The sequence below is a fragment of the Salmo trutta genome, chromosome 31 (genome assembly GCF_901001165.1).
Source record: "Salmo trutta chromosome 31, fSalTru1.1, whole genome shotgun sequence".
Taxonomy (NCBI): domain Eukaryota; kingdom Metazoa; phylum Chordata; class Actinopteri; order Salmoniformes; family Salmonidae; genus Salmo; species Salmo trutta.
Window position 1 is genome coordinate 352,147 of NC_042987.1, and position 288,358 is coordinate 640,504.

Consider the following 288,358-nt stretch of genomic DNA (forward strand, 5'->3'; position numbering starts at 1 on the left):
TAAACTGCATAAATGGCTAAACAGATAATTATATTAGACACCGTTTTACAAGCAGGTTTAATTGATTTTTGGGGTATTTTCCCACTTACAAAAACAACACAACAATATTTTCTTTGGCGTCTTTGATCCACTATATCCCAGACAAATACAAATGTGCTCTTTTGTATGAACGAATTTATAAAGAAGTATCCCATGGATGTTCAATTTTTTTTCCAGTCAATATAAAAATCCAATGCTGACCAGCTTATTTCCGTTTCCAGGTCAAGATCCAAGACAGGGTCCATCCATGGTTGGGTGGGTTTTACGAGGATAAGAAGGTAGGCACACATTCTGTAGCTCCAATGCAATATATTTAATAATAGTTAAACAATATTTAAACAGTAATCTATTTATTTTACATTTACATGTACGTCATTTAGCAGACGCTCTTATCCAGAGCGACTTACAAATTGGTGCATTCACCTTATGATATCCAGTGGAACAACCACTTTACAATAGTACATCTATATCCTTTTTGGGGGGGGGGGTTAGAATTATTACTTTATCCTATCCCAGGTATTCCTTAAAGAGGTGGGGTTTCAGGTGTCTCCGGAAGGTGGTGATTGACTCCGCTGTCCTGGCGTCATGAGGGAGCTTGTTCCACCATTGGGGTGCCAGAGCAGCGAACAGTTTTGACTGGGCTGAGCGGGAACTGTGCTTCCGCAGAGGTAGGGAGGCGAGCAGGCCAGAGGTGGATGAACGCAGTGCCCTTCTTTGGTTGTAGGGCCTGATCAGAGCCTGAAGGTACGGAGGTGCCGTTCCCCTCACAGCTCCGTAGTCAAGCACCATGGTCTTGTAGCAGATGCGAGCTTCAACTGGAAGCCAGTGGAGTGTGCGGAGGAGCGGGGTGACGTGAGAGAACTTGGGAAGGTTGAACACCAGACGGGCTGCGGCGTTCTGGATGAGTTGTAGGGGTTTAATGGCACAGGCAGGGAGCCCCGCCAACAGGGAGTTGCAGTAATCCAGACGGGAGATGACAAGTGCCTGGATTAGGACCTGCGCCGCTTCCTGTGTGAGGCAGGGTCGTACTCTGCGAATGTTGTAGATCATGAACCTACAGGATCGGGTCACCGCCTTGATGTTAGCGGAGAACAACAGGGTGTTGTCCAGGGTCACGCCGAGGCTCTTAGCACTCTGGGAGGAGGACACAATGGAGTTGTCAACCGTGATGGCGAGATCATGGAAAGGGCAGTCCTGCGCGGGAGGAAGAGCAGCTCCGTCTTGCCGAGGTTCAGCTTGAGGTGGTGATCCGTCATCCACACTGATATGTCTGCCAGACATGCAGAGATGCGATTCGCCACCTGGTTATCAGAAGGGGGAAAGGAGAAGATTAATTGTGTGTCATCTGCGTAGCAATGATAGGAGAGACCATGTGAGGATATGACAGAGCCTAGTGACTTGGTGTATAGCGAGAATAGGAGAGGGCCTAGAACTGAGCCCTGGGGGACACCACTGGTGAGAGCACGTGGTGCGGAGACGGATTCTCGCCACGCCACCTGGTAGGAGCGACCTGTCAGGTAGGACGCAATCCAAGAGTGAGCCGCGCCGGAGATGCCCAACTCAGACAGGGTGGAGAGGAGGATCTGATGGTTCACAGTATCAAAGGCAGCAGATAGGTCTAGAAGGATGAGAGCAGAGGAGAGAGAGTTAGCTTTAGCAGTGCGGAGAGCCTCCGTGACACAGAGAAGAGCAGTCTCAGTTGAATGACCAGCCTTGAAACCTGACTGATTTGGATCGAGAAGGTCATTCTGAGAGAGATAGCAGGAGAGCTGGCCAAGGATGGCACGTTCAAGAGTTTTGGAGAGAAAAGAAAGAAGGGATACTGGTCTGTAGTTGTTGACATTGGAGGGATCGAGTGTAGGTTTTTTGAGACGGGGTGCAACTCTCGCTTTCTTGAAGACGGAAGGGACGTAGCCAGCGGTCAAGGATGAGTTGATGAGTGAGGTGAGGTAAGGGAGAAGGTCTCCGGAAATGGTCTGGAGAAGAGAGGAGGGGATAGGGTCAAGCGGGCAGGTTGTTGGGCGGCCGCCCGTCACAAGACGCAAAATTTAATCTGGAGAGAGAGGGGAGAAAGAGGTCAAAGCATAGGGTAGGGCAATGTGAGCTTCACCATCAACTTGTTAATTTACTTGCGTATATTCAGTCAGCACATATATTTTAAGAATATAATGGAATATAATAGACCATTTTTGTGTCTCATAGAAGAAAAACCTTATTGTAACAATAGTTTTAGTAAGTAATAAGCCACGGCCCAGTTACAGTTTCTTCTGACAAAGTTTTTTTTTGAGTGTGTGTGCAGGACAGAGGAAGAGTTTAGAGCACTTGTTCTAATTTCAATCAAATCACATTTTATTAGTAACTGTCACGTCCTGGCCAGTATAAGGGTTAATTGTCATTTTAGTTTGGTCAGGACGTGGCAGAGGGTATTTGTTTTATGTGGTGTGTTAGTTAGGAGGGCGTTTGATTTATTATTTCCGGGTTTTGAGTTATGGTCTATGTTGATGTATTTCTATGTGTAGTCTGGTTGATGTATTTCTATGTTAGGTTGATTGGGTTTGGGACTCTCAATTGGAGGCAGGTGTTTCCTCGTTGCCTCTGATTGAGAGTCCTATATATGGGTAATTGTTTGGTGTAGGTTTTGTGGGAGATTGTTTCTTGTCTAGCATGTATGAGCCTGAGAAGACTGTTGGTATTTCGTGAGTTCGTTTTGTTGTTTTTTGTGTTCATTTTGATTTAATAAATGTTCAAAATGAACAAACACAGTCCTGCTGCATTTTGGTCCTCCTTCACCAGCGATAACCGTGACAGAATCTCCCACCAACATAAGACCAAGCAGCAGAGGAACGAGGAGGAAGGATGGACATGGACAGAAATAAGGTTGAGCGTTTCCAGGGCTATGGAGGAGTTTAGGAAACTCGAGAGGCAGCCCCAATAATTTTTTTTGGGGGGGGCACAATGGCAGTTTTACGGGGCAAGAATGGAGCCCCAGGCCAGCTCCCCGCACTAGCCCGAAGGTGCGTGTCTCCAGGCTGGCACGTCCAGTACCAGCCCCACGCACAAGGCTTCTAGTGCGTCAGTCCAGCCCCGCCAGTCATGAGTCTCCAGAGCCGCCCGCCAGTCATGAGTTGCCAGAGCCGCCCGTCAGTCATGAGTCGCCAGAGCCGCCCGCCAGTCATGAGTCGCCAAAGCCGCCCGCCAGTCATGAGTCGCCAGAGCCGCCCGCCAGTCATGAGTCGCCAGAGCCGCCCGCCAGTCAAGAGCCGCCAGAGCCGCCCGCCAGTCAGGAGCCGCCAGAGCCACCCGCTAGTCAGGATCCGCCAGAGTGGCCAGACTGCCAGGAGATGCCAGAGTGGCCAGACTGCCAGGAGCTGCCAGAGTGGCCAGACTGCCAGGAGATGCCAGAGTGGCCAGACTGCCAGGAGATGCCAGAGTGGCCAGACTGCCATGAGATGCCAGAGTGGCCAGACTGCCAGGAGATGCCAGCGTGGCCCGACTGTCCTCCGGAGATGCCAGAGTGGCCCGACTGTCCTCCGGAGATGCCAGAGTGGCCCGACTGTCCTCCGGAGATGCCAGAGTGGCCCGACTGTCCTCCGGGTCTGCCAGAGTGGCCCGACTGTCCTCCGGGTCTGCCAGAGTGGCCCGACTGTCCTCCGGGTCTGCCAGAGTGGCCCGACTGTCCTCCGGGTCTGCCAGAGTGGCCCGACTGTCCTCCGGCCCAGCCCGAGTGGCCCGCCTGTCCTTCGGCCCAGGCCGAGTGGCCCGCCTGTCCTCCGGCCCAGCCCGAGTGGCCCGTCTGCCCGGCGCAGCTATCAGCGCCACCAAAGTGGATGACACCGAAGGTGGAGAGAGGTTTACGTCCCGCACCTGAGCCACCTCCAGGACAGGTGGATTGGGGAGGGAGGGTGTAGCACAGTGCCGTCGTTGACGGCAGCCACCCTCCCTTCCCTCCCTTTAGTTTAGGGGGATTTTTGTTGTTGCTTGGGGTTTTTGTTTCTTGAGGTGCTTCCGGGGTTAGCACCTTTAGGGGGGGGGTACTGTCAAGTCCTGGCCAGTATAAGGGTTAATTGTCATTTTAGTTTGGTCAGGACGTGGCAGAGGGTATTTGTTTTATGTGGTGTGTTAGTTAGGAGGGCGTTTGATTTATTATTTCCGGGTTTTGAGTTATGGTCTATGTTGATGTATTTCTATGTGTAGTCTGGTTGATGTATTTCTATGTTAGGTTGATTGGGTTTGGGACTCTCAATTGGAGGCAGGTGTTTCCTCATTGCCTCTGATTGAGAGTCCTATATATGGGTAATTGTTTGGTGTAGGTTTTGTGGGAGATTGTTTCTTGTCTAGCATGTATGAGCCTGAGAAGATTGTCGGTATTTCGTGAGTTCGTTTTGTTGTTTTTTGTGTTCATTTTGATTTAATAAATGTTCAAAATGAACAAACACAGTCCTGCTGCATTTTGGTCCTCCTTCACCAGCGATAACCGTGACAGTAACATGCGCCCCGAAAACAACAGCTGTAGACCTTACAGTGAAATGCTTATGAGCCCCTTAACCAACAATGCAGTTTAAAAAAATACAGATGAAAATAAGAAATAAAATAAGAAATAAAAGTAACAAGAGCAGCAGTAAAATAACAATAGTGAGACTATATACAGGGGGGTACCGGTACAGAGTCAATGTGCGGGGCACCGGTTAGTTGAGGTAATATATACATGTAGGTAGAGTTATTAAAGTGACTATGCATAGATGATAACAACAGAGAGTAAAAGAGGGGAAGAGGGGGGGCAATGAAAATAGTCTGGGTAGCCATTTGATTAGATGTTCAGGAGTTTAAAAACTTCTTGGACCTAGACTTGGCGCTCCGGGTACCGCTTGCCGTGCAGTAGCTGTCACGGTTGTCGTAAGGAGAGGACCAAAATGCAGCAGGGAAGTGTATACTCATCTTCTTTATTACGGACAAAGAAGGAAAAACCAAAATAAACACGTATACAAAAACGAACTAGACAGTCTTGTCAGGCACACACAGCAAAACAAGAAACAATCTCCCACAAACACTAAACCAAACACATACCCATATATAGGACTCTCAATCAGAGGCAACTAGAAAACACCTGCCTCCAATTGAGAGTCCAACCCCAATTAACTAGACATAGCTATACAACTAACCAGAAAGAACATAGAAATACTAACACAGAACATAACCCCAAAACCCGGAACTAACTAACCAAACACCCTGCTAAATAAACCACCACCCCGAACCACATAAACAAAATACCCTCTGCCACGTCCTGACCAAACTACAATTACAAATAATCCCTAATACTGGTCAGGACGTGACATTACCCCCCCAAAGGTGCATACCCGGATGCACCTCCATGAAAAACATAAATCCCCCCCCCAAAAAAATCCCCCTAAACAAAAAGGGAGGGGAGGGAGGGTGGCTGCCGTCACCGAAGGCACTTGTGCTACACCCCCCCTCCCCAACCCAACTAAACTGGAGGTGGTTCTGGCTCCGGTCTTCTACCCTATAGACTGTAGGGAGATTCGCTTGGTTCCGGACCGTAGGCAGACTCCTTCGGTTCCGAGCTGTAGGCAGACTCACACAGTTCAAAGTTATATTTAACCTCACTCGGTTTCGGCTCACAGACAGACTCACTCGGTTCCGGATCGCTGACAGACTCACTCGGTTCCGGAGCGCTGACAGACTCACTCCGTTCCGAATCGTAGACAGACTCACTCGGTTCCGGATCGCAGACAGACTCACTCGGTTCCGGATCGCAGACAGACTCACTCGGTTCCGGACTGTATGCAGACTCACTCGGTTCCGGACTGTATGCAGACTCACTCAGTTCCGGACTGCACACTATTGCCGGATACTCTGGACTGGACACTGTTGCCGGATACTCTGGACTGGACACTGTTGCCGGATACTCTGGACTGGACACTGTTGCCGGATACTCTGGACTGGACACTGTTGCCGGATACTCTGGACGGGGCACTGTTGCCGGACCCTCTGGACGGGGCACTGTTGTCGGACCCTCTGGACGGGGCACTGTCTCTGGACTCTCGAGGCTGGGCTGACGCACTGGAAGCCTGATGCGTGGGGCTGGTAGTGGAGGTACCAGGCTGTAGACACGCACCTCAGGGCTAGTGCGGGGAGCGGGAACAGGACGAGTCGGACTGGGCTGACGCACTGGCATCCTGATGCGTGGTACTGGTACTGGATGTGCCAGTCTGGGGACAAGTACGTCAGAGCTAGTGCAGGGAGCGGGAACAGGCCAAGTCGGACTGGGCTGAAGCACTGAAAGCCTGATGCGTGGTGCTGGTACTGGAAATGCCCGTTTAGGTACACGCACCTCGGGGCTAGTGCGAGGAGCAGGAACAGGCTGTACTGGACTGGGCTGACTAGGGGTTCGAACTTCCGGGTCAGCACGAGAGGCAGGAACTGGAAAAACTGGGCCATGAAGGCGCACAGGCGGTCTTGAACGCACCTCCTGCACAACCCGTCCTGGCTGGATGGAACTAGCAGCCCTGTATGAGCGGGGTGCTAGTACAGGGCGAACTGGGCTGTGCAGGGGCCTGATGGTTGCCGTGCGTAGAGCGGGAGTAGGGTAGCCTGGTCCTAGGAGGCGTACCGGCGACCAGACGCGCTGTGCAGGCATCCTCCTACCAGGCTGGATGCCCACTCTAGCACGGCATCTGCGAGGGACTGGAATAACTCGCACTGGACTGTGCGTGCGTATGGGCGAGATCATGCACACTTCTACAAAACACGGCGCTCTCCACTCCATACGATCCTTCCTATAAGCACGGGTAGCTGGCTTAGGTCTCACCCTTGGCCCAGCCAAACTACTCGTGTGCCCCCCCCAAAACAAATTATTGGGGATGCCTCTCGTGCTTTATCGGCGCGTATATAGCTTCGTACCGACGCCTCTCCGCCTTGGCTGCCTCGATTTCTTCCGGAGGGAGACGGTAGTCCCCAGCCTGGTGCCAAGGTCCAGCCCCGTCCAGAATTTCCTCCCAGGTCCATTTCTCCTGATAGTCCATATATTTGTTCTTCTGCTCCTTACCCCGCTGCTTGGTCCTTGATTGGTGGGAGATTCTGTCACGGTTGTCGTAAGGAGAGGACCAAAATGCAGCAGGGAAGTGTATACTCATCTTCTTTATTACAGACAAAGAAGGAAAAAACAAAATAAACACGTATACAAAAACACAAACGAACTAGACAGTCTTGTCAGGCGCACACACAGCAAAACAAGGAACAATCTCCCACAAACACTAAACCAAACACATACCCATATATAGGACTCTCAATCAGAGGCAACTAGAAAACACCTGCCTCCAATTGAGAATCCAACCCCAATTAACTAGACATAGCTATACAACTAACCAGAAAGAACATAGAAATACTAACACAGAACATAACCCCAAAACCCGGAACTAACTAACCAAACACCCTACTAAATAAACCACCACCCCGAACCACATAAACAAAATACCCTCTGCCACGTCCTGACCAAACTACAATTACAAATAATCCCTAATACTGGTCAGGACGTGACATTACCCCCCCCCCCCCCCCCCCCCCCCCCCAAAGGTGCATACCCGGATGCACCTCCATGAAAAACATAAATCCCCCCCCCAAAAAAAATCCCCCTAAACAAAAAGGGAGGTAAGGGAGGGTGGCTGCCGTCACCGACGGCACTTGTGCTACACCCCCCCTCCCCAACCCACCTAAACTGGAGGTGGTTCTGGCTCCGGTCTTCTACCCTATAGACTGTAGGGAGATTCGCTTGGTTCCGGACCGTAGGCAGACTCCTTCGGTTCCGAGCTGTAGGCAGACTCACACAGTTCAAAGTTATATTTAACCTCACTCGGTTCCGGCTCACAGACAGACTCACTCGGTTCCGGATCGCTGACAGACTCACTCGGTTCCGGATCGCTGACAGACTCACTCCGTTCCGGATCGTAGACAGACTCACTCGGTTCCGGATCGCAGACAGACTCACTCGGTTCCGGATCGCAGACAGACTCACTCGGAGTTAGCACATATAAAGTTAGTAAAAACTATTTCTAAGGCGCATACTTCACGATTTCTCGAACTCGCTTCCTTGTTTAGCCTAAATCACTTGTGCTGCTTGCACTATGAAATCCAAAGGGGTGGTTCTGAAGGTTATGCTAGATGGTGATGGACAAAGATCAGCCAATTAGAGAGAGGGTTTCCAAGACGTGAGGGAAAGAGGTGGGACCCTTGGGTTTCATTTGGTAGTGATGATGGCTGCTGGCTGCCTGGTTAAACACCTTCATCCTCAGTAACAGAGGTAGAATAGGAATCTGAGCTCTTAGCTCCTGCATGGTAGTAACAGTAAATACACACACATACAAACTATAAACAGACCCCCTAGGCCTTAGGCCTGCAGTAAATTAAATTACCATGTTCATTTTTCAATAGGTTATAATAATCTATGTCTTCTGGGAATGTTATGAAGTCCAAACGTTATGGGTGGAGTTAGAAATTTGGCTGTCAGAAGTATTACAATGAAATGTAACTTTTAATCCGTCTGTCTGCATATTTCAAGACAAGGTTTATAAGGGTGAAGTTCTCTCTCAACTCCGGGACCACCCGCCAGCAATTATTATTTTTTGACTGATGCAGGACTCTAATGCCAAAGAAGAGAGACTCTTCGACATTCTCACCTCCATTCATTTATGAAAATATAGTCAATCTGTGCACAGTTCAGACTACCGATAGATTGGCGTTCTAACTCCCCCTTGTGATAGCGTGGTGCAATGACAAAATGACGCAATTTACTAAAATCTGCCACCAGACACAAATGGTCACGGCATAAGCTCTAAACTTTTAATTGAGGAACCACTGGACCTATAGTCAACTGTATTGGTAGATTGGTAAAAATAAAGGAAAGCAGACATTAATATCCATTTGAGCATGGTGAAATTATTATTTACACTTTTGTTATAGTGTGGACACTATATAAATAATTACATGGTTATTATTGGCATTAACCTTGACCTTTCCCCTTTGATGATGTCATCACCAAGAGTGAGTTCTGTGCAATGTGTTTCTACCACCGGCTGAGTGGGCTATATAGTTCTGTTATATTTGTACCGTTTGTACCTGGCAATACACCTTTAGGTTTGGGTTGAAAGTAAAGGAAAGTAATATCGAAATGCGTGTGGGCATTCCTTGTCAAGTTACTACACCTTTTTGGCGACGAGGATAAAACTTTATCAACTTGTACAGGGCGAGTTAGCTAGCTAGCTTAATGAGCGACGGAGAGCAGGTGCCACTGGACGGAAACGCCGACGGGGACAATCAGCAGCAAGTGCAAATCGCTAACGAGGATCAAGGACAAGTTGGCGTTATAATGGCAATGTTTGGGACTATCACTGAGTTTGTGGAATCGAACGAAGACTGGACGGAATATGTGGAAAGGTTGGGACACTTTTTCTTGGCAAATGGAATCATAGATGAGGCTAAACAGCGCTCTATTCTCTTGAGTGTGTGTGGGGCTTAAACCTACAAGCTAATGAGGAATTAGGCTACACCACGGAGACCGGGAGAAATTCCTTTTGGGGATCTAGTTGCTCTCATTCAGACTCACCACAATCCAAAGCCTTCAGTGATTGTCCAGAGGTTCAAGTTTAACTGCCATTTTCGGAAAACAGGTCAGTCTGTTGCTAACTTTGTTGCTGAATTACGTGAACTCTCTGAACATTGTGAGTTTGGGGCTATGTTAGAGGACATGCTCCGTGACAGATTAGTCTGTGGCATTAATGAGAACAGCATACAGCGCCGGTTGCTGGGGGAAGCCACACTGACTTTCAAGAGGGCATTGGAACTATCTCAAGGGATGGAGATGGCCGCTAGTAATGTGAAAAATATTCAAAAGGCCAACAGTGAAAGTTGTGCAGTGCATCAGGTGACAAAAGAGGTGGCAGGAAAAAGGGAAAAAGCAGTGGAATGTTTCAGATGTGGAGGGACACATTATGGTAACAACTGTAAGTTCATGGAGACTGTCTGTCACAATTGCAACAAAAAGGGACATTTAGCAAAAAAATGCAGGGGTCCTAGGAGCAAGCCAGAGGGTGGGCGGACTGGGCTGGGCAAGTTCACAGCACCAAAGCCTCAGTCAGCAGCGCACCACCTAGAGAGCACAGAGGAGGAGGACGAGCATTGTTCCTACAACATGTTTAATGTGAGGGAGCCGCGCGCAGAGCCTATCTATGCTACAGTGGAGGTAGATGGAAAGCAGATGAGGATGGAGGTTGACACGGGGGCCTCTGCCTCTGTCATAAGTGAGGAGACCTACAAACAAAAATGGGGCTCAAGATAGGTTTCTGCCCTCACACCGGCAGAGATCAGACTGCGTACGTACACCGGGGAGACCATACCATTGCTTGGGGCTCTAGAAGTGAACATTGCATACAACAGCCAGGAAGCGAGAGCACGGCTCCTGGTGGTGAAAGGGAATGGGCCTAGTTTACTAGGGCATGACTGGCTAAACAAAATACAACTGAGCTGGGGTGAGATAAAACACACCCGAGTGACTGAGGATGTCATTCAAAAATACCCAGAGATTTTCAAAGATGAACTGGGCACACTGCAGGGCACTGCAGTTAAGCTGTTCGTGGATCCTCAGGCCGAGCCTCGCTTTTTCAAGCCCAGGACAGTGCCTTACGCCATGAAAAAGCAAGTGGAAGATGAGTTGGAGCGGCTGCAGGAAGCAAACGTCATTACTCCCGTTCAGTTCTCCCGCTGGGCAGCTCCTATCGTTCCCGTTCTGAAAAGTGACGGCACGGTGCGTATATGTGGGGACTACAAACTCACCATCAACAGGGCCTCTAAGCTAGACGCTTACCCGCTGCCACGGGTGGAGGACTTGTTCGCGACACTGGCAGGAGGCAAGACGTTCTCAAAGCTTGACATGAGTCACGCCTACCAACAGCTCCTCCTGGACGAGGACTCAAAAGAGTATGTCACAGTCAACACGCACAAAGGCTTGTTCAGGTACAACCGCTTGGTTTTCGGAGTGGCGTCCAGCCCAGCCATTTTCCAGAGGACAATGGACAATCTGCTGCAGGGGATCCCTCATGTAGCAGTGTACCTGGATGACATCCTGGTTACAGGGGAGACGGAGGAGGAGCACCTCCACCATCTGGACCAGGTGTTAAAGAGATTCTCTGAGGCAGGGCTGCGCCTGAAGCGTAGCAAGTGCACATTCCAAGCACAGAGTGTGACATACCTAGGTCACAAGATCACAGCGCAGGGTCTGTGTCCTTTGGAGGACAAAGTCAGGGCAATCAAGGATGCTCCAAACCCCAAGAATGGGTCAGAGCTCAGGTCGTTCCTGGGCATGGTGAACTACTATGGTAAGATCCTCCCTGAGCTGTCAACAGTGTTGGCTCCACTTTATCAGTTGCTCCACAAAGACTGTAAATGGAAGTGGGGGCCAGCACAAGAGAAAGCTTTCAAGGAAGTGAAAGCACTACTACAATCAGCACAACTTCTGGTTCATTTTGACCAAGACAAAGAGATCATCCTGTCATGTGACGCCTCACCCTATGGCGTCGGGGCAGTACTCTCTCATCAGATGGAGGACAGGTCAGAGAGACCCATTGGATTTGCATCACGTACGCTGACGAGTGCTGAGAAGGGTTATTCACAGTTAGACAAGGAAGGTCTGGCCATAGTCTTTGCTGTGAAACGCTTCCATCAGTACCTCTACGGTCGTCATTTCACCATATGCACTGACCACAAACCACTGATGAGCCTTTTTAGTGAATCAAGATGCAGTCCGCCCATGGCTTCAGCAAGGTTACATCGTTGGGCCCTGACACTGTCGGCTTACCAGTATACGATAGTGTATAGAGCGGGGAAGGACAATGCAAATGCAGACGCGCTCAGCCGTCTCCCGCTACCAGAGATGCTTGCCACAACTGTGGTGCCTCCCGTGACAATTTTCCTAATGGAGAGATTGTCAAACTCACCTGTGAATGCCAAACAGATCAAACAGTGGACAGACCGGGATCCTATCCTGTCCCAAGTGAAAAGATTCCTGATGCAGGGTTGGCCTCCTGTCATAGAGGATGATGGACTAAGACCTTACGCAAAGCGCAAAACTGGCTGCATACTCAGGCTGGCTGCATACTCTGGGGGTCCAGAGTGGTTGTTCCACCCCCTGGCCGTGCACAAGTCATGGATGAGGTCCATGAGGCTCACCCGGGTGCCTCCCGGATGAAAAGTTTAGCCAGATCTTACATCTGGTGGCCTAACATGGATCAGGAGGTAGAAGACAAAGTTAAATCATGTTCTGAGTGCCAGATCAACCAGAAGATGGCGCCGCCCGCGCCACTACATCTGTGGGAGTGGCCTGACCACCCATGGTCCAGGCTGCATATAGATTTTGCAGGCCCTTTCATGGGTCACATGTTCCTTGTCATGGTGGACGCACACTCCAAGTGGCTGGAGGCGCACATCATGAGCAACATCACAGCGACCACAACCATCGAAAAGCTTCGGCAGGTGTTTTCAACCCATGGTCTGCCGGACTCTCTGGTGTCCGACAACGCAACAACGTTTACCTGTGATTTGTTCCAAGAATTCATGCGGAGAAACGGGATCCGCCATGTCCGCAGCGCCCCGTTTCACCCGGCCTCAAACGGCTTAGCGGAGCGGGCTGTGCAGACACTGAAAGAGGGGCTCAAAAGGATGACTGGGGGAACCATCACTACTAAGCTCTCTCGGTTCTTGATCCAGTACCGCATCACGCCACAAACAACAACAGGACAGGCTCCAGCGGTGATGTTAATGGGCAGAAGGCCAAAAGCTCGCCTGGATCTACTGCGTCCGAACATCAGAGCACGAGTGGAACGGAAGCAGGAGAAACAAAAAGAGAGACATGACCACCACGCAAGGGAGAGACAGTTAAAACCCAATGACACTGTCTACATCCGCAACTTCACAAGCAGCCAACGCTGGTTGCCAGGTATCATTCTGAGTCAGAGTGGTCCCGTCTCCTTTGTGGTCAAACTGACTGATGGTCGAGTCATGCGCAGACACCAGGACCATCTCCGCCTGCGCTATGACAAAGACAAGACCATGTTTTCAGACGGAACAGCTGTGGGTGGTAGTATACAAGTTGAAATCCCACAGGAAACAGCATCTGAGGAACAGGGGCATTCAGTGGTTCCAGCAGAGGGTGATGGACATTCTCTCACAAACACCCAACCCGCTCCTGTGCCCTCAGACTCAGCTCCACTGGGACATGCCTTACCTGTGTCTCGTAGCACACCAGGAGTACTGCGCAGATCACAGCGTAGTCACAAGCCTCCTGAAAGACTAACTCTGTAGTTGAGACTGAGAGACTTGTGGTGTTAGTGTTTGCAGCAGACCTAGTTGAAAAGAAATAAGGACTGTCATTTTATTGTTGTTGTTTTGGTTACATTTACGGTAACACCAGCAGAAGTTCTACAGTGTGGTGTAGTAAAGAGAAGAAAACACTAATGTGGTTTACTTGTTAACCTTATGTTTTCCTTACAGGGGGGGATTTAAATTGAGGGGGGAGAAGTGTTATAGTGCGGACACTATATAAATAATTACATGGTTATTATTGGCATTAACCTTCCTTGACCTTTCCCCTTTGATGATGTCATCACCAAGAGTGAGTTCTGTGCAATGTGTTTCTACCACCGGCTGAGTGGGCTATATAGTTCTGTTATATTTGTACCGTTTGTACCTGGCAATACACCTTTATGTTTGGGTTGAAAGTAAAGGAAAGTAATAACGAAATGCGTGTGGGCATTCCTTGTCAAGTTACTACAACTTTGGAAGGTGTATCAGTACTACTAGTCACTACAAAGATACAGGCATCCTCCTTAACTCAATTGCCCCGGAGAGGAAGGAAACCACTCAGGGATTTCACCATGAGTCAAAGGGTGACTTTAAAACAGTTACAGAGTTTAATGGTTGTGATAGGAGAAAAGTGAGAATGGATCAACAACATTGTAGTTACTCCACAATACTAACCTAATTGTCAGAGTAAAAAAAAGGACGCCTGTACAGAATAAAAAATATTCCAAAACATGCATCCTATTTGCAACAAGGCACTAAAGTAATACTGCAAAAAATGTGGCCAAGCAATACACTTTTTGTCCTGAATACAAAGTTATGTTTGGGCAAATCCAACACAACACATTACTGTGTACCACTCTATATATTTTCAAGCATAATGGTGGCTGCATCATGTTATGGGTATGCTTGTAATTGTTAAGGCTTGGAGTGTTTTTCAGGATAAAAAAACAAAAGGGACACAGGCAAAATCCTTGAGGAAAACCTGGTTCAGTCAACTTTCCATCAGACACTGGGAGAGGAATTCATCTTTTAGCAGGACAATAACCTAAAACACAAGGCCAAATATACACTGGAGTTGCTTAACAAGAAGACAGTGAATGTTCCTGAGTGGCCCAAGTTACAGTTTTGACTTAAATCTACGGCAAGACTTGAAAATTGTTGTCTAGCAATGATCAACAACCATTTTGACAGCTTGAAGAATGTTGAAAAGATTAATGGGGAAAAGTTGCACTATCCAGGTGTGCAAAGCTCTACGACTTACCAGAAAAGATGTACATTTGATATTTCAGTATTTCATTTTCAATAAATTTGTCAATTTTTTTTTTTTTTTTTCTTTCTTCTCAATTTAATCCATTTTGTATTCAGGCTGTAACACAACAAAATGTGGAATAAGTCAAGGGGTATGCATACTTTCTGAAGGCACTGTATGTTTGAACATAAGGTAACAAACCTGGCAGCATCTCTGTAAATGAGTGTGTGTGGGGGTTGACTGTTTTTAATGTCAATCACTTTAAAAACAGTTAATTAGGTGTAAATAGGTATGCTTGTCTGCACAAATTTCCAGGCATAACAGATTACGAAAGACAGAGGATTTCCTCAGTCACCAAGACCTGTTGCCTCATCAGGGCCAGGAGGATTTCTTAGTCAGGCCACATTGTCAGGAAAGACTCCTGGCCCTAATATGGAAGTAAGCAGAGTCTGTCCTGTCGCTGTCTGTCCTGTCGCTTTGCACGGATAGGGTATTAACTAGTGATACACTGGTAAATTCAGCGGTCCATTGCAATACCCTTAAGGTACAAGCTTAATTGCATCCAGAGTATAAATCAATCATCAATGCTTGTAGCTCAGTTCTGTCTTTACGAGTCACTCAACAAGCTGACAAGGTGCCACACAGAGTATTCTCTCTGTCAGGATTTTAAACCAAGAAAGAAAAAAAAGTTTGTAAACATAGCTACATTCATTTAGTTGAACATCCTTTACACAGAATCTCTTTGTTTTTGTTATCACATTTGTTGAAGTTGGTCATCACACAGAACGTATTTTCTCCTTCTTCTGATCACATGTGCTGCCAGGTTTTATCCATGGACCAAAAGTGCTCCTTAGCCTTCATCCTCAGCACTGTGATGTCGGAGCTATGTTCCACTTGCTCATGCATTGGTTACTTATTGTTGAAGGTGGGAAGACACTGACAGGGAGACGGGGCCATTAACTGCATGCCCTGCACCATCCCCTGGTGCACCTTGCCATGTACTGGAGGGCTGTTGAGGAAGCTTTGGCTGTGGGAGTGGCTAGGGTAAGCAGACTGGAGGTAAGGGCTCTGCCCTGGGCCCATGTAGCCAGGGATAGTGTTCATGGGGGTGGCACTAGTCATGGGAGAGGTCAGCCAGGGGTTAGACATGGGCCCCGCGTTGGAGGGCATGGGCGGCCGGTTGAAGGGCAGCATGGGGGAGTCATGGAGCTTCATGGAGCTAGAGTCCATCTTCTCCTGACGTTGCCACTTAGCCCGATGATTCTGGAACCAAATCTGGACACGGACAGAGAGGATACAGTATTATTACTCTACAGCAGGCACACAGTAGTGTACACTACAGTGTATTATAATGGTAGTAATAATAGTATTTGTAGTAGTAGTAGGAGGAACAGTAGAAGAGTCAGTAGCCTAGAATTAGTCAACAGAACTGTACAAAATGATCTTTATTGGAGTGGGCAGTGTATTTATCGATTCAACCTTTGTATTTAACCAGGGAAAAAACCTTGAGGTTAGAAACCTCTTTTGCTATGGGGACCTGGCTGTATGATGAGTGTGTAGTAGTAGTAGTAGTAGTAGTAGTAGTAGTAGTAGTAGTAGTGTCAGAGGTAGTAGTTTACTGTAGAGTTGTCATAATTAGAATGAACAGTTCATTAGTGTAGTAAAGTATTAGTAGTAGTGTCAGTTATAGATAGCTTCCAGCTCCTCATAATGAACGTGGACAGTATGATTAGTGTACATAAATAGTAGGAGTAGCAGCAGAAGTTTGGAGTATTATCAAAATTATAGTGGACTATATAATGCACTGCTGCTGTTGTAGTTGTAGTAATATTAGTAGTAGTAGTAGTAGTAGAAGCGGTCATGCCAGTTAGTAATGCTAGTCTAGTGATAGTAAACAGCTGGAGGATCCATACCTTGTACAGTATTATCAGTGCATACTGATAGTAATACTAGATAGGCGGAAACTCCATACACTATAATTAGTGTTGTAGTGGTACTGGTAGTAGCAGAAGTAGAGGCTCCATACCTGGACGCGGACATCAGGGAGGTTGACCTTAATGGCCAGCTCCTCCCGACTGTAGACATCAGGGTAGTGGGACTTCTCGAAGGCCATCTCCAGCTCGTGGAGATGGTAGATTGTGAAGGTGGTGCAGTTACGCCGGTGCTTCTTCTTGGGGTGGTCCTCCTCTGGGGGTTCCGGGGACTTCCCCCCATCGCTGTCTCTTCTGGAGATCGCCCAGGTCCCCATCACACTTATCACTGCAGAAAAGGCCTGTCTCTGAAGGAAGAAAGTAGAAGACAAGAGACATGTTTGTTTAGATATGTCTATTGCATGAGCCTTTCGGGTCATCCGACAGTGCCAGTTTTGCTTACCAAATATGGCATACTAAGTCTTGCTTTCACATGATTGGAAAGTTTGTTTCCTTTTGGTGGAAATGGTGCATGGTGGATATAGTGTTTGATGTGAACTAGTGTATTTTATGGTAGACAATTCACAATCACATGGCATTCAGCCACAGTTCCAATATCCATACCACTTAGAATACATGCACATTATATTGCATAATTCTAGGTAGCTACTGTAGCATGCTGCTTAAGATGGATATTGCAATAGAGGATAAAGGCAATGCAAGCTGCAGGCCTCTTCACTGAGGGTGACGTCATAATGTCTTTCACTGCGTTCCTTTGTCCCAGTAATCCCATGGGGACAGATGCCACCAGTTAAACCTGAGCGTCCCCGTGTGCCCTGGGCTGACCAGCTCTAATCTACACAAAAACATTACTTGCCCTCTTTACCCGCCCAAGTACCAGATCTTATTTTCGGAGAAAACGGGGTGAAGTTGAAGCCCCGCAACACATGGTGGATGGAGGGTAGATCCCATTATTGAATCCAAATCAATTGAGATTATCATTAGTTAATATGCTGTAATGTTACAGTAATGGATAATTGTTATGTCATGTTGTAACGGCTGTCGGGAGAGAGAGTAGACCAAGGCGCAGCGAAGTTAGTGTTCATCATGATTTTAATTAACTTAAGAACACTATACAAAACTGAACAAAAACACGACAGTAAAACAGTCCTGTTAGGAAATAATCTAACAGCCAAACAGTCCTGTCAGGTGCAAAACACTCAACAGAAACAATTACCCACAAATCCCAAAGGAAAAACATGCTCCTTATATGTGACTCCCAATCAGCAACAACGAACTTCAGCTGTGCTTGATTGGGAGCCACACACGGCCCAAAACAAAGAAATACAAAAAACCTAGAAAACGAACATAGAACGCCCACCCAATGTAACACCCTGGCCTAACCAAAATAAAGAACAAAAAACTCCTCTCTATGGCCAGGGCGTTACAGTAACCCCCCCCCCCCAAGGAGCGGACTCCAGCCGCAAAACCTGACACTGAAGGGGAGGGTCCGGGTGGGCCTTCTTACGGCGGCGACTCAGGTGCGGGACGTGGCCTCTGCTCCACCCTCGGCGTCGCCCTCTTAGGTGGCGCACCTGGCCGCGCCGAAGGTCTGGTGGGCGACCCTGACTGCGCCCGGCTGGCGGTGATGGTTGCGCCCGGTTGGCGGGCGACCCTGTTTGCGCCCGACTGGCGGGCGTCCCTGGCTGCTCCGGCGGCACTGACCCAGGATTCACCAGGCTGAGGAGACATGTAAGAGGCCTGGCCCTAGGCGCAGGCACAGGACTCACCGGGCTGGCGGGTGGCTCTGACTGCTCCGGACAGGCGGGCGGCTCTGACGGCGCCGGACAGGCGGGCGGCTCTGGCGGCTCCGGACTGGCGGGCGGCTCTGGCGGCTCCGGACTGGCGGGCAGCTCTGGTGGCTCTGGACTGGCGAGACCCACTGGAGGCCTAGTCCTAGGAGGTGGCACAGGACGGACCAGGATGGGGAGACCCACTGGAGGCCTTGTCCGAGGAGAAGGCACAGGCTTAACCAGGATGGGGAGACCCACTGGAGGCCTAGTCCTGGGAGGTGGCACAGGACGGACCAGGATGGGGAGACCCACTGGAGGCCTGGTCCGAGGAGGAGGCACAGGCTTAACCAGGATGGGGAGACCCACTGGAGGCCTAGACCTGGGAGGTGGCACAGGACGGACCAGGTTGGAGAGATCCACTGGTGGCCTGGTCCGAGGAGGAGGCACAGGATAAACCAGGCTGTGGGGGAGCACTGGAGTTCTAGCCTTTACGCTCTTTACCCATACTCCAGGCTGACTGCCCACTTTGGCCCGGCAAGGGCGGAGAGCAGGCATTGGGCGAACTGGACCCTCCCAGCGCCCTGGAGACACAGTGCGCAGAGCCGGTGCAGGATACCCTGGCCCGAAAAGGCGCACTGGAGACCAGACGCGCTGAGCTGGCACAACCCACCCTGGCTCGATGCCTGCACTCACATGGCACTTGCGGGGGGCTGGCCTATAGCGCACCGGGCTATGAACACGTACTGGGGACACCGTGTGCTTTACCGCATAACACGGTGTCTGACCAGTACTGCGCTGCCTCTTGTAAGCACGGGGAGTTGGCCCAAAATTCCTTCCTGGTTCCACCATACTTCCCGTGTGCCCCCCCCCCAAAAAAAATTCAGCTCTCGCCGCCTCGATCTCCCACTGCGGGCGGCGATAATCCCCAGCTGGAGCCCATGGTCCTTTACCGTCCAGGATTTCCTCCCAAGTCCACGATTCCAGATAGCTCCTCTCCTGGTTCTTCTCCTTGCGCTGCTCCTTATAGTCCTCCTTGACTTCCATCTGCCCTCTTCTCCGCTGCTTGGTCTTCTTGTGGTGGGTAATTCTGTATCGGCTGTCGGGAGAGAGAGTAGACCAAGGCGCAGCGGAGTTAGTGTTCATCATGATTTTAATTAACTTAAGAACACTATACAAAACTAAACAAAAACACGACAGTAAAACAGTCCTGTTAGATTATTTCCTAACAGCCAAACAGTCCTGTCAGGTGCAAAACACTCAACAGAAACAATTACCCACAAAACCCAAAGGAAAAACATGCTCCTTATGTGTGACTCCCAATCAGCAACAACGAACTTCAGCTGTGCCTGATTGGGAGCCACACACACGGCCCAAAACAAAGAAATACAAAAAACCTAGAAAACGAACATAGAACGCCCACCCAATGTAACACCCTGGCCTAACCAAAATAAAGAACAAAAAACCCCTCTCTATGGCCAGGGCATTACACATGTTATGATAAACAAGTATTTTTCCCAATGAAAAGGGAAAAATACTCAGTACAAGTAAAAAAAATCAAAAATCACTCGAACAAAGTAACAAAACAAAAAGCGAACAGTTCTGTCAGGTAACAGAATACCAAACAGAAAATAACCTCCCACAAAACTCAGGTGGAAAACAGGCTGCCTAAGTCTGATTCCCAATCAGACACAACGATAGACAGCTGCCTCTGATTAGGAACCACACGCGGCTCAAAAACAAAGAAATAGAAAACATAGATATTCCCACCCGAGTCACACCCTGACCTAACCAACCATAGAGAATAAATAAGATCTAAGGTCAGGGCGTGACAAAACTGTAGTCTCTGAATCTTTGCCGGAAATGAGAATCCGAGCACAGTGTGCTTTTACATTTACGTCATTTAGCAGACGCTCTTATCCAGAGCGACTTACAGTAGTGATTGCATACATTTCATGCATTTTTTTTTGTACTGGCCCCCTGTGGGAATCGAACCCACAACCCTGGCATTGCACACACAATGCTGGCGTTGCAAACACCATGCTCTACCAACTGAGCCACAGGGAAGCTTTCAACTGGCATTGCCTTTCCTCTTGGATCAAAGATTATAAGCAAACATTGTGACCACTCGTTTTTACTGGTCAAACTATTGTTTCTCAATCTGTGACCAACATACATTCTTCCCCATTGACACTTTCCTTGTACTATTGTAGTTTGTCTCTAGTGACACGTCAGATCCAGAAATGCAATTTAAAACTAGACTAGACCTGCTCCATGAGATTGTGCCAATATTTAGAATCACGTCAATGTCAAATCAACAAAAATGGACATAAGTAATTTCACATGCACCAATGCATGCACATTGGTGTTGTGGCTGCATATATACATTTAATAATGTAATAAATGCAATGTATCAATTAATTAATTGAACCAATCAATCAAAACAACCATCGTACTGACCATGGAAGGCAGAGTGCTGTGTGATGTCCCCCATGCTGGCAAGGTGTCCGTAGGGGTCTGACTGAACCTGCTTCCCCTGGTACTCCAGACCCTCTGTGTCCACTTTATGGGCCCACACGCCCTCCACGGGGGTGAGCAGGGGTTCCTGGTCCTTACTGAAGCCCAGGATCACATCAATGCTGTGGACCCGACCTCCTACGCTAAACCCCCCTCCCTTCACCATGTCATGGTAGTTGTCTGGTGACATGCAGCCGTCGTCCATCATTCCCAAGGTATCCATTGACAAATGCATCCGGAAGAGCTCTCAGGGAGCTCAATATGTTGTCCAGCTTTTGAAGGGATAACCTCAGATATAGTTGGACGTGACAGGCAGACAGCAGTACAGGTGGTTGCTGGTCGCTGGTCGCTTCTCCTCACATAGGGATCATATCACGAGAAAGCAAGTCAGAAGAGAAATGAAGGCTGCTTCCATTGGGGGTTGCTGATCTTGTCTTTCAAATGTCCTGTCTGTCTGCAAAACGGAGTTTGGGGAGTTAGACATTTTAGTCTCATAAAGACACAGTTTGCTGTACTGAAAGTTCTGTTGTGAAAGTACTTATATTCCACTTGCATATGCATATGCCACTTGTTGATATTACAACCAATAGACAGTAAAAAGGATTCAATAAATAAACAATTATCAATCTACACACAATACCCCATGATGACGAAGCGAAAGCAGGTGTTTAGATTTTTTTGCAAATGTATATTTTAAAAAATAACAAGAATTCAGACCCTTTGCTATGAGACTCAAAATTGAGCTCAGGTACATCTTGTTTCCATTGATCATCCTTGAGATCTTTCTACAACTTGATTGGTGTCACAGAAAATGTCATACTCTTCGGCGAATATGTCGTATGGGAGAGAGAAGGACCAAGGCGCAGCGGGATTGTGGACACTCATGTTTATTACTGCTAAAACATGTAAGGTATCCACTTGAAAAAAAAAAAACAATAAACAATACTCACAACGGCAACAGTGTGGCAGGCTCAAACAAACGCAGTGCACACAAACAATTCCCCACAACCCCAAAGAAAAACACACACACCTATATAGGACTTCCAATCAAAGGCAACTATACACACCTGCCTTCAATTGGAAGTCCCAATCACCAACACAACATTAAACAAACACAAACCACCTGCCACATCCTGACCAAGACTAAGCAATATGCCCTCTGCTGGTCAGGACGTGACAATTGGAGTCCACCTGTGGTAAATTCCATTGATTGAACATGATTTGGAAAGGCACACACCTGTTTATATAAGCTCCCACAGTTGACAGTGCATGTCAGAGCAAAAACCAAGCCATGAGGTCGAAGGAATTGTCCGTAGAGCTCTGAGACAGGATTGTGTCGAGGAACAGATCTGGGGAAGTGTACCAAAACATTTCTGCAGCATTGAAGTCCCCAAGAACATAGTGGCCTCCATCATTCTTACATGGAAGAAGTTTGAAACCACCAACGCTCTTCCTAGAGTTGGCCCCCCAGCCAAACTGAGCAATCGAGGGAGAAGGGACTTGGTCAGGGAGGTGACCAAGAACCCGATGGTCACTCTATCAGAGCTCCAGAGTCCCTCTGTGCAGATGGGATAACCTTACAGAAGGACAACCATATCTGCAACACTTCACCAATCAGCCTTCATGGTAGAGTGGCCAGCCACTCCTCAGTAAAAGGCACATGACAGCCAGCTTGGAGTTTGCCAACAAGCACCTAAATACTCTCAGACCATTAGAAACAAGATTCTCTGGTCTGATGAAACCAAGTTTGAACTCTTTGGTGTCACGCCTGGAGGAAAGCTGGCACCATCCTTACGGTGAAGCATGGTGGTGGCATCATCATGCTGTGGGGATGTTTTTCAGTGGCAGGGTCTGGGAGACTAGTCCGGATCGAGGGAAACATGAACAGAGCAAAGTACAGAGATATCCTTGATGGAAACCTGCTCCAGAGCGCTCAGGACCTCAGACTGGGGTGAAGATTCACCTTCCAACAGGACAATGACCCTAAGCACACAGCCATAACAAAGCAGGAGTGGCTTAGAGACAAGTCTTTGAATGTCCTTGAGTGATCCAACCAAAGTCCGGACTTGAACTCGATTGAATATCTCTGGAGAGACCTGAAAATAGCTATGCAGCAACGCTCCCTATCCAACCTGACAGAGCGTGAGAGGATCTGCAGAGAATGGGAGAAACTCCCCAAAAACATTGTCATTGTGGAGCACTGTGTGTAGATTGATGAGGGGGGAAAACAATTTAATCAATTTTAGAATAACGCTGTAATGTGGAAAAAGTCTAGGGGTCTGAATACTTTCTGAATACACTGTATACCGGGAGGACCAGATCATTGTGCAGGGGCATGAGGTATTTGAGGTAGATATGTAAATAATGTCAGGGTAAAGTGACTAGGCATCAGGATCAGACCTGGGCAGAAAATATTTGTATTTTGTATTTTATTTGAAAATAGCAACTTATCAAATACTCAAGGTAGTCAAATATAGTTTATATAGGTTCAACTAAAAGGCAACTATTTTCTTTGATATTCAAATACATGCCTCAGAAAAATGAATAATATTTGAAGGTATTATGAATTTTGCCTAGTCAAATAAAATAAAAAGTTATTTTGAATACATATCAGAAAACCAAATAGTATTTGAAGATATTCGAATATATGCAAGTTATTTGAAAAAAAAAAACATTTATTTGATGACTGCCAAATATTTGATGAAGAACACAAAACTACAATAGTTAGTTGAAAGGTAAACAAGAAACCTTACCCTCTGCAGCATTTTCAGGTATCATAAAATGTATTGCGGCATTCAACGTTTTCAGTGGCATGTTGAAAGAGTCATACAGTAGCTGAGCATTACAACTGTATTTATACTTATCTGTCCAAAATATCATTGGTTAATTGGTTAGACTTTAGGATGTACACCGGGGGCAATCGACATTCAGGAGAATAGACATTTACAAAATGTTCAGATAGAAATGTATTGTGTTGATCAAATATGACTTAGATAGATTGGAATAGTATATGAGATTATATATCATTATATTTCTATCTTCAACATACATGTCCAGATACAGCCCTACCATTAGTTGAAGGCAGCCAATCAAATAGTTTCATAAAAGTAGTCTGTTCCTGAGATCTGTATTGAAATATATGTTTTAAGTATTTGCTTTCTCAGGTCTGTGTTCAAATATTTTAAAAAAGTAGTTACTTTCTGAGATCAGTATAGTTTTTAAAAATGTGTCCAAAGTAACTATTTGTTCCCCCAAAGAAAGTTACTTTCCACAAAGCATACTTATAGTTATCCCAGGTCTGATCAGGATAGATAATAATAAGAGTAAAATATAGAACAGAGTATCAGCTGCATATATGTGTGTGTGTGTGTGTGTGTGTGTGTGTGTGTGTGTGTGTGTGTGTGTGTGTGTGTGTGTGTGTGTGTGTGTGTGTGTGTGTGTGTGTGGCTGGGTTTCTGTACAGCCCTTTGTGACATCAGCTGATGTAAGAAGGGCTTTAAAAATAAATGTGATTGATTGATTGATTGATTGTGTGTGTGTGTTTGCGCGTGTGCGTGTTGGTGTGTGTGTTGGTTTGTGTGTACATATGTGAATGTGTGTGGGTTTTGTATGAGAGTGTAGTGTCAGTGTAGTGTGTGTGCATGTATAGCCTATATATAGCCTTGTGAGTGAGCAAAGGGTCAGATACTGAGGGCATGCTGCTGGAGGAGAATGGAATTAAAACCAAAGGATTTAAGAGGCTTCTTAATTGGAATCCTTCCCCTTTAAGAAGAACTATTGCCAGTTGTTTTCTGGTCAAGTAACTGCTGCAAATGTGGCCTGCATTCAGACCACAGACCACATTACCGCCTTGGGTAATGAAGGCTTGACAAAACTTTCTTTCAGAAATCTATTGTTTAAAAGGTAATGGCTCCTAATGATCGCTTCATTACATTCAATAAGTGAGAGAACAGACACAGAGATATGAAGATGTAGGCTTTGTTTGGACACAAACTGGTCCTGCACAGGAAAGACATGAAACACATTCTGTTAAAGCCCCTGTCTGAGCACTTGTGGATTGTGAAACGAGAGCACAGATGTAACAATGACTATGGGCTCTATTTTCACAAACCTAAAGCAATGGCACCTGTGTAGCGGTGCTCCCTTACTTTTTTCAATTTGAGAATACACAGAACTGGTCAACAAATTCTGATCAATTCTAAATATATTATATTTAATTACCCCCAAAAAATCCATGAAAAATAATAGAATGACAAACAAAATAAATATGTATGGCAGCCTAGCGATGGTGGTGCCTGGCTGTGGCGAGAATGATGAAGAACTATAGGCTATGTGTGTGCACTGCTGTGGTCCATAGGAGGATTGGACATTTGAATGTGGCCAAGATGGAGATAATAATGCATTTAGGTTATAGTTTGAGATGCATGAATGCACCACACCAAAAGCTTGATTTTGAATGGCTGTTTTAAAACGAATTTCCTGCAATTCTACTTAATAATAATTTATCTTCAATACTTGGTCAATTGATTTGATAGCATGTTTAACCTAAGTAAATAAATTATATGAATTGATAATTCACCTCTTTTCTTTTTTTCTGTAATAGAGTATATTGTAACCATGTGTTCAAGCTAATCAAATCAAAGTTTATTTATGATACAGCATATACACAATACAATGAAATGCCCACTCACATCAAAAGCTCTCCTTGCAAACAGTGCAATGATATTAAGGGGATACTTCAGGATTGCACGCTAGTAGATACCCATAGACTTCCAGTCATTGCGCTAGTTAGCACTGGTTCGTGAAACTACCGCTAACTTTCTTCATACAGGACACAGAGACATAAAAATGATATCCACAAGTTCATCTGACTCTGGGGAAGTAGGTAATAAAATCCCAAAATTGCCAAAATCCCAAAGTATCCCTTTAAGCTATACTGTATATGCATTTGTATTTACATTAGAATATAGCCTAAATATAGCTATACCCCGTAGTCATAGGCCTGTTAGGCTATACTGAAAATTATTGTTGTTTATTCCTGAACTGGACGAATTGCAGAGCTATCCTTCAGCTTCAGCCATCGGCACCACAATTTGGTTCAACTTTTTTAACATCATTGCCCGATCCTGCCGCTGGACGGTTGAGCTAACGTAGGCTAATGCAATTAGCATGAGGTTGTAAGTAACAAGAACATTTCCCAGGACATAGACTTATCTGATTTTGGCAGAAAGCTTCAATTCTTGTTAATCTAACTGCACTGTCCAATTTACAGTAGCTATTAGAGTGAAAGAATACCATGCTATTGTTTGAGGAGAGTGCACAATTTTGCACATGAAAAGTTATTAATAAACAAATTATGCACATTTGGGCAGTCTTGATACAGAAATGCCATGGTTCATCGGATCAGTCTAAAACTTTGCACATACACTGCTACAAATCTAAATTGCACCTGGGCTGGAATAATACATTATGGCCTTTCACTTGCATTTCATAGATGATGGTACAAAAATAATAAAAAAGAATGGTTGGTTTTTTCTTTGTATTATCTTATACCAGATCTATAGTGTTATATTTTCCTACATTCCTTTCACATTTCCACAAACTTCAAAGTGTTTCCTTTCAAATGGTACCAAGAATATGCATATCCTTGCTTAAGGGCCTGAGCTACAGGCAGTTAGATTTGGGTATGTCATTGTAGGCGAAAATTGAAAAAAAGGGGCGGATCCTTAAGAGGCATGAATGTTAAAATAACATTCATCAAGGTCTGTTTTAGGATGGTTAGCTAAGGTTGAATAGTAAATAAATGTCACGACTTCCGCCGAAGTCAGTCCCTCTCCTTTTTCGGGCGGCGTTCGGCGGTCGACGTCACCGGTCTTCTAGCCATCGTCGCTCCACCTTTCATTTTCCATTTGTTTTGTCATTTTCCTGCACACCTGGTTTACATCTCCTCATAATTACTATGTGTATTTAGCCCTCTGTTCCCTCCATGTCTGTGTGGGGTATTGTTTATTGTCAGGTTGGCACGCTTTCGGCTGGTTTGCGCAGGGTTTTGCTTTACACCCGTGCTTTGTGGCAGCCGGTACTTTGTACTTGGTTATTGTACTTTGTGCTGCCTCACTTGTTCTTTGGGCATTCGTTTTTGTGACGCGGTTGCGTTCTGTTCAAATAATTGCCTCAGTAAAGTGCTTTGTCCACTCATCTCTGCTCTCCTGCGCCTGACTTCCATGCACCAGCTACACCCACCGCCTGACAATAAAAAATATATCATGCACCAAAACTTAACAGAGCGCGCCAATAGGCATGATATATACTTTGATTGAAAAATAAATAAATAAATAAATAAAGGCTAATAGTTAACTTCATCTGCTCTAATTCACTCACAAAACAGTAATTCAAGAAGATCTAAATCTATATTACCATGAAACTGATTAAGATCATTCAAATGATTGGCATGCAGGTGCAGTTTGAACGTTTCACCAGTAAACCATGAACAATTATAATTCATGGTTGACAGTGATGATGCCGTATTTTGAAATTAGGTATGCGTAACTTGGTGTTTTCTTGAGACAATATGTGTGGTCATAGGCAGATGTTGCAATTGGAGGATGCATTTTATGCATATTCTATGAAAGGTTATTCAATAGGTTACATGTGGGTACAAACTTTGATTGAGGAAATGATATACAGTACCAGTAGAAAGTTTGGACACACGTACTCATTCCAGTGTTTTTCTTTATTTTGCTTGTTTTCTACATAGTGAAGACATCAACATTATGAAATAACACATATGGAATCATGTAGTAACCAAAAAGTGTCAAACAAATCAAAATATATTTTATATTGTAGATTCTTCAAAGTAGCCACCCTTTGCCTTGATGACAGCTTTGCACACTCTTGGCATTCTCTCAACCAAATTCAAGAGGTAGACACCTAGAATGCATTTTCAACAGTCTTGACGGAATTCTCACATAAGCTGAGCACTTGTTGGCTGCTTTTCCTTCACTCTGCGGTCCAACTCATTCCAAACCATATCAATTGGGTTGAGGTTGGGTGATGCAGCACTCCATCACTCTCCTTCTTGGTCAAATAGCCCTTACACAGCCTGGATGTGTGTTTGGATCATTGTCCTGTTGAAATACAAATGATAGTCCCACTAAGCGCAACCAGATGGGATGGAGTATGCTGGTTAAGTGTGCATTCAATTCTAAATAAATCCCTGATAGTGTCAACAGCAATGCACCCCCATACCATCACACCTCCTCTATGCTTCACGGTGGGAACCACACATGAGGATATAATCTGTTCGCCTACTCTGCATCTCACAAAGACTTGGCGGTTGGAACCAAAAATCGGTCTAATGTCCATTGCTTGTCTTTCTTGGCCCAAGCAAGTCTGTTCTTCTTATTGGTGTCCTTTAGTAGTGGTTTCTTTGCAGCAATTCGACCATGAAGGCCTGATTCATGCAGTCTCCTCTGAACAGTTGATGTTGAGATGTGTCTGTTACTTGAACTCTGTGAGTCATTTATTTGGGCTGCAATCTGAGGTGCATTTAACTCCAATGAACTTATCCTCTGCAGCAGAGGTAACTCTGGTTCTTCCTTTCCTGTGGCGGTCCTCATGAGAGCCAGTTTCATCACAGCGCTTCTTGGTTTTTGCGACTGCACTTGAAGAAACCAAAGTTCTTGAAATTTTCCTCATTGGCTGACCTTCATGTCTCTTTGTTTATATGAGCTGTTTTTGAGATAATATGGACTTGATCTTTTACCAAATAGGGTTATCCTCTGTATACCAACCTTACCTTCTCACAACAAAACTGATTGGCTAAAACGCATTAAGAAGGAAAGAAATTCCATCTATTAACGTTGAACAAGGCACACCTTTTCATTGAAATGCATTCCAGGTGACTACCTCATGAAGCTAGTTGAGAGAATGCCAAGAGTGTGTAAAGCTGTCATCAAATGTGGCTACTTTTAAGAATCTCAAATATAAATATATAATACAATACATTAGACAACTGTACAAAAAACCCAAACTCAAATTGCTGAAATAAATAAATGAAATCAGAATAGTCAGATTAACTGATAAATCATTTTTCACGAGATCAAACATATAAGAAATATCTTGCAGCGTTTTTTAACCGCAGATCTAAAATGCTTCTTATTATAATTTCAGCTTGGCTTCATACAAATTTTGTGCATCAGTGGCACTTTCCACTCGGATGAAAAATCTTTGCTCTTGTTGTCATTCCTGTCACGACTTCCGCCGAAGTCGGTCCCTCTCCTTGTTCGGGCGGCATTCGGCGGTCGACGTCATCGCCGATCCACTTTTCATTTTCCATTTGTTTTGTCTTTGTCTTACACACCTGGTTTCAATTCCCCAATTACTTGTTCATTATTTAACCCTCTGTTCCCCATGTTTGTTTTTGAGTAATTGTTTATTGTAGTTCGGTCTGTATTTTTGGCCTTGTATTTATACAACGTGTATTGTTACATTATTGAGTAAAATTGCTTTCATTACTCATATCTGCTGTCCTGCGCCTGACTCATCTCACCAGCTACACACAGACGCATTACAGAATTACTCACCAGTAATGGAGTCAGCAGGAGCAGACGGCCCCCCTTTCTCGGTCAAAGAGCGCGTCCAGCAGCATGCGACCTTGTTACAACGTCTGGGCACCGCCATGGATTGCGTGCTGCAGACGATGGATAGATGGGAGAGAGAAGGAGGTTTTCCAACGCCTCCACCAGCCCCACTACAGCAGGCTCCACGGTCCACCCCTCCTTCACCCGGTCCCAGCGGGATTCAGCTCGTACTCCCGGGGTGTATGATGGGACGGCTGCCGGATGCCAGGGGTTCCTACTCCAGCTGGAGCTCTACCTGGCGACTGTCCACCCGGCTCCATCGGGACGTGAGAGCGTCCCGATGGAGCCGGAGGAGTCCATCGGGACGGAGGAGTCTCCTGCCTCTCAGGCAAAGCCCTGGAGTGGGCCAACGCCGCATGAAGTGAGGGAGACGCGGTGTTGGACCATTACGCAGAGTTCACCCGCCACTCGACCCTCAGGCGGGTGGTCGAACACTGCCCGAAAGCGGCGGGTGAACGTCTGTTCCACCTGAGGCAGGGGACGAGGAGCGTGCAGGATTTCGCTTTGGACTTCTGGATCCTGGCCGCCAGCGCGGAATGGAACGACAGGGCCCTGATTGATCACTACCAGTGCAGTCTGCGCGAGGACGTCCGTCGGGAGTTGGCCTGCCGAGACACCACCCTCACGTTGGACCAGCTGGTGGACCTGTACATCCAGCTGGACAACCTGCTGGCCACCCACGGAGGTCCGGATCGGGGCCCGTCAGTTCCATCTCTTAGGGTGACCGGAGGAGGGGTCATTCCCTGCACCATCTGTGGCCGCAGAGGGCACACTGCTGGTTGGTGCTGGGGGGGTTCCTCAGGGAGTCGAGGCAGCATGCAGGGCACTATCGTGTCACCCCAGGTGAGTCGGCACCAGGCTCACCCAGAGCCCCCTGTTGCTCACATGTACGCGTTTATTACATTTCCTGAGTTTTCCCCGCATTCCCAGCATAAGACACTCGTAGATTCAGGCGCAGATGGGAATTTTATTGACCGTTCATTTGCCCATAGTTTAGGGATCCCCCTTGTTCCTGTAGATATGCCCTTCCCTGTGCACGCCCTAGTCGACCATTAGGGTCAGGGCTAATTAGGGAGGCCACTGCTCCACTAGACATGGTTACGCAGGAGGGTCACAAGGAGAGAATCAGTCTCTTCCTTATTGATTCTCCTGCGTTTCCCATGGTGCTTTGCCTACCCTGGTTGGCCTGTCATGACCCCACTATTTCGTGGCAACAGAAGGCTCTCAAGGGGTGGTCACGAGAGTGCTCAGGGGGGTGTGTAGGGGTTTCCATCGGTGCGACTATGGTGGAAAGTCCAGACCAGGTCTCCACCGTGCACATCCCCTCAGAATATGCCGATTTGGCTCTCGCCTTCTGTAAGAAGAGGGCGACTAAATTACCACCCCATCGACGGGGGGATTGTGCGATATATCTCCTGGTAGACGCAGCACTTCCCAGGAGTCACGTGTATCCTCTGTCACAGGAGGAGATGGCGGCTATGGAAACATATGTCTCCGAATCCCTGGGGTAGGGATACATTTGGCCCTCCACTTCACCTGCCTCCTCGAGTTTCTTTTTTGTGAAGGGTCTGCATCCGTGTATTGACTATCGAGGTATCAATCAGATCACTGTGAGGTACAGCTACCCGCTGCCTCTCATCGCCAGTGCGATCGAGTCAATGCACGGGGCGCGCTTCTTCACAAAATTGTACCTCAGGAGCGCTTACAACCTGGTGTGTATCCAGGAGGGGGACGAGTGGAAGACGGCATTTAGTACCACCTCAGGGCACTATGAGTACCTCGTCATGCCGTACGGGTTGATGAATGCTCCATCAGTCTTCCAGGCCTTTGTTGACAAGATTTTCCAGGACCTGCACGGGCAGGGTGTAGTGGTGTATATCAACGACATTCTGATATACTCCGCTACACGCGCCGAGCATGTGTCCCTGGTGTGCATGTGTCCATGGATCACACTCCCATACTTCCGGCCTCTTGCCTGGTGGCACTGGTGGTGTGGGAGCTGGACGCGGACATCGAGCGGGCATTACGCACAGAGCCCACTCCCCCCCAGTGTCCAGCTGGGCGCCTGTACGTTCCGTCTGCTGTCCGCGACCGGTTGATCTATTGGGCCCACACGTCACCCTCCTCTGTTCATCCTGACATCGGTCGGACGGTGCGTTGCCTTAGTGGGAAGTACTGGTGGTCCACCTTGGCCAAGGACGTGAGGGTTTATGTTTCCTCTTGCTCGGTGTGTGCCCAGTGCAAGGCTCCCAGGCACCTGCCCAGAGGGAAGTTACAACCCCTACCCGTTCCACAGCGGCCGTGGTCACCAGATTACCGTATTAATCCCTCGTTCCATGTGTCTCTCCTCAGGCCGGTGGTGGCTGGTCCACTCCAGGAGTCTGAGGTGCAGGAGGTTCCTCCGCCCCCTCTGGACATCGAGGGGGCCCCGACGTATGCTGTTCGAGCCATCCTGGACTCGAGGCATCGGGCGAGGGGCCTTCAGTACCTCATGGAGTGGGAGGGGTACGGTTCGGAGGAGAGATGCTGGGTGCCGGTGGAGGACGTCTTGGACCCTTCGTTGCTCCGGATCGCACTGCGCCTCGTCCTTCGGGTTGTCCCCGAGGTCGGTGTCGGCGCGCTGCTGGAGCCGCGCGTCAAGAGAGGGTACTGTCACGACTTCCGCCGAAGTCGGTCCCTTTTCTTGTTCGGGCGGCATTCGGCGGTCGACGTCACCAGCCTTTTAACCATCGCCGATCCACTTTTCATTTTCCATTTGTTATGTCTTTGTCTTACACACCTGGTTTCAATTCCCCAATTACTTGTTCATTATTTAACCCTCTGTTCCCCCATGTTTGTTTGTGAGTAATTGTTTATTGTAGTGCGGTCCGTATCTTTGGCCTTGTATTTATACGACATGTATTGTTACATTATTGAGTAAAATTGCTTTCATTATTCATACCTGCTGTCCTGCGCCTGACTTATCTCACCAGCTACACACAGACACATTACAATTCCCACATTCTTGAATGTTCATTCTATCAGCAGACAGTGCGCTAACGGATGTGTAGCTACTTTTCTCTAGTACTTTTGTCTGTGGAGATTTTTCCTGTAAAATGCTAGATTATCTTTAAGCCAAACATTAGGAAATGTAGCTGGCTACATTCTTTCTACAATAAACATTATTAATTTGATGGCCTGCATCATGTTTGCAAAAAAATACCTTGCTTTTTCATTGTAAGCTAATTTGCTTATGTGTGACTGCTAGCCAAATAACGTTGCACTTTTCTGATGAAAATGAAGCTATTATCTGCGACTGTGTTGCACTAATGTATTTTGAGTGAAGGAAAACTATAGTTGATGGTCTGCATTTTGAAAATGCTAATTTCTGAAAGCTAATGTGACCGCTGTAATTAAAATACTATTTTGTTAAGAGCAAATATATATTATCGGTAATGAATGTGTAGGGGACTTCTGAAATTCTACAGACTTTGTGGCGCAGTGGATAGATCACCATACCCCAAATCCAGGACGTTGAGTTTAAATCCCATATTGAAAAGTCTGTGCTAAGTGATCATGTCAGATGTAATCATACCACATACTTTAAAACCCAGATACCGTCTCATTGCTTTACTTATAATGGTTTGCAACACCTGGAACAATCAGGGGACCTTCAGGGGACGATGACCCAACGTTCCAAAAACGTCTGGGAACTATACAAAACCACCAGGGGACCATTACACAACGTCCGAGGATTACCCCGGGACAAACCGCGAAGTACACAAAACCTCCAGGGGACCAAGAGACAACATCGCAAAGAAGTCCTAAAAACATTTTCAGGGACATCCCGGGACAAACAGGGAACTAGACAAAGGATCCCCCAGAGACCGTTCCCTTGGGACCATCATGCAACATCCGAAGAACTAGTCAAATGAATGTCCTGAGAAAGTTGTAAAAAGGTCCTGACATGGTCCTCTATGACGTCCTGAGAACTTACAGGGAACTAAACAAAGGTCCCCAGAGAACGTTCCCTTGGGATCCCTTGGGATCGGAGGTATAACGCTGCGCCGAAAACCCTTAAGGGACCTAATAGGAATGTTGCCTAACGTCCTTAGGATTTCCCCTGTTTGCTGGGTAATTAGGAACCATTGTCACGGTTGTCGTCTGGAATGGAGGACCAAAATGCAGCAGGAATGTGGATGCTCATCTTGATTTATTTATAAAATAAAGTGAACACCAAAATAATAAACACGGAAAACCGCACGAACAACCAAAACAGTCTTGTAAGGCTCACACATGCAAAACAAGAAACAATCTCCCACAAACACTAAACCAAACAATTACCCATATATAGGACTCTCAATCAGAGGCAACGAGAAAGCACCTGCCTCCAATTGAGAGTCCAACCCCCCATTAACCTAAACATAGAAATGCAACTAACTAGACTAAACATAGAAATACATTAACAAGGAACAGTGCCCAAAAACCCCGGAATACATAAATCAAATACCCTTCTACAAAAACACCACCCCGAACCACATAAAACAAATATCCTCTGCCACGTCCTGACCAAACTACAATAACAAATAACCCTTATACTGGTCAGGACGTGACAACCATCAGTAACTTACGTGGGACAATATTTTAAAAGGTCAATAGCTCCAAATTTCAATGACTAAAACCTCAAACCAACCAACTAAATTTTTGAAATTCGTAGACAAATATCGAAAGCATTTAATGAGACAACTCAAAGATGTGCAACATAAAAATATTGTCCCATTTACATTGTGTAATTTATTGACGGTCCCTTACTATCCTCAGCGATAGGCTATCCAAAGTCAAACCAACTTTTCCAAAGGTATCACACCAGTAGGCTGAAGCTATTTGGCTAAATTATTTGGTTAACTCTATGTAAGTATGTAAGCAACAACTTAAATACTAAGTATGTGATTATATAGATAACAATGTATGTATTGTAAATAATAATGTATATACTAATGTTCATCTCGAATATTACTACAATAATCCCTTCTCCCCATCCAAAACAAATAGGTACAACGTAATAATGCAATTTCACAATAGTGGCCCAGGTTTGGCCTCCCTGACTTTTTTTCCTTTACACAGATGGAATGGGCAGGACCTATCCTAGCTTCTAGGGCTGTTCCTAGCTCCTGCTATGGGTTTCCCTGCAGCCAGCTTAAATCAAATCACATTTTATTTGTCACATGCGCGGAATACAACAGGTGTAGACCTTACCATGAAATGATTACTTACAATCCCTAGTCCAGGTGGCCATTTGATTAATTGTTCAGCAGTCTTATGGCTTCGGGGTAGAAGCTGTGAGAATCCTCTTGGACCTCAACTTGGCGCTCCGGTACTGCTTGCCGTGCGGTAGCAGAGAGAACAGTCTATGACTAGGGTGACTGGAGACTGACAATTTTTAGGTCTTCCTCTGACACCACCTGATATAGAGGTCCTGGGTGGCAGGAAGCTTGGCCCCAGTAATGTACTGGGCCGTACGCACTACCCTATGTACTGCCTTGCGGTCGGAGGCCGAACAGTTGCCATACCAGGCAGTGATGCAACCCGTCAGGATGCTCTCGATGGTGCAGCTGTAGAACCTATGGTTCCTGTGATAATGGTGTTGATCTGAGCCATGACCAGCCTTTCAAAGCACTTCATGTCTACAGACGTGAGTGCTACGGTTCGGTAGTCATTTAGGCAGGTTACCTTAGTGTTCTTGGGCACAGGGACTATGGTGGTCTGCTTGAAACATGTTGGTATTGCAGACTCAGTCAGGGACTGGTTGAAAATGTCAGTGAAGACACTTACCAGTTGGTCAGTGCATGCTCAAAGCACACATCCTCGTAATCCGTCTGGCCCTGCGGCCCGTAGCACTCACGTCTGTAGCCATGAAATGCTTTGAAAGGTTGGTCATGGCTCACATCCACACTGCCCTTTCCCACCTGGACAAAAGGAACACCTATGTGAGAATGCCATTCAATGACTACAGCTCAGCATTCAACACCATAGTGCCCTCAAAGTTCATTACTAAGCTATGGACCCTGGGACTAAACACCTCCGCAACTGGATCCTAGACTTCCTGACGGGCCGCCCCCAGGTGGTAAGAGTAGGTAACAACAAATCCGCCATGATGATCCTCAACACGGGGGCGCCTCAGGGGTGTGTGCTCAGTCCCCTCCTGTACTCCATGTTCACTCATGACTGCTAGGCCAGGCACGACTCCAACACCATCACAAAGTTTGCTGTTGACACAACAGTGGTAGGACTGACCACCGACAACGATGAGACAACCTATAGGTAGGAGGTCAGAGATCTGACTGTGTGGTGCAAGGACAACAACCTCTCCCTCAACATGATCAAGACAAAGGAGATGATTGTGGACTACAGGAAAAGGAGGACCGAGCACACACCCATTCTCACTGATGGGGCTGCAGTGGAGCAGGTTGAGAGCTTCAAGTTCCTTGGCGTCCACATCACCAAAAAACGAACATGGTTCAAGCACACCAAGACAGTCGTTAAGAGGGCACGACAAAACCAATTCCCCCTCAGGAGACTGAAAAGATTTGACATGTGTCCTCAGATCCTCAATAGGTTTTACAGCTGCGCCATCGAGAGCATCCTGACGGGTTGCATCACTGCCTGGTATGGCAACTGCTCGGCCTCCGACCGCAAGGCACTACAGAGGGTAGTGCGTACGGCTCAGTACATCACCGGGGCCAAGCTTCCTGCCACCCAGGACCTCTAAACAGTGTCAGAAGGCCCTAAAAATGATCAAAGACTCCAGCCACCCCAGTCATAGACTGTTCTCTCTACTACCGCACGGCAAGCGGTACTGGAGTACCAAGTCTAGGACAAAAGGCTTCTCAACAGTTTTTACCCCCAAGCCACAAGACTCCTGAACAGGTAATCAAATGGCTACCTGGACTATTTGCATTGTGTGCCCCCCCCCCCCCCCCCATAGCCTCGCTACTGTATATAGCCTGTCTTTTTACTGTTGTTTTATTTCTTTACTTACCTATTGTTCACCTAATACATTTTTTGCACTATTGGTAAGAGCCTGTAAGTTAGCTTTTCACTATATAAGGTATACATACACCTGTTGTAGTTGGCGCACGTGACAAATAAACTTTGATTTGATTTGAAAATCCTAGAGGAAAAACTGGTTCAGTCTGCTTTCCAACAGACACCGGGAGATGAGTCCACCATTCATCAGGACAATAACCTAACACACAAGCCCAAATCTACACTGGAGTTGCTTACCAAGATGACATTGAATGTTCCTGAGTGGCCTAGTTACAGTTTTGACTTAAATCTGATTGAACATCTATGGCAAGACCTGAAAAAGCCTGTCTAGCAATGATCAATAATCAACTAGACAAAGCTTAGAATATATATTTTTAAAAAAGAATGTCCAAATATTGTACAAAGCTATTGGAGACATACCCAAAAAGACAGCTGTTATCGCCGCCAAATTCACCTCTACAAAATATTCACTTATTTATGAGATACAGTTGAAGTAGGACGTTAACATACACCTTAGCCAAATACATTTAACTACGTTTTTCACAATTCCTGACATTTAATCCAAGTTAAAAAATCCCTGTTTTAGGTCAGTTAGGATCACCACTTTATTTTAAGAATGTGAAATGTCAGAATAGTAGCAGAGACAATGATTAAATTCAGCTTTAATTTCTTTCATCACATTCCCAGTGGGTCAGAAGTTTACATACACTCAATTCGTATTTGGTAGCATTGCCTTTAAATTGTTTAACTTGGGTCAAACGTTTCGGGTAGCCTTCCACAAGCTTCCCACAATAAGTTGGGTGAATCTGGTCCCATTCCTCCAGACAAAGCTTGTGTAACTGAGTCAGGTTTGAAGTCCTCCTTGCTCGCACACACATTTTTTGAGGTCAGGTCTTTGTGATGGCCCCTCCAATACCTTGAATTTGTTGTCCTTAAAACCTGTTGAGGATCTTATCCCGATCTTATCCCGGTATTGGGATTCATTGTCATGTGACCATGGCGGGGAATTCAAAACTGCAAGAGTAATCATTTCAAAAAATCAAATAATCAACTATTTTCCTCCATTTGAAAGATATATCTCCTAAATCTAACCACGCTGTCCGATTTTCAGAGGCATTACGGAGAATGCATAAAGTTAGGTTATGTGAGGAGAGTACATTGACAATAGCTGCGTGTAATGTTTAGCCAATTCAAAGAAGGGCATCAACAGACAGAAAACTAGCTAGAATTATGCACTTACCTTTGACAATCTGCATCAGATGACACTCATAGGACATTATGTTATACAATACATGCATTTTTAGTTCCATCAAGTTCATATTTATATCCAAAAACAGCATTTACAGTCGCGGTGAAATTCAGAATTTTTTTCGGCTCGAATGCACCCAGTGAATCCAGCATTACAAATCACGGAATTACTATTCGAAAACATTGGTAAATTATAATATTGTCATTCAAAGAATAATATATTATCATCTCGTAATTGCTACCGAAGGGCCAGATCTCAAAATAACTTTACTGGGAAATCACATTTTGTATAAACTGGGTACTATGCTAACAACAATAAGCTATATGCTAAGCTAAGCTAAGCTATACCGTTAGCATTAGCATCATCTAATATCGATAATAACATTCTAAATATCCCCTTACCTTTGATTATCTCCATCAGAAGGCGCTGCCAGAGATCCCAGGTCCAGAACAAATGTGGTTTCTTTTGACAAAGTTCATAATTTATGTCCAAATAGTTAGCGTTCAGTAGGCTCCCACAAAATGAGGTGGGCAGTGTAAAGTCACGTCGAAAAACTAAAGAAAACCTAGTAAATAATCTATTTACGTTTGTTTAAACATGTCAAACGTTGTTTAGCACTAATCTTTTGTTCCATTTTTAACGTGAAACATCAGTAAACATCAGTAATATTTTCACACAACCTATCAAGTGTCTAGAATAAACGATAATGACAAAGGCACTCTTCTCAGATTCATGCGCAGGCGCAAAAAATGAAGTGATGACGTGTCAACTTGTAAGCTTTCTAATTCGGTGTGTATTTATCACAGATGCTTCAAACAACTTTCTAAAGATCGTTGACATCTAGTGGAAGCAGTAGGAGTTGCGAACTGAATCCTTTCTCACTGTGGTATCTTTAAAACAATGACACTAAATAGTACAGCCACAAAATTCTCATTTTTTTTAATCTATTTTTCTCAGGTTTCTGCCTGCAATATGAGTTTTGTTATACTTACAGACACCATTCAAACTGTTTTAGAAAATTCAGAGTGTTTTCTATCCGAATGTGTTAATAATATGCATATCCTAGCTTCTGAGTTGGTGTAGGAGGCAGTTAAAAATGGGCACATATTTTTTTCAAAATTCTCAATACTGCCCCCGTGGCCCGTAGAGGTTAAGCCATTTTGCCACAACTTTGGAAGTATGCTTGGTGTCTTTGTCCATTTGGAAGACACATTTGTGAGCAAGCTTTAACTTCCTGACTGATGTCATGAGATGTTGCTTCAATATATCCACATAATTTTCTTTCCTCATGATGCCATCTATTTTGTGAAGTGCACCAGTCCCTCCTGCAGCAAAGCACCCCTACAACATGATGCTGCCAGTTGGGATGGTGTACTTCGACTTGCAAGCCTCCCCCTTTTTCCTCCACACATAACGATGGTCATTATGGCCAAACAGTTCTATTTTTGTTTCATCAGACCAGAGGATATTTCTCCAAAAAGTACGATCTTTGTCTCTATGTGCAGCTGCAAACCGTAGCCTGGCTTTTTTGTGGTAGTTTTGAAGCAGTGGCTTCTTCCTTGCTGAGCGGCCTTTCAGATTATGTCGATATAGGACTCCTTTTACTGTGGATATAGATACTTTTGTACCTGTTTCCTCCAGCATCTTCACAAGGTCCTTTGCTGTTGTTCTGGGATTGATTTGCAATTTTCGCACCAAAGTATGTTCATCTCTAGGAGACAGAATGCGTCTCTTTCCTGAGCGGTACGACGGCTGCGTGGTCCCATGGGGTTTATATTTGCGTACTATTGTTTGTACAGATGAACGTGGTATCTTCAGGCATTTGGAAATCGCTCCCAAGGATGAACCAGACTTGTGGAGGTCTACAATTTTTTTTCTGATGTCTTGGCTAATTTCTTTTGATTTTCCCATGATGTCAAGCGAAGAGGCACTGAGTTTGAAGGTCGGCCTTGAAATACATCCACAGCTACACCTCCATTTGACCCAAATGATGTCAATTAGCCTATCAGAAGCTTCTAAAGCCATGACATCATTTTCTGGAATTTTCCAAGCTGTTTAAAGGCACAGTCAACTTAGTGTATGTAAACTTCTGACCTACTGGAATTGTGATACATTGAGTTATAAGTGAAATAATCTGTCTGTAAACAATTGTTGGAAAAATGACTTGTGTCATGCACAAAGTAGATGTCCTAACCGACTTGCCAAAACAATAGTTTGTTAACAAGAAATTTGTGTAGTGGTTGAAAAACGAGTTTAAATGACTCCAACCAAAGTGTATGTAAACTTCGGAATTCAACTGTATTTTATTTTGAATAAATGTGCAAAAATGTCTTAAAACCTGATTTCACTTTGTCATTACTGTCACGTCCTGACCATTGTGTGCTCTTATTTTCTATGGTAGAGTAGGTCAGGGCGTGACTGGGGGGTATATTCTAGTTACATTTTTCTATGTTGTTTGGGTCTAGTTTCTGTTTTTCTATGTTGGGTTTTTTGGATGATCCCCAATTAAAGGCAGCTGGTCATTGTTGTCTCTAATTGGGGATCATATTTAAGTAGTTGTTTTTCCCACCTTTGTTTTGTGGGAGATTATTTTTAGTTAGTGCATGTAGCACCTCTTCGTCACGGTTTGTTGTTTTGTTTATGGTTTATTGTATGTCTTGCATAGTTTCACATTATAATAAAATATGTGGAACGATATTCACGCTGCGCCTTGGTCCGTTCCTACACACAAACATGACCGAATCTCCCACCACCAGAGGACCAAGCAGCGTGGTCAAGAGGAACGGACCTGGGAGGAAATCTTGGATGGGAAAGGACCCTGGAGGCAGGAAGGGGAGTATCGCAGTCCGAAGGAGGAGATAGAGGCAGCAAGAGCAGAACGGCGATGCTACGAGGAATTAGCACGGCAACAACGGAAGCCCGAGAGGCAGCTCCCCCAAAATTATTTTGGGGGGGGCACACGGAGTGGTCGGAGTCGAGTGAGGAACTCGACGAAAGATTCCGGAGAGAGGTGTTGGCGTTGAGAGCGCTGCAGAGCAGGCGTGCTTACCGTGGGGAGCGTGTGACCAGTCAGGCACCGTGTTATGCGGTGATGCGCTCTGTATCTCCGGTGCGCATTCATAGCCTGGTGCGCACTGTGCCTGCGCCCCGCATTTGCCAGGCTAAAGTGAGCATTCAGCCAGGACGGGTTGTGCCGGCTCAGCGTTCCTGGTCTCCAGCATGCCTTCTCGGTCCAGGATATCCTGCGCCAGCTCTACGCACTGTGTCGCCAGTGCGCATTCATAGCCCGGTGCGCACTGTGCCTGCGCCCCTCATTTGCCAGGCTAAAGTGAGCATTCAGCCAGGACGGGTTGTGCCGGCTCAGCGCTCCTGGTCTCCAGTGTGCCTCCTCGGTCCAGTATATCCTGCACCGGTTCTACTCACCAGGTCTCCAGTGCGCCTCCACAGCCTAGTATGTCCTGTGCCTTCTCCTCGCACTCACCCTGAAGTGCGTGTCACCAGTCTGGTGCCACCTGTCCCGGCTCCACGCACTAGGCCTCCAGCCTGCCCAGTCTGGTGCGTCCTGTGCCTGCTCTCCGCACTCGCCCTCCTGAACCTCCTGAGACGGCCCACAGTCCGGAACCTCCTGAGACGGCCCACAGTCCGGAACTCCTGAGACGGCCCACAGTCCGGAACCTCCTGAGAAGGCCCACAGTCCGGAACCTCCTGAGACGGTCCACAGCCCGGAGCCTCCTGAGACGGTCCACAGCCCGGAGCCTCCTGAGACGGTCCACTGCCCGGAGCCTCCAGCGACGATCCGCGGTCCGGAGCCTCCAGCAACGGTCCGCGGTCCGGAGTCTCCAGCAACGGTCCGCGGTCTGGAGTCTCCAGAGACGATATGCGGTTCGGAGCCTCCAGCATTGGTCGGCAGTCCGGAGCCTCCACCGATGCTGGCGGGTTTGCAGGATGAGAGGGTTCTTCGTCCTACACCAGAGCCGCCTCCAATGTTTGCAGATCCGCAGGATGAGAGGGTTCTTCGTCCTGCACCAGAGCCGCCTCCAATGCTGGTGGATCCGCAGGATGAGAAGGTTCTTCGTCCTGCACCAGAGCCGCCACCAACACCAGACACCCCCCCTAACCCTTCCTCTTGGTTTCAGGTTTTGCGGCCGGAGTGGTTTACATTTACATTTACATTTAAGTCATTTAGCAGACGCTCTTATCCAGAGCGACTTACAAATTGGTGCATTCACCTTATGATATCCAGTGGAACAACCACTTTACAATAGTGCATCTAAATCTTTTAGGGGGGGGTTAGAAGGATTAGTTTATCCTATCCCAAGTATTCCTTAAAGAGGTGGGGTTTCAGGTGTCTCCGGAAGGTGGTGATTGACTCCGCTGTCCTGGCGTCGTGAGGGAGCTTGTTCCACCATTGGGGTGCCAGAGCAGCGAACAGTTTTGACTGGGCTGAGCGGGAACTGTGCTTCCTCAGAGGTAGGGAGGCGAGCAGGCCAGAGGTGGATGAACGCAGTGCCCTTGTTTGGGTGTAGGGCCTGATCAGAGCCTGAAGGTACGGAGGTGCCGTTCCCCTCACAGCTCCGTAGGCAAGCACCATGGACTTGTAGCGGATGCGAGCTTCAACTGGAAGCCAGTGGAGAGAGCGGAGGAGCGGGGTGACGTGAGAGAACTTGGGAAGGTTGAACACCAGACGGGCTGCGGCGTTCTGGATGAGTTGTAGGGGTTTAATGGCACAGGCAGGGAGCCCAGCCAACAGCGAGTTGCAGTAATCCAGACGGGAGATGACAAGTGCCTGGACTAGGACCTGCGCCGCTTCCTGTGTGAGGCAGGGTCGTACTCTGCGAATGTTGTAGAGCATGAACCTACAGGATCGGGTCACCGCCTTGATGTTAGTGGAAAACGACAGGGTGTTGTCCAGGGTCACGCCAAGGTTCTTAGCACTCTGGGAGGAGGACACAAGGGAGTTGTCAACCGTGATGATGAGATCATGGAATGGGCAGTCCTTCCCCGGGAGGAAGAGCAGCTCCGTCTTGCCGAGGTTCAGCTTGAGGTGGTGATCCGTCATCCACACTGATATGTCTGCCAGACATGCAGAGATGCGATTCGCCACCTGGTTATCAGAAGGGGGAAAGGAAAAGATTAATTGTGTGTCGTCTGCGTAGCAATGATAGGAGAGACCATGTGAGGATATGACAGAGCCAAGTGACTTGGTGTATAGTGAGAATAGGAGAGGGCCTAGAACAGAGCCCTGGGGGACACCAGTGGTGAGAGCACGTGGTGCGGAGACAGATTCTCGCCACGCCACCTGGTAGGAGCGACCTGTCAGGTAGGACGCAATCCAAGCGTGGGCCGCGCTTTAGATGCCCAGCTCTGAGAGGGTGGAGAGGAGGATCTGATGGTTCACAGTATCAAAGGCAGCAGATAGGTCTAGAAGGATGAGAGCAGAGGAGAGAGAGTTAGCTTTAGCAGTGCGGAGAGCCTCCGTGACACAGAGAAGAGCAGTCTCAGTTGAATGCCCAGTCTTGAAACCTGACTGATTAGGATCAATAAGGTCATTCTGAGAGATAGCAGGAGAGCTGGCCAAGGACGGCACGTTCAAGAGTTTTGGAGAGAAGAGAAAGAAGAGATACTGGTCTGTAGTTGTTGACATCGGAGGGATCGAGTGTAGGTTTTTTCAGAAGGGGTGCAACTCTCGCTCTCTTGAAGACGTAAGGGACGTAGCCAGCGGTCAAGGATGAGTTGATGAGCGAGGTGAGGTAGGGGAGAAGGTCTCCGGAAATGGTCTGGAGAAGAGAGGAGGGGATAGGGTCAAGTGGGCAGGTTGTTGGGCGGCCGGCCGTCACGAGACGCGATATTTCATCTGGAGAGAGAGGGGAGAAAGAGGTCAAAGCACAGGGTAGGGCAGTGTGAGCAGGACCAGCGGTGTCGTTTGACTTAGCAAATGAGGATCGGATGTCATCAACCTTCTTTTCAAAATGGTTGACGAAGTCATCCGCAGAGAGGGAGGAGGGGGGGAGGGGGATTCAGGAGGGAGGAGAAGGTAGCAAAGAGCTTCCTAGGGTTAGAGGCAGATGCTTGGAATTTAGAGTGGTAGAAAGTGGCTTTAGCAGCAGAGACAGAAGAGGAAAATGTAGAGAGGAGGGCGTGAAAGGATGCCAGGTCCGCAGGGAGGCGAGTTTTCCTCCATTTCCGCTCGGCTGCCCGGAGCCCTGTTCTGTGAGCTCGCAGTGGTTTATTGTATGTCTTGCATAGTTTCACATTATAATAAAATATGTGGAACGATATTCACGCTGCGCCTTGGTCCGTTCCTACACACAAACGTGACAATTATGGGGTATTGTGTGTAGATGGGTGAGAAAAGGAATCGATTTAATACATTTTGAATTCAGGCTGTAACACAACAAAATGTGGAATAAATCAAGGGGTATGAATACTTTCTGAAAAGAACTATACGACCCATCCAGGTGCAGGGCTCAGTTGCGTGATGCCTGACAACACAATGAAAATGCACCAGGCAGATTTAATGCTTCCATAAAGTGTTTAATGAAGTAACCTTTTAACATGGGTCTTTGTCAAGTCAGGTAATAATCATTTTATCACGTTAATAAATTAAGGTTGTCCGCTTTGCTTGTTTCCTCATTACCTTAATTGTGTACAAATTGGTTGAGGTGCAGCGTAGCTATCAAGCTGCACAGTTTAATCAGATGACAGTTTAAACTTCTGAGATCCTATTAGGAAGAAAGCGGCTACCGCTTAAAGGAGATGTGTCAGCTTACAGAGGGGGATGAGACAGGGAGCAATGGAGAGATGATGACAATGATGATGAAGAAAAGGTAGGGTTTGAAGGATGAAAGACAATATCATGTGAGCGACAGCCCCTAAACACCAACTTTCCCTTTGAAGTGGCCTATGTGTCATTGATATAAATCAGAAGCATTTATTCTAGTGTCAAAAGTGTTAATAGGATCATTTTGGTCATAAAGTCAGTCTCTGGAACAGAATATGAAAAAATATGGTATCCCGTATTCCGAACCATCAATTTATACATTTTAAGTTTGTTCACAGACTGTATCTAACACCAAGGAAACATTTTACGTTAAAATTGGCCCCAACTCCCAAATGTTCACTGTTCACTGTCCCCTAAATCAGGTAGGCACATTCCTCCTTATGATATGGGAATAGCCTGCAGTTAAATGCTTCTGGGGCAAAGTAAAAAAATATATTTTGAAGTGCATTAATGTAAATATTCAATGCTTTGCATCTATTATGATACTTAACTTGCTTGTTGAATATCTCAACCAATCAGAGAGGATAACTGCTGACAGGCAGCACTGCCCCCCCCCAAAAAAAATGTTGGCTCTTAGATGGCAATCACCTCACTCTCTCCCAATTTGCCAGTGGATACAGTTACTATTAAATGTTGTAACATTATAATTATCGACAGCAAGAATGAATGGTGCTAGTCTAGGAACAATAATCTCAGCTAAAAACCCACGACAAATAAACAATCCATAAAGCCCAATACATACAGTACCAGTCAAAACTATGGACACACCTACTCATTCAAGGGTTTTTCTTTATTTTTACTATTTTCTATATTGTAGAATAATAGTGAAGACATCAAAACTATGAAATAACACAAATGGAATCATGTAGTAACCAAAAAAGTGTTAAACAAATGTCACGTCCTGACCAGCAGAGGGCGTATTGCTTTGTCTAGGTCAGGATGTGGCAGGTGGTTTGTGCTTGTTTAATGTTGGTGATTGGGACTTCCAATTGAAGGCAGGTGTGTATAGTTGCCTTTGATTGGAAGTCCTATATAGGTGTGTGTGTGTTTGTCTTTGGGGTTGTGGGGAATTGTTTTTGCACTGCGTTTTAGATAGCCTGCAAAACTGTTGTAAATTGTGAGTACCATTCATTGTTTTGTTTTTCCCTGTGGATGCTTTTTTTCATTTACCAATTAAAAGAATGAGTGTCCACACTGCCGCTGCGCCTTGGTCCTTCTCTCTCCTGTATGACATTTTCAACAACGAGTACGACTTATTTTGTGACAGAATTCCCCACCAAACCAGGACCAAGCAGCGGAAGAAGGCTGGCGAGGACTGGGAGACACGACGGGTAAGGGAGACCGAGAGGCACCCCGAAGATTTTTTTAGGGGGGGGCACAAGGGCTGGTTGACGGCGCCAGAGCTGCCCGCCAGTCAACAGTCACCAGAGCTGCCCGCCTGTCAACAGTCACCAGAGCTGCCCACCAGTCAACAGTCACCAGAGCTGCCCGCCAGTCACCAGTCACCAGAGCTGCCCGCCAGTCAACAGTCGCCAGAGCTGCCCGCCAGTCAGTCACCAGAGCTGCTCGCCAGTCAACAGTCGCCAGAGCTGCCCGCCAGTCAACAGTCGCCAGAGCTGCCCGCCAGTCAACAGACGCCAGAGCTGCCCGCCAGTCAACAGTCGCCAGAGCTGCCCGCCAGTCAACAGTCGCCAGAGCTGCCCGCCAGTCAACAGTCGCCAGAGCTGCCCGCCAGTCAACAGTCGCCAGAGCTGCCCGCCAGTCGTACGTCGCCAGAGCCGCCCGCTAGTCAGGAGCCGCCAGAGCCGCCCGCTAGTCAGAAGCCGCCAGAGTGGCCCGACTGCCAGGAGATGCCAGAGTGGCCCGACTGCCAGGAGATGCCAGAGTGGCCCGACTGCCAGGAGCTGCCAGAGTGGCCAGACTGCCCGGAGCTGCCAGAGTGGCCAGACTGCCCGGAACTGCCAGAGTGGCCAGACTGCCCGGAACTGCCAGAGTGGCCAGACTGCCCGGAACTGCCAGAGTGGCCAGACTGCCCGGAACTGCCAGAGTGGCCAGACTGCCCAGAACTGCCAGAGTGGCCAGACTGCCCGGAACTGCCAGAGTCTGCACCTTGAGGGGGGTACTGTCACGTCCTGACCAGCAGAGGGCGTATTGCTTTGTCTAGGTCAGGATGTGGCAGGTGGTTTGTGCTTGTTTAATGTTGGTGATTGGGACTTCCAATTGAAGGCAGGTGTGTATAGTTGCCTTTGATTGGAAGTCCTATATAGGTGTGTGTGTGTTTGTCTTTGGGGTTGTGGGGAATTGTTTTTGCACTGCGTTTTAGATAGCCTGCAAAACTGTTGTAAATCGTGAGTACCGTTCATTGTTTTGTTTTTCCCTGTGAATGCTTTTTTTCATTTACCAATTAAAAGAATGAGTGTCCACACTGCCGCTGCGCCTTGGTCCTTCTCTCTCCTGTATGACATTTTCAACGACGAGTACGACTTATTTTGTGACAACAAATCAAAATATGTTTTGGATTTTAGATCCTTCAAAGCAGCCATCCTTTGCCTTGATGACAGCTTTACACACTCTTGGCATTCTCTCAACCAGCTTAATGAGGAATGCTTTTCCAACAGTCTTGAAGTAGTCCCCACATATGCTGAGCACTTGTTGGTTACTTTTCATTCACTCTGCAGTCCAATTCATCCCAAACCATCTCAATTAGGTTGAGGTCGGGGGATTGTAGAGGTGTGTCTTGGGTCATTGTCCTGTTGATAGTCCCACTAAACAAATGATAGTCCCACTAAGCGCAAACCAGATGGGATGGCGTATCGCTGCAGAATGGTTGCCATGCTGGCTAAGTGTGCCTTGAATTCTAAATAAATCACTGACAGTTTCACCAGCAAAGCACCCCCATACCATCACACCTCCTCTTCCATGCTTCACAATAGGAACTATACATGCAGAGATCATCCGTTCACCTTACTCTGCATCTCACAAAAACACAGCGGTTGGACCCAAAAATCAATAATAAGGACTAAAGCACAGATTTCCACCGGTCTAATGTCCATTGCTCGTGTTTCTTGGCCCAAGCAAGTCTCTTCTTCTTATTGTTGTCCTTTAGTAGTGGTTACTTTGCAGCAATTCAACCATGAAGGCCTGATTCACGCAGTCTCCTCTGAACAGTTGATGTTGAGATATGTCTGTTACTTGAACTCTGTGAAGAATTTATTTGTGTCACACCCTGATCTGTTTCACTTGTCTTTGTGCTTGTGTCCACCCCCTTCCAGGTGTCGCCCATCTTACCCATTATCCCCAGTGTATTTATACCTGTGTTCTCTGTTTGTCTGTTGCCAGTTCGTTTTGTTTGTAAAGCCTACCAGCGGTTTTCCCCCACCTCCTGTCTTTTTCTAGTATTCTCAGTTTTGACCATTCTGCCTGCCCTGAGCCTGCCTGCCGTTGTCACGTCCTGACCCTAGTAAGATGTCATTTTCTATAGTAGAGTAGGTCAGGGCGTGACAGGGGGTGTTTTGTGTTTTTCTATGTTTTCTATTTCTATGTTTGTGTTCTAGGTTTTCTATTTCTATGTTGTTGTTTTTTGGGTTGATCTCCAATTGGAGGCAGCTGGTCCTCGTTGCCTCTGATTGGAGATCATATTTAGGTAGGGGTTTTTCTTCCTGGGTTTTTGTGGGTAGTTGTTTTCCGTTTTGTCAAGTGTACCTGGCGGAACTGTTGTCGGTCGTTTTGTTGTTTTGTTGTAGTGTATTTATTAAAAAGTAAATATGAGCACTATACATGCTGCGCCTTGGTCTCCTTCAGACGACCCACATTACAGCCATTCTGTACCTTGTCACACCACCCAGGATTATTGACCTCTGCCTGTCGTTTTGCCTGCCCTCTGTTCTAGTAATAAACGTTTGTTACTTCTACACTGTCTGCATCTGTATCTTCTCCTGAAACATGATAATTTGCGCTGCAATCTGAGGTGCAGTTAACTCTAATGAACTTATCGTCTACAGATGAGGTAACTCTGGGTCTTCCTTTCCTGTGGCGGTCCTCATGAGAGCTAGTTTCATCTTAGCGCTTGATGGTTTTTGTGACTGCACTTTTCCGCATTGACTGACCTTCATGTCTTAAAGTAATGAGCTGTTCTTGCCATAATATGGACTTGGTCTTTTACCAAATAGGGCTATCTTCTGTGTACCACCCCTACCTTGTCACAACACTGATTGGCTCAAACACATTAAGAAAGAAAGAAATTCCTCAAATTAACTTTTAACAAGGCACAACTGTTAATTGAAATGCATTCCAAGTGACTACCTCATGAAGCTGGTTGAGAGAATGCCAAGAGTGTGCAAAACTGTCATCAAGGCAAAGGGTGGCTACTTTTGAGAATCTCAAATATAAAATATATTTGATTTGTTTAACACTTTTCTGGTTAATACAGGATTCCATGTGTTATAACAAAAACTCTGGCATGAGTAGATGTGTCCAAATTTTGGACTGGAACTGTTTATATATCTATATATAGCACATTTGGAAAATATACAAAACTGAAATATCACATTTACAGAAGTATTCAGCCCCTTTACTCAGTACTTTGTTGAAGCACCTTTGGCAGCAATTACAGCCTCAAGTTTTCTCGGGTATGAAGCTACAAGCTTGGCACAACTGTATTTGGGGAGTTTCTCACATTCTTCTCTGCAGACCCTCACAAGCTCTGTCAGGTTGGATGGGTAGCGTTGCTGCACAGCTATTTTCAGGTCTCTCCAGAGATGTTCTGGCTGGGCCACTCAAGGACATTCAGAGACTTGTCCCGAAGCCACTCATGCGTTGTCTTAGCTGTGTGCTTGGGGTCATTGTCCTACTGGAAGGTGAACCTTTGCCCCAGTCTGAGGTTCCTTTCATCAAGGATCTCTTTGTACTTTACTCTGTTCATCTTCTCTCTATCTCTCTAAAACATCCCAACAGCACGATGCTGCCACCCATATGCTTCACCATAGGGATGGTGCCAGGTTTCCTCCAGACGTGACACTTGGCATTCAGGCCAAAGAGTTCAATATTGGCTTCATCAGATGTTTCACATGGTCTGAGAGTCCTTTGGCAAACTCCAAGCGGGCTGTCATGTGCCTTTTAATGAGGAGTGGCTTCTGTCTGGCCACTCTACCATAAAGGCCTGATTGGTGGAGTGCTGCAGAGAAGGTTGTCCTTCTGGAAGGTTCTCCCATCTCCACAGAGGAGCTCTGGAGCTTTGTCAGAATGACAGGGTCACCTCCCTGACCAAGGCCCGTCTCCCACGATTGCTCAGTTTGGTCGGGCGGCCAGCTCTAGGAAGAGTGTTGGTGGTTCTAAACTTCTTCCATTTAAGAAGAATAGAGGCCACTGTGTTCTTGAAGACCTTCAATGCTGCAGAAATTTTTTGTTACCCTTCCACAGATATGTGCATCGGCACAATCCTGTCTCGGAGCTTTACAACAATTTTTGCTCTGACATGCACTGTCAACTGTGGGACCTTTATATAGACAGGTGTGTGCCTTTCCAAATCATGTCCAATCAATTGAATTTACCACAGGTGGACTCCAATCAAATTGTAGAAACATCTCAAGGATGATCAATGGAAACAGGATACACCCTAGCGGTGTCTCTTAACCAGCCTTGGGACCTTGATTGGCCTGAGGGTTATCTTAGAGCACATGAGGTTGGCATCCTCTCTCATGTCAAAACATACCTACAGGCAAAAGACAGGTGGAGAGATTAAGCCTTGAGTCTTTAATTATAACACTATGTCAGTCATCATAATCATCAGGAGATGAAATGCAAAACTGACCTTGGATCATTAACTCTGGTACTACTACATTTCTATCTGTATTTCAATGTAAAGTATCTCTTTAATAATACTTCCTGTTGACTCAACCAAGTGCCATCTCACCTCTGTGACATGCTGTGTCCTCTATGTGTCAGGAAGTTAAGAAGTGGGAGGGGTTCACTGACACAGCTGATATAACCTAGAGGATTTAGGGAGAAGAGGGATGAAGTTAGGGAGACTTATTGAGAAAATAAGGTAGTTAAAGAGACAATGTGTTCAACAGGAATCTGTGTGTGTGTCTTTGTCCTCACCTGGTGTCCAGAGTGTCCGCTGAGTGGCTGCAGAGTACTTTATACTGGAAAAACATGCACATATACTGTAGCATAGTTACATGATTATACTGAACAAAAATATAAACGCAACATGTAAAGTTTTGGTCCCATGTTTTATGAACTGAAATATAAGATCCCAGAATTTCTTCATATGCACAAAAATATTATTTCTCTCAAATTTTGTGCACAAATTTGTTTACATCCCTGTTAGTGAGCATTTCTCCTTGGCCAAGATAATCCATCCACATGACAGGTGTGGCATATCAAGAAGCTGATTAACCTGTTAGGGCTAGGGGGCAGTATTTACACGGCCGGATAAAAAACGTACCCGATTTAATCTGGTTACTACTCCTGCCCAGTAACTAGAATATGCATATAATTATTGGCTTTGGATAGAAAACACCCTAAAGTTTCTAAAACTGTTTGAATGGTGTCTGTGAGTATAACAGAACTCATATGGCAGGCAAAAACCTGAGAAGATTTCATGCAGGAAGTGGCCTGTCTGACAAGGGGTTGTTCTTCTTGCCTGTTTATTGAAGACTGAGGATCTTTGCTGTAACGTGACACTTCCTACGGCTCCCATAGGCTCTCAGAGCCCGGGAAAAAGCTGAACGATATCGAGGCAGCCTCTGGCTGAAACACATTATCGCCTTTGCCAAGTGGCCGATCAGAGGACAAAGGGCTTTGGCGCGTGCCCGAGTCGAACCCGTGATTTATTTTCTTTCGTCTGTTTACCTAATTGCAGATTCCCGGTCGGAATATTATCGCTTTTTTACGAGAAAAATGGCATAAAAATGTTTTTTAAACAGCGGTTGACATGCTTCGAAGTACGGTAATGAAATATTTAGAATTTTTTTGTCACGAAATGCGTCATGCGCGTGACCTTTATTTACCATTCGGATAGTGTCTTGAACGCACGAACAAAACGCCGCTGTTGGAACATAACTATGGATTATTTTGTACCAAACCAACATTTGTTATTGAAGTAGAAGTCCTGGGAGTGCATTTTGACGAAGAACACCAAAGGTAATCAAACTTTTCTAATAGTAAATCGGAGTTTGGTGAAGGCTAAACTTGCTGGGTGTCTAAATAGCTAGCCCTGTGATGCCGGGCTATCTACTTAGAATATTGCAAAATGTGCTTTCACCGAAAAGCTATTTTAAAATCGGACATATCGAGTGCATAGAGGAGTTCTGTATCTATAATTCTTAAAATAATTGTTATGCTTTTTATGAACGTTTATCGTGAGTAATTTAGTAAATTCACCGGAAGTTTTCGGTGGGAATGCTAGTCACATGCTAGTCACATAATAATGTAAAAAGCAGTTTTTTGATATAAATATGAACTTGATTGAACAAAACATGCATGTCTTGTATAACATAATGTCCTAGGAGTGTCAACTGATGAAGATCATCAAAGGTTAGTGCTGCATTTAGCAATATCGCAATATCGCAATATCGCGCCACGGGATTCCACTGGCTGTTGACTAGGGTGGGACGCAAGCGTCCCACCTAGCCCATAGAGGATAAAGAGCATGATCGTTACACAGGTGCACCTTGTGCTGGGGACAATAGAAGGCCACTCTAAAATGTGCAGTTTTGTAGCACAACACAATGCCACAGATGTCTCAAGTTTTGAAGGAGCATGCAACTGGCATGCTGACTGCAGAAATGTTGCCAGAAAATGTAATGTTAATTTCTCTACCATAAGTTGCCTCCAACGTTGTTTTAGATAATTTGGCAGTATGTCCAACACAGTGGGTGGGCCTGGCTCCCAAGTGAGTGGGCCTACAGTGCATTCGGAAAGTATTCAGAACCCTTGACATTTTACACATTTGTTATGTTACAGCTGTCACAGCTATCTCCGGGACACACCCGAGCACAGGTGTGTCTCATTTCGCTGACGACCCTCTCGGCTCCACCCACCGACATCCTATTGAGGAAAACAAGAGCAAAGAGAAAGAATTCGGCAAACACAGCCTTATTCTAAAATGTATTAAATTACTTTTTTCCTCTCATCAATCTTCACACAATACAACATAATGATAAAGTGAGACTGTTTTAAAAAATGTTTTGCAAATGTATTAAAAATTAAAAGATAAATATGACATTTACATAAGTATTCAGACCCTTTGCTGTGAGACTAAAAATTAAGCTCAGGTGCATCCTGTTTCCATTGATCATCCTTGAGATGTTTCTGCAACTTGATTGGAGTCCACCTGTGGAAAATTCAATTGATTGGACATGATTTGGAAAGGCACACATCTGTATATTTAAAGGTCACACAGCTGACAGTGCATGTAAGAGCAAAAACCAAGACCTGAGGTCAAAGGAATTGTCCATAGAGCTCCGAGACAGGATTGTGTTGAGGCACAGATCTGGGGAAGGGTACCAAAAACTTTCTGCAGCATTGAAGTTGCCCATCATTCTTAAATGGAAGAAGTTTGGAACCACCAAGACTCTTCCTAGAGCTGTCCACCCAGGCAAAAGGATCAATCAGTGGTAAAGGGCCTTGGTCAGGGAGGTGACCAAGAAGCCAATGGTCACTCTGACAGAGCTCCAGAGGTCCTCTGTGGAGATGGGAGAACCTTCCAGAAGGACAACCATCTCTGCAGCACTCAACCAATCAGGTATTTATGGTAGAGTGGCCAGATGGAAGCCACTCCTCAGTAAAAGGCACATGACAGCCCGCTTGGAGTTTGTCAAAAGGCACCTAAAGGACTCTCAGACCATGAGAAACAAGATTCTCTGGTCTGATGAAACTAAGATTGAACTCTTTGGCCTGAATACCAAGTGTCACATCTGGAGGAAACCTGGCACCATCCCTACGGTGAAGCATGGGGGTGGCAGCATCACGCTGTGGGGATGTTTGATGAAAACCTGCTCCGGAGCACTCAGGACCTCAGACTGGGGCGAAGGTTCCCCTTCCAACAGGACAACAACCCTAAGCACACAGCCAAGACAACGCAGGAGTGGCTTCAGGACAAGTCTCTGAATGTCCTTGAGTGGCCCAGCCAGAGCCCGGACTTGAACCCGATCTAACATCTTTGGAAAGACCTGAAAATAGCTCTGCAGTAATGCTCCCCATCCAATCTGACAGAGCTTGAGAGGATTAAGGTAACTGTAAAAATTCATTTTGAAAGAATTTCCAGTTGCAAGGGATCTGTAGGAATATGGAAGATAGTCGTTATTAGACTTTTACATCACCATGTAATTGTGTATTACTAAAGTATAATATCTCTCATAACAAACCATAATAACATTGGATAGATAGACATGTGCATGTGACAAGAGCAGGATCATATCAAGGATAGCATCACAAATGAATAGATAAATACCACAATACAACAGTTGCATCAGTAACCTCAAAGATTTAATCAATACACATTTAATGTAAATTGATCCCATAACGAATGTTTTCAATGTAGGCCATGAAACATTTTGCATTACAATGCTATTTGTTAATGTTCTGATCTTTTCATATAGGCTATTGGCTCACTCATATATTTATTGATCGATAACAATGTCAGGATTTAAGAATTGATTGATCATATTTACCTTAGACAAATGGCAAGACGTTCAGCTGGAGAAACAGCTTGTTGAAATGTCGTGCCTGCCCTTACAATGCGAGGTCCCACCCTGGACAGCGGGTCATCAAACTGAGCTTTATCAAGCCTGTAACAGACTTGGAACATCACATCGTCGAACCCCAGCTCCAGCACCAGATGATGGTACACTCCATACCAGCTGAGGGACATCAGCATGGGGTGAACACACATGGAGCGTCGTCACCGCAGGTTCCACCGTTGATAGATTGGCGCAATAGCCAGGGGCAGTAGCAGTGCATGGGTAAAATCACTGACGAAGCCAAACCAGTAAAAAAGCTATGTTACTACCTATGTTGTGATATTTGCGTTGTTTTCTCTATAACCCATTAGTTCATGCTCAACTGTGATATACAGTAAGGCCGAGACAACAAAAAGACAATAGTCACACAGTGGCGGAATAAATTAAACTACGTTTGTTTCATCCTAAAACCGGAGAGCAACATCTGTTCGGTGAAATCCACAACGCAAATATTGCATGTAACAAACAGTTACATGACCTTCAGCATGGTCAAGCAAGTTAATGTTAGACAGTTTACTAAACAACTACTGATTTTTAACCACAGAGTTACCACAACTCAGCACAAAGATAACAGGAGCACTGACTCTGCTAATACAGCACCATTACAACCTAAACCTTTAAACATCATCAAATCAACAAGGCTATACAGTATATGCTTAGTTTAATACACTGAAAACAAACTTAAAGATACCAAAAACAATTTTGTCAAATCAATGTTACTAAATATCATGTGGCTTTCCATGGTACTGATTTCTGTGTCTGTGTCTGTGTCTGTGTCTGTGTGTGTGTGTGTGTGTGTGTGTGTGTGTGTGTGTGTGTGTGTGTGTGTGTGTGTGTGTGTGTGTGTGTGTGTGTGTGTGTGTGTATGTGTGTGTGTGTGTGTGTATGTGTGTGTGTGTGTGTGTGTGTGTGTGTGCAAGTAAAAATAATAATACGCTGACTCACCCTACTTGTAGACTAGTTAAACGCCAATGCCATCCTCTCTTTCATGTTGGCAAAACGGTCTATGGCTCTGTCAAACAGTACGCTTTTAGTTTTTGTTGTCATAGACTACCTAGCTAAAATGCTTGCTAGCCTAACCTCTTTGCACGAGCAACAACGAACCAGCTAAGTTAGCTAGCTAGTTAACGTGAGCCTACTAGGCTATATTTAGGCTACATATAACTTCAATCGTCTCAGGCCAGTGGCACAATATATGAATCCATGGTTAGATTAGATTCACCGTCATAATCAATGGCCTGTACAGAGAATTAAGTCAAAACCACAAGTACAAATTCCCAACTCTATCCATGGCATAGGAAAGGATTGATTTAGCAAGCTAACTACTTCAGGACATTAACACAAGCAGACCAGACACATTTTTCTGTCAATAATGATGTGTTGCTTAGGATGTGATTTGATTAGTGTGAAGCCAAATTCAAACCAGCCGTACTTTTTTTTACCCCCTTTTTTGTGATTATAATCTTGTCTCATCGATGCAACTCCCCAACTGGTTCAATAGAGGCTAAGATTGAGTTATGCGTCCTCCAAAACATAATCCGCCAAACCGCGCTTCTTAACACTTCCGCTTAACCCGGAAGCCAGCTGCACCACTGTCAGAGGAAACACCATTCAGTTATTGGCCCGTTTTGCCATGCCCATTGTCCAAAGTCAGTGCAGCCTTTCCCGGGACGTCTTCCTGTGGGCTTGGATGTTGCCCCGGACTTCTCTGCCATTCCTGTGGAGTACCAGGACCTCTCGGGCCACTTCACTTCCTCTGCACCGACCCTATGACAGCGGGATCAACCATCTCCCAGGCACCACACCGCCCCGGGGGTGACTGTACTCTCTGTCGGGTCCGGAGACCAATGCTATGGAGACCTACATCAAGGACTCCCGAGCTGCAGGGTGTAGCCATCCTTCTGCCTCCTCCCGCCGGGGCAGGGTTCTTCTTTGTAGAGAAGAAGGACAAAACCCTGTGCCCGTGCATCGACTGCTGGGGCCTCAATGACATTACGGTGAAGAACCGCTACCTGCTACCACTCATCGCCTCGGCCTTCGAGCCGCTCCAGGGGCCCTCCATTTTCTTGAAGTTGGACTTGCGGAACGCCTATAATCTGGTGCGGATACGGGAAGGGGACAAGTAGAAGACTGCCTTCAACACGGTCTGCGGTCACTACAAATACCTGGTCATGCCCAGATAACCGAATGTTTGTTCCTCACGCTGTCCACTCCTCGGTCCTGGAGTGGGCCCACTCCTCCAGGCTTACCTGCCACCTGGGTCCCGGTCAAACCCCGGCCTTTGTGCGGCAACGCTTTTGGTGGCCTAACATGGTTCCGGATGTCTCAGCGTTCGTCACCGCCTGCACGATCTGTGCGCAGAACAAGACTTCTCGGCAAGCTCCGGCTGGTCTCCTTCAACGACTGCTTGTCCCTCACTGTCCCTGGTCTCACATTTCCCTGGATTTTGTCACTGATCTTCCCCCGTAAGATGGCAACACCGCCATCCTGACTGTGGTGGACCGGTTTTCCAAAGCCGGCCATTTCATTCCTCTCCCCAAGCTCCAAGGTCCTCAGTTCTCGTTCCGGTTCTGGAAAGCGTTCTGCACACTCATTGGGTTGTTGGCCAGCCTGTCCTCCGGGTTCCACCTTCAGTCCAACGGCCAGTCAGAGCGAGCAAATCCAGACCTGTAGACGACTCTTCGCTGCCTTGTCTCCGCCAACCCCACCACCTGGAGCCAGTAACTTGGGTTGAATACGCCCGCAACCCCCTCCCCTGCTCTGCCACCGGGCTCTCACCTTTCGAGCGTTCCCTGGATTATCAGCCCACGCTCTTCCCAGAGCAAGAGGAAAAGGTCGGCATACCCTCAGCCCAGACAATTGTCTGCCACTGTCGCCGTACCTGGAAGAGAGCCCAGTTGGCTCTTCTGCAGACCACCTCCAGGTATTGACGACAAGCAGAATGCCACCGGACCCCAGCTCCCAGGTACCGTCTAGGGCAGAGGGTAAGGCTGCCCACTCGAGATATGCCCATCTGGGTGGAGTCCTGCAAACTTTCCCCCCATTTTATCGGCCCTTTCCCCATCTCCAAAATCATTATCCCCTGCTGTTCGTCTTCTGTTGCCCCGTACCCTCCGTATACATCCCACTTTTCATGTGTCTAGGATTAAACCTATTTCTCACACCCCTTGACTTTTTCCACAGTCTGTGGTGTTACAGCCTGAATTTAAAATTGATTAAATTGAGATTTGTTGTCATTGACCTATGTTTTTCTGCTTTGTTTCAAATTACTACAAAATTAGAAGCTGCAATATCTTGAGTGAATAAGTATTCAACCCCTTTGTTTTGGCGGGCTTTAAATAAGTTCAGGAGTAAAAATGTGCTTAAGTCACATAAGGTGCATGGACTCACTCTCATGGATGTTGATTATGGCAGCCCCCCGCACCTCTCTGATTCAGAAGGGTTGGGTTAAATGCGGAAGACATTTCAGTTTAAGGCAATCAGTTGTACAACTGATTAGGTATCCCCCTTTCCCTTATGTGCAATAATAGTGTTTAAGATCATTTTTTAATGACTACTTCATCTCTGTACCCTAAACATACAATTGTCTGTAAGGTCCCTCAGCAGTGGTGTAAAGTACTTAAGTAAAAATAATTTATAGTACTACTTAAGTAGTTTTGGGGGGTATCTGTATTTTACTATTTATATTTTTGACAACTTTTACTTCACTACATTCCTCAAGAAAATAATGTACTTTCTACTCCATACATCTTCCCTGACACCCAAAAGTAATCATTACATTTGGAATGCTTAGCTTGACAGGAGAATGGTCTGTAACAAGCGTCGTTAAAGGTAGACCAAAACGCAGCGGGTATGTGAATGTTCATCTTCCTATTTATTAAAGAAATGAACACTGAACAAAAGAACGACGAAAACAGTCCTGTAAGGTACACAGACAATACATGGAAACAACCACCCACAAAACACAAGCTGAAAACCCCTACTTAAATATGGCCTCCAATTAGAGGCAATGAAGAACAGCTGCCTCCAATTGAAGGCCAAACCAAAACCCTGAACATAGAAATAGAACTAGAAATACAAACATAGAAATACATGACATAGAACAGTACCCAAAAATCCCAAAAACACAAAACAAACACACCCCTGCCACGTCCTGACCATACTACAATAACAAAATGACCCCTTTACTGGTCAGTACGTGACAGTACCCCCCCCAAAGGTGCAGACCCCGAATGCACCTGAGAAAAAAAACTCACAAAAACAATAACCCCAAACTAAAGGGAGGCAAGGGAGGGTGGCCACCGTCACCAACGGTTCTTGTGCAACAACCCCCCTTCCCAATCCTCCCCCCTATGGAGGTGGCTCAGGAGCGGGACGCAGACCCCGCTCCACCACTGGCTCACCCCACTTTGGTGGCGCCTCTAGAGCGAGGTCCCTCGCCGCCGACCCCGGACTGGGGACCCTCGCAGCGGGCGACTCTGGCAGCGCCGGACAGGCGGGCGACTCTGGCAGCGCCGGACAGGCGGGCGACTCCGGCAGCGCCGGACTGGACAGACGCACTGAAGACTTGATGCGTGGGGCTGGCTTTGGAGGCGCCAGACTGGTGACATCCACCTCAAGGCTAGTGCGAGGAGCAGGAACAGGACGTACAGGACTGGGCTGATGCACTGGAGGCCTGATGTGTGGGGCTGGCTTTGGAGGCGCCAGACTGGTGACACGCACCTCAAGGCTAGTGCGAGGAGTAGGAACAGGATAGACCGGGTCTTGAGGATGTACTGGAGGTCTGGAGCGCACCGCCTGCACAACCCGTCCTGGCTGGGTTGTAACTGTAACCCTGCACGGGCGGAGTGCTGGCACAGGGCGAACTGGGCTGTGTTGAGGCATGATGGCTGCCGTGCGTAGAGCAGGCGCAGGGTAACCTGGGCCTAGGAGACGCACTGGTGGCCAGATGTGTTGAGCAGGCATACTCCTTCCTGGCTGGATGCCCACTCTAGCACGGCACTTGCGGGGCGCTGGTATCGACCGCACCGGACTGTGCGTGCGGATGGGCGAGACCGTGCGCACTTCAGCATAGCACGGTGCTCTCCACGCCAAACGCTCCCCATAATAAGCACGGGGAGTTGGCTCAGGTCTATTGCCTGACTTAGCCAATCTCCCTGTGTGCCCCCCCCCAAACATTTTTTTGGGGGGCTGCCTCTCAGGCTTCCTTGCCAGCCGTGTTCCCACATAACACTCCCGGTCCTCTCCATCCTTCCTCCATGGTCCTTCTCCAGCTAGTATCTCCTCCCATGTCCAGGACTCGAGATAGCTCTCCTGTTGCTCCTTCCTCCGCTGTTTGGTCCTTTTTTGGTGGGTGGTTCTGTAACAAGCGTCGTTAAAGGTAGACCAAAACGCAGCGGGTATGTGAATGTTCATCTTCCTATTTATTAAAGAAATGAACACTGAACAAAAGAACGACGAAAACAGTCCTGTAAGGTACACAGACAATACATGGAAACACCCACCCACAAAACACAAGCTGAAAACCCCTATTTAAATATGGCCTCCAATTAGAGGCAACGAAGAACAGCTGCCTCCAATTGAAGGCCAGACCAATACCCTGAACATAGAAATAGAACTAGAAATACAAACATAGACATACATGACATAGAACAGTACCCAAAAATCCCAACAACACAAAACAAACACACCCCTGCCATGTCCTGACCATACTACAATAACAAAATGACCCCTTTACTGGTCAGGACGTGACATGGTCTAATTCACGCACTTAGAGAACATCCCATCTCATCCCTACTGCATCTGATCTGGTGGACTCACTAAACACAAATGCTTTGTTTGTAATCGATGTCTAAGTGTTGGAGTGTGCCCGTGGCTATCCGTAAAATACATTTTAAAAAAGAAAATGGTTTGGAGCCATCTAGTTCGCGTAATGTAAGGACTTTGAAATGATTTATACTTTTACTTTTGATACTTAAGTATATTTATAACCAAATACTTTCACTTTTACCTTAATAGAAAATGACTCAAGTATCTTTACTTTTACTCAAGTATGAAAATTGCGTACTTTTTCCACCACTGTCCCTCAGTTGAGCAGTGAATTTCAAACACAGATTCAACCACAAATACCAGGGAGGTTTTCCAATGCTTCGCAAAGAAGGGGACCTATTGGTAGATGGGTATAAAACAAGCCAGACATTGAATATCCCTTTCAGCATGGTGAAGTTATTAATGACACTTTGGATGGTGTATCAAATCCCCTCAGTCACTACAAAGATACAGGCGTCCTTCCTAACTAATTTGCCAGAGTGGAAGGAAACCACTCAGGGATTTCACCATGAGACCAATGGTGACTTTAAAACAGTTAATGGCTGTGAGTTTAATGGCTGTGATAAGAGAAAACTGATGATGGCTCAACAACATTGTACTTACTCCACAATTTTAACCTAATAGACAGAGTGAAAAGAAGGAAAAATGTACAGAATAAAAAAATCCAAAACATGCATCTTGTTTGTAACATGGCACTAAAGTAATACTGCAAAAAAATTGGCAAAGCAATTCACTTTTTGTCCTGAATACAAAGGGTTATGTTGGGGCAAATCCAACACAACACATTACTGAGTACTACTCTCCATATTTTCAAGCATGGTGGTGGCAGCATTATGTTATGGGTATGCTTGTAATCGTTAAAGACTGGGGAGTTTTTCAGGATGAAAGAGAAATGGAACGGGGGGTGAAGAAAAATTCCAGAGGAAAACCTGGTTCAGTCAGCTTTTCTCCAGACACTGGGAGGTTAATACACCTTTCAGCAGGAAAATAACCTAAAACACAAGGCCAAATCTACACGGGAGTTGCTTACCAAGAAGACAGTGAATGTTCCTGAGTGACCGAGTTACAGTTTTAACTTAAAATTTACTTGAAAATCTATGGCAAGACCTGGCAATGGTTGTCTAGAAATGATTAACAACATATTTGGCAAATGTTGCACAATCTCGGTAGTGGAATGCACATAGAGACTTACCCAGAAAGACTCACATCTGTAATTGGTGCCAAAGGTGCTTTTACAAAGTATTGACTCAGGGGTGTGAATACTTATGTAAAGATATTTCTGTATTTAATTTTCAATAAATTTGCTAAAATGTCTATGGATGAAAATACCCTCAAATTGAAGCTGACCGTCTACACTTTAACCTCATACTCATTGTATCGTTTCAAATATAAAGTGCTGGAGTACAGAGCCAAAACAACAACACAAGTGTCACTGTCCCAATACTTTTTGGAGCTCACTGTATGTCAGTCACTGACAATCATTAAATTAAGTCCATGTCAGCTAACATTTTTTAGATTGGTAAATTAGTCTAGCCAACTATCAAACTTGTAATAATCACGGTCGAATTACTGACCGGGGCCCCAATTGATTTTGTTAGTTACTCTCACTCAGATATCATTTAAAAATAGCATGTTTGTCTCTCCACCCCTTGGACAAATGAGTAGAATTGCAGACAACTTGATTTAAAACGCAACATTTTGGCTATGCCCAACAGCAAATTGTGTAGAATTGCAGGAAATGAACTCTAAAATGTAAATTTTTCTCTCCACTATCAAGAGGGGATGCTCAAATTTAGCAATCGTCAAATTGAGTAAGTTTTGCGTTTATTTACAAGTACAAAACAGTAGTAGCTAAGGGAAATCCTGTTTATGTTGCCTAGTGAGTCACAAATGACCAATTAAAGGCATTATTTACAGTACCCCACATACACATACAATCTCACACTCAATTTGTGCAAATATGTACAAAAAGTATTTCAGCAGTGTTCTGCTGATGCTGAAAGACAAATTCCAGATACAAATATTTGCTAGTATTATTATACAATAGATGCAAAATGGCATTCTGATATAACATCACTACACACAGTTCATACACGTAATGTTAGCTTGCAAGCCTAGCTAACAGCAAGCTTTAACTTGGGGTCTTTTGTTTAGACATGTAACATTAACGTTAGCTAGCTAGCTAAACAATTAACAATAATCCCAATCCATAGAGTACTAGCAATACAAACCGATTGTCACTAAACTAACTAAAGTTATCCAAATAGGTTCAATGTTAGCTAGCAAGACAGCCATCGAACTTCAGCTAGCTAGCTAACAGCAAGCTTTAACTTGCCATGAAAACAACTTTCTGACAAAATTAGAAATGTATAATATCTGAAACTGTAGCTAGGCTCTTACCCATATACATGGATGAAGGCTTCACGGCAGACTGCAACCCCTTTCATTAAATAAGACGTCCTGTGTCGTTTCCATTTAGTTTGCACAGCTTGCTTGGCCCGTTGCGTCAAGTCACTCTGGTTCACACTGACCCATAAGAATCATCAGATCTTTCTCCCTCTCTGTCATGGATGCCATGGTTGTCCTTAGTTTGAAGATGTAATCCGGAGACGTGTTTTATACAACAGCCTCTGTTCGACTCCCTATGCATTTGCAATCAAATGGCAGAATTCTACTAATCTCCTTATCATACTCTGCTTCTACCAGACATTCCACTGATTTAAAAACTCAGTCAACTTCTTCCGTGACAAAACTGTTGATCGCTGTTTCTTCCCTATCACTGTCATCAGAAAACTCTACAATGTCATCTTCAATGAAAATGTTTTTACCTAAATAAGGGATTTCCTCATAATCTGATTTATTTTCAGAGTCAGAGAGAATCCGCATGGCATGATCGTCTTCCAGAAAGTAGTCCATCACAACTTTTTCCAACTGACCTTTGTCGATAGTGCCTGATAAATTCAAGGCAACAATGTTATTGAGAGGAGGAGCAACATATTTGTAGTTCTCCATGGCTAACGTTATATATTTCGAAAAACCTGCAGTAGAAAGGATTATATATGCATAACGAGCAGCTCATTTTACAGACACAACATGCTACACCGCAGACCAATTTGAAACTCATCTATCGGCATGTCTAGCCCACTCATTATCTCAGCCAATCATGGCTAGCGGGAAGGTTCCTGACTTTTTCTTTGGCTAAACCAACTAGGCTCGTAATTTAAGAACTTAATTCGTATTTACAGATGGAATAAAAGTTTGTTATTGAAAAAAAACTGTTTTATGTTCAAACGGCTCTCCTGGGTCACATATATTGAGACCTCCTTCAAGACTGTTGGAAAAGAATTCCAGGTATAGCTGATTGAGAGAATGCCAAAAGTGTGCAAAGCTGTCATCAAGGCTACTTTGAATAATCTAAAATCTAAAATATATTTTGATTTGTTGAACACTTTTTTGGTTACTACATGATTCCATGTGTTATTTCATAGTTTTGATGTCTTCACTGTTATTCTACAATGTAGAAAATAGTAAAAAATAAAGAAAAATCCTTGAAGTAGTGTGTTGATTAATTACTGCTTTCTTCAGTGGAAATACAGAATATGTATTAAAATGCCAAATATACCAAAAGCTAAATCAAGCAGAGATTTACAACTACTTAATCCTGTTAGTCATTATTGAAGCTCGCAAACTACAAAGATAATGAATATGTGACAACTAGATACAAATATTTTATAAAAAAACTATTCGTACAAAAGTTGACTATACATTTACATTTTAGTAGACGCTCTTATCCAGAGCGACTTACAGTAGTGAATGCATACAATTCATTAAAAAAAAAATCCGTACTGGTCCTCCGTGGGAATCGAACCCACAACCCTAGCGTTGCAAACACCATGCTCTACCAACTGAGCCACACGAGACCTATAAAATGAATACATTTCAAACAAAGTGAGTGTGTGTAAGTGTTTGTGTGTGTGTGTGTGTGTGTGTGTGTGTGTGTGTGTGTGTGTGTGTGTGTGTGTGTGTGTGTGTGTGTGTGTGTGTGTGTGTGTGTGTGTGTGTGTGTGTGTGTGTGTGTGTGTGTGTGTGTTATAATTTCCCATCATAAAAATTTATCCCCATTCCCCAACTTTCAATAATACCCACAATTTTTTTTAATAAAAAATTTATTTTTATCCAATCTGGCAACCCTCATAAAATTCGACATAGCCTTGTATGAAATTCATTATGAAAGAAATGGTGTAATGTACATGAAAAAGTGGAGCCTTGTGTTAAATGCATTATGAAGAAAATGGTGTAATCTAGGCACAACAAAATATGAAATGTGTTATGAAGAAAATCGTCTAGGCCTAGTGTTACCTACACGAAAAAAATGGCCTTTCTGACTACAAGTGCACCAGTATCCCAAAGTATTAAGCAAAAACAAGCATAGAAAACTGCATTGGCATTAATAAATACAAAAACTAAGTTAAAAAAAGGCAGTGTAGAACACCATTGCCCATCATGCATTGCTATAATAACTTTCAAGAGACTGTTCTGAAGTTTGCCTCACAAAAATGTAGTTTCCCATGAATGAAGTCACACAGAAATGTGTGTCTTTTCACATGAATTAAGCCACACAAAAATGCACGAAATCTGCTGAAATACTTTTTGTACATATTTGCACAAATTGAGTGTGATATTGTGTTGGCCGAAGAGATGGTCAGTAACTTCAAATTCGCATACACATCTCAGAGAACTTGAAATGGTCTAACCACACGGACACAGTGGTGAAGAAGGCATGACAGCGATTCTTGAAAATCAGGATAATGCAATTCGTCCTGTCCCCATTTAAACCATGTCCTGTTCTCCCAGCTTCAATCACTCAAACATGGGCAGTACAGAAGCATCATGGCAAAAACTGGAAGACTGGCCAATTGCTTCTATTTTCAGACCATCAGGCAGCTGATTAGCCACCACTAGTCAGCTACCTGTCCACCCCTGCTACTCCCCCTATGGACACCACCCCCCCACCTCACCCCCTTCACCCCACCCCCTCAACGGTCACTTACCTTACCTGCTGCTCTCCATATGGATATCCCTCCCACTGGACTTTTACTCTGCCCCCACCCCAACAACATAATTTTTATTTCACTTGGTCACCACACCCCCTCACTGGTCATGCTGCTTCCCTTATGGTCATCCCTCCCTCCCACCCCCCCACCCCTCAACAGTCTTTATTCTGCCTCCACCCCAATGGCATTTAATTATTAATCGCTGCTGCAGTTGTTATGATGTATATAGTGCCATTTTTTTATTGATATTTTCATTATTTTATTTAACTTAAGTCCTGATTTTCACTGTACCCTGCAATCACACCTGCAACCCTGTACATGTGACGATTAAACACTCTGAATCTACGAGACAATGGGATAATGCAGAAATTATTTCTGAAAATGTATGTATTGTGGATGAAGATATATAAAGAACATATACTGTGAAAAAATAGCACACAAAGCCAGTTGCATGGACACCTACAGCTTACCTCGCCAAACTGTTCTCCTCAGCTGCACATTTTGCAAAATATTTATTTTGCCAGAAAGCATGCTATTGGGCCAGCAGCCTATAAAATGCCCTTACGCATGCGTTCACACACTGACTTCTCCTGGTCTCTCCAAGGTGCCAACTGACCAATAATCACATTTTGTAGGAGATATTCGATTCAATTGATCTGATGTAGCCTACCATATCAAAATATTTTCCGCATAAGAATGTGTCCACAGACCCCAGTATCAACTGTATCATTGTAGTGAAAATGTCTGCCTCAAGCAAAATTGCTCAGAATATGTGTGATTGATTTGATTCCATTTCAATATTAACTTCATGTGTCATTAGACGCTGTATTATGAATAGCAATATGGAAAGTCCAAGGTCGAATTGTGACAATGTTTCAATGCAACTGGACATTGTAGCCTAACAGAAACTCTGTGACAGCATGTCCTGACAAGTGTCTCAAACACAGATTTACACTGCCACCCCATGGCCTGCTCTCCCATACCAGGGCTTGTTCGTGTGTACAGACAGACAGAGGGATGAGAGAGGGTTTAGAAATGTCAGCACTTGGATATGTATATTAGCCCACAGTGTTGTTCACAATGAAATATATGTAGACAACTTGGTTAGGCCTATTTTATGATTGAACAACCAATATTCATTGAAGAAAGGTATAGTGTATAAAAGCAAGGAAGTTGTAATTTAATAGATAGGCCTAGTCTCTCCTCAAGCAATTTTCATTCTTTAGCATGTGGTAATGAGATTTAACAATTTATATTTCTTACTTTAGAAGAGAGGGACAGTAATTACAAACTTGTATGTTGTTGATTGCAATTCTTATTTCTTATAATGGGTAGCTAGCTATTTGATCATTTTTACGAAAAACATTTGCCAAATGTATTAAAATGCGGAAATCAGTGACACATAAAACACTTCCTTGTATTTGTATCCATTTTATTGAAATATTGCCCAAATTGATAATGAGAAACACAAAAAATGGACGTTACTATTCAGATGACCCCAAACGACACCGCTGCGTAAAGTTCTCTGAGTAAACTCAATGCTTGTGTAAGCTACAGTACAGTATACGCCTTGTGTAACTGAACTTCACAGTAAGGAAAGAGTTAAAGCGTTTCTCTCGAACCTCAGGCTTTCTGTGCATGCGTAAATAAACTAGCCCATTTTCATAAAATGTCTGAGAATTCCAATTTTCCTGTTCTCTCCAACTGTCAATAGCGCCGCACGCAGAGAAAACTGCTAGGCTATGCTGCGTAGGCCTACTCATTAAAACGGATAGTGCGCGCGCTCCTCCTCAGAACTTTGATCTACTCCACAGACCCACCTTAACCTATTCTCTGCAAAATAGGCCTACATGTCATAGAGCAGGCCTATTGTTTAATGTCGTAGTGGATTTTAGAGAGGGTTTAGTACGTTTAAATTAACAGTTATGGCGAAATGGTCGGTTTTACTATTTTACCTCCTCCAAGGACTGGCTCATCTTATTACTGGACAGCAGCAGCCACCGCGTGAGCGAGTGGGGCCTTGGCGGCAGAGGATTCAGTGGGAAAATAACGGTCAGGTGTACAGTCTAATGAGCACCGGGTCAGAGTATCAACCACTGGCGCGCCCGAGGAGCCAGTCCACGGTATACGTGAGCACTAGGAGGGATGGCACCGGCCAGACGCAGCTCGGAACGCGGGAAGGCAGAGTGGCTCACATAAGATCTGGACGAGTGGAATCGAATTTAGGCGCGGAACATTTACGGGACCAAACCAACAATGTTCTAGATCCTGGATCTGTAGCTCGGGGACATGCCAATGGGCAGTACGTGGTGCCCAACGCTCGGCGGCACTCAGGCGCCAGACAGCAACCTGAGGTTCCATACAGAACGGGAGTGGCGGGGTCCCCTGGCGCAAGGCGCTACTCTCCAGAGTACACATACCGAGTCAACGCATCAGTCCCCGCGCTGCTCCCCGAGTTCTCCGGTAGCGGGATACCGAGGAGAGGAACGCCAGTCACCCAGGATGCTACCGGGGATGCTCGCTCGGGGGTTCATGCCTCTCCACCCCGGGGAATCGAGGCAGTGCTTGTGCCGGGCGGAGAATACCAACAGATACGCGCTGAGCCGGGAGCATCCATCTCCAGGCAAACCGCACAAACGGAACATTCCAACTCAGGTTATGTAGTCCCCAACGACAGGGATGCTCCTCCAGTACCCAGACCCGATAACAGTGCTGAGACGTCGATTGAGGCAGCGAGTAACGGCGAGGACATGGTCTCGGACGACCCTAGGAACCCTTTTAAAAACCACCGGAATTCCGTTTTCTACATGTACCCCTCCAGAGGCAGAACGCCGGTAGTGCGCACGCGGCGTCCCCCGGCGCCAGCTCCTGGCACTGGATACGGAACCAGATATTTCCAGAATGGTGAGTATGCTAATGGTCGCATGTGTAGAATTTTAAATGTTCCTGGTGCAATCGTTATAAGCGATTATAAAGCCATATTTAATGCCTTATATCATTCCCAAGGGCTCCCAGACCTCGTCCCAGACCCGTATTCCATCCAGGCTGGTGCCTACATCCAGCGGATGCAGATGTACTCGCTGCGCTGTGCAGCTGAGGAGAACTGTTTGGCGAGGTAAGTTATAAGTGCCTATGCAACTGGCTTTGTGTGCCTTTTTTTTATATATTATATGTTCTGTTTATCTCTTAATCCACAATACATACACTTTCAGAAAAAAATCTACATTATCCCATTGTCTCTTAAATTCCTGCAGTTATGTGTGGTTAATGTAAATAATGCCTTCAATTGGTAATTTGTGACTCAATAAGCAACAAAGAGGATCTCACTTAGCTACTGTTGTTTTCTACAGCCAATACACGTAAAATGTACTACTTTTGACCATTGCAAATGTTTACATGATCTGATAGGATGACAGTTAATGTATCTTTCCATATGTGGTCTCTCCCAGGTCAGCGAGCACAGCCAGGGACATAGACTACAGAGTACTGCTCCGCTTCCCCCAGAAGGTCAAGAACCAAGGCACCACTGACTTCCTTCCGGTCAAACCAAGACACCAGTGGGAATGGCACAGCTGTCACCAGTAAGTAAATCCAAGTAAATTGCATATATGAAGTAGAAAGAACGAGCTCCATTGGTCTCAGGTCTCCCTCATTCCATAGGAATTAGTCACTCCTGACAGGCAATGCAAGTTCTTGTGCTGTTAGGGGAATAACCTATGTGTAAATGTAACAATCTGCTGCTGTATTTGTTGTGTTATCTGTGATCGTTTTGTTTGTCTTGTGTAGTTTCTTAATCATTGTGCCTAAACTGTAGGTGTAAACATGTATTCTTCAATATTCTTCAAAATCACTGGAAATATGACATTATATTTAACATTCATGGAAAAGAAATACAGGCAGTAGCTATGTTTCCATTAACTTTTACAATGATTTTTTGTCGACATTTCAAAAGTTGACAAACAGATGCGACAATTGCCTGCTACGGTGCGTTTCCATTGAACTGTCTTGTGTCAATAAAAACTGTTGGGCATAATGGTGTCACACCCCCAAAAAAGTGTGTTGAATAAAAACAAAGTGGTTGGAGTGTTTCCATTATCCACTTAGAGTATTTGCACATTAATTAATACATTCCCGAGATCCTGTATGCCCTCCCAACTATCTGTTTCATGTCTCAGATAACCCGCAAAAGCCAGCATGGAAAGAATATAAGATTTGACAAATATTTGCTATATTCTAATCATTCCCACGTGCCAACGTATCGCCAGGGCCCGTGCAATGGTGAAACTTACGCAACTGTAAATCTGAAATAATTGGATGGTGAAACGTGCATACAGCCAGCCAGAAAAGCAAGGTGAAGCAATTCAGGCATTCTTGAAGTCTTGACAATCCTTATCCTGCAAAGAAACATTTTTATAGTGGAAAAATTGATTTAGAAAGCAGTATGCATTTCAAATTAAATGTGGAGTGGAGCTTTATAGTAATGTGATGACATCACATGCCCCTCCGTACCTTCAAAATTATTCAGCAATCATAATTTCTTTATTTATTTAGTCGAATAAACCTGGGTCAATGGAAACCTGCCTAATGACTGCTAATGTTAGCAGTAGCACTTATACAAAACTTGTTAGCACATATACTAACCAGCCCATGGCTCAATATGATCTACCAGTCATCCATTATGCTAATGCCAGGATGGGCAAGTTTGATGGGGGTGGGGGCCACAAAATCCGAACTTATCATGTGGTGTCACAGTGGCTCACGGGTCTACGTACCCAAATCCATACCCACACATGCAATCAGAGCCAGTCCTCGCCTTTTGGGGGCCCTAAGTGAAGAAGTTTTCATGAAAACAGAGGAGTAAAAAGTGTCTCTGATAATCACATGCTGCTATTTATTGCTGACCAGCAGATGTCACTAATGTGCATTGTGAACAGATAATGAAGTTCAGAGTAATGACCAGTTTTTTCACAATTTGGTGAAAGTGCAGAAGCCTTCAGAAAGCCTCAGTTTCCCATCACTAGTGCTAACATTTTGTAGTCACATTTTCATTTATATACTTTCTTAGATTGTTTTGGAGAGTTTCATCTGCGTGTCTGGTGTGCTCTCACCTGTCTGAGTTTTTGAAGGCCGTCTTATACTTGACCATAGAGTTTGCTAGTGGTCACTACCTGCCGTGTATGCCCTCTCTCCACCTCCATGCATCAGACTGGGTGAATTCTGAATAGTACGGCAGCACAATGTTTGAAGTTCACATTTTGGTTCTGATATTGGGGCCTAAGTTCCTCACAGAGTACATGGCTGTGTGGATGAGTGGGTCAAATTCCAAAGAAATCTGTTGTCTTACTCCCCTAGCAGTCAGGGTTAATTTCCCACTTCCGCCTGTCCAACTTTCACTCCCTTTCTTTCTCCTCCTGTTTTTAATATGTCTAAACAAAGCACAGAAAAAATTAAGGTGGAATTTCACCCCCCCCCCCCCCCCCCCCCCCCATTCAGGCTTAAGATAAGTTGATCTAACATGGGCTTAAATCCATATTTCATTGAGTCCATGTTAAGTCTACTTATCTCAAATTTGAATCGGGCCCCATGTGCTCAGTGTAACAAGGGTGGTTAAGCACAACCATTTTGTCCTGAAGACTGGCTTATTGGACTCGGGAGTTGTTTTGACAAGCAGGAGACCCAGTGTCTTCTTTAAAATGTTAATCAAAATATTTCATGAAAATCATCAATCAATATGTATGCTATAAACCAATAGCATAAATGATTGAATGAGAGACACAGTCTGCCAAAATATTCTGTTTGTGTTTTGATCCTGCCTTTTACATGAACTGAAACACCAAATAGTGTTTTCACAACACTTTCTTAAAAATAAGAAGAACCACTTTAGGTGTTTCAGAGTACATCCATTCTGTTTTGAAATACATTCTGTGTATCATAACAGTTACATTGGGTTTACATTCAAACACCCTCTAAACACCAGATTTCAGCTTAGGTGCACTACTTTTCATGGTTTTACTGCACAACGATGGTATATATGTAAAAACTCCCTCCTTTCTCCTGCCCCAGACACTACCACAGTATGGATGCCTTCAGTAACTATGATCTGTTGGAGGTCACAACAGGAAGGAAGGTGGCAGAGGGACACAAGGCCAGTTTTTGTCTGGAGGACACGGGCTGTGATGCTGGATTCAGACGCCGCTACGCATGCACAGCACATACACAGGTGAGTACTGCTGTCACAATATCCATCGTGGATTTGAAAGGAGGACCAAGGCGCAGCGGAAGTGTGGACACTCATGTTTCTTTAATTAACAAAACAAGTAAAGTATCCACTGGAAAAAAAAATAAACAAAACAATGAACAGTACTCACGATACGACAGGGTAGCAGGCTAAACCAAAAAAAGCAGTGCTCACCACAATTCCCCACAAACCCCAGTGACAAACATACTCCTACATATATGACTCCCAATCACGAACAACGATCCCCAGCTGTTCCTGATCAGGAGTCACAAGACACACAGAACAATCAAACACACACACAAGACTGCCACGTCCTGACCCCCAAACTACTACAACAGCTCCATCTGCTGGTCAGGACGTGACAGTACCCCCCCTCAAGGTGCAGACCCCGGAATGCACCTAAAAAAAAAAAAACACCAACAAACAAAATCCCCAACAAAACCCATAAACACTAACCCTTAAACAATAAGGGAGGGAAGGGAGGGTGGCTGCCGTCACCGACGGCACTGTGCTACACCCTCCCTCCCCAACCCACCTATCCTGGAGGTGGCTCAGGTGCAGGTCGTTCCTGGCTGTCGGGGCAGTCTGGCAGCTCGGGGCGGTTTGGCAGCTCGGGGCAGTCTGGGCAGTCTGGCAGCTCGGGACAGTCTGGGCAGTCCGGCAGCTCGGGGCAGTCTGGGCAGTCCGGCAGCTCGGGGCAGTCTGGCCACTCCGGCAGTTCGGGGCAGTCTGGCCACTCCGGCAGTTCGGGGCAGTCTGGCCACTCCGGCAGTTCGGGGCAGTCTGGCCACTCCGGCAGTTCGGGGCAGTCTGGCCACTCCGGCAGTTCGGGGCAGTCTGGCCACTCCGGCAGTTCGGGGCAGTCTGGCCACTCCGGCAGTTCGGGGCAGTCTGGCCACTCCGGCAGTTCGGGGCAGTCTGGCCACTCCGGCAGTTCAGGGCAGTCTGGCCACTCCGGCAGTTCAGGGCAGTCTGGCCACTCCGGCAGTTCAGGGCAGTCTGGCCACTCCGGCAGTTCAGGGCAGTCTGGCCACTCCGGCAGTTCAGGGCAGTCTGGCCACTCCGGCAGTTCTGACGACTGTTGACTGGCGGGCAGCTCTGACGACTGTTGACTGGCGGGCAGCTCTGACGACTGTTGACTGGCGGGCAGCTCTGACGACTGTTGACTGGCGGGCAGCTCTGACGACTGTTGACTGGCGGGCAGCTCTGGTGATGGTTGACTGGCGGGCAGCTCTGGTGACTGTTGACTGGCGGGCAGCACTGACGACTGTTGACTGGCGGGCAGATCTGACGACTGTTGACTGGCGGGCAGCTCTGGCGACTGTTGACTGGCGGGCAGCTCCTGCCCCGTCAAACAGCCCTTGTGCCCCCCCCTAAAAAATTCTTGGGGGTGCCTCTCGGTCTCCCTTACCCGTCGTGTCTCCCAGTCCTCGCCAGCCTTCTTCCGCTGCTTGGTCCTGTGTTGGTGGGGAATTCTGTCACAATATCCATCGTGGATTTGAAAGGAGGACCAAGGCGCAGCGGAAGTGTGGACACTCATGTTTCTTTAATTAACAAAACAAGTAAAGTATCCACTGGAAAAAAACAATAAACAAAACAATGAACAGTACTCACGATACGACAGGGTAGCAGGCTAAACCAAAAAAAGCAGTGCTCACCACAATTCCCCACAAACCCCAGTGACAAACATACTCCTACATATATGACTCCCAATCAGGAACAACGATCCCCAGCTGTTCCTGATCAGGAGTCACAAGACACACAGAACAATCAAACACACACACAAGACTGCCACGTCCTGACCCCCAAACTACTACAACAGCTCCATCTGCTGGTCAGGACGTGACAGTACCCCCCCCTCAAGGTGCAGACCCCGGAACGCACCTAACAAAAAAAACCACCAACAAACAAAATCCCCAACAAAACCCATAAACACTAACCCTTAAACAATAAGGGAGGGAAGGGAGGGTGGCTGCCGTCACCGACGGCACTGTGCTACACCCTCCCTCCCCAACCCACCTATCCTGGAGGTGGCTCAGGTGCAGGTCGTTCCTGGCTGTCGGGGCAGTCTGGCAGCTCGGGGCAGTCTGGGCAGTCCGGCAGCTCGGGACAGTCTGGGCAGTCCGGCAGCTCGGGGCAGTCTGGCCACTCCGGCAGTTCGGGGCAGTCTGGCCACTCCGGCAGTTCGGGGCAGTCTGGCCACTCCGGCAGTTCAGGGCAGTCTGGCCACTCCGGCAGTTCAGGGCAGTCTGGCCACTCCGGCAGTTCGGGGCAGTCTGGCCACTCCGGCAGTTCGGGGCAGTCTGGCCACTCCGGCAGTTCGGGGCAGTCTGGCCACTCCGGCAGTTCGGGGCAGTCTGGCCACTCCGGCAGTTCAGGGCAGTCTGGCCACTCCGGCAGTTCTGACGACTGTTGACTGGCGGGCAGCTCTGACGACTGTTGACTGACGGGCAGCTCTGACGACTGTTGACTGGCGGGCAGCTCTGGTGATGGTTGACTGGCGGGCAGCTCTGGTGACTGTTGACTGGCGGGCAGCACTGACGACTGTTGACTGGCGGGCAGATCTGATGACTGTTGACTGGCGGGCAGCTCTGGCGACTGTTGACTGGCGGGCAGCTCCTGCCCCGTCAAACAGCCCTTGTGCCCCCCCCTAAAAAATTCTTGGGGGTGCCTCTCGGTCTCCCTTACCCGTCGTGTCTCCCAGTCCTCGCCAGCCTTCTTCCGCTGCTTGGTCCTGTGTTGGTGGGGAATTCTGTCACAATATCCATCGTGGATTTGAAAGGAGGACCAAGGCGCAGCGGAAGTGTGGACACTCATGTTTCTTTAATTAACAAAACAAGTAAAGTATCCACTGGAAAAAAACAATAAACAAAACAATGAACAGTACTCACGATACGACAGGGTAGCAGGCTAAACCAAAAAAAGCAGTGCTCACCACAATTCCCCACAAACCCCAGTGACAAACATACTCCTACATATATGACTCCCAATCAGGAACAACGATCCCCAGCTGTTCCTGATCAGGAGTCACAAGACACACAGAACAATCAAACACACACACAAGACTGCCACGTCCTGACCCCCAAACTACTACAACAGCTCCATCTGCTGGTCAGGACGTGACAACTGCACTACAAACACAACATCATACCATTTTGTGAATCAACAATTACAGCCCATACACAGGTACGTATGGCACAGGTTCTGCACAAAGTGCTTACGGCCCCTACTGATGTAACAAAAGGTGAATATGATCCACATTTTGCTATAACTGTGTTTTGTGTTGAACAGGGGCTGAGTCCAGGATGTCATGATACATATGCTGCGAATATTGACTGTCAGTGGATCGACATTACTGATGTTCCTACAGGAAACTACGTCCTGAGGGTAACTACATTGTATGATCATTGTCTCTGGATCGCATGTGACAAATAAACATTTGATTTGATTTGTCTTAAGCTTATAACAGGAACTCTCTGCTTGGTAATGATTAACTTTAAATAGTTTTGTTTTTTTGCCTAGTCCGATCTGTATGTGCTTTGGCCATCTCACCTAAGCAGTGTTGTTTACACAAATCTTTATTTTCTTAGGTCACAGTCAACCCCAGTTATCATGTGCAAGAGTCAGACTATTCCAACAATGTGGTGAGATGTGATGTCACATACACAGGTACTCAGGTTCAAACACGGAACTGTCGGCTAACCAGGTAAGATTCTCAGTGTTTGGCCAATATATCGTACATTCTCTGTGATTGGCCAATATATCATGTATTTTCTGTGATTGGCCAATATAATTATATATTCTCTGGGATTGGCCATGATGTCATAGATATCAAGGTCTCAGCCCTGCATAGTTTTTACCATCCCAAAGGGCATGTAAGTGCAGAAAATAGAGTCTGGATGGCAAATATAGATGTGTTTCATAATTGTAATAGCATTAAAATTAGTATAATAGCATACAGTGCATCCGGAAAGTATTCAGACCCCTTGACTTTCTCCACATTTTGTTACGTTACAGCCTTATTCTAAAATGGATTAAATAGTTGTTTTTAAAATTCCTCATCAATCTACACACAATACCCCATAATGACAAAGCAAAAACAGGTTTTTAAACATTCTTGAAAATGTATTAAATAGAAACAACTGAAATATCACATTCACCTAAGTATTCAGACCCTTTACTCTTTGTTTGTACTTTGTTGAAGCACCTTTGGCAGCAATGACAGCCTCAAGTCTTCTTGGGTATGATGCTACAAGCTTGACACACCTGTACTTGGGGAGTTTCTCCCATTCTTCTCTGCAGATCCTCTCAAGCTCTGTCAGGTTGGATTGGGAGTGTCGCTGCACAGCTATTTTCAGGTCTCTCCAGAAATTTCAATCGGGTTCAAGTCCAGCCTCTGGCTGGGCCACTCAAGGACATTCAGAGACTTGTCCTGAAGCGACTACTGTGTTGTCTTGGCTGTCTGCTTAGGGTCATTGTCCTGTTGGAAGGTGAACCTTCCTCCCAGTCTGAGGTCCTGAGTGCTCTGGAGCAGGTTTTCATCAAGTATCTCTCTGTACTTTGCTCCATTCATCTTTCCCTAGGTCCAGACTAGTCTCTCAGTCCCTGCCGCTGAGAAGCATCCCCACAACATGATGCTGCCACCACCATGCTTCACAGTATGGATGGTGCCAGGGTTCCTCCAGACGTGACGATTGGCATTCAGGTCAAAGAGTTCAATCTTGGTTTTATCAGACCAGAGAATCTTGTTTCTCATGGTCTGAGAGTCCTTTAGGTGCCTTTTGGAAAACTCAAAGTGGGCTGTCATGTGCCTTTTACTGAGGAGTGGCTTCCATCTGGCCACTCTACCATAAAGGCCTGATTGGTGGAGTGCTGCAGCAGAGATGGTTGTCCTTCTGAAAGGTTTTCCCATCTCCACAGAGGAACTCTGAAGCTCTGTCAGAGTGACCATCAGGTTCTTGGTCACCTCCCTGACCAGTTTCCCGAACTTCTATTTAAGAATGATGGAGACCATTGTGTTCTTGGGGACCTTCAATGTTGCAGAGATTGTTTGATACCCCTTCCCCAGATCTGTGCCTCGACACAATCCTGTCTCGGAGCTCTACGGAATATTCCTTCGACCTCACGGCTTGGTTTTTGCTCTGACATGCACTGTCAACTGTGGGACCTTATATAGCAGGTGTGTGGCTTTCCAAATCATGTCCAATCAGTTGAATTTACCACAGGTGGACTCGAATCAAGTTGTAGAAACATCTCAAGATTGATCAATGGAAACAGGATGCACCTGAGCTTAATTTCGAGTCTCATAGCAAAGGGTCTGAATACTAATTTAAATAAGGTATATGTTTTTTTTAAATACATTTAAATAAATAAATACATTTCTAAAAATCTGTTTTTTCTTTGTCATTATGGGGTATTGTGTGTAGATTGATGATGAACATTTTTTATTTAATAAATTTTAGAATAAGGCTGTAACCTAACATAATGTGGAAAAAGGGAAGGGGTCTGAATACTTTCCAAATGCACTGTAAATAGTATTTGAGACACTAAATATTTATTAATGTTCATCTCTCTCTTCCTATCTCCACAGGGGTTAAATCATTCCTTGGAATGTAAGATTCTGAGGTATTTTCCTCTTGTCTCTTGAAGTACTGTAAACTACAACAATCTCAACCAGTTGTTGCGGTTGTAGGTGTTGTAGATAGTCGTTTTTATAAAATTGTGCAGCATTCCCCTCGAAACTTAATGTGTTCCTTGGGTTATTTAGGGTGTTATATGTTTGGAAATCAGTTGTAAAAGAGGATTTTTTTTTACCCAAAACTTTTGTAACGTAGGCATTTTCTGAGCATTATTACATGACAATGTATTTATATCGATATGACATTATCTGTTGAAGAAGAGGAATATTTTTGTATTATTTAGCATGATCTTGAAAATGGAATGGAAAAAATACTGTGCTTGAATTAGACTATGCTTGAATAATATTGTATAGATTTTTGATCTGCGGTTGTATAGTTAGATGCAGTTGAGTAACCACTTGGTGGCCATAATTAATACGTTGCAAATGCCTGACCTGTATGTGCTAAGTATTAATGAAATAATATATTTCCATTCACTTTGTAAGTGTGTATGCATGTGTGAGCGAATGAAGACATTTTTTATTTTAAATTGTAATGAAAAGTTGTTTATATGCCGCTCAAACCTGTTAATATTCCAATTGTTGTTGTTTTTGTTAATGTTGATACAATAAACATGGTGAAGAGTGAGAATATAAAAAATACTTTCACACCTGGCTATTCTTTTTGTCGCATAAAACATTGGGCACCTTTGTGTCCGTTAGATTTTTGTGGAAGGAATTGATCATAAATATACCAACTATATGTTACAAAAAGTGTGTTGGAGGGATATGAGGTATGTTTTTATGCTGCTTTGTAAACACTGCAGTATGTATAGACTGAAATTGTCTCCTTTTTACCTGTTGAATTGAGACGGGAAACCTTGGTACTGAGAAGGGTTGGGGGTCAATTCCATTTCAATTCCAGCCAATTTAGGAAGTACGCTGAAATTCCAATTTTCTACAAAGCATTTCAATAAGTAAAATTTGCAATTGAAATTTGTCTTACTTTCTGAATTAACTGGAATTGAAATGGAATTTACCCCAACCTTGGTACTGAGTGGAGATGAGTGTATGCAGATTTTGGCTTGGCTGAAATACTAAGCCCTGAGGCTTAGAGAGAACCAAGCACACAGAGAACCAAACAGTGCAAGCTGCTCTACTGTGGCAGTGTGCTCTGTAGCGGTGTGTTTGCTGACAGGGCTCTGTGAAGACAGAGGCCAGAGGATGTTAAACGGCCCTGCCATGGCTACTAAAGCACCGCGCAATGCAGAGGGATGAATGAGGCCCTTTTCTCTCTCTCTGATTGTAAATACCAAGCACACCTTGACTTCTAGTAGCAGTCTCATGGCCTATATCAGGTTAAGAGGTAAAGGGTAGGGTAGGGTTAAGGAGTAGAGGTCACATCTCTTAATGTTATTAAGGTTTTTGTACATTATTCCTGACACATTTTGACAGAAAGGCTCTTTTTACAAGCCTTTCAGATGAAGTGTATTCTGAAATGAAAGACTTGGTTATTTCACCATGTACCAAACTTGTTATAACACATTTCGTAACTGAAAGAAATTTAACATTGAATAAATAACCCAATTTGGGAACAAAACATGCATATGCACATATACTAAGTCACCATAGCAGACATAGATTCTGTTGTGAAAGAACAGTGAACATATAAAATGAACAGCAAATGAGCTGTTTTACACTGTGTCTGTGCCAGAAAAGATTGTCTATGTTATTGAAATTGTCTGCCTGGAAAATCCCCCTCCTCTTTAGTCAACTACATTCCATCCCGTCTGTCTAGGAAATCCAGCACAATATTTACAGACAGTCGGTGACAATCTGAGTAAAAGCCAGTAGACTAGACTCAATAGAGCATCAAACATTGAACATTTAAACTGTTTGAACAAGAACATTAGATGCTCAGTGCTTGGTTTCTTACACATCTACTGGCATCCAGGTCTTCTAGAGAGGGCCTGTGCCTTTTTGGATGGGCCTGTCATTTCAAACATGCCATGTTGAAGAGAAGACAATGTCTGTTTGCTCAGCTGTGAGCCATGCAGCATGAAGAAGAATGCTAGCACCCAGCTCAGACATCTGAGTGGTTCTCCTGGCTAGGGTTTTCAAGGGGAACTAAAGTACATGGAGATGGTTGGCAGCCTCTGCTTAACATCCCTCAGACAATCACATCAACCCGGCTATTGTTGGCGCAACTTGGCAGGAAGAAAAAATCATTTTGTGTGTATCCTAAATGGTACCCAATTCCCTATACAGGCCTAGTGCACTATTTTTGTTGAGGGCCCATGAGGGTCTGGTCAAAAGTAATGCACTATATAGTGCATAGGAAGCAAGTTGTGACACAGACTCCATATTGGGAGACATGACACCATATGGGGCCAACATACATGTGGAATAGACAGAGAGTAGAACATTGACAAGCTCAAAGAAGCTAACACAGGCCCCTGAGCTTTCTGCTTGTTCTAATGTAGTGTAGTTAGTAACTGTTGCTGTTGCTTAACAAATTCCAATGAAGAACAGCCCATTACTTAGCTAACTGGCAGCTACATATTTCAGATTAATTTGCTAGCTACTCTATGAGCCATGCTGCTGATCCACAAAAAATGCTCTGGCAAACACAGACGTTCCCTCCACTGCGTCTGTGTGGAATCGGTGTTAAGGGTTAGCTGGATATTTGCAGGTCAGATTTGACAAAAAATGGGCAACGTGAGCAAGGGGCAGGGATAGGGTGCAGTTGTATAGACACAGAGTGCTCCTGGTCTGCGATGTCCTGCAATGTACTATGCATGCCTGGGGCTGGGTCCAGGGCTGGCCTCCCGAGGCAGGTTGGTTTAGGCACTGAGCAGAGAAATTCCACAACTACTCTGTCATCTCATTGAGATGAGGAATATAGCCGAGTTCAGCCATAATATACAGCAGGGCTATGGGCCGGTATCCTACAGCTCAGACAGAGAGAGGGTCCAGTTCAGCCATAATATACAGCAAGGCTATGGGCCGGTATCCTACAGTGATGTCGTACAACTGGCAGACAGGCAGGGACATGCAGACATCCCCACGAACATACAGAATAAAATAAACACTAGCTCGGAAGACTTACTAAATCGGGAGACTACATGACACACACACACTCGCACGCCTCATCCACCTCTGAGTAAAGTAATGTGTGAGGAGGACTGGTGATGAATTCTGTCTCTGTTTGAAGTTTGGTGGCTCAAAAAAAAAATTACTAATTGACACCCACCAGTCTTTGCATTTAAAGTGGGGAGAGTAACAATACTTAACACTTCTATTGTTTACCCTCCCTTAATTTAACAAAATCACTAAACCATAATTTGTATGATGCACACATTCTATGCTGTGACTTGCTTGGGAACCAACCATTATTACACAGTATCTTACAGGCCCAGTGAAGTCAAAAAATATATATTTTCCTGTGTTTTATATGTACAGTTGAAGTCAGAAGTTTACATACACTTAGGTTGGAGTCATTAAAACTCGTTTTTCAACCACTACACACATTTCTTGTTAACAGTTTAGCAAGTCAGTTTGGCAAGTCAGATAGGACATCTACTTTGTGCATAACACAAGTCATTTTTCCAACAATTGTTTACAGACAGATTATTTCACTTATAAATTACTGTATCACAATTCCAGTGGGTCAGAAGTTTACATACACTAAGTTGACTGTGCCTTTAAACAGCTTGGAAAATTCCAGAAAATTATGTCATGGCTTTAGAAGCTTCTGATAGTCTAATTGACATTATTTGAGTCAATTGGAGGTGTACCTGTGGATGTATTTCAAGGCCTACCTTCAAACTCAGTGCCTCTTTGCTTGACATCATGGGAAAATCAAAAGAAATCAGCCAAGACATTAGAAAACAAATTGTAGACCTCCCCAAGTCTGGTTCATCCTTGGGAGCAATTTCCAAACGCCTGAAGGTACCACGTTCATCTGTACAAACAATAGTACGCAAATATAAACACCATGGGACCACGCAGCCATCATACCGCTCAGGAAGGAAACGCGTTCTGTCCCCTAGAGATAAATGTACTTTGGTGCGAAAAGTGCAAATCAATCCCAGAACAACAGCAAAGGACCTTGTGAAGATGCTGGAGGAAACAGGTACAAAAGCATCTATATCCACAGCAAAACGAGTCCTATATCGACATAACCTGAAAGGCCGCTCAGCAAGGAAGAAGCCACTGCTCCAAAACCGCCATAAAAAAGCCAGACTACGGTTTGCAACTGCACATGGGGACAAAGATCGTACTTTTGGGAGAAATGTTCTCTGGTCTGATGAAACAAAAATAGAACTGTTTGGCCATAATGACCATCGTTATGTTTGGAGGAAAAAGGGGGAGGCTTGCAAGCCGAAGAACACCATCCCAACCTTGAAGCACGGGGGTGGCAGCATCATGTTGTGGGGGTGCTTTGCTGCAGGAGGGACTGGTGCACTTCACAAAATAGATGGCATCATGAGGAAGTAAAATTATGTGGATATATTGAAGCAACATCTCAAGACATCAGTCAGGAAGTTAAATCTTGGTCACAAATGGGTCTTCCAAATGGACAATGATCCCAAGCATACTTCCAAAGTTGTGGCAAAATGGCTTAAGGACAACAAAGTCAAGGTATTGGAGTGGCCATCACAAAGCCCTGACCTCAATCCTTTAGAAAATGTGTGGGCAGAACTGAAAAAGCGTGTGCAAGCAAGGAGGACTACAAACCTGACTCAGTTACACCAGCTCTGTCAGGAAGAATGGGCCAAAATTCACCCAACTTAATGTGGGAAGCTCGTGGAAGGCTACCCAAAATGTTTGACTCAAGTTAAACAATTTAAAGGAAATGCTACCAAATACTAATTGAGTGTATGTAAACTTCTGCTATTATTCTGACATTTCACATTCTTTAAATAAAGTGGTGATCTTAACTGACCTAAGACAGGGAATTTTTACTATGATTAAATATCAGGAATTGTGAAAAACTGAGTTTAAATGTATTTGGCTAAGGTGTATGTAAACTTCCAACTTCAACTGTACATTTGAACGGACTGGTCACTGTGCAAAAGTTGAGGATTATGCCATATTTATTTCTATTAGGCTAGATATTTTTCTAAAAGTAATCTCTATGCCTATGCACATGCATGTATGTTCAACTAGTTTGAATTTAGAAAAATGCTCAGTTATTAAAATAAATACTTATTTTGGTCCGTGAAGTAATCAACAATGTGTATGCCGCCATCTTGTCTATTTCAAGTCATCATCTGTCATAATGACATACGGCACTTTGGGATGGACACTCACCTGTCTCGATCAGTGAGAGAAGACTTGAAATAGATAACATGATTTATTGATTGAAACAAAAAAGTGTTTATTTTAATAATGGAGCATTTTCTAAATTCAAACAGACCTCCTGTAACTGGACACAGACATTTTGAGACTCCTGTTTCCACAAATTGAGGATGAAGACAGCATTGCCAAGCTAAGGTTGGTCGGAAATTGTCAGTGCTACACCAAACAGTACCTGTCTTGTTACTCCCAGTAATGGATACCAAAAATATTTTATTAAATCACGTTATCTGTTGTAACAATCTGTAGTTACAGTTCTCTGCACTTTACTACACCTGTGACACACTGAACTGTACTACACTGTTAATACTGTATTTTTTTTTGTTACTTTTACCATATAACATTGTTGTTCTATACCCAGTTCTCTTTAGTTAGTATTAAATATTGTACACTCCCCTGTATTTTAGACTTTGATAAACATTCTTTTGACATATCTGAATGTCAGACACATGTTTGTGGAAGCAGAGTGCTTCTGATGAATGATCTTGTACTCTCTGCTGGATAAGCTGAATAAGACTGTGGTGTAGGGCTCACAGACCTTAACCACCACCTGTCTGAGCTCTTGCAGAATATGGTTGTGGAGTTACCATTTTACACTTTTAGTTGAAGGGATGTAGGGAAACATGCTTTTTTTGGTAAAGGTGTCGAACTGTGGGACCTAAGTGTATAGAGACAGAGGAGTGCATTGTTTAGGGACAATTAGGGACATTGGGGGCTACTTTTTAGACAAAAGATCAGTCAACAAAGTGAATTGGCTGGGAAGGCAGTTCTTACACAGTATGTATTGTTGTGCAGTGGCATGTATTTATTGATCCCCATCTCTCTGTTTCATAAATTTCCTTCAATTAACAAGAGGCTGAATGAAACATCGTCCCTCTGTCTCAGTATGTATAGTGTATCTATCTGATCTATCTAATGGTCAGAATGTCACGACTTCCGCCGAAGTCAGTCCCTCTCCTTGTTCGGGCGGCGTTCGGCGGTCGACATCACCGGCCTTCTAGCCATCGCCGATCCACTTTTCAGTTTCCATTTGTTTTGTCCTTGTCTTACACACCTGGTTTCAATCCCCCAATTACTTGTTCATTATTTAACCCTCTGTTCCCCCATGTTTGTTTGTGAGTGATTGTTTATTGTATTGCGGTCCGTTATTGTGGCCTTGGATTTATTTGACGTGTATTGTGATTATTGTTGAGTAAAATTGCGTACTTTACTCATATCTGCTGTCCTGCGCCTGACTCATCTACACCAGCTACACACAGACGCATTACACAGAAAGAGTATGACATTGTTGCCACCCGTATCATTGAATGAAAGGGAAGCCAGTGAGCATTTGGCCTCCCTAAATAAAATAATAGCCAATCAGCGTTCATCTAAACTAAGAGAGCTCAGCTGTGAATCGTTCTAATAAACAACAATACATTTACTGTTTCTAATTACAACCAAAAACCCCTTCCTAATCTCAAAGTCCTACCTGTAAAACTCCCCCAGCCCATTAACTTTGACAGATAATTCTTATCAATAGTAGCAGGTGATTTTTGTCTTTGTATTGTAATTTGAGAATATGCAGAGATAAGAATGAGGTGGTTGTGTCATTCAGTGTCCCTTGCTCGTTTTTGTCCCACTTGTTGTGCTCCATAATCGCAAGGTGTGCCCCCTCCCTCATGCTTGTGTACCCAAAATGCCGCCACATTGGGGTATTTTTCAACAGGGACTCCAGCAGGGACTATTTTTCACCAGATAGTTTTAGAAAGAGAAAAGGTAAAAAGAGAAAAGGGGTACACTAAATTGATGACATGGTCTGGAAGGACATCAGGCTACCACCTGTAACCCCATAACACTAAAACAAACCCATACAAACACTACCCAATTCATACTATGCGTACTGTAAATTGAGCTATCTTAGCCTTCAGCTTGTGAATATTTTTGCCAACTTACCTTCACCTTGTGCAGAGCTTGGGGTTGGAAACATGCTGGTGGAATCAGATTATGTACCACCTAGCACAAAACACACAATAATATACAACCCAGCTAGCACAGTGGATCTGGGCCGATTGCGGCTGAGAGTCCGGGCACTCGGCTGAGAGTCAGACTCGGCCGACGTCATGTGGCCCGAGTCTGGGCCGCCTTAGGCAGTATTACTTATAGCTAGGATGCGGGGATTGAGCTCGGGCCGATTCCGTTGAGAGTTATCTGGCCCAAATGTATTACTTGGGGCTCGGGTTGATTGGGCCTACTCTCTGGCAGATGATTACACGGGCTGCTTTATATATCCTTTCATTATTTATTTATCCATATTTTGTCATTGTTTCTGTGATCAAAAAATACAATTAACATGTAAATTAAATTCTTTAAGAGTCCTGTTTAAGTAGTATTTTAGTATTTTGATTCTTTGAGCAAAGCAATTGATAAGCATTAAAAACTTTGTAGCTGGAGCCTCCCGAGTGGCGCAGCGGTCTAAGACACTGCATTGCAGTGCAAACTGCATTTCTACAGATGCTAGTTCGATATCTGTGCCGGCAACGGCGGAAGGACCCGTGAGGCGACGCACAATTGGCCCAGCATCGTCGGAGTTAGGAGAAGGTTTGGCCGGCTGGGATGTCCTTGTTCCATCGTGCTGTAGCGGGCCAGGCGCATGCACACTGATACGGGCACGTTTTTTGGGGGGTGGATGGGTATAATTTGTTTGCATAAAATGTATAATAGTAATATTTTAAATTACAAAATTGGGTAATTTTGTATATATTTATTGAAATTTGCACCGGGCCACTTCTGGGGGGATTCTGGTAAGATGCCGGCAAAGTCGGCTGAATTCCGGTAGACGGAAACGGCCTGATGCACTTGGGCCGATTATGGGCAGACATTCATTTTGATTCTGAGTCCAACACCCGATTCTGGGCAGATTCCTCATTGCAAGCTGGGAATTTAACCACTCCTCTAATTATATTGATCTTTGGCTAGCTTTGCAAATCTAACATGGACATTGCGATACTGTCAGCTTGCTGTTAGCTAGTTAGCAACACTAAATTGGCAGCAAGATTGCTTACCAGCTGTGAACCAACTAAGCAACTGTAGACTATTTATACACATTCATCATTACTACCAACACACCTAGAGTGAGTTAGCTATATCGACAATTCTATTTTTAGTAACAGAGAGTTTTCCAGACAATGGTGGAATAGATGGCTACCAGATTGAGTTACTCTTATTTACTCATGTTAGCTAGCTTATGTTTACTCTGCTAAAGGTACAGTAGCTATCAGCTGATTTTTTTATTTTACTAGGCAAGTCAGTTAGGAACAAATTCTTATTTTCAATGACGACCTAGGAACAGCCTTGGTCAGAACAATTGATTTTTACCTTGTCAGCTCAGGGATTTGATCTGGCAACCTTTCGGCTACTAGTCCAACAGTCTAACCTCTAGGCTACCTGCCGCCCCAACAGTCTAGCAGTCTAAATTGATTGCCAGTGTTTGTAAGTGAGGACTTGGTGGACTGTATATTCTTTAGGTTAGGTTTTACTTTATGTGTTCGCTCTTGTATGCTGGTATGGGCAAAGACGACAAACAGGTAGGATTCCAGTTGAGGTGGTTTAATAAAGTGGAAGATGCACAGGCATGGAACAGCACAGCACAGTGTATGTAGTATTGATGGGCTAGGGCACTTAGTGCTATGTATGGCAAGTTGCCTCAACCAAGGTGTGTGTCTGTGGTGTATCAACAAGGACGCACACTGGCCTTAGCTTTTTTGTAATTAGCACAGCCAGACTGAATGCCTATTCCCTCTCAGGAGACTGAAGAGATTGGGTATGAGTCCTCAGATCCTCAAAAAGTTCTACAGCTTCACCATCGAGCGCATCCTGACTGGTTGCATCACTGCCTGGTATGGCAACTGCTCGGCCTTCGACTACAGAGTGTAGTGCGTATGGCCCAGTACATCACAGGGGACAAGCTTCCTGCTATCCAGGACCTCTATACCAGGCGGTGTCAAAGGAAGGCCCTAAAAATGGTCAAAGACTCCAGCCACCCTAGTCATAAACTGTTCTCTCTGCTACTGCACGGCAAGTGGTACCCGAGCGCCAAGTCTAGGTCCAAAGGGCTTCTTAACAGCTTCTACCACCAAGCCATAAGACTCCTGAACAGCTAATAAAATGGCTACCCAGACTATTTGCCTTGTCCCCCCACCCCCCTCGCCCCACCAACTCTTTACGCTGCTGCAACTCTCTGTTTATTATCAATGCATAGTCACTTTAACCCTACCTACATGTACATATTGCCTCAATTACCTAGACTAACCTGTGCACCCGCACATTGACTCTGTACCAGTAACCCCTGTATATAGCCTCGCTACTGTTATTTTACTGCTGCTCTTTAATTATTTGTTATTTTTTACTTATCTATTTTTACTTAACACTTATTTTTCTTAAAACTGCATTGTTGGTTAAGGGCTTGTTAGTAAGCATTTCACCGTAAGGTCTACACCTGTTGTATTCAGAGCATGTGACAAATAAAATGTAATTTGAAGTCGAAACTACTTCACGATTCTAACAGTGAAATGAAAATGCGCTCGTTCTAGCTTGTGGTTTGGATAATGTTGATGTTTATGGCAAAAACTTAATGTTGTTAATATAGTAATGACTGTATGCCATGGCAAAGCCAGGGTGAAATTCCCTTTTAATTGTTACCCAGAGATCTTTTGATATTGAGATACAAACGACTGAATTTGACCTATAATAAACTAAATAATGGAGTTAGCACATACATATTTTTTATTATATAAAAATTAGAAAAGTAGTAGTGAAAAATTGTAAGATTATAGCAAAAATAATGTCCTCAAACTTTCAGGAAAGAGATACACAGCCTATTCCCGGATTATGTCTGAACGGTGCCTCTTTTAGCCTCCGCTGAAGCTAAAATCTCTTGATTTGATCGCTAGGTTTTGAACAAAGGTCGCTATGTTGATAATTACTTTGTTGAAGGAAATGTACTTTTTACGGTTGTAATATGTTGTTGTCTCACCTAGCTATTGTCACGTCCTGACCAGTAGAGGGTGTAGTTGGGTCAGGACGTGGCAGAAGAGAGTGTGTGTTTTGATTGTTTCGTTGATTTTGGCCGTGTGACTTCCAATCAGGCACAGCTGTAGAGGGTTGTGGCTGATTGGGAGTCACACATAAGTTGCCTACGTTTCCTTTGTGTTTCGTGGGTAATTGTTCTTGTCACAGTGGTTGCACCTGACAGGACTGTGTTGGCTGCCAGTTTTCTTGTTTTTGTAAATTGCATAGTGTTCTGTTTAATTAAATCATGTTGAACACTAACTCCGCCGCATTTTGGTCCATTCCTGAAGACAGCCCTTACAGAATTACCCACCAAACCAGGACCAAGCGGCGGAGGAGGAAGGAGCGGCAGGAGTACAGCGTGATGGACCAATGGACTTGGGAACAAATCCTGGACGGAGAGGGACCATGGACTCAGGCTGGGGATTATCGCCTCCCGCAGTGGGAGATTGAAGCGGCGAGAGCGGAGAGGCGCTATTACGAGGAGAGAGAGCGCAACGAGCACGAGAGGCAGCCCCAAGAATCTTTTTGGGGGGGGCACACGGGACAGTCGGCGGAGCCGAGGTCGGAACCAGAGCCAGTCGGGCTGACATGGGAGGTGAGCGAGGGGTACGAGGCAGAGACTGTGACAGAGTTAATGGGTCAATTAAAGGAGAGAGAGATGAGAGAGCTGCTAATGCGGTGCATAAAGTACGGCATTCGCCCTAATGAGCGTGTCGTGGGAATGATGTCACCTGAGGCAGCTCTCCATACTCGTCCTGAGGTGCGTGCTGGTTGTCTGGTAAAGACTGTGCCTGCGCCCAGAAACAGGCCTCCTGCATGTCTTCCCAGCCCTGCACTTCCTGTGCCTACGCCCAGAACCAGGCCTCCTGCATGTCTTCCCATCCTGGTCAAGCCCGTGTCTCCTCCACGGACCATTCTTCCAGTGGGTCTCCCTATCCTGGTCAAGCCCGTGCCTCCTCCACGGACCAGTCCTCCAGTGGGTCTCCCCATCCTGGTCAAACCCGTGCCTCCTCCACGGACCAGTCCTCTAGTGGGTCTCTCCACCCTGGTCTCTCCTGTGCCACCTCCTCAAACCAGGCCTCCAGCGGGTCTTCCCAGACTGGTGAGTCCAGAACCAGATCTGCCAGAGTGGCCCGCCGTGCCGAATCTGCCAGAGTGGCCCGCCGTGCCGGATCTGCCAGAGTGGCCCACCGTGCCGGATCTGCCAGAGTGGCCCGCCGTGCAGGATCTGCCAGAGTGGCCCGCCGTGCAGGATCTGCCAGAGTGGCCCGCCGTGCCGGATCTGCCAGAGTGGCCCGCCGTGCCGGATCTGCCCGAGTGGCCCGCCTGTCCTCCGGCCCAGCCCGAGTGGCCCACCTGTCCTCCGGCCCAGCCCGAGTGGCCCGCCTGTCCTCCGGCCCAGCCCGAGTGGCCCGCCTGTCCTCCGGCCCAGCCCGAGTGGCCCGCCTGTCCTCCGGCCCTGCCCGAATGGCCCGCCTGTCCTCCGGCCCAGCCCGAGTGGCCCGCCTGTCCTCCGGCCCAGCCCGAGTGGCCCGCCTGTCCTCCGGCCCAGCCCGAGTGGTCCGTCTGCCAGGGTCAGCCCGAGTGGCCCGTCTGCCCGGCGCAGCTATCAGCGCCACCAAAGTGGACGACGCCGAAGGTGGAGCGAGGTTTACGTCCCGCACCTGAGCCACCTCCAGGATAGGTGGGTTGGGGGAGGGAGGGTGTAGCACTGTGCCGTCGTTGACGGCAGCCACCCTCCCTTCCCTCCCTTTTTGTTTAGGGGATTTTTTTTGTAGTCGTTTTGGGGGGGGTTTCTGTGTTTTGTGTAGGTGCATTTCGGGGTATGCACTTTTGAGGGGGGGGGGGGTACTGTCACGTCCTGACCAGTAGAGGGTGTAGTTGGATCAGGACGTGGCAGCAGAGAGTGTGTGTTTTGATTGTTTCGTTGATTTTGGCCGTGTGACTTCCAATCAGGCACAGCTGTAGAGGGTTGTGTAGAGGGTTGTGGCTGATTGGGAGTCACACATAAGTTGCCACACATAAGTTGTCTACTTTGTGTTTCGTGGGTAATTGTTCTTGTCACGGTGGTTGCACCTGACAGGACTGTGTTGGCTGTCAGTTTTCTTGTTTTTGTAAATTGCATAGTGTTCCGTTTAATTAAATCATATTGAACACTAACTCCGCCGCATTTTGGTCCATTCCTGAAGACAGCCCTTACAGCTATCTTAAGATGAGTGCACTAATGTAAGTTGCTCTGGATAAGAGCGTCTGCTAAATGACTAACATTTAAATGTAATAGGATTTTAAATAAGGGGTCCACTTTCATTTACATTTTTTTTATTCGCTTGCTCCCTCCCTTTAAAAAAAAGAATCTCTTAAAAACATTTTTGAAATAGTATGGGCCTTAGTTTCCAGAACTAAATGGCCAGATGCAAGGTGAAACAAACAACAACATGTGGAAGAGTCTATACCATAGTCAAACCTTGTGGTTTAGCACCCAGCTGCTGTTCAGGACAGACAGACAGACATACATATCCTATAAGACAGGCAGTCGGACGGCCGGACTGACCCTATAAGGCAGGTGGACGGACGGACCGACGGACCGACTGGCCAGCCGGCAGACACACAGAACTACCCAGGAAGTCTGTACTTTTCCCCCTGACTGGAACCTCACCAGACACAGCCAACAGTAACAAGTAAGAATACCTTCCTGGTTATTCACACCTGCAGTATTAATAGCTTATAGGGTATGCTGGTATGCCTATCCATCCTACTCCTGTATTAGTTCTGGGTGGAAGCAGCCAACAGTCCAACAGTAGGTGTCAGTAGTTGTTATAAAAGAGAGTCTAGGTGTGCGTCCCAAATGTCACCCTATTCCTATTCCCTATGTAGTGCACTGCTTTTTGGGTTCTGGTCAAAAGTACTGCACTATAGGGAATAGGGCGCCATTTGGGAGTAGGACACAGTCTAGTAGTGTTGTTCTTGGTTCCAGCCACTGTCAGACATACCAGAGTCATTTCACTGTTTACAGAGGAGGCACAGCCAACAGTCAACAGTGTCCCGGCTAGTGCCATGTGTCTGAGGAGATGAATAGAGTTATACTGTATGCAGACAGCCTTGGCTGAGCGGTCAAAGTAGAGTGATTTGTTCAAAGCTTCCGGGGGCTTTATGTGTCTGTGGTATTATCTAGATCAAGCACATCAAGATCCTGTACCAGCATTGGAGAGAAGTCAGTCAACTTGGCTTTGAAGAGGAGATTTAAATGTTTTACACTGAACTGGGCCTCCATGGCCTGTCTTTACAAATCAAATCATGTATTTGTGTAAAACATTGCAAAAGATGAGGAGAACTAGAAAGTCACACAATTTTGAAGTATGAGAGCAACTTAATGCCCAAACATGCTTAGCTATTGAATAGGATGAGGTAGTTTCTCATTATTTGGAAGATTTCTACATCGTAATTCTGTTTTTGCATAAGTGCTAGAATGATAAGAAAACCATATAGAATGTGGTTGAACAGTGCACATTAGTTTCGAACTAATTTGAACATCCAAAAGGTTTTCCCGCTACCTCTGCTACGGTACCTTAGAACAGATGTGTGTGGGTCTTTGACCTTGTGGCTCTCCCTAATCCTCAATGGCTTAGCATCTACTCCCAACCTCACCCCTCTCGCCCCATCACCACACAATCACTCTTTCCAGGACAGTCTGAGCCTGCGTCCCTGGTCAAAAGTAGTGCACTACATATGGAATAAATAGGGTGCCATTTTGGACACAAAGTCTGAGATATGGCCAGAGACACGTAACGACTGTGCCGTGTGGCATTCCTGCGGGTGTGACTAACAGTTTGTAGTGGTACACACTCAGTACATTCGTCATCGGTCAACAGGGCTTGACGTCAACAGAGGAGAAAGAGAGCTGTTCTGTGGTGAGGGTGGAGGAGACTGGAGTGACAGGAGGAAACAGGGTTTGTAAGCCACAGAGAGAGCTGGACACTGAGCAGACCTGGATTCAAATACTATTCTAAATCATTTCAAATACTTTATCTGTGCTTGATTGAGCTTGCCTGGCTTACTGGGCCCAATAGAATAGTTTCAAAACTGTAAAACCCGTCCATCTGGAACTTTAGCCAGGCTAGAGCAAATGGCTAAAGAAGTATTTGAAAGATTGCAAGTAGCATTTGAACCCAGGTCTGATATTGATACAGAGAGACACAGACAGAGGGATGTACTGTAGCAACCTAAAAGTAGGGGCGGAGTATCTGGGACAGATTTAAATAAACAGAGAGACAGAGAGGTTAGCAGGCCTACGTGCAGACGGGTCCAACACACAGTAGTCTGTGCCATGACATAAAGACAGCAAGAGACATACAGGTTGCATTCCAAATGACTCCCATCATAGGGCTATGATCAAAAGTAGTGCACTATATAGGGAATAGTGTGTCATTTGGGATGTAGGCAAAGGCAGTTTAGACCCTAGTGCCATGAAATACAGAGAGTCAAGTGGAGAGGAAACATACTGAGACAGACTACTGTCTTCCATTGGTGCCATAACAGAACATAAAACATTTCAAATCAAAATCAATGTCCATTATTAGGTCATTGTTGTCTTTTAATCCATACACGAATGTAACAAATGTAAGACATTCAGTTGTCAATATAAAGTATTTCGATTTGGATGTTTCAGACAGTACAATTTTCTAATATCTCTGAACATTTTAAAACAAGCTTTTATAAACATGAATATAGATAGTATAATCATATAACTTCCAACATCCATTCTCATTTTTCTACAGATTCTTTGGTTGATAACCTTCGGTGTATAATTCAAGTAGGGTTGAGTTATGAATATAATACTTTATTGTCCAACTTGTATCAGAAATGTGTCTTTTTGCTGTTTTAAGTTATATATGTTAGGTTGAAGTGCTTGCTGCTTACTGTGTGTCTCAGGTCTGTGCATCTCATTCTGTAATGTGGAATCCCCTTCCCCTCCTGTCTGTCTAGAGCGTTCACCCTTGGAAATACCCCCATCTTCAGGCCAAGCTCTGTCTTTGTGTCCACCACTGACTGAAGTCATCTCTTCACCACGTCAGGGCTCCTGAGGAAGACAACAACACAGGATTTAAAATTGCGATCTACAATACAACTAATGGTCAATGGTAATTTAAATTAATGATATACAGTGCCTAAACCAGGTTTTGCTCTAGAATTTTGCCTGCGCTTAACTTTATTAAGTTTATTTTTTATCCTAGACAACCCCCTAGTCCTTGATGACAAGCATACCCATAACATGATGCAACCACCACAATGCTTGAAAATATGAAGAATGGTACCCAGTGATGTGTTGTGTTGGATTTTCCCAAAACATAATGCTTTGTATTCAGTACATAAAGTTAATTTTGTTGCCACATTCTTGCAGTTTTACTTTAGTGCCTTATTGCAAACAGAATGCATGTTTTGGAATATTCTGGACAGGCTTCCTTCTTTTCACTCTGCCATTTAGGTTAGTATTGTAGAGTAACAACAAGGTTTCTCCTATCACAGCCATTAAACTCTGTAAATGTTTTAAAGTCACCATTGGCCTCATGGGGAAATCCCTGAAACGTTTTCTTCCTCTCCAACAACTGAGTTAGGAAGGATGCCTGTAATCTTTGTGGTGACTGGGTGTATTGTTACACAATCCAAAGTGTAATTAACCACTTCACCATGCTCAAACGGATATTCAATGTCTGCTTCTTCTTTTTTACCCATCTACCAATAGGTGCCCTTCTTTGTGAGGGATTGGAAAACCTTCCTGGTCTTTGTGGTTGAATCTGTGTTTGAAATTCAGTGCTCGACTAAGGGACAATTGTATGTGTGGGGGTACAGAGATGAGGTAGTCATTCAAAAAATCAAGTTAAACACTATTAATGCAACTTATTATGTGACTTGTTAAGCAAACTTTTACTCCCTGAACGTATTTAGGCTTGCCATAAGAAAGGGAATGAATACTTAATGACTCAAGACATTTCAGCCTTTCATTATTTATGAATTAGTAAAAATTACTAAACATAATTCCACTTTGACATTATGGGGTATTGTGTGTAGGCCAGTGACACAAAATCTCAATTTAATCCAGTTTAAATTCAGGCTGTAACAATAAAATGTGGAAAAGGTCAAGGGGTGTGAATACTTTCTGAAGGCACTGTTTTGGTTAAAAACATAACAAATTACCAATTGTGGCTTTACATTCTGCATCAAGAGCATCTCCCCAGAAGAGTTGGGGTCAATTCCATTTAAATTCTTACAATTTCAGTTTACCTGCTGAATTGAATTGATGCTGTTCCCCAGTGAAGCCAATAAATGGATATACATTTAACCCCCTAGAGTCTATTGACACACCAGTGCATAAATCTATGTAACATAATAAAATAAATTCACATCAAAATCCATCAGTTTAAGCTAGAGATGTCATGTTTTTGCATGGGCTGCTTCTCAATCCACAGCATCCACCTATGTCGCCCTTCTGCATCTGTGGTAGAAAGTGGCAGAGCTTACAGCTCTGTTCATCAGACTAGGAGATCCTAAAAATTGGTCTTCTCATGAAAACGTCTGTAGCAATCGAACGGTTTAGCCTACACACTAATATGTCAGCTTAGAACTTCCCCTCCCAATGCCTTAGACTTTTAAGAATGTATTTCTCCTTCTATAAAGGCATTTCTGTATCGTACAGTCTTTAAGTAGTGATGGAAACCTAGATAGTGTCAAGGAGGATGAACTCATAAGTTAGGTATGTGTCCTTGTTGTTCAGCCTTGCTACTGTAGCTGGAAGAGTAGGAATATAAGCTAAAATGTCATGCCTCCAATGTATAAGTTCAATATGAGTCCAATTAAATCTATAAATCGCTGCCTGTTATTTCTTTCATCCAAGGCTAACCATACCAATACAATATGTGCTTTTGAAGACAGCAGAGAAGAGGAGCGGTAATAGATCAAAAATAATTCAAGGAATTATACATTAGTCTCACTGTTCTTCATCTGATAATACTCAAACCAGGCTGTGTTATTAGACTACACAAAATACGGAATCATACACATAAAATTGGCATGTGTTGATTTTCAGTGTAAAATGTATAGTGTTGATTCAGGAGTTAATTTAACTTTGTAAGAGTGAAAGTAACACTCAGTTGTGAAAAATAACCCCCAGTGTTGTTGTTAATAACTAGCGGTATTGTTTTACACTATGGAAAGTAAAACAGTCCTGTCAAAACCAGACTCATCATTATCATATTTACCAGCATGCTTTACTGCAAGTACATTTTTGGGGGATTGCTTTTCATATCTGTGTTTTTGCACATTGATTAATTAATCATATGCTACACAAAGATAAATAACATGAATTCTTCTAAACGAATCAAATTAGTAAATTAGATTTATTGGACCCGCTAGTGAAATGGTTGTTCCAGTTTAAGTGGTCTGACAGTCCTGAATGCAACTTACATGTGGATAAAAATTCAAACTGTTGAATATTATAACTCTGGTTGGATTCCAATAGGATCACTTTGCAAGCCAGCATAATGTGACTCAGGCTTGATGTGGCCTATAAACCAGAAGATTCTTAACACTGTTAAAACTAGGGTAAAACTAGGCCATCAAAGTAAGGCATTATGATTTACAGTTGAAGTCGGAAGTTTACATACACTTAGGTTGGAGTCATTAAAACTTGTTTTTCAACCACTCCACAAATGTATTATTAACAAACTATAGTTTTGGCAAGTCGGTTAGGACATCTACTTTGTGCATGATACAAGTCATTTTTCCAACAATTGTTTACAGACAGACTATTTCACTTGTAATTCACTGTATCACAATTCCAGTGGGTCAGACGTTTACATACACTAAGTTGACTGTGCCTTTAAACAGCTTGGAAAATTCCAGAAAATGATGTCATGGCTTTAGAAGCTTCTGATACACAGAGATAATTTGAGTCAATTGGAGGTGTACCTGTGGATGTATTTCAAGGCCGACCTTCAACTCAGTGCCTCTTTGCTTGACGTCATGGGAAAATCAAAAGAAATCAGCCAAGACCTCAGAAAACAAATTGTAGACCTCCACAAGTCTGGTTCATCCTTGGGAGCAATTTCCAAACGCCTGAAGGTTCCACGTTCATCTGTACAAACAATAGTACGCAAGTATAAACACCATGGGACCACACAGCCGTCATACCACTCAGGAAGGAAACGCGTTCTGTCTCCTAGAGAAGAACATACTTTGTAGCGAAAAGTGCAAATCAATCCCAGAACAACAGCAAAGGACCTTGTGAAGATGTTGGAGGAAACAGGTACAAAAGTATCTATATCCACAGAAAAAACGAGTCCTATATCGATATAACCTGAAAGGCCGCTCAGCAAGGATGAAGCCACTGCTCCAAAACCGCCATAAAAAAGCTAGACTACGGTTGGCAACTGCACATAGAGACAAAGATCGTACTTTTGGGAGAAATGTCCTCTGGTCTGTTGAAATAAAAATAGAACTGTTTGGCCATAATGACTATCGTTATGTTTGGAGGAAAAAGGGGGAGGCTTGCAATCTCAAGAACACCATCCCAACCTTGAAGCACGTGGGTGGCAGCATCATGTTGTAGGGGTGCTTTGCTGCAGGAGGGACTGGTTCACTTCACAAAATAGATGGCATCATGAGGAAGTAAAATTATGTGGATATATTGAAGCATCATCTCAAGACATCAGTCAGGAAGTTAAAGCTTGGTCGCAAATGGGTCTTCCAAATGGACAATGACCCCAAACATACTTCCAAAGTTGTGGCAAAATGGCTTAAGGACAACAAAGTCAAGGTATTGGAGTGGCCATCACAAAGCCTTGACCTCAATCCTATAGAAAATGTGTGGGCAAAACTGAAAAAGCGTGTGCGAGCAAGGAGGACTACAAACCTGACTCAGTTACACCAGCTCTGACAGGAGAAATGGGCCAAAATTCACCCAACTTAACATGGGAAGCTTGTGGAAGGGTACCCAAATCGTTTGACCCAAGTTAAACAATTTAAAGGCAATGCTACCAAATACTAATTGAGTGTATGTAAACTTCTGGCCCACTGGGAATGTGATGAAAGAAATTAAAAGCTGAAATAAATAATTATCTCTACTATTATTCTGACATTTCACATTCTTAAAATAAAGTGTGGATCCTAACTAACCTAAGACAGAGCATTTTTTACTAGGATTAAATGTCAGGAATTGTGAAAAACTGAGTTTAAATGTATTTGGCTAAGGTGTATGTAAACTTCCGACTTCAACTGTATGTAATGAATTGTCGTAAAGTTACATTTTAAAGATAACATTCATCTAGACACTTATTTGGTGAAAGCCACAGGCCTTTAAAAATAATGAATTAAACAACCATGTCTCTGTCACTAACAAATACAGTCATGGGTGGTAACTTTACAATTCACTCAAAAAGAAAAGGCACCATATGAAATATGCAATTTAGGATTTACACCATACAGTGTTAAAACAACATACAAAATGACTTGCTGTAACAGTGTTTTGTTTAACACTAATAGGAGTTAACTTTAGGTCAACACTAGTGTTGAATATAAATAACATTGTGTGTGTTACTTACCCCATAGTGTTACATTTCAGTAACACGGGCAAGTGTACTGCAGTGTTAATATTTTACATTGCAGAGTGTTACGTTAACACTCAACATTAACACTATAATCAGAATACTTTTTACACTGTAGACTAACACCATATGTAGCCTGAGATGGTGTTAAAATTCACTCTTTACTGTAAGTGTTAGTTTAACACTGCAAAATGTATTGTGTAGAAAATAACCATAGTTGTGTACTTATAAGCGATTTACAAGAAACAATTTCTACAAAAAAATCAATCTACTTCTCCCTTATTTCAAAGCCTATTTTCAAAGCTTTAACCAGAAGTCACAGGCCTTTTCTCCCTGGAAGCTGTTCTTTATATCCCCACAGTCTTTGACTCTCGCCATGTTGAACAATGTCTAGAACTGCTCATGTTTATGTGACCATCTCAAATATAACAAGCTAGCGTTTGGTTTGCCTCATTCTGCTCTGACATCTGTCCAAAGACTTTATGATTAAAACCAGATTGTGCTTGCCCAACTCACAGACACAAGGCACAGGCCAGAAAAAAAATAGATTGCAGTTACACATATTCTGCACAAGAGGGAAGTACAGTATCTTCACAAAAGGGAACACTCACTCTCTCTTTCTCTCTCATTCTTTTCTTTTTAGTCCAGTTGATAAGCTAGAAAATGTTTCAATTTGGTATAGAAGCATGAAAACTGACAAATAATTTTTCGTGCTGAAAAAAACTCATATAGTGCCATTTTAGCCAAGCCTCCGGTTGGCCTGTAGCACCATTTGTGAATATTCATTTACCTGTATTGACATTTTGGGTCTACATGGCCCCAACAATAGCTTTAAATGTTTGTATTGGTTTGGGGAACACATTCAATCAACCAACAGCATATGGCCTTTGTTTTTTCCTTCATGACCGTAACAATTATGAAAAACCATCAGAAAACTCAGTATAATGTTGATATTTTCACTTTTAATGTGGTGTATTAAATACAAAGTTTCATACTGCTTACAATCATATATTATATATAATATGTCACTTTTAAGAAATGTGACATGAAATCTGGTGTCCAGCAGGGAGAGAGGTAACCTATTTTAACAACATCCCTTTATGTTAAGACCACAAAACTTTTACAAAAAGCCAGGATATGTTCAAATAAATATATCCATCTATAGTGTCATTACAGATTTAACCTATTACACTGTAGGATAACAGTTTTACAAAATGGCAAACCAGCTTCATGGGTGTAAAAGTGTAAAAGGTGACTTTGTATTTAATACACAACTTTGAAAGTGAATGTAAACAATGTGCGCTGAGAGTCGGGAAGCATATTCAGGAAGTGAGTTTTTTTTATAAATAAAATGAAACAAACACGTAACACAAACAACGCACAGACATGACCCAAGAACAGAAACAATGACGCCTGGGGAAGGGACCAAAGGGAGTGACATATATAGGGCAGGTATATGGAGTCCAGATGAGTGTCATTATGTGCTGATTCGCGTAACGATGGTGACAGGTGTGCGCCATAACGAGCAGCCTGGTAACCTAGAGGCCGGAGAGGGAGCACACGTGACAGTGAAAATATAAAAATGTTACTACAATTTTTGAGGGTTTTTCATCAGTTGCGATCATAAGTAAAAATTAAATAAAAAGGCCATATGGTGTTGGTTTATGGAATGTGTGCCCCAAACCAATACAACACTTTCAAGCTATTTTGGGGCCATGTAGACCCAACACAGGGGAAGTGTTGACCCAAAACGTCAATAAAGTTAGGGTACTAGGGGGTAACAAGCCCCCTGAGGTAACTGCCCCCACCCCTGTAATTCACATTAAGATCACTTTCCCTGGCTGCCACTGCTCTTGCTCAACAACAAAAAATTATTCTGTGTCATCACAACTTTTGGAGATATTTCAACAAAATGATTTTGTGATAGGTTTATCACATTTTTTTGACATTTTGAAAAAGTTGTCGATATATTCCAATGAAGTAAGATCTAGAATTGTTTTTTAAATATACAAGTAGGAATGTTAAGATAAATAATCCACTTGTTTAGATTGAAAAACTTTTGATACTTTTCTTGTAAATTAGTAAAATGTTGGATGAGTGTGTCATGTCTGTGACTATCATTAAGTGTAGTCTTAACATTCTGTATACTCCCCTTGCCCGAAGGGTAAAACATGACCCGCCTTCGCTCAACCCCTAAAATAAAGCAGCTTAATTGATTTTTAAACCACAAATCTATTTTGCATGAAGAAACAACCTGTCATTCATCACAAACTTTGTGAATATCTGGGTTTTCCCTCTTCACAATGCAGAAAGACTGCATTTAGTCAGTGGACACCACTCGTTTTTATTACAACACACCTGTCATAATTGTTTTCTTTACTAAAGTAGAGGTTTACAATTATTATTATTATTGCTAAAGGTACTGCATAGGTGTAAACACAATTTTTTTAGCAAGAGATAGCACTAGCCTAAGAAAGTAGCAGAAATGTGCAGAAAGTAGTTTTGAATGCATTTTATTGAAGGGAAACAATAACAGTCTTGAACTTTTTTGGCAACATAGTGATATATTCTTATATACTGTACAATGAGGAATTCAACTACAAAATAAAAGTCTTATCCCGTTTTTTTAACCATTGCCCCTACCCACAAGGTGTATAAACAACAACAATAAATATAATAAAATAAGGTAATAGATGCAAAACAAAAACGTGAAGAACATAAATCAGTCAACTCTAATTAGCACATGTAGGACAGCATGCAAGTGTGTGTGCATGAACTTTGCAGATGTATTTCTTACATGTGTGGCACATAGTATTTGTTTTACAGCATATTCTTTGGGGGCAGAATTGACAACTCCTCCTCTAGCCTGCCCCAGCTGCAGCCTCAGGTGGATCAGGACAGGATTCAGTCCCCTGAACAGCTTTCACAAGCGCTGCAGAGGCTGCTGTGCGGGGGAGGTGCTCCCTTCTTTGAATGTGTGGGGTTGTAAGTGCCTTTCCCAGCTGCTCCAGGAACACCCTCCTCTTGTTCTGCTTATCAGGCATCCAGGTAGGGTTGATCTTGTTCCATATCACGAAGGCATTGTATGAGGACACATCAATGATGTTATGGAAGATAACCAGGGGCCAGCGGGCAGTCATCCTCCTGAAGCTGTAAATTCCAATCACCTTGTCCAGGTTGTCCACTCCTCCTTTGTTGTGGTTGTAGTCCAGGATGATGGCTGGCTTCCTGCCCTCACGATCATTGATCTCAGCCATTTTGTGCAGTGTGCTCAGGAGGACCACATTCTTGTTCCTCTTTGGGAGGTAAGAAACTTGAGTGGTGGTGGTGGTGAAGGCAAACTTTGATGAGAAGGCATCTCTCCCCCTTGTTGCAAGGAGTGCAAGGGGGAGCTCAGGCTTGTTCTTTCTAACTGTGCCAACCATGGTGATCTTCCTCTTCAGGAGCTGCTGGCTGAGTTCATAAGAGGTGAAGAAATTGTCACACGTGACATTGTGCCCCATCAGTCCATCTGTCACATCAAGCACAACCCGCATCCCCTGGTTCTTCTCCGGGCCTCCACTGAACGGCGTCCCTGTGTAGACTTGCATCTTCCAAGCGTAGCTGGATTGTGCATCACAGGCCACCCATATCTTGATGCCATACTTTGCTGGCTTGCTGGGCATATAAAAGGACAGCGACCTTTTGACAAAAGAGATTACTATCAGTAATTCGTATCAGTGTCACAGAAAACAGCCACATAAATCAATGATATTACATAATACAATACATAATAAAATGAACAGTGAAAATCACTTACACTACAGATATGAAAATAAAAATGTACCTGTGAATGGAACCAGTTGCTGTTCCTGTTACTTCAGGCCCAGGGTTGTAGAGGCATGGCAGACACTCCACCCACTTCTCCCAGACCTCTTATGGCTGCCAGTTTGTCTCTCACACGTCTTGCAGGTCTTGACTCACGGTTATTAAATCGTTGCATTCTTGAGAAAGTGTGAAAGACTATCGGCGGCATCGTGCCACAGAAAATTGCCATTCCCCTTTCTGCATCCCAGAGACTACATGTAGCCTCTCCTTGGGACCTATACACACACTCGCTAAGATTAGCAGCCCTATGTAGGCATGCAGGTCAATCTCATGCATCCTTTTCCAGTTGTCTCCATGTTTATGGAAACCCTCCAAATGTGTCATCTCCAGGATGATTTTTTCAATGGCTGGTGTGATGAACATGTAGAATGTTGAGGCAATGTCCTGGGCATGGGCAACTGCATGTCTTGTGGTCCCTGTGCTGCCATCCTGCCCTGGTTGTCATATGGTGACAAAGTCCATGTTATTTTGCTGTTCTTTGACAAAAATGTTTCTCTTTCAGCTTGGGGGATTTCTTCTTCATCTGAAGATGATGCATCGTGCTCTGGGTTGTATTCTTCCCCATCTTCTTCTTCAGATACCTCCTCCTCTTCCAAATCATTGTTCTCTTGTTCCTCCTGGACATCTGAAAAAATCAGATCTACGACCTGTTGGGCACTGAAACGTGCACTCATGGCTTCAGCAAAGCGAGAACTGGAGGACTGTCATCTGCAGCACCTTTATAGCCTCTGACAGCATTCCCCATTAGTAAACAATGCTTTCAAGCAATGTTTATTTAGGCTGAAATTGTTTTTATTTTGTCTGAAATTGTTTTTATTTTGTCTGTGAACTTGAGTTATGTGTGGGGTCATGGAGGGGAGATGCTGCACATGCACAGGAAAGTTTTAGTTTTGTTCAATCAGTAGCACACAATCTAAATTTCTCATTGTGTGTGTGTGTGTGTGTGTGTGTGTGTGTGTGTGTGTGTGTGTGTGTGTGTGTGTGTGTGTGTGTGGTTTTTGTGGTGTGTAAATGATTTTGATGATCAAATGATGATAAAAAATTACCCTAAGACAATCTTTGTACCCTGGTCGTGTACAGCTTTCATGGAAATATGAACAAAGGTGATGTTTCACTTTTTCTAATGTTGGTGTCACTCTAGGAAAAGTCATCAAATTTGAAGTAGAAAAAATATAATTTAGGTGGTTTTCTCTACTGTTAAACATAGTGGCAGGTCATTTTTTACCCTTACGACAACACAAGGGTTAAATGTGAAGACTGTTATTTTATCAAATCAATCCTCTATGTGTAATTATTATTACGTGATTAAACTAATCATGTAAACTTTAATAAACTAGGAAGTCGGGGCACCACAGATTTCTTTTTTTATAGAGTCTCTATTTCCCGAATTGATTCTTCAGATATTTTCATATCTTATCAAAACAGTCACTTATTAATGAATTATTATTATTACCTCATCAGTTCTCATTACTGAATGTCGCAAACCTTTGGATATCTGCACAAACCCTAGTTTCTATAATGAATCAGCAATATACATATTGGCTTAATTATTTATTTACTAGCTAACGAAATAATCACACAGAATTACATAACAAACAAAGAGTAGATATTTTGGTTACTACATGATACAAAGAAAAAGTCCCAGCGGACGAAGCCGATATGACGGCTTGATAGACGAAGGAAAAGGGTGGGGACTAAGAGAGCGAGAAAGACAAAACGGATTCACTACACCAAGTGGATAATTATAATCAATGAAATGCTAATCCTTTGCACATGAACGGCCGCTTATTCGACAATAATTTCAATGTATATATGTCGTTGTTGTCTCTCCGTAGAAAACAGTCAATTGTCCTGTAGAGTTCATCAGAGTCTCTGGTTAACTTTCCCAGAAGACACAATATCTTTCGTAGTTGTAAGTGGTTAGAATGGATACTTCAGAGTACCATTTGGAAATGTTCTTATAGCATAGATGCTTCGGCGGTTGTCGGTATTCTCGTTCTAGACTTACGTAATTTCTAGCTGCAGACCAGTAATTATAGGTCTAAGATTTGCTCTTATTCTGTAGTGATTGATAGTCTCAGATTTGAACCATTTCCATACGTGTAGCCAAAACTACAGCTGTATGATCTCCGGTGGTCTTTAAAATTGTAGCCGTTCCAACGTGGGAACTCTGTCCCGGCGTTCTCTGACTTAAGGCATATTTTGTAGGATGGTGTTTTATACTCTGTGGAAGAAGGGGCGGTTCTATGACGCCTAATGTGATTTCTGGGCTCACGGGGGCCTCTGACTAGTTCATCTTTATATGAAAATCCATACTCTGATTTAGAAGGTTAACATCACATTACATCTTTTCACAAATAGTTTCATGTTTAATCACATATGTTTCACAATATTTAGATGTAAACCTGACAGCTGGGAAATGTACAATTTGAAAGATACAGTTATGTGTGTTTCCTGACCTTCGTGAGATCACCAAATGAAACACACTCATCATAACTGTCCCTTAAGTGTCCACGGACCATTCCCACATTCTCAAAAGTAGAAATATTGTTTCATTCTCCCATTTTGGGTATTAGGAGTTTTGAACTAAGAGAAGGCCTTTGTTCTGGTATGCCAGGGCTGCCCAACCCTCTTCCTGGAGATCTACTGTCCTTCAGTCCAACCCTAATTTAGCATATCTGATTCAGCTAGTTAAGGTCTTGTTGAGCAGAAAATTTGTGGAATCAGGTGTGTTAAATTAGGGTTTTACCTCTCTAGGGGGTGTGGGACGGTAGCGTCCCATCTGGCCAACATCCAGTGAAATTGCAGAGCGCCAAATTCAAAAACAAAAATACTCATTATAACAATTCATAAAACATACAAGTGTTATACATCAGTTTAAAGATTAACTTCTTGTTAATCCAACCACGGGGTCAGATTTCAAAAAGGCTTTACAGCGAAAGCATAAAATGCGATTATATGAGAACAGCTCCCAGCAGACAAATCATTACAAACAGTTACCAGCCAAGTAGAGGTGTTACACAAGTCAGATATAGCGATAAAATTAAACACTTACCTTTGATGATCTTCATATGGTTGCACTCACTGCAGTCACAACAGGCAGACGAAAAATCCGAAAAGTATCAGTAAAGTTCGTAGAAACATGTCAAACGATGTTTAGAATCAATCCTCAGGTTGTTTTTAGTGATAATAATCAATAATATTTCAACCGGACAAAAGCTTCGTCAATATAAAAGGAAAAGAAGGAAGGTGCGCTCTCGGTCGCGTGCATAAAAAACCTCTGGGACACTGCAGTGTCCATTCATTCAGAGTGGTCTTACTCCCTCATTTTTCAGAATACAAGCCTGAAACAATTTCTAAAGACTGTTGACATCTAGTGGAAGCCATAGGAAGTGCAATTTGAGTCCTAAGTCAATGGAATGTGTATAGGCAGTCAATGGAAAACTACAAACATAGAAAAATCCCACTTCCTGGATGGATTTTTCTCAGGTTTTCACCTGCCATATCAGTTCTGTTATACTCACAGACATTATTGTAACAGTTTTGGAAACGTTAGAGTGTTTTCTATCCAAATCTACCAATTATATGCATATCCTAGCTTCTGGGCCTGAGAAACAGGCAGTTTACTTTGGGCACGCTTTTCATTCGGAGGTGAAAATAGTGCCCCCTACCCTAGGGAGGTTAACTGAAAACCCACAGGACGGTAGATATCCAGGAAGAGGGTTGGGCAGCCCTGTGGTAGACTCTCTCCCTCAATACTGCATGGCAGTTTCTACCAGGTATTTATGACCTGTCTTAAAGTCATAAAACTTGTGGTGGGGAGAGTGAGAGAGGGGGGAGCCACGATATACACCCCTAAAGGGCCACATTGTGACCAGTGTGTTATGAATGTTACGAATGTGTTTCTACCTCTTTTAGATAATGACTAGGCCAGTTAGTGCTAGTTTATGCTAACTTGCTACCTAGCAACTTCACTAGCAGAAAATTCTAGCCAGCTAGCTAGTTAGCATAAGCTGCTAGGAGTGCTAGCTAGCAACCTTACTATCAGATCGTCTGAGGTAAAGTACATTCAAAAGACAACATAACTAAATTGAAGTTGTAAATGTTTCCACTAGTGACTGATAGCTTCACAGTTAATGTTAATTTATAACCTTTTAGCTATTTTACACAGCATTTTATGTCATGTAGGTAGATAGCTAGCTACGTTTTTAAGAGAGCTTTTCAATTGGCATCTCTCCCCCTGTTTTCAGTCGCAGGTGGGGACTGGATTGGTGGGCTCATGAGGTGTGCTCCAATTTTACTAGGGATAGCTTTATTTGGGACCTATGTACAATTTAGAATTGTGCAATAGCAGAGCATAAGAGAGTTGCCACATCAATGTTACACTGAGTTAATTAGTTAAATTATTGTATGAAATGTTATATTCCAATGTTATTTAATGGTTTTGGTTCTATTCCATTCCAATATTATATTCCAACTATTGAAAACCTTTTGCTCCTGAATATCATTTTAAAGACTGCTGGGATTTAAAATCTTGCATTATTCAAATAATATTTAGTGCATTTGTACATAATGGATTGTATCAAAAATTAACAACAAAGAACAAATAAAATTAATGTGCAGGTGAGTTAAAAAGAGGGACTTTACATCAAATCTCCTCATAGTGCGGATATTAATGGTGACATGTGCAACACCACTTCCCCCCCATATTTTGTTTAAATAGTTAAAATAAGATAACTGCACTTAGCTTTTAAGTATTACTTACTAAAGAATGAAATGGATTTTAACACACTTGTGTGAAATCCTATGCCATAATCTTCTACCGGGGAAACTGGCACCCCCGGGGGGAGGGGGGCAGTTACCCCGGTACTTAAAAAAAGAAATCTACTTTTCATGAAATAACAAAAAAAGTGTAAACTGTAGCCATTTATTTCCCTTTATAGTTTATTTGACTAAGCATGACTTTCATCCATATACAATTTTTTTCCCCAAACGTCGCTTTTTGTGTCAGCAATTAGACATTGTTCTTAGAGGGGGCTAGTTACCCCCTAGTACCCTACATGCATTTTCACAATTGGCCTACAGGGGGAGTTATATACCGACCCAGGGCTTTGATGAATGGCATTATATCAGGTGTTGTTAAGTGTTAAAAATGATAAAAGTGTGCCAATTTTCACGCTTATTTACCAAATCGAACAATATTGTATTTTTTGGGACCTTATCTACTCAAATATTTGTAAATGGTGGTGTAAATCTCTGCAGTCATTTAGACAATGCACGTGTTCTGGAATTCTTAATTTGTGATGTTTGATGGTGGTCAATTAGATCTTTCATGTGTAACACAATCTTTATAAATATTATCTCTGTGAATGATAGTAAGATAAATGTGTCAGGGAGTTATTTTGTAGTCCCGCAATGCTCAGATATATTTTGAGTCATGACTGTTATCCTATAAATACTTAGTGACATTTGTTTCCAATATCAATCTCAGATGGCAGTGTCTCGTTACAAGAAATGATTCAACTCCAGCCTACTCTCCACTTCTCTGAAGTCATGATGACTAAGATATAATGAGAAGTGGGAACTCATGTGACATCAACATTAGCAGACACACAGATACACAAACACAGAGGCACACACACATACACACACACACACATACAAGCAATCATCTTGCATTTTCACAAATATAGCTGCTCAAATATTATTTTGTATAATCAAATTGTTATACTACCATCATGACGTACATGCATCACGTACATATATCGGATCGATGAAGGATCTTAATTTGAGCCAGTTATGTGTTATGTGGATTATAATACATTTACATTTTTGTAGATGTAGATACATCTATTGTAGATATTGTAGATACATTTTTGTAGATACATCTATTGCAATTCTCACGATTCTATATGTATTTCAATTCAATACTGTGATTTTATTGCTCACCTACGTCTGCTGCAGAGGGAGAACAGAGAGCCATGATAAAACGAGTTTTGATCATTCATGGAAATAAAAGTGCTGAAAACTAACTGGCTCCTTTATTAAAAAGAACATGGAGAACAAGCTATGAAGAAAAAATACTGGAGTTTTAGTGCAGGTACAGCAATCTAGCGCAAAAATTATATTGCGATATAGTCAAAACAATACGATCTATCATCAAAAACAATATCCCAGAGGCCTCCCAAACGGCGCAGAGGTTTAAGGCACTGCATCACAGTGCTAGCTGTGCCGCTAGAGAACCTGGTTTGAGTCCAGGCTCTGTCGCAGCCGGCCGCGACCGGGAGACCAATGGGGCGGCGCACAATTGGCCCAGTGTCGTCCGGATTAGGGGAGGGTTTGGCCGGCAGGGATGTTCTTGTCCCATCGTGCTCTAGCGACTCCTGTGGCGGGCCGGGCACAATGCACGCTGACACGGTCGCCAAGTGTACAGTGTTTCCTCCAACACATTGGTGCGGCTGGCTTCCGGGTTAAGCGGGCATTGTGTCAAGAAGCAGTGCGGCTTCGCTGGATTGTGTTTCGGAGGACGCACGGCTCTCGACCTTCGCCTCTCCCGAGTCCATACTAGAGTTGCAGCAATGGGACAAGACTGTAACTATCAATGGGATACCACGAAATTGGGGAGAAAAAGGGGTAAAAAAAATACAAATAAATAAAAAATAATATCCCAATATATAACTGTATAGAGTTTTTCCCCCATCACCAGAACCCAAGTGACAACATAAGCAGACACACACACAAACACACTTACCACGAGCTGTCCCTGGTCAGTCCCTCTCAGACTGCCTCTCAGTGTAGGTCTGTCCTTGTCCTATATGTTCCCGGCCCCCACGGCAGTGATGCTGTCCTCTCACACCATGCTTGATCTTGGTCTGCTTTTCTCCAGGTATGGGGGTGTCTTCAGGGCACTGGGAGACAGGGCAGGGTGGTTAGGGTGGGTAGGGTCGGGTGGCTGGGCCAGGTGGGGCAGGACCGGCAGGGCTGACTGGACCGGGTAGGGTGGTGGAGCCAGACCCTCATTAAGCCTCTCCACCCGTCCGTTGGGGTGGGGGTACAGTGATGGTTTCTGACTCTTACGAGACGGGACACTGTATCCAACCATGGCTGTGGGGATAGGGGTGTGAGTCCGTAAGGGTAGGGGTAGGGAGGGGATCTGTTCTAGCCCAGGGGTCTGGGTCACATGGTTTATGTCTCTGGAAGGGCCAGGTATAGGAGGGTCTTTGTTAAGCTCCCGTCTTTCCTGTTTGGAGTCTTTGGAAGGGCTCGGGCTCAGGGCTGTGACCCCAACCCGGTTGGTTTTGATGACTGATGCGGTGAGTACATGGGACGGAGAGGTAGTTTGTATGGTGACAGTATGGTCAGGGTCTCTGTACAGTAATCCCTGGTCTCCATTAGTCTTCAGGTCAACAGTCCTAATCTTGTGGGAATACATCTGCTCTCCAGTACTAGTCTTCTTATTATACATCAGGACTCCTCTGCAGTCTCTGGGGTTGGGGAGGGCGTCACCACCATGAGGGGAACTGTTACATGATCCCTCTTCCTCTTCCAGGTCAATGTTAGCTGTCAGCAGATCAATCTGTTGGACCACCTAAATGACAATACATAGTCAATATACTACATTACTAAAATACTATATATTAATACATTATACTACATTAATTAACACTACATTATACTACATTATGATATGACATGTCAGTTGATTGCTGCTTAAGAGCTAAGAGTTATGAGATGTAGATTTTGTTTTACAACGAAAGACTTTCAAAATATTTGTACAAGGTACAGTATATTACAGCCCTATTGCATATGGACACCATAAAAGCAAAGCATAATTCAGAACCTGTCTCAAGACAGGCTCTTTAAAGTGCTGCTTGTGTCTCTGCCAATTCCAGCAGCAGGTTTTAGCCAAAAGGTTCATGTGAATAGCTTTCAATCAATGCAACTACAATAAATGATGTGAAACACAAACAATGCTATCTTGTTCCATATCAGCCTGCAATGTATTTTTTCTACAAAGCTGAATGCAAATGTAATTTAAATGTCATGTACCATTACATAAACAGAAAGAGAGGATATCCATTGATCTGTGTCTGCTTTATCTCAGATGCTGTATACATGGACTTAAGGTTTACATAGCCTCGTCCTCTGATCTCTGAGTACATTTCAGTCAACTCCTCTCACTATTGTTGTCATGCTATGTCTATTTTACTCATACCATTCATTCATTACAATTCATAATAAACACATTAAAAACATATCCATCAAAATGATTGCTGGGTCCTCACTCACCGATGAATCACATGATTTCACATGTGGAATCAAGTGAAAACAACATGTTTTTGGAACACTTCACAAGTGATCACATTCATTTCACATACACTGAATATACCAAACATTAGTAACACCTAATAATGAGTTGATGTCCTTTGGTTGGTGGACCATTCTTGATACACACGGGAAACTGTTGAGCATGAAAAACCCAGCAGCATTACAGCTCCTGACACAAACCGGTGCGCCTGACACCTACTACAATACCTCATTCAAAGGCACTTCAATCTTTTGTCTTGCCCATTCGCCCTCTGAATGGCACACACACAGTTCATGTCTCAATTGTCACAAGGCTTAAAAATCCTTCTTTAAGCTGTCTCCTCCCATTCATTTACACTCATTTAAGTGGATTTAACAAGTAACATCAAGAAGGGATCATAGCTTTCACATGGATTCACCTGGTCAGTTTATGTCATGGAAAGAGCAGGTGTTCTTAATGTTTGTATACTCAGTGTAAGATCACATATGTTTTTGGAACACTTCAAGGGCTTGTAAGTACAGTCAATGGAAAATGAGATGGACAGAACTCAAAATGATAAGCCTTAATAATTTCAACACGATGCTGAGGATGGCCAGCTGATCAGATAATTATATACTGTAACAAAATAACGAAACAACATATCAGAGACCTTAAATGGTAGAGCCACCATCCAATTTAGCCACCAGAGGCAGATTGTTGATTTAACAATGTGCCCATGTGGCTAACTGCTTGGTTTAATTTGTTACCCATGGTCTAAGTGGAGTGTGACAATATACTTCCTTGACTAGGCTCCTGACATCATACAAGATTCAAAACGGCTTTTGCATACAGTACCAGTCAAAAGTTTGGACACACCTACTCATTCAAGGGTTTTATTTTTACTATTTTCTACATTGTAGAAACACTATGAAATAACACATATGGAATCATGTAGTAACCAAAAAACTGTTAACAAATCAAAATATATTTTAGATTTTAGATTCCTCAAAGTAGAAACCCTTTGCATTAATGACCGCTTTGCACACTCTTGGCATTCTCTCAACCAGCTTCATGAGGAATGCTTTTCCAACAGTCTTGAAGGAGTTCCCACATATGCTGAGCACTTGTTGGCTGCTTTTCCTTCACTCTGCGGTCCAACTCATCCCAAACCATCTCAATTGGGTTGAGGTCGGGTGATTGTGGAGGCAAGGTTATCTGATGCAGCACTCCATCCCTCTCCTTCTTGGTCAAATAGCCCTTACACAGCCTGGAGGTGTGTTGGGTCATTGTCCTGTTGAAAAACAAATGATAGTCCCACTAAGTGCAAACCAGATTGGGTGGCGTATCGCTGCAGAATGCTGTGGTAGCCATGCTGGTTAAGTGTGCCTTCAATTCTAAATAATTCGAAGACAGCGTCACCAGCAAATCACCCCCACACAATCACCCCTCCTCCTCCATGCTTCATGGTGGGAACCACACGTGCGGAGATCATCCGTTCACCTACTCTGCGTCTCACAAAGACAGCATTTGGAACCGAAAATCTCAAATTTGAACTCATCATACCAAAGGACAGATTTCCACCGGTCTAATGTCCATTGCTCATATTTCTTGGCCCAAGAAAGTCTCTTCTTCTGATTGGTGTCCTTTAGTAGTGGTTTCTTTGCAGCAATTTGACCATGATGGCCTGATTCACGCAGTCTCCTCTGAACAGTTGATGTTGAGATGTGTCTGTTACTTGAAGTCTGTGAAGCATTTATTTGGGCTACAATTTCTGAGGCTGGTAACGCTAATGAACTTATCCTCTGCAGCAGAGGTAACTCTGGGTCTTCCTTTCCTGTGGCGGTCCTCATGAGAGCCAGTTTCATCATAGCACTTGATGGTTTTTGCGACTGCACTTGAAGAAAAGTTAAAAGTTCTTGACATTTTCCATATTGACTGACCTTCATGTCTTAGAGTAATGATTGACTGTTGTTTCTCTTTGCTTATTTGAGCTGTTCTTGCAATAATATGGACTTGATCTTTCCCCAAATAGGGCTATTTTCTGTACACCACCCCTACATTGTCACAACACAACTGATTGGCTCAAACGCATTAAGGAGGAAATTAATTCCACAAATTAACTTTTAACAAGGCAAACCTGTTAATTGAAATGCATTCCAGGGGAGTACCTCATGAAGCTGGTTAGGAGAATGCCAAGAGTGTGCAAAGCTGTCATCAAGCCAAAGAGTGGGTACTTTGAAGAATCTAACATATAAAATATATTTAGATTTTCTTAACACTTTTTTGTTTATTACATGATTCCATATGTGTTATTTCATAGTTGTGATATCTTCACTATTATTCTACAATGTGGAAAATAGTATAAATAAAGAAAAACCCTTCCAAACCTTTGACTGATACTGTATATGACCAAAGTTTTTGCTCAAGCCTTTAACAAACATCCATGTACTTTGACTGAAAAAAGTAGGAGGATTATATAACATGTAACTTTATATTCAGACATTATAAAAGTCAAAGGCAATGACTCTTGTGGTGTTGTCAAATAGCAGTAATTTACCCAATACTGCTAACCCGGAGTGGTGGTGTCGACATATGGTGACTGTGAGTTCGAATCCTATTTGGGGCAAGCTTATTTTTAAGAAGAAACCTTCCACTGCTTGTCCTCAAGTAAAATAGTGCAAATGTGACGAAGTAACCAATTATCAAAATGCATATAAAACCTTGTACAATTAAGTGTATACGTTTATGGAACTTCGCCTATATTCATTGTAGTGATTCATATTTCTGTATTAGGCCTATACTATAGCCTGTGTTTTGGTCTGAGTGACTCCAAGAAGCTCAATTCATATCATTAATTTATTACGTGTTGCCTGTTCTTTGATTCACAATACAACCACAATAAGTATAGGCCTATAAATATTTTAAGTGTAGGCTACACCAAAGTCCCAAATGCAATAGGTTATAGCAAGGAGGACCCTATCTGGTGTGAATGCGTGCAACGTTCGCCTATAGTGGGCTAGGCTTGCCTATATCAACATTGGAGAAAAATTATTTTGATATATGTTAACCCAGCTAATAACACATCCATGACAATGATGATAGCTCTATTGTTGATCTGAATGTCTATAAAGGCTAAGCCAGTCAATCAATAGCGTAGGTAACAGAATTGACAGGAAAGCACAATCAGATTTAGTGTCTTTTACTGCATCAGTTTCAGAAATTGTGAAGCCAGAAGGATGCTAGGCCTCACCTCAGTAGATTCCTGGAGTAGTTTTAATTGGCTGAGATGGAATTTGTTAACGGATATAATTATCTAATCAGCTGGCCGTCCTTAGCGTCGGGGCTAATTTGGCCAGGTTGGCCTATGAGAAAAGCTAGCAGCAAGCCATTTTATACCAATGGTTTATTAAACCATGGTCTAAGCAAAAGTTCCCAAGTATGGCCCCACAAGATCTGGGACCAGACTAACTGCTAGGTAAACATACAGTATTGACAAAAGCTCAATGGACAAGCTAAGGTATGAAATATATAATAGACAACACTGGGATGCTTTCAATTTCATTTTTTCTGGATTAACCAGGCTATCTACAGTAAAGGGTTCTTGCCGTGCTTCTACACCTGCATTGCTTGCTGTTTGGGGTTTTAGGCTGGGTTTCTGTACAGCACTTTGAGATATCAGCTGATGTAAGAAGGGCTATATAAATACATTTGATTTGATTTACCTCCTTCATCTCCACGTGGACCTGTTTGAGACCACCCAGGACCCCCTCCAGGTCTGACACCACCTGTCTGATCTGCTCCCGAACCGAGCCCTCCTTCTGCCGGACAGAACCCTTGTTTTCCCGGACATGACACTGGTTCTCCCAGACTGAACCCTGGTTTTCCCGGACTGAACCCTGACCTTCGTTCTGCTTCCCCCTCTGTCTCTGGGGGTCTGAGTCTGGGTCTCCTCCCTGGTTCTGGTAAACCCCCTGGCTTGCTGGCTGTTTTGCCCTTTGGTTGAATCTCCCTTCCCTGCCTATAGTGGCTCCATGCACTGGGCCAGTAGCTCCATGACTTGGGGTTCTATGGCCAAGGCCAGGCCCACAATGACTCCTCTGCCTGGGCTGGCTGACCAACTGTTTCTGGGGGACTTCAGTGGAAAAGAAAGTCTTCTGAACAGAGCCAGAGCCAGCAGGGACATGTCGTCCATTACAGCTGTCCACTCCTGCCCCACCTACAGCTCCCCCAGCCTTTAATCTAGCAGTCCTCTCCTGGTAGTTAGTTCTATCTCCCACGCCCTGAGAGTACACATGCCTGGGGCTGGGACCACCACCACCACTATGTCCATTTGGCATGTGAGGGTGTAAATCTCCTTGTTCAAGCGGTACACACCTGTCCAAATGATCGTGTTCATCTCCAGCACATCCCCAGACCTGTTCCTCTGGACTGTAGCTGTAGCTAGTCTGTCTGTGTTTCAACTGACCCCAGACCTGTTGTTCTGGACCGTAGCTAGTCTGTCGGTGTGTCAGCTTGTCTTCTGGACTGAAGCTATTCTGTCTTTCTAGCCTGTGGTTCGACTGACCCCAGACCTGCTTTTCTGAACCGAGACTAGCCTGTCTGTGTTTCTCCTGTGTACTATAGCTAGCCTGTCTTTCTGGCCTGTATTTTGACTGATCCCAGATCTGTTTCTCAGGACCGTAGCTGTAGCTAGACTGCCTGTGTTTGGACCGCTGACCCCTGAACTGTGTGTGTGCCGGGTCCAGAGGGAGTGATGAGGCTGACGCGTTTCTGTTGCTGTTGAAGGGGTGTGTACCGGTCCCTGTCCCAGCAGCGCCACCTCCACCCTGTCCCACATAGCCACACTGTTCTTTCACAGGGGAGTAGAATCTCAGACCCAGGCCAGGCTCCGCTGGGCAGCTCCACTGGGCAGGGTTGTAGTTCCAGGGGTGGCTGGGGCTAAACTGGCCTGGCTGAGGTTGACCGTACTGACCCGGCCCGGTGAACACTGGCCTCCTCTGTGGGGCACTGTGACCACTTACACCCCATCCAGCTCCAGCTTTAGCACCACTTCCTTCACCTTCTCCTTCTCCACCTTCTCCCCCTCCACTATCTCCTCTTCCTTCACCTCCTCTCTCACACTTCTCTAGTCCAGGTTTTATATCCTCTGGCTCCACAGGGAAAGGAGGAAGGCTGATGTCTCCTCTGAGGTCCAACTCTGGGTGGTCTGGGTGTGTGGGTGGTGGTCTGTACCCCCCTGGTCCACCCTGGTACAGCGTGGGTCCGTATTGGACACAGTGAAAGCAGTAGCAATAGTCGTCTGTGTTTTGATGAATGAATCTATAGCGTCCCGTCCGTGTGCTGTCTGAGTACATGTCAGAATGAAAACAGTCCGTCTAGAGTAGAGGCTGCTGTGGAAAACGCCTTAAACAACAACTGGTTTCCTTCTCCTCCCCTCCTCCTCCTCCACGCTGCTCTTCAACTCCAAACTAGCCATTCACTCAAGCTGTTTTCCTCATCTATGACTGACTCCACCGCAAAACAAAACTTTTTTTCAGCTCTGCTCTTTTTTTCTTACCTAAGACTTCCCTCCCCCCTTTCTTCCTGCCTCTTGTTTCCCTTTCTCTCCTATACTTGTTTTTCTCTATGTTCTTTTCTTTCTTTCCCCTGACCCCCTCTCTCACTTTTCTAACTTTTCTCTCACTCCTTCACCCTGCAGCCCTCTCTCCTGCTCGTGGCCCCTCTTTTCCACCTCCCTCCCTCCCCTATCCCTTCTCTCTCTCTCCTTCTCTCTTTACCTCTCCTGTTTCGTTCCTCAGTCTTATTTGCTGCTGCAGACTTCCCGTCGCTCTCCCTCACTTGGCTTTGCATTTCCCGTTTCCTCCCTTCCCCTCCCCACCTCTCCCCTCCTATTTCTCCACCTCTCACACTCTGAGTCTTGCTGCTGTTTCTAACTCTCTCTCTTCTCTCTCATTCTCTCACACACAGTCGCCTGTAAATGTCTCCTCTCCCTCTCTCACCCTCTCTCCTCCACCGGAGATCTAGTTCTGTGTTTCAATCTTCCAGTCAGTCCGTCAGACAGCGGTGTAGCTGTGTGAGTCTCCTGCTCCAGTACAGCTTTCTGAGCTAATTAGCCCTGCTTGCTAGGTGGTTACAACCTGGCACCCTTCAATTAAATGCAGCTTGGATAGAGCCAGTCAGGGAATCCTCAGCCAGTGAGAGAGGAGGAAGAGACTGATAAGAGAAGAGGGGTTTCAGAAGCCACAGCCTGCATGGCTGAACAGAACCGACGGACGCCTCTGACTAGAGAGACTGAAGCACTGCCCTGTAGAGGGAGGGTTTCAACTCTAAGACTCTCGCTCCTTTTTCTTCTTCTCTCTCTCTCTTTATTTATTTCTTTCTCTCTCTTTCTTTCTTTTTCTCTTTCTCTCACTTTCTCTCTAGCTTTCTCTCTCTGGTCTGAGTTCACAATAAAGCAATAAGGTTGTACATCTTCACAGTTAAACTAAATGAAACTCTTTTCGAAACATATGGTGTAGACAGTATATTTACCTTGACTTAGGGCTGTTACGGTGACCATATTACCGCCATACCGGCGTTCATGAGTTATGACTGCATTCAAATTCCATGTGACCGTTAAGTAACTAGGCTTTTCCAAGCTCTGATGCTGCTGATGGTTATTAGTAGCCTACCAAACTTGCTAACAGCCTGGTACTTAGCACTCAATTGTCCCTCTAATCACTCTGATATCAATGCAAATGTTTTCGAAAATCAAATCAAACACTTCATGAGAGCCCATGAGCTCATGTTGCATAACAATTGCAACAATTTGATGGCCTCTATTAAAAAGAGGAGGATCTCATCAGTTTTCTATAGCATTGCTTTGCTTTACAACAGGAGTATAGCCTACCTGGCTGGCATTAAAATGAACCACTGAAAAAGCGTCCTCCATTCGCTATTTAAGTGTGTAGAAGACATGTATTTTTTTATGCCCCTGTTCTGAGACAGGTGACTGATAATGGTCCATTCATTTTAGAATATGTAAAGACAACATTAAATTAAGAATATTCTGATGGGTGACCATATTAGCCTATCACTTGCCCAGAGTGTGCAGTCAGGCAAGAAACAGCACATGCCTTTTTTTTGTGACTTTTTCAAATCATAGTCGCACATCTCATGTAGCCTAGCCCATAGGCCTATATGTTTTGATAAGGTTTGTATCGCAACTAAAGTGGCCAAATAACTTCTTCAAATTAAGCAAATTAATCTGCTTTACAATGGGTGTAGAGCCAAACTGGCATACATAGGCGGTGCGTGAGTTTCAAGTATGGGGAATATAATTTTCACCATAAAAATGCACCTTTACAATAATCGCATTTGCGGTCACTTTTGAGAACAGTTGTCACGTCCTGACCAGCAGAGGGAGTAGTTGTTTAGTATTTTTGTTCAGGAGGTGGCAGAAGTACTGTGTTGTATGTGTTTTTCTGGTATTTCTGTTTCTATGTTGGTCTGTGTGGCTCCCGATCAGGGACAGCTGTTTATCGTTGTTCCTGATTGGGAGTCATATATTAGGAGTGTGTTTGTCACCTGGTTTTTGTGGGTTGTTTTATTTCGCACTGCTACGTATAGTTATAGCGTGTGAAACTGTCTCCTGTTATTCTAGTTTATTGTTTTTCCGTGTGCATCAAACTTAATAAAATGATGTGGAACACGCAACCCGCTGCGTATTGGTCTGACAGTGATTTCTCCTTATCGTCAGACGACGACGTTTGTGACAACAGTGCTGCTAATTGCATATTAGAACATTCGTGTTTATAGCCTATAGCCGTGCGAGCATTGCTGTGCTTATAATGTGAAGAAATGGCCTAATAATTCATCATTGGAAGCCAAGTGAGGGAGAGAGACAGGAAGCCTGCATTCCAATAGAATAGGTCAACTTTTGTACTATGGGGCATAGTAGATTGATGTATTCTAGTGCTTTTGCTGTTCGTTAGGCCTACTCATCTTGTTGGCTGACAAAGTAGGCTAAATATGGACAGTTCCTCTAACATCTTCAATATGCGCCTCGGATTTCGATAAAAGGGACATGCGCAGCTGCGTCCCCATTGTGTCTGTCTTCACTTGTAGCCTACTTCCTTGCTGAGATGCCTGTGAGAAGGAATTGATCATGTGACGGCATTGGCTAATAAGAATTGAGATATATGAGAGAACCATGTGAGTGAGAGATGCTTCGGAGCACGGCAGCCAGGAGAAGGGAATTATAATTAAATGTCACTTTGGCCGCAAAAAGCATAGATTTTTTAGGGGGCGTAACAGCCATACAAGGGGATGTCACAAGGAAATTTGAGGCCTGGGAGAATATTATCAAGTGCTATTCAAATTGTGAAAGAGACACTGATGAAGTGTGTGCAGCCTGCACAAGAAACAAAACAGAGCTCATGTCTTCATGCAACTTTCTTCAAATGATCATAAGAGTCACATCCTGAAGCCTTAGAATGTATTGCAAATCAAAACATATAGCCCAAGTTTGTATCAGAACTAATGTTGCATAAATAACTCTTAAGCATATAGGAGGACCTGTTTCTTTGTTGACCACTCAACACAAAATAGCTGCATGTGCGCATTTCCTTGGAAATCGTTTAGAGAAAATATCCTTTCTATTTTATTCAACTATGTTCAATTGCATTCTTCATACTATAAAATGATAAAAAATTATGAAAATATTGTCTGCTAAATTAACTAATGTAGCCATAGCCATATAGCATAGCCATATCAGGGCCTAACATATGGACAACTCAGAGCATGCTATTCTGTTCTTCCTAAATAGACTACATTTCTTCATATCATGTTTTTCTTCAGACCTGTCTAAAATAAATAATGGATATATTTTGATGGTGTAGGCTATACTAAATTGATTTATTATACTTTTTAAAATGTAGATGCTCCAAAGGTCTGCATCAGTGGCTTGTAGTGTTTATGCTAATTAATGGTCAATTACCATGAAACCGGCAGTTATTTGCTTGACATTCACCGGCTGACAAAATGTTATGACCGCCACAGCCCTACCTTAACTTCACTTACATACCATAGGCCTTACATCTATTGCCAACATCTATGGTGAACTGCAGTCTGTGGGGCTGAGCTAAACCCCAATTGCTTTCAGCTACAGTATGCACACAATTCTCTCAACAATAGCTTTTCTCTCTCTCTCTGTGAGTTGTACGGAACTGGAAAAAGACAACATTGCAACAGACATTATCATTTCAAAGCTGAGTAAGTATAGACATGCATAATTTGTGACTGACAAAAAGCCTTCAAAAACATCTCCAGTTTGTATATTTTAGAGAGCCTGAGGATCAACATGCTGAGTGTTCTAAAATAGCAGAGTTACATTGTGTTGCTGCTCTTTGACTGAATGTGTCCAAGCTGAGTTGTCTGAGGTATTTTTTTTCTAAAGTTTGCTACGAGGCCTGGTCAAAAGTAGTGCACTATACCAAATAGGGAGCGATTTGAGACACAGACAAAGAAAAAAGTTGCAGCATTGAAGACAATGGGCTGAAATGAGTCGAAAGTAAACACAGAACTCACAAGGGCTTCATCACTCTATGCTGAGAGGAACAATTCTGAGAGTCTGATGTTGGAAAGAGACAACAAACAGTAGATGATAAACTGAACAGTCTCATGCATAACCACAGCCACATTTTCTTCCTCTCTAAAACACAGACAGAGAATGTGTGTGTGTTTGTGTTGCTGCTTCCATGTGTGTGTGTGAAGGGGGTCTGTCTGCTCTTGTCAAAAAGGAGTTTGTTATGCTGCTCTTAGATCACAGTGCTTTGAGTTGGTTGCCTCCCGCATGGCTGAACTGCAGAGGGACATAGAACGGAGATGAAGGTAGAGAATTGAATACACACTTAGTTACTAGGATGTCCTAGTCAGGGTCAGGAGGACTTACTGTATTGTATTGTATTTGTATTTATTATGTATCCCCATTAGCTGCTGCCAAGGCAGCAGCTACTCTTCCTGGGGTCCAGCAAAATTAAGGCAGTTTATACAATTTTAAAAACATTACAATACATTCACAGACATCAAAACACACTGTGTGCCCTCAGGCCCTTACTCCACCACTACCACAAATCTACAGTACAAAATCCAGGAGTATGTATGTGTATAGTGCGTATGTTATCGTATGTGGGTGTATGCATGTGTCTATGCCTATGTTGTGTTACTTCACAGTCCCCGCTGTTCCTAAAGGTGTATTTTTGTCAGTTTTTTTAATCAAATTTTACTGCTTGCATCAGTTACTTGATGTGGAATAGAGTTCCATGTAGTCATGGCACTATGTAGTACTCTGCGCCTCCCATAGTCTTTTCTGGACTTGGGGAATGTGAAGAGACCTCTTGTGGCATGTCTTGTGTGGTATGCATGGGTGTCCGAGTTGTGCGCCAGTAGTTCAAACAGACAGCTCGGTGCATTCAACATGTAAATACCTTTCATAAGTACAAGTAGTGATGAAGTCAATCTCTCCTCCACTGTAGTTCAGGGGTCCCCAAACCTTTTCACTCAGTCCCCCCTTCTAGCATTGGGGAACATCCCGCGCCACCGCTGCAATGCGTGCCTGCGCCACGTCTGTTTCTATGGGCACAAGCACTGTTCATGACAAAATGTTCACACCTCTCTTGTTGGTGGAGAGAAAGTTATGCAGGTTTAAAGCTTATTTCCTGCAATTCTACACATTTGGTAATTTCTGGACATTTCTGACCAGTTATAAATAGCCCTCTAAGGTATGCAAATGACTGACACGACAAGAGGAAAACTGATGATGCAGTACCCAATTTCTACATTGCAACTTGTACATTCTACTATTACAACTTTCAAGAGTAAGTTGAAAGCCGGACTGAGTTCCTTAAAAAAGTATACATTATATTTTTGGAAGGGGGAGACTAGTTTGCCATATGCATACTGTGGTTCTAAGGCTGCGTCCCAAATTGTACCCTACTCTACAATCACATTCCTATGGAAACCATCCTTTCCAAAAGGTAACTAAGACATTTGAAAATATAGTATGCATGAATCATGATGGATAAAATATGTAATTTAACAATCACCTACTTCACTGAACAATTGTACATTTATGTGTTAATTGTGGGGGGGAATCTATACATTTCTGCCAAAGTCAACAAATGCTGAATAATCACAATATGTTTTTTTAAACAATCACATTATTCCCATTATTTACTGAAAGGGGTACCTAGAGGCAGCAGGCATTTAAAAATGCTGTTCTTCATATAAAGCAGGGTTTTTCCAAGCTCTGTCCTGGGGCCCACTCGGGGTGCACGTTTTGGTTTTTCCCCTTGCACTACACAGCTGAAAATAACACAGTAACAAAGAAGAGGTTTCACTTGCATCCCAAATAGCACCCTATTCCCTATATAGCACACTACTTTTGAGCAGAGCCCTGGGCTCTGCTGAAAAGAAGAGCACTTCCACTGGGCACACACGGTTTAATCAACATTGTTTCAATGTATTGTGACGTGTCATCAACCAGTACTGTTTCCATGTCATTTCAACCAGCGTTTGTAAACATTGAAATTAGGGTAAAAATGTAACTTAAATACATTGATTTAGCCTAACTAGCATGTTGTTACATCAATCTAATTTCAACATAATCATCAGAACAATGTACACGTTGAAATTGCATTGAAAATTCCACATAGAAATGTAAAATGTGACCTTGTTTCAATGTTGATAGTAAAATGGTACGTTTGAACCAACATCATTGTTTCAACGCCATACCATCAACCTAATAAAGAGGTAGTGGAGCAGGTTGAGAGCTTCAAGTTCCTTGGTGTCCACATCACCAACAAACTAACATGGTCTAAGCACACCAAGACAGTCGTGAAAAAAACCTATTCCCCCTCAGGAGACTGAACAGATTTTGCAATGGCCCTCAGATCCTCAAAAGGTTTTACAGCTGCGCCATCGAGAGCATACTGACGGGTTGCATCACAGCCTGGTATGGCAACTGCTCGGCCTCTGACCGCCAGGCACTACAGAGGGTAGTGCGTACGGCCCAGTACATCACCGGGGCCAAGCTTCCTGCCATCCAGGAGCTCTATACCAGGCGGTGTCAGAGGAAGGCCCTAAAAATTGTCAAAGACTCCAGCCACCCTAGTCATAGACTGTTCTCTCTGCTACCACGCGGCAAGCGGTACAGGAGCGTCTAGGTCCAACAGGCTTCTAAACAGATTCTACCCCCAAGCCATAAGACTCCTGAACAGTTAATCAAATGGCTACCCAGACTATTTGCATTGTCCCCCCCTCCCTTCTACGCTGCTGCTACTCTCTGTTATTATCTATGCATAGTCACTTTAATAACTCTACCTACATGTACATATTACCTCGACACCGGTGCCCCGCGCATTGACTCTGTACTGGTACCCCCTGTATATAGCCCCACTATTGTTATTTACTGCTGCTCTTTAATTATTTGTTATTCTTATCTTCTTAGGTATTTTCTTAATGCTGCATTGTAAGTAAGAATTTCACTGTAAGGTCTACACCTGTTGTATTCAGCGCATGTGACAAATAACATTTGATTTAAATAAATTGTAAAGCCACAGTCCAACAATTCCTGCCTGAACATTGACTCCTACTGGTATATGAAAGCTAATTCACTTCAGTGAGAATAGGTTTACCATCCAGATACCTACCATCTATGTACACTGCTTAGCTTTGGAAACAAACTGTGTTCAATTCAGCTGAGCTATCATGTCAACACAATCAGACATTGAACAGCTCCCATACTCATTTGCGTAGACTAAATAACATTGAATAGTTGAAAGTAACTACTCTAACTTTTGTTACACACACCGTGTGTGAAAGTAAATTCGGAGTGAGGTTCGGGTTTATGTAGGCTACATTGACATCTGATTTTCCCAAAGGCCACCATCCTTTCAATGTGAAGTTAGGTATACTATCATTCGTCCATGGTTGATAGGATCTTTGGAAGTTTCGAAGTAATTAACATTAGCCCTATAAATAGGATGCCAAATTGATGATATTAATAATAAACTTTTACCTTTGGATATTGGCTTTTATATATATGTTATTGAAAATGTACAGTATATATATATACTATCCAAGCAGAAGATACATCTCATTCAAATCTTGATATTTGTTTGCATTCACAATTCAATATCCAGTTTGTCTACAAATTTAGGAATGATATGTTGGATTCAGATCTCCTTCTCAACCAACAATCTAAGTTAAAGAATAGCACTAACTCAAATCAAGGGTCGTCCCCGGGATCGTCCCTGTGGTTGGCGTCCTGTGGCTGGAGCCATGCGCCGGGAAGGGGGTACTGTCACTTATGCTCTCTCTCTCCGGTGTTCTAGGTTGCCATGCTCCGCGCCATAGCAGAGGTGACCGGTCCGCTCCTGATCCCCGGTATCGTTATTTTGGTCGGCGTCCTGCAGCTGGAGCCACGCATCGGGAAGGGGGTACTGCCACGTGTGCTCCCTCTCCCGTCTCTAGGTCAACAGGCTGGTCGTTATGGTGCACACCTGTCATCATCGTTACGCGCATCAGCGCATAATGACACTCACCTGGACTCCATCACCTCCTTGATTACCTGCCCTATATATGTATGTGTATATATGTAGATTTGTTCATGTTTGTTTATTTATTAAATGATTCACTCCCTGAACTTGCTTCCCGACTCTCAGCGCAAACAGTAACAGATTTTATTTAGTTCTATTTTTTAACTTAGATTTTTGGTTGAGACATGAATCCACCATATTAAAATCTTGTAGATTAAATTTGAAATCAATCAACCATAGTTCATATTCAAGACATATCCAAAGGTTAAACTGTATTATTAATATCATGAATTGGCATCCTATTTAAAGGGCTAATGTTAACTACTTCTAAACTTCCAAACATCCAATCAACAAAATTGAATGGTAGTATACCTAGCTACACGTTGAAATGATGGTGTCCTTTGTTGGACAAACCAGATGTCAATGTAGCCTATATAAATGCAATGTAGCCTATATAAATGCAACCTCATATACTTTAATATACTTTAACATTCAGCTTGTATAAGAAAGTTAATTACTTTCAACTATTCAATGTTATTTAGGTCGTTTGTGCAAATTAGTATGTACAGTGCATTCTTCCACATTTTGTTACGTTACAGCCTTATTCTAAAATGTATTTAATAGCTTTTATCCTCATCAATCTATACACAATACCTAAAAATTACAATGTAAAAACAGATCTTTAGACACAATATCACATTTACATAAGTATTCAGACCCTTTAACCACGGCTTTGTTGAAGCACCTTTGGAGGTGATTACAACCACGAGTCTTCTTGGGTATGACGCTAAAAGCTTGGCACACCTGTATTTGGGCAGTTTCTCCCATTCTTCTATGCAGATCCTCTGTCAGGTTGGATAGGGGGCGGCGCTGCTGTCACAACTTTCCCTCCTGGGTGAGGATCAAAGAGCCCCCCCTCTCTCTCCCACCAGAGAGGAAGGGGGGGGTGGGGCCGGTCCTAGGACTTTAACGACCGTTCGTAAACTTCCTCTCTCTCTGCACTGCAATATGGAGAGGGGAAAGAATTATGTGTGTAGAGAGAGACTCTGCCCAAACTTTAACATCAAAAGGTTGGACATTGAAACAATATTTCTAACATAAATAATGTAGGAAATGGTCGGGAGGGACTTAAACAACAATCATGTCAAATCAGTTGTTGTTTTGTGATATCATTAACTTCTAAAGGCTACGTGGGACACAGCCAGTGAAATATCAGGGCAGCAAATTCAAAACAACAAAATGTCGTAATTCAACTTTCTCAAACATACAACTATTTTACACCATTTTAAAGATACACTTCTCCTTGATGTAACCACATTGTGCAATTTCAAAAAGGCTTTACAACGAAAGAAAAACATTAGATTATGTTAGGAGAGTACATCGACAAAATTAATCACACAGCCATTTTCCAAGCAAGGACATGTGTCAATAAAACCCAAAACACAGCTAAATGAAGCACTAACCTTTGACGATCTTCATCAGATGACACTCCTAGGACATTATGTTACACAATACATGTATGTTTTGTTCGATAAAGTTAATATTTATATCCAAAAACAGCATTTTACATTGGCGCGGGATGTTCAGAAAATGTATTCCCACCAAAACTTTCGGTGAATGTGCACATCAATTTACAAAAATACTCATCATAAATGTTGACAAAATATATAACAATTATTTAAAGAATTATAGATAGACTACTCCTGGATGCAACCGCTGTGTCAGATTTTAAAATAGCTTTACGTAGAAAGCACATTTTTCAATATTCTGAGTACATAGCTCAGCCATCACAGCAAGCTATACAGACACCCGCCAAGTTCGACGCCACCTAAACTCAGAATTAGTATTGGAAATATTCTCTTACCTTTGCTGATCTTCGTCAGAATGCACTCCCAGGACTGCTACTTCCACAAGAAATGTTTTTTTTGTTCGAAATAATCCACATTTATGTCCAAATACCTCTGTTTTGTTCGTGCGTTCAGAGCACTATCCAAAGGCATAACGCGCGAGCGCAGTACCAGAGACGAAAAGTAAAAATGTTCCATTACCGTACTTAGAAGCATGTCAAACGCTGTTTAAAATCAATCTTTATGGTATTTTTAACGTAAAATTGCGATAATATTCCAACCGGACAATAGAGTATTCATTCAAGGAGAAAAAGAAGGAACAGTGTGCTCGCGAGACCGCGCATATCCAATCCCTTTGTTGCCAGGCAGTCCACTCAGTAACTGAGCTCCTATTATCTGCCCAGTGACAGGAGAATGCTGAAACAACTTTCTGAAGGCTTTTGACAGCCAATGGAAGCCTTAGGAAGTGCAACATAACCCCACAGATGCTGTAGTTTCGAAAGGGACTAGAAAGAAGAACTACAATTCTCAGATCCTCCACTTCCTGGTTGACTCTTTCTCAGGTTTTTGCCTGCCATATGAGTTCTGTTATACTCACAGACACCATTCAAACAGTTTTAGAAACTCTCAAAGAGTGTTTTCTATCCAAATGTCACGTCCTGACCAGCAGAGGGAGGTATTGTATCAGTTGTGGTCAGGATGTGACAGGTTGTTTGTATGTTAAGGGTTTGTGTTGGGGATGGGACTCCCAATTGAAGGCAGGTGTGTTGAGTTGCCTTTGATTGGGAGTCCTATATAGAAGGGTGTGTTTTTCTTTGGGATTGTGGGTAGTTGTTTTTGCACTGCGTTTGTATAGCCTGTAAACCTGTTGCTGTCGTCTTTATTGTTTTGTCCAGTGGATACTTTACTCCTTTTTTGAAATTCAAAATATGAGTATCCAAATACCTGCTGCGCCTTGGTCTTCTCTCCAGTACAACATTACTTGTGACAGAACTACCCACCACCAAAGCACCAAGCAGCGGAAGAGGAGGAAGCCACAGGAGAACAGGGTGGATGAATGGACATGGGAGGACGTCCTGGACGGCAAGGGAGTCTACACTTGGGAAGAGATCCTGGCCGGAAGGGATCGCCTCCCATGGGAACAGGTGGAGGCACTCAGGAGAGTGGAGGCAGCTGGACAGAGGAACCAACGGGAACGTTATGCTGGAACACGGCTGGTGAGGAAGCCGGAGAGGCACCCCCAAGAAAGTTTTTTGGGGGGGGCACACGGGTAGCTTGGCCAGGCCAAGGAAGAGCCGTAAGCCAGCTACCCGTGATTACAGGGAGGTGCCTATGAGGTGGAGGGCGCCATGTCACGCTGAGGTACGCACCATCTCGCCTATACGGACGCACAGGCCAGTCCGCCCTGTACCAGCGCCCCGCATGTGCCAGGGTGAGGGGAGCATCGAGCCGGAAGGGGTGATACCAACCCTGCGCTCAAGACCGCCAGTGCGCCTCGACGATCCGGTGTTTCCCGCTAGACGCACTAGCATGGAGGTGCGTGTCTCCAGGCTGGCACGTCCAGTACCAGCCCCACGCATCAGGCGTCTAGTGTGTCAGCCCAGCCTCGCCAGTCAGGAGTCGCCAGAGCTGCCTGCCAGTCAGGAGTCGCCAGAGCTGCCTGCCAGTCAGGAGTCGCCAGAGCTGCCTGCCAGTCAGGAGTCGCCAGAGCTGCCTGCCAGTCAGGAGTCGCCAGAGTGGCCCGACTGCCCGGGTCTGCCAGAGTGGCCCGACTGCCCGGGTCTGCCAGAGTGGCCCGACTGCCCGGGTCTGCCAGAGTGGCCCGACTGCCCGGGTCTGCCAGAGTGGCCCGACTGCCCTCCGGTCCAGCCCGAGTGGCCCGACTCCCCTCCGGTCCAGCCAGAGTGGCCCGACTGCCCTCCGGTCCAGCCCGAGTGGCCCGCCTGTCCTCCGGCCCAGCCCGAGTGGCCCGCCTGTCCTCCGGCCCAGCCCGAGTGGCCCGCATGTCCTCCGACCCAGCCCGAGTGGCCCGCATGTCTTCCGGTCCAGCCAGAGTGGTCCGTCTGCCAGGGTCAGCCCGAGTGGCCCGTCTGCCCGGCGCAGCTATCGGCGCCACCGACGTGGGCAACGCCGAAGGTGGAGCGAGGTCCACGTCCTGCACCTGAGCCACCTCCAGGAAAGGTGGGTTGGGGAGGGAGGGTGTAGCACAGTGCCGTCGGTGACGGCAGCCACCCTCCCTTCCCTCCCTTATTGTTTAGGGGTTATTGTTTATTGGTTTTGTTGGGGATTGTTTTTTTTGTGTTGTCTTTTTTTTAGGTGCATTCCGGGGTCTGCACCTTGAGGGGGGGGGGGGGTACTGTCACGTCCTGACCAGCAGAGGGAGGTATTGTATCAGTTGTGGTCAGGATGTGACAGGTTGTTTGTATGTTAAGGGTTTGTGTTGGGGATGGGACTCCCAATTGAAGGCAGGTGTGTTGAGTTGCCTTTGATTGGGAGTCCTATATAGAAGGGTGTGTTTTTCTTTGGGATTGTGGGTAGTTGTTTTTGCACTGCGTTTGTATAGCCTGTAAACCTGTTGCTGTCGTCTTTATTGTTTTGTCCAGTGTATACTTTACTCCTTTTTTGAAATTCAAAATATGAGTATCCAAATACCTGCTGCGCCTTGGTCTTCTCTCCAGTACGACATTACTTGTGACACCAAATCTACTAATAATATGCATATTCTAGTTTCTGGGCCAGAGTAGTAACCTGTTTAAATTGGGTACGTTTTTCATCCGGCAGTGAAAATACTGCCCCCTACACCCCAACAGGTTAAACGTCTCTAGAGACAATTTCTCTCTCATTATTACTCAATGCCTAGGTTTACCTCAAATGTACTCACATCCTACCATACCTTTGTCTGTACATTATACCTTGAATCCATTCTATTGCGCCCAGAAACCTGCTCCTTTTACTCTCTGTTCCGAACGTACTAGACGACCAGTTCTTATAGCCTTTAGCCGTACCCTTACCCTACTCCTCCTCTGTTCCTCTGGTGATGTAGAGGTTAATCCAGGACCTGCAGTGCCTAGCTCCACTCCTATTCTCCGGGTGGTCTCATTTGTTGACTTCTGTAACCGTAAAGGCCTTGGTTTCATGCATGTTAACATTAGAAGCCTCCTCCTTACTAAGTTTGGTTTATTCACTGCTTTAGCACACTCTACCAACCCGGATGTCCTAGCCGTGTCTGAATCCTGGCTTAGGAAGACCACCAAAAACCCTGAAATGTCCATCCCTAACTATAACATTTTCCGACAAGATAGAACTGCCATATGGGGCAGTGTTGCAATCTACTGCAGAGATAGCCTGTAAAGTTCTGTCTTACTATCCAGGTGTGTACCCAAACAATTCGAGCTTCTACTTTTAAAAATCCACCTTTCCAGAAACAAGTCTCTCACCGTTGCCGCTTGCTATAGACCACCCTCTGCCCACAGCTGTGCCCTGGACACCATATGTGAATTTATTGCCCCCCATCTATCTTCAGAGCTCGTGCTGCTAAGTGACCTAAACTGGGACATGCTTAACTTCACTAGGGTAGGGGGCAGCATTCGGAATTTTGGATGAAAAGCGTGCCCAAATGAAACTGCCTGCTACTCAGGCCCAGAAGCTAGGATATGCATAGAAAACACTCTAAAGTTTCAAAAACTGTTAAAATAATGTCTGTGAGTATAACAGAACTGATATGGCAGGGGAAAACCTGAGGAAAATCCATCCAGGAAGTACTATTATTTTGAAAGGCTGTTTTTCCATTGAAAACCTATCCACCTTACAAAGACTCAGGACCCAGTTCACGATCTCTGTGGCTTCTTCTACATGTGGTCAGTCTTTAGGCATTGTTTCAGGCTTTTACTCTGAAAAATGAGGGAGATACAGCACTAAAATGAGTGGACAGTGGAAATCCTAACATAATCGCATGGTGTGCTTTCGCCGTAAAAGCCTTTTTGAAATCTGACACAGCGGCTGGATTAACAAGAGGTGTATCTTTAATCCTATGTATAACACTTGTATCTTTCATCAATGTTTATGATGAGTATTTCTGTAATTTCATCCCAATGATACCAGAGAGGTTAACACCCTGGCCATCCTACAATCTAAGCTTGATGCCCTCAATCTCACACAAATTATCAATGAACCCACCAGGTACAACCCCAAATCCGTAAACACGGGCACCCTCATAGATATCAACCTAACCAACTTGCCCTCAGCGATCACTGCCTCATTGCCTGCATCCGTAATGGGTCTGCAGTCAAACGACCACCCCTCATCACTGTCAAATGCTCCCTGAAAGACTTCAGCGTACAGGCCTTTCTAATCGACCTGGCCCGGTTATCCTGGAAGGATATTGACCTCATCCCGTCAGTAGAGGATGCCTGGATATTCTTTAAAAGTGCCTTCCTCACCATCTTAAATAAGCATGCCCCATTCAAAAAATGTAGAACCAGGAACAGATATAGCCCTTGGTTCTCTCCAGACCTGTCTGCCCTTGACCAGGGCCTGTTGTCCGGACCTCTGGCAATCTCTATGGGGGTGCCACAGGGTTCAAATCTCGGGCCGACTCTCTTCTTTGTATACAGTGGGGCAAAAAAGTATTTAGTCAGCCACCAATTGTGCAAGTTCTCCCACTTAAAAAGATGAGAGAGGCCTGTAATTTTCATCATAGGTACACGTCAACTATGACAGACAAAATGAGAAAAAAAATCCAGGAAATCACATTGTAGGATTTTTTAGGAATTTATTTGCAAATTATGGTGGAAAATAAGTATTTGGTCACCTACAAACAAGCAACATTTCTGGCTCTCACAGACCTGTTACTTCTTCTTTAAGAGGCTCCTCTGTCCTCCACTCATTACCTGTATTAATGTCACCTGTTTGAACTTGTTATCAGTATAAAAGACACCTGTCCACAACCTCAAACAGTCACACTCCAAACTCCACTATGGCCAAGACCAAAGAGCTGTCAAAGGACACCAGAAGCAAAATTGTAGACCTGCACCAGGCTGGGAAGACTGAATCTGCAATAGGTAAGCAGCTTGGTTTGAAGAAATCAACTGTGGGAGCAATTATTAGGAAATGGAAGACATACAAGACCACTGATAATCTCCTCGATCTGGGGCTCCACGCAAGATCTCACCCCGTGGGGTCAAAATGATCACAAGAACGGTGAGAAAAAATCCCAGAAGCACACGAGGGGACCTAGTGAATCACCTGCAGAGAGCTGGGACCAAAGTAACAAAGCCTACCATCAGTAACACACTACGCCGCCAGGGACTCAAATCCTGCAGTGCCAGACGTGTCCCCCTGCTTAAGCCAGTACATGTCCAGGCCCGTCTGAAGTTTGCTAGAGAGCATTTGGATGATCCAGAAGAGGATTGGGAGAATGTCATATGGTCAGATGAAACCAAAATAGAACTTTTTGGTAAAAACTCAACTCGTCGTGTTTGGAGGACAAAGAATGCTGAGTTGCATCCAAAGAACACCATACCTACTGTGAAGCATGGGGGTGGAAACATCATGCCTTGGGGCTGTTTTTCTGCAAAGGGACTAGGACGACTGATCCGTGTAAAGGAAAGAATGAATGGGGCCATGTATCATGAGATTTTGAGTGAAAACCTCCTTCCATCAGCAAGGGCATTGAAGATGAAACGTGGCTGGGTCTTTCAGCATGACAATGATCCCAAACACACAGCCAGGGCAACGAAGGAGGGGCTTCGTAAGAAGCATTTCAAGGTCCTGGAGTGGCCTAGCCAGTCTCCAGATCTCAACCCCATAGAAAATCTTTGGAAGGAGTTGAAAGTCAGTGTTGCCCAGCGACAGCCCCAAAACATCACTGCTCATTTGCATGAAGGAATGGGCCAAAATACCAGCAACAGTTTGTGAAAATCTTGTGAATTCTTACAGAAAACGTTTGACCTGTGTCATTGCCAACAAAGTATATAACAAAGTATTGAGATAAACTTTTGTTATTGGCCAAATACTTATTTTCCACCATAATTTGCAAATAAATTCATTAAAAATCCTACAATGTGATTTTCTGGATTTTTTTTCTCATTTTGTCTGTCATAGTTGAAGTGTACCTATGATGAAAATTACAGGCCTCTCTCATCTTTTTAAGTGGGAGAACTTGCACAATTGGTGGCTGACTAAATACTTTTTGCCCCACTGTATATCAATGATGTCGTTCTTTCTGCTGGTGAATCTCTGATCCACCTCTACGCAGACGACACCATTCTGTATACCTCTGGCCCTTCTTTGGACACTGTGTTAACTAACCTCCAGACAAGCTTCAATGCCATACAACACTCCTTCTGTGGCCTCCAACTGCTCTTAAATGCAAGTAAAACTAAATGCATGCTTTTCATCCGATCGCTGCCTGCACCTGCCCATCCATCCAGCATCACTACTCTGGACGGTTCTGACTTAGAATATGTGGACAACGACAAATACCTAGGTGTCTGGTTAGACTGTAAACTCTCCTTCCAGACTCACATTAAGCATCTCTCATCCAAAATTAAATCTAAAATCAGCCTTCTACTGCACCCTTCACTCATGCTGCCAAACATACCCTCGTAAAACTGACCATCCTACCGATCCTTGACTTCGGCGATGTCATTTACAAAATAGCCTCCAACACTCTACTCAACAAATTGGATGCAGTCTATCACAGTGCCATCCGTTTTGTCACCAAAGCCCCATATACCACCTAGCACTGCGACCTGTATGCTCTCGTTGGCTGGCCTTCGGCCCTCGCTTCATACCACTGGCTCCAGGTCATCTACAAGTCTCTGCTAGGTAAAGCCCAGCCTTATCTCAGCTCACTGGTCACCATAGCAGCACCCACCCGTAGCACGCGCTCCAGCAGGTATATCTCACTGGTCACCCCCAAAGCCAATTCTTACTTTGGCCGCCTCTCCTTCCAGTTCTCTGCTGCCAATGACTGGAATGAACTGCAAAAAAATCACTTAAGCTGGAGACTCATATCTCCCTCTCTAGCTTTAAGCACCAGCTGTCAGTGCAGCTCACAGATAACTGCACCTGTACATAGCACATCTGTAAATAGCCCATCCTACTACCTCATCCCCATACTGGTTTTATTTATTTATCTTGCTCCTTTGCACCTCAGTATCTCTACTTGCACATTCATCTTCTGCACATCTACCATTCCAGTGTTTAATTGCTATATTGTAATTACTTCGCCACCACGGCCTATTTATTGCCTTACCTCCCTTATCCTACCTCCATTGCACACACTGTATATAGACTTTTTCTACTGTATTATTGACTGTATGTTTGTTTATTCCATGTGTAACTCTGTGTTGTTGTATGTGTCGAACTGCTTTGCTTTATCTTGGCCAGGTCGCAGTTGTAAATGAGAACGTGTTCTCAACTAGCCTACCTGGTTAAATAAAGGTGAAATCAAATAAAAAAATAAAAATGCTTGCGAGTGTTGTTGCATTTATTCTCAAAATAAGTTACAGGTTTACAAATATTTTTTGCAACTGCAATACCGATTATACAGGTGCAACTCATATTTTACATGTGCAAATCATACTGTACATGCCTGCACACTTATGACTCTAATTTACTTTCATAGAAGAAACCACCTGGGAAAAGTTGTAAGAGCAGGCATTATCGCAGGTTAACGTTTATTGTCATGAATATTGCCCTGGAGGCAGAACTGATTGATTTCTGCTAGATAGGCCAGCTGAAAAGTCAAAATGTGCTATTTTTTCGTTCTTCGTTTAAGGTTAGGGTTAGGCATTAATTTTAGCGGTTTTGTTAAGGTTAAGGTAAGGTTTAAAATCAGATTTTATTACTTTGTGGCTGTGCCAGCTATGGACCACTCTGCAGAGCTGCCTCCAGGGCAAGATTCATGACAATAAATGCCAACCAGTGACATCATCATGCCCCATGTATACAAACATAAAACAAGCAGGGGTCTAGCCCCATTGAGGTTCTTGAGAGTGCAGCCAAGGAAGTGATAGAAGGGAAGAAGTCCATTCGAGCAGCAGCAAGGGATGAAAAAACAGACTGGTACATTAACAAAAAATAAAAAGAGAGGCTATGATAGAGTAGCAGAGGCACACAAAAAGGTTTTATCTGATGACATGGAGTCTGATCTTGCTAAACATCTTAAGAATTTCAAGGACCAGTTTCATGGCCTTAGTAGCCTCAAATGCAGAGACTTGTCTATGAATAGGCAAATCGAAACAACATCCCTGTCCCAGACTGGTGAAGAAATGGAAGGGTAAGTGAAATTGAACAGAGAGATCTACAGTATATCTGAATGTAGGAATGCATTTGAAATATACAATATACCACACCAACATTCTATGAATTAAACTTACCATCACCTACCATCACCATCCTACCATCCTACCATCACCACTTACCCCAAGGCGGGGTAAGTTGTGCCAAGAGTCCACTTTTTTTGGACAAGCTATGTTTTCATAACTGTTATGTTCCTAATGTTTTGTACACTCAGTGTATGTAGATGTCTTTGTTAGAAAAAATACTATATGTCCATTGAAGTAGTGATGCTGAATGTAAAAAATGGCTCAACTTACCTCACTCTCCCCTATCAGAGAGGAAGAGGCAAAGCGAGAGGGTCCACTTGGACTCCCATTGTTAGGGCGGAGACAAGATCATAGCCTTTTCTCATTTGGATTTGCTCAACTACTGCGTCCTCTCTCCTCCATCCTCTTTCGCCTCCTTTTGAAAAATGTCAAAAGGTCATTGAGGACAGGTGGCAAGAAGAGAGAACGTGAACGAAAATGCGCTTGTATGAAATGAGACTCTCCTCCACTTGCATATCATCAGGCAAATTACATTTACAGGGGTAGATCCCAAAATGAATGTGTAAAGTGATCCAAACTAATGAAGTTAGTTGTGCAAGACACTTTATAGATAAAACGATAAATAGTATATTGTTTTTAAACGTGTGCATGATTTTCCACACTGACAAAACAAGAGCTGATTCAAAGGGGGTGTGGCAGATTTAAAAAATATTTTTTGGAGGACTTAGGTAAGATCATAAAGAATGATAGAGAGTGCATCCCTATATACTTCCTATTATGGTGTCTGTGAGCACATGGGCAGCACCAATGAGGCAATCTCCATTTTGAAATAGTCAATTTTTTTCTTCATGAGTGGCTGATCCCTCCTGATGACCCGGTCGGATGTGACTCCAACAGGTTTATCAGGAGGATTTGGCCCAGTGGCACTGCCCATGCTAAAACAACATTTTGGCCACTAGAGGGCTCTATCATTCTCTATGGGTAGGATACGCATGACTATCCTCGATGACAGGTGGCTATCGAGGAGGGGAGGACACTCTTCTGTTCGCCTACTAACAAATTGAGATCTCCTCGACCACTCAACCGCTTATCGGTTTCCGGATCACGTAGGAGAGAGGACGGAGGAGAGAGGGTGGACGAATGACTTTTTCCCAAATGAGAAAGGCTCGTTATTAATAAACACAGTATCTCTGCCGGTATTCAACTCTACTGTGCATTTCCACTTCCTGGTCACCTGTCCATACTGTCCTGTGAGCCATGACCAGTGACCCATGACCCAACATATAGTGCCCTCAAGTCTAGTGGACAAATTATATGGACTATACAAAGACAGAAACTACAGCCAACACAACCACATGGGAATGCCTATATTGAAGCCAGAGCTGCAGATAATGACCAAAGAGGTCCAGCGGTGCCAACTAGCCCATTAGCTGTTAACGCATCCAGCCAGACAGGACACCCTGACCCTACAGTACTGGCATCACTTTATACTGGATCTGATTTCATACAGCTCCTCTCTTCTCCTCTCGTCTCTGGTTCCCCTCCTCTTCTTTCTTTTTGTATCTACTCTCCCAACTCCACTCCTCTCTTCACATCTTCTTTATTCTCTTCTCTTCGCTCCTACATTTACATTTTAGTCATTTAGCAGACGCTCTTATAGCAATTAGGGTTAAGTGCCTTGCTCAAGGGCACATCAACAGATTTTTCACCTAGTTGGGTCGGGAATTCAAACCAGCAATCTTTCCGTTACTGGCCCAAAGCGATTTTACCGCTAGGCTACCTGCCGCCCTCTCCCAGCTCTTTTCCTTTCCTCTCTCCTCTCCTTTTCTCTCTCCTCTCCTCCCCACTCCGCTCCTCAATACCATCAAGATACACTTTCCATGAAGCTATGAGGGAACTGTTTATCCTTGCAGAACATCCAGAAGTGAAACTCTGAAATGATGATCAGGTAACAGAGGTGTAATGGACCCTAGACACACACAGTAATCCATTCAGTCTGTCAGAACCTCCTGGATGCCAGAATAGCCTGTTCTCAGATCTGTTTGTGTGGGCTTGTCAACTCCTATGGTCAGACCCACACCCCCTCCAACTTGTACAATGATCATAAACCGATTTTCTACGGAGAGTTGATCTATCAAGCATGTTCATTAGTCCAGACTCCACAGATTACACATGTTTATTGATCACAATCATTTTCAACCATTATCAATAACGTTAAACCATGACTTATCACTCGTTGATGGATATAGTAATTAGCTATGTTTCCATTCATTTATCCAGTGAATTCTTGTCGACATTGATATCCCGAGTGGTGCAGCGGTCTAAGGCACTGCATCTCAGGTGCTAGAGGTGTCACTACAGTCACCCTGGTTCGAATCCAGGCTGTATCACAATCGGCCGTGATTGGGAGTCCCATAGGGCGGCGCACAATTGGCCCAGCGTCGTCCGGGTTTGTCCGTCATTGTAAATAAAGAATTTGTTCTTAATTGACTTGCCTAGTTAAATAAAAGGTTACATTTGCGTAGAATATAGATGTGACAGTTGCCTGCTAGGGTGAGTCGATAACAACAGTTGGACGTAATGATGTCACAACAAACACCTACTGTGTCATATAAATGTAGTGGGTCAATTGTTTCCAATTGCACATTTAATAAATTGGAGACAGCCTACAGCCTGTATGACATCCCACACATCTGTTTAATGTATCAGGTTACCTGTGAAAAGGACAGAATGAGATAATGAACAAATATTTGCCATGTGCCACAGGCCTTCCCTGTGGCTCAGTTGGTAGAGCATGGTGTTTGCAACGCCAGGGTTGTGGGTTCGATTCCCACGGGGGCCCAGTACAAAAAAAAAAAAAAAAATGTATGCATTCACTACTGTAAGTCGCTCTGGATAAGAGCATCTGCTAAATGACTAAAATGTAAATGTAAATGTAATACAGGGTGTCTGTATTTCAAAGTCCTGAAGTGGACATTGACTCAATCTGTGGGTGAAATTGTTTTCTACCTCATCTGTTATCTCTGGTTTCACTGGCTCCTCTCTGCTAAGTGGACTGGATGCATTAGGGCAGGAGAGGAGCTTGTATCAGACTAGTCTTAAAAGGCAACATGAAAACCCAGAATATGTCCCAAATGGCACCCTATACATTGCACTACTTTTGACCAGGGCCCATAGGTCTATGGCCAAAAGTAGCACACTATATAGGGAATAGAGTGCCATTTGGGAGGTATACAATGTTATAAACACAAGACAGCTTCCCCATTGTCAGCTGTCTGCCCTGGTGTGGAGGGACAGTGACAGGTAGCCGACAATCCTTGCATGGAAGTGCCACCTATCAAGTTCTAGACTTGAAAACAAAACACATATCTGGACTGGTGAGTGTGAAAGGAGTATGCTCCTCTGACGGCAGTAATTTACAGGCAGAGAAGAAAGGATGAAAGTCTTCCATCTCTACATAGAGTAATGGTCCTGAAAAAGACCTTTGATGCCTGATAATGCTATCTCCCTTGTTTATCTGAGTCTCTCTAACTCACTCACCCCTTTCTCTCCCTCTGCTCTTTTTCTCTGCTTCTTTACTCTCTCTCTCTCTGTCTGTGTCGTGCTGCGGTGGATGAGAGACTTATCACGTTACATCAAATCTGTACTGCTAGCAGGGTGTGTAAATTCTACACCTGTCCCATCCCGTCCGCCCTCCCTCGCTCCCTCTCTCTTTTGCTTCTCATCTCTTTCCCTCTCTCTTGCACCTTCTATCTCTTTCTCACACACAAACTCTTTAACACACCCTCACACATAATTCATAAGGCAGCGCATAATTTCCCCATGCAACAGGACACAGAGGTAATACATCTGAGGTTTGACACTGTCCTCCTGATCCACATCAGGTGAGTTTTTATTCCATTCCTTTCTTATCCAATACCTTATCTGTATCACTAAATACAGTAGGTCTGAGGTCTTTACCAACGGAATGAAACCAATTCAGCTCAGAGTTATGTAGTAATATAAAAAATATTGCAAGCAATGCCAAATAGTAAATACATGCAGTATAGAATTTCTGAAGAATTTGTCACTAAAGCAGAATAATATAATTACTGTCAACGCACTACAGCAACAGCACAAACTTATTATTTATAATTGTTCCATATCTTTGTAATACTACTGTCTATTGAGCTGAGACAGTTGGTCCTATTTACTTAGCTTCAATATCAAGATCTTGCCTCACAAAGATGGCAGCAGTCTTTTCTTCTCCTGAGAGGAGCAGCAGTGACATAATGACAGTCGGACAGGTAACTGACTTCTGACATGGATACTATTGAAACTAATCCAACTCCAAGTCTGAATCATGTTAACAATGTTTATACTGTTGCATTGAAACCAAATTAACTTATTTAACATCTGCAATTTCTTACATAAAGAAACAAAGATGAATAGAAGAAAATGCCAAAAGAAGCCAACTGAAATCATGTCATCTATACATCTGCCCACATGGCGTATCACTCACTATAGGCAGACCACAAAGGCATCAATAAGAAGAGGATTGTTACAGGTATATGACACCTGCTCTCAAAGTATTATGACATCTCAATAGGCTTGGTGGATCTGTGGGAGTAGTATAACATTCCTGCGGCGTATATTATTTTGACAAAGTCCCCTCCCCTGGTGTGTTTGACCGACACTAGCTTAGCGCATATGTGTGTGTGCGTGTATATGTGTGTGTACATACGTGCATCTGCGTGTGTGTGCGTACATGTGCTAGCTTGTGTGTTTGACTGACACCAGCTCAGCATGAGTGAGCGAGAGAGTGTCTTGGACTCCACTTAAAAGAACTTCAACATGAGAGTTGTTGTTCCAGTGAAGCAATACGGTGATGTCATACCATCTCTATTCGGCTGGTTAACAGTGTATCAGGTTGCATCCCAAATGGCACTATATTCCTTACCTTGTGCACTTCTTTAAACCAGGGACTATAGCGCCCTGGTCAAAAGTAGTGCCCTATATAAGGAATAGGGTACCATTTGGGAAGTTACCTTGGTCTGTAAGCACATCCTCCTGTCCTGAGGCTCAGGCACACTATCTGAGAACAAACACTCAGCTAGGAGACTTTGTCCTCCTCACACCCAGGTCCCAGGGGACAGGGAAAATACCCATCCAGTGAAAAGACAGAAGATACATATTTACATCTAATCCCTCCCTCCACTTTTGGAAAATAACTTTTTTTCTGGGATTACATTATCCAAGATTTTATTGAATACCTGCATCAAGTTATAAAATCTGTGTTCATCCAAAACCATTACTGGAAGGTTAGTGTAATGGATTAAATTGGTCTTATGTTAACCATTTGTAATACGGTGTCCAATGGTCTATGTATCCTCTACTACAGCACTGACTAGAACACTGCATCCTTTCTGATATTGTCCTTGTGTATGATATGAATGATGGGGAATCTCCCTTTTCCTCTATAGGCTAGAGCAAACTGGTGCTATACTTTCTGAAGATACAGAACTTAGCTTTTTGGTGAGCATTGAGCTAAAATGATTTGTTCACAGTGGCTAAGTTCAGTGTCTGGAATGAAAACAATTTTATAGCATACCAGGGTGTGCCTACCACTTCGGAGATGGGAAAGAAGGGACGAGAAGAGGACAGAATCCTGAGGTTGGAAAAGACAATTTGGTGGCAAAAGAAACGCACACCTGTTTAGGAGAGGTGCTGGCTAGCGGAGTAGAACACTTGAAAAAGAAAAGGAGAGCCATACACTCTAGGAGCGCAGATCTGATTATGGAAAGGACAGGCCACCTGTAAAATTAGCAGGAATGTTCTTTAAAAGACTTGCATGTTCCGACACACAGGGGAAGATTACCCTAGATCACACTCCAGAGAGTTATAGTTTTTTTCACTCCGGTGCCTGGAACCAGTGTGTGTGTGTGTGTGTGTGGTGTGTGTGTGTGTGTGTGTGTGTTATAGAATGTGTAGTTCAGGGCTGTGTACTCCAGTGCCTACTGATCTGGAATCAGTGTGTGTCTGTTGACTGCTGGCTCAGTTCAGCAGGAACAGGAGTGGCGTCCAATGTGACATCATCATCTTCATCCTCACTATCTTCATCATCATGTTCTTATCATCATGTTGTGCAATGTTTGACAATGCATGAAACGGCTATAAACATGTGATAAATATACCAACACAATAGACTTATGTAATAAATGTGCCAACACCTGTCTTGTCTTGTTCTGTACAGTATCCCAGGCAACCCATCTGTCTAGCGAGACTACAGTATGCCAAATGGATTTAAAAAACCTTCTCATCTTGATTGTGAAGCACAGAGTCAACACAGTTGTAATAGAATACAGTTGTAAAGAAAGTGTCTGCATATGTGTCCTTTAAGTAACTGTTGCCAGTCAGTGCAAGGCATAACAAAGAGTCAAATGTACAATAAACGGGATAGTGTTACACCTGCAAGGAACCTAATCCACAGAACACAACAACCAGAGATTAAACTGATTGTTATTACACACAAAAGGATTTGGCGGGTTCAAAGAAGGCTATGACATCATACTGAATTCTGTCACTTAGCATTTTCTAGCACACCAGGGTTGAATTGAAATTAAACATATCTTTGTGGAAAAATACATCAGATTCTGTGTCTAAATTCAGTATTTGATTACTAGAGCAGTGGAAGTAAATGATACTGAAGTTAAGTCATATCTCACTTTTTATTTCATTGCATACATTTACGAATGAATGAAAATATTTGCTGTAGGCCTAGGCTAGTTATGTCATTCTCACTAACCCACTGATAAAACATACTGTATATTGTGGGTGTTCTTATTGAGATGTATGATCCGTGTTGGTTTCATGGCGAAAGGGCAGAGAGTTAAAAACAGGATGTTATCTTCTACAATAAATAGTTTCAGTTTCAGTTAATCTGACTGAAATAAAATGCACACACACTCCATGTTTTTCTGTTTTATTGACGAAGCAGACGCGCTCATGATCAAAAGGGTATGATGCCGCGTTCAAGTGCTGGTCGGAACTAGGTCACTCGAAAATGTCCGACTTGCTAACTGGTTGAAAGCGGCGCGTGAATAACTACAACCAGTTAGCAAGTCTAATATTTTCGAGTTTCCAAATTACGACTAGGACGTCAACGCAGCATGTCACTCGTACCTAACCCATAGATGAAAGCGCGTGAACAGACGATACAGGAAATTACAATTCGCAAGAACTAGAAACAACTTGTCAAGAAGATTTTCGATGACATCTTAAACGTCCAGCACTGCAAACCAACTAAAGTATTGTTTATTTTATTTGTATTTCTTGCAATACGGACGGGAACACCTATTTTCGCTAACGTTTCGGTTGCGCAGGTGAACTAGTTTTTTTCTTTTCAACTTGTTTTGTAATGCTGGTGGATAAGGGTGCTTCCCTTTTGTCAATGAGGTTCATGTGTAACGTTACAGGATTCAAATAAATTGATCGTTATGCCAGGTGAGGAATAACATTTGATTATTATTTATGTTTAGGTGTTAAGTGACTTTGTGGGTGTATAGGCTACTGTATGCAATGGAGTCTGGTGGTAGCCAGTACTCACACAATACTACTGTAGTCAAACTAATGGAATCCCACCTCTTCCCAGGTGAATTCCACAGGTATAGAAAATTAAACAGTACTTCATATGGCCACCAGATGGTCTAAACTCTTACATGCAAATAAAATCTTTCAATCCCAAAGAGACAGTAATAGCTGTTAAAACGCATAGGCCTATGGTAAAGAAAAACAACGCCTGTTGTCATTCTATTTGGCAATGTAAGAAGTAGCCTTTGGGTCGATTAACGTTGATAGAACTTTAGTTGACCGAGTTTGTTGCCATTTCTGTTTTATGGAAAGGGAATGATACCGCGTTCACGTGCTGATCGGAATTAGGAAACTCGAACATGTTTGACTCATTTACTCAGTGGTTCCCTACCAGCGGTACTAGGGGAAGCCTCATGAGACCATTATTCTACTAGTAAAATGCACATGAGGGGGTACTCCGACCAGAGCAAAATGCATTTGTTGGGTACAGTAACCGAAAAAGGTTGGGAACCACTGTGCTAACTTGTTGAACGCGGCACGTGAATAACTACAACCAGATAACGAGTCCAAACTTTTCGAGTTTCCAAATTGCGATTTGCGCGTGAACTCAGCATGTCACCCGCACCCAACCCATCGATGAAAGCGCGTGGACATAAGATATAGGCAGTTAAAACGCACAAGAACTTGTCGAGAAGATTTTCGATTACCATTCAATTTACATTACGCGTCCAGTCATTGCCAACTGACTAAAGCATTATTGCGTGTATTTGTATATTTTGCAATAAGGACGGGAACACCTTTTTTCGCTCACCTTTCGGTTGCACAGTTGAACTATTTTTTTCCCCCTTATCTACAAGTTTTTTTTACTACTGGTGGAAAAGGGAGTTCCTTGTCGTCAATAATGTTAATCTGTACAGGGTTAAAATAAATGGACCAAAATGCAAGGTGAGGAATAACATTTGATTAGTGTTTGTTATTACATAGCGGGAAAATTCCTAGACCTAGCCCATTCATATGGCTATAGTAGTCTATCTTCTGGCAGGGGTAGTTTTGTTGAGAAGGGTGCAATTGCCTCCTGCAATTCGGGGCATTCCTGTATCTGCAGGAAACCCTTTTTATACTTCTATTGGACCATTTTTAAATTAGGCCAGGTGGGAGGCGGGGGCGCTCCAGTGCAGTAGGTGGCGCTAAATGCACAACGTTGGATGCCAGCCACCGATAAACACTACAGAGAAGGGGCGGGGATGACAACGGTAGCTAGCTAGCTGTACACTAGTAGGCAGTGTCGAGCTAACAAAGGACACTGTGCTAGCACTAAGGAGCAGTGATGCCAACGTAACAATTTTGTTGCTAGATTTAGCAACTTTTCAGACTACCCTGGCAACTTTTTTTTTTTCAAACAGCACCTAGCAACACATTTAGCTACTTTTAAAAATGTATTTGGAACTTTTAACAACTTTTGAAAAGTCACTCAAAACGCTAATATGCACGCATTTTCCCTCTAAATGACACAAAAACGATTTTCTCTGTCACACTCAGTCACAACACACGTGCCTGGCTTCAAAAGTGCATTGTGATTGACGTCAGCAGCAGGCGCTCAGCTCGTGCACAGGCAGCAGCAGGCCAGCAGCAATTTCAGCAAATTGCAAATCATTGTTGGCTGACTGCAGCAGTAGTAGTACGGGTTCGACGAGCCAAACCTGGGAATATAGTTGGTCACGAATGTTTGATTCTGAACAGAACTTACAACATCAGTCAACATGTCTCAATCAAAATTGTACAGAAAAGAGTGGGAGCCTGTACCTGAACAAATGTCAAATCATGTTTTTTTGCCGAGATGGCCAGTCAATTTGAGTAACGTTATTGTGTATTCTACATAATGAGCAGTTTTACGTTATCACGCAATGACATCACAACGTCATTTAGCAACACATCAACCTGCCTCTAGCAACTTACCCTGAAAATTAGTTGGCAACACTGCTAAGGAGGACTCTGGTACACAGCAGACGGGAGGCAGGGGCGACACCGTGTGCTAGCTCGCAAACTAACGATAACTGACGTGGATGTCGATTATGGCACCTCACCTCTCTGATTCAGAGGGTTTGGGTTAAATGCGGTAGACACATTTCAGTTGTACAACTGCCGAGGTATCCCCCTTTCCCTAACAAACTTCCGTACTTGACAGTGTCCCATACATGTGACCGTATTTTAGCCCCCCCCCAAAATGTATACTTCCAGGTCAACTGTATTATGAATACCATTGTAAAGCACAACTTCTACACTTTCCAGCAAAATGAATGACGTGACCTTCATGCTGCCTGTCTCTGCATGTTTGAAAAAGGCAATGGATCTCCGCCTGGTCTTTTTAAAAATGGCGGAAGGGGGAACCGAAGGCTACTGAGTAATAGTGAAAGGGTGGGGAAACATTTGTCCCCATATGTCGTGGGGGGGGGGATGTCACCCGATTTGTCCAATTTATCACCTCAACATTTTTAATAAAACACTATGAAGAGTTTTTATATAATGTGTCATTACATACCAATTTCAAGGTATGTGTCGATTTTGAATAGGGTTTTTAGGGTGGCGCTAAAGTTATCTTCACACATTAAACTGCAGCTTTTGCGAGTCATGATGGCTTGCAGTGATGACGTGAAAACATTTATGCATTCAGTTGCACAATTGACTAGGTATCCCCTTTTCCCTGTCCTTTTCACTTTCTTGTTTTTAATCTGCGAGAGAAGCGCGTACGATACGTCGTGATATGTCACAATGTATCATACAGCGTCAGAGGGGTCTGTTTTTTTCTTAAACTTTTCTCGAATACTATTGGTCTATTACCATGTCAATCAACACTTGAATAGAAACTTAGTTTACACCACGTATTTTAATGCCAACAATTGCATTTTTTATATATATATATATTTTTTTTTAAATCGCATCCTCGTTTGAATGCTGTGGTATGCAAAATCTGTATGGAACAGTGTTAGCGACTGTTAGCTAGCACACAGTGTTTCCCCAACCTTCCACCTGCTTTGCCAGGAGGCGGGTGGTGACTGGTACTAGACAGTGTCCTGTGGGGCACTATATTCCCACTGTTCTGTTAACGACGAGGAGGACAGGCGGGAGCGAAGGACATTGTCTGCCGGTATTGCTCACACTAGCTAGCAAGTAGGACTCCGTTACACAGCAGTCGGAACTAGGGGTCAACACCATGTGCTAGATAGCTAACTATCAAGATAGCTAGCACACGGTGTCAGATGACCGGTAGACAGTGTCTTTCACCCCCCGGTACACAGGAGGCGGGACGTTCATGCAGGAACCATTGGGGTGCTCGAGGGGGGTGGTGGGGGGTTGTTTATGAAGGACCCAATGGGATGCTCGAGGGGTGGCATGCAGGAACACCCTGAATTGCAGGCTGCAGTTGCACACTATTGGTTTTGTTAAGAGCCCCGAAGCCTGTTCTAAACGTTAGCATGCATCTCTTGCGGTACAGTTTTGGATACAGGAGGAACATCTTTCATATCAGTAAGGAATCATTTTCGAAAAACAAAAGATTAAATTACCAAACACCTTTTTTTAGGGTTAGTGTTCCCACACAGCTATATTTCCATGTTACAGCGTTTGTTTAGCGTGCGGAAGACCGAGTCGAATACCTGTTCGTATTAACCATCTGTGTCTCAGAACACCTGTGTGTAAACGGAAGACAGACGCCACAAACGTTGTAGCTGAAAAATGCTGTTGGCTGCAACTGTTAAAATCTGTTAAAACAGTGGACAGTAAGTTTTTATATTTTGCATCTTTGAAATTATTTTGATGTGATATGAAAGTATAGGGCTTTATGTTTCTAGAACCGTACCGCAGTTGTGGATCCCCATACCTGTCCTTTGGCTATAAGGAGCAACATTAGGCTCCTTTAGTCCATTATTGGGCTAGGTCATCCCTACTATCCGGTGCCTTTTCTGTCCCCAGGAAATTTAACGACACCTAACTTTACAGTTGAGAAATTATTCAGACCCCTTGACTTTTTCCACATTTTGTTACATTACAGCCTTATTATAAAATGGATGAATTCATTATTTCCACCTCATCAATCTACACACAATACCTCAATGAAATAAGGTATTATTATTATACATTTTGTTGCACAAATTTCTAAAAACTTGTTTTCGCTTTGCCATTATGGGGTATTGTATGTAGATTGATGAGGATTTAAAAAAAAATGTTATCCACAAGGCTCTAACGTAACAAAATGTAGAAAAAGTCAAGGGGTCTGAATACTTTCCAAATGCACTGTATATTTAAAGCCCTTTGGAATCCACATTTTACACTAAATAAGAGGTGATAAGAGATAACCTGTTAGGGACAGACGTTCCGCTAGCGGAACGCCTCACCAATATCCAATGGTATAGCGTGGTGCGAATTACAAATACCTCAAAAATGCAAAAATGTCTCAAACATATGACTATTTTACACCATTTTAAAGACAAGACTCTCCTTTATCTAACCACATTGTCCGATTTCAAAAAGGCTTTACAACGAAAGCAAAACATTAGATTATGTCAGGAGAGTACCCTCCCAAAAATAATCACACAGCCATTTTCAAAGCAAGCATATATGTCACAAAAACCAAAACCACAGCTAAATGCAGCACTAACCTTTGATGATCTTCATCAGATGACACTCCTAGGACATTATGTTATACAATACATGCATGTTTTCATATTTATATAAAAAAACAGCTTTTTACATTAGCATGTGATGTTCAGAACTAGCATACCCACTGCAAACTTCCGGTGAATTTACTAAATTACTCAAGATAAACGTTGACAAAAAAACATAACAATTATTTTAAGAATTATAGATGCAGAACTTCTTTATGCAATTGCGGTGTCAGATTTTAAAATAGCTTTTCGGTGAAAGCACATTTTGCACTATTCTGAGTACATAGCCCAGCCATCATGGCTAGCTAATTTGACACCCACCAAGTTTGGCCCTCACCAAACTCAGATTTACTATAAGAAAAATTGGATTACCTTTGCTGTTCTTCGTCAGAATGCACTCCCAGGACTTCTACTTCAACAACAAATGTTGTTTTGGTTCGAAATAATCCATAGTTATATCCAAATAGCTCCGTTTTGTTCGTGCGTTCAAGTCACTATCCGAAGGGTGACGCGCCGGCGCATTTCGTGACAAAATAAATCAAAATATTCCATTACCGTACTTCGAAGCATGTCAAACGCTGTTTAAAATACATTTTTATGCTATTTTTCTCGTAAAATAGCGATAATATTCCAACTGGGCGACATTTGTATTCATTCAAACACTGAAAGAAAAAAATTGAGTTGTCTTGTGCACGCGCGCTCCAGTGTCATTGTTCTCAGCAGGACCAGTCACAAAAACTCCTGCTGTTTTTCGCCCAGAGACTGAAGAGCTCTCATTCCACTTTCTGGCGCCTTCTGAGAGCCAATGAAAGCCTTAGAAAATGTCACGTTACAGCAGAGATGCTGTATTTTTGATAGAGATGCCCTAGAAGGAGAACAAATTGTCAGACAGGGCACTTCCTGTATAGAATCTTCTCAGGTTTTGGCCTGCCATATGAGTTCTGTTATACTCACAGACACCATTCAAACAGTTTTAGAAACTTTAGAGTGTTTTCTATCCAAATCTACTAATTATATGCATATTCTAGTTTCTGGGCAGGACTAGTAACCAGATTAAATCGGGTATGTTTTTTATCCGGCCGTGAAAATACTGCCCCCTATCCCAAACAGGTTTTAACCATAACTCAGATATGGATCTCAAAGGGAATTTTCTGCATTTAGTTTTTTGTGGATATAGGTGCTTTTGCCCTGTCCCGAGGTCCTATTCATCAACTCCTATGAGAAATATAAGCCATCAAATAATAAATCCTTCATTATTTTATTATCCTACTTTTTTCTGAATTATTGTATTTAATATTATGGTTTTCTGTGTGTCCCTGAACACTTTCTACCCTGTTAGTTTGTAGTAATTACCCTTAAAATAACAGACCCTTCCCACAATGACATCATGTTCAGGAAGTATATTAATTTTTGGGGTGGGAAAACAACAATGCAAAGCTAAATACATCATTATACCTCATTGAACAGGGAGACACTATGTAGACACATCTAGTGCCCAAAATTGATGACATATGTTGTGCAGCTAAAGTTTTACAGGCATGAACAAATTATCTTCAGTCAGTCTTCCTAATGAGCCCTTCCCAGCTTGCTAGTTTATACTCATGGCTAGAAACTTTAATGATAATTTGAAACTTGTCTGCCTAAATTGTGACTTGGGAGAGTCTTCAGAATCATTTGTTTTTATCTGAGTATTTTCTTTTTAAAAATGTAGATGTTAATGCCGTATTTCAAAATGTTCTGTTAAAATCACTACAATAAATGTTTTAGCTTTCACCCTGGCCTGATATTAGCTAAACTATCTAGCTACTTTCCTCTCCTTATTGCAGGACAGCAGCTCACCAGCAGATACGACCTGCTTGCTTACAATTGCACTAGGGTCAGACAGGCTTCCTGTGTAGATTAAAACACAGCAGAGGTGGCACGAGATATGTCTCGGAAAATGTACCTCAATCCAGGTAGCCTACAATGTATTTTACTCAGAATTGTCCCATTATCCAAACTGTTACAACGAGAAGAATAAACAACTGCTTGTTTTTCCTGAAAACTGCCCTTTTCATACTTATGCTAGGTAGCAGAAGTCACAGCAGTAGACCACCAGGACCACTTTTCACAAAAGCCAGGTTTCTAGAAAACAGTCGACTATATTGAATTTAAACTGGTGTTGAGAACAACGCGGCAGAGGCTGGCGACAGTGGAGTGATGAGAGGAGGAAACCGCCATTGGGCCAAGAAAAAGAGCAGAGAAAGGAAAACTCACCTTAGTTATGATCAACTGAATGGGGAAAATATTGTCCTGTTTCGCAATTGACAACGATGTCATTGTTAACAAACATTGCTCTATCATCATTACTAAATATCAGTTTCACTTGCTGTGAAATCTTTATATAGTGGCGCAGGCAAGCCGGCAATGTGTCGCAGCCACAATCTTATTTTGGGAGAACCCTGGCATAGTGGCCATATCTTGGTTTTAAAAGCTTTAAAGGGGCACTTCTGATTTTTGCAGTATTTCCCGGGACTCTCAGGATAAATATGAATTATTCCTCGTATTGAAAGTTGTTACATTTTCTGAAAATATTAATTCCTACTGTACAATGACATCCATATGGTTAGTACCAATCGGGTTGGAACTGAAATATTTTCCAGTCGTTCTATCTGAATGGAACCATCATTTTTCGTTCCGTTCCACTGTTCCAACCAGCAAAATAAAGTTCTAAACCAGTTCGAACCAAAAAAAAGTTACTGTTGATATTGTTCCTTTTTAAACCTCTGAAATCACATTGTTTTTTTTCTCCATTTAGCTCGACATTAAATTTCTTCACCAATCAGTGTGGGTAGAGAAGCTCGCTATATGGAGCAGGCAGGCAATTTGTTTACATACATTGGACAGACAGGTGTAGGACGCAAGATGCGACTGATTTTGTGGGTGGGGAGTGGGTGGAGGCTTGGCTTGAAGAGCTGGCCATCTTATGACATACATTATCTGACTTGGGCTCACAATTATACCTACGGAAGAGCGGCTTCTATGAAGGAACATTGAATGTCTTTGAACTTCAGAGTGTTTGCTTAATGTTGGACCAGAGCTAGCTGTGTGTGCAGATCAGCACCAGAATTAAAAACATGTCTTACCTTTTTGTCGTTATTAAATCCAATGTGAAACGTGATAACTATAGTATCCTTAACGAGCATTGAAAAAGTTGATCCATTCTTCTGTAATTAAAAATATCTTTAATTTCTGAATCACGCTTGTAAAGTCAATAGGCTAGTAGACTATGCTCCGGAGAGCGAGGGGCTTGAAGCCTACACACGCACACACTGGCATAGATTTTCAGATGGCAAGCAGGCAGACACTGGAATACGTTTCTGTGTGACCGAGTGAGGGTTTTGCATAGGCGCTTTGTTGCTTGGAATGTAAAAATAACGTTAGTAATTAACTGGTTCCCATGTTTTCAAAATAACAGTACTGTTCGGAACAGTATAGATCACTTTTGTTCCTGGTCCTGATTGTTTTCCTGTAAAAATGTACTTATTTTTCGGTTCTGTTCCTTGAACCGGTTCTAACCCCTGGCACTAGTACCAATATTACAAATTATTTCTTGTGTAGGCTGCTATCCTACTCTAAATATAATCAAGTGGGATGGAACAAATTGGCCACGTTAGCTACTGCCAGCGACATAATACAGCTGCCCGGTGAAGGAACTACTGCCCAGTGGGAAGCAACAGTGGAGTGGGAAGCACCTAGACACAACACCGTTGCACCGGTCATTCACACGGGCTTGTCGTTACGTTTGCTAATTGGCATGTCAAGGTGACATACAGATGGGGATCAATACTACAAGTTATTTCTCCCTCGCCCATCGAAATAAACAACTTTCTTTTACAAGTTAACTACCACAATGCTGCTGTTGCCAGCATTAAACTAGCTAGTTCGGAAGGGCTCTGCAGCAACTGACTGCAACAAATCCGTCTCCACTTGACTAAGCTGTGTGACATACATCATCAATTTTGGCACCAGGTGAGTTCATATAGCCACTCCAAAACAAATATATACACTTGGATGTATCTATTTTTACATGTTTAATGATGTTTGTCTAATTGTCTCACTCATACCTGTTTCGGATAAATTATAGAGAATTTCTCATTTCAAAATGTTAAAATATGTTTGTTATAGAAACATATAAAATCCTCTTCAAGTTTTACCATTATGCTAGCTCAAACTCAATCACCCACAGAGCTATGGCTAGTTTAGGCTCCACATCACTAATTATTTATATTTGCGTAACATATTTTGATTTTTTTTTTACTAATTACAGTTACATATGTGTGTAAATACAGTACCAGTCAAAAGTTTGGACACCTACTCATTCAAGGGTTTTTAATTATTTTTACTATTTTCTACATTGTAGAATAATAGTGAAGACATCAAAACTATGAAATAACACATATGGAATCATGTAGTAACCATAAAAGTGTTAAACATATCAAAATATATTTTATATTTGAGATTCTTCAAATTAGCCACCCTTTGCCTTGATGACAGCTTTGCACACTCTTGGCATTCTCTCAACTACCTTCACCTGGAATGCTTTTCCAACAGTCTTGAAGGAGTTACCACATATGCTGAGCACTTGTTGGCTGCATTTCCTTCACTCTGTGTTCCAACTCATCCCAAACCAATTGGGTTAAATAGCCCTTACACAGCCTGGAGGTGTGTTGGGTCATTGACCTGGTGAAAAACAAATGATAGTCCCACTAAGTGCAAACCAGATGCGTATCGCTGCAGAATGCTGTGTTAGCCATGCTGATAAAGTGTGTCTTGAATTCTAAATAAATCACAGACAGTGTCACCAGCAAAGCACCATCACACCTCCTCCTTCATCCTTCACGTGGGAACCACACATTCGGAGGTCATCTGTTCACCTACTCTGCATCTTACAAAGACACGGCGGTTGGAACCAAAAATCTCTAATTTGGATATATTAGACCAAAGGACACAATTCCACCAGTCTAATGTCCATTGCTCGTGTTTCTTGGCCCAAGCAAGTCTCTTCTTATTAACTTTTGACTGGTACTGTACATGCATGCGTTGTTAACACTTTCAAATAGTTTTATGTGTATGTCCCTAACAGTGTTGAAATATGATTGTGTGAACAATCTGCCTATAATTATTAGGATTTAAGTGCCTGAGCTTGACCAATATGTTCTTCTGAAAGTCAAACATTACCTTTTTCTGATAGAATACCCCAAAAATGAATGATTTTTTTCTTCAAGTTATGAGGTCCAAAATGTCACCGTAAGAATGACTCAGCTGTTGAATCTCATTGTCATTGGACAAAATATTATATTGTACGGAATGGAGGTTAGGGAAGTCGTGGGAAAGTTGGTTGCTCGGAGGGAATAGAGGCTATTGTCTTAGTGGAACAAATACTGTAGAAAACATTTGTTCCCTTTTCTGGTGTCTGCATGCATACAGGCTCGACAGACAACTATGCACTCACTTCTCTTGGAAGCTGGGCTAATTTGTTGTGTCGTGTTTCTTCTCTCACTGCTTCAGTGGAGCTCTATACTGTATAGATACAGTATCCTATTAAATCTCTGCAACTATCAATGGCTAAACAGATGTATTCTTAAATTAAAGGGGAGAATTATTATAATAATCCTATGCCACTTTTAAGTTCTGATAAACAAGTATTTACTGTCATGCAAATACTTTACTTAGATTGCCAGTCCAAATGCCATGTGTAATGTTTACAGTGCATTCAGAAAGTATAGAGACCCCTTCACTTGTTCCACATTTCGTTACGTTACAGCCTTATTCTAAAATTGATTCAATTAATTATTTTCCTCATCAATCTACACAATACCCCATAATGACAAAGCAAGAACTGTTTTTAAAAAAATAATAATAATTTGCAAATAAAAAAAACAATACCTTATTTACATAAGTATTCAGACCCTTTGCTATGAGACTCGATTTCGAGCTCAGGTGCATCCAGGTTCAGCTGATCATCCTTGAGATGTTTCTACAACTTGATTGAAGTCCACCTGTGGTAAATTCAATTAATTGAAAATTATTCGGTAAGGTACACACCTGTCTATATAAGGTCTCAGTTGACAGTGCATGTCAGCGCAAAAACCAAGCTATGAGGTCAAAGGAATTGTCTGTAGAGCTCCAAGACAGGGTTGTGTCGAGGCACAGATCTGGGGAAGGGTACCAAAACATTTCTGCAGCATTGAAGGTCCCCAAGAGCACAGTGGGCAATTGGGGGGGAAGGGCCTTGGTCAGGGAGGTGACCAAGAACACGATGGTCACTCTAATAGAGCTCCAGAGTTCCACTGTGGAGATGGGACAACCATCTCTGCAGCACTCCACCAGTCAGGCCTTCATGGTAGAGTGGCCAGACGGAAGCCACTCTACAGTAAAAGGCACATGACAGCCCACTTGGAGTTTGCCAAAATGCACCTAAAGGACTCTGACCATGAGAAACAAGATTCTCTGGTCTGATGAAACCAAGATGGGAACTCTTTTGCCTCAATGCCTCATGCGTCATGCATGGAGGTAACCTGGCACCAACCCTACGGTGAAGCATGGTGGAGGAAGCATCATGCTGTGGGGATGTTTTTCAGCGGCAGGGACTGGGAGACTAGTCAGGAACAAGGGAAAGATGAAGGGAGCAAATTACAGTGAGATCCTTGATGGAAACCTTCTCCAGAGCGCTCAGGACCTCAGACTGGGGCGAAGGTTCACCTTCCAACAGAACAACAACCCTAAGCACACAGCCAAGACAACGCAGGAGTGGCTTTGGGACAAGTCTCTGAATGTCATTGAGTGGCCCAGCCAGAGCCCAGACTTGAGCCTGATCGAACATCTCTGGAGAGCTGTGCAGCAATGCTCTCCATCCAACCTGACAGAGCTTGAGAAGATCTGCAGAGAAGAATAGGAGAAACTCCACAAATACAGCTGTGCCAAGCTTGTAGAGTCATACCCAAAAAGGCTTGAGACTAATCACTGCCAAAGTTGCTTCAACAAAGTACTGAGTAAAGGGTCTGAATATTTATGTAAATGTGTTATTTCAGTTTTTTTACATTTACAAACATTTCTAAATACCTGTTTTTGCTTTGTCATTATGGGGTATTGTGTGTAGATTAATGAGAAAAAACAGCAATTGTATCTGTTTTAGAATAAGGCTGTAACTTAACAAAAGATGGAAAAAGTGAAAAGGTCTGAATACTTTCCGACTCCACTGTATCTAATATACCCCTCCCTGACTCTACCCCATTCTTCTCCCTCTCTCCCTACCCAGTGGTTACATCCTGATTGGGGGAGGGCAGTGCTAGTGAGGTATGCTGGAGAGGTCCTGTTTGTGTGTCAGCCAGCAGGATGAGTATGTCTGATGGTGTGGTAGGAGCGGCCAGCCTGGACGTAGATCAACAACAGCAGCGGCAGGCCGTCTTCCTCCAGATCTACCCACGTTTGTCTCAGGACAAAGCAGCATGTTGTACTCTCCAGGTCAGCCCAGGGGCCACAGCAGCCATGGTTATCCAGAAAGCAGGGGTCACTCTGGGCCTGGACATGACCAGTCCGTACGCCCTGCTGGAAGTCAGGCAGGCTGAAGGGGAAGAGAGGAGGCTAGGGGACACTGAGATGCCTGTGGAGAGGGTGTTGCTTTGGCCCCCAGGGGCCAGAAAACGACATCCCCAGGAGAAGGGGTATTACTTCATCCTCCAAGCCCAGGGAGGTGAAGGGGCTCTGGGGTCAGAGACGGACAATGGTGGGGTACCTTCATTAGAGGAGTGTGATGACTTGTGCAGCCTCTCCACCCTGACCGAGGACACTATCCTGGCCGCCTTGCGCCTGCGCTTCTACAAACACAACATCTACACATACGCCAGGGGCATCCTGGTGGCAATTAACCCCTTCAAGTTCCTGCCCATCTACAACCCTAAGTATGTCATGATGTACAACAACCAGCCACTTGGAAAATTAAGCCCTCACATCTTTGCAGTGGCGGACGTGGCATATCACACCATGCTGAAGCAGCAGGAGAACCAGTGTGTGGTAATATCAGGGGAGAGCGGATCAGGGAAGACCCAGAGCACCAACTTCCTGATTCACTGTCTGACGGCGTTGAGTCAGAAGGGCTACAGCAGCGGGGTGAAGAGGACCATACTGGGAGCTGGGCCTGTGCTGGAGGTAAGTGTGTGTGTGTGTGTGGTGGTGGTGGGGGGGGGGGGGGGGGGGGGTGTTAGTCCTGCTTCAGAAGCGCCATTCCTTTACAGACAAGTAAAAGGCCTGTTCAGTGGCGCATAGTTTCTATCTCCAGAGAAGGTTTTGTGTCTGCATTTAAAAAGCCGTAGTGTAGCCTTAAAGACCAACAAACGTGCCGAGGTGCTTTCAAGGGTATATGACTGCAGTAGATATACACTACATGAACAAAAGTATGTGGGTACCTGCTCATCAAACATCTCATTCCAAAATCATGGGCATTAATATGGAGTTTGGTCCCCCTTTTGCTGCTATAACAGCTTCTACTCTTCTGGGAAGGCATTACACTAGATGTCAGAACATTGCTGCGATTCATCCCAAAGGTGTTCAATGGGGTTGAGGTCAGGGCTCTGTGCAGGCCAGTCAAGTTCTTCCACACCGATCTTGACAAACCATTTCTTATGGACCTCGCTTTGTGCATGGGGGCATTGTCATGCTGAAACAGGAAATGCCTTCCCCAAACTGTTGCCACAAAGTTGGAAGCACAGAATCGTCTAGAATGTCATTGTATGCTGTAGCCTTAAGATTTCCCTTCACTGGAACTAAGGTGCCTAGCCCAAACCATGAAGAACAGCCCCAGACCATTATTCCTCCTCCACCAAACCTTACAGTTGGCAGTATGCATTCGGCCAGGTATCGTTCTCTTGGCATCCGCCAAACCCAGATTTGTCCTTCGAACTGCCAGATGAAGCGTGATTCATCACTCCAGAGAATGCGTTTCCACTGCTCCAGAGTCCAATGGCGGCGAGCTTTATGTCACTCTAGCCGACGCTTTGCATTGTGCATGGTGATCTTAGATAAAATAAAAAGGCAGTTTAAACAATAAGCTAAATTGTCTATTTGTCACATCACTACTATTAATGTTAATAAAGCATTAGAAAACTTCATAATAAAGTGAGAAGTGTTACTGAACTAGACTTGTATCCAGAGGCGAGATCCCGGTCAGAGCTGCAGTAGTTTGAGTTTCTCTTTGTCTGAAAAGTCTTCAGATGAGAACTCTGCTCACTATGCAATATGCAATAGACGAGGCACTCTAGGGCAGACAGGAAACTATGTACATGAGTAGAAAACACACACACACACACACACAGAGCTTACTGTTTGCACCTGGAAGTGTGACCTCCAACCTACCCACTGCAACCATCACAAACAATATTTAATGTTTCATGAGACTGTTTGTTTATCACTGCTATTTACAACTGGATGAGTAGTAATGAGTAACCCGACAAAGAGCTGTTGTCTCTCCGGTTTGTTTCCTATTCCGTTTTCAGGGCTAGTGAGCAAAACGGTTCTGCCAGAGCTGCATTCCAGCTGCTGAGTGAATAGTGCTCAGTCAGGTTTGATGGGGGAACACCTTTTCAGCGAAATGAATACCACTTGTCTCTTTACCACAGAAAATGACAGTGATTTCTTCTGTAACAGCCAGTCAGCCAGCTAGTCACTCTGACTCAGTTATGCTCTGGCCAGTGTTCCCTCTAAGCTACGTACATGTGCAACCACATAGCTCCTAGAGCAGTCCCGTGCAGAAGAATTGAAAGCCCATGCAAGAGATTGAACTTCACTAAAATGTACATCATCTTTCCTCTACTGTGGACATGGTTATTTTGTTGTAGGTCGGAGTAGCCTTGTTCTATTTCACTGGCATGAGCGGTTGGAGTGTAGCCTATATGCCCATTTGAGATCACAGAACAGAGCCGCGTGTGCACATATGTTGATATTCTTTCCTAGCTTGTGAGTGACTAGCCCAGTTATAGCTAATTTTGCACAGCAATGGGGGAGTGATTGTTTCCTACAAGAGCACAAAACTTGTACATGTCTAACTGTCTTTGAAAAGCAAGTCAGGTGAGCTTTTTTTTGTTTTAAAGGGAAAGTGTCCTATTTTGAGACAGGCTTGAATATGCAAATAAACCAATAGGCAGAGGGTAGCACACATTTCTGTATGATTTTCTTAATGGTAATAATAATGATAACAATTAATTTAAAGTGGTTTCTTGCATAATAGCACAATATAATGCCACTTTCAGTCACCTTTTTGCCCAATTGTGACAAGTTAAACATCATTCCTAAACTGGTTAATGCCAAGCCTAATGTTTTGATAAAGTCTCATGGAATGTTGGCCTACATTGGACACCACATATTGGCTATTGTAGGCGATATCATAGAAGTCAACAGCTATATCCATGTGAAAATGTCCCATTTGTTTTGAGTTGTCAACTAACGTGAAATCAACAAAGTTTCACCATGTCATTGGATTTTGGTTAAAAGTTGGGTGAATTTTTTTTTTTAATTGCCTTATGCTAACTTTTTTCTAATCTAATGGGTTTTCCACTTTGATTCAACGTCATCACATTGCATTTTTGGGTTGAAATGACGTGAAAACATTGATTCAACCAGTTTTTGCCTAGTGTGTCACGCCCTGACCTTAGAGAGCTGTTGTATTTCTCTATTTGGTTAGGTCAGGGTGTGATGTGGGGTGGGCATTCTATGTTATCTATTTCTTTTGTTTTGGTCAGTAGGGTTCCCAATCAGAGGCAGCTGTCTATCGTTGTTTCTGATTCAGAATCATACTTAGGCAGCCTTTTCCCACCTGTGTTTGTGGGTAGTTGTTTTCTGTTTTGTTATCTGTACCTGATAGAACTGTGCGCTTTCGTTTTTCCCGTATGTTATTTTGTTTGAGTGTTTTTTGAGAATAAAAATCATGAACACTTACCATGCTGCGATTTTGTCCTCCCCTTCCGACGAAACCCGTTACACAGTGGGGTAGATATCTGTGTGTAGTTTTCCATATAATTGTTGTGCCGGTGCCATTCTCATTTATGGTCCTGCTTCTTTACTAACCTACACACTATTTTAGCATTGTTTCTTTTAGATACAAATATCTTGTTGACTTGATCTTGACTCTATTACAGTGCCTTCAGAAACTATTCACACCCCTTAACTTTTTCAATTTTTGTTATTAAAGCCTGATTTTTAAAATGGATTAAATTGAGATTTTGTGTCACTGGCCTACACACAATACCCCATAATGTCAAAGTAGAATAATTTTTATAGATTATTTGTATTAATTCTAAATGAAAAGCTGAAATGTATTGAGTCAATAAGTATTCAACCCCTTTGTTGTGGCAAGCCTAAAGTGTAAAAATGTGTTTAACAAGTCACATAAGTTGCATGGACTCACTGCATGCAATACGTTTTTAACATGATTTTTGAATGACTACCTCATCTCTGTACCCCACACATACAATTATCTGTAAGGTCCGTCAGTCTAGCGGTGAATATCAAACACAGATTCAACGACAAAGACTAGGGAGGTTTTCCAATGCCTTGCAAAGAAGGGCACCTATTGGTAGATGGGTTAAAATAAAAAGCTGACATTCCCATCCATATCCCTTTGAGCATGGTGAAGTTATTAATTGCACTTTGGATGGTGTATCAATACATCCAGTCACTACAAAGATACAGGCATCCTTTCTAACTCCGTTGCCGGCGAGGAAGGAAACAGCTCAGGGATTTCACCATGAAGCCAATGGTGACTTTAAAACAGAGTTTAATGGCTGTGATAGAATTTGATAGAATTTAGGATGGATCAACAACATTGTAGTTACTCCACAAAACTAACCGAATTGACAGAGTGAAAAGAAGGAAGCCTGTACAGAATAAAAAATATTCCAAAACATGCATCCTGTTTGCATAAGGCACTAAAAATTGCAAAAAAATGGTCAAAGCAATTCACTTTTTGTCTGAATACAAAGTGTCAAGTTTGGGGCAAATTCAATACAACACATTACTGAGTACCTCTCCATATTTTCAAGCATAGTGGTGGCTGCATCATCTTATTGGTATGCTTGTAATCATTAAGGACATTAGTTTTTCAGGATAACAAAGAAACGGAATGGAGCTAAGCACAGGCACAATCCTAGAGGAATATCTGGTTGTCTGCTTTCCACCAGACACTGGGAGATGAATTCACCTTTCAGCAGGACAATAACCTAAAACGCAAGGCCAATCTACACTGGAGTTGCTTACCAAGATGACAGTGAATGTTCCTGAGTGGCCGAGTTACATTTTCAAGACAATTTAAGTCAAAACTAGCAATGATCAACAACCAATTTGACAGAGCTTGAATAACAGGCAAATGTTGCACAATTCAGGTATGGAAAGCTCTTAAACTCACAGCTCTAATCGCTGCCAAATGTGCTTCTACAATGTATTGACTCAGGGGTGTGGATACTTATATAAATTAGATATTTCTGTATTTCATTTTCAATAAATTTGCAAACATTTTTTCACTTTGTCATTATGGGGTATTGTGTGTAGATGGATGAGGGGGAAAGATGCATTTTAATACATTTTGAATTCAGGCTGTAACACAACAAAATGTGGAATAAGTCAAGGGGTATGAATACTTTCTGAAAGCAGTGTATGTCTGCTTAGACCACTGTTCTGTTATTACTGTATAAGTGCAGTACTGTCATTAGTAACGACTTACATAAGGCACAAAGTAGGGCTGTGTCCCACACTCCCACCTCTTCCCAAGATAGTCTGTTCCCGAATCAAAGATTCTTCAAAGTAGCCACCCTTTGCCTTGATGACAGCTTTGCATACTCTTGGCATTCTCTCAACCACCTTCATGAGGTAGTCACCTGGAATGCATTTCAATTAACAGGTGTGCCTTGTTAAGGTGTGCGTCTGCAGTTGGCACTAATAAGCAACAAGATCCAGGGTAGAGGTCTGCATGGGACTGATTTCTTCATCCCTCCTGCCGCAATAACTAGTCCCAAACCCAAACGCAGTCCCTCAATGTTATTTTAGGCATATGTGACGCAGCTCACTTGACAGCCATGGTCCCAGCAATTTTGCGCCCTATAGGCAATATCAAAATAACCTAAGAAATGGCATAGGTTAAACTCCCAGAGATTCTCCCATGGCGCATTTATATTAAGCTATCAGTATTACTGGGCTATAATCAGCCAATAGGCTTGACTTAGTTTGAAGAGGGCAGAGTTGGCGAGACTTGCACTATATCTTGAGCTCTTTCTATGGCCTACCTTTTAGGAGCGACATATGAGTGATTTATTTTTATTTTTAGGCAATGTAGTAAACTATAGTATTTTGGAAGTAATGTGATTTACTCTGGTCCCCCTCCAATCTTATTCATTATGATCTAAAGGGCAAAACTGATCCTAGACCAGCACTCCTATTGCCTGGCTACCCAGACTCCTTGCGCCGGCCAAATGCTACGGCACGCTCACGGACGTTAGTTTCTTATCCACAATGAGCCGGGATCTGAGTTACCTCCCCGACCCTTCACCGAATGCGAACACATTCGGGACCGTCTGATTGGTCCAGAAGCTGTTGGATTTGGCCAGAGCCAGAACACACATGGGTATAGCGGCAGTTTGAAAGTTCGTAATAGGCTTTGATACTGTGTTTGGTTAGAGATAAACCCATCGATGATTACTTTGTTTTGTACAAGGCCCCTCTTGCCCCTCATCACCACAAACAACTTCAATGATGTCAGTCTCAGACTAAAGTATGTAGCGAACAACAGAGCAGTGGAATCATTTAGTGTGAGTCGTCAGGCTAGCACTCCTACTCTGAGACATTTTATTAAAACAGGCCCAGATTATCTACAGTGTTTTAGACAAACCTCTGGTGTCCATTATGAGAGTTAATGCTATGATTGCAGGGACCTAGGCCCCACTTCCCTCTATCTGAGAGCATGCCAAAAACTACAGTCACTTCACATGGTTAGGAGACGTAGGCCTACAATAAACTTGTCTTTCCAGAGTTGTCCTACAGCAAACCCTCAGGCAGTGATCATTTAGAGCTGGAACTTTTTCCTCTGTGTATTGTTCTTTGGTTTATCTCCATTTCACTTCCTTGAACAAAGCAGAGGCAAACCGAGATGTATGGTTAGGAGCACTATTTTTAATAAACACACAAGACCAAGAGCTGTTGACTATTTCTAGCAGCCAGGTCCCTATGTTTAGGGTCTAGTTCTTTATTTTCTTTTTTTTCTTCTCGTAATGACTCACTGTTATGGGGAAGTCCTCTGTCCCTCACATGCCAATCAGAGAGTAGCTGGTTATAGTGTGAGGGAGGGGTTGGTTGCTGCTCTGTTCGGGCCCTACAGCTCCATAGGGGAATGTGGATTATGGAGGCCGTGTTGGGCGTTGGCTAGAGGAGACAGAGAGGGTAAGAGGAGAGGTGGAGAGACCGAGAGAGAGGGAAAGAGGAGTGGAGATACCAGAACAAGCCAAGACGTATTTCCAGATATTTCTTGTTGGAAAGTAAAAGCTGTGTTTGAAAGAGGATGATAACTCATGGTGTTTACTTCACTGTGGAGAGGAGGGAGGAACATTCCTCAGGCTCTAGCAGGCTAGCAGTCGGTTTTACTGGCACACTTGGCTGTTGGAGGGGGAGGGAGCGAGATAGAGAAGAGGCAGATTCGGAGGGAGAGGAGAGAGAGAGGGGTAGAAAGAGAGCGGGGGAGGGGGGAGAGATAGGATCAGGGTGTTCAAAGTAATACTGTATGTACGGAGGCTGTATAGAGGCCTGTGAAGGCACAGCCCTGACCCGTCAAGACAGGGTCCCCTACTGTACTGTAGCCCTCATTGGAATCCAACACCGCCTCAACCCAAATACTGTTCTTCTGTAGGGGTGGAGTCTGGGTCATGTTCAGTGGGCCCAAAATTGTGAAAATATTTTTGAAACGGAGGTAACTACCTAAACATGTCCAGTTAGAGGGTCATTTTCTGTCATGTGTTGAAAATATAAAATATATCGTTTGAGGGAAAAGATGGTCATTTTCATTTTGCTGTTTGTAAATGGTTTGCTATGGTGTTAGCCTGCTTAACACGACCATGATGTCTTCACACAACTGTAACATGTTATTTGTCAACCATTGTGTTATCTGAATGCATCTATTAACCAGAGCTAAACATCTGTGGGAGGGGTTTAGGTCCCCAAACAAGGAAAATTCTCCACACATCAATCTTGTGACTCTACAAACTTGTTGGATGCATTTGCTGTTTGTATGGATGTTTCAGATTATTTTGTGTCTAACAGAAATGAAAAGTAAACAATGTATTGTCATTTTGGTGCGCTTTTATTGTAAATAAGAATAGATTGTTTCTAAACACGTGGATCAAATCAAAATCGAGTGTAGCGAAATGCTTGTGATTCTAGTTCCGACAGTGCAGCAATATCTAACAAGTAATCTAACAATCCCATAACAACTACCTAATACACACAAATCTAAGTAAAGGAATGGAATAAGAATATATATAAATATATGGATGAGCAATGACCGAGCGGCATAGGCAAGATGGTATAAAATACAGTATACACATATGAGATGAGCAATGCAAGATATGGGAACATTTTATTAAAGTGGCATTATTAAAGTGACTAATGATCCATTTATTAAAGTGGGCAATGATTTCAAGTCTGTATGTACGTAGGCAGCAGCCTCTCTGTGTTAGTGATGGCTGTTTAACAGTCTGGCCTTGGGATAGAAGCTGTGTTTCAGTTTCTCGGTCCCAGCTTTGATTGAACAGGCAGTGGCTCAGGTGGTTGTTGTCCTTGATTATCTTTTTGGCCTTCCTGTGACATCGGGTGCTGTAGGTGTCCTGGAGGGCAGGTAGTTTGCCCCTGGTGATGCGTTGTGCAGACTGCACCACCCTCTGGAGAGCCCTGCGGTTATGGGCTGTGCCGTTGCCGTACCAGGCGGTGATGCAGCCCGACAGGATGCTCTCACTTGTGCATCTGTAAAGGTTTAAGGGTTTTTAGGTGACAAGCCAAATTTCTTCAGCCTCCTGAGCCTTCTTCGCCACACTGTCTGTGTGGGTGGACCATTTCAGTTTGTTCGTGATGTGTACGCCGAGGAACTTAGAACTTTCCATCTTGTCCACTACTGTCTCGCCGATGTGGGGGGGTGCTCCCTCTGCTGTTTCCTGAAGTCCACGATCATCTCCTTTAGGGATGCACGATATATCGGTAAGCATATCGGAATCGGACGATATTAGCTAAAAATGCCAACATCGGCATCGGCCCGATGTCTAGTTTAATGCCTATGTGCAAAACCGATGTCGAAGCTGAGGTGCATACCTATATAACGTAGGTAAATGACGGAATGACGCCATGAAAATTATAGCGCTACACGTGTAATACAGCATTCCTAACCAAGCCCACAATGTCTGCTGTGTGGATCGAGCAGTCAACAAGTCGAGCAGTCATTTGAAATATCAAGAATTTCAGCGTGGCACCTCAAAAGGCGAAATCCCTTAACTCCAAGATAATGGAATTCATTGCCCTTGACAATCAACCGTTCTCTGTCATGGATGATGTTGGCTTTCGCTGACTGGCGAGCACCGGTACACACTCCCAAGTAAGCGCAATTTTTCAGATGTTACTCTACCGGAGTTACAGTATTGTTGAAGTGCACATCTATGCTATTAGCTTCACGACTGACATTTTGGACCAGCGATGTCAGCCCCATGAGCATGCTGTGTCTGACAGCACAGTGGGTCGACAAGGATTTCGTACTGAGGAAAGCCATATTGCATGCTCAAGAATGGGCTGGTTCTCATACCGCTGCTGCCACTTCAATGGAATTTGAGAACATGTTTGAAACTTGGAAACATGAACACTCCTAGCTCCATTCGAATAACTGACTCGAGAAATAAGCTCAACTGCATCTGCAGCAGACGTGATACCCTGCCATGGCATTGAAACATCTGCTCAACAAAAATGCCAACACAGACCGTCGGGTTAACTTGGAAAAGTACTCTACTAGAGGCTGTGAACAAGTGATTCGGTGGCATTCTCACTGAGCCTCTACTGTGTCGCCACTATGCTTGATGCTAGGTACAAGGAACGCTACTTCGATGCAGACAAACAGGGTTTACGTGGAATGTTAGACACAGCTGGACAAGATGGAAATGGACACAGTGACAGTGCGCACCACGGACAGACAGAGCTGGAACTTCACTGCTTGACATATGATGAAATCCTGGTTGACAATGAACAAATGAACAATGAAAGAGCACAGTGAAAGAAATAGCGTTTGATTATGTTTTACTGGTCATTTGAACACACGTAAATGCCAACTTTTTGGTCAGTGTGTGTGTGGGTTCAACTATTTAAGTGTACTAGAATGTTTAAAAGGCTGCAATTTTTTTAATATCGGCATCGTTTTATTGGAAAATATTGGATATCAGTATCGGCAAAAAAATGTAATATCGGTGCATCCATAATCTCATTTGTTGTAGTTAAATGACAGGTTGTTTTCCTGACACCACACTCAGAGCCCTCACCTCATCCCAATACTCTGACTCGTCATTGTTGGTAATCAAACCCACTACTGTTGTGTTGTCTGCAAACTTGATGATTGAGTTGGAGGCGTGCATGGCCACGCAGTCATGGGTGAACAGGGAGTACAGGAAGGGGCTGAGCACACACCATTGTGGCGACCCAGTGTTGAGGATCAGCGAAGTGGAGATGTTGTTTCCTACCTTCACCACCTGGGGCGGCCCGTCAGGAAATCCAGGACCCAATTGCACAGGGTGGGTTGAGGCCCTGGGCCTCCAGCTTGATGATGAGCTTGGAGGGTACTATGGTGTTGAATGCTGAGGTGTAGATAATGAACAGCATTCTTACATAGGTATTCCTCTTGTCCAGATGGGATTGTGCAGTGGGATGGCGATTGCATCGTATGTGGACCTATTGGGATGGTACGCAAATTGAAGTGGGTCTAGGTAAGGTAGGGTGGAGGTGATATGATCCTTGACTAGTCTCTCAAAGCACTTCATGATGACAGAAGTGAGTGCTACGGGGCGATAGTCATTTAGTTCAGTTACCTTTGCCATCTTGGGTACAGGAACAATAGTGGCCATCTTGATGCATGTGAGGACAACAGACTGGGATAGGGAGAGATTTAATATGTCCGTAAACACACCAGCCAGCTGGTCTGAAAATGCTCTGAGAACGGCTAGGGATGCCGTCTGGGTCACTACAATGATTATGGATAGTCCTGAATGAATCATAAATAATGATGAGAAAGTTAGATGCACACATATCATACCCCCAAGACATGTTAACCTCTCACCATTACAATAACAGGGGAGGTTAGCATTTTATATCATACCCCCAAGACATGCTAATCTCTCACCATTACAATAACAGGGGAGGTTAGCATTTTATATCATACCCCCAAGACATGTTAACCTCTCACCATTACAATAACAGGGGAGGTTAGCATTTTATATCATACCCCCAAGACATGCTAATCTCTCACCATTACAATAACAGGGGAGGTTAGCATTTTATATCATACCCCCAAGACATGCTAATCTCTCACCATTACAATAACAGGGGAGGTTAGCATTTTATATCATACCCCCAAGACATGCTAATCTCTCACCATTACAATAACAGGGGAGGTTAGCATTTTATATCATACCCCCAAGACATGTTAACCTCTCACCATTACAATAACAGGGGAGGTTAGCGTTTTGTAACTGTCTCACTCATCATTATTCACAATTCATTCAGGACTTTCCGTAATCATGGCAGCATCCACATTAAAGTGTTTAGAAACATATTATATTTTTATTTACAGTAAAAGTGACTCCAGAATGACACAATACATCATTTACCATTGATTTCTATTGCTTTTGGTCCTCTAAAATAAGGGGGGAGAAACTATGTACAAAAAGTGCTGTAATTTCTAAATGGTTCACCCGATATGTATAATTTCAAATTCAAAGTGCTGGACTACAGAGCCAAAACAACAGCAACATGTTCACTGTCCCAATACTTTTGGAGGGGTGTGTACGTGTGTGTGCGCGCGCATGTTTTCTTACATTATCAGGACCAGAACGTCCTGACAAGGTATGAAAACAAGAAGTCAGTATTTTTTTATTTTTTATTCCCCATGTCCTGAATTTGTTAAACTTCTATTTCAGGCTGTGGGATTAAGGTATAGTGAAAATAGGATTTTGAATGGAAATACATTTTTACTCCCCAAAAAAGTCCTGAAAATTCAGTTTTATTCTCAAGTAACTGGTGCGTATTTCCTACAAATCGCCTACAAAATCATCTTATCAATCAGGACTGATTGTGATTGTGCTTATGACTCTCTCTGACTAACGTGGTAATCTGAGAAGGACTGGTTTCATAATCACAACATCCCTCTGAAAACCATCACGGTGTCAGTGTTGGCCTTCCTTGGTGATCTAACCATGCGGTAAATAATTAATAGGCCAATAAGAGTTCTAAACCTCTCTGCCAATAACAGCAAATTTACCCTTTTCACCTCCCCACTCAAACCGCTCCCAGGTAATTGTTACCCAGAAATGATTTAATATTGAGATAATAAACAAAATGCTGCATTGGACCTTTTAAATGTACAGTATCCGCTCGTCAAACAGATTTAGTTAATGTCTCACAGCAACACATACAGTACAGTGCCTTCAGAAAGTATTCACACCCCTTGACTTTTTCCACATTTTGTTGTTACAGCCTTTTAACATTTATAAAATGATGATTTTGTGTCTCTGGCCTACACACAATACCCCATAATGTCAAAGTGGACATTTTTTTTTCAATTTTGGTACAACAGGAATTGTTTATAGGGAAACACACCCCTCCCCCTCGACTCTTACCAGAAGCCGCTGTTCGATATATTCGGAATATGAAGAAGCCTTCTGGTTGAATAGCAGAGTTCTGTGTGTGGTAAACTCAGGCTTAGGAGATCTTATACGTTTGGTTCTATGATATCCTTATCAGCTAATTTCACTTTTTGTGAATTGTGAAGCATTTACAATGCCTTCAGAAAGTATTCACACCCCTTGTCTTTTTCCACATTTTGTTGTGTTACAGCCGGAATATAAAATGTATTAAATTGCGACTTTTGTTATTCTGGCCTACACACAATACCCCATAATGTCAAAGTAGAATTATGTAAATGTTATTTAAAATGAAAAGCTAAAATGCTAAATATTCAACCCCTTTTGTTATGGCAAGCCTAAATCAGTTTAGAAGTAAACATTTGCTTAACAAGTCACGTAATAAGTTGCATGGACTCAATCTGTGTGCAACAATAGTGTTTCACATTATATTTTTAATGACTACAGCATTTCTGTACCCCACACAGAATTCTCTGTAAGGTCCCTCGGTCGAGAAGTGAATTTCAAACAGATTCAACCACAAAGATGAGGGAGATTTTCCAATGCCTCGCAAAGAAGGACACCTATTGGTAGATGGGTAAACAAACAAAAAAAGCAGACACTGAATATCCCTTTGAGCATGGTGAAGTTACACCATTCAAAGTTTAATTAATACTCTATCAATACACCCAATCACTACAACGATACAGGTGTCCTTCTTAAGAGGAAGGAAACTGCTCAGGGATTTCACCGAGGCCAATGGTGACTTTAAAACAGTTACAGAGTTTAATGGCTGTGATAGGAGAATTGAGGATGGATAAACGAGGATGGATAAACAACATTGTAGTTACTCCACAATACTAACCTAAGTGACAGTGAAAAGAAGGAAGCCTATACAGAATACAAATATTCCAAAACATATTGGCAAAGAAATAACCTATATCCTGAATACAAAACGCTATGTTTGGAGCAAACACAGCACATCACTGAGTACCACTCTTCATATTTTCAAGCATGGTGGTGGCTGCATCATGTTATGGGTATGCTTGTAACCGGCAAGGAAAAGAGCTAAGCACATGCAAAATACTAGAGGAAAACCTGCTTCAGTCTGCTTTCCAACAGACGCTGGGAGACAAATTCACCTTTCAGCAGGACAATAACCTAAAACACAAGGCCAAATATATGTGTACGGTGCATTCGGAAAGTATTCAGACCCCTTTTACTTTTTCCACATTTTGTTACGTTACAGCCTTATTCTAAAATGGATTAAATATTTTTTTTCCTCATCAATAGACACACAATACCAATACTGACAAAGCAAAAACAGGTTTTTAGAATTTTTGCACATTTTATAAAAAATAAACAAATTGCATTCAGACTCTTTACTCAGTACTTTGTTGAAGCACCTTTGGCAGCGATTACAGCCTTGCGTCTTCTTGGGTATGACGCTACAAGCTTGGCACACCTGTAGTTGGGGAGTTTCTCCCCTTCTCTGCAGATCTTCTCAAGCTCTGTCATGCTGCATGGGGAGTGTTGCTGCACAGCAATTTTCAGGTATCTCAAGAGATGTTCCATCGGGTTCAAGTCCGGCCTCTGGCTGGGCCACTCAAGGACATTCAGAGACTTGTCCCGAAGCCACTCCTGCATTGTCTTGGCTGTGTGCTTTAGGGTTGTTGTCCTGTGGGAAGGTGAACCTTTGCCCCAGTCTGAGGTCCTGAGCACTTTGGAGCAGGTTTTCATCAAGGATCTCTCTGTACTTTGCTCCATTCATCTTTCCATCGATGCTGACTAGTCTCCCAGTCTCTGCCGCTGGAAAACATCCCCACAGCATGATGCTGCCACCTACATGCTTCACCATAGGGATGGTGAATATTTCAATCTTGGTTTCATCTGACCAGAGAATCTTGTTTCTTGTGGTCTGAAAGTCCTTCATGTGCCTTTTGGCAAACTCCAAGCGGGCTGTCATGTCCTTTTTTTTCCTGAGGTGTGATTTCCGTCTGGCCACTCTACCATAAAGGCCTGATTGGTGGAGAGCTGCAGAGATGGTTGTCCTCCTGGAAGGTTCTCCCATCTCCAGAGAGGAACTCTGGAGCTCTGTCAGAGTGACCCTTCTCCACCGATTGCTCAGTTAGGCTGAGTGGCCAGCTCTAGGAAGGATTTTGGTGGTTCCAAACTTCTTCTATTTAAGAATGATGGACACCACTTTTCATGGGGACTTTCAATGCTGCAGACATTTTTTGGTACCCTTCCCCAGATCTGTACCTCGACACAATCCTGTCTCGTAGCCCTACGGACAATTTCTTCGACCTCATGGCTTGGTTTTTGCTCTGACATGTACTGTCAACTATGGGACATTTTATATAGACAGGTGTGTGCCTTTCCAAATTATATCCAATCAATTGAATTTACCACAGGTGGACTCCAAGTTGTAGAAACATGTCAAGGAGTATCTATGGAAACAGGATGCACCTTAGCTCAATTTCAAGTCTCATAGGTCTGAATACTTATGTAAATAATGTATTTTTGTTTTTTAATTCTAAAAACCTGTTTTTGCTTTGTCATTATGGGTTATTGTGTGTAGAATGAGATTTTTATTTTTATCAATTTTAGAATAAGGCTATAATGTAACAATGTGGAAAAAGTGAAGGAGTCTGAATAATTTCCGAATGCACGTACACGAGTTGCTTACCAAAACGACATGCATTTCTGAGTGGCCTAGTTACAGTTTTGGCTTAAATTGAAAGACTTGAAAGACTTGAAAATGGCTGTCTAGCAATGATAAACAACTAACTTGATGAATTTAAAAAAGAATGTGCAACTATTGTACAATCCAGGTGTGCAAAGCTCTTAGATTTACCCAGAGACTCACAGCTGTAATCGCTGGCAAAGGTGATTCTGACATGTATTGACTCAGGGGTGTGAATACTTGTGTGAATTAGATATTTCTGTATTTCATTTTAAATCAATTTGCCAACATTTCTAAACACATTTCCCTTTGTCATTATGGGGTATTGTGTGTAGATGGATGAGAAAATATATTTAATCCATTTTGAATTCAGGCTGTAACACAGCAAAATCTGGAATAAGTCGAGGGGTATGAATACTTTCTGAAGGCACTGTATTTGTAGTGTTTTTAAAAATGCCAAATATTAGATTTTGCTTATGGCGACTCAGCCCTTTACAGTACCTCATCAGTTTTTGGAACTGTAAATAATATCTCCTCTCGCTCTGTTTCTAAATAGGCGTTTGGCAACGCGAAGACGGCACAGAACAACAACTCCAGCCGATTTGGGAAGTTCATCCGGGTCAACTATCTAGAGAGTGGGGTGGTGAGAGGGTGAGGCAGTGTGTTTGTGTTATCATGTATTGCATGACATATTTCATACCATAGCAACACCTGTCGCTGCATGATGGCTGTATCATCACAGAAACAAGATACCATTCACTTTTAAATCAGTGCGATGGTAAAACATTTCTAGGCTTGCCTGGGTGCCTGTCTGTTTCTGATTTCTTGCCAACGTCTTATAGCAAGAGCACAAACAGATCTGGGACCAGGCTATATTTCCTCACTGAATGGCAACCACATTTTCATCAGTGAATTTCTGGGTAAAATTTAATTGGTTTATTTATGTAGTTCCTAGCTGCCAGTGTCACAGTGAAGGGAGCCTATCTCTCAAACATGACTGCTATCATAACCTTTCTTTTTAGTTCACAGCACACTCATTTGGCTTTATTTTAGAAATCAGACATAAGTACATAAATCAGACATTTGTACACAAACCACACTTCTATCAGTTGTTGGTATCGATTTTGAATTGATTGATCTGTGTCTCCCTTGCAGGGCGGTAGTTGAGAAGTACTTGCTGGAGAAGTGTCGACTGGTGTTCAGAGCTAAGAATGAAAGGTATGGCTGGACTAGCAGATATCTGACACACACACACACACACACAGGTATAGATGGAGTAGAAGGGAAGAACTGGCGCTTGACAAACATTTTCCCGCTATTGACGTAAATTAATGATTCAAGCGAAAGCAGGTGCAACTCTGGCTTATCTAAATTTTGACTCTGTCCCTTACTGAATGAGTCCTTGTTTGGGATATTGAAATGAGTGCATCCAAGAATAATTTTTTATGAAGGTGTCAACACTAATTCAGGAAATTCACGCTCAGATCGTGAATTGTACAGAAGCTTTTCATTTGTCGTAGCAGCATCACATCAAACTTCTTACTTTCACAGGCTGTAGGGTTAATGCCACACAAACAGCATGTGCTCCTGTGACTGTAGTGCATAAAAGGCTTGATATTTTATTAGCTTCCCTTATTTAAAGTTGAACCCTGTTCTGAAGTGTAACTTAATAAGAATTCAAATCATGCGGAAAAGCATAGAGAAGGTATAAGTGATAGCACCACTGTACATTACTCTCTTGCTGCAAAATGGAAACTAATGATGGAAACACTTAAAGATGGACTCCACATAAGGGGAAAAGCCCCCCAGCGCCTTTGTTTTTGTTTTGTTGACTAAACAGGTGAGCAGCATGGTAAAAAAAAATTGCAGTACATATTCTGCTGTTCTATGTTGTCTGAGGGGTGTAAAAAAATGTTTTTTGCTGTCACTTCTTTGTTGTTGTAATAACCCAAACAGACGTTGCGGTTTCACTATTTAGGATTCCAGCTTTGAAGACCCAGTGCAGCGTTTTTATATAAATATCAAATATTTTCTGGGTAACGGTTAAGTACCTTACTGTAATAGTTTTCCATTAAAATTGACAAAAATAGCTTTTTAGCAAAATTTACTAGGACTGTCTGGGAGTGGAACTTTTTTTTTATTGGTCTATTAACCAGTTTAGTGTTAGTTTCATCAGCTATTGTACAATATGATACAAATCACACCATTTGAATCACGTTACAATGTTTATTACAGATTCATGTACTATATATACACACTAATGATAAACAGTCTGACTGGGGACCTATGATTTTCCTGAGCAGGGAATAACCAGAGCCTTACAGTAGTTGTTGCCTATAACTAAGGCCTGGAATTGTTCCTGGTCAAGGTCATGCAGTCAGAAAAAAACTCCTTGCCCTCTCTACAGTACAGTATAACCTCTAACATCTGACCTTTAGGAACTACTATGTGTTCTAGTACCTGCTGGTGGGGGCTTCTGACTGAAACACACACAGTATGACCTCTGACCCTTGACCTCTAGGAACTACCATGTGTTCTACTACCTGCTGGTGGGAGCATCCAAGGAGGAGCAGAGAGAGTTCAGTCTGCTGCAGCCTGAAGACTACACATATCTACAACAGGTACTCACTCACTCACTCACTCACTCACTCACTCACTCTCACACACACACATTCACTCTCTCACACACACATTCACACACACACACATTCACACTCACTCTCACACACACACATTCATACTCACTCTCACACACAGATATTCACACTCTCACACACACACACACACATTCACTCTCCCACACACACATTCACACTCACACTCTCTCTCTCACACACACACACATTCACTCTCTCTCACACACACACACATTCCCTCACACACACTAACACAGGGTAAACACCAGTTCAGTTGAGTTCATTAACGTCATAATCATAACACACTAGGGTTTAATAGCGGGAACCGGGTTACTGAGATTTCCCAACCAAACCCACTACCATTTCCCGGGATGAATAACTGCGAGAAACTGGTGAATTATAATAAATTATTTCTATGAACAGCATGACGTGAAATAGAACTGTTAAATTATATGCGATGTCTAAATCTGGCTTCTCTATGGCCTTCTCTGCTTTGCTATCTACATGATCAATCATCAACGCTCAGGGTGGGGACAGACAGTGCATGTCAGTATGGAGTGCAGTTCACAATGCATGTATAATCTCATTAGCTGGTAACTTTTTTTCTTGTGACGAGTAGGCCTGCAGTAGCCCAATATTAGGACTGAATGTGCGTCTAATTTACACATCTCCATCTGGGTTTTGGGGGTAACCTTATTTTTGTATTGTAAAGATATTTATTTTTTATTGCAGCTGCAGAGTTTTAATACAGTTGTCACGCTTGTCTAAATGAGTAGACCAATGTGCAGCGTACTTAGAGTTCCACAAGTTTAATAAATAAAAAACTCACCAAAAACAATACAGAAGAAAACGAAACGTGACGTTCTGGGCTGCTCACAGGCAGCTACACAAAAACAAGATCCCACAACTAAAGGTGGAAAAAAGTGCTGCCTAAGTATGATTCCTAATCAGAGACAACGATAGACAGCTGCCTCTGATTAGGAACCATACTCGGCTCAACACAAAGAAATATAAACCATAGAATGCCCACCCCACACCCTGACCTAACAACCTAGAGAAATAAACCGTCTCTCTCAGGTCAGGGCGTAACAGTACACCCCCCAAAGGTGCGGACTCCCGGCCGCAAACCTGAACCTATAGGGGAGGGTATCTATACTTGGTGGCGGCTCTGGTTCGGGTCGTAGCCCCCACACCGCCCAAGAAGACTCTGAGCGCCGCTGGAGGCTCCGGACCGGGGAGCGCCGCTGGAGGCTCCGGACCGGGGAGCGCCGCTGGAGGCTCCGGACCGGGGAGCGCCGCTGGAGGCTCCGGACCGGGGAGCGTCGCCGGAGGAACCAGACCATGGATCATCGGCGGAGGCTCTGAACTGCCGACTGCCGCTGAAGACTCCGGGCTGCGGGCCGCCGCTGGAGGCTGCGGACCGCCGCTGGAGGCGCCGGGCTGCGGGCCGCCGCTGGAGGCTCCGGGCTGGGGAGCGCCGCTGGAGGCTCCGGGCTGCGGACCGCCGCTGGAGGCTCCGGGCTGCGGACCGCCGCTGGAGGCTCCGGGCTGCGGACCGCCGCTGGAGGCTCCGGGCTGCGGACCGCCGCTGGAGGCTCCGGGCTGCGGACCGCCGCTGGAGGCTCCGGGCTGGGGAGCGCCGCTGGAGGCTCCGGGCTGCGGACCGCCGCTGGAGGCTCCGGGCTGCGGACCGCCGCTGGAGGCTCCGGGCTGCGGACCGCCGCTGGAGGCTCCGGGCTGCGGACCGCCGCTGGAGGCTCCGGTCTGGGGAGCGCCGCTGGAGGCTCCGGTCTGGGGAGCGCCGCTGGAGGCTCCGGTCTGGGGAGCGCCGCTGGAGGCTCCGGACTGGGGAGCGCCGCTGGAGGCTCCGGACTGGGGAGCGCCGCTGGAGGCTCCGGACTGGGGAGCGCCGCTGGAGACTCCGGACTGGGGAGCGTCGCTGGAGGATCCGGACTGGAGAGCGTCGCTGTAGGTTCCGTGCCATGGATCGTCGCTACAGGTTCCGCGCCATGGATCATCACTGGAGGCTTCGTGCCATGGATCATCACAGGAGGCTTCCTACGTGGAGCTGGAACCGGTCTCACCGGACTGGAGAGACGCACAGGAGACTGGGTGCGCAGAGCAGGCACAGGTTATACTGGGCCGTGGAGGCGCACTGGAGGTCTGGAGCTTAGGGCTGGCACACCCCGTCCTGGCTGGATGGTTATTTTAGCCCAGCAAGGGCGGAGCGCTGGCACAGGACGAACTGGGCTGTGCTGGTGAACGGGGGGGTACCGTGCGTAGAGCTGGCGCAGGATAACCTGGGCCGAAGAGACGCACTGGAGACCAGGAACGCTGAGCCGGCACACTTCTTCCTGGCTGACGGCCAACTCTAGCACGGCAACGGTGAGGAGCTTGCACCGAGCGCACCGGGCTGTGAGTGCGCACTGGCGACACAGTTCGCATCACCGCATAACACGGTGCTTGCTCGGTCACTCGCTCCCCGCGGTAAGTACGGGGAGTTGGCTCAGGTCTCAACCCCGACTTCGTCAATCTCCCCGTGTGCCCCCCCCATTTTTGCCGCTGCCTCTCGGGCTTCCGTTTTTTGGCTAGCTCCTCATAGCATCGCCGTTCCGCTTGCGCCGTCTCCACCTGCTTCCATGGCAGGGTCTTGTCCCCTGCCATTACCTCCTCCCAGGTCCAGGACGTCCTCCACTCTCTCTTCTCCCTAGCCCAGGATCCCTGCTCCTCCTGGGCACGCTGCTTGTTTCTTTGGTGGTGGGATCTTCTGTCACGCTTGTCCAAATGAGTAGACCAAGGTGCAGCGTACTTAGAGTTCCACAAGTTTAATAAATAAGAAACTCACCAAAAACAATACAGAAGAAAACGAAACGTGACGTTCTGGGCTGCTCACAGGCAGCTACACAAAAACAATATCCCACAACTAAAGGGGGAAAAAAGGGCTGCCTAAGTATGATTCCTAATCAGAGACAACAATAGACAGCTGCCTCTGATTAGGAACCATACTCGGCTCAACACAAAGAAATATAAACCATAGAATGCCCACCCCACACCCTGACCTAACAACCTAGAGAAATAAACCATCTCTCTCAGGTCAGGGTGTGACAACAGTCAATCACTCGAATATCATTGCTTTAAATCAGTGCGCCCGCGAGGACTTTCTCAGTCTTACTCTCTCTCCATCCATCCCATTCAAATTGCATCCAAAATAGATAATTCTGTTCAAGATGGATGGATGGATGTCCTATCTACCCCTTTCAGGTAATACATTCAATGCCTTGTATACTGAGTGTACAAAACATTAAGAACACACACATTCCTAATATTGAGTTGCACCCCCTCATTTGCCCTCAAAACAGCCTCAATTCATCGGAGCGTGGACTCTACAAGGTGTCGAAAGCGTTCCACGGGGATGCTGGCCCATGTTGACGCCAATGCTTCCATAACCTGTTCAAAGGCATTTAAATAATTTGTCTTGCCCATTCACTCTCTGAATGGCACACATACACAATCCATGTCTCAAGGCTTAAAAATCGTTCTTTAACCTCAACGGGATGGGTGTCCCTAAACGGGGACGGTTGTTGCTACCGTGCGCCAATGTGACTAGAATGGTGTCGTATACAACAGCCAACTTTCTGGGATATAGACATGTCTTATTTGGGCAGAAAGATTAACAAGAATTTAAGTTTTCTGCAGTGTCCAATTAACAGTAGCTATTACAGTGGAACAAATACCATGCTATTGTTTGAGAGTGCACAACAACAACAACTTTCATCACGGCAACTGGTTTGATACATTCACCTCTGATGGTAAATAATGTACTTACATTCAGTAATCTTGCTCTGATTTGTCATCCTGAGGATCCCTGTGATAAAATGTAGCATAGTTTTATAAAATAAATGTTTGTTCAAATGTAGGAACTGAGGTCTACAGTTTGATCCCACTGCTGTCTCTGGCTCCCCACCCACCCTACCCAGCCATCTAGATGTGTGGGAGTGTGTGTGGGAGTGTGTAAACGTACATTTTTTATTACCATAGCATTTTTGTATGTTCTCTATAGTTATGTACTTGAAAATGTATCGATTGATCAATTTGGCACATTTGGGCAAACTCCTGGCAGACTTGATACAAAATATTGTGTAGTAATGGAATTCTTCACTGGATCAGTCTGAAACTTTGCACACACACACTGCTGCCATCTGGTGGCCAAAATCTAAATTACACCTAGACTCCAACCTGAAAGTATGGCTTTTCTCTTGCATTTCAAAGATGATAAAAAAAATATATTTAAACAGATTTTTTTTGTATTATCTTTTACCAAATCTAATGTGTTATTCTCCTACATTCATTTCACATTTCCACAAACTTCAATGTGTTTCCTTTCAAATGGTATCAAGAATATGCATATCCTTGCTTCAGATCCTGAGCTACAGGCAGTTAGATTTGGGTATGTTATTTTAGGCGAAAGGGGAGGTTTTTAACGTGTCTCCTCCCCTTCGTCTACACTGATTGTAGTGGATTTAACAAGTGACATCAATAAGGGATCATAGCTTTCACCTTGATTCACCTGGTCAGTCTATGTCATGGAAAGAACAAGTGTTCCTAATGTTTCGTACACCCAGTGTATTTACCTAATGAATGATGGGTTAATATGCATAAGCTTCTAACTTATAGCCTCTGTCATCATGTTCTCTTGCACAATACGCACCTGCTCTCCTCTGGCCTCGAATAACTAGAATAGCTTGTTGGACATTTTTTTTGAGCAGGGATGCAAGCTTGCTCTTGTTTGCTGAATGTTAAATACATTCTTTCGAACTCGTTGGGAGTTTGAAAGAAGAGAATGCGCGACAACAATAGGCTATAGCAGTTATTTATTCATGTCAGACCCATAACCATTCAATCTTCATGAAGAGAAGTGAAAGCCGCCTGCATCTTATTCTAGTCCTATATTAGTCAAGCATGTCATTACAATGATGAAGATAAGAACAACTAATCTTATTTAAGTTAAAGGTAAACTATTTCAGCGGAAATACGTTGCCAGTAGCGGCACCACAGACATTGAAATGAGCAAGATGCAAGACTTCGCTCTCAAACACATTGCACAACATTAGGGGAAATATTATGAAAGGTAGGCTATATACGTCAGCCTGCTAATTATAAAAATGTGACATAAGCCCTATTAGATTTCAATTTTTTTTTAATCAAATTCGCTAGCCTATAATTGTAACTTTGCAGGCCGCATGTACTGCACCAGCATCACAGTACAGTAATACGGTACACACTCAAAATGATTACAGGAGCGTGTTTCATTTATTTACCCAAGAGAGCATACATCTATGGGCCTTTACGTTTTTCTGTTGTGCATAATGTGCGGTAGCCTATAGCCCATTATATGTATTGCATAACGGCACAATCATTTGGGCTTGGTCTCATAAAATGTATTTTTAACGTAGGGTTCATCTGGCTCAGGTAGCGTCAGGCCTGAATTTTCATGCCGATCAAAGCTATCACTTCCGGTTTTGGCAAGAAATACCGGGTTACCCGGGAGAAAGTGATTTATTCTCGGGAGGGAACATTTTGTGTAAAATACAGGGAAAATATTAAACCCTATTACAAACATCCTGGGGCTGGAATCAACTTAGAGTGCGGGGTGTTCCAGTGAGAACGTTGTTCCTATAGTGATCTTTATTCTTAGATGTGTGTGTATATGATATACATTGTGCTGTAAATTCATCTGAGCAATATTAATACAGTGCAGTATATCTGTGAGAAATATGCAGAAATCTATGTTTATAACTTAAGATAAAAAAAAAAGATGTGGAGCATGTATGGAAGTCAGTACTTGTATAACTTTTCATAGAAAGCCTGGTCTGGAGAGCTCTACCGTATTGCTGTATTTATTATTCCAATGTGTCCCAAATGGCACCCTATTCCCTATGTAGTGCACAACCTTTGAACAGGGCCCACAGGACTCTGGTCAAAAGTAGTGCAAGCTATGTATGGAATAGAGTGCCATTGGCCCTGATCAAAAGTAATGCACTATGTAGTGAATATGGTGACATTTGGGACAAACATTACATGCTGACCAAACCGAATGCACGAGTTCACATGTTGATTTTGTACCCCCACACCAGACACGATCAGGACACGCGGGTTGAAATATTAAAACAAACTCTGAACCAATGATATTAATTTGGGGACAGGTCGAAAAGCATTAAACATTCATGGCAATGTAGCTAGCTAGCTTGCTGTTGCTAGCTAATTTGTCCTGTGATATAAACATTGGGTTGTTATTTTAAATGAAATGCACAAGGTCATCTACTCCTACAATTAATCCACAGATAAAACGGTAAACCGAATTTCTTTCTCGTCATCTCTCCTCCTTCCACAGGCTTCTTTTTTACTTCTTTGGACTTGAATATGGCGGTTGGCAACCAACTTTACGGTGCATTACTACAACCGACTGGAGTGTGGATGTCAGTTCATCTTTCAATCACCCACGTGGGTATATGCTCCTAAACACCAATGAGAAGATGGGAGAGGCAGGACTTGCAGCGCGTTGAGTGTCACAAATAGAACCTACTTCTATTTTAGCGCCTGGCCACGCAGGAGCTCGCTGAGGCGCGTGAGCAGAGTGGGTGCAATGATTGAATAACGTGTATGTGTACATTTATTTTGCAACACTCTCGCACGCGATGCGAGCGGTGTGGTCAGCATGTTAGTGTCAAACAGAGTTAATCTCTAGTCAATACTGCCCTATCAAGTGGCTCTGACTGTTACATTATGATGTGTTAGTGCACGTCTATCTGTCATCAGGGTAATACCTGTCTGTGTATAGAATAACTATCAAATTAATGACTCGGGACTTTGGTTGTGAGATGAAAGCTTGTTTTTAGTAATAATACTTGTTCACATTACATTTTATCACTTTAGATTCTACAAAACTATAAAAGATAGTTGCTAGCAAAAGCCAGGATAATAACTTGTACATAACTGGCGCGTTCTTGTTTTTCTTAATTTCTGACGCAAGGCATTCTGGTACTTGCGTCAATAGCGTAATCCAATACAACAGAAATATGTACATAGTTCTTTTAATCTCCATCACATGAATTTTAATACAAGTACTCTTACATATGTAAATAACTGTAAAATAAAATATATTTAGATACAGCTCTATGAATTAACTGCAAACATTAACTCTGTAACCCATTAAAGTCCATAAGCTTGTACTCCAGCAATACAGATGCTAAAAGCATGTCTTCATATTTTGTCTTTATTTTCTGTCAATTGTCTCTCTATTTTCTCCTTTTTTCTGTCTAAGTGTATTGAGATTTTTAAAAATTTGTTTCAATTAAAATACTCTCTGTCACTCTGCTCAGGAGTACTTTCATTTAGAAGACGCTGAGGATCTCAGACATGAGTTCGAGAGGCTTCATCAGGCCATGGAGATGGTGGGATTCCTGCCCTCCACTAAGAAACAGTACGTATGGATACATTTAGGGTTAACTCTTCAGGCGAGCGAGGCGAGAAAGAGTGTAGGAGACAGAGGGAGACAAACTATAGTTTATAGAGATATCTCAGAAACCTTGTCCTCTTCACGTCCCCTGTACTCTTGTCATCTGTCATGATCCCTGATATGATCTTTTTCATGAAGAGTTTCTGCCACAGTCACACCTGATGGAACTAAAACAGTCTGTATGTCACACTGCAACTCTCCAAGAACTCCACCGCTCTCTCCCATTTCCGCAGCAGGTTAGAGCTTGTCAGTCCTAGCAGGAGAATAATGCAGGGAACATTTCAGCAGCAGACATCTGATCATGGCCTTACGGGTGTGGCAGGTGGAACAGTAGATCTTAGTTGCTCACCTAGTGGCCTACTGTGGCTGTTTCTCAATGTAATTATATGGCAGCTTGTAAACGATTATGCGTGTATATATGTATTCTATCCTTGAAATAAGGATGATGCCATAACTCATACTACTAGCCAGTGAGAGGCACTCATGGTGTGTGAAACTGTTATCCAGATGTATTGTGCCCTATGTTTTCTTGTGCAGGGTATCATTTTTACATTTTAGTAATTTAGCAGACGCTCTTATCCAGAGCGACTTACAGTAGTGAATGCATACATTTCATACATTTTTTATTTTTTCATACTGGCCCCTCGTGGGAAACAAACCCACAACCCTGGCGTTGCAAACACCATGCTCTACCAACTGAGCCACACGGGACCAGTTATGAAATGATATGATCAGTAATCCTGGTGTATTGTATAATAATCGTGTGTTTCTGTGTAGGATATTTTCCATGCTCTCTGCCATCCTGTATCTGGGCAACGTGACATACACCCAATCAGAAGACGGCCAGGGGCTGGAAGCGGGGCCAGCAGATGTCCTCTCAACCCTGTCTGACCTGCTCAAGGTAGAGGAATCAATCAATCAGTCAATATATTTATTGTGTAATCATTCAATCAATATCTTTAGTCTCACCTGCTTAGAGGAACACCTGTACACAGCGTTAACTGATAATCTGCTCTGTTCTCATAGGTCAAACAGAAGTTGCTGGTGGAGGCTTTGACCAAGAGGAAACAAACAACAGCCAATGACAAATTAGTGTTACACTACACTCTCAAAGAAGTAGGGGTTCTAACACCTGTTACATTTATTTTCCTTTTTCTTCCTCACATGACATAAGGGAAAACTCCAGAATGTAGTTATAGCCAGGACCTGGATATTTTCCTTGTCATGTCACATGTGGTCAGAAAAAAATTGGTGCCCTGGTATTGTGGACTTATATGGCTCTTGTTAGCTTTGCAGCCCTTTTTTGTGGTGTTTCTTGCTGTTTTCCTATAGGCCATAACGATTGTTGTCTTGTCATTGTCCTACCCAGGCTGTGACTACTGTTGTCTTGTCATTGTCCTACCCAGGCTATGACTACTGTTGTCTTGTCATTGTCCTACCCAGGCTGTGACTACTGTCGTCTTGTCATTGTCCTACCCAGGCTGTGACTACTGTCGTCTTGTCATTGTCCTACCCAGGCTGTGACTACTGTCGTCTTCTTGTTGTCCTACCCAGGCTGTGACTACTGTTGTCTTGTTGTCCTACCAAGGCTGTAATTATTGTCATCTTGTTATTGTCCTACCCAGGCTGTGACAATCATTGTCTTGTTATTGTGCTTCCTAGGCTGTGACAGCACGGGACTCCATGGCCAAGTCTCTGTACAGCTCTCTGTTTGACTGGATTGTCCTGCACATAAACCACGCTCTGCTCAACAGACGAGACATGGAGGAGGCCGTCTCTGTAAGACAACCATTCACTGTACTGACCCTAACCCAGAGACAGCTTGTCACTGTACTAACCCTAACCTAACCCTTTCACTGCAGCTTTAAAGCCACAATCTGTAACTTTCACTTCCAGTAAAAAGTGCTGCCCCTACATTTGTTTGACAACCTTTCAACGCAGCTTTAGAAAGTATTAGTTTTACTTTTACTACTTTTATTATTACACATTTAACTTTTCTATTTTCTCTATTTTCTTTCTCTGCATTGTTGGGAAGGGCCCGTTAAGTAAGCAGGAAAAAATTATTTATATTAAGATTATTTTTAGTGTTTGTCCATAGGTATCCTGGATATATTTGGTTTTGAGGATTTCCAGACGAATAGCTTTGAACAGTTCTGCATCAACTACGCCAACGAGAAACTACAGTATTACTTCAACCAGCACATCTTCAAGCTGGAGCAGGTGAGCTCTATAAGGGAAAGGAAAGGGGGATAAGTAGTCAGTTGCACAACTGAATGCATTATAAACCCTTCACCCCATAAAAGGGTACCTTCATGTGAAGTTAAATCATCTCTAATTGGGAATCAATAAAGTCATTTATTCATTCATCCACCCATCTATTCACGCATCCATCCGTCCATCCATCTATTCCAGAAGGAGTACCAGGCAGAGGGGATCAGCTGGAGTACCATAGACTACACGGACAACCTGGGCTGTATCCATCTGATCAGCCAGAAACCCACTGGGCTTTTCCACCTACTGGATGAGGAGAGCAAGTAAGTCTGGGAGGGCCAAGAGTTTGAACCTAAAACTAGGGCCCAGAGTGTTTCTAGTCAGGTCACATGGTCAGGAAAATCTCCTGGCCCTGTCTGCAAGGGCTGTATCTCAGTAGTCTGTAGTTACTTCTTGTCTTATACCTTTATCACCACTGATTTAGAGGAAGTGGACGTGAAAAGAAGCTTACTGGTTGGCTTCCTCTATTGCTTTTACCTAACCCAGTCTTTGTGTCCTTAGTCTCCCTCAGGCCACAGATGACACTCTGCTGGACAAGTTCAAGCAGCAGCATCAAGACAACCCGTACTTCGTCCCCACCACAGTGATGTTACCAGCCTTCGTCATCCAACACTTCGCTGGGAAGGTCAAATACCAGATCAAGGTAGAGAAAGGGCAAGGGGAGCAACCTATTAGTCTACACTGTCAGTCGAAAGGACATCACACAGCTAACTGTCCTCCTTCCAACCCTTTCTTTATTCTGTCTTCCTTCTCTCCTTGTGTCCCTCTCCATCTCCTTCCTCTCCTCCTTCCTCCATCCCTCTCCTCTTCCTCTCTACCTCCCTGTGTCTCTCTCCCTTCTCAACCCCTCTCCCTCATCATCTCCTCTCATTCCCTCTCTCTACCTCTCCTCTTCCCCTCCTCTCCTTATCACGATCAGGATTTCCGGAAGAAAAACACGGATCACATGCGTCCAGACATCGTGGCATTGCTACGTAGCAGCGAGCGGGCATTCATGCGTCAGCTGATTGGGTCAGACCCGGTGGCAGTGTTCCGATGGGGCATCCTCCGGGCCACCATACGCATCATAGCGGCCTTCAACGAGGCTGGAAGCCGCCGGGCAGTCCCAGGTAGGCTTCACTTTAGATACCCTCTCTCCTAGACCTGTCCAATTAGGGTATTTCACGTTTACATGAACTGGCCGGGCAAGAGAAAACGGTGCCCTTTTTATTAGCATATAACTGTAATTGGTGAAGAGTTTTCAGTTTCTTTTCTGGTCAGGTTATGAGTCTCTTGAGATATGACTTGCTACACTTTGGTGGCAACGATGATGATAAGATGACTAACATGGCAAGGCCTGTTTACTCTACAGGTCTGGTGAAATGCACCTCCCGTCGGTCTATAGGGGAACTGAAGAGGAGACCGAGCTCGGCTCTGCAGAGACTGTCCAGGTAAGAGGAGAGAGACTATGCTGCCACTCGTTACAGTTGCAACGTTATAGTTGAGCATGTTTCATCGTCATCTAAAGAGAGGAGACAGGAGGCCTTAGTCTCGGGGTGTGCTATCGTATCCACCGAGGGCTGATGTAGGGGCAGGTTTTTGTTCCAGCCAAACGCATCAAATCAAAGTTTGTTGGTCAGATGTGCCAAATACAACAGGTGTGGACTTTACAGTGTGTGTCTTCATGTGTGTGGGAGTGTCAGTGTAGAAATAAATAATTAAGGGGGTCAATGTAAACAGTCTGGGTAGCCATTTGATTACCAGTTTAACAGTCTTATGGCTTGGGGGTAGAAGCTGTTCAGGAGCCTTTTGGTCCCAGACTTGGCATTCCTGTACCGCTTGCCATGTGGTAGCAGAGAGAACAGTCTATGACTTCGGTGGCTGGAGTCTTTGACAATTTTTTGGGCCTTCCTCTGACACCGCCTGATATAAAGGTCCTGGATGGCAGGGAGTTTGGCCCCAGTGATGTACTGGGTTGTACATGCTACCCTCTATAGCGTCTTGCGGTCGTATGATGAGCACTTGCCATAGAAAGCGGTGATGCAGCCAGTCAAGATGCTTTCAATGGTGCAGCTGTAGAACCTTTTGAGGATCTGACGGCTCATGCCAAATCTTTTCAGGCTCCTTCACGACTGTGCTGGTGTGTTTGGACCATGATAGGTTCTGATTGATGTGGACACCGAGGAACTTGAAGCTCTCGAACTGCTCCTCTACAGCCTCGTCATTGTGACTGGGGCATGTTTGGCCCTTTGTTTCTTGTAGTCCGACGAGCTCCTTGGTCCTTCCCACGTTGAGGGAAAGAATGTTGTCCTGGCACCACACTGCCAGGTCTCAGACCTACTTCCTATAAGCTGTCTCATCGTTGTCAGTGATCAAGCCTACCACTCGTGTCGTCGGCAAACTTAATGATGGTGTTGGAGTCGTGCGTGGCAGCAGTCATGGGTGTACAGGAAGTACAGGAGGGGACTGAGCACGCACCCCTTCGGGAGCCCCCGTGTTGAGGGTCAGCTTGACGGATGTGTCGTTGCCTACCCTCACCACCTGGGGTGGCCCGTCAGGATCCATTTTCAGAGGGATGCGTTCAGTCCCAGGGTTCTTAGCAGCTTAGTGATGAGTTTGGAGGACACTATGGTGTTGAACGTGAACAGCAATCTCACGTAGGTGTTCCTTTTGTCCAGGTGGGAAAAGACAGTGTGGAGTGCAATAGAGATTGCGTCATCCGATTCAACTAACATTTTTCTCCAGCCACAGCTCCCTACTGGACTTCTCGTTCGATCGGTCCGATGACAATCCTCTGGAGGTGTTCGAGGACATCTTTGCCAACTACGAGAAAAAGAAGTAAGTGGACTGGAGGGGAAAAGCAGGAGCCAGGTTGTTGATGGGGTGTTACATACTGCACATTATCAACAAGAAACTATGCTGAAAGCTAGCCTGCTGTAGCCAACTCTATCATTGGCCATTAATACATAATAATTGTCATCCATCTTGCCTGTAAAATCCAGGTCACCACCATCTCTCTGTCTTTTCTCCCCATAGGAAGAGCAAGGCCAGCAAGCACAAGCAGCTCATTCCTACGGTAATGTATTAGTAGTTGCCATTATCAAAGAAGTGATTTCTTGGGTCTTTTTATTGGTTTATGTTACTTCTGTACTGTCTTTACATTTCACATAGACAGGACAGTCTCCTGGCCCAATGTATAATCATATTACAATACTGTGTCATTGTAGTTGTGTAACAATGTTTTTTATTTTTTTATTTATTTCACCTTTATTTAACCAGGTAGGCAAGTTGAGAACAAGTTCTCATTTACAATTGCGACCTGGCCAAGATAAAGCAAAGCAGTTCGACAACATACAAAAACACAGAGTTACACATGGAGTAAAACAACATACAATCAATGATGCAGTAGAAAAAAATAAGACTATATACAATGTGAGCAAATGATGTGAGATAATGGAGGTAAAGGCAAAAAAATGCCATGGTGGCAAAGTAAATAAAGTATGGCAAGAAAAACACTGGAATGGTAGATTTGTAGTTTGAAGAAAGTTAAAAGTTAAAATATAAATAATATGGTGCAAAGGAGCAAAATAAATAAAATAAATAAATACAGTAGGGGAAAAGGTAGTAGTTTGGGCTCAATTAAAAATGTGTGACGATGATTGACTGATTGATGTGGTACGTCCTACAGAATCTGATGAACTCTCGGTCCCTGAAGCACATCGTAGGCCTAACGCTCCATGACCGCGCCTCCCGCTCTCTGCTCCACCCACATCAGAGGAAGAAACCACCCAGCATCAGCGCTCAGTTCCAGGTCTGCTTTCCCAACACACACACAGGCCGCATGCACACCAGCCTCCTCCCACTGAGAGCTGACCAGAACAATGAGCTTGTCTTAGCATTGTGTGTATGTCATTAAAACTCCATTAAAGATCACTAATGGGGGCTGTAACCAGCATTACCTCAGCTAACTGGTGTGATATATTGTAATGTTTATTCTGCAGGCGTCTCTCAATAAGCTGCTGGAGACTGTGGGGAAAGCAGAGCCTTTCTTCATCCGCTGTATCCGTTCCAATGCTGAGAAGGTAGGATTACATGTACTGTATAAAGATTGTCTATGTCTATCCCTTAAAGAAAAGGTCACATCATTTCACGTGAAATTTCACATGTGAAAACATGTTTTTGGAACACTTCACATGTGATCACGTGAAATTCATGTGGTTTTTCCGTAAGGGAATACCTAGGACGATACAGTATTTACCAGGGTTGGGGTCAATTCCATATAAATTAAGAAAGTAAACCAAATTCCAATTCAGAATTTTTCTAATTGAAAAGCATTGAAGAGAATTTGAATTTGAATTTTAGTGTACTTCCTGAATTAACCCCAACCCTTATATTTATTTGCATTTTGGCAATTTAGCACACTGGTTTTCAAATTTCCTCCGGGACCCCCAGACATCACAATTTTGTATCCCTAAACTAGCACACTTGATTCACCTAGTCAATGGCTTGATGATTACTTGACAAGTTGAATCAGGTTAGCTAGCTCTGGAATAGTTCAAATACATGGAACGTTCCGAGGAACGGTTTGAAAACCCCTGATTTAGCAGACGCTTAAGTCAGTATTGATGACAGAATTTCTCTGTTTAATGCATTCAGTGATGCAACTCTTTGTGTTCCTTGTAGAAGGAGATGCTATTTGACAATGCTCTGGTGCAACAGCAGCTGAGGTACACAGGCATGTTGGAGACGGTACGCATCCAGAAGTCTGGCTACAACGCCAAGTTCACCTTCACAGAGTTCCTAGAGCAGTTCAAAGTGTTGCTGCCTAAAGAAGCCACCACAGCACCAGAGGACATAGCTAACCTGCTGCAGAAGATAGGCCTAGGACAGAGCACATACCAGATTGGGAAAACCAAGGTAACACTTTACATTATAGCCATTATAGCCTCCATAGAAAAGCTGAAAAGTGATTTAGTAATTCTTGCTTAAACAACTAAAAGCATAATTTGACTTTATATTAAACATGTAGTCCCATCTAAATGTCATTTTTCTCCCAGGTGTTCCTGAAGGAGAGGGAGAAGCAGCATCTCCAGGACACCCTGAACAAGGAAGTGATGCGTCACATCATCATCCTGCAGCGCTGGTTCAGGGCCTGTCTCAGCAGGAGCCACTTCCTCTACAAGAAAGACGCCGCCATCAGAATACAGGTTTGTACCTATATGGCAGAAACCATGATCACACTGGTAACTATTGCTTAAAATCACAACAATGTGTACAAGACCTATCCCAGCCCTTGTAATATAATTTTCAGGGAGCACTGTATAAAAAGCCCCTGTGTGGTAGGGTAAGATGAATGTATTTTTACAGCGGTGCGGTTACTGTGTCCTAGCCAAATTTCCCCTCAGGGATAATAAAGTTGATCTCATCTTCTCCAATAGCGATGTTGGCGTGCGTTCCGGGCGGACACCAGATGCCGTGCGGCCACAGTGATCCAGGCAGCGTGGCGAGGCTCTCAGAAGAGGACAGACTACCTGAGAAAGAGGAACAGCATCAAGAAGATGCAAACACTGATTAGGAACAAACAAGGTCGAAACAGGTACTAAGACTCATCTTTTTATATCCTAAAAATGTACAATAAAGTTATAGAACTTTGAACTTCAGGGCCCTGAATCTGACCCTACTTCTAGCTCAAAGGCTGAGGTAGAGAAGCCCATGCCTCCCCAGCTCCCTTCCAAGCCCCAGCCCCCGCCCAAGCTGCAGCCCAAGCACCAGACCCAGCCCTCTCCCAAGCTGCAGCCCAAGCACCAGAGCCAGCACCAGAGAAGCCTGGAGAGGAAGGAACTGAAGAGGCAGCACAGTTTGGAACCAAGCCGCAATAGGAGCCTCCAACCAGGCCCAGAGGTTAACAGACAGGAGGCTACCCAGGGGAACACAGAATTGGAGAAGAGAGAGGGTAGAGGCTCTCCACCTCCTTTCCACAGACCTCTCTCCCTCCCCCTGGACTCCAAGGCTGGCAGGTACGATTCTCTCCCATCCCTCACCTCTCTCCCGCTCACCCCATCCTTCACCTCTGACCTATCCACTGCGATAGCTGATGTGTGCAGTGGCAGATTAGGTGGCAGTGGCATCCCCCAGGTGGTTGCTCTCTACATATTGGTAGTGGATGAAGTGAGCGCCCAGTCTCCCACCCACCTCAATGCAAATGAAGTGTTTTAGCACCTGCTGAAAAATATTGTATAAATCTGTTATTATTCAGTGTAAAGTGTTTTGTTAGGTGGAAAAGCACCATATACGCTACCATTCAAACGTTCGGACACCTACTCATTCAAGAGTGTGCAAAGCTGTCAATGCAAAGGATGGCTACTTTGAAGAATCTCAAATATGTTTTGATTTGTTTAAAAACAAAATTGGGGTTACTACATGATTCCATAGGTATTATTCCATAGTTTTGATGTGTTCAATATTATTCTACAATGTAGAAAATTGCAAAAATAAAGAAATATCCTTGAATGAGTAGGTGTCAACTTTTGACTGGTACTGTAAATCCAATCCATATTATGTTTTTTAACAGGGATGGAGAGGGGGCGCTCACCAGCCTGTCCCCTCACACAGGCACCCTGGAGCGCTACTCCCACTTGCAGGATATCAAGGAGCATGCAAAGAGGTGGAAGAGCAGGAGGGAGGGAGGACATCCGGAAGACTCCAGCCCTGAGATCCAGCGGCCCAGGGATAAACGCATGGAGGGGTTGCTGCTGTATGACATATTATTATGTGATGTTATCATAATGTTATGTCCAGTGGTGAAGTGGAGAGTAAACACCATTTATGCACCAGTGTTGACTCACATTTTGCGGAAAAAGGCATTGAAAGTATAGGGAGCGTTACTTTACTCACCGCGAACATCGTTTACCCACCTATTTTCTTACCTCTATATCACTGGTTAGGTCATGTCTTAGTGTTTCTCTCAACCATACCTGTTAAGACCCTTCAATGTCCCCTCAATATGATCTTGGATCACTAGGTAGATATACATCAGTTGTTTCTTTCCCCATTCTCTCATTTATTTTTCATCAATATCTTATAGCAATGTCTTGAATTCTAACAGTGTTTACAGTTTACATATTTCTATCTCTTAACTCAGGAACCGAGGGAAGTCTATCTCGCTGGACAACGTGTCCAAGCTCAGCTCCTCAGGGTCAGGCTCAGACAGCTCTTCCTCCATTACTGAGGTACTACTACTCTACTATTGTTCCTTCATACACTGTAGCTATGTACTACTGAGGTATTCTTCTCTCATAATGTAATTATTACTATTACACTACTACACCATTACGTATCACAGCTCTCCCTCTGTCACTGAGGTACTGGTCTCATACTGTATGGGACTGTCATTAATGTTCTTCTATTACGCTATTGCCACATTACATATCACACACACAGGTACAGTTGAAGTCGGAAGTTTACATACACCTTAGCCAAATACATTTAACACATTTTTTTCACAATTCCTGACATTTAATCATAGTAAAAATTCCCTGTCTTAGGTCAGTTAGGATCACCACTTTATTTTAAGAATTCTAAATGTCAGAATAATAGTAGAGAATGATTTATTTCAGCTTTTATTTCTTTCATCACATTCCCAGTGGGTCAGAAGTTTACATACACTCAATTAGTATTTGGTAGCATTGCCTTTAAATTGTTAAACTTGGGTCAAATGTTTCAGGTAGCCTTCCACAAGCTTCCCACAATAAGATGGGTGAATGTTGGCCCATTCCTCCTGACAGAGCTGGTGTAACTGAGTTAGGTTTGTTGGCCTCCTTGCTCGCACACGCTTTTTCAGTTCTGCCCACAGATTTTCTATAGGCTTGAGGTCAGGGCTTTGTGATGGCCACTCCAATACCTTGACTTTGTTGTCCTTAAGCTATTTTGCCACAACTTTGGAAGTATACTTGGGGTTATTGTCCATTTGGAAGACCCATTTTCAACCTAAGCTTTAACTTCCTGACTGACGTCTTGAGATGTTGCTTCAATATATTCACATACATTTACTTCCTCATGATGCCATCTACTTTGTGAAGTGCACCAGTCCCTCCTGCAGCTAAGCACCCCCACAACCTGATGCTGCCACCCCCCGTGCTTCACGGTTGGGATGGTGTTCTTCGGCTTGCAAGCCTCCCCCTTTTTCCTCCAAACATAAAGATGGTCATTATGGCTAAACTGTTCTTTTTTTTTGTTTCATCAGACCAGAGGACATTTCTCCAAAAAGTACGATCTATGTCCCCATGTGCAGTTGCAAACCGTAGTCTGGCTTTTTTAATGGCGGTTTTGGAGCAGTGGCATCTTCCTTGCTGAGTGGCCTTTCAGGTTATGTCGATATAGGACTCGTGTAAACTTGTGAACTTCTGACCCACTGGAATTGTGATATTGTTGGGAAAATGACTTGTGTCATGCACAAAGTAGATGTCCTAACCGACTTGCCAAAACTATAGTTTGTTAACCTCTATGGGACCGGCGGGACGAATTCGTCCCACCTACGTAACAGCCAGTGTAATCCTGTGGCGCGATTATCAAAACGTTTGAAATGCTATTACTTCAATTTCTCAAACATATGACTATTTTACAGCTATTTAAAGACAAGACTCTCGTTAATCTAACCACACTGTTCGATTTCAAAAAGGCTTTACAACGAAAGCAAAACATTAGATTATGTCAGCAGAGTACCCAGCCAGAAATAATCAGACACCCATTTTTCAAGCTAGCATATAATGTCACAAAAACCCAGAAGACAGCTAAATGCAGCACTAACCTTTGATGATCTTCATCAGATGACACACCTAGGACATTATGTTATACAATACATGCATGTCTGTTCAATCAAATTCATATTTATATCAAAAACCAGCTTTTTACATTAGCATGTGACGTTCAGAAAAAGCATACCCCCCGCAAACTTCCGGGGAATTTACTAACAATTTACTAAATTACTCACGATAAACGTTCACAAAAAGCATAAGAATTATTTTAAGAATTATAGATACATTACTCCTCTATGCACTCGATATGTCCGATTTTAAAATAGCTTTTCGGATGAAGCACATTTTGCAATATTCTGAGTAGATAGCCCGGCATCACGGGCTAGCTATTTAGACACCCACCCAGTTTAGCCTTCACCAAAATCACATTTCCTATAAGAAAAATGGTCTTACCTTTCCTGTTCTTCGTCAGAATGCACTCCCAGGACTTCTACTTCAATAACAAATGTAGGTTTGGTCCCAAATAATCCATAGTTATGTTCCATCAGCGACGTTTTGTTTGTGCGTTCTAGACACTATCAGAATGGTAAATCACGGTCGTGCGCATAACGTTAACAAGTTAAGAAGATATTGTGGAGTGGTTGAAAAACGAGTTTTAATGATTCCAACCTAAATGAATGTAAGGGAAGACCCCCCCTGAAATGGACAAAAATGAATGGGAACATATTGGCACTGTACGAAACATATACACGGTGTCCAATACCACTCAAATGGTCACACAGCAAAAATCCAATAGATGGCGAGCGCGCTCCACTGTACATTTTCATATTGCAAATGCACATCAAGTGCATTTGCAAGTTCCTGAGGTCGAATTGTACTTCTAACCCTAACGGTTCTCCCGCTGTCACCCAAAAGCACCTGAAATTTAGGGCAGGCTTCATTTTGGGCCTTCTTTTTTTCACGGTCGCTGCACTCAGATCGAGCGAGCTACGGTCAAGCGGGGCATCTCGTTGAACTCGGCACAGCCTAGAGATTATGGTAATGCCATTGCAGGCTCTGTGTGTCATTAAGCCCCACACTGTGTCACTCCATCCTTGGTGTGTGTGTGTGTGTGTGTGTGTGTGTGTGTGTGTGTGTGTGTGTGTGTGTGTGTGTGTGTGTGTGTGTGTGTGTGTGTGTGTGTGTGTGTGTGTGTGAGCTTTTCTTTGACATCTGTTGGGAGAAATTACTGATTTACAGTTTATGAGGGTTGCCTAATCACACATATGAAGTTTTGAAAAGATCTGACCTTTTTAACCCTTCGAAACAGCCCCTATGACACAATTTTAAGGCACTTCCGGTTGACACAGGAAGCAGAAAGTAAACACATATCCTCCTTGGGGTAGGCTCTTTAAGTTTTTACGTTAAGAACTGACTTATTTACAGAGGTTTGAATGAGTGTGTGTTATTTCAGAAAATCACAAATCTCGCAGAGCTCCGAAACCCGCCTTAACGGATTCGTCTGAACACGCGGCAACTGGATCTGTAACTTTTTAGGGGGAAAAAACATATTTTTTTAACATCACCAATTGTACATTGTACGATTTCTCTTAAATTACGATAGATAAATGGCTGGTTCTTTTTTTCCTGACACCGTAGGTTCATGTACTTTGACGTGAAGCGGTCAAATTAGCTCTCTATTTTTGTTTTTGACCTTTAATCACAGACAAATGGCCTTAACTCAAAAAGCATTGAGGCCTCGACGCCATCTTGTTCAGGGCTAACTGCCCATTATGCCAAACCTATGCTCACCAAGTTTTGTCTTCGAAGTCTTTTCCGTTTAGGAGAAATGGCCACGGCGTGATTGGTGATGTTTTGTACATTTGCAATAAGATTCCATTCGCCATCTGCTGGAATTTACCGGGACAGTGGAAAAATGACCAAAGTTTTATAAAACGGAAACCGAATGTCCGAGAGACGTCGTTCGATAACTTCCCGGAAGATCTGGCCCCGGTGCACGGCCCGCCGCCGTCCGCGAATTTTACAAACATTTGCGGACGTCTAGTAAATACAGTCCGTACATTTGCAATATGGAGTTTCTCATTGATCATACAGCAAATGCCAAAAAGTGCCCTTCATGTATGTAAACTTACGACTTCAACTGTAGCTAAGATGCTATGTGACGTGTTGTTACTGTATTTCCTAACCCCCTGCTGCTGCTGACACACACATGGATGGATCCCACTCTTCAGCTGGTCGGAATGCACGAAGCGGGAAAACATTTTATAAACCGAAAAAATCAAATTCAGCATTCTTTTTTGGGGGGGGGTAAGATTTAGTTTAAGACATTCGACGACTTAACATTTCACAGATGGAACCACTAAACTAGACATGATGTTGGCTGGGACTTCCCAAACTTTCCAACTTTTGACATAAAGACGAATAAAGATTACAAACATGAATGATATCATACTTGCCCAAACCTACATGTTCCCGCAGTATCCATACCCATCTTGTTTGTTCTCAATTTTTAAAAAAATGTAGTTTATCATTTGGATATTTCTAGGGCATGTTATACTTTATGCCAATTGTTCTATTTTATCTGTAGCCAACATTTTTTCAATACTTAAATAATAATGCGTTTGATTCATCCGCTGTCTTAATGATCATGTGATTTCCAGTTTTTAAAGGTACATTTAAAAAAAATGTCTACTTCATATTTATCATCTCCAGCACCACCAACATATGAAGTAAAAAAATAAAAAATAATTATATTTCCAATTAGGTAACGTTTTTTCTAAATTATTGATAACAAAAGAATGGTCCAACCCACTGCACCCTCATATGCCATGTCTTGAAATAGTCGGATTAAAAGTAAACTTACATTGTAAATCTTCTGATAGCCACTTTCTAACTCTTAAGAAAATTCTAAATGCTACCACCTGTTTCAAAATGTATTTTTCCAATTTTGCTCCTACTGAACACAGTGAGGGGTCTCTCAGTCCCTCAACTCACCTGTGCCTTTTTACCTTTCCTGGCCACCATAGGTCAGGGTGCGATCCCGCAAGCGGCCCAATCACAAGCGGCGGTTAGCCTACGCCCGCAGCGGACTGATGTTTAACCTTAAGGGTTCCCAGGAGAGCGAGTTTTGGAGCTTTCCCCTCCCCCCCATGAGCCCCTCACCAGGGGTCAGTGGCATGGGGCTGTCCAACCAATCAGAGGTCAACATCCGTCCACGCAAACCTGAGGTCCAGGTACCAACCGGCCTGACTATGGAAAACTACTACGGGCCCTGGCACTGGCACTGCACGCTGACTGACTCTTGCTGTGCATGCACTGCAGGCTATGTGTATGTTAAGACAGGGTCTCATCTCCGCTCGTCTCACAGTCCCTGGCTGGAGGGGTCTGCAATGTTCTACAGTGTTCTGCGGGTTCTATATACTGGCTTCTCTTCTTCAGGCCAGGGAAAGACCCAGAAAACAGAGCTAGTCACAACCATGAACCATCCTCTGCCACCTAAACACAGTGGTTGGATGGCTCTCTGGTTGCTGCAGCTTGTTTCTGACCTTTTTTGTCACAATGTTTAGGCAACACCATCAAAACCACGTACAGTTCACATCCCAGTGATACAAGTTCAATGTTATGTGAGTAGTAATGGGACTAGTTCCCCAGTTGTCCTTGTGTGTATTCCCTCATGGTAGAGAGAGATAATAATTGTTGTGTTCTACAAACTATAGCCTCTCATATAGCACACAGGTTTGTGCCAATCAAGATACACAATGGTAACTAATATTTTATTTTAGTGTGATGTTCATTGCTGCCCTCAATTGGCTACAGCAAAAAAAGGTCATAGGTCAGGCGGAGGTTAGGCTCATGATGCTGCTGAAGGTGTAAACATGGGTTAAGAGGGAGTTTCCACCATATTCCTTTACCCCAGTCCATTCCTTTGACGTCCATGGTGGGAGATTATTGTAAGAGAGCACTATTCAGGGAGCAGAAAGGGGGAGAGACTGAACTCGGCTATGGGTGTGGTGGCTGCAGGCAGACAGGCGTTCCTGCTGGGGAATGGGTACTAACCAATGATGTATATAAACCCTTGATTGATTATGCTATGTATTGGCCAATGAGCGGCTTTGAAGCCATTGGCCGCCATATTGGTACTCCTCAGAAGGCGCAGTCCTCCATAGGAGTGAATGGAATTCTACAGTATTTCAATCAAATGTTTCAAGGACAAAATACCTGTATTTAAGTATTTCTTTGTTGAATTGGGGACAGTAGCATTAGTACTCTCTAAAAATGATACTTTAAGGAAAATGTTGAAATATATTTTTTGTTTATTTTTATGTTAATTTCACATAATATAATTTTAAAGAATGCTTTAAAGCTAGAAATCCGCAGCTAAAACAATAACTAAGCGGCCACCCGGCCTTTGTTTTGGTAAAAAAGTGGAGGGATCGATGCTATGAATGCAATGACTGATCATTGAGGTAATTATTTTTTTAACCATGTTTTGAGGATGTACAGTGTTTGTTTACATTTAACTTGTTTACAAACATTGAAGTAAAAAAAAAGGGGGTACGGCAGTTGAACTAAGCTCAAGGAGGTATTTATAAGGTATATTCTTCAACAAAAACATAAATAATCAGTGGGTTTATCATTCATTTATAAGTCCAAAAATGTATGTAGCAACTAAGGATTCTCAAAAACGAATGTAGACATTCTATAACTTCAAAAATCTTTTTTACAATGGAGGAAAAATGTCTGCACAAAACTGGCTGCGCACTGGCTTCAAAATATCCCTCCCTACAGTCATCTAGGGTTTATACACATCATTGGAACTAACGAACTAACTGGTGTGGCTGGGCATGGGAGTTTTGCGCTAGTACTACACCTACAGACACTGAGGAAATGGCATGACATCTGTTGTCAATATTTTCTTACTTTCTAGGCACCATCATTCCCCACATGTTACCGGTTAATAATTATGTATCTGATTTGCCCCCAGCATGGTTGTTGTCTCATGTCATACAATCTTAGATGTTCCGTAATTGTTTTCCCTCAGTTTCAGAAATCTTCAGATATTACCACAGATGTTGGAAGGTTCAGCCTCCCAACCAGGAGTACCAATGAGAGCTCAATCATCAAAGACTACAGCCAATCCCAGCCGACCACACCTGAGAGGTAAAGTGGGCAGGCTGTAAGGAGGCTGTAAACCATAATTGATTTGTTTTTTTAGTTATTTCCTGTATATTGAATGGAGATGACACTATGTTCTTTGTCATGGTTAAATGTTATCCTTTTGTGTTGCACAGGCTTGGCTTTTTCAGTAAGTTTATGAAGAAATGGCCCAATAGAGACTCTCAGCCACCTGAGTACGGGAAGCGGACTAATGAGAATACACAATCTGAAAAAGGAGGTACTGTAGTCCTGCCCCCTACAGAAAACTGCTCACTGTGCCTTCCAGCTTTAGGGCTCTATTTTAGGCTGGCGTTAAGGTGGCGCTAGTGTCAAACGCACATTAGTATGCAATTTCATCATGTAAAAACTGGAGCCCTGCATTTTCCAGCCTGAATGCCAGGTTTGGCAATTTACCTGTCTTATATCAGCTCGCTTTTGCTCAGATGGGCAGGGTGGAAATATTTGAGGAGTGTCCTTAAAAACATGATCCAAAGTGCTCATTTCAGGCAGCTCTGATAGGGATATTTAAGGCCAACCAAAAGCTGCTTCTAGCGGTAACAAAGTTGGTTATGGCATGAATTTTGACAGCGAAAAACCTATCCAGCTGTGATGCACACTGCCCATATGCACATGAAACAAGAGTAGACTTTAATGTGCTTTTGGTGCCTGTAGACTTCGTATTTAGAAACAAAATAATGTTTTTTCCCCATTTTCGGTTTATTTGATAAAAAAAACAAGCATAGCATCCCCTCCTCTCAATTAAGGTTGTTTTTGTCTGCCCAATGTAATCTGGAAGTAGTCAAGACTGTTGATAAAGGGTTTAACTCCTGAGAAAACTTGGAAGTAAATCTTAATCACCAAAGCTTTATTAAAATATCACGTTTGAGAGGAATAAAACAGTGAGCTGAAATTAACCTTTTTATCTATGCATTGTAGGCAGTCCCACATTATTTTAGCCATGCAGGTCCATTTTGGATGTGCGTAATTACCCTCCATAGTGTGTTGTTTTAATATTATATGCCCACGGGGAGAAAGGATGGCGCCTGTAAGTGTGACATAGCCTATTTAAAACAAGTTGTTGTTTTGATTAGAATTAGTTATTTTTAGGCCGTAACAATAATTAATTTAATCTTGCTTATTGACCATGTTTGGCATGTCCATGCTCAGCCATAATGAAATATACAGTAAGCCTAGACCCTATTTCAGTGTGAATGCTATTGAAGACACAGTTACTTAGAACAATATGGTCTGCAAATGGGTTCAAGTTAACCTATTTAGCAAAGAGGGGATAGGTCTACATTTAGTTTCTGTAAGCCATTTAACAAACTAGAACGGACTTACATTGAAATTGGAGTTGATTCCAAGGCAATACATAAAAGATTGTAAACACACAATCTGAAACAACCACATATTTTGCCATGGAGCATGTTCTGATTGGCCGGTGAGGGGCCAAGCCTCAACACACCCACACCTTGTTTATTCATCAAAACCCAGCCCTTTCGTGCACCGATAATTACATTTACATTTTAGTCATTTAGCAGACGCTCTTATCCAGAGTGACTTACAGTAGTGAATGCATACATTTCATACCATTTCATGCATTTAATTTTTTATTTTTTTGTACTGGCCCCCCGTGGGGGAAGACTGTGATAGCAACATGTTTTATTTCTGACACACCCCTGGACTTGTAGCGTTACCATTTAGATTTAACATTGCATTAGGTTTGTTAAAATAGAGCCCTATGACTGATACATTTTTTTAGTGCCTTTCAAATCGTGTCTCTTTACTACCATCTAGTTGTCAATGGTATAATGTCAACCACATGTCCCCTCTATCTAAAAGCACACACACACATCCTTCCCTTACCTACAGCCATCTCTCCATACTCCTACCCCTTGTCGAGCGAGGGCAGCGGGCAGCCTCATAACCCCACCATCAGGATCAGCCCAGCCTCGAGAGTTTCTGAGAAGTGGAATGCTTCTCTGGAACGGGAGATCACCAACACCAACGAGCTCCGAAACCTGGACGAGTTCCTGGGGAACCAGGTGGGATACCTGTCTTGCACTCACGTGTCTCTCACTCACCTGGTATTCACATCAGGCTTAGGAGTTAGCCCCATTGCAACTGCATATTGTTTTATAAAAAATCTGAGTTTTGTAAATACAAAGGAACAAACCAGGAATATCTTAGTATTGTATATATGCCTATTGGTTTATTAGGATGTGTTTTAGTCTTCAGAGTTTTTCAAGAGCAGCTATTGACTGACTAAGATCGCCCTGTCATTCATTCACCATCTTTCTCACTCACTCATTGACACACTCACATGTGTACTAATAACTCTGAGACATGGCGCCATAGGCGTCTATAGAGTTAGTGCACTAACTTTTTCCTTCGCGTGCTTGGTTACTTGCATGTTCTTGCAGTGCGTCTTTATAACATACCGACTTACCAGTTCTGGTCAGAGAATCTGAACGCGTATTCAGGGCCATTTTGAATGATAGATAATGATACATGTAGAGATCCATAAATACGATTTTGTTCTTAACTGACTTAGTTAAATAAAGATTTATTATTTTTATGTAAAAAAAATCCATGTAACTTCACACCCACCATCTCTCCAGGTAAATGAGCTACGTACAAGGGCGAAGGAGCTGTCAGCGACAGAGAGCATCTTCCTCACAGCCACCATGCAGTTCAGAGAGACCATCAAGGGCATGTACTCCGTCTCGGTGAGTATACAAGTATATCCACCGGACTGATCTGGGCACCTTGAACACAGAGATCGTTTTATGGAGCTCTAGGTATTTTGATAAGGAACTATGCATGGGGGTAATTAACCAAGTTCGAAAGGGTGTCTTGAAACTGGTTTTAAAATAGATTGGCATTCACTGCCCGAGACGGATGTAAAGATTTGGGATGTGCTATACTGTACATCAAATCACCCCCACACTCTTCATTAACCCTGTCCTCCTCTCCCATGTGTCCTCTCCAAACAGAAGCCCCACATCAGCTACAAGGGCTTGATGAAGGGCTACCAGAACCGGGTGTCCAGTCTTGCCGAAGCCAAGCAGCAGACTGAGGTCCAGTCGGTGGTCAACCTGTTCCAGTCCGTCCTGGATGGCTTCATACGGGGAGAGATCAAACGAGCGGAGGCTGGGCCGGTCAAGGTAGTTCTGAATAGAGTCAGACAAACGCACATTACACACACACAAAGACATACACATGCACGCACACACACACACACTCGCAACATTTTTTTTTACATTGTTTGTGAGCAGAATACACTTTTGAAAGTTTAAGAGCTGTCTATGTAATTTTAAGAAGTGCAGTTGTTCCATGTCTACTTTTCAATGTGTTGCAGACCATGAAAAAGACAAAGATGAGAGGGAAAAAGAGCAAATGTGTAAGTTAAATTGTATGATAATAACCTCTGAATAGCACTGTCTAAAGTAAACTCAGATTAATGGTCCGGGGTCCTCATTTGTTAACAATGCATGGATTTCTCACCAAATTCTGGCGTATGTGGAGATTCTAGGATTTGCATGCACAACAAATGATTGGGATTTATCAAACTGTCGCACGCAACATATACACATTTTCATTGATAAATCAGAGCCATACTATATTTCTAGCAGTGGAGTAAAAATACTTTAAAGTGTTACTTAAGTACTTATGAGTGTCTGTACTTTACTTTTTATATTTTTGACAACTTACTTCACTACATTCCTTAAGAAAATGATTTACCTTTTACTCCATACATTTTCCCTGACACCCAAAAGTACTTATTACATTTAGACTGTTTAGCAGGACAGGAAAATGGTCCAATTCACACACTTATCAAGAGAACATCCCTGGTCATCTCGACTGCCTCTGATCTTGGGGACTCACTAAACACAAATACTTTTTTTGTAAATGGTGTCTGAGTGTTGGAGTGTGCCCCTAGATAGCCATAAATTGAAAAAATAAAATTGTGCCATCTGGTTTGCTTACTATAAGGAATTTGAAAGGATTTATCCTTTTACTTTTGATACTTCAGTATATTTAATTGCTAAAATATACTTAAGTATCATAAGTAAATGTAAAACCAAATACTTTTAGACTTTTACTCAAGTAGTATTTTACTGGGTGACTTTTACTTGAGTCATTTTCTATTAAGGTATCTTTACTTTTACTCAACTATGACAATTGAGTACTTTTTCCAACACTGATTTCTACGCTCTTGAACAAGCGTTTACAACCCGCCTGAAACTCCCTCCATTCACCTTTTATGGTAACAAAAACTCCCTCATTTTCTGTATGATTTGGAGATGTTGGAACTGGGACATGACAGTTTAAAAGAAAGAGCAATGGCAAATTTGATCACATTTCACACCTTTTACAGTGACTTAAAAAAAAAGCATGCTGCCTATAGCGGGTGCCAAACACTGGCTGTGCATTCTGTAAGATTGATTGTCTATTGAACAATTTAAAAGTAAATGCTGCCTATAGCCCACACTTCCATGAAAAATACGAATTGTTCAATATTTTGCTTATCAATACATGATTGTGTTTCAATCTCCTGCCTTAGCCTATTTAATCTCAGAGCCTATACTATTATGTCACCCTCCTATCGCACAGCAATACTGTAGCCTACCCATACTGCTAACAGTCTATTTACTTTCAAGCATTGGTTGGCTATTGAATGAGCGATGGATAAATGTTAGCCTAATATTTGTGGTGTAGCGGGAATGAAACCAATCATGTCAGAAAAGGAGCAATATGAGTATGATTTAGGCCTACAGTGCATTCGGAAAGTGTTCAGACCCCTTGACCTTTTCCACATTTTATTACGTTACAGCCTTGTATTAAATTGTTCCTCCCCCTCAATCTACGCACAATACCCCATAATGATGAAGCAAAAACAGGTTTAGAAAGTTTAGCCTTCTTTTTAATTTTTTACTGAAATATCACATTTACATAAGTATTTAGACCTTTTACTCGGTACTTTGTTGAAGCACCTTTGGCAGCGATCACAGCCTCAAGTGTTCTTGGGTATGACGCTACAAGCTTGGCACAGCTGTATTTGGGGAGTTTCTCCCATTCTTCTCTGCAGATCCTCTCAAGCTCTGTCAGGTTGGATGAGGAGCGTCGCTGCACAGCTTTTTTCAGGTCTCTTCAGAGATGTTCGATCGGGTTCAAGTCTGGGCTCTGGCTGGACATTCAGAGACTTGTCCCGAAGCCACTACTGCGTTGTCTTGGCTGTGTGTTTAGGGTCATTGTCCTGTTGGAAGGTGAACCGTCGCCCCAGTCTGGGGTCCTGAGCGCTCTGGAGCAGGTTTTCATTAAGGATCTCTGTACTTTGCTCCATTCATCTTTCCCTTGATCCTGACTAGTCTCCCAGTCATGCCGCTAAAAAACATCCCCACGGCATGATGCTGCCACCACCATGCTTCACCGTAGGGATGGTGCCAGGTTTCCTTCAGATGTGACGCTTGGCATTCAAGCCATAGAGTTCAACTTGGTTTTATCAGATCAGAAAATCTTGTTTCTCATGGTCAGAGAGTCCTTTAGGTGCCTTTTGACAACTCCAAGCGGGCTGTTATGTGCCTTTTACTGAGGAGTGAGTGGTTTCAGTCTGGCCACCCTACCATAAAGGCCTGATTGGTTGAGTGCTGCAGAGATTGTTGTCCTTCTGGAAGGTTCTCCCACCTCTGCAGAGGAACTCTGGAGCTCTGTCAGAGTGACTGGCTGGTCAGCCAGCTCTAGGAAGAGTCTTGGTGGTTCCGAATTTCATCCATTTAAGAATGATAAAGGCCACTGTGTTCTTGGAGACCTTCAATGCTTCAGAAATGTGTTGTTACCCTTCCCCAGATCTGTGCCTCGACACAATCCTATCTTGGTGCTCTATGGACAATTCCTTCGACCTCATGGCTTAGTTGTTGCTCTGACATACAATGTCAACTATGGGACCTTATATAGACAGGTGTGTGCTTTTCCAAATCATGTCCAATCAATTGAATTTACCACAGGTGGACTCGAATCAAGTTGTAGAAACATCTCAAGGATGACCAATGGAAACAGGATGCACCTGAGCTCAATTTCGAGTCTCATAACAAAGGGTCTGAATAGTTATGTAAATATGTGTCTTTTTTTAAATAAATGTATTCAAATTTCTAAAAACCTGTTTAAACGTGTGTGTAGGTTGAGTAAAAAATAATATTTATACAATTTTAAAATAAGGCTGTAACGTAACAAAATGTGTAAAAAGTCAAGGTGTCTGAATATTTTCCGAACACACAGCGTATAATAAAAGTAAAATAAATATATTAGGCGACATGCTGCTATGCGATTATCTTACCAGCGGAAAATTCATCTTTTATCATTAGGGCTACGTTGTAATATTTTTATTAGCCTACCATTATTATAATTCCTGTGCATCAAACACCACCATTTCCCCCAAAGAACAATATTTGCTTCCAATACAGTTGATCAACCATTAGAAGTTGTTCGTACACAAGGTCTGAGATTTGCGTGGAGATATGCACACTTTCCTGTCAAGTTCAAAATGGATAAATTCCAACCTTTGTGGGGAAACTGGCGCACACAAGGTTTAGTATTTTTTTTTGTCGCACGCAACTTTGATAAGTAAGGTCCCAGGTTGCTGTTAAGGGAATTTTCAATTCCAATCATGCATTTAATCTTTAACCAGTTCCCCTAGGTTTGTAAGACCCTGGGTTCACTAATAATTGGGCAAAGTCTCAGATTTTATAAAAAAGGTTCAAAGATCTTTATTCATGAGGGATCTAAAGTCAAAAATGAAGACTCAGTCCTTTTATAATACACACACACATTCCTATCTTTAGACCACTCCTTTCTCGAACAAACAGTACTTTTCCCCTAACCACAAAGAACCATAAAAGTTGTCACGTTCTTCAAGGCTTTCACCTCCCCTCCCCCGTTGGGACCCTCTCGGTTTGAAACCCTCTAATGATTTTCTATTATGTACTCTACAACTTCACTCTGTTTACATCCCGACTAAAGAATATAACATCATAGTCTTACGATACTAACAGATCTACCCACATCCTGGTTTTATCTTCTCATAATTATCAAACATTTCACCCAGTCCTACAATTTCAGAGTGGAACACTTAAGTCATTATTCTAACACATACAAATGATTCTAACAGTTGCCTGTCATTCTCCCTATCTGATGTGTGTTATACTGTTTCAAGCCCAACAGCCCTCTAGATCACATGTTCAGTACGTACCAGGTGAACATCATGCAGTCCTGTGACCTGTGTGGTTCCTACATCTGGGGCATGGAGAAGGCCTACATGTGCAGCGGTGAGTAGCCTACAGATAACACTGTCTGTTGTTCACCATCTTAGAACATAAAACTAGAACATAGAATAACAATTTATTATGTACACCCATCTTGTAACGGGTCAGACCCCCCTCTTTGCCTCCAGAACAGCCTGAATTCTTCGGATTATAAGGTGTCGGAAATGTTTGTTGCTAAATTGGTATCAAGGGACCTAACGTGTGCCAAGACCACTGCCACCAGCCTGTACCGTTGACACCAGGCAGGATTGGTCCATGGACTCATGCTGCTTACGCCAAATCCTGACTCTGCCATCAGCATGACGCAACAGCATTTGTCAGACCAGGCAATATGTTCCGACTCCTCAATTGTCAAGTTTTTGTGATTGCGTGCCCACTGGAGCTGCCACTGATAGGAGTGGAATCCGGTGTGGTCGTCTGCTGCAATAGCCCATCCATGACAACAGTACACCACTGTTATACTGCGCAGTTATGTCTGTTTGTGCATCATTCTCGATAAACCCTAGACTCTGCCGTGCGTGAAAAGCCCAGGAGAGCAGCCGTTTCTGGATCTGGCACGCCTGGCAACTTTGATCATACCTTGCACAGTCGCTTAGATCACTCGTTTTGCCCATTCTAATGTTTAATCAAACAGTAACTTTATGCCTGTCTGCCTGCTTTATATAGCAAGCCACGGCCACCTGACAATCTGTAGGAGCGATACATTTTTGTGGACGAGGTGGTGTACCTAATAAACTGGCCACCGAGTGTATATTTATAACATAGATGAGAACATTACAACAGAAATATACACTATATATACAAAAGTATGTGGACACCCCTTCAAATTAGTGAATTCGGATATTTCAGCCACACAGGTGTATAAAATCGAGCACACAGCCATGTAATTTCCATAAACAAACATTGGCAGTAGAATGGAAGAACTGAAGAGCTCAGGGACTTTCAAAGTGGCACCGTCATAGGATGCCACGTTTCCAACAAGTCAGTTCGTCAAATTTCTGCCCTGCTAAGCTGCCCCGTCAACTTTAAGTGCTGTTATTGTGAATTGGAAACATCTAGGAACAACAATGGCTCAGCCGCAAAGTGGTAGGCCACAAACAATCTCACAGAATGAACCACAGAGTGCTGAAGCGTGTAGCGCATAACAATAGTCTGTCATCAGTTGCAACACTCACTACCGAATTCCAAACTGCTTCTGGATGCAACTTCAGCACAAGAACTGTTCGTTGGGTGCTTCATGAAATGTGTTTCCGTGGCAGAGCAGCCGCACACAAGCCTAAGATCACCATGCCAAGCGTCGGCTGGAGTAGTGTTAAGCTCACCGCCATTGGATGCTGGAGCACTGGCAACCTCTGGAGTGATGAATCACGCTTCACCATCTGGCAGTCCGACGGACGAATCTGGGATGCCAAAAGAACGCTATCTGCCTGAATGCGTAGTGCCAACAGTAAAGTTTGGTGGAGGAGGAATAATGTTTTTCATGGTTCCTTAAGCCCCTTAGTTCCAGTGAAGGAAAATCTTTATGCTATATCATGTTCTAGACGATTCTGTGCTTCCACCTTTGTGGCAACAGTTTAGGGTAGGCCCTTTCCTGTTCAGCATGACAATACCCCCGTGCATGAAGCGAGGTCCATACAGAAATGATGTGTTGTATCTGTGTGGAAGAACTTGACTGGCCTGCACAGAGCCCTGACCTCAACCCCATCGAACACCTTTGGGATGAATTGGAACCCCAACTGCTAGCCAGGCCTAATCGCCCATCATCAGTGCCCGACCTCACTAATGCTCATGGCTGAATTGAAGCAAGTCCCCGCAGCAATGTTCCAACATCTAGTGGAAAGCCTTTCCAGAAGAGTGAATGCTGTTAGAGCAGCAAAGGGGGGGACCAACTCAAAATGCCCCTGATTTTGGAATGAGATGTTCGATGAGTAGGTGTCCACATACTTTTGGTCATGTAGTGTAGCTGCAAGCAGCAATGAAAGGAGTTCTGGCTTATGAGCAGGCTTGAAGCATGGAAGCATTATACCTCATCCCTCGTGTACATGTAACAATTGAAAACACTGTGCAAGTTAAGTTGATAGAGCGAAAAGTGAGTTTAGGGTATAATTGAGTATGCAAATAATTTTTTCACAAAGATTACATTTTCTCTGATCTTGACATATTGCTTAGCTTTTCTTAAACATACTAGAGATAGACATGATTAACATACATTCTGAGTTGAGTCCATCCAATGTATATTTTGATAAATCCTAAATGGCAGAATATTCAATATGGCGGATCCGCAATAGAATTTTCCGCCATTTTGGATTTATCAAAACGGTTTGATGGACTCCAAACTCAGAATGTATGTTAATCATGTCTATCTCTAGTACGTAGGAAAATGTGTTCCTTTATGATTAGAAAAATGTATATACACTTTCGTGGTTGTATGTCGAACGGGCGTGGGGCGTTAGACTTTGAATGCTTATTACAGAATCACCTGTGGGCCAATTTGTACCACTTAGCTTTTTCAAACTTAGTAAAGACTGGCATGATGAACATACATTGAGTTTTGAGTCAATCGTATTTTACGGTTGATGAGAAGAAGACACATGAAAAATTTAAGATGTCGGAAAATCCACTATGCCGGATTTCATGGGTCCTTGAGGCAACTCTGTTCCTTACTATGAGAAGCACTTATTTACCAAGTTTCATGGTTGTATGTCAAACGGGGTGATGAAGCTGAGCCTTAGAATGCTTATTACAGCGCCACATAATTGCCATTAACTTTCATCCTTTGACATATTGCTTAGATATTTTCATAATTAGTAAAGACAGGAATGATTTTTATGCATTCTGCATTTCAAGTCAAAATCAAATGTTCGGATCATGAGATGATTTGAAGATATGAAAAATCCAAAATGGCAGAACTTATGGGTCCTTTAGGCTAATTAGGTGGTGTGCCAAGGGCCTGTGTCCAAGGCCCTGATTTGAGCACAGCACACATGGTGAAACACCCTGCTCGCAAGCAGCCGTGGGAGGGGCATATGTGGACAACTGGGAGGGCCGGTTCACATGTCTGTCAGACAGGACCTCCAGCAAGAATGAGGGGTAAATACGGAGGGCGACACTCCTCGTCTGGACCCATTTGGCAAACATTCAATGCTCACTGAAAAAGCATGAGGTTCACTCACCCTTTTTGTGGAGGTAATAGCCAACAGGAATGTCGTCTTCATGGATAGGTGCTTCAAAGACATCGACTCTAGGGGCTCGAGGGTGGATTAACAAGCACCACGTCAAGGTACTGATGGATGCCAGACCCCAGAGATTGAACTCAGAGGTCAAGTCCACAAGGTACTGATGGACCCCCAGACATCCTCTTTAACAGGAGTTTGAGCTAGTCCCCTCGGGGCGACTTTACAGGGACAAGGGCACAAAAGAAATGGAGCCAAACAATCCTTTGTCCCAGCGGCAAATAGGACCAGCGGGCTAGCTTACAGTTAACAAGTGTAGTTGATAAAGCCAATGTCTGTAGTGTACAGATGAACCATTGATTACTCACGAATTGCACTTTTTCTTGACGTATTTGTCCTCTGTCAATCTTCGATTATGTGGTATGTATGAACAGAGCTGCAACCAAAATATCCCCATGGGGATAATGAAGTAATTATCTTAAGGTCCAGCTTGGCACCAAGCGAGCCATTGCTGGACATGGACTTTAAACTCCCTTCATAAACTTAGAGAACAATGGGTCCCTCCTGCCGAAATAGCTGCTAGATACACTCAATGTGGATGCCGCTTGCCCGCATCGAGCAGTGACTGAAAACTGTAAATACGTTTGCAGATATGCCCCACCGGCTTTGATATGACGCGTTGGTGGAAGAAGCCCTGGCGCTCTGCAAAGTGTTCACCACATTGTCCTGAAGGCCTAGAATGGTCCACTAACGCCTCTGAGGCCAAGCCCAAAGCTGGAGGCGATGCTGGTCCGGATTCCAACGTGTCCCCCGAACAGTGGGAGGGGTGTATGTGGACAACTGTAATGGCCAGTTAACCTGTCTGTCAGACAGAACTCTTGACCAGACCAAGGGGTTAGGATGGAGGTCAACACTCCATCTCAACTCATTCGGAAACATTTAGTCAACCAGGGCATCAAGACTAGAAGACCCTGAGACATTAGAGGTGGCAGAAATATAGCGGTGGCCGGCATCAGAATTGGAGTTCATAGCCTTCCATTACTGTGTTCAGTACCTATGGACTGCCACGCAGAAGAAATATCCTCCCGCACAGAGAAGCACGAGATTGTACTTCACTCAACTTTCTGGAGTTTTCCCCTTTAGGTAAAACTATCAACGTTTCTCTCAACTGTGGGAATTGTGCTTGAATCAACGCAATATTAGACACTTTCAATGTAACATCCTGAAACAAAACGAACTATGCAAGACTTAGTATGCAAAACTAACTGTGCAAGAGATTTTCTTGTAGGCAGAGCGCATTGGAGTAGGATTCTATTACATTAATAGGCAGGGCTCAGGCCCGTAATCTACATAGACTGGTGTGCCAAAACCAATCAGAGCTGCAGTAGGCCTATACATATATGGCAATGGCTAAATGCAAATTGCCATATATGGACCTGTGCCATTCACTTTGAACTGGACTGTGTTTACAGCATGAGCGGTCGCAAATAGATGTGCTTGTTTTTAGATCAAAGCAAGAGCTGGAGGTTCTCCTGTGCACATTTATTCATATTATTTGCTAGTTAGTGAGTTAGCCCAGTTATAGCTCATGTCTAGTCAACAACGAGGGAGTGGTTGCTTCCTACAAGAGCACAAAATGTGAACATTTCTAGCCATCTTTGAAAAGCGAGTCAGATAAAGAGCTTTTTTTTATGTCTTAAAAGGGGCAGTGATGTATTTTGAGTCTGTCTTGAATAAACTAAGTAGCCAATAGGCAGAGGGTAGCATAATTTGTCTGATTCTATGTAATGGTATGGGAATAATAATGAATTGTATTTTGTATGGTGGTTTCTTGCATCAAACAACATTGTCACCTTGTCTGAAGGACAAGTGAATTAACAGGTTAATGTCAAGCCCTGCATGTTTTTTTTCTCAAAAGTCTCATGGAATGTAGATCCTACATTGAACACCACACATTTGCTACTACTGTAAGTTGAATGATAAAAGAGCTATTTCCATATTAAAATGTTATGGGATGCATTTTTCTCCATTGTTTTTGATGGTAGTCTAGTCTGGTGATTTACCCAATACATTTCTGGGAGTTGATAAATGGAGTGAGCGACTCTAGTTGTTCACAGTAAATCCAGCCCACAGAATTTTCACAATGTTGAAGTTTGCGTTCAACAGACCAGAAATTTGCTCAGTGCTGAAAAAAATTACAGGTAATGGACACTCCACCCATGGACACTCCACTTGCCTCTCAACTTGGATGTCGGCACACCAACTCAAGCTCAAACTCGACAAGACAGAACTGCTCTTCCTTCCAGGGAAAATCTGCCCACTCAAAGACCTCTCCATCACAGTTGACAACTTCAAAGTGTCGCCCTCCCAAAGTACAAAGAAACTTGGTGTGACCCTGGACAACACCCTGTCGTTCTCTGCAAACATCAAAAGCAGTGACTAGCTCCTACAGGTTCATGCTCTACAACATCGGTAGAGTAAGACCCTAACTCCCATGGGAAGCAGTGCAGTTCCTAGTCAAGGGACTTGTCCTCTCCCGTCTACTGCAACTTGATGTTGGCTGGGCTACCCGCATGTGCCATCAAACCCCTGCAACTTATCCAAAATGCTGCAGCCCGCCTGGTTTTCAGCCTTCCCAAGTCCTCTCATGTCACCCTGGTCCTCCACAATCTCCACTGGCTTCCAGTCAAAGCTCGCATCCACTACAAGACCATGGTGCTTACCTAGGCAACAGCATGAGGAACTGCCCCTCCCTACCTTCAGGCTATGCTCAAACCCTACACCCCAACCCGAGCACTCCGTTCTGCCATCTCAGGTCTCTTGGCTCCTGCTCAGCCCAGTCCAAGCTCTTCTCTCCTGGCACCATTGGGGTGCCAGGACAACAGAGTCCTTGCCCATCTTCTGAAAAAGTATCTTAAATAAATAATCTTCCTCCTCCTATAGTTTTGTTGTTGTACGTTAAACTGTGCAATGGGGCTGAGCCTTGGACTTTGAATGCTTATTAGAGTGCCACCTATGGGGGAATGTGTGCTGTTTTTGGTGTCTGAGTAGCAGTTGTTGGCTTGTTGGTTCTATAGGCTTTGAATGGTATTCAATGGGCAAACATTTCTGCATCTGGCAGAAATAAATTAATCCAATGTTATGATATAATCATCAAGCCCATTGAAAAGACCAGGGACATGAATATGGAATTATGCCATAAGAAAGTGTCACTTGCACGTGTATTGCCAAAGTATAAATTTTTTATAACCAATTGGGTATTGAGATATTGTGACAAAGGTAGAGGAAAAAATGGAATTCCATCAAAAACAATAGGTTTGTTGGAGCTTCGCTGCCAGCACCCCTAATTGTAACATTAGAACAGACTCCACATTTCTTACCATTGTGTTCTTGTCTCCCTTGTTTGGTCCTTTAGCTTGCAAATTGATATGTCACAAGAAATGCCTCTCCAAAATAATCAACGCTTGCTCAACACGATGCGCCAGGCTGGTAAGCAGCACTACATGGGTCACGTGTTTTTAAAGTTTATCAAGTAAAGTTTGTCAGGATTATTGTTTTATCCAGTGTGCATCCTATGTCTGTGTGTTAGGACGATGGGGTACCTGGCCATCTGCACTTTGGGGTACAGGTGTGTGTTCTGACCAGTAAGACCTACCCAATCCCTATGGTGGTACAGATGATGCTGGAGCATGTGGAGATGAACGGCCTGTACACAGAGGGCATCTACCGCAAGTCTGGCTCTGCCTGCCACGCCAGGGAACTGCACCAGCTACTGGAGACCAGTAAGACCGCTACCTTAACCCTGAATGTCCTTTTTGGTTTAGTACAATCAACAAAACCTTTATTGTATTAAACTGTAGTAATTGTTGGTCAATCAATAAAGGCACTACATTCACGCATTATTGTAGTATACTGGTAGTTACAGCATTTACCATAAAGTCATGTTTCTGTTTTTCATTTATACATTCATCCATTTATTTGTACAATTCTTACCACAAAAAAAACACAAGACAATTGTATTTGTTGTCAGACCCAGAGAGGGCAACTCTTGAGAACTACTCCATCCACACGGTGACAGGTCTGGTGAAACGCTGGCTCAGAGAGCTGCCTGAGCCCCTCCTTACCTTCAGCCTCTACAATGACTTCCTGCACGCTGTGGGTGAGTTTGTCTGGTGGGCTGTGTTCAGTAGGGCACAACGTAGCAAAAAAAGGAAATTGAGTTGTCATAGGTGTGAAGTTCAATAAGTATTTTTCAATTTGTTTTACATTAAGAAATGGCAGAGAAATCAGTTTCAAATACTTGTGGTGCACTGGATTTAGCCCCATACACTGGATTCAATGGAATAGTCCTTCGTCCACCCTGCACACCAATCAAGCTAAATTAGCCACCTGAAGTACTTTAGTAGTACAGTATGTGAAAGTATTTGACACTGTTCATTTCATCTGCAGAGTTGCCAGAGCAATCTGAACAGCTGCGTGCAGTCTACCAGAAACTGGACGACCTCCCCCCTTCTAACTTCAACACGCTGGAGAGGCTGGTCTTTCACCTGGTCAGGTAGGTAGCAGCAGACCGATGGATCAGTTTTATCTACAGTATATGGGTATAATGGTCTTTCTACTTATCACTCGTTTTCACATCACTCAATAACCTGTACAGTACATCGCCATTCATCTTGCCTGATAGTAGCAATCCACCATCTTCCATACAAAGGCTTTCATATATTATGCTTTGGGCCTTGAGTTTTTCCTTAGGTCCCGGAGTGTTTCCTAATCACACTTGACCAGGAAAAACTTTGGGCCCTGATTATGCCACATGACAGGTTAACCATGTTACAGTATGTATTAGGATGATAATAGACCTGTTGTGTCAGACTGATGGATATTTCCTTCCTCTAGAGTGGCAAAGGAGGAAGAGCACAACCGGATGTCTGCTAACTCCCTGGCCATAGTGTTTGCCCCCTGCATCCTGCGATCCCCTGACACCACAGACCCTTTCCTTAGCATGAAGGACATCTCCAAGACAACCACGTGAGACTACACTACATTACTACAGTAGTAGTAATGTTACAAAGAGGGCTGATGTAGTTATTTTAGGGTGTTTTTTAAACACATTTTATTGTTAGTGGCATTTGAATGTGAGAAACGCATGTAAACTCACTTTCATGTACAGCCAATACACTGATGTGATGTTTGCACTTAAGTTGTAGTTACATACGCATATCTCTCAAGTTAAGATGTAGTCTTTAGTAAGCATTTTGTGTGTATTTTGCTGTAAGAAGCCCTGTCCTTTCTCTCCCACCAGGTGTGTGGAGATCCTGATCTTAGAACAGTTTAGACGGTACACTGAGAAGATGCAGGAGATCACAGAGCTGGAGTTCGCTGAGGCCCTGGCCGTCAACAAGCTGATGCTCAAGAGACAGAACACTGTAAGTACATTACATTAGTACAGGACCTTTTTGATTTCTGTTATTTGTATTTACAATGTATGTAGTTCTATCCTTGAGCTGTTCCAGTCTATTAATGTTCTGTGCACCCCAGTAAAAGTAGCTACTGCATTAGCAACAGCTAATAGGCATCCTACTAATAAAATAACAAATAACTGTCGCTACCGTTTCACACTGTAGACAGGACACTGGAAGAACACTTTGGTTCCACCATAACATTGCTTTGATATCACATTGTGTTGCAAAATTCTGAAAACGTTTTCAGGTTTCTGAGAAATCGTCCAGGAAAAACAAACGAGCTTGGGGAAAGCTGGAATTTTGCAACCCTAGATCAATGACATGTTTACAACATACTTTATAAACTTGATATACACTGAGTATACAAAACATTAAGGACACCTGCTCTTTCCATGACAGACTGACCAGCTGAATCCAAGTGAAAGCTATGATCCATTATTGATGTCACTTGTTAAATCCACCTCAAAATCGGTGTAGTTGAAGGAGAGGAGACAAGTTAAAGAATTTTTAAGCCTTGATACAATTGAGACATGGATTGTGTATGTGTGCCATTGACGGTTAATGGGCAATACAAAAGATTGAAGTGCCTTTGAACAGGGTATGATAGTAGGTGCCAGGCACACCGGTTTGTGTCAACAACTGCAGCGCTGCTGGATTTTTCACACTCAACAGTTTCACGTGTGAATCAAGAATGGTCCACCACCCAAAGGACATCCAGCCAACTTGACACATCTGTGGGAAGCATTGGAGTCAACATGGCCCAGCATCCCAGTGGAACGCTTTCGACACCTTGTAGAGTCCATTCCCCGAAGAATTGAGGCTGTTCTGATGGCAAAAGGGGGATGGGTGCAACTCAATATTAGGGAGGTGTTCCTAATGTTTGGTATACTCGTGTGTAATACATCTGAGAATATGGATCACTGTGGGATCCAATTCCCATTGCCACTGGGAATTTAACTTTGGGAATATGGTTCCCACGTTCCCAAAAAGAGTTGTCTTGTCTGGTATATTGACTCATACTATATATATATATCTGCAGATCTTAGAGAAACCTTCATCAGAGCTGGACGTACCTCAAATGGATGATCTTAACCGGTCGGATATAGACATGGAGTCAGAGAGGACCCTCATCGAGAGGATCAAATCCATCAAAGAGGAGAAGTGAGTGAAGAGACTGACTCCTCTAGTTCTCTGTTATGGGGTACAGAATCTTGTTCTAGCCCAGCACTAACACATCTGACTGAACTAATCACCAATGAATGTTAAAGAGGAAAGCTATCTCAGTAGAAGCTGTCAGTGTTAAAGGGGCAGTGGTTAAAAATTTGATTTTCATTTTTTTCAAAGATATTTCCACGAGGTCGATCTCGTGGAAATATGAAAGTGAAAATTATGATAATGCCCTTTTTGTGTAACAGCTGTTTCAAAAAATGCCTGGAATTTCAGCCTGTTCAGGTGGGATGGAGTTTTTTGCCCAGATCATGACATCACAATATGATCTAATTATTCTGACCAATAATGTATCCTCCTACTTTGAAGGGGTAAGCGGTGTATGCACTATATACCATACAGCTCAGCGTTTCTCAATACATTCCTAGACCTTCAGAGGGGTGCACAATTTTGTTAAACCCAGCACTAACTCACTTGATTCAAACAATCACTGAGCCCTTGGTTAGTTGAATCAGGTGTGTTAGTGCTGGACTAGAACAAAAAGGTGCAGTCCCAGGAATATATTAAGAGACACTGTCTTAGTGGAACAATAGGAGTTCTTGGCTTTTGCCTCAGCACTATATACATATGTTTGTTACCTGTGTTAATGTGTTCCTGTGTGTTTGTGTGTGCAGGGAGGAGCTGGCGTGCAGGTTGCCAGAGTTGGAGCAGGAGAACTTTGACGACTCAGAGTCCAGACTGTCGTTGTCTATCAGCTCAGAGAGCCTGCTGGAGGATAGAGTGAGAAGCCTAGAGTCAGAAGGTCAGTAGAGGTACAGTAAGCCTTCACCATCCTCTGCCTTCATTCACTTCAACTCTTTGTTTTTGGTAACACATTATTTTACAGCCTACACTTTATTTTACAGCCCAGGTAGTTACTTAGAAATTACTTATGAAAATAATTGTGTTGTGATTGCACTTGCATTCTTAAAGCAGGCTGTAAAACAAAGTATTTTTTTTTTACCTCTGGTGCATTGGAAGTAGCATGGTTGACATATCCGTTTGTGTTTTACCCAACTCCTGCTAGCGAACTCCTGGCTATATTAGGGGAGAGATTTTTGAAGAAACAAGTGGTGGATTCCCTTTTAAGATGCCACCTTCTACAGTAGCTAGTTGTAAAGTGGGTCTGCATGCTTTTAGCGCCGGTTTTGTGTAACCAGGAAAAGGATTTACCGTTTACAATGGTATTTCAGGGTGTGTGCTTGCTCAATCTACTGCATTTCTGACTGACTTTTTGTATTAGTATCACAAGCAGGCCGACTATCAGCCAGTCCCTGTTGTACAAGTGTTACGAAACCGATTAACTAGCTTGCTAATATTGTTCCACCTGCTAAGTCTAAGGGTCTTAATCAAATGAAACTTTATTTGTCACATGCGCCGAATACAACAAGTGTAGACTTTACCATGTGTAACGGCTGTCGTATAGAGGGGACCAAGGCGCAGCGTGTTGAGTGCTCATAATGACGTTTATTAAAACTCAGAACACTAAAGAAAATAACAAAGAGAAAACGAACAGCTAACAGTTCTGTCAGGTACTGAAGTCTACACAGAACACAACTAAACAGAAAACAACTGCCCACAAACACACTAGAAAAAAAAACCAACTTAAATATGATCTCCAATTAGAGACAACGCGAACCAGCTGCCTCTAATTGGAGATCATCCCAATAATCTCCAACATAGAATAATAGAACAAAACATAGAAATAGAAAACATAGACAAACCACCCAAAACACCCCCTGTCACGCCCTGACCTACTCTACTATAGAAAATGACATCTTACTAGGGTCAGGACGTGACAGTACACCCCCAAAGGTGCAGACTCCGAATGCAACTAAAAAACAACAAAAGAAACCACAAAACAAAAAGGGAGGGTAGGGAGGGTGACAAATGTCTATGGCGGCTCTAGTGCAGTACCCAGAACCTTACCATCCAGCAGATCCTCCAGCAGCAGAGGTGGCTCCGGTTCGGGGCGTAACCCCCGCTCTGCCCGCAGATCCCTCTGCTTCTGTACCATCGGACTGTAGATCATCTCCGGATGAACCGGACTGTAGATCATCGCCAGAGGCTCTGTACTGCAGGCCGCTGCCGGAGGTTCTAGGCTGCGGGCCGCCGCCGGAGGCTCTGGGCTGCGGGCCGCCGCCGGAGGCTCTGGGCTGCGGAACTTCTCAGGGGGTTCCGGAACTTCTCAGGGGGTTCCGGACTGCGGAACTTCTCAGGGGGTTCCGGACTGCGGAACTTCTCAGGGGGTTCCGGACTGCGGGCCATCTCAAGGGGTTCCGGACTGCGCGCCATCTCTGCAGGCTCCGCGCCATGGATCATCACTACAGGTTCCGCGCCATGGATCATCCCTACAGGCTTCTTGCCATGGATCATCTCTACAGGCTTCTTGCCATGGATCATCCCTACAGGCTACGGGCCATGGATTACCTCTGGAGGCTTCGTACCATGATCATCCCTACAGGCTCTGGGCCATGGATCATCACTGGAGGCTTCGTGCCATGGATCATCTCTACAGGCTTCGGACCATGGATCATCACTGGAGGCTTCTTTCGTGGAGCTGGAACAGGTCTCACCGGACTGGGGAGACGCACTGGAGACCGGGTGCGCAGAACTGGCACAGGGTATACTGGGCCGTGGAGGCGCACTGGAGGGAGAGTGCGAGGAGCAGGCACAGGACGTACTGGGCTATGGAGGCGCACTGGAGGGAGAGTGCGAGAGGCAGGCACATGCTCACCACGATAAGCTCGGGGAGTTGGCTCAGGTCTCACCCCTGACCCCGCCAAACTACCCGTGTGCCCCCCCCAAAAAAAAAATTGGGGGGCTGCCTCTCGTTCTTCCCCGGCAGGCTTCGATATCTGTCCAATACCTGGCCCCAAGTCCAGTTTATCCTTTCTCGCCACTCCTCTATAGACCAGGTATCATCTCCTCTCGGGCACGCTGCTTGATCCAATTGTGGTGGGCAGTTCTGTAACAGCTGTCGTATAGAGGGGACCAAGGCGCAGCGTGTTGAGTGCTCATAATGACGTTTATTAAAACTCAGAACACTAAAGAAAATAACAAAGAGAAAACGAACAGCTAGCAGTTCTGTCAGGTACTGAAGTCTACACAGAACACAACTAAACAGAAAACAACTGCCCACAAACACACTAGAAAAAACCCCCAACTTAAATATGATCTCCAATTAGAGACAACGCAAACCAGCTGCCTCTAATTGGAGATCATCCCAAAAACCTCCAACATAGAAATAGAATAATAGAACAAAACATAGAAATAGAAAACATAGACAAACCACCCAAAACACCCCCTGTCACGCCCTGACCTACTCTACTATAGAAAATTACATCTTACTAGGGTCAGGACGTGACACCATGAAATGCTTACTTACAAGACCTTAACCAACAGTGCAGTTCAAGAAGAAAATATTTACCAAGTAGACTAAAATAAGAAGTAATAATAAAAAGTAACACAATAAGAATAACAATAACAAGGCTATATACAGGGGGCACCGGTACCGAGTCAGTGTGCGATTGCAAATAAATAATTTCTTAAAATTGTTTTAGTGAAATCCCAATGGAACTGCACTTGCAAAAACACTTCTCTAATTAATTTATAAAATGGACAGTCATTGTTACCGCAGACCATCTTAACGCTTTGCATGGGTCCAAATCTATCTGCAAAACGTTATTGCCACTTGGTCTTTAGCTAATTGTACTCAACTACTAGCTTCAGTAATGCTCTCAGTACAGTCTAGTTGAGGTAATCTGTACGTGTAGGTGGGGGCGAAGGGACTATGCATAGGTAACAAACAACCAGCAAGTAGCAGCAGTGTACAAAAGGGAGGGGGGGTCAATGTAAATTTTTCCGGTGGCGATTTGATGAATTGTTTGGTGGTTCATTTCTTTACTATCAAATGAGGAGAGACAAACTTATCACACAAGTCAGAGTTATACTTAAACTAAATCTTTAATAGTGAGATCTTTGCAATAGCGATGGCTGGTCGACGAATCACCATCTCTGATGATCCGTTGAGAGCGCCAACACAAAGCCTACTGAGATCTTTTATAGCAAAGATCCACTCCCTAGTCTACATAACAAACCACAGATGTTTGGAACGGATCACAAGGTGAGACTTTTTAAATGAGAAAGGAGTATCCCGTAGCCAGATAGCATTCGCTATAAATTATCGTTCAGTTTGGCCCCTAAGACGAGGTTCCGATCTCGTTCCTGGTACTCGTAAAACAAAAACACCAACTCGACCAATGGCATAAATGAATTGTCAACTACAGATACTCCCATCTCAAGTAAAACCCCTTCTTGACCACACTCCTGGACAAGCTCACTGAGGGGAGTGAGCCTCTAGGTCATACACTATCCCAGGATAAGTGCAACATCAGAGATGACATACAATGGTTCCAGACACTACCACACACATCCCCCAATGCCAAAGGAGGGAGTGACTGGCTCACAGACATTGTGGAGACAAGTAATTGGTTCCCCATTAATCACGCCATCCCTTCACATGGTTTAAGAATAGGTAAAGACACATTCACATATGAAGGCAATGTCCCTCCTGTCCTCTTCCCTTTCTGATATTCTGCATAGCACCAGGGACATGTGAAAGACAAGCCTGACCTCTCCCCTCTCTGGGCTCCAGGTGACTGAGCCCCAGCTGAGGGAAGAAGTGCAACTGCCAACATCAGAGTCCGAAGGGATACATTCTAATAACAAGTATATCACATAAGCATATTATGCAGATAAGACATCTTAATTATCTATGTTACACAACTAATTCTGATTCTTCCGCCACAATTGTTCAGCAGTCTTATGGCTTGGGGATAGAAGCTGTTGAGGAGCCTTTTGGTCCTAGACTTGGCGCTCCGGTACCACTTGCCGTGCGGTAGCAGAGAAAACAGTCTATAACTTGGGTGACTGGAGTCTCTGACAATTTTATGGGCTTTACTCTGACACCGCCTATTATATAGGTCCTGGATGGCAGGAAGCTTGGCCCCAGTGATGTACTGTGCTGTTCCCACTACCCTCTGTAGCACCTTACGCTCAGATGCCGAGTAGTTGCCATACCAGGTGGTGATGCAACCGGTCAGGATGCTCTCGATGGTGCAGCTGTAGAACCTTTTGAGGAACCGGGGTCCATGCCAAATCTTTTCAGTCTCCTGTGGGGGAAAAAGTTTTGTCGTGCCCTCTTCACGACTGTCTTGGTGTGTTTGGACCATGATAGTTCGTTGGTGATGTGGACACCAAGGAACTTAAACTCTCAACCCGCTCCACTCCAGGCCCGTCGATGTTAATGGGGACCTGTTCGGCCCTCCTTTTCCTGTAGTCCACGATCAGCTCCATTGCCGTGCTCACATTGAGGGAGAGGATGTTGTCCTGGCACCACACTGCCAGTTCTCTGACCTCCTCCCTGTAGGCCGTCTCATAGTTGTCGTGATCAGGTCTACGACTGTTGTGTCGTCAGCAAACTTAATGATGGTGTTGGAGTCGTGTTTGGCCACACAGTCGTGGGTGAACAGGGAATACAGGAGGGGACTAAGTGCACACCCCTCAGGGGCCACAGTGTTAAGGATCAGCATGGCCCGTCAGGAAGTCCAGGATCCAGTTGCAGAGGGAGGTGTTTAGTCCCAGAGTCCTTAGCTTAGGGATGAGCTTTGTGGGCACTATGGTGTTGAATGCTGAGCTGTAGTCAATGAACAGCATTCTCACATAGGTGTTCCTTTTGTAGGTGTTCCTTGTGTGCGATTGAGATTGTGTCATCTGTGGATCTGTTGGGGCGGTATGCGAATTGGAGGGGTGTCCGGGAGGATGCTGTTGATGTGAGCCATGGCCAGCCTTTCAAAGCACTTCATGGCTACCGATTTGAGTGCCACGGGGCGGTAATAATTTAGGCAGCTGGTACTCTCATGCATGCTTCATTGTTGCTTTCCTCGAAGCGATCATAAAAGGCATTTCGCTCGTCTGGTAGGCTCGCGTCACTGGGCAGCTCGCGTCTGGGTATTCCTTTGTAGTCCGTAATAGTTTTCAAGCCCTGCCACATCTGACGAGCGTCAGAGCCAGTGTAGTTTGATTCAATCTTAATCCTGTATTGACACTTTGCTTGTTTGATGGTTCGTTGGAGGGCATAGCGGGATTTCTTATAAGCGTCCGGATTAGTCTTCCGCTCCTTGAAAGCGGCAACTCTAGCCTTTAGCTCGATGCGGATGTTGCCTGGAATCCATGGCTTCTGGTTGGGATATGTACGTACAGTCACTGTGGGGATGACGTCATCGATGCACTTATTGATGAAGCCGATGAATGAGGTGGTGTATTCCTCAATGCCATTGGATGAATCCCGGAACATATTCCAGTCTGTGCTAGCAAAACAGTCCTGTAGTGTAACATCCGCGTCATGTGACCACTCCCGTATTGAGCGAGTCACTGGTACTTCCTGCTTTAGTTTTTGCTTGTAAGCAGGAATCAGGAGGATAGAATTATGGTCAGATTTGCCAAATGGAGGGTGGGGGAGAGCTTTATATGCATCTCTGTGTGTGGAGTAAAGGTGATCTAGGATTTTGGTAAAATTTGGTAAAACTGATTTAAGTTTTCCTGCATTGAAGTCCCCGGCCACTAGGAGCGCCGCTTCTGGGTGAGCATTTTCTTCTTTGCTTATGGCCTTATAGAGTTGGTTGAGAGCGGTCTTAGTGCCAGCTTCGTTTTGTGGTGGTAAATAGACAGCTACGAATAATACAGATGAGAACTCTCTTAGTAGATAATGTGATCTACAGCTTATCATAAGGTACTCTACCTCAGGCGAGCAATGCCTCGAGACTTCTTTAATATTAGACATCGCGCACCAGCTGTTATTGACAAAAAGACACACTCCCCCACCTCTCGTCTTACCAGACGTAGCGTCTCTGTTCTGCCGGTGCATGGAAAATCCCGCTAGCTCTATATTGTTCGTATCTTCGTTCAGCCACGTCTCGGTGAAACAACATAAGATGTTACAGTTTTTAATGTCCCGTTGGTAGGATAATTTTAATTGTAGGTAATACATTTTATTTTCCAATGATTGCACTTTAGCGAGAAGAATGGAAGGCAGGGGGAGTTTACGCGCTCGCCCCCGGATTCTCAGAAGGATACCCAATCTGCGTCCTCCCATCGCTTTTCTGATGTCCAGAAGTTCTTTTCGGTCATAAGAGATGGTAGCAGCAACTTTATGTGCACAATAAGTTAAAAAATAAGTTACACAAATGCGAAAAAAATAACAAAATAGCACAATTGGTTGGGAGAATGTAAAACGTCAGCCATGTTCTTCGGCGCCATCTTCTTCAAGAAGACGGCGCCAATCTTAGGCCTAGTTAACTGGTCTGTAACCAAGTGGTGAGGCCAATGACATCAGCAGGCACCATCAGACCAACTCCTTGAATGCCCTACTCTTTGAAGTTTGCAAAAAAACATTTGCACAAAACATATTTATACTTAGGATTTCACTATTCAATAGGAGTTGAAGTTCAAAAATCGGCAGAGGATGATGACAAATCAGCATATGAGGACTGTGTTGTATGTACATGTGCCCAGGTGACAGCAAACTTACCGGCATCAGCTCCGTCATTACCTTTAGATCGGCCAGTCCAAGCAAATTATTGTTTGTTGTTCAAAAGGGTGACCAAAAAAAAAAGATATACAAAAAGATAACTACGAAGAGGTATGCCTAAACTAAAAAGGCCAAGAGGCCTCTGGTCACAGGTAGCCAATCCACTGATTGCTCGCACATGTGGACTTATCAAGGCTTCCAGCCCCTATTCGGTTGGTGCTGCCACCTGGGAATGGAGTGTGGAAGTGTGTCATGGTAGTGTGTTGCCTAACTGTGTGCTAACATTAAATTACCCCCATATCATAACACTAATCTGGTCCTAGATCTGTATGCGCTTTAGCCAACTATTCTTCTGTAGCTCAGTTTGTAGAGCATTGTGCTTGCAACCCCAGGATAGTGGGTTTTCTATTTCCGGGACTGCCTAAGTGTATAATATTATATTAACTCCTCTGACTATAATTGTCATGCCCAGCACAAACAGATCTGGGACCAGCTACTATTTGACTAATCCAGAGAATCTCTACCAGGCTGTCTACTATTAGACTAATCCAGACTGGTGTCTCCACCAGGCAGAGTGAACCTGTTGTGGAGGAGCCAGAGGCAGGAGTGCCCTCCTAAGCCTGCTGACCTGGCCCAAAGAACTACAGCTACAGGCCCCAGAGACCAACCAGATGGACAGAACCCCCAGCCCAACAACAAGGCAAGGAGCAGGAACCTCTCAGACCTAGACATCCCCTTCATAGATGAGGAGGACTAGCCTGGGTGCCAGTCTGTTTTTGTTCCATATTGAATTGTCATTCCAAACAATTGCAGTCAACTTGAGAACTAGAAATACCTCAGGAGTAATCAGTGGAGCTGTATTATGGCAACACAAACAAGAACCATGCACTTTCTGTACATTTTCCTACGTCCGTTAATGTATGTGTGTGTGTATAATGAACAAAGCTGCTGTGGATGTTGAGTGCGGTTGTGGTTTTCTAATGAGGAAACATAATGGAATAACACAAGACACAGTGCAGTCTATTGTACCAATACATCATGAACCACAAAGGCTGCGTTTACACCGGCAGCCCAATTCTGATTTTTCTCCTCATTAATTGGTATTTTGCCAAAAACTGGACTGCTTGTGTAAACACAGCCCAAGTAAAGAGATGTGCCTTTGATTTTGGCCATATACAATCTCATTATTTTAAAGCCAAGTATTTTGGATGTGTCTTGCCTGTGGACAATACTGTAACGAGGACCAAATCATTTTAATATTTTATACAAGTGCTTTGTTTGCAATGGACTACTAATATGCCACTTAGCTTGGCTTTTTCTGGTACTGTGTGAAATAAATAGTTCTTTTATTGATTAATAATTAACATAAAACGAAAGCAAGATTTTATTTAGGGTTATTAGTGGGCGTATGTGCTTTTTTCCCGTTTTTATGTAAAAGTGAGGAATATTTTCACCTTGGGCTGTGTATACACAGGCAGCCAATTTCCAATCTTTTTTTTTTTTTTTCAATAATTGTTATTTTGATCAATCAGATGAACTATTTTGCCTATAATTGGGCGAAAGATTAGAATTGGGCTGTATGTGTAAATGCAGCTTTGCTGTCATATGCCTAGGCCCTGCTTTTTGGTGTGGAAATAAAGCCACTGTGCTTTACCAGTATTTCCACCATTATCCTACACTAGTGTTGCTGCAGGTAGAAAATCCTAGGGAAACTTCTGTAATTGAAACAAGCTGTCTCCAATCAATGTGTGTGGTTGTGCCTGTGTGTTTGGCGGGGGATCACCTGATTCAGGGGAGGCGTAGGTCTGTGAATATTAATCGCACAAAAACTATTATTTGGCAGGGAATACTTTTCTACACCTCACTTTTGCTCAAGCAGATACTGTACAATGGACTCGGAAGTTGTTGCTAAAAATGGGTCAATTAAGGGCAGTTAAAAGGGAGAGTCAATGAGTATGTTTACATGCTCACTAATAATTTGATATTAAACTGATAATTGCAGTAGGCCAAGTATGCATTAGTCATGTAAACACCTTAATCTGCTTATCTTAATAGCTGTGTGGTCATAATCGAAGTAAGCATACGCTGATTAAAACACCTGGTTTTCTGAGCAATCTTTCGAATTATAAGAACATGTTAACACCTTAATCTGAGTTACAATGACGGCATTGTAAATAAGAATTTGTTCCTAACTGACTTGCCTAGTTAAATAAATACAAAATGTGATCTGTGCATGTGCTAGCACCAACAACACAAGCCTCCCTCTTTTCCGCAAGGGAATTGAGTTCGGAAGAACTGAAAGTATGCATCTTAGACAGGTTTTACATATAAACTTTATATGTCCAAACTCAGAATCAAATAGGATTCCCAAAAATAAGATGGTTGCTGTAGTAGAACATTTATTTTGTTTGACGATCGTTCTTGCAAAGCATGTAAACGCTTTAATCAAACTATTACATTAATCTGACTAACAATAATTGTATTATTGTGTGCCTGTAACCGTATCCAATGAAACCAACCATGGAAGTATATTGTAGTGAACTTGAACCCGGGTCCAGCAACTGTCAAGCCAACACCTTAACTGTTTTTTCTAGCTGCAGCAACGCTAGTGGATATTGCTGGACATAAGTTGTGATGTAAAGAAAAGTTATTTCAAGTTCCTCTCAGTTGGAGTAGGCTAGAAGAACACAGCTTTGAAGGAAGTAGTGGTGGTCCCGCCTCGCTGCCTCCTAATAGATTGATTGACTAACTGCCTGCTCAGAACTTCTTTTTGTACAGTACTCTACCAAGTATCACAAATTCATCAATTTTAGCATGTCTGTGTATTATGAATGGGGTAATTCAGAATTATATACATTTTATTTGCAATCCTTATTGTGTTTTGTATTTCAAGGAAATAAACATACATTTCAGTGTTGGGGTTGATTTTGCCTACGTTGACCTTCAAGCACACAGACTTCTGTGTGTGTGATCTCTACACTGGCCGATGTGTGATTATGTAGAACCAGTAATAAACAACACGTACTGTATCCAATTTCACTCTCACTATGAAAACACAGGTGAGTTTCTCATATTAATATGATCATTTGTTATTTTATTGGAAAAACAATGTGATATTCCTCTAATTCTGATCTTTTGACCAATTATTGGCAAAAAAAACTATTGGTGGCAAAAGACCAGAATCGGGCTGCCTCTGTAAACGCAGACTGATATTTAGATGAAGTTTTCCCTTACATATTATTTGATGGACAAGTCTCTGCCATTTTTTCTATGGTAAAAAAATGATGAAAAAATGACTATTGTTCATTAACCTATTAATGAACAATAGTCTCAGAGCATGTGTTTACTGTACTGCCCATAATAAGGTGGGAGGGGGGTCAGAGAGGTTGGGTTAACTGCAGTAGACACATTTCAGTTGAAGGCATTCAGTTGTACAACTGATGAGGTATCACCCTTTAGAATTGCATTAGGGGCATACAGATTACAAATCTGAAGCGTTTACACAAATATTAGCATCATAGCTCATATTAGGGAACTTTAACTGTGGGAAATCACCTCACTATTCAGCCTATTTGTGTATACTGTTTAAGAAATGTGAAAATGTCAGAGTCCGGAATGTATGTGGACACCTCTTCAAATTAATGTATTTGGCTATTTCAGCCACACGTTACTGACGTGTATAAATGCAATGCAAACTCCATAGACAAACATGGGCAGTAGAATGGCCCGTACTGAAGAGATCAGTGACTTTCAACGTGACACCGTCATAGGATGCCACCTTCCAATAAGTCAGTTTGTCATATTTGTGCCCTGTTTGAGCTGCCCCGGTCAGCTGTAAGTGCTGTTATTGTGAAGTGGCGACGTCTAGGAGCAACAACGACTCAGCCGTGAAGTGGTAAGCCACACAAGCTCACAGAATGGGACCGCCGAGTACAGAAGCGCGTAAAAATCGTCTGTCCTCGGTTGCAACACTCACTACCGAGTTTCAAACTGCCTCTGGAGGTAACGTCAGCACAATAACGGTTTGTCGGGAGCTTCATGAAATGGGTTTCCATGGCCGAGCAGCTGCATACAAGCCTAAGATCACCATGCGCAATGCCAAGCATCTACTGGAGTGGTGTAAGGCTCGCCACCATTGGACTCTGGAGCAGTGGAAACGTTCTCTGGAGTGATGAATCACGCTTCACCATCTGGCAGTCCGACGGACAAATCTGGGTTTGGCGGATGCCAGGAGAACGCTACCTTTCCGAATGCATAGTGCCAACTGTAAAGTTTGGTGGAGGAATAATAATGGTCTGGGGCTGTTTTTTCGTGGTTGGGGCTAGAACCCTTTGTTCCAGTGAAGGGAAATGTAAACACTACAGCATACAATGACATTCTCAGAAGAGTGGAGGCTGTTGTAGCAGCAAAGAGGGGACCAACTCCATATTAATGCCCATGATTTTGGAAGGAGATGCTCTATGAGCAGGTGTCCATATACTTTTTTTCTAAAATGGATTAAATGTTTTTTTTTCCATCAATCTATACACAATACCCCATAATGACAAAGCAAAAACAGTTGTTTTATTTCATATCGCTACAGCGATGTTCTATTGGGTTCAAGTCTGGGATCTGGCTCTGCCACTCAAGGACATTCAGAGACATTCAACACTCCTATGTTGTCTTGGCTGTGTGCTTAGAGCCGTCCTGTTGTAAGGTGAACCTTTGCCCCAGTCTGAGGTCCTGAGCACTCTGGAGCAGGTTTTCATCAAGGATCTCTCTGTACTTTTGTTCTGTTCATCTTTCCCTCGATCCTAACTAGTCTCCGTCCCTGCCGCTGAAAAACATCCCCACACCATGATGCTGCCACCACTATGCTTCACTGTAGGGATGGTGCCAGGTTTCCTCCAGACGTGGCGCTTGGCATTCAGGCCAAAGAGTTCAATCTTGGTTTCATCAGACCAGAGAATCTTGGTCTGAGAGTCCTTTAGGTGCTTTTTGGCAAACTCCAAACGGGCTGTCATATGCTCTTTACTGAGGAGTGGCTTCCTTCTGGCCACTCTACCATAAAGGCCTGATTGGTGGAGTGCTGCCAAAATGGTTGTCCTTCTGGAAGTTTCTCCCGTCTTCACAGAGGAACTCTGGAGCTCTGTCAGTGTGGCCATCTGGTTCTTGGTCACCTCCCTGACCAAGGCCCTTCTCCCCCGATTGCTCAGTTTGGCCAGGAGGCCAGACCTCTTCCATTTAAGAATGATGTAGGCTACTGTGTTCTTGGGGACCTTCAATGCTGCAGAAATGTTTTGGTACCCTTCCTCAGATCTGTGCCTCGACACAATCCTGTCTCAGAGCTCTACGGACAATTCCTTCGACCTCATGGCTTGGTTTTTGCTCTTCTATGGTATAATGTTGTTTGCAACAATAAAATGTACATTTGGATAATGCACTACTGTGCAGTTGGACAATGTGGATCCCAAAAAAGGAAAACATTTGGGTAAAAATAAATAAAATATCATAAACTACCACTGCGCAGCCCTGATCCTCGACATCCTTCACCCTAACAGGACCACTCAAGGAAGTCCGGAGTATAATCCCCACCACAGTTGCAACATTTTCCATTCACAGATTCTTCAATATCCTACTTCTCCCGTCTGCAAACATTTGACATGTGATCATATCCTTTACAATTTCCACACTAATGGTTTGGACACAAATGCTCTCACCGCATAACTCGCATATCCAAGGCTTTTTTCTCCTTCATTCCATTTACCATATGGGTATGGCGACGTGCACGGACCACTCCTGGGATTTTCTGACTAGGGTACTCATCATCTATATCCAACGAGACTCCAGCTATAACTCATTGCCAGGAGCCCTGCTCCGAAGATCAATAAATGTTACTTCTGACATGGACAATTTTGCCAGATCCAGTGTACGCGTCTTCTGTTCTTCATCAACACAATTAACCACAATCCTCAATATTACAATTGGATTTCCCAAATGAATCCCCTTTTCCAAAAAACATAGCCCAATAAGAAATGCATTATTGGACCGGTCCTTGTCTTCTACTACAACTTTTGCTCCTCCTCCCCCTCTGACATACACTGTCAACTGTAGGACCTTATATAGACAGGTGTGTGCCTTTCCAAATCATGTCCAATCAATTGAATTTACCACAGGTGGACTCCAAGTTGTAGAAGCATCTCAAGGATGATTCATGGAAACAGGATGCACCTGAGCTCAATTTTGAGTCTCATAGCAAAGGGTCTGACTACTTATGTAAATAAGGTATTTTGTAAAAAAAAAAAAACTTTCGATTTGTCATTATGGGATTATTGTGTGTAGATTGATGAGGACATTTGAAATATATATACATTTTAGTATAAGGCTGTAATGTAACAAAGTGGGAAAAAAGGAAGGGGTCTGAATACTTTCCAAATGCACTGTATATTCCGGACTCGGGCATTGCTCGTTCTGATATTTCTTACATTTTTTTATTGAAATTATTTAAGTGTATTGTTTTTTTATTGCTTGGAATTACTGCACTGTTTTGCTGCACCTGTGATAACATCTGTGTAATGCGACCAATAAACTTTGATTTGATATGTCCTAAAGCTAGCATGAAAGTGTAGCTGTGTAGGCTAATATACTACAAATGTTTGTCTTGGGGTAAATTATGCCAATTACCATAGTAAATTGAGCCAAAGGTTGAGCCAATGGCAAGTTGAGCAAATTGAAGTGTTTTCTTCCCAGGCGTAATGCAAGGCATTATTGCTGGGATATGAGGTAAGGCTGTACATTGCAATATGAATGTTTAATACATACAGTGAGGGAAAAAAGTATTTGATACCCTGCTGATTTTGTACGTTTGCCCACTGACAAAGAAATGGTCAGTCTATCATTTTAATGGTAGGTTTATTTGAACAGTAAGAGACAGAATAACAACAAAAAATCCAGAAAAACGCATGTCAAAAATGTTATAAATTGATTTGCATTTTAATGAGGGAAATAAGTATTTGACCCCCTCTCAATCAGAAAGATTTCTGGCTCCCAGGTGTCTTTTATACAGGTAACGAGCTGAGATTAGGAGCACACTCTTAAAGGGAGTGCTCCTAATCTCAGCTTGTTACCTGTATAAAATACACCTGCCCACAGAAGCAATCAATCAATCAGATTCCAAACTCTCCACCATGGCCAAGACCAAAGAGCTCTCCAAGGATGTCAGGGACAAGATTGTAGACCTACACAAGGCTGGAATGGGCAACAAGACCATCGCCAAGCAGCTTGTTGAGAAGGTGACAACAGTTGGTGCGATTATTCGCAAATGGAAGAAACACAAAATAACTGTCAATCTCCCTCGTCCTGGGGCTCCATGCAAGATCTCACCTCGTGGAGTTGCAATGATCATGAGAACGGTGAGGAATCAGCCCAGAACTACACGGGAGGATCTTGTTAATGATCTCAAGGCAGCTGGGACTATAGTCACCAAGAAAACAATTGGTAACACACTACACCGTGAAGGACTGAAATCCTGCAGCGCCCGCAAGGTCCCCCTGCTCAAGAAAGCACATATACATGCCCGTCTGAAGTTTGCCAATGAACATCTAATGATTCAGAGGACAACTGGGTGAAAGTGTTGTGGTCAGATGAGACAAAAATGGAGCTCATTTTTACCTTGTCAACTCAGGGATTTGATCTTGCAACCTTTTGGTTACAAGTCCAACACTCTAACCACTAGGCTACCTGCCGCCCCAATATTAGTATGCCCCTAATGCAATTCTAAAGTCTAATACATCCAGTGGTGGGAATAGTACTCAATTGTCATACTTAGGGTTGCAAAGGGTCGTAAACCTTCTGGAAATTTTCCATGGGAAGTTAAGCCCAGGAATTTGGGGAATTTTGCATGAATTCATAAAAAATGTTAGCTTATAACAGTGAACCTTTTTTGTGGGATACACATAAGGCAATTCTAGGTCTTGTAGTATATTTTGGTTAAACTATCCCCAATTCAATGGAATTGCAACCCTCTGCATACACAGTGCATTCTTCCATCACATGTACAGCTGATTCTCAAGATCTTGCACAGTAATGAGATGCTATTGAGCCCACACTACTACACTGTCTGACCCAAGGACTACAAGCTTTATGGGTACATTTTGATTAAAATACTGGGTGGGGTGAATATATTTTATATGACATACATTATTTTTTGTTAACTAGTAAATAGTAGCCTAAAGCAAAGTGTGTTTAAATCATTTCTAACTTGTTAACAATTTCTGCTACTTTCTGATACTGTGCCAAATCATATGTGAAGAATGCAACAAAGATTCAGAATCATCTGGCTAAGTGCATAAAGTTCCCTCAGCGCTCACAACAAGCAATCTCTGACTAAAGTCCCTCTACTTCTATTTGAGGTGAATATGATGAATCAGACACCTTATCGATAGCAACAGCTCATGGTCCTCATGGAATCAGAAGTTTATTTGAGTCAATGGAGGAACGTAGTCAGAGAAATGCTGATGAATGTCTTGCTCGAGCTGTGTATGCAACTGGTTCACCTCTGATGCTCACAGGCAATGTGTAATTGATGAGATTTCTGAATGTTCTTCGCCCAGCATACACCCCTCCAACCAGACATGCTTTATCTACTAATTTGCTGGATGCAGAGTTCAACAGAGTTCAAGTGAAGGTCAAGCAAATCATAGAGAAAGCAGACTGTATTGTAATCATCTCTGATGGGTGGTCGAATGTTCGTGGGCAAGGAATAATTAACTACATAATCTCCACCCCTCAATCAGTGTTCTGCAAGAGCAGACACACCGGTCTCTACATTGCAGATGAGCTGAAGGCAGTCATCAATGACCTTGGACCTTGCACCAGTGACAGACAATGCTGTAACCATGAAGGCTGCTTGGTCTAAAGTGGAGGAGTCCTACCCTCACATCACACCCATTGGCTGTGCTGCTCATGCATTTAATCTGCTTCTCAAAGACATCATGGAACTGAAAACAATGGATACACTCAACAAGAGAGCCAAGGAAATGGTTAGGTATGTGAAGGGTCGTCAAGTTATAACAGCAATCTACCTCACCAAGCAAAGTGAGAAGAAGAAGAGCACCACATTGAAGCTGCCCAGCAATACCTGTTGGGGTGGTGTTGTCATCATGTTTGACAGTCTCCTGGAGAGGAAGGAGTCTCTCCAGGAAATGGCCATATCACAGTCTGCTGATATGGACAACCCCATCAAGAGGATCCTCCTGGATGATGTATTTTGGAAGAGAGTGGTAAGCAGCCTGAAACTCCTGTATCCTATAGCAGTAGCCATTGCACGGATTGAGGGAGACAATGCCATCCTGTCTGATGTTCAGACTCTGCTTGCAGATGTAAGAGAAGAAATCCGTACTGCCCTGCCCACTTCACTGTTGCTCCAAGCAGAGGAAACTGCAGTTCTGAAATAAATCAAAAAGCATGAAGACTTCTGCTTGAAGCCCATACATGCCGCAGCGTACATGTTGGACCTCAAGTATGCTGGCAAGAGCATCCTGTCTGGTGCAGAGATCAACAAGGCCTATGGTGTCATCACTACTGTGTTTTGCCACCTTGGCCTGGATGAGGACAAGGTTCTTGGCAGTCTGGCAAAGTACACTTCCAAGCAAGGGCTTTGGGATAGAGATGCAATATGCCAGTCGTACCAACATATCTCATCAGCCACCTGGTGGAAGGGACTTTGTGGATCTGAGGCTCTTTCCCCTGTTGCCTCCATCATCCTCCAAATCCCACCAACATCAGCCGCCTCAGAGCGCAACTGGTCCTTGTTTGGGAACACACACGCCAAAGCACGCAACAGGCTGACCAATACAAGGCTTGAAAAATTGGTGGCCATCCGGGCAAATTTGAGGCTTTTTGAGCCTGACCATGAGCCATCCTGGACAAGGTTGGAAAGTGACAGTGAAGATGAGGCCTCAGAGTCTGATGTTCAAGAGGTGGACATTGAAGAGGTCCAGGGAGAAGACATGGAAGCCTGAGAGGAAGACAACCAAAGCTTTAGTCTAAAGACTATCATTTTACAGATGTATGTTGAAAACATTTTTGGGAGATGCGATGGATCATTGGGGATCATTCAGTATTCCCTTTCTTTTGTTGTTTAGTGAAATCATCCCATGTGAAGAGTCAACTAATTTAATTAAAGTTCAATTTGTAACTAAAATTGTTTTTATTTCTATTGGAAGGATTTAATAATTTGCAAGTACAGTATGTCTACTTATGATAAGGTAAAAGGTTTATGTTTCTGTCTCCATATGATATGGTAAATATATCCAATGCAAAAAACATCTACATTTAAATGGTATTAATATTAAATTGCATATTTTTCTGTTAATTACCATATATTCCCATTAATTCCCACAGAAAGTTTCCACCTCTGAATATTCCCCAAAATGTGCAACCTTAGCCATACTTGAGTAAAATGTAAGATACATTAATAGAAAATGACTCAAGTAAAAGTGAAATTCACCCAGTAAAATACTACTTCAGTAAAAGTCTAAAAGTATTTGGTTTTAAATGTACTTGAGTACATTTTATCAATTCCATTTACTTTTGATACTTAAGTATCAAAAATATAAATAGTAAAGTAAAGTAGAGACCCCAAAAAACTACATAAGTAGTACTTTAAAGTATTTTTACACCACTGAATACATCCAGGGTGCGATTTCAACAGATTTTTACCTATGTCAAATTAACAAATGATTGTCTTTTGTTGAATTTATATAACAACAATCCGACCTTGTTAAGCATTATCTAGTCCAAATATGGCATGATTCCAATATTTGTAGCCATTTGAAATGATCATTCAATTGTACTTTTAACCGCAAATTCCACTATTGTGGCTAATCCTTATTGTGGCTAGCTTCACACAGGTGGATATGACTGCGCTGCAACCTGGTCTGAGCCTCTCGTATTATTCTGTACGTAAAATCCCCCATAAACCATTTAGTATAGTTTGTTACGTTTCGTATGGTATGTATTCATTTCTGAATGTCCATCACCCATTTCGTATCATATGTTACGAATTTGAAAAACGTACAATATGTTACGAATTTGCTAAATGTATGTTATTAATTCTAGAAAGGTGGATAATGTTAGCTTGCTGGCTAATTTTTGCTAGGTTAGGGGTTAAGGTCAGGGGAAGTGTCAGTTAAAAGGGTTAGCTAAGTAGTTGAAAAGTTGCTAATTAGCTAAAATTGACTGTGATGACATTCGAACTCGCAACCATTGGGTTGCTAGACGTTCACGTTATACGCCCACCCAGACCATTAACCATACCAAACGTAACATATCATACTATTTCAATTGTCCTGAATTTATGTTACGTCTCGTCTATGTAACCAGGCTGCAACATGGTCATTAGCAAATCACTTAGCTAGATAGCCAGACAAGGCGAATTCAAACATTCCTGAAGTTACCTCTCCGACATCAAAAATTGACATAAATTAACAATGACGAGGGAGAAAAAGATAAAGCGGCTGAACCGCAGCATTCTTCTGGCAAAGAAAGTTATTATAAAAGATGGAGGCAGTGTGAGTTAAATATTTATATTCGTTAGCCTGATACTGTAGATAGCTAGCTAGATTGTCATTTGTTGCATAACATTGGTACCTAGCTAGCATTATATTTTGGTTTGCTTACTTTGCGAAATGAACCAGTTGTTTGCTTTAGCTGGCCGGTTTACACGTTAACTCAGTCTGTCAAAATAACAGCTGGCTAGAGCGTAAAGCTAATGTTAGTTGGTAAACATTTTACAGGAACCATACGCCGAGCAAGTCATCTTCGGCTATTATCTTCGACACTCTTATCCGGTGTTTTGTCTGAGTTACTAGCTATGTATGTCATACAATGTAGCTAACGTTCGTTGGCTAGCTAGGTTATTATATATCCACTTGCCCCATAAGTGGATGCGCTAGCTAGTAGCAAAGCTAATCAGACAATATCGAACACCATTTAGCTGTTGATCTGAAGCATGAGGTTGAGGGCTAGCGAGCTAAAATTCATGAATGTAGATGTCATCTGAAAGGACTGAATCAAACTTCATGAATTGTTGTCAGTTCATGGCTTTGTCAGTTTTTGACAGTAACGTTATTACAACAAGGCTGCAGCTAGCGACATTTGTTTTATCTTGAGACCCACTGCATCCTGATCGCACTTCCGGGTCACGGATTCTTTTGGAATGGTCCGCGCTCGTCGGGATCCTTGGCACCTCCCTACTTCATTTACACGGTTATTGTTCTATTTAGTTATTAATACTTATTTCCAAGTGAAAAAGGTCTTAGGAACGTGTATATGTAAAACATGTTTTATTCTATTTATGATCCGTTTTCATATGCACTTAAAATAGTAGGTACCCTTTTATTTAAATTATTATTTTGTATTTTAATTCTCAGAATAGTTCCTGATTATACTAAAGAGGGTTTTTAGTCTCTCTTACTACTGAGAACCCTTGGTTTGGTCTTGAACATAATTTTCTGATGAGTTGAATTTCAAAAGCCGGATAACAACTAGCTCAGTTTATGGTATAACTATTTTCACTTTAAGTTGACTTAAATGGTGCAGATCTCGGTTCCTTATCGCTTACTTTCACTGCTATGTTTTTGACTCATCCTACAGTTTCTACTTTTATATAATCTTTGTTGGTCTGTCTTTGTCTATAGTTTCTCCTAATGCTAGGGGGTTACGAAACAATGTGCAAGGCCTTATTTCTATTTGCTAAACAATTTTGAACATATTTTTGCTTTTTTCAAGAGTCTCACTCAATTTCTGCTGATGCCAACTTCTGGAGGTCACAGTGGGGCAACAATATTTGGCTTTCCCATGGATCTGATTGCTCTGCTGGTGTCGTTACAATGAAAAATACCTTTGGTGGTAATATTCTACACTTGGAATGTGACCCCTTTGGTCACTTTATTTGTCTTGTGATCAGTTACAATGACATTACGCTCATTACTGGAAACTTCTACGGGTACAACACCAAAAATGAGAATGATGAGTTGCTTGAATATGTAGAGAAGCATATTCTTCATTGGTTATCTACATTTCCCAATTTGTTATTATTGATAGGAGGGGACTTTAACATTACTTTAACAAAAATCTAATTGCAAGAACTGGGAGCCTTTTAAATTTGAGGTGTCCAAATACCTTAGAAAACATGGTAGTAATCTTGCTAAGACCAGAAGAGCTGAGGAGGAAAAGGTGATCATTAAGATAACTTCCCTTTCTCAGAGATCCCCAGCCGGCCCCTCGGGGGAGGAGAAGATGGAACTGATTGAGTTACAAAATAAACTGGATAATATATATATATATATATATATATTAAAAGCAGAAGGAGCCTTTATTAGATCTAGGAAAAAATGGAGGAGGGAAAACAGAATTCATCCTATTTCTTTAGACTTGAGAAATTTCACTCTACAAATAACACTATCCATAAGTTAAACATTGATGGTGTTATTACAGATGACCAAAAATGTATCGCTAAATACTGTAGCAATTTTTACAGGAAATTGTATAGCTCGACGTACTGTCAGGAATCCACAGATGTTTTTTGACTCACTGAATAATGTTCATTCTATCAGTGATACAGAATCGAAACTATGTGATGAACCCATCAAGGTTGAAGAGATTGTAGTCTATCAAACATCTAAATAACAATAAATGATGGAATTACTTTAGAATTCTTTTTAGAGAGTATTAAAAATAATGTTCTCCCTCCTACAATGAGTCAGGGGTTAATAACACTGATACCTAAGCCTAAAAAAGAAGTGCTGCTCATCGATAACTGGCGTCCAATTTGTCTTCTTAATAATGACTATAAGATATTAGCCTTACTACTTGCAAAAATAATTAAAGACGTCCTGGATGCAATCATTGATGAAACACAGTCTGGCTTTATGAGGAACAGACATATTTCTAACAATATCAGACTAGTATTAGACATACTTGACTACTCAGACCTAATAACCGAGGATAGCTTCATATTATTTTTAGATTTTTATAAACCATTTGACACAGTAGAGCATCAGTTCCTCTTCCACTCCCTTGAGAAATTTGGCTTTGTGGATTTTTTCTGTAAGGCTATTAAGACTCTATACAAATGGTAACAGCTCTATCAAATTGAAATATGGCACCTCACCTAGATTTGAGTTAAAGAGAGGAATTAGGCAAGGCTGTCCTATCTCTCCGTATCTGTTTTAATTAATCACCCAACTTCTTACAAATTCTTTAAATAATAGTCCTGTACAAGGTATTTCCATAGCTGGTAAAGAAATTATTATAAGCGAACTGGCTGATGATACTACACTTTTTCTGAAAGATGCTAACCAAATTCCCATATCGATTAATGTGATTACAATCCTTTTCCAAAGCGTCTGGTCTATATCTCAACATGAATAAATGTGAACTCATGGCTGTCAAAGATTGTGTGACACCTTCATATTATGATATTCCAGTGAAAGAAGAACTTACATATTTAGGCATAACCATTACCAAGGATCAGAAGTCTAGAGGCTTACTAAATGTTAACCCTCTTATTAAAAAAACCCATAAGAAGCTAAATCAATGGCTAAAGAGGGACTAATCTTTAAAAGGAAGAGTCCTAATAACCAAGTCTGAAGGTCTAGGCTAACATATGGCGCTTTATCTTTATATCTTGACGGTAAAATAAGCAAGGAGATAGACCAGATGCTTTTCAATTTTCTGTGGAGAAACCGTACCCATTACAACAAACTGTTGTAATGAACACGTATGAGTATGTTGGGCTGAATTTTCTGGACTTTATTACCTTAAATAATACTTTTAAGATCAATTGGATAGAACAATTCCTAAGAAGACCCACTTCTATGTGGAATTTTATTCCTCATCATGTCTTCTCTACTTTTGGTGACCTTAACTTCATGTTGGTTTGCAATTATAATATTGACAAAGTTCCAGTGAAACTGCTTCTCATCGACAGTTTTTTTTGTCATTAGCGGTTGACCGATAATGTAGTTGGTTAAATGGTGACTTTAATGAACAGATTGAATTTGGAGCCGCATTTTTTTTTTCCTCTGAGCAAAGAGTGATTTTTAGCAGAGCGGTTGGAAAGGAAGTGGAGTCCCAGAGCGGTGCTTAAGTGGAGCGATGAGCGGGATTTCTGACTGCTCAACACCGCTCACATGGCTGAGACTCAGATTTTTCACTTAAAATATACTGCTCAAAAAAATAAAGGGAACACTTAAACAACACATCCTAGATCTGATTGAAAGAAATAATCTTATTAAATACTTTTTTCTTTACATAGTTGAATGTGCAAAATCACACAAAAATAATCAATGGAAATCCAATTTATCAACCCATGGAGGTCTGGATTTGGAGTCCCACTCAAAATTAAAGTGGAAAACCACACTACAGGCTGATCCAACTTTGATGTAATGTCCTTAAAACAAGTCAAAATGAGGCTCAGTAGTGTGTGTGGCCTCCACGTGCCTGTATGACCTCCCTACAACGCCTGGGCATGCTCCTGATGAGGTGGCGGATGGTCTCCTGAGGGATCTCCTCCCAGACCAGGACTAAAGCATCCGCCAACTCCTGGACAGTCTGTGGTGCAACGTGGCGTTGGTGGATGGAGCGAGACATGATGTCCCAGATGTGCTCAATTGGATTCAGGTCTGGGGAACGGGCAGGCCAGTCCATAGCATCAATGCCTTCCTCTTGCAGGAACTGCTGACACACTCCAGCTACATGAGGTCTAGCATTGTCTTCCATTAGGAGGAACCCAGGGCCAACCGCACCAGCATATGGTCTCACAAGGGGTCTGAGGATCTCATCTCGGTACCTAATGGCAGTCAGGCTACCTCTGGCGAGCACATGGAGGGCTGTGCGGCCCCCCAAAGAAATGCCGCCCCACACCATGACTGACCCACCGCCAAACCGGTCATGCTGGAGGATGTTGCAGGCAGCAGAACGTTCTCCACGGCGTCTCCAGACTCTGTCACGTCTGTCACGCCTCCATGCTCTGGACACTACGCTGACAGACACAGCAAACCTTCTTGCCACAGCTCGCATTGATGTGCCATCCTGGATGAGCTGCACTACCTGAGCCACTTGTTGTAGACTCCGTCTTATGCTACCACTAGAGTGAAAGCACCGCCAGCATTCAAAAGTGACCAAAACATCAGCCAGGAAGCATAGGAACTGAGAAGTGGTCTGTGGTCCCCACCTACAGAACCACTCCTTTATTGGGGGTGTCTTGCTAATTGCCTATAATTTCCACCTGTTGTCTATTCCATTTGCACAACAGCATGTGAAATGTATTGTCAATCAGTGTTGCTTCCTAAGTGGACAGTTTGATTTCACAGAAGTGTGATTGACTTGGAGTTACATTGTGTTGTTTAAGTGTTCCCTTTATTTTTTTGAGCAGTGTATATGCCAAACAAAAACCCTTGATTTTGAAGTTTAACAAACCCTACAACTCTATACACATCGATCATTTTGAACAATTTGCACTGAACATTTTACAAAAACACATTCACTGGAAGAACTGCAGTTGCAAAGTTTGGTAACAGAGTTTTGGTAAAATCTCCCTCAGTTTGTGACCACGTTTTCTAAAAATTCTAAAATATCTGCTCTGAATACAGATTCAAAGATGTCTGCAGACACAGTGGGTGGGGTGTCAGCTATGACATGACACCTTGAGTTTAAAAAAAATGCTTTTGGTTATTGAACTACACTAAGTGGATTTACATCTGGTAAAATAATTGTGGTAATGGAATTGCATCATGGATCCCTGATCCACTACACAGACATGCATAATTATGGATATGTCACAATCACCATGAAGAGAATATCTTAAATTGGTACATAGATATGCAATATCCGCCTTTGCATATTTGATATTATTCTACTCACTGGTTATTATTTTAATGAGCTCCGCCACCAAACAAGACCAAATTTGGTTGGTCCAGACCAAATCTGAACCAATCATAGACGTCTGTTTCACAAGTTTGGACATCAAAGATCAGTAGAGTACAGTACATTATAGTGTTCTCGAATCTAGTGCGCTCTGCTGTATACTGTGCTGCACTCAACTCCACTTTTTTTTGTTGTACTCAGGGTTGGAACAAACTTAAAATTTTATGTAATTGAGAAAACCGGTGTCATAATGTATTTTTTTGTGAACATCCTTTCTGAATTTCAAAGTAATCCAAGAAGTAATAATCTAGTTTTTCAAAAGTATCTGTAATCTGATTGCAATATTTTTGCTGGTAATGTAACGGATTACTTTTTTTTAAAAACTAATATTAGTTGGCAGGGGTCTTTACTTCAACATTATTGTGGCTTGATGTATTTCTAATACCTTTTTAAGACTTTCTGGTAGATATTTTCTAGACTCCTTTTCCATCTGTTTGACAAGAAATCAAAGCCTTTGCTTATTCCTAATTGTTAGGATGGACAATGTACACTACCGTTCAAAAGTTTGGGGTCACTTAGAAATGTCCATGTTTTTGAAATACATTTTTTTGTCCATTAAAATAACATCAAATTGATCAGAAATACAGTGTAGACATTCAGGTTGTAAATGACTATTGTAGGTGGAAAATGGCAGAATTTCTTTTTTTTAATGGAATATCTACATAGGCGTACAGAGGCCCATTATCAGCAACCATCCCTCCTTTGTTCCAATGGCACGTTGTGTTAGCTAATCCAAGTTTATCATTTAAAAAGGCGAATTGATCATTAGAAAACCCTTTTGCAATGATGTTAGCACAGCTGAAAACTCAACGTCAACAGTGAAGAGGCGACTCTGGGATGCTGGCCTTCTAGACAGAGTTGAAAAGAAAAACCCATATCTTAGACTGGCCAATAAAAATAAAAGATTAAGATGGGCAAAAGAACACAGACACTGGACAGAGGAAGATTGAAAAAGTGTTGTGGACAGACAAATTTAAGTTTGAGGTGTTCTGATCACAAAAAAGAACATTCGTGAGATGCAGAAAAGATGCTGGAGGTGTGCTGGTGGAGGCAATGTGATGGTCTGGGGGTGCTTTGGTGGCGGTAAAGTGGGAGATTTGTACAGGGAAAAAGGGATCTTGAAGAAGGAAGGCTATCACTCCATTTTGCAACGCCATGCCATACCCTGTGGACAGCGCTTAATTGGAGCCAATTTCCTCCTACAACAGGACAATGGCCCAAAGCACGGCTCCAAACTATGCAAGATCTATTTAGGGAAGAAGCAGTCAGCTGGTATTCTGTCTATAAAGGAGTGGTCAGCACAGTCACCGGATCTCAACCCTATTGAGCTGTTGTGGGAGCAGCTTGACCGTATGGTACGTAAGAAGTGCCCATCAAGCCAATCCAACTTGTGGGCGGTGCTTCAGGAAGCATGGGGTGAAATCTCTTCAGATTACCTCAACAAATTGACAAATTAAAATGCCAAAGGTCTGCAAGGCTTTAATTGCGGCAAATGGAGGATTCTTTGAGGACACAATTATTTCAATTAAAAATCATTATTTATAACCTTGTGAACGTCTTGACTATATTTCCTATTTATTTTGCAACTAATTTCATGTATGTTTTCATGGAAAACAAGGAAATGTATAAGTGACCCCAAACTTTTGAACGGTAGTGTAGGCTTGGCCATGATACTCAGCTGGTTGATAAAGTGAATCAGGTTAGTTACAACTGGGGTTGGAGCGAAAACCTACAGGATGGTAGCTCTCCAGGAACTGGGTTGGAGAGCCTTGACCTGGGCTATGTCAGTCAGTTGCCATTCTTGACATTGCATACTTTGTGGTCTGGAACGCACACACACTATCTTGTTTAGCTGGACCTGCCCTACTTTACAGCCACCATGGCTTTCACACCTCCCCGTCAAGGCTCCCATGTCCCTGCTTCCCTCTCTGGGAAGTGTACACCGTTGGATTCCTCCATGGGCTTTTAAAAAGCCTTGGATTGGTGTAAGTATGGGCTGGACTAGAAGGAGTTTTCATCATATGTCTTACACCAGTCATTTGCTTTTAAATCCATGAAGAGAAATTAACAAGTGCACACTTAGGGCAGTCTCGCTCGCTCACTCACTGACAAACCTATTACCCAGCACCTGTTCAAATGTGGTGGATTTTGTGCACACTACTTTTGAAATGTATATTGTCTGTCAGTTTACGGTTTTCCCTAATCTCTCTTCTTTTCTCTCACCCTCTTTTCTCCTCTCTTTTGTTTTTCCATCCTCATCGCCATGCTTTAGCCCCAGGGGATGGTTGAGCCCAGTGTCTTGCATGCTGTGGTGGTTATCTTCCTGGAATTCTTCTCCTGGGGGCTTCTCACCACGCCCATGCTTACAGTAGGTAAACCACCACCACACGTCTGAGCCCACCCAGCCGCTCCACTAACACAGGCCTACCTAGGGATACATACAATACAGAAGGGGCTGCTCACCACGCCCATGCTTACAGTAGGTAAACCACCACCACACGTCTGAGCCCACCCAGCCGCTCCACTAACACAGGCCTACCTAGGGATACATACAGTACAGAAGGGGCTGCTCACCACGCCCATGCTTACAGTAGGTAAACCACCACACACCTGAGCCCACCTGCCTGGAATACAAGCTTACCTAAGCCTACATTACAGTAGGGATACAACACATGCTCACCATGCTCATGGTAAGGAAACGTCCATACACCTGAGCCCACCTATTCCCAAGCTTACTGTACATTGTGCTACCCACAGTAGGTATAGGCCGACACATGCTCACCACGCCCATGATCACTGTAGGTAGGTTAACCACCAACTGTTCCCCTTACATACTGTATGAAAACAAGCTTACTTAGGGCTACAGTACATAGTTGGGTACATAATGTACATACAGTAAAGACAACAAGTGCGTTTATGTTTGAGTCATGTAACAGACACTCTTATCCAGAGCGACTTACAGTAGAGCAGGGTTAACTCTGTCCTAGAGACATCAGGGGGTGCACATTTTGGTTTTTGCCCTAGCACAACACAGCTGATTCAAATAATCAACTAATCATCAACCTGGGCTCAAGTGTGACTCACACGCACCTAAGCCCAACTGCTCCCCTCCCTTGCTTAGGGATACATACAGTTGGGATGTACCGGTGACTGCCAAAATAAAGGAAACACTTGAGTAAATGAGGGATACAAGGTGTATTGATAGCAGGTGCTTCCGCACAGGTGTGGTTCCTGAGTTAATTAAGCAATTTAAAACATCCCATCATGCGTAGGGACACAAAAAAAATGCCCAGTTGCCCATTTATTTTGGCTACCATGGCTAGAAGAGATCTCTGTAACTTTGGTCCTTTGAGACCCCTCTTTGTGTCAATTCACCAGATCTCAACCCAATTGAACACTTATGGGAGATTTTGGAGCAGTGCCTGAGACAGTTTTTTTTCTATGCTGTGATAAAAAAAAAATCCCAAATTGGGATTAATGAAGTAATACTCTACTCTCATAACTATAAGGTGTGACTGCTCATGAGAAACCACATACACAGCCTACCGCAGAGCCTTACATTACGATGTAATGTCTTTCATCAATATCTCAGATCTCTGTATTAGTCTCTGAGCCACACCCGCCATTAAACACTAGTGATGGGAAAAATCCATACAGTTACATATCGGATATTATTTTTGACGATGTATCGTTTTCACAAAATTATTTTTGCGCTAGTTGGCTGTACCTGCACCAAAGATCCAGTATTTTTTTCTCCATAGCTGGTTCTCCATCTTCTTTTAAATAGGGAGCCAATTTGTTTTCAGCAGTTTTATTTCCATGACTGATCAAAACTTGTTTTCTCATGGCTCCCTCTTGTCCCTCTGCAACAGACATATGGTGAGCAATATGTTTGCAACATTGAATCGCAATAAAATCACAGTACATATAGAATTGTGAGTTTTGTTACACATTGTATCGGCACCAAAGTATCGTGATAATATCGTATCGTGAATTCTCTGGCAATTCCCAGCCCTACTAAACACAAGTTCATTATACGTTTCTCTGGATAAGAGAGTCTGCTAAATGACCTAAATGTATGTTAATAATCCCCTCCCCCCAACAGGACTGTTTAATGCATTCATAATGACTGGTTATAATGCATTCATTCCTCCCACCCCACTCCTTCATAATTCTGTCCTAAGCCCAACCAGACTACCAGGGAGTGACATTTCCCAACAAACAGCTCCACAAACAGCTATGAATAATTGAATTGATAATCAAATGTTCAGGGCCTGATAATGCAGTCTGTGTTGTGGGAATGAGAGGCTCAGTGTCGACAGATGGTACTTGGCTGAGCAATATGAAAAAGACTCCAAGCAGTGTATCAAGGTGTCTTTTGCTTTTGAAAGGGTTTGTCAATAAGCTGAATGCACCGATTTGTAAGTCGCGCTGGATAAGAGCGTCTGCTAAATGACTTAAATGTAAATGTCAAAGGGAGTGGGAGAGAGAAGGTTAGTGAGTGGTTGTTGTTAGACTATAGATGTTGTAGACACACATCCGGGCACACACGACTCCCCTCAATGGATGGACTAATCATATCAGACAAACTATATAGTAGTGAATATGAATTGAAAATGCATTGTTTGTGTTCAGGACCATGTGATCTGTTTTTCATCCATTTCCTGGAACCTACATTTACCTTTGCTACCACTGAGCTACTTTTCCCCACCAAACAAATGATAAACAACTAAATCTACAGCCCACATTATGAACAGTTTCAAATGATTTGTTTGAAGTTAGTGATATGTGGTGTTCATGAGAGTGTTTCTTACTGGACAAGTTCAGATACCGCCTCGTTTCACTCCATTTCGGAGTGTTTTCTTCTGTTTCGCACCCACTGAACATGACCCTGGTCTGTGTGGAGGGTTAGTGGTGCTTATTCTGACAATGAAAATCTGTTCCACTTACTGGATCTCCCAGGGGGCGGTTAACATTTGCGTGTTGGGTTAATCAGAGCAGTGGAAAGAGACGCTGGCTTCACTGTTTCCACTCAGGTCCTCCTTAGTTAGGTGCACAGTGAGCTCCCACTGTGCTCTATCCATTCACCTGTTCCTGTTACAGTACTCTCGCATGCATCACCCTCTCTCACTGCACCCACTGAGGTTCCCACTTTCATTAGCCACAGCCAGAGACTCTCTCAGCCTCACCAAACCCACTATATTCTGCATCTGTGCAGGAAAACTCTCTCGGCAGGGTTTCCCAATCTCGCTCCTGGGTCCCCCCTGGGTGCACGTTTTAGTTTTTTTGCCCTAGCACTACACAGCTGATTCAAATAACCAACTTATGATCAACTTTCATTATTTCAATCAGCTGTGTAGTGCTAGGGTAAAAACCAAAATGTGCACCCAAGGGAGGCCCCAAGAGTGAGTTTGGGTAAGCCTGTTTTAGGGACCTTGAATGGCTTCTCCTTCCCATTTTGTTTGGTCCATGTCCTCCTGACCAATAGTCAAACCCTGTATGTGTTTGTTCTCTTAGTCCTGTCTAAACACTCACAGGGTCATGATCCTACTGGTGTCAATGACCCCTCCCTCACCTGCTCTCAAACGGAGTTCCTCACCAATACTGTCTGTAGACTTTGAACTGCATCACATTGATTTAGGCTGAATTTGCACCATCATGCCTGACCTCTGTTTGTGAATAGTACATTTTGTTAGGCAATAAAGGTGTACTTTAAGTGTGTTATTTACACAGTGTGCTAGAGTCTCTCCCCTCAACCTTTCTATATCAGTTTCCATTATCTAACTGAAAGTTTGTTCCCTCAGTACCTCAGACCCAGAAAGGTCACTATTAGGTAATGGAGCGGATATTGTTAATGGGTACCGTCAGGTCAGTGTGCTGTAGTTCGACTAACTGAAGTTACTGTAGTCAACACGAGCCGCTGTATGTCATTACATAGGTCTGTTACACTGTACTAATATAGACACAACAGTTTTGTTTTCTCAGTGTCACTTTTTATTTTGGGGTGTGTGTGTGTGTGTGTGTGTGTGTGTGTGTGTGTGCTTTCCTTTGCTTTAGAATGATTAACGCTGAAGTGTATAGCAGTCACTGTACTGTGTGGGTCACTTTACTGCAGGCTACTGTATGGACACAACAGTTGATGATGTCTTATCTGTGTTTGTTTCCCAGGTCTTACATGAAACATTCCCTCAACACACATTCCTGATGAATGGGCTTATTCACGGTGTCAAGGTAAGATAACAACCTTTAACAGCAGCCTAGCCTGTTGCTCTCTAGCCTGGAGCTAGGACACTTTAGGTAGGATAACAACCTTTAACAGCAGCCTAGCCTGTTGCTCTCTAGTCTGGAGCCAGGACACTTTAGGTAGGATAACAACAGTTTTTTTTTACATTTATTTGTTATGTTATTTAACCAGGTAGGCCAGTTGAGAACAAGTTCTCATTTGCAACTGTGACCTGGCCAAGATAAAGCAAAGCAGTGCGACAAAAACAACACAGAGTTACACATGGGATAAACAAACGTACAGTCAATAACACAATAGAAAAATCTATATGCAGTGTGTGCAAATGTAGTAAGATTAGGGAGGTAAGGCAATAAATAGGCCATAGTGGCGAAATAATTACAATTTAGCATTAACACTGGAGTGATATATGTACAGATGATGTGCAAGTAGAGATACTGGGATGCAAATGAGCAGCAACAAAAAAAACTATATGGGGATGAGGTAGTTGGGTGGGCTATTTACAGATGGGCTGTGTACAGGTGCAGTGATCGGTAGGTAAGCTGCTCTGACAGCTGATGCTTAAAGTTAGTGAGGGAGATATAAGTCTCCAGCTTCAGAGTGATTTTTGCAATTCTTTCCAGTCATTGGCAGCAGAGAACTGGAAGGAAAGGCAGCCAAAGTAGGTGTTGGCTTTGGGGATGAGCAGTGAAATATACCTGCTGGAGCATGTGCTACGGGTGGTTGTTGCTATGGTGACCGATGAGCTGAGATAAGGCGGGGCTTTACCTAGCAAAAACTTATAGATGACTAGGAGCCAGTGTGTTTGGCGACAAGTATGAAGCGAGGGCCAGCCAACGAGAGCATACAGGTCACAGTGGTGGGTGGTATATGGGGCTTTGGTGACAAAACGGATGGCATTGTGATAGACTACATGCAATTTGCTGAGTAGAGTGTTGAAGGCTATTTTGTAAATGACATCGCCGAAGTCAAGGATCGGTAGGATAGTCAGTTTTACGAGGGTATGTTTGGCAGCGTGAGTGAAGGAGGCTTTGTTGCAAAATAGGAAGCTAGATTTAATTTTGGATTGGAGATGCTTAATGTGAGTCCGGAAGGAGAGTTTACAGTCTAACCAGACACCTAGGTATTTGTAGTTGTCCACATATTCTAAGTCGGAGCCATCCAGAGTAGTGATGCTGGTCGGGCGGGCGGGTGCGGGCAGCGATCGGTTGAAGAGCATGCATTGAGTTTTAATAGCATTTAAGAGCATTTGGAGGCCACGGAAGGAATGTTGTATGGCATTGAAGCTCGTATGGAGGTTTGTTAACAGTTTCCAAAGAAGGGCCAGATGTATACAGAATGTTGTCGTCTGCGTAGAGGTGGATCAGAGAATCACCAGCAGCAAGAGCGACATCATTGATATTTACAGAGAAAAGAGTCGGCCCGAGAATTGAACCATGTGGCACCCCCATAGAGACTGCCAGAGGTCCGGACAACAGGCCCTCCGATTTGACACACTGAACTCTATCAGAGAAGTAGTTGGTGAACCAGGCGAGGCAGTCATTTGAGAAACCAAGGCTATTGAGTCTGCCGATAAGAATGCGGTGATTGACAGAGTCAAAAGCCTTGGCCAGGTCGATGAAGACGGCTGCACACTACTGTCTTTTATCGATGGTGGTTATGATATCATTTAGGACCTTGAGCGTGGCTGAGGTGCATCCATGACCAGTTCGGAAACCAGATTGCATAGTGGAGAATAGAGGTCAACCGATTATGATTTTTCAACGCCGATACCGATTTATTGGAGGACCAAAAAAGCCGATACCGATTAATCGGCCGATTTAAAAAAAAAAATTTTTTTATATATATATATTTTTTGTAATAATGACAATTACAACAATACTGAATGAACACTTATTTTAACTTAATATAATAAATCAATAATCAATTTAGCCTCAAATAAATAATGAAACATGTTCAATTTGGTTTAAATAACATGAGTCTTCAATATTCTCAGGTAAGAAGTTTTAGGTTGTAGTTATTATAGGAATTATAGGACAATTTCTCTCGATACGATTTGTATTTCATATACCTTTGACTATTGGATGTTCTTATAGGCACTTTAGTATTGCCAGTGTAACAGTATAGCTTCCGTCCCCCTCCTCGCTCCTACCTGGGCTTGAGCCAGGAACACATCGACAACAGCCACCCTCGAAGCAGCGTTACCCATGCAGAGCAAGGGGAACAACTACTCCAAGTCTCAAAGCGAGTGACGTTTGAAACGCTATTAGCGCGCACCCCACTAACTAGCTAGCCATTTCACATCGGTTACACCGGTCTAATCTTGGGAGTTGATAGGCTTGAAGTCATAAACAGCGCAATGTTTGAAGCATTGCGAAGAGCTGCTGGCAAAACGCACAAAAGTGCTGTTTGAATGAATGCTTACGAGCCTGCTGGTGCCTACCACCACTCAGACTGCTCTATCAAATCATAGACTTAATTATAATATAATAAACACACAGAAACACGAGCCTTAGGTCATTAATATGGTCGAATCCGGAAACTATCATCTCGAAAACAAAACGTTTATTCTTTCAGTGAAATACGGAACCGTTCCGTATTTTATCTAACGGGTGGCATCCCTAAGTCTAAATATTCCTGTTACATTGCACAACCTTCAATGTTATGTCATAATTACGTAAAATTCTGGGAAATTAGTTCGCAACGAGCCAGGCGGCCCAAACATGTTGCATATACCCTGACTCTGCGTGCAATGAATGCAAGAGAAGTGACACAATTTCACCTGGTTAATATTGCCTGCTAACCTGGATTTCTTTTAGCTAAATATGCAGGTTTAAAAATATATACTTCTGTGTATTGATTTTAAGAAAGACATTGCTGTTTATGGTTAGGTACACGTTGGAGCAACCATTGTGCTTTGTTAGGAAGAAATAGTCTTCACACAGTTCGCAACGACCCAAACTGCTGCATATACCGACTCTGTTGCAAGAGGTGACACATTTTCCCTAGTTAAAAGAAATTCATGTTAGCAGGCAATATTAACTAAATATGCAGGTTTAAAAATATATACTTGTGTATTGATTTTAAGAAAGACATTGCTCTTTATGGTTAGGTACACGTTGGAGCAACGACAGTCCTTTTTCGCGAATGCGCACCGCATCGATTATATGCAACGCAGGACAGGCTAGATAAAGTAGTAATATCATCAACCATGTGTAGTTAACTAGTGATTATGATTGATTGTTTTTTATAAGATAAGTTTAATGCTAGCTAGCAACTTACCTTGGCTTCTTACTGCATTCATGTAACAGGCAGGCTCCTCGTGGAGTGCAATGTAAAGCAGGTGGTTAGATCATTGGACTAGTTAACCGTAAGGTTGCAAGATTGAATCCCCGAGCTGACAAGGTAAAAATCTGTCGTTCTGCCCCTGAACAAGGCAGTTAACCCACCGTTCCTAGGCCGTCATTGAAAATAAGAATGTGTTCTTAACTGACTTGCCTATTTAAATAAAGGTGTAAAAAATGTAAAATCGGCAAATCGGTGTCCGAAAATACCGATTACCGATTTGTTATGAAAACTTGAAATCGGCCCTAATTAATCGGCCATTCCAATTAATCGGTCGACCTCTAGTGGAGAAGGTACGGTGGGATTCGAAATGGTCGGTGATCTGTTTTGTAACTTGGCTTTCGAAGACTTTAGAAAGGCAGGGCAAGATGGATATAGGTCTGTAACAGTTTGGTTACAGACTAATTAGTAGACTAATTGAATCGGGTGTGTTAGTTTAGGGCTACAACAAAAATGTGAAACGTCTGGTGATCCCTGAGGAGAGGGTTGGGAAACCCTGCTTTAGCCTGTAGCTAGGACACCCTGTAGGTAAGAAAACGCTAAGCTAGCCGCTGCCTAGCGAGGACACTCGTCACTCACTAGGTTAGATACGAGAACGACCCGTCATGGTAGAACTCTCTCTGCCAAGTACTGTGTGTTTGTTGTACCACTGACAGCTGCAGTAGTGCATGGCGTCTTATCTCATGTAGCCTAAACTCAAAATGTTACATTTTAATCTCCGGTGGTCTGTTTAGTGGGGTGTGTAGATGATGGCAGTATGGCTAGTATACACTTGAGAATACAAAACATTAAGAACACCTGCTCTGTCCATAGACTGACTAGGGGAATCCAGGGGAATGCTATGATCCCTTATTGATATCACATTCAGAGTAGATGAAGGGAAGGAGACAGTTTTAAAGAAGGATTGTTAAGCCTTGAGACATGGATTGTGTATGTGTGCCATTCAGAGAGTGAATAGGCAAACCAAAATATTTAAGTGCCTTTGAACGGGGATGGGTTTCCTGTGTGATCCACCACCCAAAGGACATCCAGCCAACTTGACACAACTGTGGGAACCATTAGGAAGGTTTTCCTAATGTTTGCTATACTCAGTGTAGTAAGCTATGTCATGGGAAAGCATGGACTACTGGAATAGAGCTACATGTGTAAATTATTGTACATAACTGTAGTTAGTTACTCAGTAGCTCAGTGCACAGCTCAATGAGGTCTCATTTCTTTCACCCCTTTGTCTCCTCTCCCTCTCTTCTCTTTTTCTCTCCTTTTTTCTCTCTCCCTCTCTTTCTTCCTCGCTCCATCTCTTTCTCTCTTCCTCTCTCTCGCTCCATCTCCCTCTCTCTTCCCCCTCCTCCTCTCTCCCTCTACTTTTTCCTCTCTCTCTTTCTCACTCCCTCTCTCTCCTTCCCTCTCCCTCTTTATTTCTGTGTTTAACTCTCTCTCCCTTTTTCTCACCCTCTTCCTCCCTCCCTCTCTCTCTCTTGCCCCCTCCTCTTCCTCTCTCCTCTTTCTCCCTCTTCATCTCTCTCCTCTCTCCCTCTTCTCTCTCCTCTCTCCCTCTTCTCTCTCCTTCTCTCTCTCCCTCTCTTTCTCCTTTTCATTTTCTCTTTCTCCTTTTCATTTTTCCTCTCTCCCTCCCTCTTTATTTCTTCCCCTCTCCTTTCTCTCCCTCCTTTTTCTTCTCTCCCTCCCTCTTTATTTCTGTCTGTACCTCTCTCACTCTTTCTCTCGCCCTCTCCTCTTTCTCCCTCTTCTTTTTCCTCCCTCCCCTCTTTATTTCTGTCCCTACATCTCTCCCTCTCCCTCTCTTTTTATCGCTCCTCTTCCTGCACCTCTCTCCTCTTTCCCTCTCGCCCTCCCTCTCTCTCACGCTCTCTTCCCGCCCTCTCTTCCTCCTTCCCCTAGGGTCTGCTGTCGTTCCTGAGTGCTCCTCTAATTGGAGCTTTGTCAGACGTATGGGGGAGGAAGTCATTTCTACTGCTAACAGTCTTCTTCACCTGCGCCCCCATTCCTCTCATGAAGATCAGCCCATGGTGAAATCACCTCTAAGATAACACACACTTCACTCTATGGGCTGTGATTGTACTGAGCCGGATTAAGCCTACTCATGGAATAAAAAGCATTGTCAACTTCAAGTGTGTAGAGACATGAACATGTTTTAAATTCTAGGAGTAGTCTATGCAACTGGCCCTATATCTCTGCCGTTCTGCTGTGGTTCAACCTATGTTAAAGTGGACCATCATTGTTGTGGTTTCTACAGTCACGATAGAGCTTTACAGACTTGCTTACATTCCTCCTCTCTCCTTCCTCCCTGTCCTCTCTTCTCCCTCATCATCTCTCCTCCTATTTCCTCTTCTCCTCCTCGCTCCAGGTGGTACTTTGCAGCCATATCCATGTCCGGTGTGTTTGCAGTCACCTTCTCTGTGATCTTTGCGTATGTGGCAGACATCACAGCAGAACACGAGAGGAGCACAGCCTACGGTTTGGTGAGGAGTGATGCTGAATGACTAGATTTTAATGATAACACAGATGGAATACCTGTCAGTGTTATTTTTGTTGTCATATATTTTCGTAATGTTAGAATGACACCAGGTCTCCCTCTTCTCCCTTCCATCTATTCCTCACCTCCTTTTTCCTCCCCTCTCGCCCTTCCTCTCCCACTTCCTTTCCCTTTTCTCCCCTTCCAGGTGTCGGCCACGTTTGCAGCCAGCCTAGTGACCAGCCCAGCCATCGGAGCATACCTGTCTGTGACGTATGGGGACACCTTGGTAGTGATCCTGGCTACTGCCATCGCCCTGCTGGACATCTGTTTCATCCTGGTAGCTGTCCCTGAGTCACTGCCTGAGAAGATGAGACCGGCCTCCTGGGGGGCACCCATATCCTGGGAACAGGCTGACCCCTTCGCTGTGAGTACTGTACTAAATACTAATATACACTGAACAAAAATATAAATGCAACATGTAAAGTGTTGGTCCCATGTTTCATGAGCTGAAATAAAAGATCCCAGAAATTAGCCAAGTAAAGCCCCCCCACCAAACCCTCCCTTAACCCAGACGACGCTTGGCCAATTGTGCGCTGCCCTATGGGACACCCGATCAAACCCACTACAGACCTGGGATCAAACCCAGGTCTGTAGTGACGCCTCTAGCACTGCGATGCAGTGCCTTAGACCGCTGCGCCACTCGGGAGGCCAGATTTTGCGGGAGCGTGCAATTGGCATGCTGACTGCAGGAATGTCCACCAGAGCTTTTGCCAGTGAATTGAATGTTCACTTCTTTATGATAAGCCGCCGCCAACGTTGTTTTAATGGTTTGCTAATGTCAATGTTTTGAACAGAGTGCCCCATAGTTCCTCATGTTTCAGCATGATAGTGCATGGCCCAATGTCACAAGGATCTGTATACTATTCCTGGAAGCTGAAAATGTCCCAGTTCTTCCATGGCCTGCATACTCACTAGACATGTCACCCGTTGAGCATGTTTAGGATGCTCTGGATCGACGTGTACGGCAGTGTGTTCCAGTTCTCGCCAAGATCCAGCAACTTTGCACAGCCATTGAAGAGGAGTGGGACAACATTCCACAGGCCACAATCAACAGCCTGATCAACTCTATACAAAGGAGATGTGTCGCGATGCATGACGCAGATGGTGGTCACACCAGATACTGATTTTTTTTTTTATCCACGCCCCTATTTAAAAAAAATAAAGATTACGCCTTGCAAACGTCTTCATCCCCCTTGGTGTTTTTCCTATTTTGTTGCATTACAACCTGTAATTTAAATGGATTTTTGGGGGATTTCATGTAATGGACATACACAAAATATTCAAAATTGGTGAAGGGAAATGAAAAAAATTACTTGTTTAAAAACATTTTAAACTGAAAAGTGGTGTGTGCATATGTATTCACCCTATTTGCTATGAAGCCCCTAAATAACATCTGGTGCAACCAATTACCTTCAGAAGTCACATAATTAGTTCTCTCTCAAAACAGGTCAGCGACAAAGTTGTGGAGAAGTACAGATCAGCGTTTAGTTATAAAAACATATCAGAAACTTTGAACATCCCGCGGAGCACCATTTTAATTCCATTATTAAAATATGTGAAGAATATGCCCACACAACAAACCTGCCAAGAGAGGGCCACCCACCAAAACTCACGGACCAGGCAAGGAGGGCATTAATCAGAAAGGCTACAAAGAGACCAAAGATAACACTGAAGGAGCTGCAAAGCTCCACAGCGGAGATTGGAGTATCTGTCCATAGGACCACTTTAAGCCGTACACTCCATAGAGCTGAGCTTTGCGGAAGCGTGGCCAGAAAAAAGCTATTGCTTAAAGAAATAAATAAGCAAACACGTTTGGTGTTCGCCAAAAGTCATGTGGGAGACTCCCCAAACATATGGAAGAAGGTACTCTGGTCAGATGAGACTAAATTGGAGCTTTTTGGCCATCAAGGAAAACGCTATGTCTCTTCAAGGAAAACAGCTCTCATCACCCCGAGAACACGACCCCCACAGTGAAGCATGGCGGTGGCAGCATCATGCTGTGGGGCTGTTTTTCATCGGCAGGGACTGGGAAACTGGTCAGAATTAAAGGAATGATGGATGGCGCTAAATACAGGGAAATGCTTGAGGGAAACCTGTTTCCAGAGATCTGAGACGGGCGAAGGTTCATCTTCCAGCAGGACAATGACCCTAAGCATACTGCTAAAGCAACACTCGAGTGGATTAAGGGGAAACATTTAAATGTCTTGGAATGGCCTCAATCCAAATGAGACTCTGTGGTATGGCTTAAAGATTGCTCTACACCAGCGGAACCCATCCAACTTGAAGGAGCTGGAGCAGTTTTGCCTTTAAGAATGGGCAAATATCCCAGTGGCTAGATGTGCCAAGCTTATAGAGACATACTCCAAGAGACTTACAGCTGTAATTGCTGCAAAAGGTGGCTCTACAAAGTATTGACTTTGGGGGGGGGAATAGTTATGCACGCTCAGGTTTTCAGTTTTTTTGTCTTATTTCTTGTGTGTTTCACAAGAAAAAATGTTTTGCATCTTCAAAGTGGTAGGCATGTTGTGTAAATAAAGTGATGCAAACCCCCCAAAAATCTATTTTAATTCCAGTTTGTAAGGCAACAAAAGCCACTGTATATACAAAAGTATTTGGACACCCCTTCAAATTAGTGGATTCAGCTATTTTAGCCACAGCCATTGCTGACAGGCGTAAAACGTTGAGCACACAGCCATGTAATCTCCATAGACAAACATTGGCAGTAGAATGGCCTTACTGAACAGCTCAGTGACTTTCAACATGGCACCATCATAGGATGCCACCTTTCCAACAAGTCAGTTAGTCAAATTTCTGCCCTGCTAGAGCTGCCCCGGTCAACTGTAAGTGCTGTTATTGTGAAGGGGTAGGCCACACAAACGTCTGTCCTCGGTTGTAACGCTCAGTCCCAGTTCCAAACTGCCTCTGGAGGCAAGGTCAGTACAATAACTGTTCGTCGGGAGCTTCATGAAATGGTTTTCTATGGTGGAGCAGCCGCACACACAAGCATAAGATCACCATGCACAATGCCCTGCGTCAGCTGAAGTGGTGTAAAGCTCGCTGCCATTGGACTCTGGAGAAGTGGAAACAATGAATCACACTTCACCATCTGGCAGTCTGACTGACACATCTGGGTTTGGCGGATGCCAGAACAACGCTACCTGCCCGAATGCATAGTGCTAACTGTAAAGGTTGGTGGAGGAGCAATAATGGTCTGGGGCTGGTTTTAATGGTTTGGGCTAGGCTCCTTAGTTCCAGTGAAGGGAAATCTTAACGCTACAGCATACAATGACATTCTAGACGATTCTGTGCTTTCAACTTTGTGGCAACAGTTTTGGGAAGTCCCTTTCCTGTTTCAGCATGACAATGCCCCCGTGCACAAAGCAAAGTCCATACGGAAATGGTTTGTCGTGATCTGTGTGGAAGAACTTGACTGGCCTGCACAGAGCCCTGACCTCAACCCCAACGAACACGTTTGAGATTAATTGGAATGCCGACTGCAAGCCAGGTCTAATTGCCCAACATCAGTGCCTGACCTCCCTATTGCTCTTGTGGCTGATTGTAAGCAAGTCCCCACAGCAATGTTCCAACATCTAGTGGAAAGCCTTCCCAGAAGAGTGGAAACTGTTGTAGCAGCAAAGGGGGACCAACTCCATATTATTATTATTATTATTATTATTATTATTATTATTATTATTATTATACCTTTTATTTCAACAAGGAACACAGACTGAGACCAAGGTCTCTTTTACAGCTGGGCCCTGCGTATACATGTTTACATATACAGTTTAGGTACAATGATTAAGAAACTACACAAGACAAACAAAACGATCACAGATAACACAAGAAAATACAGCAACAGATTACATTTACACATAGGTTATTCCCCTAACAGCACAAGAACTTGCATTACCCGAAACAGTTACAAGCAATACAAAAATAAAATCCTCCAATAAATATTTAAAATGGGCAAGGGGGGGACAAGAGTCTCAAGTTTAAGTTTAGTCTGCAGGCTATTCCATAGGCAAGGAGCGTAATTAATCCCCATGATTTTGGAATGAGATGTTTGACGAGCAGCTGTCCACATACTTTTTGTCATGTAGTGTATCGGTGATCGACATATGCATATCTGTATGTAAAATCCATAGATTAGAGCCTAATGAATTTATTTCAATTGACTGATTTCCTTATATGAACTGTAACTCAGTAAAATCTTTGAAATTGTTGCATGTTGCATTTATATTTTGGTTCAGTATATTATAATACTGTCCTATACTGCCTCCTGGTGAGCACCCATATCCTGGGAGCAGGCTGACCCGTCACTGTGAGTACTATGCTATACTATAGTACTATAACTGACTATATTATACTACTGTACTTGACCTCCTGGGGAGCTCTTATCTCCTTGGAGCAGGTAGACCCCTTCGCAGTACTGACCTGTAGTATACTAGAATGTACTCTTAGATACTATTCTGCCTGAGGGGAGCCCCCATCTCTTGGGAACAGGACAACCAATCAGTGTTTGTGTGGCAATGAAATGAATGTGAATCTAATGTGTTGTGTTTCTTGTCTCTCTCTCTCGTCTCTCCTCCAGTCTTTGCGTAAGGTGGGCCAGGACTCCACGGTGCTTCTCATCTGCATCACAGTGTTCCTGTCTTACCTGCCTGAGGCAGGACAGTACTCCAGCTTCTTCCTCTATCTCAGACAGGTGCTGATCCCAAATACCTCCTAACCTCATCCTCTAAACCTAATCCCTTACCTCCCTGAGGGCGAACAGTACTCTAGCTTCTTCCTCTAACCCTTAAGCCTCAAATTGGGCAAGAGCTCATCGGAGCTGAGTACCGGCCCCTCAAATGTTCTACTGCTTGAGCTCCTGTTCTTCTTATAGAATATTAGCTCAAAAGTAAATATAAAGAGTGCAGTCCAAGTCAAGCACTGCTACCCCCTAGGCACTTCCTCCTAGAGGAAGACAGGTACTCACCAGAACCAAACCAACCCCTAGTCTCAACCCTACCCCCTATATATCTGTAAATATATGATCTAAGTGATTGATAGTTGGTATTCAACAGTCATAAAAGTATGCCTTATTTACTTTGAAGGCTATGACTGAGGGCAGGAACAAGTATAAGAAGTCCCGCTACAGCCTTCGCAGGGTCAGCAAATGAACAAAAGGACCATATAGGAATAAAGTGGAATCATATTACACAGGCTTCGACGCCCACCACCTGTAACAGGGGCTACAGTCCATTACGGATTACAAAGGAAAACCCAGCCGTGATCTGCCAGACGAACTCGATGCATTTTATGCACGCTTCGACAGTAAAAACGCTGTGCGTGATGGCCCCCACCGACCCAGAGGACTGGATGTTCTCGCTCTGCGAGGTCGATGTGAGTGAAGTCTTTAATCAGGTGAGCACTGTCAAGGCAGGGGGCCGAACAGTAATCTAGGGCGCGTTCTCAGCATGCGCAGGGCAGGTCATTTTCAACCTCTCCTTGTCCCAGTCTGTAATCCCCACACGTTTTAAACTGACCAACATCATTCCTGTTCCCAAGAACTCTAAGGCTTCATGGCAAGGACTTCCGCCCTGTAGCACTCACATATGTAATCATGAAGTGCTTTGAAAGGCTGGTTATGGTACACATCATCCCAGACACCCTAGACCCACTCCAATTTGTGTACCGCCCCAACAGATCCATAAACGACGCAATCTCAATTGCACTCCACACTGCCTTCACCCACCTAGATAAGAGGAATACCTATGTGAGAATGGTGTTCATTGACTACAGCTCAGCGTTCAACACCATTGATCCCTCCAAGCTCGTCACCAAGCTTAGGACCTGGGACTGAACGCCTCCCCAGGCGGTGAGGGTAGGCAACATCACCACCGCAACTCTGACAGGTGTGTGTGTGCTTAGTCCCCTCCTGTACTCCCTGTTCACCCACGATTGCGTGGCCATGCACGACTCATCAAAATTGCTGACAACTTATTATGTGTCTTGTTAAGGACGTTTTTACTCCTGAACTTATTTAGTCTTGCAATAAAAAAGGGGTTGAATAGTTATTTACTCAACACATTCCAGCTTTTCATTTTTTATTCATTATTAAAAATATGTAAAACGTAACACTGTACATATCTTTCTACCCTTATCACTCCAGAATCCCTGCACATTGTAAATATGGTATTGGAACTGACCGTGTGCGCGTGTGCATGCGCGTGTGCGAACACACACGCTAACGTTCAAAAGTTTGGGGTCACTTAGAAAGGTCCTTATTTCAAAGAAAAACACTTTATGTCCATTTTTAAAATAACTTCAAATTTATCAGAAATATAGTCTAGATATTGTTAATGTTGTAAATGACTATTGTAGCTGGAAGCGGCTAATTTTTTATGGAATATCTACGTAGGCGTACAGAGGCCCATTATCAGCAACCATCTCTCCTGTGTTCCAATGGCACATTGTGTTAGCTAATCCAAGTTTATCATTTTAAAAGGCTAATCAATCATTAGAAAAACCTTTTGTAATTATGTTAGCACAGCTGAAAACTGTTGTTCTGATTTAAAGAAGCAATACAACTGGCCTTTGGACTAGTTGAGTGTCTGGAGCATCAGCATTTGTGGGTTCGATTACAGCCTCATAATGGCCAGAAACAAATAACTTTCTTCTAAAACTTTTCTTTGCAACTCTGCCTAAAAGGCCAGCATCCTGGAGTCATTTTGATGTTGAGACTGGTGTTTAGTGGGTACTATTTAATGAAGCTGCCATATATATGTGTGTACATACATACATACATACATACATACATACATACATACATACATACATACATACATACATACATACATACATACATACATACAGTACCAGTCAAAAGTTTGGACACACCTACTCATTCAAGGGTTTTTCTTTATTTTTACTATTTTCTACATTGTAGAATAATAGTGAAGACATCAAAACTATGAAATAACACACATGGAATCTTGTAGTAACCAAAAAAGTGTTCAACAAATCAAAATATATTTGTGATTCTTTGACGTAGCCACCGTTTGCCTTGATGACAGCTTTGCACACTCTTGGCATTCTCTCAACCAGCTTCACCTGGTATGCTTTTGCAACAGTCTTGAAGGAGTTCCCACATATGCTGAGCACTTGTTGGCTGCTTTTCCTTCACTCTGCGGTCCAACTCATCCCAAACCATCTCAATTGGGTTGAGATCGGATACATTTGTTTACATCCCTGTTAGTGAGCATTTCTCCTTTGCCAAGATAATCCATCCACCTGACAGGTGTGGCATATCAAGAAGCTGATTAAACAGCATGATCATTACACAGGTGCACCTTGTGCTGGGGAAAATTAAAGGCCACAGATGTCTCAAGTTTTGAGGGAGAGTGCAATTGGCATGCTGACTGCAGGAATGTTCACCAGAGTTGTTGCCAGAGAAATTAATGTTCATTTCTCTACATTAAGTCGCCACCAATGTCGTTTTAGAGAATTTGGCAGTACGTCCAACCGGCCTCACAAACTCAGACCACCTGTAACCAAGCCATCCCAGTACCTCCACATCCGGCTTCTTCACCTGCGGAATCGTCTTAGATCAGCCACCCCAGACAGCTGATGAAACTGTGGGTTTGCACGACTGAAGAATTTCTGTACAAACTGTCAGAAAGGGAAGCTTATCTGTGTGCTTGTTGTCCTCATCAGGGTCTTGACCTGACTACAGTTAGGCGTGTAACTGACTTCAGTGGGCAAATGCTCACCTTCCGATGACCACTGGCATGCTGGAGAAGTGTGCTCTTTACGGATGAATCCCAGTTTCAACTGTACCGGGCAGATGGCAGACAGCATTTATGGCATTGTGTGGGCGAACGATTTGCTGATGTCAACATTGAACAGAGGGCCCCATGGTGGCGGTGGGATTGTGGTATGGACCGGCATAAGCTAAGGACAACAAACACAATTACATTTTATCGATGGCAATTTGAATGCACGGACATACCGTGACGAGATACTGAGGCCCATTGTAGTGCCATTCATCCGTTGCTGTCACCAGCATGATAATGCACAGTCCCATGTCATACACATTGATCCAGAGCATCCCAAACATGCTCTATGGATGAAATGTCTGAGTATGCAGGCCATGGAAGAACTGGCACATTTTGACACTTTGGTTGTCCCCAGCACAAGGTGCAGCTGTGTAATGATCATGTTGTTTAATCAGCTCCTTGATATGCAACACCTGTCAGGTGGATGGATTATTTTAGCAAAGAGAAATGCTCTCTAACAGGGATGTAAACAAATTTGCACACACAATTTGAGAGAAATAAGCTTTTTGTGCATATGTAACATTTTTGGCATCTTTTATTTCCGCTCATGAAGCATAGGACCAACACTTTACATGTTGCGTTTTATATTTTTGTTCTGTGTATATACTGTATGTCTCCTCTAAACTGTATATTCTCCCCAGGTGATAAGGTTCAGGTCAGAGACAGTTGCAGCCTTCATCGCTGTGGTGGGCATCCTCTCTATCGTGGCTCAGGTTGGTGACCTTTGATACTTGTTATACAGTTTTCTTTGACTTAGGTTGTGATGTCTTTTTGGAAGTCCTAGAGTTGTTGACATATCTGTAATAAATAAATAAATAAATTGATCGATTGATTACCTGCTGTGTTCTCTGTGTCAGACGGTGGTTCTCGGGATCCTGATGCGCTCCATAGGGAATAAGAACACCATCCTACTGGGCCTGGGCTTCCAGATATTACAGCTGGCCTGGTACGGCTTCGGATCACAACCATGGTCAGTACCAACTACCTACCTATAATGTCACTTACTGTAATTCACTAACCATAACCCTGGTATGGCTTCGGATCACAACCATGGTCAATACCAACTACCTTTTAATGTACTGTCCCTATTACTAATCTTGACCCAGTCCTTACCCTAACAAACTGGTCACAATAACCCCTTTAATAAGCACCACTTTTTGTGGAGCAGTCAGCAAACGGTGAGTAGACATTGCTTTCTTTTCTTCTAATCAACTCGAAATGAAATGGGAATACAATTTTCATGAGGTGACAAAGTATATTGTGTCGCATTAAACGGCGCTATCCTGTCAGGCCATTAGAGCGCAGCAAAACACCAACAACAATACAGTTCACTGACCAGAGCATTGTATCTAGTGTATCCCAATGATCCACAGCACTGAACAGGTCACACTGCGAGGATCCTTTATCATGGGGTCAGCAGAGGAGAGTTGATTTGACTTTATTGTTCTGGCTCACTAATCTACTGTTAGTGGCTTGAACCAGGGGGCTGAGAGGACAGGGGAGAGAAAGTAATCCTGATGCAGTCCTGATGCTCTGAATGTTGTCTTATGACGGTTACTGTTGTTAGTGTTGACTCTGATAGATGCATTGAAGAGAGGTTGAATACAGGCCAGATTAGTCCTGTCTCTGTGATATCGGTCTGTGAGGAGGATTTCCATGTTTCCACCTCCTGACAATATGATCTTTCCAGTGTACTGTGTGTGTACAGTCTGATTTGTTGCCTGCTGCTTCCTCTCCGGAGTTGGAAGAAAGGTGTTTCTCGTCGCACACACACACACACACGTGCAAATGGTCGGGAAAATGGCAAATGGTCGGGAAAATGGAGTTGTGTTTTCTCTCTCTCTCCCGTTAGGATGATGTGGGCAGCAGGAGCGGTAGCGGCCATGTCTAGCATCACCTTCCCAGCTATTAGTGCCATCGTGTCTCGCAATGCAGACTCAGACCAGCAGGGTGAGCTACTACTACCACATACCAATATAAGGCTGCCCTAATCAGAAATTGTCCCCCTCTTTTTCAGATCTGAAATGTTTGTCTATATAATGTACAATGCTTAGTATAGGCTACTTGCTCTAAAGATTTCAACCCCAATGGTGAGCTTATAAATGGTTTCTGAAGCGTTCATCTAGTTCTTGTGAAGGCGTTATGAATGCCCTATAAAGCCTTTGGGTCTATTGCAACCATCGATGGCCACCAGATCTCTTGTTAAACCGTCGATATGAGCTAAATTCACCCGCACTGCTTATCTCAATTGCAATCTTTATTGGTCACCTCATTACCGCTCTCTGTTACCTTAATCCTGCTTGCTACTGTATCAAGTATTTTTTATCGGAAACAACTTAATCCTACTTTTTGAGTGGACTAAGGGCGATTTTATCTATTTGACAATCATTCTTATCCATTAAATTTTTTTATTTAACTAGGCAATTCTTATTTTCAATGACGGCCTAGAAACAGTGGGTTCGAACGACAGATTTTTACATTGTCAGCTCAGGGATTCGATCTTGCAACGTTTCGGTTACTAGCCCAACGCTCTAACCACTAGGCTACCCAGACAACTGTCTTTAAAGTAAAAATGTGTGGTATTCTCATCGTTCTTATCAAGATTGGGTGTAAAATATCCCTGGACTGTCCATATTTCAAATGTGTAACTAAATCAAGTCAATCGTGATTAAGTTAGGCCTTTATAATCTATATTTTTTTAATCAAATGAAAATGTAGTCAACATTTTTTTTTTTTTATGAAAATTGAAAATGTAAACTAGAAGCAGCTATCTGTTATTATAATCACTTGACCCTCAACTGAACTGCTGGTTTATCCTTGAGGGTTTTTGGTTGAAATGAAGTTTGCTTTAACATGCAGGTTCATGTAATCTCCCGTTTTAGTAGCATTTTAAGTAAACCAGCGTTATCACGGTGGTACATGCAAAGTTCAGCTTGTTCATTGCAATGGACCACCTTAATTTGTAGTATGTTTACTGTGTTCGATCATTGTGTAACCTCTTCATTGTCTGTCTCTAGGCGTGGTCCAGGGGATGATAACAGGTATCCGTGGTCTGTGTAACGGTCTGGGCCCAGCATTCTATGGTTTCATCTTCTATCTGTTCCACATGGAGCTGACTGATGTGGACGCAGTAGACAGCCCTGGGAAAGAACCCAAACCCAAAATGGCCAACCCCACAGACGAGGTGAGACCAGTGACGACAGGACACATACACACTCGCTCACTCAGCCAACTCCACGGACAATGTGAGACTAGGAAGGACAGGACTAAGATAGATAACTGTGTTTTGAGAGAGAGACACACACACACACACAACCCTAATTCACACAATAGGGCCAATACAAGTTGAGCTGTACTGGGCTGGCCTGGTTATCTATCCACCATATAATGGATGAAAGGACAATGTAAAAAGAAAATTTCTGGGCCAGTGCAGTACAGATCAAGTTGGCCCTATAGTGTGAATAAAGCAACAAACTCACACATTTACTAACAATCACATATGTATTCTCTCTCTCCCTCCACAGAGTTCCATCATCCCTGGCCCTCCCTTCCTGTTTGGGGCGTGCTCCGTACTACTCTCCTTGTTAGTAGCCCTCTTCATCCCAGAGCACAGTGGCCCGGGGGTCCGACCGGGAGGCTACAAGAAATACAGCAGCGTAGCCCAGAGCCACTCACACAGCCCTCCCAGTAGCGGGGCAGAGGGCAAGGAGCCACTACTGGACGACAGTTGTGTATAACACCAGCCCGATGGCATTAACACACTACACCTGCCCCCTGAACAAACAAGTTAACCGTTACAAACAAACTGTTCTATATATATTCACACACTCTTGCACACACGTACCCAGATAAGGGAGTGGCTTCTTCTGAGAACCGAGAAGATGTGTGTGTGTGTCGGAGAACTTTGTGGGCTGTCCTCTGAAGTCTGAACACCTCAGTGTGGTGTAAGGAGTTCCCGAAGGCCCTGAGGGAGGGAGGAAGGAGATGAAGGGAAGAGAGATAGAGGATGAGTAGCGCTGGGGAGAGGTATGTGTTATGTTGGGAGAAACTTGGTTGAGCTGATCTCTGTCCTGAGCGAGTCCTGAGAAGCAGTAACAGGAAGAGGATAAAGGAGGATGTGATGTACAGGCTTGGCTTGTACTGCCATAGAGCCACTTGGGCTCTGGTCAAAAGAAGTGCACAATGTAGGGAATATGGTGCCATTTGCGATTTAACCGATGATTCCATTTCCTCTGTAGGCAAGCAGCTCAATCTGTGGCAATAACCACAGTGTTCTTTGTCCGAAGAGAGTAAGTCAACAATGATAACAGTAGCCACAGCTTGAGCTCTACTCTAATGGCCAATTTACAAGCTAACAAACTTCTGTTGTGACTTGTCTGATTTTATGTCTTAATACGCAAGAACGGAAAGCATGTCTGCCTCAGTGTGTGTCTATAGCTGGGAGAGAAGCTACTGGATGCGTCCCAAATGGCACCCTATTCCCTTTATAGTGCACTACCTTTGACAAAATGTAGTGCACTATAAAGGAATTTGGGATGCAGACAATGTAAAACATGAGGAGAATAGAACATCTTGAGATCAATCTAAGAGATGCTACCTATCCATTGAGACAGTGCAGGCTTAACCCGATAACGTTTTTATAGGACAGTTTCCTGAGAGAATTGTGTATGACCACTTTATTAGTCAGAAAGACGTTTTTCAATGTTTACCTATCTACCATACATTAGCATAGCAGACAGACAGACAGACAGAGTATGGTTTTGGGTTGTATTTTTTTCCTGTGTTCACACACTTAAGGCTAGTGGTGCTTCAAGTTTTTATTCCAGGGAAATATTGGTGATGTTGTCTTCATATTAATATATTACAACAACCTGTATGAAGACTGTTGTCTGACGTGGGTCTGTAATTGTTGCTATCACTCCTATTGGAGCTCACTAACAGGGATGTAAACACATTTGTGCAGAAAATTTGAGAGAAATAAGCTTTTTCTATATATGGAACATTTATGGGATCTTTTATTTCAGCTCATGAAACATTTTGTTTAGTGTATATGTACACTACCGTTCAAAAGTTTGGGGTCATTATGGAATATCTACATAGGTGTACAGAGGCCCATTATCAGCAACCATCGCTCCTGTGTTCCAATGGCACCTTGTGTTAGCTAATCTATGTTTATAATTTTTAAAGGCTAATTGATCATTAGAAAACCCTTTTGCAATTATGTTAGCACAGCTGAAAACTGTTGTTCTGATTAAAGAAGCAATACAACTGGCCTTCTTTAGACTAGTTCAGTATCTGGAGCATCAGCATTTGTGGGTTCAATTACAGGCTCAAAATGGCCAGAAACAAAAAACTTTCTTCTGAAACTCGTCAGTCTATTCTTGTTCTGAGAAATGAAGGCTATTCCATGTGAGAAATCGTCAAGAAACTGAAGATCTCGTACAACACCAGTCTCAACGTCAACAGTGAAACGGCGACTCCGGGATGCTGGCCTTCTAGCCAGAGTTGCAAAGAAAAAGCCATATCTCAGACTGGCCAACAAAAAGAAAAGATGGGAAAAAGAACACAGACACTGGACAGGAAGATTGGAAAAAAGTGTTATGGACAGACAAATCTAAGTTTGAGGTGTTCGGATCACAAAGAAGAACATTCGTGAGACGCAGATAAATTGAAAAGCTGCTGGAGGAGTGCTTGACGCCATCTGTCAACCATGGTGGAGGCAATCTGATGGTCTGGGGGTGCTTTGGTGGCGGTAAAGTGGGAGGTTTGTACAGGGTAAAAGGGATCTTGAAGAAGGAAGGCTATCACTCCATTTTGCAACACCATGCCATACCTTGTGGACGGTGCTTAATTGGAACCAATTTCCTCCCACAACAGGACAATGGCCCAAAGCACGGCCCCAAACTATGCATGAACTATTTAGGGAAGAAGCAGTTAGCTGGTATTCTGTCTATAATGGGGTGGCCAGCACAGTCACCGGATCTCAACCCTATTGCGCTTTTGTGGGAGCAGCTTGAAGTGCCCATCAAGCCAATCCAATTTGTGGGAGGTGCTTCAGGAAGCATGGGGTGAAATCTCTTTAGATTACCTCAACAAATTGACAACTAGAATGCCAAAGGTCTGCAAGGCTGTAATTGCTGCAAATGGAGGATTCTTTGACGAAAGCAAAGTTTGAAGGACACTATTATTTCAATAAAAAATCATTATTTATAACCTTGTGAACGTCTTGACTATATTTCCTATTCATTTTGCAACTCATTTCATGTATGTTTGCATGGAAACAAGGACATTTCTAAGTGACCCCAAACTTTTGAACGGTAGTGTATATACAGTACCAGTCCAAGTCTGGACACCTACTCATTCAAGGGTTTTTATTTGTACTATTTTGTACTATTCTACATTGTGAATAATAGTGAAGACATCAAACTATGAAATGAAACATATGGAATCATGTATTAACCAAAAAAAGTGTTAGACAAATAAAAATAGATTTGAGATTCTTCAATCGTAGCCACCCTTTGCCTTGACAACTTTGCACACTTTTGGCATTCTCTCAACCAGCTTCATGAGGTAGTCACCTGGAATGCATTTCAATTAACAGGTGTGCCTTAAATTAATCTGTGGAATTAATTTCCTCCTTAATGGGTTTGAGCCAATCAGTTGTGTTGTGACAAGGTAGGGTGGTATACAGAAGATAGCCCTATTTGGTAAAAGACAGGGCCATATTATTGCAAGAACAGCTCGAATAAACAAAGAGAAATGACGGTCCATCATTACTTTAAGACATGAAGGTCAGTCAATCCAGAAAATTTCAAGAACTTTTAACGTTTCAAATATAATTTGATTTGTTTAACAATTGTTTTGGTTACTACATGATTCCATATGTGTTATTTCATCGTTTTGATGTCTTCTATTATTCTACAATGTAGAAAATAGTAAAAATAAAGAAGAACTTGAATGAGTAGGTGTTTCCAAACTTTTGACTGGTACTGTATGTATTCACAAAGCATCTCAGAGTAGGAGTGCTGATCTAGGCTCTGTTTTATATAGTATAATAGAGTATAATAGATAAGAGTATATGGACCTATTCCTAGATCAGTACGCCTACTATGAATTGCTTTATACATTTTGGAATCAATGTGAGCACTGATATTTGCAACAGTCTGGAATAATATCATTAGGTGTTCAGTAAGTTAAAATATCACTTATTGTTCTGCTGCAGTAGGATAGTGAAGGTTAAATGTTATGTGGTATTAGACACAAGATTGCAAATGTGGTATTTTGGATTTAGACTAAAACAAGTTAAAGGAATCTTAGGACATTTTTAGCTCCCCGTGTCCGTCCGTCTTTGATTCCAAAGGTGTTGCAGATACTAAATCTTTGCTGTTGTACTTTTGAAACAGTAGATTTTTTTTGTAATGGATGCTCAAGTGCATTGAAATAACCAAATCACAAATGGAAATAGAACCGGTAGGTGTCAAAATGTTGGACATTTTATTGGGATTTCAACTTTGTCCCATTTTTGTAATTAAATGTTTTTTGTGCCATATTTGATGTTAGTTTGTTTTAACTTGTTTGTGACTACTTTAACTCATGTTTTGTTATTGTTTGTGACTACTTTTGTCTTAATTTTTTGGCTAAAAGTTGAAGTGCTATTTATAATAGCTTTTAACACTTGGGCATTCCAATGTTGTTTTTTTATTTGTGGATTTCTTCAACATTACATTTTGGGGATTTATTGAATGTTTGATTTAATAACAAGCTGTAATGTTTTTACTGAATTGTATAAATGACATCACTAGCATCATTGAACGTTCTGCGTTATGCCAACCTAACATATTGTTCATAATTTCAGCCTGGTTAGCAATAACCATGATCAAAAGCCTTATGGGCCCTAGTCAAAAGTAGTAAACTACATAGGGAATAGGGTGACATTTGAGACATAGACCAAATGTCTCTTAGAATGTATATTTAAGTCAATGCTCACAATACATCGGATCAACACGTATTGGACCAGCAACACACAAGGGCAGTATACCCAACGACTAAGATCCTACATGAATTCAAACAATTCTGCACCAGCCCTAACACACAACACATGTACAGTTCCAACACACTGGCTTTTCAGTAAATGCACAAACATTATTGTACTTACAATACATGTGTGTATGTTAACTTGAAGGATATGGCATCCTATAGGTCTGATTGCTACAGTAGTATGGTGCGGCTACATTTCTCAGACCGACCCTGATTTTTCTGACCACTCCTGTTTTGTAGTCCCATGTGGTTTGTGGCCTGAGCTGAGCCTCCTCTCTTTGTGCCTACTGTTAGCCAAGAAATTACCAGACCAAGCCAACATGAGTGGAAATGGTTGAAAATATAATTTTAATATGTGAACTAATGTCAAACTATTTATTTAAAGGTTTATTCTACATCAGGCTGTGCGACTTTCTCTTGCAACATACATGTACTAGAAATGGGGTCGTGTTCATTAGTGCACACCATAGCAAAACGTTTTGCAATGGGAAATAAAAATGAACATTTCTTATTGGACAAGTTTGGTTGGTACCTCTCCTCTGTTTTCTTCCATGTCATGCCTACTGAACACGACCCAAGCTCCAGCAGTAAGAGCCCTGTTTAAAACCTCTCAGATCTCTACCTCAGAACCTGGGCAAACACTGAACATTCTGTTCTGTTGTTAATTTCCTTTCATTTATACTATTGTGTTAGATCGTCCGTGTGTGTTTAACCGTGAAACATGAGGACGTTCTAGTTTTTAATCAGAAGCAACACCTCCCTTCCACTACAAGGTTATTTTGAAGTCACTGATAGGACCCTTTTCCTGTAAGCAGTTAGTACACACACATACTGATAGGACCTTTTCTCTAAGCAAACACTGCTAAATCATAGTTTTAAACAAATATTACTATATTACCTATATTAAAACCATTGATTTTTAGCATGTTAATTCAGAATTGTCTATAATAAACAAGCAAAAGAGGGAAGAGTACACCCTAAAGCAAACACACACACACACACACACACACACACAGTATTGTAGTAAATACAATGTAATTGGTTTCCTGAAAATGACAGTTGATGAAACAAACCCATCCCCCATAGTGTTCCTGAGTATGGACAATCTGTGTACAGTTTGTCACATCTGAAGTTACAGCTCGATTTCGATTAATGGCCTGTGATCCTGGCCTGTCAGCCGGCTTCCCTTAATAAGAACTTTCTCTAAATGTTGAGGATCATCATCATCTGGTGTACTAGGGGATCTGGTATGGTATTGCCACAAACACAGACTTAGACACGTGTGTAGACACACACACAAGCATGTAATGCTGATGTAGGCAGCCTGACAGCAGGCAGTTATGTTTATTTAGAGCAGCAGGTGGTATGTGGTCTTAACTTAGATTTGAAGAGAATCTCTGAGATGGATACTAATAAGAGGCTTAGCCTTAATCCTGTCATTGGCCTCATTAACCTGCCATACTGTATGATGTCGAATTGAGTTTGTGTCCCAAATGGCACCCTATTCCCTACGTAGTGCACTACTTTTGACCACAGCCCTATGGGCCCTGGTCAAAAGTAGTGGACAATATAAGGAATAGAGCGCCATTTAGAAAGCTGATTCTGAGAACGCTGATCCCTGCCATTTGGATCTGGTTATGATATAGACTCATCACAGACCCAATTGTGCTAATCATCTAGTCTAATTACTAATGAGGAAGGATGGATGGATAGTGGAAGGGGGTGGGGCTGGGGATACATTGGCACAGTGTAAGCAATTGTCAAAAATACCGACTAGGCACAAACTGGTTGAATCAACATTTTGTGACATGGAATCTACGTGGAAAATACAATGGATTTGAAAAAAGTAATCCAAAATTGTTTTGAGGGTGAGATTTCAACAAACAGGATTCTGTCATCATGGTAACCAATTTTCAACATAGACAAACGCTTGTATAAAATATGTTACATTTGTACCTTCTGAAACAACGTTATATCCACTTTCCCCAAAAAATTGAAAAACAATAGGCTGGGCAGCGTCTCCTACTGGAGTTAATTCATCTACATTTGCTCTCCCATCCAGGGTTTTGTCACTACCAACGTGCTATAATGAAAACGATTATTCAGAGATCTCTTAACTAAGTACATATGTCGGATATTAATTTAATAACCCTTTTGTTGCAGTGAATTTTCATGGTGCATCAGGAAATTCAAATGAGCCTTGTGATTGACCAAAAATGATGTACTTTATTTCTATTGTACAGAATGCTTGTAAAATAGATAAATTGCCCTTAGTCTGTTGTTTTTTTAAATGACTAAATTGCTCGAAGACAATGCCAACCAGAGGGCGAACATATATTGAAAGACGTTGGTTGCAAGCAGGACTAAGGCAGACAGAAAGAGGCAAAGCGAGAAGGCTCTCTCGCCAAAATAAGCCCAATGCGTTTCTATGGGCTTAATATGCAGACGTAAACTCGTCGCCTGCTTTCCTGCCTTTGGGACGACTCCCACGCTCGGCTAAGACATGAGCATCTCGTCATTATAAATGGATCTCTGACTAAGGCGAAAGCGACATATTTTAGGGAGCGGTAGAGGTGAGCAGTAATGGTTGCAGTTGAGATCAGCTGTGGGGGTGAATTTAGCACATGTTGATGGTTTAACGAGCTCTCAATATAGTGCCATCGATGGTTGCAATAGGCCTCGTGTTATTATGATGCTGCGGTGGACCTACCTGTTGATCTAGCTAACGTTAGCTAGTTACATGGTTTACACTGCAGCTAGTTTAGACAGTTTATCTAGTGGCAACCTAAAGACAAACTGGACATTGAATTGTGTTTGGTTGTCAAGGCAACCAAATATCAACATTTTGAAGAAGATATTTGGATCTTCTGCTTGGATAGTTCCATCTGTTCCACTGACTTAGTCTGGCCTTAATTTCAGTTTGTCTGCAAATTAATAATGTATATGTTGGATTTGCGTCTCCATCGCAACCATAAATCTAAGTTAATAGGACTAAATCAAAATTTGATTTAGTGCTATTCTTCAACCTAAGATGTGTGGTTTATATGGAGACATGAATCCAACATATCAATTCTTAATTTGTTGACAAACTGTAATTAATGAATGACATTTTATTTTCGTGTCAAATCGCCAGTTGGCAATCCATTAATTGACACATAAACAAGGATTACAATTATTCACTATGATAATTCAGTGATAATTCTTCCAGTGAATAAGAAATCAATACATAACAGTAAATAAGGTTATCCAAGCAATAATTATAATCCTAGAGCAGTAAAAATGTGTGATATATATATATATATGGAAAGGCATTTGAACCCAGTCTGGCACAAAGAGAAGATTAAAGTGTGTGTATGCCTGTCTCACAATCTATACATACGTGGCATTTGCTATATAGAAGTTATATATATATTATATAGGTCGCCCTTTTTCTTTTATTGCAGGCTTTATCTACAAATCCTGCAAAAGGAAATACACAATGGACAAAAAAACATTTGTTTCTCCTCATCGCTCAGCCACATAATGCCAGAGTATATGTGGTGAGCTTTCTGGAATAACGACAAGCGTCTATCGTGGTAGAAAGGGCAATAGAGGGTGAAATGAATTTCTTTCTTTCTTCGCGGTCTCAATAGTTAGTCTTTCTTCTTCCATTTCACCAAGACTAAAGGCGGCCTGCACTAAAAAGCCAGACCTGTACAGCCTTAAAGGAAATTTTGGTGACCTTATTTGACATTTTCTACTGCTTTTGAGACACGGTTCGATCCAACCTTAGGGCACTACTTGATGAGTAAGTCAAACACTAAACAATCACAATACAGTAACTAGTGGTCACTCTGTCAGTTATTAATGATAAACCTTTGAACTGCACTCTTCCTCCCCTCCCTCCATCTCTCTATTTTTCAGCTTCAGATGACAACCTGCACATGCGCCGAGTGTTGCAGGTCTGCCGACTTCCTTTTGGTCACACGTTTTATTTGGAGAAATATCCAATAAACCAAAAACATTGCTTTAACTGTGAATGTACTTTATTGCATATTATATTATTACATTTTCCTCATAAAATGGAACATACATAACTTGTTTATTTTATTTATTTACATTGGGTCTAATGTGGGTATGTGAGAGTCATGTTTTGTAACTCAGACAAAAGCACACAGAATTTCCCCACAAACTATCCACATATAAAATGAAATGGAACATACATAAAATAAACAAGTAATTACAATTTATTTACAGTGCATTCGGAAAGTATTCAGACCCCTTCACTTTTTCCACATTTTGGTAAGTTACACCCTTATTCTAAAATGTATTAAGTAAAAAAAATGTCCTCAATCTACACACAATACCCCATAATGACAAAGTGAAAACAGGTTTTTAGAAATGTTTGAGTTTATTACAAAAAAATAAAGATGCCTTATTTAAATAAGTATTCAGAGCCTTTGCTATGAGACTAAAAATTGAGCTCAGGTGCACCATGTTTCCATTCATCATCCATGAGATTTTTCTACAACTTGATTGGAGTCCACCTGTGGTAAATTCAATTGATTGAACACAATTTGGAAAGGCACACACCTGTCTATATAAGCTCCCACAGATGACAGTGCATGTCAGAGCAAAAACCAAGCCAAGAGGTCGAAGGAATTGTCCGTAGTGTGCCGAGACAGGATTGTGTCGAGGCACAGATCTGGGGAAGGGTACCAAAAAATGTGTTGCATTGAAGGGCCCCAAGAACACAGTGGCCACCATCATTCTTAACTGGAAGAAGTTTGGAACCACCAAGACTCTTCATAAAGCTGGCCGCCCAGCCAAACTGAGCAATCGGGTGAGAAGGGCTTGGTCAGGGAGGTGACCAAGAAACCGATGGTCCCTCTGACAGAGCTCCAGAGTAACTCTGTGGAGATGGGAGAACCTTCCAGAAGGACAACCATCTCTGCAACTCTCCACCAATCAGGCCTTTATCGTAGAGTGGGTAGACGGAAGCCACTCCTCAGTAAAAGGCACATGACAGACCGCTTGGAGTTTGCCAAAAGGCACCTATAGGACTCACAGACCATGAAAAACAAGATTCTCTGGTCTGATTAAACCAAGATTGAACTCTTTGGCCTGAATGTCAAGCATCACGTCTGGAGGAAACATGGCACCATCTGTTCTGCCCCTGAGCAAGGCAGTTAACCCACTGTTCCCCGGGCGACGAAGACGTGGATAGCAGCCCCCCGCACCTCTCTGATTCAGAGGGGTTGGGTTAAATGCGGAAGACACATTTCAGTTGAATGCATTCAGCTGTACAACTGACTAGGTATGCCCCTTTCGCTACGATGAAGCTTGGTGGTGGTGTTTTTCAGCGGCAGGATCTGAGACTAGTCAGGATTGAGGGAAAGATGAACGGAGCAAAGTACAGAGATCCTTGATGAAAACCTGCTCCAGAGCTCTAAGGACCTCAGACTTGGGCGAAGGTTCACCTTCCAACAGGACAACGACCCTAAACACACAGCCAAGATAATGCAGGAGTGGCTACGGGACAAGTCTCTGCATGTCCTTGATTGCCCAGCAAGAGCCTGGACTTGAACCCGATAGAACATCTCTGGAGAGACCTGAAAATAGGTGTGCTCCCCATCCAACCTGACAGATCTGAAGAGAAGAATGGGAGAAACTCCCCAAATACAGGTGTGCCAAGCTTGTAGTGTCATACCCAAGAAGACTTAAGGCTGTAATCGCTGCCAAAGGGGCTTCAACAACAGAGTAAAGGGTCTGAATACTTATGTAAACGTGATTTAACTTTTTTATTTGTAATACATTTTCAAAACTTAAAAAGTTTTTTTGCTTTGTCATAGGGTATTATGTAGATTGAAGGCAAAAAACCGATTTAATCAATTTTAGAATAAGGCTGTAACATAAAATGTGGAAAAAGTCAAGGGGTCTGAATAATTTCCAAATGCACTGTACATATTCACATACTATTGTGTGTGGGAGACCGTGTGTGTGTGTGTGTGTGTGTGTGTGTACGCATGTTGCATTTTATTTTTTCTTGTCAGCCACCATCTCTCCTAAACATGCACTCTCCACCAACTGTGAGTAAGCACAACTGTACATCTGTTGTGGGAAATGGATAACAATCTGTAGGCCTAAATATCTCCAATCCTAAAATAAAATGGAGCATGCATATAAACGAGTAATTCTAATGTATTTATAGGCCGTGCATGTTTTATTTGTTCTTGTTAGCCACCCATCTGTGCTTTTCTGCTACATAAAAAGCTGACGTCTGGAACTTCCTCCAGGTCATCTCTCTTGCAATTCCTTGGCCTTGGTTGCCTGATGAATCACCCTGATTTTTATCGCTACATACATTCACTGTGGAGAACAAACGTCAGTTTAACCTGAACAATGTGGATGGGTAGCCCTTGGTACATTAAAAATACTTTTGCAGGACAATAAACATATTTGCCACTCCTGGGAACACTGTACATATCTGAGGGCTGTTGGGGCCCTGTTTCAGCTCGAGATGACAAAACCGGCACACACTCCCAGAGTGTGCCGACTTCCTTTTTGTCATTCAAATATCTAATAAAAATAACTGTTGCTTTAACTGAGAATGTACTTCATTACACACAATCCTCAAATAAATGGAGCATACATAAAATGTATTTACATTGGGTCTAGTGTGTGTGTGAGAGCGAGAGAGGAATGTTTTTCAACTCAGAAAAAAAAGCTCACCGAATTTTCTCAAACTACAAATTAACCAATACTCTTACAATATTATCAATCACACTGATTGGAAAGATACTTAGAGTAATTATGTAGATATTGATAATGAATATGTAGGCGTAGATATCTCCAATCCTAAAATAAAATAATTAAGTAATTACAATGTATTTACTTTGGGGATAATGTGTGTGGGACAGAGAGAGTGTGTGGACGTTGTTTTATATTTCCTTGTCAGCCACCTATCTCTGCTTTGTCAATCGTGATGTATGCACTTCTGGGTGAGGCTGTCAGGGGCAGTGGTGGAGTGCATGACAGATCTGAAAGAGAGATGCACAAAGTGACAGTAAGTAAACAGTTGTTGGTGTGAGTGTGCGCATGTATGTGTAATATAATTCTGAATGACCTATATCCATCTGGGAATCCTCAAAAGTTTCTCCCTTCGCAGCCAGTGTAGTAAGAACTGGTGCAGCCGGTAAATGAAATACCACAGCAGAGGACTACTGTGACTGCAGCTGAAATGCTGGGGGTGGCAGATCTAAAAGAGAGAGGCACAATTTTATTAACTGACAGTAATCATACAACTAAACAGACAGAAATAGTGTAAGGCCTAGATTCGATCAGATCAAGTGTTAACCGGCGATACCCGACACCCACATAGCTGATGTTTTGGTGGTGTCTGAGGTGTAACTGCGTTGGATCTGTCAAACCACGAAGCAGCTGCTCTTGTTGTGAGTAGGACGGATGTAGTTTCGTGACGTTACACTTCCTCGTTCTGAATTTGTATGTTACATAGAATTAATGACGCTCATTAAACTAAATGATGAGGATTTCTATCAGCCTAATCGAGGTGTAGATTACATCTCAAATTTCAGTATTCTAACTTGTAAACAGGGCTGCATGAGATTTCTGTTAATACGACTCCATGCAGCCAATGGCAATGCCCGCTTTAGGTATAATGCCAGGAGCCGCTTTTGAATTTGACAGCTCTAAGACAGTTCCACCGCTATGCGGATGTCGGAGAGTATGTGAGGGAGAGTATGCATGTGTGTATACATGGATGTGATAATTACCTGTATCACCTGTCATGGCCGATGTAGCAGGTGAAGGGGCAGACGACTGCAGCTGTGAGGACTGTGGTTGTGCTAATAAATCTAAAAGAGAGAGGAACAATTTTCTTAAGTGAAAATAATGATACAACATAACAGAGTGAGTGAGTATACGTGTGTGTAATAATTACTTGGACCACATCACACTGCTTCAGGTCTACAAGCCTCTGGAAGTTCCAGCGTGCCACTCCAGGAATGGAAAAGCTTGGTGGAAACACAGTTACCTGTCACCCACTGTGCCTGGTTGGCAGATCTGAAAGATCGACACTATAATATTTTAATGACAAAGCATTAACTAACCTAAATTAAGTGTTTGTGTGTGGGGCAACCACACAGCAGACTTCATTTTCCCGACTTCTCATTGTACTTGCCCTCGCAATCTGTGGTGCGTGTGATCTGTGTTATTGTGACTCAGAAGTGAGTCAACCTGATCACATCCTTGTAGTAGGACATTCAGTGATTAGATTCAGATCTGGATTGACAAGTACACTAAATCATGTGAAGTTATAAAACCTCTTGGGCTTAGTCTACACAAATTAAATAAAGGATGCAGGACCTGAGCCCTAGAACCAGGACTACCTGGCCTAATGACTCCTGGCTATCCCTGTCCCCAGTCCACCTGGTCGTGCTGCAGATTCAGTTTCTGCTGTTTCTGTCTGCGGCTATGGAACCCTGACCCGATCAGGACTCACCGGAAGTGCTACCTTGTCCCAGACCTGCTGTTTGATCCGGTCTCTCTCTACTAGACCTGCTGTCTCAACCTCTAATTGCTCAGCTATGAAGAGCCAACTGGCATTTACTCCTGAGGTGCTGAACTATTTCATAATCTATAACCACTGTGATTATTAAATGGCTGCACTATTTTATAATCTCCACCATCACAGCCAGAAGAGGACTGGCCACCCCTCAGAGCCTGGTTCCTCTCTAGGTTTCTTCCTAGGTTCCTGCCTTTCTAGGGGAGTTATTCATAGCCACTGTGCTTCTACATCAGTATTGCTTGCTATTTGGGGTTTTAGGCTAGGTATCTGTATAAGCCCTTTGTGACAACTGCTGATGTAAAAGGGGCTTTATGAAATACATTCGAAAGATCGCTTGTATATGCTTCTATTCATGTCAGTAACTCTAAATATGACATTGAGTCATCTTACATTTCCTCAATAGGAAGTTGTACCTTAAGCCAACACTTTTTCCTGGTCTTTCCTGCGGTGGACAGGGGTTTCAGGTTTGGGAATGAAGGGCCTAGAGAATTGGAATATTAACTATAATTAGTGTCCACATTTATGAACGAATGAACTTAAATTTGGGTTAGCTGTGTACCTCATCTGATTGAGAATTTTTATTTATTTTATTTCACCTTTATTTAACCAGGTAGGTAAGTTGAGAACAAGTTGTCATTTATAATTGCGACCTGGCCAAGATAAAGCAAAGCAGTTCGACAACATACAACAACACAGAGTTACACATGGAGTAAAACAAACACACAATCAATAATACAGTAGAAAAATAAGTCTATATACAATGTGAGCAAATGAGGTGAGATAAGGGAGGTAAAGGCAAAAAAGGCCATGGTGGCAAAGTAAATACAATATAGCAAGTAAAACACTGGAATGGTAGATTTGTAGTAGAAGAAAGTGCAAAGTAGAAAATAAATAATGGGGTGCAAAGGAGCAAAATAAATAAAATAAATAAATACAGTAGGGGAAGAGGTAGTTGTTTGGGCTAAATTATAGATGGGCTATGTACAGGTGCAGTGATCTGTGAGCTGCTCTGACAGCTGGTGCTTAAAGCTAGTGAGGGAGATGTGTTTCCAGTTTCAGAGATTTGTGTAGTTCGTTCCAGTCATTGGCAGCAGAAAACTGGAAGGAGAGATGGCCAAAGGAGGAATTGGCTTTGGGGGTGACCAGAGAGATATACCTGCTGGAGCGCGTGCTACAGGTGGGTGCTGCTATGGTGACCAGCGAGCAGAGATATGGGGGGACTTTACCTAGCAGGGTCTTGTAGATGACCAGGAGCCAGTGGGTTTGGCGACGATTATGAAGCGAAGGCCAGCCAACAAGAGTGTACAAGGTCGCAGTGGTGGGTAGTATATGGGGCTTTGGTGACAAAACGAATGGCACTGTGATAGACTGCATCCAATTTGTTGAGTAGGGTATTGGACGCTATTTTGTAAATTACATCGCTGAAGTCGAGGATCGGTAGGATGGTCAGTTTTACGAGGGTATGTTTGGCAGCATGAGTGAAGGAGGCTTTGTTGCGAAATAGGAAGCCAATTCTAGATTTAACTTTGGATTGGAGATGTTTGATGTGAGTCTGGAAGGAGAGTTTACAGTCTAACTAGACTCCTCGGTATTTGTAGTTGTCCACATATTCTAAGTCAGAACCGTCCAGAGTAGTGATGCTGGACAGGCCAGCAGGTGCAGGCAGCGATCGGTTGAAGAGCATGCATTTAGTTTTACTTGTATTTAGGAGCAGTTGGAGGCCACGGAAGGAGAGTTGTATGGCATTGAAGCTCGTCTGGAGAGTTGTTAACACAGTGTCCAAAGAAGGGCCAGAAGTATACAGAATGGTGTCGTCTGCGTAGAGGTGGATCAGAGACTCACCAGCAGCAAGAGCGACATCATTGATGTATACAGAGAAAAGAGTTGGCCCAAGAATTTAACCCTGTGGCACCCCCATAGAGACTGCCAGAGGTCCGGACAACAGGCCCTCCGATTTGACACACTGAACTCTATCAGAGTAGTAGTTGGTGAACCAGGCGATGCAATCATTTGAGAAACCAAGGCTATTGAGTCTGCCGATGAGGATGTGGTGATTGACAGAGTCGAAAGCTTTGGCCAGGTCAATGAATACGGCAGCACAGTATTGTCTCTTATCGATGGCGGTTATGATATCGTTTAGGACCTTGAGCGTGGCTGACGTGCACCCATGACCAGCTCTGAAACCAGATTGCATAGCGGAGAAGATGCGGTGGGATTCGAAATGGTCAGTAATCTGTTTGTTGACTTGGCTTTCGAAGACCTTAGAAAGGCAGGGTAGGATGGCTATAGGTCTGTAGCAATTTGGGCCAAGAGTGTCCCTTCCTTTGAAGAGGGGGATGACAGCAGCTGCTTTCCAATCTATGGGAATCTCAGACAACACGAAAGAGGTTGAACAGGCTAGTAATAGGGGTTGCAATAATTTCGGCAGATAATTTTAGAAAGAAAGGGTCCAGATTGTCTAGCCCGGCTGATTTGTAGGGGTCCAGATTTTGCAGCTCTTTCAGAACATCAGCTGAATGGATTTGGCAGAAGGAGAAATGGGGAAGGCTTGGGCGAGTAGCTGTGGGGGGTGCAGTGCTGTTGACTGCAGTAGGGGTAGCCAGGTGGAAAGCATGGCCGTAGAAAAATGCTTATTGAAATTCTCAATTATAGTGGGTTTATCGGTGGTGACAGTTTCCTATCCTCAGTGCAGTGGGCAGTTGGGAGGAGGTGTTCTTATTCTCCGTGGACTTTACAATGTCCCAGAACTTTTTTGAATTTGTGTTGCAGGAAGCAAATTTCTGCTTGAAAAAGCTAGCCTTGGCTTTTCTAACTGCCTGTGTATATTGGTTTCTAACTTCCCTGAAAAGTTGCATATCACGGGGGCTATTCGATGCTAATGCAGAACGCCACAGGATGTTTTTGTGTTGGTTAAGGGCAGTCAGGTCTGGGGAGAACCAAGGGCTATATCTGTTCCTGGTTCTAAATTTCTTGAATGGGGCATGCTTATTTAAGATGGTGAGGAAGGCATTTAAAAAAAATAACCAGGCATCCTCTACTGACGGGATGAGGTCAATATCCTTCCAGGATACCAGGGCCAGGTCGATTAGAAAGGCTTGCTCGCTGAAATGTTTCAGGGAGCGTTTGACAGTGATGAGTGGAGGTCGTTTGACCGCTGACCCATTACAGATGCAGGCAATGAGGCAGTGATCACTGAGATCTTGGTTGAAAACAGCAGAGGTGTATTTAGAGGGCAAGTTTGTTAGGATAATAACTATGAGGGTGCCAGTGTTTACGGCTTTGGGGTGGTGGGTTCATTAATCATTTGTGTGAGATTGAGGGCATCAAGCTTGGATTGTAGGATGGCTGGGGTGTTAAGCATGTCCCAGTTTAGGTCACCTAGTAGCACGAGCTCTGAAGATAGATGGGGGGCAATCAGTTCACATATGGTGTCCAGAGCACAGCTGGGGGCCGAGGGTGGTCTATAGCAGGCGGCAACGGTAAGAGACTTATTTTAGAGAGATGGATTTTTAAAAGTAGAAGTTCAAATTGTTTGGCTACAGACCTGGATAGAAGGACAGAACTCTGCAGGCTCTCTCTGCAGTAGATTGCAACACAGCCCCCTTTGGCCGTTCTATCTTGTCTGAAAACGTAGTTAGGGATGAAGATTTCAGAGTTTTTGGTGGACTTCCTAAGCCAGGATTCAGACACGGCTAGGACATCCGGGTTGGCAGAGTGTGCTAAAGCAGTGAATAAAACAAACTTAGGGAGGAGGCTTCTAATGTTAACATGCATGAAACCAAGGCTATTATGGTTACAGAAGTCATCAAAAGAGAGCACCTGGGGAGTAGGAGTGGAGCTAGGCACTACAGGGCCTGGATTCACCTCAACATCACCAGAGGACCAGAGAAGGATGAGGATAAGGGTACGGATAAAAGCTATAAGAATTGGTCGTCTGTGACGTCCGGAATAGAGAGAAAAGGGAGCAGGTTTCTGGGGGCGATAAAATAGCTTCAAGGTATAATGTACAGACAAAGGTATGGTAGGATGTGAATACAGTGGAGGTAAACCTAGGCATTGAGTGATGATGAGAGAGATATTGTCTCTAGAAACATAATTGAAACCAGAAGATGTCATAGCATGTGTGGGTGGAGGAACTGAGAGGTTGGATAAGGTATAATGAGCAGGGCTAGAGGCTCTACAGTGAAATAAGCCAATAAACACTAACCAGAACAGCAATGGACAAGGCATATTGACATTGAGAGGCATGCTTAGCCGAGTGATCAAAGGGTCCAGTGAGAATTAGATAGCTAGCCGAGCCATAGGTAGCAAGCTGGTAGAAGATGGAGGGAGGTCTGTTTTTAGCCACCTCGTGCGTTTCCGTCTGTAGATTAGAGGGATTCCGAGGAAGTAGGGGGAATCAGTCCAATTGGCAAAATAGTTAAAGTGGCCCAAAAAAGTTGTCCGATAGACCTATTCAGATAGCAGCCGATAAGATAGCTAACGATTAGCGGGCCGCAGATGGGCGTTCAGGTTACGTCGCGACGGAGGGGCCAGTTGGATAACTCCCTCGGGCAGATAACGTCGGTGGTCCAGTCGTGAAGGCCCGATGGGGCTCCGCATCGGCAGCAAAAAAAAACGGGTCCGGATAGGTGATTGTAGCCCAGGAGTGGCTGAAGGAACTCTTCAGCTGGCTAGCTCCGGAATAGCCCAGGAGTGGCTGATGGAACTCTTCAGCTGGCTAGATCCAGAATAGCCCAGGAGTGGCTGATGGAACTCTTCAGCTGGCTAGATCCAGAATAATTTATGTTAGCTCCAGGACCGACGTTTGCCAATAGTCACTCAGGTAGCAGCTAGCTCGCTGCAAGATCCAGGTGTAAAAGTCCAGAGCCTGCGGTAGAAATCCAGGGATATGGAGAGAGAATAGGTTCTGTATGCTCTGGTCTGAGTCGCGCTGTACAAAAACTGGCAATAGCTTTTCGAGCTAATGGATAGCTGAGGACCGCTAACCGTGACTAGCCTGAACTCCAACGTTAGCCAGTGAAATGGCTAACCTCTGGCTAGCTTCTGTTGTGGATTTCAGATTAGGTAAATAATACTTTTTTTTTTTTTTTTCATTGGTGAGGCGGGTTGCAGGAGAGTTTTTGTGGGCTATACTCGGCTATACATCCCTCTAGTAGTGTGGGGGCTGTGCTTTGGCAAAGTGGGTGGGGTTATATCCTGCCTGTTTGGCCCTGTCCGGGGGTATCATCGGATGGGGCCACAGTGTCTTCTGATCCCTCCTGTCTCAGCCTCCAGTATTTATGCTGCAGTAGTTTATGTGTCGGGGGGCTAGGGTCAGTCTGTTACATCTGGAGTATTTCCCTTGTCTTATCCGGTGTCCTGTGTGAATTTATATATGCTCTCTCTAATTCTCTCTTTCTCTCTTTCTTTCTCTCGGAGGACCTGAGCCCTAGGACCATGCCTCAGGACTACCTGGCATGATGACTCCTTGCTGTACCCAGTCCACCTGGCCGTGCTGCTGCTCCAGTTTCAACTGTTCTGCCTGCGGCTATGGAACCCTGACCTGTTCACCGGACGTGCTTGTTGCACCCTCGACAACTACTATGATTATTATTATTTGACCATGCTGGTCATTTATGAACATTTTAACATCTTGACCATGTTCTGTTATAATATCCACCCGGCACAGCCAGAAGAGGACTGGCCACCCCTCATAGCCTGGTTCCTCTCTAGGTTTCTTCCTAGGTTTTTGGCGTTTCTAGGGAGTTTTTCCTAGGGAGTTTTTCCCAGCCACCGTGCTTCTTTCACATGCATTGCTTGCTGTTTGGGGTTTTAGGCTGGGTTTCTGTACAGCACTTTGAGATTTCAGCTGATGTACGAAGGGCTATATAAATACATTTGATTTGATTTTGATTTGTTTTGAGGTTGAGTTTTTAGAAAAAAATATGTAAAAAGATATGCGAAGAAAATATGTAAATATATATATATATATATATATATATATATATATATATATATATATATATATATATATATATATATATATATATACACACATACATATATACACACACACACACATATATATACACACACGGGACACGACAAGAGGAGAACAAAGGACGTCTGAACTGCTACGCCATCTTGGAACAGTTGTTGTTATTAACCATACTTAAAAAAATAAACAGAACTTGCCTTTGCCTTGACCAAATTTACATTATTGTTTTGTTTTCATGCAGAAGCCTGTCCTGAATGGGAACTCAAATGATAACTCCTCTCTCTGGAGAGGCTTCTGCATGAAGGCTTCTGCATGAAAACAAAACAATAATGTAAATTTTGTCAAGGCAAGTTCTGTTTATTTTTTTAAGTACAGCCAAAAGCCCAACCAAAAGAGTGCTGATTGCTGATGATATACTGTATATGTCTATTTTCTTTTGAAAATCTGCCCCCGAACTACACAATTCTATCTGGTGAGAGTGCACACAACCGTTAGCTTATTTTACCAGGTCAAAAATAAAATTTTGTAAAGGGAGACCTGGCAAAGAGGAAGGGCTCTCAAGTAAAAGGCATATCCATAGCAGAAGCTATGGTATAGATAAAGACAATGAGACACAACAACAGCTGCATGAATGTGTGATCTTTCTATAATATTAACTAATTTAACCATAAACCCAATGAATAACAGAACAATAGGAAGCCTATTGTTGCTGTATTATGGCCTACTGTATCACACCCCATCAACCAACTACTAGCTAGTGACAAGGCTACGTTGTTATCATTTAGTAATGTTGTACTGTAGCCTACTGCACCCCATATCAACCAACGTTAGTAGTGACAAGGCTATATTGTTGTCATTCAATGCTCTACTTTCCGGCTACCCGGATAAAGCACTAAACAAACTTCAGTTAGCGCTAAATACGGCTGCTAGAATCCTGACTAGAACCAAAAAATTTGATCATATTACTCCAGTGCTAGCCTCCCTACACTGGCTTCCTGTTAAGGCAAGGGCTGATTTCAAGGTTTTACTGCTAACCTACAAAGCATTACATGGGCTTGCTCCTACCTATCTTTCCGATTTGGTCCTGCCGTACATACCTACACGTACGCTACGGTCACAAGACGCAGGCCTCCTAATTGTCCCTAGAATTTCTAAGCAAACGGCTGGAGGTAGGGCTTTCTCCTATAGAGCTCCATTTTTATGGAATGGTCTGCCTACCCATGTGAGAGACGCAGACTCAGTCTCAACCTTTAAGTCTTTACTGAAGACTTATCTCTTCAGTAGGTCCTATGATTAAGTATAGTCTGGCCCAGGAGTGTGAAGGTGAACGGAAAGGCTGGAGCAACGAACCGCCCTTGCTGTCTCTGCCTTGTCGGTTCCCCTCTTCCCACTGGGATTCTCTGCCTCTAACCCTTTTACAGGGGCTGAGTCACTGACTTACTGGTGTTCTTCCATGCCGTCCATGGGAGGGGTGCGTCACTTGAGTAGGTTGAGCCACTGACGTGGTCTTCCTGTCTGGGTTGGCGCCCCCCCCCCTTGGGTTGTGCCGTGGCGGAGATCTTTGTGGGCTATACTCGGCCTTGTCTTCGGACGGTAAGTTGGTGGTTGTAGATATCCCTCTAGTGGTGTGGGGGCTGAGATTTCAGCTGATGTACGAAGGGCTATATAAATAAATTTGATTTGATTTGATTTGATTCAGTAATACTAACGGTACTGTAGTGTACTGTAGCCTAACACTGTAGTGTACTGTAGCCTAACACATACATACAGTTGAAGTCGGAAGATTACATACACTTAGGTTGGAGTCATTAAAACTTGTTTTTCAACCACTCTACAAATGTCTTGTTAACAAACTATAGTTTTGGCAAGTCGGTTAGGACATCTACTTTGTGCATGACAACTAATTTTTCCAAAAATTGTGTACTGACAGATTATTTCACTTATAATTCACTGTATCACAATTCCAGTGGGTCAGAAGTTTACATACACTAAGTTGACTGTGCCTTTAAACAGCTGGCAAAAGTCCAGAAAATTATGTCATGGCTTTAGAAGCTTCTGATAGGCTAATTGACATAATCTAGTCAATTGAAGGTGTACCTGTGGATGTATTTCAAGGCCTACCTTCAAACTCAGTGCCTCTTTGCTTGACATTATGGGAAAATCAAAAGAAATCAGCCAAGACCTCAGAAAAATAATTGTAGACCTCCACAAGTCTGGTTCATCCTTGGGAGCAATTTCCAAAGGCCTGAAGGTACCACGTTCATCTGTACAATCAATAGTATGCAAGTATAAACACCATGGGACCACACAGCCGTCATACCACTCACGAAGGAGACGCGTTCTGTCTCCTAGAGATGAATGTAATTTAGTGCGAAAAGTGCAAATCAATCCTAGAACAACAGCAAAAGACTTTGTGAAGATGCTGGAGGAAACAGGTACCAAAGTCTCTATATCCACAGTAAAACGAGTCCTATATCGATATAACCTAAAAGGCCGCTCAGCAAGGAAGAAGCCACTGCTCCAAAACCGCCATAAACAAGCCAGACTACGGTTTGCAACTGCACATGGGGACAAAGATCATACTTTTTGGAGAAATGATGAAACAAAAATAGAACTGTTTGGCCATAACGACCATTGTTGTGTTTGGAGGAAAAAGGGAGAGGCTTGCGAGTGTAACAGTATAGCTTCCGTCCCTCTCCTCGCCCCTACCTGGGCTCGAACCAGGGACCCTCTGCACACATCGACAACAGCCACCCTCGAAGCATTGTTACCCATCGCTCCACAAAAACCACAGCCCTTGCAGAGCAAGGGGTACAACTACTTCAAGGTCTCAGAGCGAGTGACGTCACCAATTGAAATGCTACTAGCGCGCACCCCGGTAACTAGCTAGCCATTTCACATCGGATACATGAGCCGAAGAACATCATCCCAACCGTGATGCACGGGGTGGAAGCATCATGTTGTGGGGGTGCTTTGCTGCAGGATGGACTGGTGGAATTCACAAAATAGATGGCATCATAAGGAGGAAAATTATGTGGATATATTGAAGCAACATCTCAAGACATCAGTCAGGAAGTTAAAGCTTGGTGGCAAATGGGTCTTCCAAATGGACAATGACCCCAAGCATACTTCCAAAGTTGTGGCAAAATGGCTTAAGGACAACAAAGTCAAGCTATTGGAGTGGCCATCACAAAGCCCTGACCTCAACCCCATAAACCATTTTTGGGCAGAACTGAAAAAGCATGTGTGAGCAAGGAGGCCTACAAACCTAACTCAGTTACACTAGCTCTGTCAGGAGGAATGGGCCAAAAGTTACCCAACTTATTGTGGGACGCTTGTGGAAGGTTACCCGAAACGTTTGACCCAAGTTCAACAATTTAAAGGCAATGCTACCAAATACTAATTGAGTGTATGTAAACTTCTGACCCACTGGGAATGTGATGAACGAAATAAAAGCTGAAATAAATAATTCTCTACTATTATTCTGACATTTCACATTCTTAAAATAAAGTGGTGATCCTAACTGACCTAAGACAGGGAATTTTTACTATGATTAAATTTCAGGAATTGTGAAAAAAATGTGTTTAAATGTATTTGGCTAAGGTATGTAAACTTCCGACTTCAACTGTACGTGCACACATATATATATCTAGCTAGTATGAGTTCATGTAAAACAACTTTACAGATAATTACAAAGTTCGAAAGCAAATTTGATTTACCGGTCTGCTTCTCTTGGGAACTAGATGGAGGCATCCACATAGGTCATCTAGCATCGTTAGCATTAGCTAGCTAGCATGTTAGCTATAAAAGTATCTATCCAGCAAGAATGTTGACTTCAAAAATAACAGAAGCCGTGCTGACTTAGTACAATAAATCAAATCGGGTTGAAATAATTAACAGGCTAAACGTACTTTTCTGTGACTCACTAGCTAACTTCAGCTTGCTAGCTCAGTGACTGGTGCTGGCGAAGAAATATGCACGTCTTCCTGTTTATAGTTTTCCCATGGGGAAATCAGACTAGCGCCACAAAACCAGAATTATATTACATCCGGGTTGGCAGCGTTTCTCAGCCAGTTGAAACCATGAATCAGCTGGCATCATTGTTATGAATATATATAAAGAAATTTAAATCGAAAAAAGGTAAAACAAAAAGAAGTGTAGCTAGTTTGCTGTCTTCCAGCTTCAGTATGACGTGATTGTGTTAGCTGTGTTGTTGGCTAGCTCCTCTGAACAACAGTATCCTGACGAGTGAGCAAATGTTCTATGCCAGGCGAAATTTCGCTTCATTTTCTCATTGTTATGTGTGTATCCAAATAAATGTCACTAGAAAATAGCTTAAACCATTGCAAGTGCAGGTACTTTGCTGTTATTCTGGCTGCACTTTTTGACGTGACTGTAAGTTAGCCATAATTGGCTAGCTAGCAAGCAAGGGATACGATCGTTGCCAGCCAGTATGCCAATGGAACATTTAGAACGAACGACTGGGTCGCGTTCATAGATACAGAATTGATAGAATGAATGACCAGCCGGCTTGGGTAGCAACACAAGATTTGTGTCTGGAATATTGTGGAAGGAGGAAATAGTATGAATAAATTCAGCAAAATAACGTTTTTTATGAAAATATGTCAATCATTATTTTAATATGTTGTTAACCCTTGTATAAAAAGTGATAATGCCCCAAAGCTGGTGTTTGGAGGAAATACATTATTGGCACGGTTTGTCAATACTAACAACACACGTGCCAATATATCCTCCAAACACTGGATTCTCTGGCATTATCACTTAAGCAGAGACGCTGTCATAGCATATTTAGGTTCTAGTCCCAGACTGGACGAATACGTACATTGAATTAGTTCTCCTGGAACTGGCTCGGGTCCACACGCATACAATCACGCACACACGCAAGGAAGGACGCACGCTCACACACAGCCCCCCCCCACACACACACACACACACACACACACAAACCTCCATAGTAAATGAGTGTGTCCATTAACCCAACAAAGCCCCAGTATCCATCAGCCAAGATTCAAAACAACAATGTTGTTTTTAGAAACACTAGAAAGGGGCAGCAGGAAGGAATCTTTCTTGAGAACGAGACACTATGGGACCCCGGGCAGTCCAAAGGGGAAGCCAGCGAGGTGGAAGAGGACGTCACACTAGGACTGAGTGGAGAGAGAGGATGGCATCACCTCTTCCTGACGGGGCAGTGCGGATCGTCGTGGCGCCCTGACAGAGCCCTCGGATGAATCACTCTGTGAACTTTATTGTTGTTCCTGTCAGGCAGCTTCGTGTGAAAGGGTATTTGTCTCTCACCTCTGCTGCACCCCTGTTCCCTTCCCATGTTCTATATGTAGATCTCCGTCGGTGGAGTGCCTCCGGACAGACTGCGTCCTTCATTCCCATTGTCCATGGATGTTGGGTGGACTGTTAACACAGGGATGGGAGTTTCTCACCTAACTGCTGCTTCAACAAAGACTGAGTCCCAAATAGCACCCTATTCCCCATAGATCACTACTTTTGACCTGGGCCCTGTAGTGCACAATGTAGGGAATAGGTTGCCTTACGGGATGCAGCCAGGGGCCGGGGGAGCCTCTGGGGGACATCACTGTTTAGTTTTTGTTCCACCAGGGGAAGGTTGGGAACTGTGAAGATTGGACAGAGTAGACCCATCATGACAGCCCCCACTCTCCTTCCCATCCTCACATATACAATGCATTCGGAAAGTATTCAGACCCCTTGACTTTTTCCGCATTTTGTTACGTTACAGCCTTATTCTAAAATGTATTAACTTGTTTTTTCCCCTCATCAATCCACACACAATAAGGAGAAAGAAAAAACTGTTTTAGACATTTTTGCACATTTATTACAAATAAAAATGGAAATATCACATTTACATAAGTATTCAGAACCTTTACTCAGTACTTTGTTGAAGCACCTTTGGCAGAGATTACAGCCTCAAGTCTTCTCAGGTATAATGCTACAAGCTTGGCACACATGTATTTGGGGAGATTCTTCCATTTGTTTCTGCAGATCCTCTCAAGCTCTGTCAGGTTGGATGGGGAGCATCGCTGCACAGATAAAGCAAAGCAGTGCAACAAAAACAACACAGAGTTAGACATAAACAAACATACAGTCAATAACACAACATAAAAATATATGTACAGTACAGTGTGTGCAAATGTAGAAGAGTAGGGAGGTAAGTAGCAATACATAGGCCATAGAGGCGAAATAATTACAATTTAGCATTAACACTGGAGTGATAGATGTGCAGATGATGATGTGCAAGTAGAAATACTGGGGTGCAAAAGAGCAAGAGGCTAAGTAATAATATGGGGATGAGGTAGTTGGGTGTGCTGTTTACAGATTGGCTGTGTACAGGTACAGTGATCAGTAGGTAAGCTGCTCTGACAGCTGATGCTTAAAGTTAGTGAGGGAGATAAGGCTTCAGTGATTTTTGCAATTCGTTCCAGTCATTGGCAGCAGAGAACTGGAAGGAAAGGCGGCCAAAGGAAGTGTTGGCTTTGGGGATGACCAGTGAAATATACCTGCTGAAGTGCGTGCTACGGGTGGTTGTTGCTATGGTGACCAGTGAGCTGAGATAAGGCGGTGCTTTACCTAGTAAAGACTTATAGATGACCTGGAGCCAGTGGGTTTGGCGACAAGTATGAAGCGAGGGCCAGCCAACGAGAGCATACAGGTTGCAGTGGTGGGTAGTATATGGGGCTTTGGTGACAAAACGAATGGCACTGTGATAGACTGCATCCAATTTGTTGAGTAGAGTGTTGGAGGCTATTTTGTAAATGACATTGCCGAAGTCAAGGATCGGTAGGATAGTCAGTTTTACGAGGGTATGTTTGGCAGCATGAGTGAAGGAGGCTTTGTTGCGAAATAGGAAGCTGATTCTAGATTTAATTTTGGATTGGAGATGCTTAATGTGAGTCTGAATGGAGAGTTTACAGTCTAACCAGACACCTAGGTAGTTGTCCACAGATTCTAAGTCAGAACCGTCAAGAGTAGTGATGCTGGACGGTCGGGCAGGAGGGTGCAGGCAGCAATCGGTTGAAGAGCATTCACTTAGTTTTACTAGCATTTAAAAGCAGTTGGAGGCCACGGAAGGAGTGTTGTATTGCATTGAAGCTCGTTTGGAGGTTGGTTAGCACAGTGTCCAAAGAAGGGCCAGATGTATACAGAATGTTGTCGTCTGCATAGAGGTGGATCAGAGAATCACCAGCAACAAGAGTGACATCATTGATATATAGAGAGAAAAGTGTCGGCCCGAGAATTGAACCATGTGGCACCCCATAGAGACTGCCAGAGGTCCGGACAACTGGCCCTCCAATTTGACACACTGAACTCTGAGAAGTAGTTGGTGAACCAGGCGGTGCAGTCATTTGAGAAGCCAAGGCTATTGAGTCTGCCGATAAGAATGTGGTGATTGACAGTGTCGAAAGCCTTGGCCAGGTCGATGAAGACGGCTGCACAGTACTGTCTTTTATCGATGGCGGTTATGATATCGTTTAGGACCTTGAGCGTGGCTGAGGTGCACCCATGACCAGCTCGGAAACCAGATTGCATAGTAGAGAAGGTACGGTGGGATTCGAAATGGTTGGGGATCTGTTTGTTAACTTGGCTTTCGAAGATTTTAGAAAGGCAGGGCAGGATGGATATAGGTCTATACGTTTGGGTCTAGAGTGTCTCCCCCTTTGAAGAGGGGGATGACCGCGGCAGCTTTCCAATCTTTGTCCCGAAGCCACTCCAGCATTATCTTGGCTGTGTGCTTAGGGTCGTTGTCCTGTTGGAAGGGGAACCTTCGCCCCGGTCTGAGGTCCTGAGTGCTCTGGAACAGGTTTTCTTCAAGGATCTCTGTACTTTTCTCCGTTCATCTTTCCCTCAATCCTGACTAGTCTCCCAGTCCTTGCCACTGAAAAACAGCATGCCAACAGCATGCTTCACCTTAGGGATGGTGCCAGGTTTTCTCCAGATGTGACGCTTGGCATTCAGGCCAAGGAGTGCAATCTTGGTTTCATCAGACCAGAGAATCTTGTTTCTCATGGTCTGAGAGTCTTTAGGTGCCTTTTGGCAAACTCCAAGCGGGATGTCATGTGCCTTTTACTGAGGAGTGGCTTCCGTCTGGCCACTCTACCATAAAGGCCTGATTGGTGGAGGCCCTTCTCCCCCGATTGCTGAGTTTGGCCGGGCGGCCAGCTCTAGAAGGAATCTTGGTGGTTCCAAACTTCTTCCATTTAAGAATGATGGAGGCCACTGTGTTCTTGGGACCTTCAATGCTGCAGAAGTCTTTTGGTACCCTTCCCCAGATCTGTGCCTTGACACAATCCTGTCTCGGAGGTCTGCAGACAATTCATTTGACCTCATGGCTTAGTTTTTGCTCTTACGTGCACTGTCAACTTTGGGACCTTATATAGACAGGTGTGCGCCTTTCCAAATAATGTCCAAACAATTGAATGTACTACAGGTGGACTCCAATCAAGTTGTAGAAACATCTCAAGGATGATCAATGGAAACAGGATGGACCTGAGCTCAATTTCGAGTCTCATAGCAAAGGGTCTTAATACTTATGTAAATAAAGTATTAATCTTTTCTATTTTTAATACATTTCCTAACATTTCTAGAAACCTGTTTTCACTTTGTCATTGTGGTTTATTGTGTGTAGATTGATGAGGATTTCTATTTATTTAATCAATTTTAGAATAAGGCTGTAACGTAACAAAATGTCGAAAAAGTCAAGGGGTCTGAATACTTTCCGAATGCACTGTATATATTCTACAAGACAAGCACTTTATGACACTGTGGCAGACTTGGCCGAATAACAAACACTAGGCTGAGCTACATATATTATCATACATGATATAACAGCGAGAGAGAGGCCTTCGCATGGCTCTTATCAGGCTGAACCCTGACCCTGTTGTTTTAGTTGTCATGTTTGAACAGTGTGCAGCTGGTTACCTACATAGAGGAATAAGCTGAGGGCTATTGGGTTAGCTTTTCAATACTGTGTCAAGGACATTCATGTGTAGCTCAAGGCTTAAGGTACTCGAAGGGCCGGTTTACCTGTGAATCTCTATTGAAAGTGGTTTTTAATCCGGAACTAGGCTCAATCTGTTTTAAACCCTATTCCCCCACTGACTGTTGTCCAGCATTTATCTGGCCATTTTGATGGTGATGCTATCATCATGAGGTTTCTACTGTACCTCACCAGACGTCAGCCACACTGACCACTATGACATTTAAAGGTAATTTACAATTAAGCCAACATCTGCAGCGTTGACTGAATGAAGTCTCGGAGACCGCGGTAAGATTGCCTTTAAATGTTTCATAGCCGAAAAGGGGGCTATCGGATTGAATAGTTAAGTAAGTAATGAGTCAAGCCCTAACAGATTTGCTCTAGCAGTAAGAGATTTGCTACCTAAGCCTTGATGACTCCATGGGTGTCCAATCTTGCTGCTTCATCCAGACTGTACCCCATTCCTGGGCAGAGCAGGTCTATGATCAGTTTACTTCCCCTAAATCCTTACCTTAATCATTGAGGGAGATAATATACACATTGAGTGTACAAAACATTAAGAACACCTTCCTAATATTGAGTTGCACCCCCCCCCCCCCCCCCCCCTTTTGTTCTAGTCAAGCACTATAACACACCTGGTTCAATTAACAAGGGCTCTGTCACGACTTCCGCCGAAGTCGGCTCCTCTCCTTGTTCGGGCGGCATTCGGCGGTCGACGTCACCGGCTTTCTAGCCATCGCCGCTCCATTTTTCCATTGTTCCATTTGTTTTGTCTTGTTCCCTGCACACCTGGTTTTCATTCCCAAATCACACTGCATGTATTTATTCCTCTGTTCCCCTCCATGTCTTTGTGTGAAATTGTAATTGTTACGTGTTTCGTGTGTATGCGCCAGGCTGGGTTTTTTCCTGTATTTTCCATGGTTTTCACAAAGGTTGTTTATTGTAAAAT

The 288,358-nt window shown here is 43.4% G+C and overlaps 4 protein-coding genes, 1 long non-coding RNA gene and 2 pseudogenes across 18 annotated transcripts; 4 read left to right on the forward strand and 3 right to left on the reverse strand.

Moving 5' to 3' along the window:
* Window positions 1-9,234: 9,234 nt before the first annotated feature.
* On the forward strand, window positions 9,235-13,414 carry LOC115169281 (uncharacterized protein K02A2.6-like; annotated as a pseudogene).
* A 1,886-nt stretch (window positions 13,415-15,300) lies between these two features.
* Window positions 15,301-21,202, reverse strand: LOC115169232 (retinal homeobox protein Rx2-like; annotated as a pseudogene).
* Window positions 21,203-66,880: 45,678 nt separating this feature from the next.
* Window positions 66,881-77,713, forward strand: LOC115169282 (protein-lysine 6-oxidase-like). Its single transcript, XM_029724739.1, has 7 exons — window positions 66,881-68,101; window positions 68,204-68,312; window positions 68,647-68,778; window positions 71,261-71,417; window positions 74,727-74,822; window positions 75,026-75,141; window positions 77,026-77,713. The coding sequence occupies exons 1-7, from the start codon at window positions 67,123-67,125 to the stop codon at window positions 77,030-77,032; spliced, it is 1,596 nt and encodes a 531-aa protein (XP_029580599.1). The 5' UTR covers window positions 66,881-67,122; the 3' UTR covers window positions 77,033-77,713.
* Window positions 77,714-92,031: 14,318 nt separating this feature from the next.
* LOC115169283 (uncharacterized) lies at window positions 92,032-115,081 on the reverse strand. Its single transcript, XM_029724740.1, has 3 exons — window positions 112,938-115,081; window positions 107,680-108,516; window positions 92,032-92,542 (listed from the first exon to the last, which is right to left on the reverse strand). Exons 1-2 carry the CDS (start codon window positions 114,567-114,569, stop codon window positions 107,779-107,781), a joined length of 2,370 nt encoding a protein of 789 aa, XP_029580600.1. The 5' UTR covers window positions 114,570-115,081; the 3' UTR covers window positions 92,032-92,542; window positions 107,680-107,778.
* A 25,039-nt stretch (window positions 115,082-140,120) lies between these two features.
* myo9b (myosin IXb) lies at window positions 140,121-221,805 on the forward strand. Of its 10 annotated transcripts, none has more exons than XM_029724741.1 (41): window positions 140,121-140,454; window positions 152,503-153,392; window positions 168,379-168,473; window positions 168,978-169,040; window positions 170,344-170,443; window positions 177,838-177,938; window positions 178,752-178,875; window positions 179,001-179,090; window positions 179,637-179,753; window positions 180,060-180,194; window positions 180,387-180,508; window positions 180,747-180,888; window positions 181,165-181,354; window positions 181,597-181,675; window positions 182,970-183,062; window positions 183,261-183,300; window positions 183,913-184,035; window positions 184,226-184,306; window positions 184,908-185,141; window positions 185,282-185,431; window positions 185,663-185,820; window positions 185,912-186,241; window positions 186,796-186,978; window positions 187,366-187,453; window positions 192,004-192,210; window positions 194,019-194,137; window positions 194,269-194,372; window positions 196,007-196,179; window positions 196,756-196,863; window positions 197,131-197,301; window positions 197,496-197,537; window positions 201,348-201,459; window positions 208,045-208,118; window positions 208,219-208,411; window positions 208,660-208,788; window positions 209,079-209,184; window positions 209,526-209,657; window positions 209,932-210,055; window positions 211,131-211,252; window positions 211,933-212,060; window positions 219,458-221,805. In XM_029724741.1, exons 2-41 carry the CDS (start codon window positions 152,580-152,582, stop codon window positions 219,643-219,645), a joined length of 5,883 nt encoding a protein of 1,960 aa, XP_029580601.1. In that variant the 5' UTR covers window positions 140,121-140,454; window positions 152,503-152,579; the 3' UTR covers window positions 219,646-221,805. The 10 variants fall into 10 exon arrangements, with proteins under 10 accessions (XP_029580601.1, XP_029580602.1, XP_029580608.1 ...); XM_029724742.1 differs by having other exon boundaries at window positions 140,121-140,333; XM_029724748.1 differs by having other exon boundaries at window positions 211,933-212,070; window positions 219,462-219,584.
* Window positions 221,806-230,193: 8,388 nt separating this feature from the next.
* LOC115169285 (hippocampus abundant transcript 1 protein-like) lies at window positions 230,194-260,681 on the forward strand. 5 transcript variants are annotated; one of them, XM_029724752.1, is made up of 12 exons: window positions 230,194-230,440; window positions 238,132-238,227; window positions 242,028-242,090; window positions 247,345-247,472; window positions 247,811-247,925; window positions 248,127-248,345; window positions 252,573-252,686; window positions 256,443-256,514; window positions 256,659-256,771; window positions 257,654-257,751; window positions 258,819-258,985; window positions 259,326-260,681. In XM_029724752.1, exons 1-12 carry the CDS (start codon window positions 230,360-230,362, stop codon window positions 259,536-259,538), a joined length of 1,479 nt encoding a protein of 492 aa, XP_029580612.1. In that variant the 5' UTR covers window positions 230,194-230,359; the 3' UTR covers window positions 259,539-260,681. The 5 variants fall into 5 exon arrangements, with proteins under 5 accessions (XP_029580612.1, XP_029580614.1, XP_029580613.1 ...); XM_029724754.1 differs by lacking the exon at window positions 230,194-230,440 and adding an exon at window positions 230,990-231,137; XM_029724753.1 differs by lacking the exon at window positions 230,194-230,440 and adding an exon at window positions 237,452-237,844.
* A 9,175-nt stretch (window positions 260,682-269,856) lies between these two features.
* On the reverse strand, window positions 269,857-282,594 carry LOC115169287 (uncharacterized). The gene is made up of 4 exons (XR_003870836.1): window positions 282,104-282,594; window positions 271,611-271,691; window positions 270,944-271,075; window positions 269,857-270,857 (listed from the first exon to the last, which is right to left on the reverse strand). It is a non-coding gene; the product is annotated as an uncharacterized LOC115169287 (long non-coding RNA).
* Window positions 282,595-288,358: the final 5,764 nt, after the last annotated feature.

Bases quoted from the DNA above. Each gene is read 5' to 3' on its own strand.
- LOC115169282 (XM_029724739.1), top strand. From the start codon at position 67,123: ATGGCGAAATGGTCGGTTTTACTATTTTACCTCCTCCAAGGACTGGCT. The intron at 68,102-68,203 runs GTGAGTATGCTA...ATCATTCCCAAG, and splicing joins AACCAGATATTTCCAGAATG to GGCTCCCAGACCTCGTCCCA. The intron at 71,418-74,726 runs GTGAGTACTGCT...TGTGTTGAACAG, and splicing joins CATGCACAGCACATACACAG to GGGCTGAGTCCAGGATGTCA.
- LOC115169283 (XM_029724740.1), bottom strand. From the start codon at position 114,569: ATGTACTCAGACAGCACACGGACGGGACGCTATAGATTCATTCATCAA. The intron at 108,517-112,937 runs GTAAATCAAATC...ATTGTCATTTAG, and splicing joins TCCACGTGGAGATGAAGGAG to GTGGTCCAACAGATTGATCT.
- myo9b (XM_029724741.1), top strand. From the start codon at position 152,580: ATGAGTATGTCTGATGGTGTGGTAGGAGCGGCCAGCCTGGACGTAGAT. The intron at 184,036-184,225 runs GTCTGCTTTCCC...TTTATTCTGCAG, and splicing joins GCATCAGCGCTCAGTTCCAG to GCGTCTCTCAATAAGCTGCT. The intron at 187,454-192,003 runs GTACTACTACTC...TGGCCACCATAG, and splicing joins GCTCTTCCTCCATTACTGAG to GTCAGGGTGCGATCCCGCAA.
- LOC115169285 (XM_029724752.1), top strand. From the start codon at position 230,360: ATGACGAGGGAGAAAAAGATAAAGCGGCTGAACCGCAGCATTCTTCTG. The intron at 257,752-258,818 runs GTGAGCTACTAC...GTCTGTCTCTAG, and splicing joins TGCAGACTCAGACCAGCAGG to GCGTGGTCCAGGGGATGATA. The intron at 258,986-259,325 runs GTGAGACCAGTG...CTCCCTCCACAG, and splicing joins TGGCCAACCCCACAGACGAG to AGTTCCATCATCCCTGGCCC.